General features: G+C 41.0%; 1 protein-coding gene across 2 annotated transcripts; it reads left to right on the forward strand.

Moving 5' to 3' along the window:
* Nucleotides 1-95,600: 95,600 nt before the first annotated feature.
* Nucleotides 95,601-243,584, forward strand: lrrc4ca (leucine rich repeat containing 4C, genome duplicate a). 2 transcript variants are annotated; one of them, XM_047597012.1, is made up of 4 exons: nt 95,601-96,350; nt 184,155-184,293; nt 223,757-223,830; nt 238,121-243,584. In XM_047597012.1, exon 4 carries the CDS (start codon nt 238,172-238,174, stop codon nt 240,116-240,118), a length of 1,947 nt encoding a protein of 648 aa, XP_047452968.1. In that variant the 5' UTR covers nt 95,601-96,350; nt 184,155-184,293; nt 223,757-223,830; nt 238,121-238,171; the 3' UTR covers nt 240,119-243,584. The 2 variants fall into 2 exon arrangements, with proteins under 2 accessions (XP_047452968.1, XP_047452967.1); XM_047597011.1 differs by lacking the exons at nt 95,601-96,350; nt 184,155-184,293 and adding an exon at nt 192,993-194,866.
* Nucleotides 243,585-265,117: the final 21,533 nt, after the last annotated feature.

The following is a 265,117-nucleotide window of genomic DNA, read 5'->3' on the forward strand; positions in this document are numbered from 1 at the left end:
CTGTGATCAGCCCCAGAGTCTGTTTCCTCTCAGTGCTTCGACAAAATGTGAGGCAAGGTGCCATTACTGGCTGTGGCACATGGCCTGTAGAGGAGAACTTATCACCTGCCAGTGAAGAGCTAGGTAATGAGCACCAGTGGTAGCACAGTGGCCCAGTATTTCCAGGTTGCATTACTGCCAGCAGGAAATTTCATTGGAATTTACTAATATAAAAATATTCAAGGGGTAATTGTCATGATGCATGTTGTCATAAATCACCACGACAGCACACTTGAGGTGTCATTCACATTAGCTGGAGCTAATGCAGCCAAATTTTCAGATTATAATCGGCTTAGAAACCCAAATCGAATTCATTTGGTTTCACAGGGGTAGAATATTTCTTTTCTCAAACCAATCAAAGGTCATGTAAACGGCAAATCAGAATGAAGTCAGACTCCATTCTGTCTGAGCATGCTCCGTTGTGATGTAAATGCGCCGCGACGTTCGAGTGACAGTTATTCAACTCGTCTGTACCGCCGCTTGTTTTTAATATCGTCTCTGAAAGAACTAGACATTATCGCACGGTTAGAGGGCAGAAACAAATAGAAATATTGAATTGTTTAAAAAGGTCCATCAAAAATTCATTTAAGTTGGGACAGACTGAAGCGTAGAACAAATTTGGAACTGCTGGAAAACCTTGAAGACCAGCTACTGTAAGGCTAACACAATAGAAAAAGTGAATATGACCCCTCAAACTTTCTGAATTAAGCCATTTCTTTAATAATACAGCTGTAAAATCAATAGCAACTACTGCTGATTAGACGAAAGACAACCATCTTTGATTAGTCGCATGATGTTTTCAGCGATGTGCAGTCACACGTCTGTAAAACGACTGTTCCGATTTAAACTAGAGGTACATGTCACATCACCTAACTTGTCAACAGTTGACCTGAAACCTTCAAGTGAAATGAGAAAAAAGCTTCCATGTAAACCTGGCTAGTGTCCTGTTATGTTTCAGTCTTCTAAAATATTATACATTGAATTGTGTTCTTTGCAGTTTGACCGTACATCTACATAGCTTCTGTTTCATTTAATAGTGGTTCACACTTTGCTCCTGCGACTTGCCAGGGAGAAGATACTGTTCTTCCTCCTCAGTTGTGTCTATGTCCTCATGTACTTACAGCTGCTGAGAACAATAGTCCTGGATTTAACCATGGTAATCTCTCCCCTAAGAGACATTTGAACAAGAATATTTTACCATTTCTCTCCGTCCTTCCAGCTTGGTCATTAATGTTTGTGTGAGCCCCCCCCCCACTGTAAAGGCAACACAAAGCGATTCCGCTGCCAAAAGCGTAGACCACCTTCCTTTCTTTACTTAACAGCAGTGTAAATGGCTCCAGCTGTCGCAACATATTCAAACTGAGACCACATATTCTCTCAGTGTAGTTTTTTTTTTTTTTTTTTTTAATCACTGGAGCCGAATATAACTACCGCTCACTGTTGGGTTTCATAACGGCATTATATATAAAGGGAGTTTCTTTGTCAAAGGACAGTCAGTGCCAAAAGGAGCTTCTTCACGCTTTGGTTCTCAATTAGCTAATCATAATTGTCTCCTTCTCATTGCGCTGTTTGACAGTTCACTGTGACAAAAACAAAGAAACAGCCAAAAAATAAACAACAATATGAAAACTCGCTTCCCCTGCCAGTTCCCATACATGTATCAGAATCTGAATCAGAATAATCTTTACGATCTTTACTTATGTTCTCACATACCGGAAATTTGTTATAGTTGGTACGATAAGCATAAAGATGAATACAAAAAAATATGCATCTATATAAATAGAGGAGAAACTGTACAGATGCATGGAAAAGGTGTACATTAATAGTGTTAAAATATCAACATGCGTGAATAAGGTGCATTGCTGAAGAATACTGGACTAATGGACACCTCGCCATGTCCATTATTATACAGTGTATGCTTTTGGGAAGTTAATGTGTTTCTAATGTGGCTCATTCATTCAGTACTGACATATCATATGTTATCTGGGAACCCACTGGTTGTCCTCTGATGACGTATACTATCTATGTTCATACTGAGAGAGTCAACCATAAAAAAAAAGAACAGCCAAGCATGGCCGGTTACATTGTTATATCATAATCTGACGTATCACCATGCCATTGAAATGATGATGAAAAAAGTTTGGGCCAGCTCTAGTGATTTATACCACCTACCGTCTACAACTTCTGTGAATGCTCTGCTCCCAGTGAAAATTATTTGTAGCCTGTTGCTTTTTAGCCACTAGTGTGAACACACCCTTACTCTCTGGGGGCAACGTCAATGTTTTGGGGCTTCTGGTTTAGCCAGACAAACAATATATAATGCTTATCTGGGCTAAGTTCTCCTGTTCTATGCCAGGCCGCATATAACAGTCTAGCAACCTTAGATGAGACAATGGTGTTGGAGTGGAAAGACTCCAGGACAGTTTACATTACACCCAGTTTATAGTTACAACGTGCTTGTTGGCAAGAAAGCCTGTTCCACCTGTTTTGCCACTCAGTAGTGTTTACCTGTGTGCAACCAAAGGACAAAGGGAAAAAGGACAAAATAGAAATAATACAAAGGGGAACGCTTCTGGCACATTCCAAAGCTTTCAGCACCATCAGAAAGTTTCTGGCAAATCATGTCACTGGCCTTGAAGTTCAAAAATGGTTTAGGAACTACTCAAAAAACACGAAAAAACAGCACAAGGTGTTGACAAGGTGTCTGTTTCCAGACACCATGTCCATTCTCTGACGAGTCACAACTGTTTTGGAGGCACAAGGGAGACATACACAACCTTCGGAAGGTGTTCATAATGGTTTGCCTAATCGGTGTACCCGCTGTACAGGAATAATCAACATAGCCACTTTATTGAGAAGTCTTTTCTTGGTACACTGAGGAGATAAAACACTTTTATGAAGTACCACCAGTAGTCCATTCTGAAGCCTACAGAGTAATTGAATGATCAGTTTGAGTTAACATATAGAACGTAATTACAACAGTATTTTCTTTGTTAGACAAGCCAGTATCAGCTGTCAGTACAAGCAGTGAGAATTTCCACAGGAAATATCTGTATTATGTTAGTGGGTAGAGGTAATTATCAATGGTTCCTCTCCCTGTAGACTTAGAAGGTGGCCAAGCTGACAGATGGATTGCTGCGCTCTGCATATCTGCGGCCGGAAGCATTGATCTCTGGGATTAATGCTCGTCCCAGAGGGGTTGATGGCAGTCAAACAGTGTTTCCGTAATTATACATTTGCATGGGGCTTCATTCTCAATAGGTGCTGACACGCATTTTACTGTTGCACAGCTTCACAGGCGGCAAAACAATTGTTTTTTCTTCCCCCCTCACGGTGCTGCTGTGCAAAATTAAAATGACTGCTGTACTCTAGTTTAAATGCAATGATTTAAACTATTACGTGTCTAGTTTCTAATGGAATCTTGTCAAATGGAGCCACATAAAATTTATGATCACAGGTGAAAACTCAGCATTATGCTGGCAGCCAAGAGGCAACACCCAATCACTATTTTATAGTCAAAATGGATGTTGATATATTGATAAGCTCACTTTGAAATTCCCCAGACTGTTATTTAGCCTGACCTACCTGAATCACTACATAAATTTGTCATGCTCTCCATCATTCTCCAACAAGAGCCTGAAGGATTTAAGGTACACGACTCCCTGCCCATTGCAACAGCAAAGGCCCAGATCAAAGACACGGCTCTCACAAGCCAAATATTATAATGCTGGATTTGTCAGAAGTGAATATAGAGATCAGTCTGGAAGAGTTTGTAATCAGTGCAGAGCGGGGGGCACTCTGTGCCTTCAGATCCTCTCATGAGGGTTGGAGAGTGTTGCTTCATCTGAATACTGAGTAAGCTCGACATTTTTCAAACTGGACTGAGTGACTTGCTGCCTTAAGGTAAAAACACAAAAATTGTTGGAGCCTGCAGAGGGTTGGTTTTCAGTTTCATTTTTTTTCATAAGTGTCTAGTTAATAGTAATCCCAATATATTACAGTCAAGCTGCAGAAACTTTTGGGATCTTCAGCATTTGCACCGATCAGTCGGAACATCCACAGAGGCCCCTCCCCTCCACCCATAGGACCTCAAGGCCCCACTAACAATATCCTGGACACCCCAGGACACCTTTAGAAGGCCCACGTCCACTCTCTGATGAGTCACAGCTGTTTTGAAGGGGGGAACTACACAATACCAGTAAGGTGGTCATAATGTTATGCCTGATTGGTGTACGAGGATGAATAAGAATTCAGCAGAAGTGTTCCACACAATGTACCTGTTGAATAATTGATGCCGGTGTTTGCTTCTATTAATTGGCAGAGGGGCAGCTAATACTGATTCCTGTGAAGGACAATGATGCAGTGACTAAAGATAAGCCGTCTGCATAATTACTATTGACATTGCTTTAAAGGCAAACCATACGGGAGTTCCTGTGGTCCTGTGTTGGTCTTTTGTTGCTCTTTTTTTTGAAGATCCCAGCCAAACAACAAGATTGAAAGAAGCATCTCAAGATACTTTGAGAGAATACGCTGTGGAGAACGGCTGGAAATTCAACCATATTTATTTATTTAGTAATTTATTGCCCCAATTGTGCCTGCACTTGTTTAAATTTAAGATTCTCCAGCCTGAAACGTGTGTTTGATGAAGACATAGTAGTTTAATTTTTAATATTAGCCAGTAAAGGCTATCCTATAACCAGTATATACAATGTTTGCTCTGTAATTTTGAACATATTTGTCACCATTAATTCTCTCTGCATTTGGTCTGCTTGCTTTATTGTCATTAATTATTAATGATGTTAGCTTTGAAATCCACAACAGACAGCGGGTAGCTGAGCAGCAGGTATTAGCCCCACGTGCAGTTTCCGTCAGGAGCGATGTTTTCCACTGTCAGACCACAGTTACACATGTTTTGTGCACCTGGATGTCGCATACTGACCGCTAAACTGTTGATGGTGATATGCAGATGCCATCCTCGCAAACGAGTACTTTATGTAATCTTTCTCATCCCAACACAGACCCTAATACCTCAGGTACAACCAGACCAGTTGTGCCAGCCTATGAAAAAAAAAATTGCACTTGGCACACAGCTGGTGCCCAGAGCAGGGCGCACTTGACTCCAATCTGTGCTGTGCCTCTGTGCTGACAAAAATAGAGCCCCGAGGACCCTGTTTCCATCACGACTATGTGGCCGTCGTGTTTTCGCAAGCCAAACAATCTCTATTAGCTAATTTTAGTGACTGAGTATGCTCTGAGGTATGGCTTGTAGTTGTTGTTCCCAGTTACCAAGTCTTTTGGATGAAGACACTGGGGGAGAAAGCACAGAGGAGGGCAAAGTTCTAATTAATTTTAATGGTGTGAACTGTTTTTAATTGCTCAGGGTCCAACAAAACTGTAGATGCCCGATAGAATCTGCCCCCCTTCCGTCCCCCGAAGTACAGTATATGCTAGATCCAGACCAGATATTTTTGCACTCATTCAGATTATTGACTCACTTGCTCACATACAAGGCAACTGCTTTTATCATGCCTGATGTCTGATTCAGGACATATGGGTACTTTCTGGAGACAACTAATTTAGCACTGACAGATTTCTCTTCATGTGACAAAGCTACTGGATTAGTTTTAGAGAAGAAAGCAGGATTTGGGCTGACTTTCATAAGTTATCTGTCGCTTTTTTGTGTTTTGGTACGTCCTTTGTGGTTCTTGTCCTGTTTTCTCCCTGTTATTGCTTGACTTGTTTTCTCCTTGTGCGCTCCGCCCTCATTAGTCTCACCTGTGTCTCGTCACCCCTCTGCCCCTTTCTGTCTATATAGTCCTGCCTACGATGTTGTCAAGTCATCTGCGAAGTCGCATCTGTTGAGTGTTCTCTGATTGTTACCTGCTTGCTGTCGTAGCCTCATATGTCCGTACCACCCTTGCGATTCCTGTTTTTCTTTTTTTTGTGCCATCTTTGGTTTTTAGATTACCCTGCGTCTGCTTTTGTTTCCAACTTTGTAAAGTTTTCTTTAAGCTCCTTTCTTTCCTGGCCCTGCCTCTCTTCCGTTTGTGTTGTACCTCAACCACCAAAACAGTTAACTGTGTGTTTCAAATCAAGAAAAAAAAAATAAAAAATCTGCCAGAAAACCCTGAAGACAAAGTACAAAATTTGGATCAAAGTTTGTCATTTCATCCCGTCTGATCAAAAGAATCCCTTAGCTTTGCGCTGTTCATAATTATCCTGTGATCACAAGAAGGCAAAAGTTCTTTTCTTCTTTCACCACAAGAAAAAAAAAACAACAGCAAAAGAAAAAAACCCAAAACAATCCCAAATAAGTAATGGACTTGTCAGAAAAACAACATTTCACAGCTTTTGAACCAAAGCACTCATCAATCATCACTCAATATTTTTCTAGACAAAAATGAAACGATAGACACAAGACGTTTCAGTCCTAATTATCAACTAAAGACGTTCTCATGTGAATTACATTTTTTTTTTTTTTATTCATAAAGTTAATTATTTCTCATGACTTGTTTCACTGTTGCACAGCTGTGGCAAAAAAAAAAAAGATTCAGATTTGAACATGTACGTACATGCAGCATCAGAAGCTAATTCTGATTGCTATGAGTTTTAATGCTCATTAATTTCTATGCCCATACGGACACATATATACACATTCAAGTGGGGACACTTTGAACTGGCTATCCTTGTTTTTCAGTCTTTGTTGAATTCAGTGTCTCATCTGAAATTCTCACCGGTAAAAAAATATCTCATTTATGCTACCGAAGCCACCGAATCGTGTTGCGTGTCATGCAACAAGATGAAGTCATCTTTGCTTGGCTTCAGTTCAGTCTCTTAGTGATACGATAGCCCGTTTGATGATTCTCCTTCTGCAGTATTTGATTTGTACCGAAATAATCCGGTAAACAATAATGTAAATGTGTTACACTCCGCTATATGAAATTCATCTGGAGTGCTTGGTCATTATGTTGTTAAATTTCTGCTTGCATGAGCAGAGCATCCTCGCAGCTGGGCTTTAGGTAGGCTACAGCCCACCAAATGATGGGTAACTTGGAGCCAGTGAAGTGAAGTGACTCACATCACATTCAGCTGAAGGGGTTCTTCCTGTCAAGCTTGATTTCCCATCATCTGTCATATTGTTGCAGAAATAAGTGGTGCCACTTATTCAACCAAATATGTATGCATCAGAGCAGGTGACAGAACATGGTAATGAAGGCCTGCTGAGGGACATCACTGTAGCATGTGCTTGCCCTAAAGTATCGCTCACATGAGATGCAATATGACAGGAATAGGCAGTTTGAAAGGCATTTCATGCTGTTGACGACTGAGCGAGTGGGCTACACTAAATTGATATCGTCCCAATATTTTTCTTGATTGTGTTTTGTTTATGTTTGCCTTTGGACCTGCTCCATTAACTCATTGTCCCTGTTATTATCTGCAATACAACTGCCGTGTGAGAGGCATATGCTTCCATCAAACTCTCATTAACCTTGTGTCTGATTATGTCCTGCATGGTGAGATTACTCTCCGAGATTCCCCTCACAACAGAATGGTCATTTACAGCTCGATGATGATTAACAGTCCAAACAAACACTTGCCCTCCGGGCGACTGTGGACATGCAACACGGACTATGTCCCTACCTATATTTATGTCCTCAAAGTGGTATTAATAAGCATTCTTGTCACACATGGGGGACAGATCTAAAAGATTTTAAATATATATATATATATTTCGTGAAATGCTTCTCTTTCTGACAAGATTGATACCACTGCTATGGAACTACTGGACAGACACTGTTCAAAAGTTACAAGATCCTTGCACCAACATCTCAAGTCTGGTTTATGCCATAGACGGCATAACTTGTGTATGTAGCCTACGACAGCGCGAGCCCATTGACTGAATAAATATGGACGGCGGAACTGCTCCACTAAAGTAAAGCCAAAGCAAGCAGAGCTCCCCCTGGTGTCTGGCTGTAGTAAAGGTCATGAGCTCCACCTCCTCCGTGTTAGTGGATGAGACTTAGGTTTCAGTCGCAATGGTTTCAGTAAAAAAAAAGTAAATATAATGTTTATCCACGTTCAATAGTTCAGTGTCATTTTTTTTTGGATATGTTTTGTTTAGTTATTTGATGCTATAGAGACAGGATGAGACATGATAGTGACCACATGCTAACTGCTCTGTAAAGCAGTCCCACGAGCCTGTGAGAGTTTTAAAAAAGAATTTTTAAAAATAAGTACACTGTGTCATCCAACAATTCCTTGTAAGTGGTGGAGGAAGACCAGAGCATAGCATTAATTAACCAAAACATGAGTCTGGTGGGAGGATTAACATCGCGGCTCAGCGTGGCTCCACTCTTGGACCATACTGTAAAAGTGGGGACTTGCCGTCCATATTCATACAGCCTATGGAAATATAATTTTTAGAATCACATTTTTTAATTAGACAGAACTGTTACCAAAAAATGGTGATACTTTCAAAATAGGGATTTACACAAGAGGTACTAAAACATCAGCAGAAGCATTGGCATCATAATGGGTGGATTTTAGAAGCCCTTTCCCCATTAGGCATTCACCAAAGTGCCTGCTTTGGTGAATGAAATTTTAAAGTCCCACTCTAAGCCCACTACAATTAAATTACAATTTAAAAAAAAAAAAAAAAAAAAAACTTAAAAACACAAATCTGTCTGAAGTTTAGGTAAGCTTTAAAAATAACCATTACTAAAAAATATGAGAAATATAAGTATGAAAATTGTACGGATTTGAGATGTATTTCAGTGTCCTAATTAACCTATTTGTCTAACCAACCACATGAAGGAAAGGAGACGATTTGAAAACAGATCTCAACATAAAACCCGAACGCCGATCAGTCCTGACCCTGTGTGAGAGTGTGTCAGAATAGACGGGTTATATTTTGCACCAGGGACAAAGGTGAAGAGAAGGTGAGCAGAAAGGGGAGGGAAACACACTCACGGATTGTCACAGTCTAGTTGTCACTAATCATAGCATTGGCTAGGAGTGCAGCATTTGTCAGCAAACCTGTGCAGTCCCCCTTTTGCTTTAATATGTGTGATTAGGAGCACCAACCGTGTCTTACAGTCGTAAATTAGTCCGGTCGGTTTGAAAATACAGTACGGAAAAAACTTATTGACATTCCACCAGAATATACATTTATATTTTCACACATTTTATTCTGTAGTGTAAAGTTGCTGTTGTTTGACATTTACCTGCTTTTCTGGTGATCTTTGCAGCCCTGCTTGTTAGTTTGATCCTTACAAAAGTCGAAGAGCAAAAAGTTATTCTTCAAAAATGAGATTTGATATGGCCTCCTGTGAAATTGTTACTTTCAGAATCTAATTTCACAGTTAACTAAAAGGGTGCAGGCAGGTAGGTAGATTCTGTTGTGTTTGGGCAGAGCTAGACTCACAGTTCTCTCCTGTTTCTACTCTTTCTCTCGTAGCTTGTTCACTTTCCTATAACATGAGACTTGTGCCGACATCTGACTGCATTTCCCAAAATGTCAACAGGGTGTTATTGCCTCTGACTCGGATGGCCATTTAAGATGGAGAGTGCTAATGGTTTTTGCCCTTTTTCTGTATAAGCAGTGTAAGTGACACTGTAATAACTGAGAAAAGACTGGCTTTGCAGTGTCCCGAGGAAGGCGGCCATAAAATGAGCCTACACATTGGCTTATTATCAAAAGAAAAGAAAAACAAAATGAGTCAAACTGAATGAGCCCGCAACGCCTTTAGAAAAAAACGGCTGAAGGACATTGTGAACGCTGTGCCCACTGATTTTACCTTTCACACAGTTTCCATAAAATGCGCTGCTGTTTCACAGTCGATGACATTTGCTCACATTTTGATTTTCCCTTCTCTCGCGATTCACAGATGGCCTTTGAAGGGGTCCATTAACACTTGCTAGAGAGTGAAGCTGAGGGGAGTTTTAAACGCTGTATGACGGAGAGTCATCTATTTTTCATTGAAGGGCAAAGTACAGAAGGTCAGCAATTATACAGCTACCAGTGAGTCGGGATTTCTTTTCGGACGGCAAATAGGAAAATGCAAAAAAGAAAAAAAAAAAACTGAGCTGATGAAATTAAGCCATTTACAGCGCACCATTTAAAATTTAAATTGACGTGGATAAATGAGCCAAGGGCCTTCCAAAAAGGTGGGCTTTCTGTTTGCATTCATTATAGGTCTAATAAAGTTTCCCGACGTGCCAGCATTTGATTAATATTTGTTTTAATTTCATTCAAGCTTTGAGTTAACACACGGAAATCAATATTTAATGTTTTCAGTGAATATTTATAATTGCCCTGAGAGAGTAATTGGTTAGCAACACAATGGTCTGCATTCTCTGTGCGAGAAAGAAATGAAATATTTCCGAAGTCTATTTCTGTGAAGACCGGGGTAGCATTGAGATTGCATCGCAATAACTACTGGATGCACTCTCAACAGGAAGTAATGCACAACAAAATACTAAGCTTCTGAAAAAAGCTATTTAGTCCCCTCATTAATAACAGAAGGATAAAACACAAGATAATATGTAATAAATAAATAAGAATAAAAAAACGAGCAAGTAACTATGAAAAATGTGCAGACATACCATCAGGAGGTAAAGTTAGTTTCCTGCTGCAGTAGAACAGTAATTTAATGCCTTCATGTCCATCAATAATTGTGCTTTTGAATGACCAACATAAGTTTTTTTTTTTATCATACTTCTTTTAGTGTTGGCGACAGTCCAGCCAAGACTTATAATGAAATGGATTTGATGGAAGGAGAACTTTTGAGCATGAGCTGACTTTACAGTTTCACAATCATGGAAGTTGTCCGGAGTCCAAGGTTATTCGAGGCAAAGAGAAATGTGGAAAATATCGGTGTATTGTTTGTCTCTTAAGATTCAGAGAGTGTGGCGCGGGGTGACATTGACAGTCTGTGAGCTGTGGTTAAAAAAAAAAAAGAACATTAGCACACAATCTGGCAACAATAGTAATATCTGCGTCAGATGTAAGGACAACTAATGGACCTTGTTCCCTGTTCATGTCCTAATGTGTATATGTGCATATCACAGAAATATCCCTCTCTCCACCGTCATGGTTATTACACTGTTACTGCATTAATGTTTGTCATATTTTATGTCATATTTAATGTATTACTTTACTGTTATCCCCAGATCATCACAATTTTAATTGATTTATTTTTCTTTCTTGGCATATCTTCTTTTACATACTTCATTCAAGACTTAATGTTCACCCACACAACTCAGCACATAACCTTTTATGTTGTTCAGTGCCCTCGATCAGTTAGTTTTTGTCCCTGTCCTTCCCATCTTAAAAAATCAAATTTTTATTCATTTATGGTGCAGGTACTGTAGATGTTATGTGCTCAGCTTGAGTCCATACGTCGTCTTCTCTGTACCACGTACGGTTCAAGCCAGGTAACCCAGAATGCATTTTCCAGTGCATGCAGGTGTCATCGCTGCTGATGACTACCTGATGACTGTCATCCATCCTCCCCTCCTTCAGAGTTTGTACCTCAGAGTTGAACTTGTCAAGTCTGATCTATCAAGCAGGCAAGTCTGAAGTACGTGTACGTGCTATTGATAAATTCAGCTCCCTAATGTTCTGTGTCCATCTTTGAACTGGTTATGGTTTAGCCATTGAAGATGAGGGAGCTGAACTACCACAAGTAACCAGGTCAACAAAGCAAAATGTGTCTCACATTGTAGATTCCTCATAGAAGCTGCTGTTTTTTTGAGTTTGGCTCATATTTTTTTTTTTTTTCAAATTCCAAAAGGTATATGCAGAATGGCTTTTTACCGGCAGAATATATTGGTTTCTCAGTGTTTCCAAAGCCATTAGCTGTGTTGTTAAGCCATAATTAGTATCAATCAACTCTTCAAACAACTGTTTAAACCCATGTTATTGCAAGAAGTGCTTTAAGAAAACGCACTTTTGGAGGTTCAATCAAAATTCAGGGCACACTTGAGTGATATGGATAAGACAATATTCTGCAACAGTACAATATATAATCTTAATGCTTAATGAGAACATCGGATGTTTTTTTTTTTTTTTTTTTTAGCGGGCCAATGACTTAAAATATTTGCTTCGTATGGGCTATCAGACCAAAAGAAGAGTGCTACATCAAACTGCCTTGGTCCCCATAATCAGTTAAACCACAACGCGATGGTTTGGGAAGAGTTTGGATGTAGAATGAAGGAAAGAGATAAGGAAAAAACATTAAAGGACAAGTTTGTGTCCAACCTTGTACCGAGTGTGTAGCAAGGCAAACACAAAGGAGTTCAGGCTGGACTCCTCTCTCCGAAGAAGGTGTGTTCATCCTGTTACACACTGGCAATTGACATTAACCTTTTTATTATCCGTGACCTTTCACTATGAGTGTTTCAGTTGCCTAATCCAAACCAAACGTTACTCACACGTCATTTGCAGTAATTTATATCGTGGGAAAGAAACCCAGACTACATTGTTCACTCACCATTATAATTCCATATATTATTGCCTGAGCTTGTTTGAGATGTTTGTTCCTTGACACGCTAAGTGAAACTAATTTCCAACCTGCTTCATTATTTCCCACTTTCCCCACAGCCCTCTGAACCATAAAATGCGCAGATGGTTCTGCTTCTTTTTTTTTAATTTCTTCTTTGTTTCGTCTGTGATAAATGGATCTTGTGTCTGATGATTACTTCAGGGTCACAGAGCTTGAGTTTTAAAAAATATATGAGAGCCGAGAAAAAGCAAGCCTGTCGGTGTGGAGTGAGGTCAAATGGGGTTTGTAATGTCAAACTGAGATCTGCCGACACATCTAAAACAGGGTCTTAGAAAAGTGGAACAGCAAGGCAACAGTGATTGATCCCGTAGATTATCAGTCCTCTGATGAATTGACTCGATTCCTATCTCGGCCGTCATTTTCTAAGTATTGCTCGGAGGCATGGGCCCGCTGCAGCAACATCTCACGAAGCACTTCTTTAGAAATCCAAGGCAAGTTTCGATACGCTCACAACCACAGCCACCTATGTGCTCGGTCATGCCCACTCCTGAGTTCGCATAAGCCCTTCCACTAGTGTCTCCCCAGGACCACGGGTCTGTAGCACTCCACCAATCAACTTTATTAAGCAGCACAACCTATAAAGCCTTTCAGAGCTGGCTCAGGAGAACTTTTCTTGGCTAAAACTTTCTTCTTCTTATAGTTTGGCCTTAAAAAGAGACCTTATGTGTCTGGGGAAAAAATAGGAAAGATTCTGTTGACAATGGATCATTCTTTAACCGTTTTCTTGAATTTTATGTTAAACTATATTTTATACATGTACGTGTAGCTAGATTAAGCATTTAGATTTTTAATGTCTCAACTCCCAGATATAATTGTAGGTTGAAATGTGGTTTAATAACAACATACAATGAATAAGTATCTTGACCTCTTATGGTGTCACAATAAATTTGGATTCAGGTTAATTACACGTTGTTAGCATAAGAACATAATTGTGTCATGTTTGAAAGTTTTCAGAAAAGCAGACAAAACACAATTTTTAGAAAGCTCCATTATATTCTTTTTTATGATATTGTAACAGTAACTCAAAAATTAATTATGCTATTACGATATACATTACAATAAGCCTTTTCTGTCTCATTACAAGGACATTTGTACATACAAAGCATGCACATTTCCGCAGCGCTTCAGAGCCAAGAACGGTGTGTTGCTGATCGATGTTATTGATCTCATTTGTCTCAGAGTACCACCTGTCTAAGGCCACAGTGTGAGCATAAGACGAGTATTCAATGACCGCAACTGCAGCCGGTCAAGAAGAGACAGCATCAGGCAGAATATTTCCTGATGAATAAAATGGCACATTGGTCGGTTATTTTTGTTCCGACCGCAAACTAAAGGGCAGCAGTTGGAAACCGAGTAACTTGAATTATACAAGATGCTTTTCCCTCATGAAGGCCTTCCTGGGCAGTGGCTTGGGCAGTGTTTTGACAGCAAAGTTAAATGAGGACTGGTGTGATCTGTTGACCTGTTAAGGGATGCACTGGGGGAGGATCTTATTTCCAAAGACTTGTCATCTTATTTTACCCCCAAGACACCAATGAGCTGCAGGTAAACTGCCCACTTTAAGGGCACGCATTGCACTGGGCTAACAGGTTTTATTGATGAGTGAAGAAAATTCCCGTTGGGGATGCATCCTGAGGGCTTTTCTCGCTTCCTTACAAAGAGACATATGGCAGGTTAACCACACCTCTAAGAGCCTATTGAGAGTCTTGGGTGTCCCCCAGTGTCTTTGAGATCAGTGAATGAAGATAAAGAGTCGGCTACATACAATGCAAACTGCCCTTAAATGGCTAGTTGTACTGGCAGTAGATATTAAATATACAGTATATATATATATATATATATATTATACATTAATTCAAGTTAATTCAACTCTCTGTCTATAAAGTTATGAATGTGTATAAAAGTGTACATAGTGTGCAGTTGTAAACTTTAAAGATAACAATTCAAATTATATCGAAAATCAAGATTTTATGTGATAATATAAGAAATATTTCAAAGGTCGTAAGATCAAAGCTATAAATTGCACAGTCTCCCCCCACCAGTCTCATCCCGCCTCTCTGAGCTTCTCCATTCTTATACTTCACTTGCTCAGTGTCTATGATCAGCTGATCAGTTGCTGCTCCCAAATTATGGAACGATCTATCACGGCACATCAGACAAGCACCACCTCAGTCCGTGTTTAAAACTTGTCTTAAAATCCATTTTTATTCTTTGACTTTCATCCCAGCATGAGACTGGGATTTTGTTTGGTGCTGTTTATTGCTTCTATTGTTCTTAACTCTTTTATATGTTATATTCTTATTCTCACCTATGTACGGCACTTTGTTTCGGCTATGTTTATTTATTTATTTATTTTTAATTTTAAAGTGCTCTATAATTAAAGTTGAGTTGAGATTGAACTGTACTGTCTTCGCATACAGTATAGTGCAGGTCCATACATAATGAAACCATGCAGAGTCTGACATATAAACAGAAGTGCAAACAGGATCAAGTGCAAAGTTAATCCGTAAAAATAACGTACATCTTGGTATTTTAATTGGCATATAATACCTTCAAATGATAACCTTTCTTCTCAAGTTAATACATAAAAGTAGCCTAATTAACTTAAGAATAGCTGGAAGCAAGTAAAAGTAAATGCAACACAATCACTGACACTGGCAAACAGAATCACACTTTGATAGTTTAATCGATGTCACTGTAGCTAACAAGTTTCTGAAAACATGCACATATTCCATTCCATTGTGGTAAGAGTGAGGTGCTGATGCAGAAATATAACCTTTACATCCAGTCTTTCATACAAAAAAGGAAATCCATCACCACCCGTCCTCATTAGTATGATTTTTTTTAATTTTTTTTTTTTTTTACTTCTTCTTCTTATTCATTCCTTGATTTTAGACCAGAAACAAGAAAAAAAAAATCCATCAGGTGGCATGTTATTAGCTATAAAATCAAGTATTGATCTCCACACATGTGACATAGTCCGTCTCTTTCTGCTAAGATCCATTTTAGCAGCTGCCCCGTTTTGCCACGCTGCTCTCCTGGTTTTATATAGCTGCTCCCCCAGGGCTGTAAGAGCCTCATTAGTGTTATTAATGAATCGTTGTTGGCTACAATAGATATGGTGTTATCCAAAGAAATACGGACCCTGGCTTTGATCTCATTTCTCGCTTTAAATTCTCCTGAAGTACCCCGGGGTAGTCCTACATTATCTGTGAATGCGTGCGGATCGGAGGCATACCTTCATCCTACTCATTTTATAATCTGGACTCTTCGTTACTTCCAATTATGTCTTTCACAACACTTACACTTACAACGCTCCTTAATGCTCACACAGAAAGAATGCTTCCCTCCTACCCCGCCTTTGTCTTAAGAAGCACATGTTGCAGTATGACTGTATTGGAAGGTGTCTATTATAGGAACTAATAACGGAACATACGTACAGTTCATAAATGTATGCAAATGCAAAACTTATAACGCCAAACGATTAGTCACATAAACAGATAGTTGTAATGCCTAAGTTTTATGCAGTTTTATAAATAATAAGAGAGAAGACAACGGGGAAGACAAGAGACGTATCCAAGCATTTTTTCACCACCAGCTGGTACAGTATATTAGACAACGTGGTGAAGCGGGCTTGGCGACCCGTGTCCCCCCTTACCTTTCAATTCCCATCTCCCTCAATGAAATCATGTGTCAAAGTTGCAGAGGATGTAGTGAAAACAAGCCAAACTCGATAACGGCGGGAGCTGTCATGGCTTCTGAGGAGGCCAATAAAATAACCTAATAAACAAGAGAGTGTTGTCTTCAGTTCGCCGCTGCCTCTCTGGGCAGCAGGGGCGGCGTTTTACAGCGGAGCTCCAGATAGTGAGTAAATGAAAGTATCTGTGTGGCGCGTTGAGCCGTTTGGAAAGCAGCATGGGAAGGGCTACCTTAATATAGAAAGAAAATTGTTGTTTTGCTTCCAGTGTTCCGACCTGATGACATCGGAAAATACTGGAGCATTCGGATTAGACGGGCTTCGTTTTAAATTAAAGGAGTGCAAGTGCTCTCCGATAGATGTTTTTTTCTTTCTATAATTATGCCAAACCACACTAAGTAATTTTAGCAATTAATTTTTTGGGGGAGGGGGGTTTGTTTGCAAAAAAAAACTAAATTGCCTTTGCTCAGAGAAACATCTGCAGGAGCTACTGCTATTTTCTTTGACTGGAATTAACTTGTTTATCACCACATATGAACTGCAGGAGCTTTCGATGCTCATGTCCATCATGTCGGTTGGACTGCAAAGAGCTGCAGGGTCACAACCGATGCTAAGGGCCCTCCACAGAATCAGAAGTGTGATCCTCCAATCTCACATACGTTGTGAGTGTCTTTTCACTGCGACACTGTCACTGTCTAATCCTCCAACGTATTTGCTTCTGTTGGTCTATTCTGAAGTCATAATTAAAAAAAAAAAAAAAAGTAATTATCGGAAATAGTAGACTTAATTATTGTGATCTCCTGGTTAGTCTGCACCACTTGCCATTTTTATCCATCACAGATTTGCTGGAAGAAGTGCTTATTGTCATATTTGGTTTTTATTTTTTATCCATAATCGCAACTTTCCCAACTTAAACTCACATAGTAAAACAGGCATCAGGGTGCAAGATATAGTCAGGGATTTGATGTGCACAAAGGAAAGCTTTGTGAAAATGTATATATTGGACTAACTAAAGGTAATCCCCTGTTGGCATAAGGTCAGTGCATCACAGGTGAATTCAGATCCATTCAGGGAAGGTTAAGTTTTAACACCCAAATGATGGACGATTTACTGTCTTGTCCGCGATTGTTTTCTGGAAGATGAACCCTCTCCGGGTCCGACCTCTCACGGATGCGCCAGGAATGATGGATAGCGCCACGATCTGTCATCCGCTGCCACTTCCTTTTAGAGCATGTCCTCCTCTGCCCCTCTTTCTTGACACAGTAAAGCAGTCACAGGTGATACGGCTAATATCATATGCCAGCTACCGCTTGAAAGGACAGGGACTGATATTTAGATAATTATTGTCTCCTCTGCAACGCCTACACGAGTCATTTGATGTAATTTAATGGCCAATTGCCTGTGAATTTTGTTCGTTTTAAGAAATTTATTTCAAATAACATCAGTTATCGTACTCATAATTATCTGGTCTGGGGAAAACGCGATCTCATTCACGTAACACACAGTGGACAAAACTGTTTGCAGAAATGTGAGCCTTTAAACCTCGGTGGTTTTTCAGCTCCAGCCAACTTTAACCTCCGAAACTGATACGTGTTCACAAATTACACGTGAGAGGTACTATTAATTAGGGGCTGGGCTCAATCGCCAAACTGTTATTTTAGCCACGAGTCCGACTTTAGCAGTAGGAGAGTTTTGGGGGAGAGCGAGGGGGAGGGCAGAGGATGACACCGCAAGGCCATAACGAGTTGTGTCTTTCCCATTAATCAATGCCTTCCACACAATTTGCTGCCTGCGAATTGGGACTGACCTGTCTCAAGGGTCACTTGCCAATTTTCGGCTGCAGTCAGCCCGCATTGCGCTGAGCTGTGCGCTTATGGCCAGTGTTCCTTTTGACTGATTCCATCTTTAAGATCGCGGCTGCCGCATTCCTCTCTCCGCGAGGCTGATATCACTCTCACAGAAGACAGTTCTGCACAGGGAGGAGGGCCGAGGTTCTAAAGAGGTTATTTACCTCTGCTAATGGTGGTATTGGATGATTGTGTGTGTGTGTCCCTTATGGTTTTGTCCATTCATGTGTGACACCTATACCTATGCAAAATGCACTTATCGACTATACACTGCAGAGAAATCCAAGACCATGGGAATACAGATGTCAGAATCTCACGGGTTTAATTTCCACTCCTTTAGCACTGTTAGGGTTAGGGTTTGCCGATCTTTTTTCCTTGTACTCCAGTGTATAACTTATGAGTATGATAAGGAACATTAACTTGTTTTAAGAGTACACATTTTTTTGTTCCGTGATACATGCATATTATTATATCATGTTATGATCTCACAAGATGAAAGACTAATCGTGCTATTAGGTTGATGTTTCCGATAGTGTTGTATCGAGTTTTTAGAAGCCAGTATTGTTCCTGTTACAGTCACATAAACGCCATAGCTGTTGTCTGCCACAGCTGCTTTCAAAGATTTAACTCCTGCCTGTCTAGAAGTCAGCTACTCTCACCCGGGGTCAAAAGGTTCAGTGTCTCAGTCACAAAAAGCCACAGAAGTATTTTGTCAGTAGAGGATAGAGTTATATTCCTGTGTTACAGACTACTACCTCTAGACTCCAATATAAAACACATATATGAAGGTAGATATTTTGTATTTAGACTCCCTGGCTAACACATGGATTATACAAGATTCTGCAGTCCCAACTCAAAGGGATATTTTATGTCGCCACTGCACGGTCAACCAATCTGGTGGTGGTAGTGTGACCTACCAGCTTGAAAAGAAACATAATTATCTTCAGATTTTTTACTTTTTCTCTCTTTGCACACCCTTAAAATTAAAATTATTATTATAGTTGGCTTGAATGATGTTATATGATATATTAATTATCTTCGTTGCTCCAGAGGGGTATTTAATTAAAGATTGCTCCCCGAAACAATTTGGAATGAATGTTTGATAATTGTTGGAATTATACAGCTCGCTGCACATTTCTTGGATTAAAGTGTAAATTAAAAATGTAAACAAAATTTTCATGGGGAAAACAAAAAAAACACTCATTGTCCCAGAGCTGCTGACCTGTACAGCAAACTCCTAGAGTTCCAGTACAACGCAGTAGATGTAGACGTGTCGCATTCAGGTGAAGGAAGTCATAACTACTGCAGCTTCCACAGAGAATAGCCAATAAGTGTGTCTTTTAACGCTTAAATTGATACCACCTGTAAGCTATAACGGTGCTTGCACAAATGAAATTTCGACTAATGTGGGCTTGCAGTACCTAATTAGACAATGAGACACTGGATAATACAGATTTAATTATGTGATCCACTTTCTGGATTGTTGTGCAAGCAAGAAGCTTGAAAAAAAAAAGCTGAACATACACCAATCAGCCACAACATTAAAACCACTGAAAGAATAAGTAAATAACACTGACCGTCTTGTGACAATGCAATGTTCTGTTGGGAAACCTTTGGACCTGGCATTCACGTCAATGCTGGTTAGACATGTACCACCCACCTAGACCAGACCAGGCACCCCCACTCCATAGCAATGACGCTCCTTGATGGCAGCACCCATCCCCTGGAGGATGCAACCTGACACAGACACACACACAAAAACAGTTTATAAACTAAAAAAAAAACATGAGGTGTTGATCTGGCCTCTAAATTCAAAAGAAACTGATCAAGTATCTGTAGAATGATCAACAGAGACCTCTCACCATAACCCATAGGATCCAAAGGCCCCAACTAACAACGTTCTGTTGCCAGACATCACAGGGCCTCCTCAGAAGGCCCATGTTCATTCTCTGATGAGTCACAACTATTTTGGAGGCACACATACACGCACACAAAAAAAAAAAAAAAAACAAAGAAACACAAACAGAAACAAAATAAAGAAACACACAGGCATACACCCTAAGAGTTGTTTACGAGACATGGCAGGGAGGCTTGAGGCAAGGAGGACACTACCTTTGGGGGGTCCCTGTCCACGCCGAGGGTGGTTCCTGCCTCCTGACCACGGGGCACCTCCACAAAGATCACCCGGGCAGACAGGCGATATGCCTGATTGGTGTATTTTTATTAGCTTTTGTAAGAGCAACCATGAGATCTGTTCTTTGTTACTGGACACAGTAGTTACACTGACTCATTGGGCAACAGTCCTTGTGTTCCACTTGGAGCTATAGTTGTTTCTCTTTGTGTACCTTTTAAAGACAGTTTCAAGGCACACACTTCTCTCTGGTGGAAGCAACAGAATCCAACAAATAGAATGAAGTGAAGCTTGTTAGATCATGCTGTGCCCTTTGGGAACCTATTTACCCAGTTGGTTGAGTTACCACACAGTAAAAATCTTGGCACCTAGAGCATATGTTTATGGTATTTTCTCAAAAGGTAGACTGTAACGTAGAAATGAGCTCTAGCAGCATTATAAAATGTCTGCATTCTCTGTAAATATATACAGTCTGCAAAGTTAAAAGTTCAACTCTACCTTTTATTTGATGTTGCAGATTGGATAGTCATGGAGTAAATGGAGTATTTTGTCTTCTTCACAGGAGTGCACAAAATTTACACATTATTATTTAGTCATATTCATTCTACACCAAAGAAATCGTCGTACCTATGCACACACTAGACATAAGCACAGCATTCACAGCCAACAGCCACATTCCTGCCATAATACACATTTTCCAGTGTCAAAACACCTCATTCAATCTTGTTGCTAAACCTCAACACAAATCAATGAACAAATCAATGAGGTTCATTAAGTTGAAATCCCATGGGATCAACTGTAGTTACATGGTCACCAGGAAAACAAAAATACGGACTCAAGCTACTTTATCACTGTAACTGGCCACAAAAAAACAAACAAGTGGTGCAGGAGCAGTCTGGCTTTTCACTAATAGGTTCTTCTCTGTCTTAGAAGATAACAGCAGGGCCAATGGACTCAGTTCTATCCCTTTGAATTGGCTGAATGCGATGTGTTGACTGCTGACAATTGTTGCGTGCTTCAACTCTTCCAAAGGATAAAGGTGTAGTAAATGTGTGGATGTGCAGTAAACGTAGCAAAAATTGCACAGCAATCACTTCCAAAATTAATGATGGCACATGCAGGTTTTTCTCCAGCAGCTTGGTCTTTTTTCTCCAGGCAAAAATGGATTTCTCACAGTCTTTCCACAACATATGGATTGTCTGTCCCTGTGGAACACATGTAAACCTGATGTGTTGCTGTCTTTGCCGTATATGGCTGGTGATCTACATGTACCTACATGTAACTTCCTACACTGATCCATAATCCCATTGCGCAGTACAACAAGCTGCACAGACAAGTCAATGCAGCTTCTTAGTGGTAGAATAGTAGAAATGGGAATTAAAATGATTAAATAGATAAATGATACATTATTGTACAGTCAACTGCACTGTTTGGTAGGGTGACAATTGCAGCACAACCATGGCAAGAGACACCAGCTCACCACGTCATCTGTATAAGCCAGATTCAGCCACATTCAGACATGCTGTTATATCCCTAGGAAGTTCTAGGAAAATCTAGAAACCAATGAATTCGAGTCTGTATGTAACTAACTTAGCATGGTTTATTTTATGGTTTAAGAAAAAGGCAACTGAAACTCATGCTTCAAGCATAAATATTGGGGAAGGACCAAAACACGTGGTTATGCCAAATAAATGAAAGTAATGTAACTAGGCCTGGCTAATAAACTTCCGTATTGAAAACAAAATACACTCTTAGAAATGAAATGTTGTTTTTACTCAAGTTATGTCAGCCAGTTCCACAAAACTGTGTTGTTTAAAATGGAAAAGCAAAACACTATTAACGTGAACAACAAATAGATCTAACTTAATTATCTTACTAAGCTCCGTGATACGGCTGCATTGCATAACCACAACAACATTATGTTGGATTTACTGACACTACATTAAGACAACTTTATATAATTCAGTTCAATTAACTTAACACAAATGAACACGAATAATGTAGTAAATTTGTGTTCCCAAACTGCAAATACCTTCCCAAAATGCAACACCTTAGTTGTACTGATTAGCTCACCAGATCAAGTTATTTCACTTTAGCCTTTATTATACTCTGAAAACATGGGGCTATTACAAACACCACATGTGTGTAATTGCCTATATCACAGAAACACATCAGAACACACTAAACACATCCACAGAAACTGAAAATGTAGCACTTTAAAAAGTACAGTTGTATAATGTTAACCCCACATTTGATTAAATCACTTGTTGAACCATCTAAAGCTATGAACAACTACAAATGCCTCTAATGTAAGTGCTTCTCTTTCCTTCTCCAGGCTTTCATTGGTTTTTGCCTGCTGGGTAATCAGGGCAGAAATTGACCTCCGCTTTCTTGAGCTTTTTCACCTGGTTTGGTCTTCGACCCATGGCACCTCGCATTTCTTTGACCGTATTGATGCTCTAGTCTGGGCAGTCAATGTTCCGTAGTCTTGTGTGGTAGTTTGCCATTTTATACTTCAAACTAATTTTCCATCTACAGAAGCCAGTAATAGATCCCAATGATACTTTCTTATCAGGACCTGTGGGGAGTCATCAGACTCTGAACTTGAAGGATAAACTTTGTATTTGGTAATTCCTGATGCTAAACCATCAAGTATATCAGATTTGGACTTGGACTCAAAGGAGTACCACTGTTCAGGAAGGCTTGGTTGGCCCTTTCCAACTGAATCCATACCTCATACTTGAAATGCGGTATCTGGAAATTTTGGGACCATGGCTGTGACCTAAGGACCTAAGAACCTGAAGATGTAGATTTGGATGAGGAAAGTATATCTATGTCTGATGCTGTGGACAAACTCTCATCTAACCACTGTGAAACAAGTCAATAGATACTTTAACTGTGCTCTTTTACCACGTCTTTGATTATAAATCTGGCATCCCATTGGACAGAGTTAGTTTTGATACGTTGTCTACTCCAAGTACAAGTCTCGGTGGTGCAACCATCCTGTGTTCATTTTGAAAAACAAAATCAAAATACATAATAACTTTTGTTGCAGCTGACTGGCGTCCACAAAACACTGTAAGCTGTGGCAGGCTAAACACTGGGGAAAACTGATGACGCGTACACTACAAAACTCCACTTCACTTCCAAGGCTCTGATTAACTCTCCTTTATTCTTCACAACCAACTTTGCTCACATGCAAAGAAAGAAAGGCAAAAGAACTTGTGGAAAAAAAAAGAACATTTACACTTGCATTGATGCCTCCTTCAACAAAATGAATTTCAGCATTGCAACACTTGATCTTAGTTTTATTTATAATAGATGACAACCAATTTACCATCGTTGAATGGTCGTCTGCCGCTTATCTGGGTCTCGGGGCAGCAGCTTCAGCAGGGAAGTCCAGACGGCCCTCTCCTCAGACACGTCCACTAGCTCCTCCAGATCAATCCCCAGGCGAGATTTAATCCCTCCATCATGTGCTGGGGCGATGCGTCGGCTCCTTCCGGTGGGACATGCCCGGATCACCTCTAACAGGAGGCGTCCGGGAGGCATCCTTACCAGATGCCCAAGCGACCTCAACTGACTCCTCTCGACGCGGAGGAGCACTGGTTCTACTCTGAGCTCTTCCCGAGTGACTGAGCTCCTAACCCTATCGCGAAGGCTGAGCCCAGCCACCCCGCGGCCAGCCAGAGTTCATGACCATAGGTGAGGGTTGGAACGTTAGATCGACCGGTAAATTAAGAGCTTTGCCTTTCGGCTAGCTCTCTCTTCACCACGACAGACCAGTTAAGTGCCTGCATCACTGCAGACTTCTGTTGATCTCCCACTCCATCCTACCCTCACTCGTGAGCAAGATCCCGAGATACTTGAACTCCTCCACTTGAGGCAGGACCTCCTCCCCGACCTGGAGTGGGCACTCCACCCTTTTCTGACTGAGAACCATGGCCTCAGAATTGGAGGTACTGAATATTTAATAAATTTACCATATTTCATTAAAAGAAATTACCTGTCGCATGTACAAATCTTTTTAAAGTCGCCAGAGGATACTGGTCAGAAAGTTCTTCAGTTCAAAATGTCTTCTTGATGAAACTCAAATAACAAACCTAAATTATTTCTGAAAATTCTGGCAGACCACCACATGATCCATGCACAACTATTATACCTTTTTTTGTATTTTATTATTAACAGTGAAACTCTGAGCAAGGTTTATAGTAGTGATTTCAAGGTATTTCTGGGTAATCGTGTTGACAGCATCGTCATTGAGGACGCCAATGGGGACAACTTGGAAGGACAGGTTTTCATTGTAAGGACAAAGGATATGGATATGATGGGCAATCATTGACTGGTGTTTTGTTGCCAATGAAAATTCCTGAAGTTATTTCTGTGCCTGCTTAAAAAACCCTTTGTTCCGCTTCGATTCCCATGTTCCATAATGACACAAGGAGACCAAAACATTTTATAATTTCTGGATAGTGTTCCAGAAAATGATGTTTGGGCAACAACCTTTGATCAGGAAACAATTCCTGATAAAGTCATTGATGCTCTGATATTTTGCAATCAAACGTATGCAGTTGATTCTCGACTGTGAACAGGTGAACGTATGTCCTTTAAATCTAAAATCACATGACAAACAGGTTTCTCACTGGGAACGAAGTTTTCCTACAATTAAAGGGAAGAAACCGAAGAAGTCACCAATTTTCGTGGGCGTTGCCACCTACTGTGTGATTCTCTTGTAAAGTTTTTGGTGAAACAAATGAGGCCGGTTATTTTTATCTCGCTCTTTGTCAGGAAAAGAATGCATAAGATTATTGAGGTGATTAAGCGTGAACAACTTTTTGGATATAAGCATGTCAATGCAGTGTGCCAGCTCGACAGGAATTATGTCCTCAAATAGGTCGAAGACAATGTCTGGGGGATAATCTGTTTTCACATTAAAATGAGACGATTGATGGTCTGTACAATTTTCTTTTTTTTTTTTTTTTTTAGCTCGCCACTATATTGTGTCAAAATGTCAGTTTGACCAGTCAGATGAAATCGTGTCTTGGTGTACTGTCACGGAGCAGAGAAAGACTACTTGCATCTGTTGATTCCCTGTCCCTACACTTACTACCCGTCACCGTCCTGGTATGACCGCTAATCATAATCTAAAGCAAATCCAATCTGTTTTTACCTTGACAGTGTCATTTCATATCCTGCTATGCATGTATTGAGTCGTGCATGTATAGATGGTTTATTTATATTTAAATGAACCATATTTAAATAAGGCCAAGCTGTAGAAAATATACACTGTCTACACAATAACACTTTACATGTCCATCTTCTACTTAACAACATCACAGTCACTGGTCTAGCAGTTTTTGACGCAGTTTCTGATGAGCCTATTCATGCAGAACATCTAAATATTAAAAAAAAAAAAAAAAAAAAAAATACCTCTCCATTATGATGGATATGGAATAATTGCAAGGCTTGTTGATCACAGACATCACACTGTAAGTGGAGGGAAATAATTACTTTTATGTTGCAGCCTGTTCAAGGTTTTCACTTGAGTTATAGGTATTTAAGTGTCATTGCTGCATACACACCGAAAAGTGAACACATGCCACTGCCAGCCTATGTTATTGACAAGTGGGTCTATTGGAGCTTGTTTTTTAGGGACTACTGCCTCAGCATGCAGAGAGATAATCTCCCCTTGTTAGATCAATACAGTATCACAAAAAAGACGCATATGGGTCAACAGAGATTTTTAAATCATAATAAAACACAACAGTTGAAACGCCGTGCTGGAGCCGGGCCTAGAATTAAAAGAAAAAAAACAAAAAGGAGGAGATGAGCATCGGGGGAGCACAGTGGGCCACATCCATCAGCCGTGTATTTGTTTCAGGTGAATAGCTTTTTTAGATTAAAGTTGCATCTCTTCATTGCTTTGTCAGCACAGCCACAGTTAGTTGATAGAAAAGTGTTACACCGCTATAGATCAGCATGTCACTCAGGCGCACGCACGCACAAAGTTGCAACCGTTGCTCATTCCTAAGTGACACCGGTTCAATTTTGCATAACCTACAAACGTTGCAAACGCGCCCATAAAGTGCTTATAAGCAGTTTTTTCTTGTCTGATAACAACTGTGTTTCCTATAAGCTAAACTCTAAAGCAAAAAAAAAAAAAAAAACTTAAAATCCTGTATGCATTCATTTATTTATTTTTTATTTTAAGGTTACTACTATAACATTCAACTCACACCGAATGTCAACAGTTACCTCACATCATATTAAGAGTAAAACTTAGCCCTCATATAATCGCAGTTTCCACTGTATTTACATTCTGTACTGGTCAATCATGGACAAAATCTGTGCGTAAAGAATATTACGTTGCTTTTAATGATGGGAACAGTGCCTCTGCATGCCTATACCAGTTGTATCAGTTTGCTATCCAGAAACTAGTCTCTCAATAGCTCAATTCTTGCATGTAGAACTAATATCAGTATCAAAAAGACCATGAATGTCACTGTCTGCTTCTTAAACTTTGAGATATATTGGCTCTTTGATAGTTTCTTCAAAGTGGGTACGACCCATGAAAGAGCTGTCCTCGCCAACCTTCTTTTGAAATCGCCGCACCATGTGAACGTGGTGCGCCATGGGTTTTGAAGTATATGTTGTAATGATTCATGTATTTCACTCTTTCACCCCTTTTTTTTGGAGGCAGGGGGAATGTGGAAATGCTTTCTTTGCTTTGGACACTGGAACAAAAAGCTGTTTATTCTCTGCAGCCAGCAAATTCTCCTGCAGAGGGGTTCAGAGGAAAGGCGCAATGAAACAACAAGAGCCAGACGTACAGTAGATGTTAAATAAAAACTGCAACTTGAGGAAGGCGCCTTTGTAGCTCTTACTCTTTTTTTTTTTTGTCCCAGGCGGCGCGTCAGGGAGCAGGGTAACATCAATACGCCTCAGTCGCAGATGCTTTCGTCTGTTACAGGAGTTGGTAAAAATAGCACGGAACAGAGTGTGTGAGTATTTCTCCGCAGCGCTTTAAATAGTCTAGTTCCTGTTGCTGTACCAGCTGATCCCAGTCGGAGCTTGGCGAGAGGAGATTCCCAGTGCACTGGGCTAAAAGGCTAAAGGCTAAAATACATCAAACATCAAGTTCTTTGAAGTTAATTTATTATCATTTAAAGTGATGAAGTGTGCAGTTTGATTAGTTGTGAAGGAGACACAGGCGCAAAAAAAAAGCCCAGATGAATCCCAATTGATTGCATGTGCTTACATCTACAGCGATCAGGCGTAATATTATATATGTATGATGTGTAGGTCTCCCTTGTGCCATCATCAGGGAATGGACATGGGGCCTCTGAGGGTGTCCTGGGTGTCTTGCAACACAATGTTGGTAGTCTGTGGATCAGGCTTTTTTCCAGTGCATTGTTTGTAATCTAGGGCAGATGTGTCAACCTCCTGTTAGTTCAGAGGCCACATGCAGCCCAATCTGATATCAAGCGGGCAGGACCAGTAACACAATAACATAATAACCTATAAATAATGGCAACTCCAGATTTACAAGTAAGTTACAGCAAGGACTGCACTTTGAACCAGAGGGACGGATTAACAAGTTATTGATGAATGAATATGGATGGGTATGAATATGACGATGGAACGATTTGAGTGCCATGTGGGGACGCTTCGTGAGAGAATCCTCCGTGGCTCACGGGCTCCTTCTTTAGGACCCTACAGAAAGAGGGGAGAAAGAACAACACAATGGTGACACAAGGCTGGGGGGGGGGGGGTGGTCCTGCTCCTGAAACTCGCTATTTAGCATTACTACAACTAAATTAGGAGAACGATTATCTCAGTTGAGCTGTGGATTTGACCACCATGATCTAGGGAGTTTGGAGGCCAGGTCACCTTGTGCTGTTTTTCATGTTTGTTTGTTTTTTTTGTTCATTTGTTTTTTATTTTTTTGTTTTTGTGTGTGTGTCTTTGTCTGTGTCAGGCTACATCTTGCTGGCGATAGCTGCTGCCATCAAGGAGTGTCATTGCTATGGGGTAGGGGGTATCTGATGTGGTGTAGGTGGGTGGAACATGTCTAAGTAATGTCCACATGAATGGTGCAAGGTCTAAAGGTTTCCCAGCAGTTTCTCATTATATCATCACAAGATAGTCATATGTTATTCACTTCTCCCGTCATTGGTTTTGATGTTGTGGCTGATGCGTGTATTACTAATACTACCCGTGACAAACAATAATTTATGTAACTAGAACTAAGAAAAATACACATTTCAGGTTTTTTTTGCTTGCAGCTGTTCAAAACCCTGATCCACTCCAGTCCAGTAGGTGGCAGTTCTGCTGAACAATGATAATGGCATATACAGTGATGGGCATTAATAGGGGGAGATACAAGTCATGATGCTACTGACTGTGAGTTAATGCTAAGTGTGATTTACTGCCTGAAATGCTAGACAAATGGATTAGACATAAAACATTACACCAATGATAACTGTCAAGCCCCAAACGCAGCACCACCTCCAAAGTTCTTGTTCTTGGAGGTAAAATAATGTTCCCAGATCTTAAATTGGACCTGCCATTTCCACTGCAGGGGCAAAGCTACAAATGTTATTGTCCGCGGGGAATTGTCTTGTGGTGGAAACATGTCCATAACCACAAAAAATAGGAAGAAACAGGTGAGTGGATACTTGAGTAGCTGGATTGGTTCCAAGGGAGAAGAACTCCTCTCAGTCTGGTGCAGTGATGGATGATTCGCTTTACTCTGGACTTCTGTGTTTTAAATTCTGGCAGCGAAGTTGAAAGAGTTTTAGACCGACTGCAGCGGAGATGAATCACAGTCAGTCACAGGGGTTGTAGAATTCGGGACTGAGGTTGGCTTTACTTCCTGAGGATGCTATTAAAAGAAATAGTTGTTTTTATACATGATGATTGTGCTACAAGCGTAATGGACTTGTATTACCGGTAATTAAAAAATATATAAATAAATAAAAAACACATGAAGTAAGACGCTCATTAAAGTGCAGTAGTAAAAGCTTGGGGTGCAAACAGGACATTCAAGGCTGCAGCTCAAAGGGTCATTGGTGTCAGTGTTAAGTGGCCATTCTGGAGACAAGGCATTCCTTATCTTGAGTGTTGCTGCTTGCAGGGCGCTCACCGGTCAAAACGAAGGTTTTGACAAATTCCTCTAAGACCTGTCTCGGAAATTGATGTGAAATGTTACACTTGGCCTATGGTTGGGTATAACTTTGATGAATGTTTCATGTAAATTGAATGCTGTACCGCACATGCACATTGCACCTGCATTTGACTGTTGGTGTATCATTACTTTAATTATGCCACATCGCAAGTGTGATTAGAAGTGAAGCTTAAGGAAACGCCTTCGCATCCTTGACTAAGCGGACTTTATTATCTTATCTTTATCCTATAATTTACTTTTACTTCTTTGCTCTAAATCAAATGGAAAAAAAAATCAGGAGTTGTCATTATTTATAGGTTATTATGCTGTTATGTTATTGGTCCATCGTGCTTGTGATCAAATTGGGATGTTTGTGGCCCCTGAACTAAAATGAGTTTGACAGACCTGAGCTAAATTAAATGTCATAATCTAGTTGTACAGATTCTGACTCAGTGCCCTTGTCTGCAGCCAATTCCTGCAGTTGCTGGTGCACACTATGAGCCGCACCCTGTGAAAAATAAGCGCTGGATGAAGTGCACAGTGCACTGTCTTTAAATTACACACAGGGATGGCACTATATCTTCGAAAGCAACCGCAACAACAACAACAGCAACAAAAAGAGTCAAAACTAAAAATCACAGTCTGTTCCAGCTGTATGCTGCCCTAAAGTTCAGTGAACATACATCACATTGGAAAGCCATTTATAAACCTGTCAGTATACAGACCAACCTCAGCCTGACTTTCATTACCGCTCTTATTTGGAGTTCTTGCTGTACTATGCCATCTTCGCAAAATAAGCTCAGGATTGGCCCTTCTGTTAAAAGCGTGAACTTAGAGGCTGGAAACATTTCCAGCCTATATTTGCGGTGTCCTCTATAAACTTCCTGCCGCAGCCAAGAGCAAGGGAAGTGTGATGTGAAGTGGAGCAGAGCTGCACTGCAGAGATGAGCTTTGAAGGTTTAGATGAGGCTAACCCCCGTGTGTAGCCGGTACAGTATAGGACGGGCGCATGTTTAGATTCTTAAACACACGGTGAGCAACCCTGCAAAGTCATCACATCACTGCGCAGTATGTCATTTGAATAACAGGCCTAATATAAAGTTTCATTGAGTCCTTTCCCCGATGAGGTGTCCAGTGACATGAAATTAGAGTCAGTGAAGGGAATATCCTTATTTTGAAAACAATTAAATTCCACCGGTAGATACATAAATTGCCACCTTTTTTTTTTTTTTGTTTTTACAGCCCTCTGTAACTGCTCAGTTTATTTTAGAAGGTGGATCAGGACCCCATTACCCCACTCCGTTTGTGTGTCCCACCCCTTTTTTTTATTGGCAGTATAATGGCACAGATATATTATCGGAGTTAATCAGAGCCAAATGAAGAAAAGTGGTGGAGTGCGACTCCATGAATTGCTTTTTTTTCCCCCCTCTCTTGCACCGCTCACGGGCATGCTAAAATCTTCCAGCCTTCCCTTCACTTTCTTTCACTCGTCTTATTTCTTCCTCCTCCCCATATGTTGTCTTGCTATTCGTTTTTAATCCCGATGTTAGGCCTTTCTTAGACTTTCTCCTTCCTCTCACATCTCTTTTCTCCGTGTTTCCTCTCCCCCTCGCTCTCCTTCACATCCTTTCCTCTTCCCTTCCTCGTGGGATTGCCTGTTTGATATTCTACTTGTGTGGCAGGGCGGCAGGATGGATTAGAGCATGGACAGGCCCCACAAACCACCCTGATCTACAGGACAGCTTTTCAATCACTTCTCCAATGCTGTTCCACCTATATAAATACACCTACGGGGAGAGGGCCGCAGCACGAGAGTAGTGGGGGGGGGGGGGGTGAAAATAATAGAGAGGGATAAAAACAAACAGGAAAGGACAAATGTAGAATTTTATGAAGTACTACTGTTGCTGTGCAAACAGGGTGAAATATGCCGGAAGCGAAAAGGAACATTTCCCACTTGGACTGTATTTGAGCATATCAAGTGTCTGCAGGTACTATTTGGTACACATGCCAGCTCAAATAGAGAACAATGGCTCATTTGCACCTATAATGGCTCGCAGCAGTTTGCGCTTCACAATGGATGCCTCGCACAGATGTCCCCTTGGCTTCGGTTGACAGTACAAGTTTGTTTTTTTCCCCTGCTGTCCCCCCGTGTGTTTATACTCAGCAGCCCCTTGATACTCAGGACCTTTCCAATTTAGACGAAAATTGCAGATCCCTTTTTTATTGGATCAATAGGGTGATCTTCCCGGGCTGACATTAGGGGGCATTTAAAAAAAGGGTTACAAATGAGAGTGTTTAGTCCATTGCACTCTCCTCAGGTACTCGGAGGGTATCGATCCATTGTGGGTCATCAAACTGTTTTGTTGCAAAAGTGACACTCGAACAGTAATCACCCGCAAAGGTTGAGATAATGCGATGGTGTGTAATTGTATACAAGACCACTAATGACTAATGCTGTCAATTGGCAGGTTGGTATTGTGTTGCGAACGTGCATGTAATCAGTGGAAACTCCAAAAGACCCACTTCAGTTAAATACTTTTTGAAACAACAGTTTTCTTAAATCCATACTAGTCTTGTTAAAATGTTTTGATTAAACATAGGATGTGAGCTAAAACTGTTTAGTATTTCAGAATGTGTTTTTTCATAGTTGACATACAGAGTTGAGAAAAGCAGTTGAGCCTTCGGATATTTGTCTAAACAGTGGTGTATTTTTGCAGTCATCAGTATCGTATTTGGTCAAAAATCTAGATTGCTTTCCAGGTAATTAAGGGCTTGGCCTTTTGTGGGTGTTCGATGGACACCTCATGAGGCACTAGGACAGAATTTTGGGCTCTTTCCAAAGGATGAGGTCATAAAGACCAGCGTGACGTACCAGGTTTGCTTTTTATTTTCATACACGTTGCATTACTCACCTTATATCTTGAAAAGCTCGGCCAACGTGACAAAATCTAAATAGTCTGAACTCACTGTCATTACACAACAAACTTAACAGGGCTAGTCACCTACATCGGGAATATACATTTTCCCAGGTTCTCAAGTCTTGAGCGTAGCTACGAAGTGTGTTTGAAGATAATGTATTGATAGATTATATTATATATAGTCTAATAAAGGACAAATTACTTTAAATCAAATCTCAGATGACCGGACCAACTGCACTGAGCTTCAAAAAAATGTTCTTCTCTCACTACGGAGCGGCCAGCATTTTGCACAGCATAAAGTCAGATACGATGGTTTGCATCAGGTGTTACAATGAAATGTATTTCACTGTAAGGTTAGTTCACTGACCAGCAAAGTGGACAACTGACCCACCGCCCCAGTGTGTTAATTGATTCATCGTGATGTGTTTTATTGCACATTAGCTTGGTCATGTGTATCAATAAATTATATCATAACCTGAAATGACAAGAGCCTTTGGCTTCTGTCTCTGGGTTATGTACCCTGGCCCAACCTTTGCTGGACAAAAACAACCCAGATGCCTCATTCAGATCTGACTAGTGTCATTAACCCCACTAAGACTTGCCTGTAAATGCACGTCCGTGTTTCTGTAAGAACGCCTGCCGATTACGCTGTCATACTTATTTAACAGCTTCTTAGACTCTAAAATATGTTTGCGCAGCACTAGTTCAAAACATGTAATTACGCTTGTCAAACGCATACGATAAACGAGGGCCCTCCGTCACCAAAGCCAAACACTGTGCGTCAACATTGTGAACGGCACAAAAACGTCTCTTTTCCTCCCGCCATTTACCCTCCCCATCTCCAGTCATTACTGTCATCAGACTGGAGCTTCCTGACTTTGATAGTGCATGAACATGTCCTGTGCTGAAGTGTTAAGGGCAGAAGGGAGTCGGTGACTGATGTGGAGAGCTGCGACGCCCCCCCCCCCCCCCCCCCCCCCCCCCAGTGTCAGGCGGTGATTGATGTTCAAAGAATGGTCCAAAAACCCATGACCAACTCGCCTCACAGCCAGAGGCACCTTCCCCCCTCATCCCCCCACTGCCATATGAAACTGATATTTGCGGAGATATTAAATAATTGTTATAAGCAGGCACGTTCAAATGTCTTTGATGTGAAATGAAGCTCCCTTCATATTTGAATATGACAGATATTAGACTTCACCTAGTTATTCTAATGTTGACATTTAAAAAAGTATCGTTCATTTCTTTTGTGTATTGCATAACAGTGGATAAAGATGATGTCTGACATGTCGTCTAACGAGTTCAAGTCCACAAAGCAATCAGCTAAAGAGGTCTATATAGGGTAGTTACAAAATTCTACTCTTCATTTTACAGTAATCGAAATGGGCCATGTGTTCTCGAAGTTTCATATTTGACCTTCATGTGAAAACAAAGAAGTATTTGTCTTCCCCGCTACAATGAGCGGTTGAGGTGACAGAGAGTGCGTTACGGCCAAATGACATGCTTCCGTCAACGATGCTATTTTTACGTGGGCGGCTGCTTCGATTAAAATGTCATTGCCTGTGTTCATTTTCTTTGATGTTTCTGTTGAACTTTGCACACTTGACTTGTTCTGTCCGTGGAATATGAATTATCCTCACTGGCTTCACAAGACCTTGTGCATCAACGCACACATGTGACTGCTCTCTCACACTAGCGGAGCCCCCCGCCCCCCGGTTCCACCGCCACACCCAATACAGTACACATTGTCACTGTGAGCATCGTGATGCTTGCTGCACCCTGCAAGAGGAAGTTTTATAATGCCACTCAGTAAAACAAAAACACGTTAGTACTTGTCCACGGGAGAGTTTGTGCGATAGGTAATATATCGCACTAATGAAGCACAATGGCACTGACGTCTGCAGGTCAGTAGAAAGTTGCCGAACGCCGGGATGGGCTTTTTTTGTACCTTAATCATTTAAGAACAGCTCTACTTTCTCTGCTTATAAAGCATTCAAAAGTTGCGTGCAATTCACAAGCTCCAAATGATTTTTTTTTTTTTTGTAATAGCTGTGCCCATTGTTGAACACAATGCCCCAAGAGCATTACACACCCCCTGGGCACACAACTGCATAGAAAAATAGAAATTAAACATAGGGCTGCCTCTATTGATGGAATAAATGGAAAGGCACTTAAAAGGGGATGATGAGAATGCTGGCGCATCCCCCGAGAGGGTGGCTGGAACAAATGGCTAAGGCAGATATGGGCAAAGAAGTCTCCTTAAGATTGACACAGGTAAGTGGTACTCCGCGAGCAGGGGTGCCGTGTCAATTAAGGTGCATAGGGGACCGCTGTCTGTCGGCGAGAAGCTCATTAACACCAAGGTCAGTTTCATCAGGCCCCCAAGCTGTCGTTATTCTCATATTACTAGCAGGGCCGGAAATAAAAATGCAGACTGAGCGCGCATTCGCAAAACCTCGGGAATGAATGGAGATTCCGAGATACATACTGTGCACATAATTGCACAAAACACACTGCCATGCAAACCGACGCGAACCTGTACACAAACTGCGTACGCTGTTTATGGCCGTCTCCCGGTTGGGGATTTTAAATATGCAGAGCAGGTAGCAGGTGCGTGTTAAAATGGATATTGCAATTGTGTTTATGGAAAAGCGTTTTATCAACGGCTGCACATGGTTCCATGAGACTCAAATGGTTGGTTGTACCTCTGCTCCTGTTTACCCATGCAGACCCACCTCACACAACTAGCAAGCTGCAGAAAGACTAATAGATTTGTCGTCATTACATTACAGTCTGCAAACAGTTTCTTCTCCGGTGTGTTTACCACATCTCTCCATACGTTGGGCCCTTTCCCTTATCTTATTTATTTTAAAGGAAATATTAATGCACATAGAGAGCAATGTGTGTTGAGTTAAAAAAAAATGCAATAACAGAAACTTAAATCCATTGAGACATACACTGTTAAGGAACTGGCAAGCACAATCGCTCCTGCCGGTTAACCGCCACACCAAGCATGTGGGAATAAACAGTGAACCTGAGGGAACCTGCATGGTAGGTGCACAAGCAGAGTACCTTTATCGCTGATTGTTGGTTCCAGCAGCCAGAGTTTCCCCAACATTCTTCTGACACCGCCGCTCTTTCTTGTCTTTCCCGTGCTATTGGAAAGCACTGATGGGAAACACATAAACAACCAGACAAGGTAACTGCCACCCCTGTGCCCTAAGCCTAGCTCTCAACTCGACTGTCAAGACCTAAAAGACAAAAAGCTTCTTGTTACTGTGCCTGGGCGCATGGCTACAGCTCAATATGTTTTGCGAGAGACACACTTTCAAAGGCTGAGAGTCACCTGCCCGCATCTCTTTGCTCTCTTTGCTCTTTCTCTGGATTGTCACTCAAGCCCTCGCTCTCGCCTCCCGTTAGTATTGCCTTTGTCGTTCTGTGGATATTCCCGAACAGTTTGTGCCTACAGGCAGCCGTTCCACTTGTTTATCCCTTTCTCTTTCAATAAGAGATCGTGGGGGACAAATTCAAACTGCAGCTGACAATACAGCCAAATCCACTCTATCGTAGATTCCATGAGGCACACGAGTCTGCGCTACTCTCTCTGTTTAAATCTAAAGTTTACAGACTCTGAGCAGCAGGATTAACGCACAATGACGTGCGCCAATATACAATGTCAAATGTACCTCCAGAAAGGAACGGGCTACATTTTACTTTAGCCAACGCCAAACTCAATGCACAAGCAAACATAAATGTAAAAGGATAAATGAAAATAAATGATCAAAAATGCAAGACGAACGAAGATTCAGGAATAGTGACAGTTTTTGTAAAAGCACCAATTAATAATTTATGGAAGTTGATCTATATACGTGCAGCATAGTAGCTGAGAGCTGCTCTGTCATGTTTGGATTTCACTTTGGTAACATCAATGTGCTCAGCACACCATCATTTTCAGAAAAGGAAAAACAAAGATGTCCTGGCCATAGAGTGACAATACTTTAAAATCACTTATCTGACCGATTGGATAACCCTTCCAGAGATTTGAGGAGGTAGCAAAAAAAAAAGAGTAGCAATAGTTTAGCCTATTCTTGCCACCAAAAGAAAGGTCATGGCATCACAGACAAAATCAATAGGTTTTCTGCCTCTTGGGGAGAAAAAATGGACACAGAAAAAAATGTGTCAGTTCAAAAACTTGCAGGATGAAAGAAGTCAAGAGGGGAAATATACAGTATAGTTGCTTGACCTAAATTAAAACAACAAAATTAAGTTTGTTGGTCAATTTGCCAAGATTTTATGTACACATATCAAAGATTTGTGCTGGATTATCCACCTTTTGAACAGTAGTCTTTGGAAAAAGTCCCAACTGATAAATTAATACTTAAATAAACGACAATTAATACATTTAAATTGGGCTCTAATTTCATACAGTACTATACAAATTAATCAATCTCTTCCTTTTTAATGCACCGTTTGCATCCAGCACGCATCGCAGTAGTGAAATTGAGCCGTGCCGCAAAACTTAAATGTGTGACACACACTTTTGCGCGAATAAATCCACCTTATCATAAACACTCGGTGTCATTTGTACTCACGAGCCATGCGTATTGAATAAGCAGTTTTCTCCTGTAAACTGTATAAGCCAACTCAAATCTTAAATCCAATTCCACTCAATATTTCATCAGCCCCGTCTCTACGCAACATTTCCACCCCTGGAGCTCAGAGGAGAGGGCTGATCCGTATACTACTGACACCTGCGCTCAGCTGTGGAGTGCAGCATCGCTATTGAAAAGCTCGGATGACGCCAGGATGTGGCAGGCGGCAGGATTCGGGAAAGTCCGGCTTGCCTTGCCATGATAAATGTACAAGAGTCCTTTTCCAGCATAATCCCATTAGCTGCTTCATCATAACTTGTAGAAATAGAGGAGCGACTGAAGGACTCGGATTGCATTTTGAGTACAGTCTCCTCATACCGTTCAATATTACATATTTTATCACCAAGTACACCTGGCACCTCCACATGGATCGCTTAAAACACCGGAAGTCAAGCCCGGAACAACTCTTGCACAAATCGCTCCTCTTCGGATCTTCTTTATGAGCAACAGCAATGCTGCATTTATTTATTTTATTTTATTTTTTTTTTTTTCATCCGTGGCCCCACTGCTAGGGTCACCAAATAAAATGAGCTTTCTAACCTCCAGCACACACCTGATGTCCCTGCAATCCCCTCAAATTCTGAGTCAGAGAAATTCCCTTTCTTGGTCTTCCTCTCAGTTGTTGCCCTGTAAGAGCCATTGATCGGGAGGCTTATTTTCAATGCATAGGGATTCACGTGGCGCTTTGGATTGACTATTTATAGCTGTGGGTGTCAGGAGGGCGGGACAAGAGGTCAATCGGTTGGAACCGATGCTAATGTTTCCTTGAGAAAGGAAACATTAGCTTTATCCAAGTGTATGTTGCACAGTTTTATACATCTGATTATCATTTGGTGCACAACATTTTGGCTTTTGCGTCCACGTTCGTGACGTGTGGGTCAACACTGAAATATCGATGCTTCCGATACTAGGTAACGAAACTATTGAGATGTGACAACACAGCTTAATTTGTAGGTAATTTTTTTTAATAGTCTTATTATTTTTCTTATTTCTTTTTCACACATGAGGATTGTGTCCTCTGGTTTTTCTGTTGTTGAATTAGCTCGACTATATTGTAAATAAGGGCGCTACCTCAACATATTAACAAATTTAAAATAAATAAATAGCTTACTCTGATGTCTTGTATTCTTTATGAAGCTATGATTTGAAATATACAGTATTTTTAGATGTACCAGACACATCAGGGCATATTTACACAAAGTATCAGTATTGTATCAGTGTCGCCGATACCAGCCTGAATTTTACCCAATATCGGGATTAGAAAGGAAATCGGTAGTATCTAACATCACTAGTCCTTGTACACTTTAACCATTGCTCCTACACATTCTTTTAGAAGAAAGTTTCACTAATGGTGAATCATGGTAAGTTCATCTGTTTGCTTTTTGAAATTCTGAAATATTCATATAGCGTACAGTGAGTATGTGCAAGGTGAACATGCACAGGAAGCGATGTGGTGAAACTGAACCGAATGAAAGGAGCAGGTCACAGCTGAAGCACTGAAATCTCAGCAGCTGGTTACAGTGAAGACATTGTTGTGCTAATCATAATTATAACCTTTTGAATCCCTCCAGAACAACAACACATAATGGCATACAATAGAAATAGTTTAAAGGTGACATAACAAAGCTAAATATGCACCTTAATTGTCATCGTTCGTACACATCATAGGGGCTTGAAGTCTTTTAAGACAGCATCATCCATTCTAACTTCAGTTTATTTCCTAATGACTGCATTTTTCTTCTGTTGCCCCACCCTCCCTCTTCTCCAATATTACCCCACAAGATTCGGGGATTGAACACCATTCTGCCTTAAAATGGAACGCTGATTGTTTTCCATGTTTATTCACAACCCACAGGTCAGCAGTCTCCTATAATCTCCTGTTCCTTTCAAGGACAATTTAGGGGATATCATGAATAAAAATGATGTTAATAATATTGCAGTGAAAGGACCCACGGCAACTATGAATACCATTAGAGTCTGATCAGAGGCCGTTAGTGTCACATTTATATGGCCGGAGCGACGGTATAGGGCCTGCATGAGTGACTTCAGAGGCCGGCTGTTTACACCCTTTTGTCGTTGCTTCTTTCATATCTTTTCCTCATCCCAACAGTGCTGCATGCCGTGTATTCTATCGTATAATAACCTTTGGATCACCTTCTTATGAGTAGTTATATTAGTAGATAAAGCATTAGCTGTCCTTTGTTTTATCTCGGGTTCATTATTCGCAAACAGAAATGTAAGGGAATGTCACCGTGTCTTTGGTAGATTCTTTACTGTGACTCAGGCTGCATGGGGAAGTCACAGCAATTTGCCACCTTCTCATATCCTTGACCTAGATGGTGAAACTTCCAGGGGAGTAGAGAATTAAAAGTGAGAGAAAAATACAATTATATGTAGAAAAAATGTTCGGTGATCAAATATAGTATTTTCCTTGAACTGTGGGGTAAGGGGATGACTGTTCTCATAATATTAGCATAAAGAACTTTAAGGACTTTATTCCTAGGGATATGTTGTACCTGCACAATCTCCCAGGGAGGAACGGGCTACCACAAAGGTTGTTAGGACCCTACAAATTACACGTACCATGTCGCAGTGTCTTGATTCTGACATTCTGTCTGGGTGGAGTTGAGCTGGGAGCTATTATTATTATGCATGGGTTGGATTTTTAACAGTGACCATGGTCAGTTTCTCTTAATATGGTATGAAATTAATCCCGAGGTCAAGGCCAAGCTATCCCGGCATCCTTGTCATGTTCAAACATTATTTTTTTTTCCCGTCTTTCAAGTGCTCTCGCTTGCACTCATCCAAGTTTCCTATGATTCGCATTCTCTTGACTTTGAGCTTTCTGTTTTAATGAATCGCGGCGCACAGTTGGCCGCCCCAGTGCCGCAGCCAACTGTGCTGCGGCACTGGGGCGGGATGAGAAAGAATTAATTATCATACATGATGTGCGGGTGTGTTAGGGGTGGTAACAGTCATGACCAATCAGAGGGGCGTCTTTGATCCCTTTAAAAGCGCGTTTCTTCCCGTCATCATGTAGTGAAAGTACTGATAATGATGCAGCGCGTCCTGGAACATCTCCTAAGAGAAAAATTCATATCCTCACCACGAAGCAAATTTCTGATTTAAAAAAGTACACATGGAAATGCTATGGTAGCACAGATATTCCAGAAAATGAGGAGGAGAAGTACAACAAAACAATATATTTTCATCCAAGCGCCCAGCGACCTGCCTTAAATTGTCTTCTTGCTACTTAGGCACAACAGAGGTAAAATAAATTTTCCTTTCCATTATTTTGCTTATATTGTACAGCATGGATCCTGAACAATGAGCCAACATAACCCAGTGTCTAAAATCAAAGGCAGCATGTCTTTCCTCAGTAGTTCCTGTTTGCTAACAACAGTGTCAATGGATTCTCCTAAGTAGCCATGACAACCCGCATGAATTAAAGAATCATTGGTCAAATGTCACAGATTTATGAATGCCAGGTACAAAACAACTGGTTATTTCATTACGATTCAATCGGTAGGGCTACTTCATTGTGTCCCGCTAAAAGCTAAAGTATCCGCCAAAGCCAGCTGATGAAAAGGTCTTTCGAGTGTATATTTTGACAGCTATTAGGGAAAAACTGTGTAATTAAGGGTTATCTCCAGTGTCGTGAGGCCCCCGAGGCGTCTGGCTTAACCCCACCGAGAGACAAACATGAAAACCCAGTTAAAGTTTGCAGATTGGTCCGTCTGGTTAAACTGTCTGCTTTAATTATTTAGTAATTAGCTACATGTAATTGCTTCCCGACACCTAGGATTACACTGTCTTTGTAATGCATTAGCCGTCTCAATTATAGCAGTGTTGGATAAGCCAGTGCTTGATCTGGCTTATCTTTTTATTTTCTTTCTCTTTACCCCCCTGCCCCCAAATTGCCCTACTTCAACATGTTCCCCATCCCTCTCTCCCGTTTGGTTCTTCACATGCCAGGTGGGTGGAGGCTCTTTTATTACGTCCAAAGCCACTCGTTACATTTGGAGTACACAAATGAGTTGGATGTGTTTTCACAGAAAACATTTCACACATGCAGCTGGGATTCTTTTGTAGATCCGCTCATCTTTTCACTTTAGCTGCACTGTATTTGCACACTGAGACCTTGAAGCCAGGGCTTGGATCTCATATCTCTAGACCTAGGGATATTCACCCAGACTTCAGGCCAAACAGAGATGGCTGATTATCAGAGGAGCTTTGGGATGGATTTGGAAACTGCAGAACCAGGAGGCCCATAGAGGAGATAAGCTGGGGTTTTATGGGTTAGCTGAGCAGTCCAACATACCCTAGAGGGATCTGTGCATATACAGAATGCATGTTTGTGTGTGCACATGAAGGCATATGTCAATGTGAAGGTTTTTATATTTCTTTGTGATGTTTTGAGTGTAAACACTGTGTGCATTTTATGGTCTTGGCACATGTATCTTTGGTATGTCCCGAAGCATATAAATGCACCTTTGTAAGCTGAGAGCTGCGCTGGAAGGGGAAATACAAACAGGGGGAGATGTGACTTGCCTCATAAAGCTTTATTTTTCTGTGCACATGGGTGACTTGTACATACTGTACGGCTGTATGTCAATCTCGGTGGGACTGGATGCACTGTTTCTGAATGCTAGTGCATCACCTTCTCAGCCCCCACTCACTACAAACATTCATGACCGCACATACATAACTTTATGACCACCTGCCTAATAATGTGTAGGTCTAGCTTGTGCATCCAAAACAGTGCGGACACATCAGAGAATGGGCATGGGCCTTTTGAGGTTGTCCTGTGTAAAAAAAAAACATAAAGCAGTTATTTTCTCACAGGGAGGTGTTGTAGCATGGCCTGAATGAGAAATTAACTCATCGTGTCCGTGGAGCAGGACAGAGACAGCACACTGTCACCGAATGTGCTTCTCTGCCTGACTATGGTGTTGTATAGAGGGTGGTGGACATTGTTCGTGATAGACAGGAGTTTGTTCAAGGTCCTTGCCTCTGCCACCGTTGTAGTCGAAGAAGCCTCCTCTTCATGTGGACTGCTTGTTTGGTCCATGGTGGTTGTTGTCCCCGTTGCCATCACTCAAACTTGGATTCTGTTTCTTTTATTTTACCGGCACAACTGTCTGGAAATGTACATCATATAAGTACAAGTCGGGCCAGATTTGATCGTGTGAAACTGTCCGAGGGCCAACAATCCCTGAAAATAATAAAAAACAAAATGATATTTAATATTAATATTTTCATTTATATGCAACAGATAATGAAGTTACCAAATGTAAGCATTCAGATGACACATCAGGGCACGCACGTTATCTGAAATTGCCGCAGAAACATACAGAAACTCTGTAAAATACAAATGTCACATAGGCGGGACTTAGTCTTGATTTCAAATGGCTCTTGTTCAAGTCTATGACACGCAAATATGTGGAGCTAAAGAAGCTTAGCATTTTCTGTGCAAATGTGCGCATCTCTAGAAACTTGCCCTTATCCACCTACAGATAAAAAGGTACGAGAGAGATACTGGTGTCGGCTGCAGCTTTCAGTGTCACACTGAAGGTCATTCAGCTCCAGCAGCAGGTGAGGTGGAGTCTCATCAGGGTGAGCCTCATCACCCTGATGAAGGGAAGGGAGAGGAGAATATCAACGTGTCCTGAGAGCGGCCATTGAACCAGCAAGGGACATGATGACTGTTACATACCACATCGTTGCAAAACAGTGAAAATGCGTGGTGCAGGCCTCCGTTAGTGACAACTGTCTCTGGAAAAGTTATATCTTCATCTCAAAGGATTTGTGTATGTGCAAGTAGTTGGCTCACCACTGCATCTTTTCCTTGAATGCTGACATTCAGCACATTCAGATGCTTTGTTATGTCAACCACAAAAGAGAAGTCCGCCATCTAGTCTGTGCTTGACAGTTCTTGCATCGGTTGTCCCTTTTCACTCAAAAACTGTCCAATTTCCCCCTCAAAAGAAACAAAATTCGCTGCAGTGTGTTTTCCCTGCCGAGCCGCCTCACATCGTTGTGATGTTTTACGAGTCTACATTCAGCCTGTATGTCAAGGAGGAACTGCTGGAACTGGTGGTGCTATAGGGCTTTGGAGTGGATGGAAGCTAATTGCTTTTTACCACTGCCATCAGTAGTAATCCCACTAACCTTACTCCATGGTAGTTTCTTGTCATCAGCGTCTGAGCAAACGTTAAGGAATAAATCGACTCTTCTAGTCCCCTGGTTAGTCCTTTGAGGCTTATAAAGCTCAGCATCTCTTCTGTTATGTTCATGTCACAATCAACACCTCTCAAAAAATAAGTACCAGTATCTGAAGCACCTGAGCTCTCATCGCTCTCAGGCTAATGAAAAAAAAAAAAAGTAAATAAATAAAAAAATCTAAATTTCTTTGACCTGTCTCCCAGTTGTGGCTTAACGTCTTCAATTCCATGTGCAACATCGTTACGAGCCAGGCAAACGTTAGCAAACTCTTCTCAGGGAAGACGTGTTCTGCTATTTTTGTGACACAGTCTTTAATAAACTCGCCTTCTATAAAGGGTTTTCCATGCTTAGCGATTAACATCACAGCTTGCTTTGATGGTTTTCATTGGAGTCGTTGGAAAGAGCTGCTGCTGCACAACATGTGCAAATAAAGACTGGCAGAAGCGAGAGACGGAGAAGCACCAGTTGCCACCCATCTCACCTTTATTTTGCTGTTTTACAAAAATAATCTGGCTCCATCCTGGGCCTGTAACATCAGTCCTCCCAAGATATGATGTACTAATCACAGCAGCTAATTTAATGTCACTGTATACTTTTGGACAACAGAACCTCTGAGCCTGCTTTAAATATTTTAAATTTTCTGAAGTGATGATTTAATGAAAACACTAGAGTCTTGAATGCTCTTCAGGCAACAGGATGTTATTAGTGAAGGCCTTTGGGTCCTGTAGAAGAATGGTTATGTAAGAATACATATTGTACTGCTTTTCGCAGATTATGAAGCTGTTAATTGTCTTGTTTTACTTTGTGTTAGGCGTGACTGAACTTCAAAAGAGTCCCATTTGGAACAATTAACAGAGGGAAAGGCTTGAAGTAAAAGGGCAATGGCAGAAAAGTGGCAGTCTTCCACCTTACCTGCTGAAATGCAACTCTGCTGCCCTGCCAGTCTCCCGTGGCATTAAACTCTTCCTGGAAATGCCGTCTCAATTCATTTGCGGTTTGCTACTTTGCTTCAAGGGCTTAATGACGTGAGGAATATGAGCAGAGGCCCGAAGTGGGCGTCTCAGTCTGTGCTCTACCGATACCACAGTGAAATCAATGTTCTAAGATCATACTGACATTCAGCCTGATTACAGAAATAATTGGGTTTGACTGATCTGACTCGGTGTGTGACGACATCAAAGATACGGGCTTACCCCCATATTTGCGGGAGCTGAGTTGGCATCAGGATTTGGAACGTTTTTCACCATCAAACTGCTGCTCTTGAGTAAGAAATGGAATACAGCAGGGGGCAAGTAGGCTGGATGTAAGCCAGACAAACTGAAGACGTGAGACAAATTGATGGGAGATTATTTAAAAAGAGACTGAACCGGTATATATCCCGTATGTAACCATATCACAATAGATGAATAAATATGATAAACACATTGGTCCACAAAAGGTAAAAAGTTCATATATAAACATGTAGGCTTGACCGCCAATGGTTCCGCAGTCACGATGAGATGAGGCTACACATACTGTAAATCTGTACATGAGGTTTCCAAGGAGAGCAGGACCGGTGGATACACCAAAACTTGCACTACCCCATCGTGGCACCTTCAGTAACAGCCTCATATCGTTCGTTCAGTTTTCGTATACTGCTTTTTATGGATCGCCACCACAGATGGGCAGTGAACATGGGAGCACAAAAAGCTTTAAAAAGTTTTCACAGACAGGTCCTCAGTAATACAAGTATTTGACCTCTTATTTTTAAGGGCCGTACCAGAGAGACTGAAGTCAGGAGATGAAAGATTGACAGTTCCTAACTATCATACTGTTACGATTTTTTTGAATTACATTTAATGTCAAACTCTGAGCCATAGTGAGAGCATATCCTTAATAGATGTTAAAGCCCAGCACTATATGGGGAGAGGATCACCACATCATCAAATCAGTGTAAATCACTATAAAGGCTACCACCCACAGCAAGAGAAAGCAAGACTACTGGGCTACTTTTCTTAGCGGCTCCTAACAACAGAAGAAACGAACTTAGCTTGCAGGCACACTCAAGCATGCACTTGCTTGTTCTTTTAAATGGAAACTTGCTACATGAGGACCTGACCCTGATCGTGATTATTTTTTCTGTAAGCATAAATGTGCAGGTGCATTCAGCCATCAATTTGCCGCATCTGTTTTAAACTTATTATATTTAACCACTTCATATCTATATACAGAGATACATAGGAGTAAGCTACGGAAGGTAAGAGGGAATTTATAACAGTATACCATAGTGTACCATTGTTGCACTACTATAAGTACAATGAATGATACAGATCTTTTGCTAGACCTATCACCAAGGGGATGTTCTGTATCCTTTTAGGCATCAAATTTACTGTGCATTCGTAGTATTTTTAATAGTTGTGTTTTAAAATGCATACTGACCATTTGAGTACTTAGTTTTTAAACTTTTCCTGTGTTAGACAGCCTGCTTAAAATATGCTGATACACAGAATACAGCAATTCAGACACAGTCATCGTCTCTCTCTGCTGAGACCACAAAGCTGAACAGAGTGCAGGTCAGCGAGTGGAAGGACATTGTGATGATAATGCAAAAATGACTTTGTTAACGACGTATTGCTATTTCATTTGGCTTCTTTCAATATTCTTAACCTTAAATAACCCATAGTAAAGTCAATCAGATGTCGCGTTCTCTGCCCACAGAGCCCAAGGTTTCCCATCCGGAGAGGTAAGTTAAACACAAAAACATATTTAGGTGCTCCTGAAAAGTAATGGTCCGTGTCTTTGGTATAAGAGAGATAGATCATGAAGTGCAAATTTTAGAAGGCTGGCAATGAATCTTGTCAAAGAAAATTCCAAGCTCATTGCAGCAATGGGAAAGGCGGAGCCAGATCAGAGAATCCCATTAGATTTCCAGCACTGACGAAGGCTAACACATTTTTTCAAAAGTATTAAAATACAGCAATCAAAGAATCATCCATCTTATCGGGATGCAACTCCACACACTACATGGCCACAAGATGTGTGAAGCCAGTGTATGTGTTTGTTAGAATTCTAAAATAGAAAGTATTATAATAAGGATGTCAGATTATTGAGTTTAGGTGCAGTTCAACCATCCATCCAATTAATGCACACACTGAGAGATGTAGGCCCTTTGACAGCATTATTTTGCACTGACTTCATTTCATTGGCTCATGGTGTGTCTTAACCCTAATCAACCCCCTATCTGCAGAGAGTTGGACATGCCGCTTTATTCCGCCTAAACTCCAACACCAATTAATTTACTGTAAACCCAGACACTAACTCTAATATCTGACATTGTCGAGCACTCAAATAATTTGTGTCCTTGGCTACCGATGTAAAGTATACTGTATATAGACTGACAGCAGCTTCACACATCTGAAAAGACTCATTTCAACCCAAACCACGATCTTCCTGTGTACCGAGCTAAGAAGCCGCTGACAGTGACAAAAAAAAAAAAAAAAAGAGTGACACATAACGAATGAAAAATCAAGTCAGAGTTACATCACAAAGACCTCATAGAATCATATTATCCCAATGGAACACTTCACTTGTGGTTCCTACTGTTACCAGAAGCAGAGCCTGTAGCGCCTCCCCTGCGGAACCAGCTCCAGTTTGGGTTAAGGAGGCAGAAACCCTCTCTACTTTTAAGCTTAGGCTTAAAACTTTCCTTTGTGATAAAGCTTTTAGTTAGGGCTGGCTCAGGTGACCCTGACACATCCCTTAATTACACAGCAACGGGCCCTGACTGCTCCCATGGTGCACTCTCCTCTGCTCCTGTCTTTTTCAATCCCAGTGCTTTATATGTCACCCTTGCATGTTGTTAACTTTGTGTCCTCTCTCCTTTGTAGTTTGCACTTTTCCTACTCCTCGTCTTGTTACATTTTGCAGGTTTACCTGGCTCCACTGCTCCATGTTTCTGATCTGCAGTCACTGGCCCCACCAACCTTCCCAGTGTTTATTGTCTGCTGTTACTCATCTTTTCTCTCTTGGCTTTCCTCTAACCTCAATCGCTTCAGGCACCGAGCTTCCCTGACACCCTGGCGCTTCCTCAAGGGGCGGTTACTGTGTTTCTTTGTATAAAACTGTAAGAAATAGACCTTACTATGTAAAATGCCTTGAGGTAACTTACGTTATAATGTGACATGATATAAATAAATATGAACTCCGCTGAGGTAATCTGTGTTGAATTGAAACATGTTAATGCATTTACGAGTAGACATTAAAGGTATTTATTGTTGGAATAATGCTACCCAGTTTTATGTTATTAAATCTCACATAACATGATTTCTTATTAATACATTTACCTGTAAGTGAAAACCTCCGCCAGGCAATAAACCAAGGGTTGACAACCTAGTGGTTTTTCTAATGTGTGTAGACTTCCCATGTGCACCCCAAACAGTTTCAGAGAATGGACATACTTTTTTGCGCAGTTTTTCTTCAGTTGTTCCCAATCCATGTGTTTGTGTTTGTGCCTGTGTCGGGCTGCATCCTGCTGGGGATGGCTGCTGCCATTAAGGAGCGTCATTGTTTTGTTGTCATGGGTGCCTGGTCTGGTCTGGGTGGGTGGTTAACATCTAAGTAACAGGCACACGAATGCCAGGTCCAAAAGTTTCCCAGCAGAACATTGAATTGTCACAATATGGTCGATGCTTTTTACCTCTCCCGAATTGGTCGTAATTTTGTGTCTATAGTGATCCCCGACCAATCTGCCAGGATAAATAAATGCAATTTGTTAAATGAGGACATATTTAGTACAATCCCAAAGGATTAATGCTACTGAGGTCATAATAGACCTTCAGAAATATCGGTTGAATTGTGTTACACCATTTTTTTTTCAACCCAGATATCTACAGCCAGTGTAAAGTAGGACTAACTTATGACCTCAGACTTCTAAGATCCATGCTGCTTTGCTTTCACACCCCTGACACTTGGATGTCAAAAGAGCCAGCATGCAGAGAAACAATGTGTTTGCGAGAGGCACTGACAAGGACAAGCTGACTCCGTTATCTTGCAGTATGAAAAATATTATTTCATGGATTATCTTGTCATGGGGGTTAGCGCTGGTGCCTCACAGCAAGAAGGCTCTGGGTTCGAATGCGACTGGGGCCTTTCTGTGTGTAGTCTGCATGTTCTCCCTGTGTCTGCGTGCGTTCTCTCCTCCCACCCAGATGTTCGTTAGGTTGACTGGTGATTCTAAATTGGCCGTAGCCGTGCATGTAATTGCGGATGGTTGCTGGTCTCTGTGTTGACCCTGTGATTGACTGGTGACCTGTCTGGGCTGTACCCCGCCTCTCACCCAGTGACATATATAGAAGATGAGAATGAGAAAATTTCTTATTAGTACATTATATATGCTGTAAGTGAAAATGTGTTCACAAAGGCATAACTATAATTAATTCTTCCCTCCTAAAACTTTCCCTGTGGCATTTTCCATTAATATCAATCACCTCGTTGGTTCCCAGAATGATAACAAACAGGTAATCTAATGTTGCAAGTAAGATATTGCAAATTGCAAATAAGATCCCCATTTCCATTTTAAACGTAATTTCCCTAACTGGCACAACATTTACACAGACCACTTCATGGCCACTCCATTACTCTTTTCTCTTCCCAATCCAGTCTGTATACTATTTATCTATATATTGTTTCTTTGCTTGTTTTTTTTTTTTCCATTTCTGGACCAGATGCTCTATGTTTTTCATTACTGCGGTGACCCTGCAGAGAAGTAGAGCTCTGGAAGTCAACAGCCTCTGAAAAGCAGACGCTGAATTGCTCTGGGCATTGGGTGACTCCTATACAACGTGTGCGACTGATAGAGTCACTTCCAAGATATAGGTCACTATAGCTTTATCCATTTAAGGCGTATTAATTACCAAGCAAGGGAAAATTCTTCATTACAGGCTCTCTGTTGGCTCTGTAACACGGTTGCGAATCAGTCATAGGCAGCGGGAGAGAAAGACTTTGGGATGGAAACGCCAAGTGCCATCAAAGAGTTACGCATTATGCATGTCACGTTGATGTGCACATGCAATAAAAACACGTATGTTTTTTTATTTGATATCTACGGTGCTCGAACCCCCTCTCTCGGGAACCACGATCTTGGCTTTAAAGGACGCTTAGATCACGCTTGAAAGTTGTTCTCTGTCATGCGTTCAAAAGCAAAACACGTATGGAAATAGCGCTGCCGTCGCATGTACCCGGTGGTGTGAAGACATATGTACAAAACGGATTTGAGATGCACATTTACCTCGCAGATGCCAGGCCTTACATTTTCTTTCCAGCCTCTGAATGCATATCAGAGTGAAATGAGCATCCATGACCTCCATCTAAGAGGTTTATTTAAGCTTAGCGAGGGAAATGTGGGTGTGATGCTGCATCTGAATGTTGTTGTTTTTTTTTCTTTTTTAACTAAATTACCACCTCCCACATAATTACCATTTGATGGATGGGGTTGATTCATATTTAATACATAAACATTATAGAGACTTGCACACTTGCACACCGTACAACACACTATCTGTTACCTTTGTGCTGGTTGTAGTATCAGAGACACACACGCAAAAATAAAAACACCACTAGACCAAATATTATCCTATAGATATTGGATCATAACATGCCCGTCAGTTCCTCGCTAAGGAGGGACACTAATCATTTATTTCTCTTCTTCTGTGTGTATTTTAGGTACAGCTATGACTTTCTGATGTCCTCTTTGACATGGATATATTTAAATCTTCAATGACCCTCATGTAGAGCTCTGCCCGTAGAAGAAAAGGGGCCATATTTCAAATGCCCCCCCTCCATCCTTTTTTAGTACTTCCTCCATCCATCCATCCCATCTGGCGGGCTATTCTCTCAGACGCACGGTTGCATTTGTATGAGCCCGGTGGTAAAATATTCAGTGACTTCATCCAACCAGACTTTTTGCCATCGCGCGAAAATGTATTTCATTCACCCAAGTGAAAACGATACATGCCCCTGCGTCCTGACAATTTTAAGCAAGTGGGTTACTTTTCTAACAGTCAAGAGAAGGGGGGTGGGAGCTGAACTAGATAAACAGGATGAAATCAGAACACAATGGCCTTGATGTCCAACTCGGGGATTTAGTGAAGAGAACCAAGGGACAGGATAAGGGAGGACACTGACAGCTTGTACCCTTGATGGCCAAATCCCGACCCCTGTTGTCCTTCCAAGTTAGGGAGCAGTTCCAGCTGATATACACTGTGTAATGTGTGCCGTCTGGCACACAGATCGTTGTATCCTTGTAATCCTCCTCACTCCTGCTATTTATACTGCTATGCTATTTTTTTTTTACAACCCGACTTTTAAATGTAATTTTTTTTTTTTTTTTTATCATTCCGTCTTTCTTGTCCTTTTTGCAGCTGTCCTTGAGCCCTTTTTTTCAGATCCTGTGAGGGACATGCACTCTATCCATCTGGGCTGGGGATACCAGAGATATCGGAAATCACACCGTTTATTGTGCGTCTGGGGTTTTTGTGCGCACATTTGGCCTTGGCTGTTGCATGCTTCATCTCATTGATAATGGGCTGTTTGATGTATTCGTGTGAACTAGGGTATCTCAAGATATTAGAAATGTAATGCTTGCTGGTCGTTCCAAATCGATAACAATAACACAGTCTCATGAATGCGAAGATCCACATTAACCGCAGTGACTAGACTAATGTACTATAAAGCCCTAAGCGCCTTAAGTAAACTCTAATGCTGTACGTAGAACAATGTATCCCCAGGAGGCCCCGCTTTTCTTCACGTCATATCTTTTTTTAATGTGACCAGAGCGGGATTACTTTACACATTTGCCTAGACAGAACAGTCGTGGCACATTTTTGCCTCGAGTGCCTCTTAATTAAATACCACAGAGGACATAAGGAAATGCAAAACAAATACAACTCGTATATGCCTAATATTTGGCAGTGTATAGATTATGTGCTAGTTACTTAAGGGGCCAAAGGACCTGCATTCAGCCATAAACAACTAAAGGTTTAGCAAACGTGAAAAAATTTTGCTGTGCAGATCTCAAAAGAGGCATTTGCAAGATTTGGCAGATTCTTTTTGTGTACCATGTCTACATACTGTCCAAGAGACATGGGAGACATCCCAGCCCTGGACTGGGAAACATTTATTTACCTTTTTGCAAGATCCTGTTTGTTTGAGAATCTCTTATTCGGTACAAGTCTTGCATTCTTTCCCTTTTCCTAACATATAGGCTAATTGCAAATGAATAGCAAAGGAGTTTCATTGGATAGTCTCTCATTACATTTCTTTTTAAAGTGTCAATCTGGTAAATTGAAGCAACAGGGATATTTATTAACATAACCCCAATTTAATGAGATTCTGAATTAAGTCGTAATTCACAAAATGTGTCGCAGAGGAGGGTCACAATTACAGAATGTTAAGATGACGTTTTATTTTGTGTAAATGCTAAAATGTGTAGCCATGCGTGTGTGCATAACAGTGACCTCGGTATGCCATGCTATGGTAACACAAGCTTTACCTGCACTGTCAAAAGTGATTTTTGTTAAAAGACTTGGCTGGGAATAAGGGCAAGGATGCTAATGCTAATAGAAGTCAGCTACTCATGCCAATTCTAATTCTGATTTTGACCACAGCCATATCCTTTGGTCCTACTCATTTATCAGCCCAGGATGAGGTTGAATTTTTATTTTTTCAATTTTATTTATTTATTTATTTATTTTGCAGCAACTTAACCACCCCTAATGTAACTTAACACTTTGGAGATGTCGTTGTTCACCAGGAAATAAGTGATGTTTGGGAGGCCTGATTCAAAGACAGCACAGCAGATTAGCACCTTCACCAGAGAAGGGATTTTCTTCATTGTTTCAGAACGGGACCAGGCTCGGGTGGAATGTAACAAAGCCTAGTACATCGGTGAAAGGTTTCTGAAACTCTCTTTTGCCTTTTCAGGTTGCATTTATGTTTGTGCTCTTGTTAAAGGAAAACATCTATAGGGTAAAATAATGGCTTCTATAGCTTTTAATGAGCCATGGCACCATGCTGATATGGCAACCCACAGCTGAACATTACATTTAGCATTCACAGTAACTGCACCATATACTGTAGGTCATGACAAACCAGCTTACAATGTCTTTTATTTGTAATTTTTAACTAAAGTTTGGATTTTTTGGAGGAATTCTCTTGATTTAAGAGGATGCTGACATCACATATATATACACAGCCCTACTAATTAAAGAAATTAAATAATCACTATTTATGCATCAGAATGGTGAATGCTAATTAGCCTGTGTGATTCAGGCTATGTTGGTACACTGACTGAACAAAGGTCTGGTCAGAACGATCAGGCGGCTTCTCCCACCCACCGATGATGATTTAAATTTCATATATTGCAAATATATGCAATTGGGAAACAGCCCTAATATCTAGCTTATAGCTGTCCCTGAATGCCTCATCCTCCCTTCACAATTTTACCATATTACCACGGACCTGACACTGTCATTCTGTATTCATATTCTCATACGTTACCTATAAAACAATGAAGTGAAGTGCGTAAACGATGTTCATGTTATTAGATCCACCGATTTTCCCCCCTCTTTTCACGCATCGCTCTTTGGGCACGATTGGCCCTTTCCACCCCTTTTCCGCAGCCACTTCTTCACTCCAGGTCTCTATATCTCACACAGCTAATGTGACATTTATCTGTAATTAGACTCTTACATATTTTAATAGAAAATGATATCCCTTAAGGTCTCCCTGTCATTTGCATGGGCAGCTCTGATGATAATCGGGTCCTGGAAAAAAACATACTCGATGACATGGGCTGTCATCCCAAATTAGCAGGCGCAAAATCCTTATCAGGGCAGTGACCTTCCAGAGCACTGCTCAAACTTAGGCAGCATGTGTGAAGAGAATGGTTTGCATGGATAAATTTATAAATTTGCATGAACTCATACTCCTAACAGCTTACATCCATCCATCAGGCATAACATTATGACCACCTGCCTAATATCACGTAGGGATTGCCAGAACAGTTCTGGGTCATCGTGGGCCTTCTGAGGGTGTCCTGTGGTTTTCCAAGCTTGCTCCAGTGCATCCCACAGATACTTGATCATTTTCGGAGCTAGGGAATTTAGAGGCCAGGTCAACACCTTGTTTTTTGAGTTGTTCCTAAACCGTTTTTGTGTGTGTGTGTCTGTGTCAGTCTGCACCCTGCTGGGGATGACTGCTGCACATCAAGGAGTGTCATCTCTATGGGTAGGGGGTGCCTGGTCTGGTCTGGGTAGGTGGTACACGTTGCAGTAACATCCAGGAGGAGAGTTAAATCAAAAGCAAGTTGTTATTTTGTATCCTATAAAGAATAAATTCATAGAAAAACATAAGGATTTAAAGAAAGAAAATAAGACTAAATAAATGCCATGCTCTGTGCAAAAGTGATTGATTTCACCATTAAAATTGGGATTTGTTTAAGCACCAATAAAGGAAATAAAAATATTAGTTTCTGCATTATTTTACAGAATCCTTACTGTATACATGGCTTTATTTACTTTATTACATTTACATTCTCAGATGCCCCTCCCCGTCTCTCTCTTTCTCCATATCAAGGGAACTCTTTGCTCTAGAATGTGAATAGATGGGTAGGTGGTTAAGTCTGGCAGATTGGGAGTAAAATGTGAGACAAAGCAATTGCATTTCATATTGAATTGGGAATAAGGGACTACACGGACTCCCCCTGCACACCTCTCATCGTTTGGGCCCTTTGCGGAAAGCCCGTAGGAAATTGAAAAGCCTTATCTGCTGGTCTGATAACCTCACAAGTTATGCAACCTGTCAGTCTTTCAGCTCTGACATTAGATGTATTTTCCGTGGGGCTTTCGGGTTATTAAGAATTATGGGTGCAAAAGCAAAGAAACACATGATGATACATCACCGTGACATAAGGTACGATTCTTTGACCTGACCCACCAATCAAACGTAGCTTGAGTGATCTGCAAGGGCAACATCAGTCCTGTCGCTGCACCTCAAAGCTGACAACATGCAAGCGGCTGTCACTCAGCATGCGGGTGGAACTACCTTAGAGGGCTCACACTCTTTGCCCTGACATAGCCAAACTACTTCAATCTGTTTCTCAAACAATTGAGGCTTTCTTTGTGACAGGAGAGCGACAAATGCCATGGCATTTTATAGTTCTGATTGAAGCCGTGCGGACTCCTTAACGCAAGGACAAATAAAAACGACACATGAAAAACATAGAGTTTGCAAACATAGTAGAAAGTCAGCATAAACTACAGTGAAGATCATTGCATTTAGATGATATCTAACATGTGGATGCTTTGTATTTTGTTTGTGTTTCTATCAGAATGTCACAATTTAATTACAATTATTACATCGTAATTCAGCTTAATATTTAGTGGGGGAAAAATACCCAAAGAAAAGCATTTGAAGAATATTGCTCCACTAATTATTTTGCACATGTCCAATCTGTCACTGTGCTGTGCGCTACAACTTTAAGCACTTCAGTGCCGTTAGCAATTATTACCAGCTGAGAACCCTAATCGGTTTAGGTGCAAAGTGAAGTGACTCTTGAACACTGTATACTTCACCCCAATTTAGCCTATTAACACAGCAGGGGCCCAGAATTGTGAATGGGTGACAGCGTCATTGGCTTCCAAGGCCCACGAATGCTCGAGCCCTAGAAGAGCAACCGTTGCATTAACAGCTCACACCTTAAAGACGGCTATAACACAAATGTTGTCAGCACACTCGATGCTTCACAGTGTGCCGCAAATGGGGTCGTGTAGTTGCAGACCTGTCTGAGAACTCGTGCTTTACACCATGTTGATTGCTGGTTTCTGTGTCCCAGGGAGGGAGAGATGGCAGCAGGATGAATCGTGAGAAGAAAGTCCATCGGTTATGCTGTCTATCCTGTTTATCTGCCCAGGTATGCACTGCGCACCTCAACATTGTTTCAGACCAAATACACCAATTCATGGCAACGGTGCTCCTGCTACCAAAGGTCTGCTTGTATCTGCAGAGTAATTACCATCGCCAAGCTTTAAAAGTAGTTCTGAAAAGCTTTGAAGGACATTGTGAACTGTTCAAGGTGGTGACTTTTTTCCCCCAGATCTCAGTCGGATTGAGCATCTGTGGAATATGCTGAAAAACATGTCCAGACACACCACCTTGTAACATCAAGTACTTGAACAGGACTTGCTGTCAGAAGCCACAGGACCCCATCAGAGGTTCATATCTTCTTGGGGCAGAGCTGTCATACATAGCTCGAAAGCCCTCACAATTTAAACTGTGTAAACAGTTATGTACTACAGCAAAGAGGCAGTGAATGGCTGCCCTCGGTTACTCTGTCGCCTCCTGTCGTATCCTTTGATCTAGTTGGACTTCCCGCAGCTCAGTGGCTGTGTGGCTCCTCTTTCTGGGCCACATATGTCACGGGTGGCGAGGGAGAGACCGACGCAATAAGAAAAAGAAGTTGCTAAGTGCGACATCTGTTGTTGAACTGGGAAATCGTTCACACTACGGTTTGGCGCGCACGGTGAGGAATTTGGGCCCTGCGATACAGGCTTTTGATCTCTTTAGCGGTCGACCACTCACTCAGAGATAGAAGTTGTAGCCTACAGGTCTTTCTGTATCGTCCCACAGCACCGCGGGGAGCAGGAAACACTGACCACTGTCCCCCTGGAACGAGAATAAAAGCGCGTGGTAGTGTGTGAAATCTGTGTCATGGTGAAATGTTCACACCTCCGTGTCAGATGACTGACATCCTATCATGTCACCTTGTTGGAGGGCCTCTGGCGAGCTGTGTGACAAACAGTACAAACTTAGTTCCCTCAACCTCTTTTGGAAACTTTGGTAAAATGTCAAAGGAATACATGGATGAGTTGCTATAAGACACAGTGGAGTTTGTAAAAAAGTGTTTAATTCAGCAACCTTAGAGAAGAATGTCTCACTTTTACTGGGAGAATGCTTCTACCAGGTGAAATAAATCATACTTTTGTATTTCAGCTCCGTCTGTTGTTCACACACCGTATCGTTTTCTTGGTAGAAAAGGGAAATTAAAAGTGTGTGTAATGGACATTTGGTTATTTCATTAAACCTCAGTGTTACTGAGACAAGAAATGAATGGAAGGCCTGGATCCATACTGGGCTCCACTTCAGGATTACCAATGTAAACCCTAATCCATTTCACGTCTAGACCACTCCTGTCATGGCCACCAGCACACCAAGAATCAAAAATTGGTGGTTTGGATTTACAAGTCTTGGGCTTGTTGCCTGTAGGCCTTATCAAGTGTATTCCTTCTGGCAAATATTTATTTCACTCATCATCAGACACACCTTTGGCATTTCTTTCTCAACATATTGTTCATTAAAGTCTGTATTGTTTCTCATGACATCTGTATTTCTGCATGTGTGTTGCTATAAATAGACAAATAAATGACTTCTCGGTAAAGCGATACTGAAAATGTGGTACCTGTGTGCATGGTGTAAGTAAAGCGGGAATCTTTGGAAGAACGGGGTGAAAACTAAGTTGCATTTCTCACCATTTTTCAGTGACTTTGGATGTGACCTTCATTCTATCGCATCCCTCCTACCACTGTTCCTCTGCTTCCTCCATTACTTGCCTCTCAGAGGCCTTGTTGACCTTATTACAAATATTTTGACCTTTTCACCGGCTGCCTTTTCCAGTTGTGGACAAGGGCATATAACAGGCTGGTGATCAGTTGAACAGAATGGCTGACAAGGGTTCAGACGGACGGTGCGGTGGGTGGTAGAGTGCTGGGGGTGAGACTTGGGTTGGAAAGGCTCCTGAATGTCAGAGATGAGGGCAGCGGTAGAGGAAAAAAAAAATGTGAGAAACTCAGAGGAGTCAAGGCACCCCGGCATGCTGCTCGCCGCCCAGATGACCCCTCTCACTTTCTCGCAGCGGAAGGATGGGCCAGCCAGCAGCTCAGTCCATCATATTGACTCCCACAGCTGAGCAACATCTGTTCATTAGACTTGACAGATGAAAGAGAGGCCAGTGATGATAGGAGAATGAGAGCAGATCCAACATAATATATCTCCCATATAATTATGAGGACCTCCTGTTATATAGCAAGCCTCTTATGCGGTTGTGTTTCCCTTACTCTTGTACATGTGATTCGCACACCGCGCCGCGCAGATAGCTAGTGAGAGAGGGAATTGTGAGCGGTAATCGAGGCGTTTGCTTCATCCGTCACGCTTCTTTCAGCTCTATTGTGCTGTGCTGAAGGTCTTTCTCTCCATTACATTGTTTTGTTGCTTTTTTTTTTCCCCTCAACCCCCAAAATGTCACAGGGATATGGGCACAAAGCATTGACATGGGTGAGAACCGATAAATAATGCAGCATACATTAACCCATACGGCCCCCCACCCCCCTGCCTCACCCGCCACCCGCCCACCCACTACACCTCCTTCTGACCGCACTTGTGTGTTTATGAGAGACAAGAAGGCAGAGGGCAACCACTCAAGGGACGGTACCAGACACACTTCACTGCACATTCCATACACATGTATACTCATTTTGTTTTTTAATAAAACGCTTCACAAGGACCGAAACATGACCTATCAAGAAAAAATAGGCTTGAAAAAAAAAAAAAAAAGATATACGCCACAGCTGATGCTTCCTTTCTACCATAATTAGGATGCTTTTGGGGCCATGTACCAGGATATAAGCAGTGAGAGTGACTATGAATGGAAAGATTTTGATTTTATCACCCTCGGGAGGTGGGTCACATCACCCAGGTCTTTGACAAATACCGCGGCTGAGAAGACGGATTAGTCAACGAATGCAGGACTGGGACAGAAAAGGAGAATTAAGTCGTCACTAGAGCTATCTGAAGTTCAAACACAACAACCGAGTCCACTCCTGTCCTCTCCTTATCTCCCCCACAACAGCAACACCGGTGGCTGCGCGCGCGTTAGCCAAACAAGCTTCTTTTTTTTTTCTTTTTTTTTTCTTGCAGGAGACAGGTGTTAGCGGTGCATTTTTAAAGTGTTCCCGATGTGTTCTTGGCATTTGGAAACGGCTGATAAGAAAACTGCATGGGGGAGGAATAAAACAAAGTAATGACTAGGTACAATCAGACCCAATAATATGGTTCCTTTGTGTTTAATAGGATTCAGATTGACAAAAAAAAAATGTACTACCTATTTTTATCTGCAATCTAGCGTCTCCGCTCCAAGAAAGAAAACAACTCCAAATGGACCTGTTGATTTATTTTAGGGGAAGATCAGCTTCACATCCCTCGCCTCTTGACTAAACCTAGACTAACACCTATTTTTATACCTCATTACTGCAGCAATGTTCTTCCTGGCCAGTGTTCTACATAATATTTCTTCATTATCCTCTACAGATAATCAGAAATAGAGGTTGATGTACGCGGCGTGCAAGTGGGGATTCCCTCTGATCAAAGCGAAAATATATTAATAAATATCGAAAAAGCTTCTGTGGATTTGTTTATCTTTTATCTCCCTCTCTATCCACACAGCTCTTGTTACAATTTGGGCTTCGTTCCCGATTCGAGACAGCAGTAGTTGTCGTGAGCTTGTGATTTCGGAAGAGGGAAAGCTGTTTCTACATAAAAAGCACTTCGTACGCGTTCTTCTGTGTTGATGGGAACAATTTCTCCTCTTCTTGTGTAATCAGCGTAGCTGGTGGTGTAATCCATCAGCCCATGACAGCGCACCTGCGATAAATTCCATGTTTACATTCCACATCTGTTTTAAGGGTTTTTACTTACCTACTTTCATTATTGTGTAATTGTGCATTCGGCTTTAATCGCTGCCAAAATCTGCCAAAGCGATGTTCTAATCACGGACGGCACCACCACAAGTGCTGCTGTGCTGACGCGATCCCGCTATGCCTTCCGTGTTCATAGCACTGGCGGCTGATTGCTTCTAGCCATCGGCATCCTGACTACTTCACTCGTCTCATTTTTGCCGCATGAAACAATGGGATTCATCAAGGAACTCGCAGCTCCTCCTTTTGCTAACATGCCCGCGCTTCAAATGACAGAATCACAATCTCCTTCTGCTTTGCAAAAAAAAAAAAAAAAAAAATCTATTTTCTCCTCGAGTACTTTGCTTCTCATCTTTCCACATAACTTAGAGCGCGGCTCTTCTTACAAAGCTGTTATGAGCAGTGAACATTGTGTGAACACTTGGCCGAGAGTCTGTCTTTAATTTGTGATTTGAAAGCTCTGCGTTTGTTGTGCGTGATGGAACATGGGTATGGCGCTGCCTTATAGTTTAGAACTTTGTTTTAGAAACCAAAAACTTAATAATAATATGATTAATTATTTAAATAAATACAAAGAGTGTTTATGGAGTACACTATAATTCTGGGGATGCGGTTAAATAACTGGCCAAAAGAGTAGAAGGAGTTATAGGTGAGATGAGGCCACGGTCATAAAGCAGGCAGAGGACAGGCATACGGACACTGCAAACTGATTGCTCATCTGGCCAGTTGGGAGGGGTTAACCTACTGTGGTTAACCTACTGTGAAGTATGTGCTGCGGCATGTAATTGGGAATATTGCTCCAGGTGAACCGACGGCGGTGGATTTGCAGAAGGCGCGGCAGATGTATGCAGACAGATGTCTGGGAGCAGAATTAAAGACAGAGGGCCGCTAAGTGAGAGGAGCGAAAGGGGGAGAAACTGGACGCAGACCAGAACTTAAAGGGAAAACGGTGTTTAGACTGCTTTCAGTGGGTTTAGGTAAAATATAAAGCCGAGTGGGGAGTGGGGAGAAAATGAAAAGCGTTTCTGGTGAACCGTTAAGCCCGCACTTAGCTCTGCCTTAGGTTCTGTGCCAAAATAAGAGAAACAAAGCTGGAGAGACAGAGGAGAAGGAGGGAGGAGGAAGACGTAGATTATGTGCTGCTGTTTGTTGCCTGAGGAGGTGCTGTTGTTCCGCAGTTACAAAGCTGTTTTGCCAAGTCGCTTGAGTGTGGAGAGACAAGAAGAAAAGCGACACCATGTATACAAATAACGAGCAACTGCATCACACCACTGGACTATAAATCACAACTCGATATATGTTGCTTTAATCAGTACATGACAAATGTACTTTGTTTGTCCACATGATGTACAAAGAGAGAGGTCTTATTTTCAGTATGGCCGTTAATCTTTATTAAGTTATTATGTACAAGGCTGAAAACAGGAGCTTACACTTATAGCAAAAAATAGATTTTCTGAATATCTCCTTGGAAGATCAAGTCGGAAAATAGTGTTGAATTTCAGATCTTTACACACAGATAGAAAAGTAAACCTGGGCACAGACAAAAACCTGCCAGTATCAATGTGCCCTCTATACCCGGGAGCTCTCGTGCCTTAGTTCTTTCTGATCTGTGAGCACGAGCGACTGACACTGGTCCTGCAGTGCCAGCAATGCCCGTATTTTTTTTCTTCTCTGACAGAAAAAAAAACACTGAATGGGGTTAAATGTTTAGCTACGTGCAGTGGGGGTGGGATGGGCAGATCTGGTTAATGCAGGGGCGGGAGATGTGCCACGTTTCAGCCAGTGCAAGGTGCCAGCTGGAACATGGCTCACAATTATGGACTTCTATTCATTTCACATTAGCTGGCCATGGTGTTTTGCTTTGAACCAGGAAAGCGCCTTGAACGGACACAGCTAGCACCTTCATTCATGTTAGAAATGTGGTTTCTGTTGTAGGTAATGTAGAGAGTGGCAGGTATTCACATAGAATTAAAAATAATTTAAAAACTTTACTGATCTCTACATGGAAACTTCATTACAGCTCAACACACGGTAAAGAAAAAAATCATACATTAAAAAAAACAGACCCCAGAATGTAAAATCATATTATTACATGTTAACTAAGTAGAAACATGTATTCCTGCAAATGTTCAACGTGGTAAAATATTGTCCAGTGTTTAGGAACGAGTCCAGTAACTTCTGATTGAGATCATGAAGAATGCGTTGGGATGCCCAGTCTGGAATCTCATGATAACAGAGTGGAGGGCATCCAGCATTGGACTGGCAACCTGGCAAATGCCTGATGGGCAATGAGCAATGTGAGAAACAAAAATTGTGAGGAATATAAAATGCGTGGCAAGCAGACATAATGAAGATTGCAACCTCTTATCTGTCTGGTCCCACACGTCATCCCGTCAGCCAAATCAGATGGAGTGCCTCAACCAGGAGCTGGAAACGACCCGTATCCCAGAACCACACTTATCGGTCCATAAAACTATAAAAAGCTATTTCGCCTGCACCCAAGGGTACTGACTTCCCCTCTCTCCCAGCGCACATTCTGATTCGCCATGTGGTTGGTGCTTCACCGGCCAAGAGTTTTGTGTTCCCTCTGTGTAGACGTCCGTTCTACACTGCTCCTGGACCCCTGCCCACCACCTGAATAAAGCCAACTGCTGCTGTACCCAAAGTGCAGCTGCCAACCCGGGACTTGTAGCTGGGGGTGGAGGCCCTCCATCGTCCTTTACATGTTCAAAGTCATCAGCCTCGCAGCTGTGGCTGTGTCGACTTCTGTGCCTCATGAGGATTCATCACATCTTTAATGCTGTCTGTGTCCGAGACGGTACACTTCGATAAAAGACTGTTAGTACTATATCTGAGCCATGCAGTTGGAGTTCTGTGCTTTGCCTGGACTGAGAATTTCCTGGTAACCTTTTTGTTTGCCCACGAGTTCTGCTCAAGAGACCCCTTGGTCGGTTGCCTGCAGTCATCTTATTTAAACACCTAGCTGTCCACTCCCTCATAATCCTATTGGCACACAGATTCACTAAATCTGCTCGGGCTTTCCGATGGGCAAGGCAACAATATTTCCTTAAGGGATTCAGTAAAATCTCAAGAGAGATACTGTGACCTTTAATATCGGCTGGGAAACGCAAAGACATGGCCAATAACTCCAGCTCAGGTACAGACCAGTTTTTGCACCTAACTAGTATTTTATAATTCACCGGCGTCGTCTGATTACATTTTTTCATCACGAGATGACAAGAGCGCAAAGGCAATGCAAAACACATAGAGACGTGTAATGTTTTGCAACTTGACACGACCGCCTCTTACCCCAGTGATGTGTTCCCCCGGCTTGTTTGAAACCCATTCACCTGACAGTATGTCAGTGGAACTCCTCATCTTGCCTGCTCAATCCCATCGCTTTTAATACGCACAGTGAATAACTTGGAGCAGAAGAGACAAGTGATGAGAAGTTCTCGTCTAGAAACAGGAGTTGCCAGAATTGTCAGGCAGGCAGGTAGAGAGGTGGGACTTTACGCAATCAACTGAGCAGTCGTGAAATGAGACAGATTCATGTGGCACATACACAATACAAACAGACAAAACTTGGTTAAGTTGAATGTCCAGATACTCACATGCAATTAGAGGAATTTGTTTTTATGCTCTAGGTGTGAATCGAGGTGAAACTTCATTCGGAGGGATGTTAATACTCAGATGTATGGGACTAACAAATTATGTCTAAGTGCACGCCCCCCGCCCCCCGCAGTGTCCTGTTTTACATAGAATTATTCTTCTCTGGCTAAAACATATACTTTCTAGACCTTAAAAGACTTTCCCATGTCCTTCAGGTGCAGGTGTACTGCTGAGTCCTGACCTGAAAAACTGTGTCTTGAATCATGCATTTGCAAAGGGGTTGTTTGGTTAACAGGCCTTCCAACTTAGTTTCAAGTGTGCATCACCCACAGGTGTACCTAATGAAAGCCTAAACTCTCCACCATGGCCTGCATGACTGACAATCTTCACAGATCTGCTCACCGTGGGCTACTCTATGTCCAACTCACAGCTCCTGAATTTTTCAGCTGTGGCAGTCGAGCACTGGTGGCTGAGGTGAAATACTACGGACTCCAGATTTAAAACGTTATAATACTGTGATCAGCTTAACAAGCATTTTGGGTAACTAATTTGGCAAGGGCTTGAATTTAATTTAAAAACACAGTAGCTTTTAATAAGGCGCTCTCATTGCACAACAACACAGGAGACCCTGTTTTTCCCCTGTGTTGAGTAAAATTAAATAAAAGCTGTTTGTTTGGGTGTTAGATACTGTATATCACCAGTTGAAAATCTTTGCAAACAAGACAAAGGTCCGGTATTCTAAGGGCCTTAACTCTGTCACATCTCTAACAGCTTAATTCTACTGGTGTGTCATATGCATGTTTTCTTAAAATATGTGAAAAATTGAGCCATAAATTTAGACTAGAATCAATGCTGTGAATTAATATTGTGGGAAATGCAACCACAATGTGTCCATACCTGACAAAAAGGGTCTTTAGTGGAGTGGTCTTGTGAAAAGGGGTTAAAAAAAATAGTCCGAATATCTCAAACAACATTTCTTTGAATGCTGAGGTTCTAGGAAATCAAATGAGACGTTGGCACAGCTTGAAAATATGAGATTCTGAACAAGGATTCAAAACAGCCGACACTTCATGGTTGGTCTTCCCGGTGTCAAAGTATAATTCATATGAATGTTTCATGAGTCGACCAATACATAACTGCTGGGTACAGACAGCACCAGTCAACCTCAGTGACTGTCAACACGCGGCTTGGGTCACTACCTGAAAATACACAAGACTGGACTAAGAATGGATGTCACATCCTGTTTGTTCTCCCGTGGAAACATGGAAAAACCACTGTAACCAAGGTATGAATATGACACCTCCCATGACAACTGAATATAGCAAGTCTGAGAGGATGTTACATTTCCTTAAATCAGGTTGAGCTATTCGAGGCTGTAACCACTCTATCAGAGTCCCCCATATTATTTTAAAAGTCAGCAATAGATCATTTAATAACCAATTAATTTGCTGTCTTTTCCCTCTTTCGCTGTGTTTTCCCTTGATACCAGTCATGTTTTAATCATTATTACCACAATTCTAATTACAGTACATTTCACATCATCACAATCCTAAATATATTAAACAAGCCGCTAATAGCTCGTGACAAAAAACACAGACGCATTCATCGGCTCCACTGTGTTGCAAACCCCAAATGTCCCTGTCCCAGATGAGGCCAGCACCGAGAGCTGGCATACCTTTTACCCCGACTGTTACAGTTCACATGCGAGAAAATGTTCATCAGTCATCAATCTGACATACTTTAATTTGAAGAAAAAAATGCACAGGTCAACGTCTTACAAGTTTTGTGCCAAGTAAGCAGAAATGTTACTGTGTCTGATACATTAACGACTAATGAATTTGCAAAGCAGGCCGTTTTTCTGCATTTTGATGCCCACCAGCTTCTTGTCAGAATGAAAGCTCATATCAAGAGCTTTGTGAAATAGTGGCTGGGGAATTTGCTGAAGGGCTATTGAAACACAGCAGTGAAGCTTGACTTGCACCTTACACTTAACACCTTGACTTTAGCAGCAGTCAACGTTTTGATGACTTAACCTAAAGTTTTGGTTCATCCTTGGAGTAAAAGAAAAGCATTTAGGATCATTGAAGCACTCTAATTAAAGCAAAAAGGCGTCTAGTGAGAGATAATATGTAGACTGGTGTTCAGCTCTTGCAGGCTTACAGTAATATTACCTGCAATATCTACCGTCCCTGAAAAGGCCTTAACTATAAACCAAGTCATATTCATTATTAACACTACATGGACTTTTTGCCTTTAAAAAATAAGCCAAGCGATAAAGGTGTTTTGTTGGGAAGATGTCAGTGCTCATGCCTTCAACAATCTTTTCATCATACCCAGAAATAATAAATACATTTTAATGACTGATCAACCCCTACAGACAATCGTCTGTCTCCTGCACCATGTGGCTACTTGCAAACTTTCCACAACTGTGAGAAAAACAAATCTTCAGTTTGGTTAATGAATGGAAAGCATGGTGTTGGATTGCTTTCCTTTCATTTTAAGAATTCCACCTCATTTGCTACTTTTTTACTGGGCACAAGTCTGTTGAAATGAGTTATTTACAAGTATAGCTTATATTAGTATAATCTAATATCCAGAATATCCAAAAGGCATTTTAATACAGTCCTCCACCAACGACAGGTAAGTATTTAGCCTCTTTATGGAAATTAGTTTCACCAATTTCTGGTCATTTCCAGAAACAAGTCAAGCAAGTTTCTGATGTGTTATACTCACAGACTGTCGTACTTAAACCTAAAACTTCCCACCAGTCCCTCACAACTGAAGAAGCTACTCGGATGAGTGGTAAAATGTCTTCTCAAAATATTGTAGAAGTCCAGTTGCCTTTTTTAAAACGCCTTTTGGATATATCATAAACTGGATGACTGAGATCCTTCAGACGATGATCAGTAGCATTTACTTCTCCTGTCAGTGGTTTTAATCTTGTGGCTGATCGGTGTATATAATTTTTGCAGTATAATACAAATCACAGAAAGTATTTAGATATTAGTTTTAAGTTATAGTGGTAATATACTTTAGTTTCTGTGTCCACTGACAGTAGGACATCAGTGATGCAATATGTCACCTAAAAAAGAGAGAACAACATGACAGAGAGAAATGAATGAAAGAGTGTTTTCTCTGAGCAATGCAGCTGTGAAACATGCAATCACATCCACTGTCAGGGAGCAGGAGAAGTACTATGAGGTCTGCTTTCACAGCCGCTGGGAAGCTGAGGAGACATCACTCCAAACTAAATATGGCGGCTCGGATAGATGTTGATTTATGGTGCCCCTCTTGCCCTCTGCACCTCTATCTGTCTTCACCATCAGGCTGCATTTGCAAGGTTTGTGCTCAATATGAAGTGCCATCCACCCATGCAGTCTTTTTTACTGAGTCAAGTGCAAAGGGCTGTGGACTGCTGCAGCACCAGATAATGCAGAGGTAGACATAATGATTTGGTTCCTGCGGCTTATTTATGACCATTTCTGGTTGTGTTCTAATTTTATTGTTTTAACCAACTAGGCCACTGCTAATGACAGCAGTTTAACTTTACGAGAAAGAATTAAATACATGGAAACTTGGCAACAGACAACTGGAACGTCTTCTGAAAGGGAACGTGAAATCACGAATTGCAGCATGCTCAGGGTACCGTGGATCATTCACAGTGCTTTGAACAAGACACAGAGTCTTCCTCTTTATACATCATACACTGTTTTGGGTACATTTACGCATTTCTAACCACATCCTAGGTGTCCTTTGTAGTTCACAATCCATTCTGGCTAGCAACATGGTTTCCGCTCTGCTATTCATGTTCCACAAATGAATTTCTTTCTTTCTGGGAGTAGACACGATGGGCATCAGATGAGGTGAATGTAAAGTAAATTTCCGAGAGGGAGGTTGTACCTGAGCTTTTGCTTTTGTAATGTACATTTTTAGTTCTGTGCAGGTTCTTTGGATGTCAAGCTAGTGCAATGAGGAAACCGTACTTTGTGACTTGGTTTGAGAAAGGGATGACATGTTGTGTTTACAAGAACACGTGTACTAAATGCATGTGCTTTCTAAATTGCTTGTCAAGTCGCTAATGGACTGTCAAGACCACTCTGGACACATTGAACAATGGATCTCACACATAATTTACATTTGCAATGCTTTCTACAGAGCTAACAGGGAGGGGTATTTTATTGAACGAATAATTAATGGTGTGAATCTGGATGTTTTGCACAGCATTCATCTTGATGGGAGGGGTGCTAGACACTCTGGCAGCACTTTTCTTGCATGTGCTTGTATAAATGTCCTCCACTGCAGAAAAGCTAGGGCCTGTGATCTTCTGTGTGGACTGCAGAGTCTTTCTGCCTGAAATTGAGTAGTCTCCATACCTCACAGCCAAACATAATAGAAGGACACTCTTCACCACACACCTGTGGGAGAGTATGAAGACTGCAGTAGCCAAGGCAGTACAAGAAATACTGCCTGTGATTGACCTTCTTTATTTAGATGGTTGATGGAATTGTTAGAATTGTTAGGCATTCTGTGGTTGTTGCTTATGTGCAGTGCCAACGATAGCTAGGGACAACCTAAACAGCACCTTGTCCAATGCAAAGGACAGAGTGGGGAGTTTTACATTCCCTTGATTTTCTTTACATTGATGCAGAGGTTGTTGACTCTGCACCAAGCCTCTAGTTTTGATACTTGAAGTGCGTACTCCTCCTCAGTCTTACTGAAGATTAAGCCCGACACTGCTGTGTCATCCACATCAGCTTGACAATGTGGGAATCCGGGGATGTGCCTGAGCAGTTGTAAGTCAGCAGAGTGTACAGCAGGGGGGCAAGGACACATTCCTGAAGGGGGTTGACAGCGTGTTTCCTGTTGGTTAAATAGTTCAGTACCCTGTTGCGTAACGATGGACTCTGTGTCCAGAATGCCTGTTTGTGTATTAGCATGTGAATTGTGACTCTTGCTGTAAGCAGACGGAGAGCAGACTGACATAAAAATCCACACTCTCCAGGTAGCTGAGGGCCAAATGATGACATATCGAATGGCATCTGCAGTGGATTTGTTCACCCTGTGTGCATACTGATGAGGGTCAGTGCTGATGTCAATTGTCCTCTTTATGTGATCCATGACCGGCCCGCTCAAAGCACTTCATGACCATTGGAGTTAGTGCTTCTGGACGATAGCCATTAATGCATGACACTGCTAAGGACTTTAGAACAGAGATGATGGTAGCAGTTTTAAAGGGTGATGGTACTTGGCTCATTAAGGTTGTCAGTTGATACCTCTGACAACTGGTCTGCATAGTCCTTCATGACCCGGTCTGGGATCTGGGATGCCATCTGGTCCTGCAGCCTTAGCTTTAAGGAAGGACCTCCTGACATCCTCCATGGCAACACTCAGAGGCCTCTCAACCATGGCGAGTCTGGTACTGGTAGAAACTGAGCAAAAAAGTTGCTTAGAGCATCAGGAAGAGACGTATCCCTAGGGACTTCAGTGTGTTTCCTGTTGTAATTTGTTATTCTCGTAATGCCTCTCCAAATGCTCCTGGGGTCACTGGTGGAGGACTGTCCCTGTATTTTTCGAGCACAGACAGCTTTAGCTCTTTTGATGCCTGCAGTCAGTTTCCTCCTCCTGCCCTGAGTGCCACTGTGTTGCCAGACCGTCACGCAGAGTCTCAGGCTCTCAGAAGACACCTCACCTAGTCTTTTTAAACAACTGCTCTTCCTAGACAGATAAAAGGGACACGCAGTATACAATAAATACACTTGCTGATGTTTTACTGTAGAATGCTTTCTCGTTCTACTTAAATGTACTTTGACTAAACCAGAGGTATTATTACTTCTAATTTTTCCTGCCTTAATACTTTTATCTCTCTGGTCAAGTTTCACTAGTCCATCCCTATGTACCTTTCTTATAAATAAGAAGTCAAAACTGCAACAACACAACCTGTTGAATTGTTATATGTGGACACATATAAATAACCCTGCAGAAGATGTTGCCTTCCAGCGTGTGAATGTTCTGACAAGAAGTAGACGTTCCGAGACATCTTCAAATTGGCAGGTTGGCAGAACTCGTATTGTAAATGTATTCATGGTATGTGCAGTGTATTTCCTACATAGTTTTGTTATTGTTGTCGTGCTTTATTTATTTATTTGCTGCAGATGGTATCCATAGCCAGTAATGCTGTTTGCACCTGGACTGCGATAGCCAATGTGGCTGTCTACAACCGGGTGCATAGCGGACGGTATTTGCACCCAGGAGTCTGTTGCCAACAGTGCTATTTGCACTTGCCAGCAATGACGTTTTTTGCCTGACACAACTGATATAATTAGTTAGCTAAATTTAAAAATAATGTTAATATTGACTTTCAGCTGCAAAGGGGAGCGAAACCCCAGTATTCCATGTGAACACATGTTTTGTTTTTGACCCCTTCTTGTCAGGGGTTGATGAATAGCTTTCTATTTTCACCTGAATACAAATCATTTTAATCGTTTTTAATCATTTCATCTTGACTTTAACATCGTTACACATTTAATATAACCATAATGCAACGTAAGAGATATTGCAGGTTCCCCCTGTAGAAACAGACACAGTCACATCTTCAATTTCCAACATATTCCTTGACTCTTGACTATATGCAGATGAAGCAGATAGGTAACTGTCTGACATAGTATTTTGCTGTTTTCTGTAATGTCATTTTGTCTTTATTTACTTTGGTTGTGTTATGCATGGTATTTTACGTGTTAATTTCCGAATGAAAACATTTTTAAAGTCACTTTTTTTTCACTAGGGGATGTAACTCCGAGAAGTATTAACAGATTGTGAATTTATTTCATTTTGGTGGAACAAACCTAAAGTTATAATTGGATTTCTGATACTTTTTTGCCTATCTTTGAGTTATTTAAATTTTCTTCATTTCTTTTCTAGTTTTCATTACTTGTCTAAAGGAAACAGGCTTTCAATCTGCAGTTGTCAGCAGGTGCTCTGGCTTCAGTCAAAGAAATGTCAGAGAGCTGTTCTCCCAGTAGGTATAGGGCTAGATCAAGGTAACATTGATTTAATCCCACAAACTATAATTTTAGCTATCTCCAGTGATCAGCAATTAGTGGTGTTGACTCTAAGTAAGTAGAAAATAAGAAAAATGTTAAGAAACAATCAAATAGAGCAATTAAAGATTTCCCTGAAGTGGTATTTTAACCTGTAAAATACCATCTGTAGGTAAAACCAGGGGTGTTACAGTATGTTGTGGTAATTAACCTCCATGCTGTGATTTTGTTCGGTGTTCCCCTGAATCTCTTCAGTCTTCTGTGAAGCACCATGGCCTGTGTGTGCCCTCCCAGCAGGTGGGCATGTGTCCTGCCTCTGTTATCTGTGTAGTTATTCATGGCAGCAGGTGCTCTCTCAGACATTTGTGGGGCGGGTCTTCAGCCTTTGTCTTCTAAACCCTGGGGGAGTGCAGCAACCATGACCTTGCTGCACCTGATCCTCTGTATGGCATATGCATTAGTCCATTACTCTCCCAGCTTCCCCTTGGTGTCACTGCACCAGTGCAGGACATTATGTAAACTGGAGGCTGGGACCATTAGCATGCAGAGAAGCATAGGAACTGTATTTTCATATGAAAGAAAGTTTCTGGCACAAAGTTCAACATCAGAGTGCTAGATTAATGTAATTTTGGCTTTGATGTTTATGCTCAACATTCCTTGGAGACAAACTGGGCGGTGGAGGAAGAAGGGACTCTGGAGACAAATGTTATTTGATTTATCCAAGCACTTAGCACAAGCTGCACTTCATTAATGCACCATGACTGACTTTCAGAGATGGATAGTCAGGAGTTACATTTACTCCATTACAGTTATTTAAATAACTTTTTGGGAGGAAATCATACCTGCGTACATGCGTGTATACGTTTTCAGAACTGCAAAGACCTTCAGCTACATTTTTATACATCCACTCCACTGTTTTATTTATGCATCTGTTTTATATGTTGCTGTTAAGAGGCTTGTCTGCTGATCATGGGCCTGATATTACCTGACCTCAGTCATGCCCTCTATGTTTTTACTGCCATAGGCCTGGGACTGGTCTGTCAATATGTCCAGTTCACAAGTTGGTCTGAATCCAAATGGGAAATGCTGTTATAGTTCCCCTATTCCCATGGCCTGCATATTTTTTAATATGAATTTGGTTTTGAAACATATAAACAACTAAGAGCATTTTTATTATTATTACGTTAACACTGATCGATTAGACGAAGCGATAGCGGCCCATACTTGTCTCTCTGTTACAGTGTATATCTGTGGTCCAAATGAATGCTTGTTGTTGAATTTGGGCGACCCTGTCCACCTCTCCTGACTATATTTCCACATGGTTATGCATTATATGTTCAGGTTCACTCATTTGCCTGGTGTTTTTGACTGCCTGTCACTGACTTTACTCATGGAAAACTGTCTGCAGTTGAGTCATTGAGTCCTGTGATATTCTGAGCTGTGCCGCACTCCCGAGACACTCCTGTACACGGAAACCAGATGATTTGTGGATGCTCAAATCAAATGATGGGAAACGATGTCTTACTCTTCGGTCTGCGTACTCTTTAGAAGCATTACGAGTCATAGCACATTTGACACCTAGATATTGTGCTTGAAAAATAGTTTGACTCTTGTCATTTTCAATATGGCACCGTTAGGAGCCCATCATTATAAAACAGAGAAACTTCCATTGTTTTAAAAGTACTACACAAACTCCAAAACACAGCTTAGAGATACAGAACTCAATGAATAAATAAAAATATGATTAATTAAATATTTGATTTAGTTGTTGCAAATTTAGAAATGTCAAACTATCCTGCTTGTGAACCCAACCTGCAATAGTTGCTATATGACGCCTGTAAAGATAATGTAGTCACTATAAAGAATCTTAACATGTTTTTTTTAATTGAATTTAACTTCTATTCAAGCCAACTTACAGTCCTTATCTGCTCTGTGCCACTTTCAATCCCTCTTACTCTTTCCCGTATCCCTCTCCCCTCTTCCGCTGATCCAGCATCTCAGCATTCGCCCCTCCCTGTCTGTTCACCTCCAGCCCTCCATGTCCCGTCCCTCCATCCATGCCAGCTCCTCTGACACCCTACATTACTCTAGCAGCAATGGGCACTGCTGCTGGACTGCTTCCCAGCGCCGGACGTCCTCCAAGGGGAGAGTCAGTGTGTCACAGCAGATTAATGCCTTGCTCGCTGACTGATCAGCTCCCGCTGGTCTGGAACCTGAGTGTACTGTGGCGTGGCCCAGATAGGAAGGTGATGCTATCCCGACTCATTGCCACTCAGGTGGTCTGGGCCTGAGAAAGGGTGATCCATACATTTAATCTTCCAGACAGTGTCACAGTGAAGCTGGGGGATGTTGTTGTCCAGAAGGCTTTGACGGGTCTGTGGGATACTGGGGTAGTGAGTGGGAGGTAATCAAGCTAAGTGGCTGTTTATGAAGAAAGAAAATGGTGAGGTCACTACTTGTGTGATTTAACTGCAAATGCAACATAAACATTGCATCTTTAGCGCATATATATGAACAACTTCTTTGAAGAAATATATTCTGCCTTTAGATGCTGTCCTATTTTTATGTGCGTGCCTGTCTCTCAATGCGAGACATAGGGCCCTCACAGTTAAAGACTTATTCTTTATAGGGCCAAAGGGGGTTGAGGGAGACAAGACAGGGAGAGACCCTCACTGAGACGTAGATGTTTCACCAATCATTAACTCATTAACTATAGGGCAGTATCCACCTGTCTGTGCCATTCAGTCTTTGGATATTACAGTTTTTGAAATAAAGAAAATGGGAAGCAGTGCATATTTAAATCAGTTACGAAATTACCACCTACGCAGTGCCAGTCTCTCCGATCCCCTTATTAACCGTAAAGTGAACTGATACGGAAAACATGAAAATTCCCATATTAAAAAGCTCCGGCAATAATAAAATAATAGGGGGTCATCTATAATCGTCCCTCACCTCGCGCTGATGATGTCTTTTCAAACTCAATTATGCATTAGCAGGACAATTTCTTCCTTTATCTATCACACTTCATCAGCTAAGGGCTCGACTGCGTACTCTGTCCTCCTCATTAGCTATCACTCCATCACTCACTAATAATGGCCTATCAACACTGTCTCCACGACCAAAGTTACAGCAGGGGAGAATGAAATATTAACTTATGATGTTAACCCAGGGTCGTGTTTTAACATTGGGGAATTAGATCAGATTTAGGCGGCTGTGGGCATAAATCACGTAGAAGTAGCGTTTGAAAGACTCAAAGTGGGAAAGGAAAATTAGAAAGACAACATGGCCTTTTAAAGGCGTAGTCGTGGAGAAGCCGAGACTTGGTGAATTCTAGGCTTTCAAATAAGACTAAAGAGAATCATTTAAAAGTGGTTTAACACCGAGAGAGGGAGTGCAGTGAGGGGTAAAAAAAAAAAAAAAAGGAAATAAGCAGGACCCGATGCAAGCACTTCGGTTTATGTGGCACGACATTACCATAAATAGATGCTGACTGCCTGGAGTCAGGACCAATACACTATCTATAAGGGTTCATTTCTCTCAAATTTACTTTGCTGCTGGTGTGACGGACGGTCGCTAGACTTAGCAGCCTAAATCAGTTCACTTTCACATAGCTCTTCAGGCATGCCTGCCAAAGCCAGAGGTGCCTGCAATGAGTGTCACATCCCCCACCCCGCTCTTGTCCACTCTCATTACCTACACAGATGCCATGGCAAATGGCTGGCTTGAGGTTACAGACGAGGGTCCGCTGTTTTATATTCATGTCAGGAGAGCAGCGCACTGGGAGCATTCATTCAATAGATCTGCCACGTGAGAAACATTTCTGGTGTAATGACAATTGTAAAATGAGGTGAGAACTATTCTCCGTCTCCCTTGCACTCTGAAAAAGCTCGCAGACACTCATATGCGCGTTGTAAACGTCCACATCTGCCAAGAAAGCACTTTAGCAAGACTGGCATGGTGAATTTTGATGCCTCTTGATGCGTATTTTGAATAAGCCTCCCGTTTTGTTCTTAAGCACCGCAGCCAATGTCAAATAGACACTTGAGAATCAACAGCCATTAACATGCCTCCTCACGTAAAGCCGGCTTTCATCGCACCGCGGATCTGTCCTCACAGGACCGTCCCGCTTTACGGCAACTTAATCTATGCCCTGAATTAGTGTTTTATGTCGTACTGTAAAATGTGACACCATCTTGTTGTGCGGCTTCTTTCGACTGAGTCATTATCTCTCCGAGGGACGACATATATTTTCAGGCGGTGTGGTCCGATGCTCAATAATGCAAATGAGTTATTTAATCTGCGCCTCCCTTTAACTGGTAATTACATGAATGATTGATAGCAATGTGAGAGGCAACGGCACTTTGTATGCAAAAGAAAAACCCGAAACCTGATCGGTTGGATGTTATTTGTTCCTTCAATATTTCATATTAAACTGTCAATATTTCTAAGCTACAGCCTGTAATATACATTCTACAGATCAGGGTAGTGGTGTTTGTTGCTGTCAAGGTTTAACAGCATAATTGAATATTTTGTTTCTCCTACCCCGGGCAATGCATCTCAGACATCTGAAATAGGGAGTTATCTGCTATTTGAGCTCACCTTGTACTCCATTATGAGGTCGAGGCCCTGCACCTGCTTCTCCAGGTGTGAAGAAAGACCCTGATGATGCACTCCTAATGACTTGCCAGACGGAGAGAGCACTCCATGCTGCTGCATACTTTACAACCACGTAAAGATCTGGTCATTACCATCCGTCTTTGTATATGTCAGGATTTATGGAGCACGCTCGCTGTTGGTATTTTTCTTTGCTAGGAAAATGTGTCATCAGCGAAAAGTGTGTTGATCCCTACATGTGTCTTGTAAATCCGCGCGGCCCTGAGCCCCAGTGAAGCATTACATGATTAGTGGAATCATAATTCAGTTATTGTTTTTTCGGGAAATGCGCTTCATGTATAGCTCATCAAAGCGTTGATAACCACACGCGGTATGCAAAGGTCATCGCTGCAGCTGAGCAGCTGATTGATGCTTCCTACCTGAGTATGGAAAACGCCATTATCGCCAGCCGGTTTTGTGCAGGCGAGTCCATAAAAATGTTGCACGCCCCACCCTGATTGATCACCGCCAGCTACAGGTGCCCCTGTTTTAAATGGCGTTCTGTAGTAGTCAAATGAGAGATAAATCAGCCTCTTCCAAATTATGTGAATTCAGAAGAAACTGTCTTATAGAGATTGTGGCTCGATTTGTCGGGTGTAGAAGAAAATCGTTGCACTTTTTTCTGTAGGAGCAGTTGCGGATGCACGTGCCACATCCGCCCTTCATCCCAGGCTCTTCATCCCAGCGAAGTGTGTTGAACACTCGCTGACCTCAACGTCCTTTGTGTCCGACTTATCAGTGAACAAAATTTGCTCCAGGCCTGAATCACTGCTGCTCTTCTTACCCTGAGCAGACCGTCAATTCCAGAAATAATTGTCAAGTTAAATTACCACAGCAAGGGAAGAGGAGAGGCATGTATTTTTTTTTCATTAGCCAGCAGTAAATTTGGAATGGTTTTAACTTGGTTTTAACTTGTCACTTGTGACATGATATGCAGTATAAAATGTGCTTTCTTAATGAAGGCTGTTTGCCTGACAATAAAAGAATGAAATGTATAACCAGCAACAGATTTTTTTCTTTCATCAGACTTTATTTCCGTTGCAGCTGCTACATTAAAGTTAAAACACACACACACGCAATTCCTTTTTTTCTTGAAAACCCTTTAACTTGGAACAGAGCTGTCAAACATAAGGCCCGAGGGCCGCAGGATAAATTTACAAAGTGTTAAAACTTGTTAAGACATTAACTGCAAGCTGCTACTCATAATTTGTCCACCGGCTTCAGATTGTTTTAGTCAAACTTATTTTCTTTTCAAAAATATCCGACTTCTTTGTAAGCCTTAGCATAATTCATTCATTTCAAACATTGTCACAGTGTATTTTGTGCACTTAAACAAAGGGAACATTTGTTGTCATTCATAGGTTATTATGCGTTCATGTTACTGGTCCGTCCCTATGGAGATCAAACTGGACTTTTATGTGGCCTCTGAACTTTCCATAGCATTGTCTTTGTGCATCAAACAATCATCGCACAACCTTTAACAAATGACATATATATACGACAGAGAAAATGCTGAAATCGAAACAGAAAAACATTTGTCTTGCAGATCACTGCTGAGACGTGTGTTCTCTACCTTATCCTGGAATTTTACAGATCTGGACACCTAAATAGCTTAATTTTATTGTGTTGACATGAATGGTATTCCAGCAGTGAGTGTCCTTGTAATGCTGTTTCATGCTGCTTTTATTTGCAAACTCAACTGATGAGGCTGTGGCTTTCTTCTGGGAAATATGATCTTCTGTCCATATACCTCCCATCGCTGATCATTGCATATTTCTAATTATACACACGTGTGCCTCAGGAATTGAGTTAGTTTTGCCCAGTTTTGTCTAAAATCTTTGCCCTGCTAATCCTTTAATGTATATCTTTGTAATATGCTTTGGGAAAGCTGTCTGTGTTTTTTTGTTGTTTTTGTTTTAATGCAAGAACCGAGCGGCTGTGATGTAGAGATACTTATCTATATTTCTCCCCCAGGATTTGGCTGGAGAAGCTGACAAACCTTTTTAGGGAAAAAAGCCATTAACTCTGTCTGCCTTACTTTATAGTAATATAAAAGTAGACCACTGGCATTTCAGAAGCTTCTATTGTTTTTCCCCTAATCTGCTTTCTCTGTCAGGTTACAAAGCAACAACTTTTGTTCATCAAAATGCAGGTCACAAGTTCAGCCAGCGTTTAGCCCTGTTCGCGGTCACCACGGGGAAGCAGCATGAATTTTATAGTGAAAACAAACATCTCACTCAGCCACAGACTCCCACTCCTCATCGTTCATTCAAACAGAATGAATGATGAGGAGTGGGAAGAGCACTACCCTTCTCCTGCTCTGACCCGCAACCCTCCTCTCTCTTTTCGTTGTTCATCTGTCCGCTTTGTTGCCCCTCGGTATCTGCCCACACTGCTTACCTCTCCATTCGCACCCTGACCCCGTACACTTCAACCCAAGCTTCTCCATGGCAACTCCACCTGACTGACATTAATGACACTACAGTATGGAGAGGTTAATTAAAAACCAACTGTTCTCTGTCCACCATCTGCTGTGCGCCTACATTCGAATGGACACAGCATAAAAAGAAAATACGTATGTTGTGTTGCATAACTGCAGGCGTGAACTGCACTGCATTTCTTTCAATAGCATTCATGTGAATTAAAACGTGCAAACTGGTGTCCAAGACACAGATACATATAATAAATAAGAAACTTCTTCCAAAACTGCAAAACTATTTACCTGGCAGTTCCATTTTTGGATGCCGTGATCGAGAAACCGACAGCATGTGTAATTCATTTACTCAATACATTTGTGGGCAAAACAGTGGGGTGGTGTATATATGGGTTTTCTCCACGTATTCAGTTGCAGAAAATGAATGAATGGCCCAGGGTCATATACAGGCATCTGTACATAGCGTCAACCTTGAGGAAATAAATGGGGGTAGCCATTAACTGTACTAAAAATCTCATAAGAATCTTAAGTTTGCGACTCAAATGATGTGATTCAACCTATTTTTCTCCCCGTGTTGAATATTTTTCCCCACTCACAGTAGTGATGGAGGTTTTTCAGTGTGTTTGATACTTAATTTAAAAAAAGGGAAATAAATTGCAGTGGGATGTGGGTAAATATTTGCTGATGCTCTGTCGGGTAGCTGTCGAGTTACTTAAGCAGTCCAAACAAGGCAAGTGAGTGCAAAACCTCCAGCAAGCCGGGAAGAAACTAAGGTTGCATTTAAATACATAAACAAAGTGATGACAAATATCTAAATATGGAGACTGGAGGGGATTTCAAACTCTCTTTATCTCCGCTTTCATTTCCTCTCTGTCTTTATCTCTACTGGGATTCTCCGCTTTGATCCTTGAACCTGTAAAATTCACACGCAGAGGCACTTCTTGACAGTGAGAGAAGAGGCAAGTGTGGTGGGAAGGCAAAGTGAGGGGGTGAGCGGAGGATTAGATATGCAGAACATGGACGTCAAGGGCAGAGGAGGCAGATACAGCTGGAGGCAGCCTATCTGAGTGCGAGCGGCTTTGGAACTGCTCCTACACTAAACAACCATGTTCCAAATGATGAAATGATAGAGCGAACACTTGTAAATGCATCGGGAACAATTCTCGTCCGGATACATCAGAGCTGTGGACACACAGTAAGAATCTTTTCTGGTCTGGACGGGATTCAGACATAAAAAGCCTGAGGCGCTTCTTGAAGTTAAGAAACTAAATAACAAATAACGCTTTGGAGGTGCACTATATTTGCTTGCGTGCTGGTAACCTCATCTGTTTATGTTTCCCATCAGATTTTTTTATTTATTTTTTTTTTTTTTTGCAGCAGAATTTTAAGTTATTTTTTATTTTGTTATTTTGTGCAATGGTCATATTGACCGAACAAATTACACACAGGTACGATGTAACACAGTAATGTAAACATGATACAGATCTGCCTTTATAACTGGGTTTACATTATATAACAGCTGTCACTAATGGCTATGTTAATTTAATTTCATATTTATTTAAATCACTTACAAGCGATAAATATTCAACAACAGTTGTTTTGTAATGAATAATGGCTAATTAACCACTGTTCATTGCATCCACAATGTAATGGTGCATCTAATCTGTTCCAGAGCCATCATTAATAAGTATATGCAACAAAAAAAATGAGTTTTTTTATTTTTATTTTCAACTTTATTTAACCAGATAAAAAGACCCATTGAGATCACGACCTCTTTCACAAGGGTGACCTGGCCAAGAACGGCAACAGCACACGTCCACAGATAACACAAAATAAACATTAACAGAAATTCAAGCTGTTTGGCAGATAAAATGCAGGAGTGGTGACTTTGGTAACTATTTAAAACCACAGGCACCGCTGAAAGGCTCCCCGTCGTCTGTCTTCTAGAATAAAGCCAAAGGCCTCAAATTAGAGAAGTTCAGACATTTTCTGCTTTATTCCTAATTCAGTCCGAACACGGTTTAATCTTCTTTGTCAATTTTGCGTATAACATAGCTGACATGCACCTCCCCAGAAATCTAACTATGCACTGTGGTGACACAGGCTGCAAGAGCTGTGGTTGGTCAGCTTGGTAGTAGCGTGTTTCCGCTTTAGTATTTCCGGCTGCTTCTCCATCTCCGTAATTTCCAAATTGATTGTTTTGGATCAATAAAGATGGAACACACTGAGTGAAGGTTGGCGGGGCAGGTTTGGAAAGTGAAGCACAAAGTAGAAACTAGAATTAACGTTTTGTCGAGTTTGCACCGGCGTTGTCTACGTGCGTAGGTTATAGCATCTATGTAACGCTGTACCCTAAATGAGCCTAGTACTGAGCGTGTGACTCAAATATTTCTTCATACCTAGGAAATATTGAATCATTCTGTTGCTTTTTACCAAAGTTTTTAAGTTTGCTTTTTTTTTTTTTTTGTCGAGGACACACTTTCCCCATATCAACATCTGCTCAGTCTGCCCTTCATTCTGGGGGAACGAAATGAAGGACTTTTTTGCCCCAGAAGCCATCAGATGTTTGCCTAAGTGAATTAAACAGCTATCAAAAAATGTAATCAGTCTTTGGAGGAGAATAACAGCAGCCCAATAGGGATTTTTACATGCTTACAACCCCAAAATATGTCATTATAACATTAATTGCACAGAATGTACCTATACATCCTTGTCAAATTGTTTAGTTAGTATTAACAAAGCCACTAGTTTCAGCAGATACATCCATTTCAAAGATGCCTTATAAGAAAAATGGTAGAGAAAATATGCGAATACCATTCAAAAAATGCACAAAACATACAGAGATTCTGCTCCAGTGCTTGAGTTGAGAACCACAGACACACATGACCATCTCCAGTTGAGCGATCACTCTAAAGCCCATGCAGCTTTCTCACTCACACGGATGGCGAAATAGTCAGCTGCATTTTATTTCTGCTGGTGATTACCCGCTCAGAGAAAATGACTGGGCTTTTGTTAGATTGCTTGCTGTGCTTACATGGATGGTTAAAGTCCACCAAAGCAAATGCTCCCTATTGAAATCTGGTGGCGATGACAAGTCTTAACTCCCTTTTGCCTCGATGCACCCACTTTCATAAAAACAAACAAGCAAAGTGCGTATCCTCCCAGAGTAGCATACATATTTCAAGAAAGGTCACATTTAAATGATACATTTCGTCAGTTCAGTTGGTTGGGTTTTGGCAGCAACTCAGGCGTTCAGCATAACCAGAAAAATCCATTGGCCATGCTGCGTCAGAGAATGCAGGAATTATCACCATTGAGAAGCATCATTGCTTGCCTATTCTGCCATGCCTTCACATTGTTTCTTATCCTTTCTTCCTCATTGCCAGTGGATTAAGTGATGCCTTATACCCCATGCCAAGGCCTTTCTCCAAACAAACCATTCACAAACAGAAAACGCAATCAGGCAAATGCAGTTAGCATACAAAGAGGAATGAATGCACATCTATGCACTGTGAAAAGACATTTCGAGACTCACTGTGCTTGTTAGAGCTATCCGGCGCATGAATATTCATTCACCCAATTTACCCACTGTGTGTGTTTTATTCATTTTTCATATTGCATTTTTTGTTTTGCAGACACAATGCAGGAATCTCTCATAACTGCATACACACTCGTCTTTTTTTTTTTTTTTTTTTTTAAGTGGCATAACACTACGCACATAAGCCTGACCTCCATTGCTACTGACGTCCCAGAAGTCCCCAGCTTTTAAAACAGCCGTGTGGTTTAGTTAGATGTCTCTCATCCTGTTGTTATTGTTGCTGTTGTTATCAGAATCTGAACCTCAAAACCCGTGCCAATGTGATGCGCCTCCCCAGCTGGGAGATGACGCACCACCTCTAGTATCGCTGAATGCCAGTTGCTGGCATAATGAATGGGGATGTTGCGCAGACACCATTGTTGAACTCTTTCATGCTTCCTTGAGAACCGTCCTCTGATGACTACCACAGAATTTCTTCAGGGAACAAGTGGATCAAAATAAAAATGCAGCTGTATTTAGTGTTTTCTTCGCTATTGGTGCCTCCTTTTTTTTCTTAAAAACAATTGTGTTTAACTCACTGCATTTTGGGAACTGTGGTTTAAGTAGCACAATCGCCATAGTAACATGGTATTATTCCGATGAAAAACGTATTTTTTTTTCCTGACATGCCTATGCCTAATTTTCCGAAGCTTTCTTCGCGCGTGGCATATGTGGATATCCTCTGCTGTTTGTCCTTAGGTGAAGTTGACATATGTGATGAAAGAGCCTTTACAAATACATGAGGTTAGAGACACTGGGAGCGAGGTGCCATGTTGAAAATTCATGAGATGCCCTTCCCGTTATCGCAAATGCTCTTGCTGCCCATCCATCCTGCATGTATGTTGTTAGATTATAGAAGCGTCCACTCACGTGTGTAAATGCGTACACATACACACACACACAACCCACCACCCCTGGGGTTTGGGTATTGACTTGATCGTTGCTAAGAACAGTGGTCATTAGCCGGTCAAACCTCCCACCATCAAGGCAGACAAAAAGCTCAGCCATGACCGTCACATCCGTTTACATTCAATCCCTGGTGAGCTCCCTGAGCGTCGTGTTGGGTTTAACTCATTGTCTTACCTCAATAAACTCGAATGGATTTTAGTGAACCATTTGTGTGGCTGAATTGGCAAAAGACAAATCTTAAATGTTAAAAGCTACAACCCTTTAACTGTTGTGTCACCTGAAAGGGAGGTACTTGAGATCCTGCGACAACAGGGGATGAATACGGACATAAATAACAATTTATCCGACGATCAGAAACATATATCTACATTTTGATGTATGGCCGCTGGAGTGTTGTGACAAGATCAAGACCTTGATCAAAAAAAAAAAATACGGCATTTTGCTGCCATAGCTTGGCAAAAAAGTGTGTCCAATTTTCCAGTCTGTTACCCGCTTTATTGCATTATTTTAGGGAACGTGACAAAATCCACAGACATTTACCAAATAGGCTTCATCACAGCAAGGCTTTATATTATATGCAGGTGCAAACCCAGTAGGAGGTTGCTGTAATGCCATTTTTACTCATACAAGTATTTTGTTTTCGTTTTGTTTTTATCTTCTGCAGCTGCACAGTAATTGTGTAGCTCCAAATGAACATTGCCCCTCCGCTCATGGATGTTAAGGAGGAAGAAGCGCAACAGCATTTTTCACCTGATCAGGACTGTTCTACAACTGAACAACTGTTATGTAGGAGTGAGGACGACTGTTACCATGAGTTTACTTTGGAAGCACACACGCACACACACGCGCGCGCTACCCTCTCTAAAATCCAACAAATGCTTTCAATCAGTTTTCACAGACAATACAATCAACAGCATTTTGCTGGATTAATGTTGTGTCTCAGTCGATTGAATTATTGCAGTCATCCTACACCAGAGGGTTTGAGTGTCATTCCATCTGCAGTCTTTGATTTGGGGCATGTGCAAGTATGCGTGTGTCATACAACATGGTGCACAACCCCTCTCTGATTTTCATCCAGTTTAAGAGATTCATCCACCGTCAGGATAAGTAAATAACATCCACTGTCTTGTGATAATTCAATGTTGTGCTAGGAAACTTTTGGACCTGGCATTAATGTGGAAGTTACTTAGATATGTACCACCTGCCTAGACCAGACCACACACCCCCACCCCATAGCAATTCCTGACACAAAAACAATTTAGGAACAAGCCAAAAAACAGCACAAGGTGTTGACCTGGCCTCCAAATTCACTAGATCCCAAACTGATCAAATATCTGTGGGATGCACTGAAAGAAGCCTGATCCATAGCGTCCCCTCCGCTCAACCCATAGGACCTAAAGGCCCCCACTAACAACATTCTGTGCCAGACACCACAGGACACCCTCAGAAGGTCCATGTCCATTCTCTGATCAGTCAAAACTGTTTTGGAGGCACAAGGGAGTCCTACACAATATTAGGAAAGTGGTCATAAGCCATACATTCTCATCTTCTTCTCTCATCTCCTCTTCTACAACCGCTTGTCCTCTAGAGGGTCGTGAGGGGCTGGAGTCTATCCCAGCTGTCATCGGGCGACGCCCTGGACAGGTCAGCGGTCTATTGCAGGACAAACACAGAGACAAATAGCCATTCACACTCGCACCTATGGAGCCATTTAGAATTACCAATGAACCCACTCCACTGTGCTGCCCAATTTCCCGTTCTATAAGCAGGATTAATATGGGGTTCTGTCAGTTTAATCAATTGATTATATGATCAGTTTAAACAGATGTCAGGATGATTCCAGACATGTCAGTGTTCTCAAATATGACAGATGGCAGTCTTTAACCTATGTGGAAGCCCATGATAGTGGAAACAGATAAAGCATGTATTGCATTATATAGATTGTCACTCGGCCTTTAATAACCAAACTCGTATTGACTAAACATCTAATTGTTTCAGCTCAAATTTCAGAGATATAGATCTCCTTGACAACTAACATCGCACTCGGCTACAGCTGCCAATTAAAATAGCCATTCAGAACCTATTAAATTCATGTCACATTAAAAAAGCAGTTAGGAACACTACAGCAAATCACACATACAACTGAACAACAATTCAACAATTCAGTGAGAAGGAAAATAAAAATCACAATGAGTAATGGGCTGCTATGCAAATGCTTGCCAGGAGGTTAAGCGCACATAAACAGGCAAAGAGGCTCATTAGTGCAAATGTAAATAAATAGAGACAGATGAGGCAGACGGAGAGTTGAAGCAGACCACAGAGACTGTGTCATGTGTGTTAGGATCAGCGTCATCTGATTATTGAAGCAGCAGTGATGGGAAATGGCTCACATACCGCCGTTCATTCTGTATCATTTTTATGTGAACATTTAAGGCACCGACACACCTAACCAGCATCAAAGCACTAATGGCTACAAAGGCCGACTGCGACATTGCCTCACGCCGCCTTTGGTGTCTGGACCAGAGAGTTGCTACTGAACACACTGCAAAGACTAGAGTCAACACCAAGATAGCAGATTCTGCATGTTCTGAAAGAAAATAACTCTTCATACCAGCAGGTGTCATTCAAAAGCCGTGTTTGTTCCTCCTAATCACTAGTACTTGTTAGTGACTGGCAAGTGTCTCACTCAATGCGTTTATGTGCACAGCTTCATCGAGCTATGCTCGAAACTAGACTTTCTGCGTTCATCGTCCCAGTTTACATGCAGTGGAGAAAATCAAATAACTGATGGGAACATGTCCTCCTCCTCCACACTAGGTGGCAGTATGTGTTTTTTCCGTGGGTTAATACAGCCCCCATTCCAGTTGATCTATTATGTCATAGAACAAACAACCTATGCAGCAGACTGGCATTACAAACAACAACAAGATGGATAATAGTACAGTTTTTTTTAATCTCATAGATAATGCGTGCCCTATAAGATGGCGCTATCCCTCAGATGGTTCTTCTACCGGCTCTGTTTACCTTCTTCTTCTGTGACCGGCTTTCTTGGATGGTTTTGTTCCGGCGTCTGGCATTATCTGGGTGTTGTGATTGGATAGGGAGGACTCCAATTTTAGTCAGAAGTTGCCTAAGGCAATTTATTTATTTATTTATTTATTTTTCACGAGCATGTAAACGTAAATGGACTGCTGCCTCAGTTAGGCAGTTCAAGTTAGCAAACCCAGTGTGACTCCATTCATTAATAATAGGTTTTACCGGCAAAACAATTAAGAGTTCTTCTTGGAGGCTGTCAGCCGAGGGTGGCACTCATAGTTGAAGCGGAGTGGGTCAGTTTAGCTAGCTAGATTGGGCTGCCTTTCCTTACAATCCAACAGCATCCAGCTTGACTTAAACGGAACGGCAAATCCTAGTGTGTCCCAAAGGTTCTGGCTTGCATTGAATTGTTTACAGCAACTGAGACATAAACTGTAAATGTGCAAAAAGTAAAAGTGTCCATGGCATTAAACTAATCCACGTTGCATTAATTTAATTCTAATTAAACTCTCTGTACTTTTGTTTCATTTAATTTCGAGTGAAACTGTTTCTTCACGTAGTTGTGGGAGTAAGACCTTTCCTCTATATTCAGTGTGTATTTAAATTTCGACATAAAATACGAGAGAAAATAGCATAGCCATCTGCCTCTAGATACGTAAATAGAAGCCTGGGTCACATCTCAGTGAATTAAAGCCATCAGAGACTGTTTTAATTGTATAAAAAAGGAAAATATCAGATGATTCGTTTTCAAGTACCGAGCTGTCTATCACTCTTTGCGGGAGCCTCCCCTTAGGAACGTTCGCTCTGTGTTGGAGAAAAGTGACATATGGAAACGTTCACGTGGCAGAATCCTCATGTATGAAGTTGCCCTTGTCTCTGTGGAGGGTGTTTTTTTCCTGTCACTGATGGTATTATACATCAGAAGTCAGCTTATGTACTGCAGGTGTGCCGTAATGCTCAACAGATTTTCAGCATCTTACACGTGGATTAGAAGTTGTTTTGATTAAGTAAGCTTTAGGTAACACTATGGATAGTCTACTGCAGATGCCCCTTACTTACATCCCAAGTTTAGAAGTTGAGCGACTTGTGGAAACGTTGCCATGGAACTTTTAGGACTTTAGAGCTGCACTGTGCTAAATCTAATTTACATGGCTTGATATAGCCTACAGAAGCCTGTTTGTCTCTGCTCCATATAAGCTTCTCATTACATTCCTGTTTATTGCAAGAGAGCTATCTCGGGTAGAGTGCAATTTAAATATATCCACATTGAGCAGACCCAACCTTATCTTTGTCATTGCGTTTTGTACAGATTGTGTCAGTAGGTCCTGTTAACTCCACCCTGCCATTCTCCATCTGTCCACCAGATGCCCTCGGATTTTCTTTCCTGTCCAATCACCTTCTTGTCACACCCAGCTACTCTGCAGTAACCCCTGATCTCCGGCTTTACCACGCCTACTCACACACCTGCTTCCAATTCTCTCATTATCTCCACAGTATATATACACTGGGCTTCTTCTTTCCCCCCAGTCATTTGCCAGACTGTCAGGCTGTCCATGTTCTCCATGGAGCGGTCTTGCTGTCCTGTTATCGGTGCAGTTCTTGCTGCCTGTATCTGCCTGCCAGAAAGCATTTGAATAAAGTCACTCAACTGTTCCTGCCTCCCTGGTTGTCCTGCGTTTGGATCCTATCTCCTGTTTCCCAAGTCTTAATTGTGACAGTACAATCTGGCCAGCAGAATTTTTTTGCCTTCAGCATGCCACTCTCATGGGTGGATATTGCTGTCACAAAAAGCATTTTCATAAAAGATAAGAAAGGACTTTCGGTAAAAGCAAGCTGGACTGAGAAGGGATGTTTCACAAGTGGAAGTGTCATGCCAGACCTGCTCCGGATCCTGTTCCCTGTGAGATAGTAATTCTAGCCTGTCTTTGCCATGTCCCATGTGTCCCTGAGGCCTGCCAGTCATAGACAGTTGGACAGTCTATGGCCTGCTAGCCACTAGGATTATTCCCAGTGAGCCAGCCAGCTTCAAACCAAGCAGCTCAGGTAGCTAACCTCCAGCCTGCTGTTCCTCCACTGGTTAGCCTGCGGCCTACTCCTTATCAACCTATCCTGAAGATGTTCATGGTGGATTTTTGAGGTACACGTTTAATGTTGCATAAGCCTGTATATTCTTGTTTTTTTTTACTTGCTCGGTCAAAGTTAAGAAATGTAGTGCCAGTAGTGGTTTAGATGCTGTCTTGCTTGTGACATTATCACCCAACAACAATCTTTGTTACGTGCTTGTCTCCATAAAATTAGTGCAGGTTCAGAAAAGCCAGTTGGGCCTATTCAGAGCTTTTGCATACCAAGTGCCTAACTGAGATTGGATTTGGAGATGCATCTGGGATTGGACTGGTTGGCCCAAAGTCACATTGGACAATAAGCCACTGTTCAAACCTTTATTTTTATTTAATCTGTACAGATGCTGTCTGTATTATAACGATTTAAAGAACAAACTGTCAAGGTAGTCTTGTTGGTTCGTTTTCAGTGCTGTACTTCGAAGCTTTTCCCTAGTTCTGAGGCTTTTTGGTAGAAACTGTTCCCACAACAAATATTTTATATTGCGCTTTCTTGGATAGTTGCATTAAATTTTGACTTTTCAGAAGATTTAGGGTTTTTTTGGGGGGGAAAAAATGTAGCGATCTATAAAACTTTCAGTTGTAACAGTTGAGCACAAATAATCACTTGAGGCATTCAGATATAAAGAAACAACCCTTGAACTCTAAATCTCCGGCTTATCAGTCTATCATCTGTGTCTCTTGAAATAAAGCTAATAAAGTGGTGAACAGACTGAGACGAGGGTTACATTAGTCTGGATCTTGGTACTTTCAGTTGGTCTTAAAGGTGGATTTTGGAGGGGTTTGTGGATTTTGGGCAACCTATAAAAGTCTGCATGGATATGTTTTATACAAAGGCATTCTCTTTGTAACAATGTTGGATACATACATATGACTCCTCTATTTCCACCCGTAAATTATGCAGTCCTTATAATTCAGCTTTTGTCGATGCATGCTTTTTGTTGCTTGGCTACAGTACAATTCCTATTAGGGCTGCAAATGTATCCCTGTGATTGAAAAAAGTTATTGAGGAACAGCACATAGAGTTCTCAAAGGTTTTTCAGGCCAGTAACTCCTCAGACGGGAGAAATTGCTCATTTAACTACCCCATCAAACACATCATGAATATAATGCAGTATGACAGAAGACAAAACCTTTTTGTCACAACATCTAAATAACTCTTGCACAGCACAATTTTAGCCCTTTCGCATCATTTCCTATCACTTGATGCTTCCTGAACTCATTGAGACGTGTCAACCAGGTAATGGGTTTTATTATATATGCAATTTTTCCATATGCGCCCTGTGCTTAGTCTTTACTATACTGGAGTAGGACCTAAATCTGTGTGAGACACCAGCTAGAATTTCACCTGAAAGGCTGCAGTGAGCTGCTCTTCTATCAGGAGGAAGTATGTATTTGTAAGATCCATTTGTATAAAGGAAATGTATTTGCTGGGAATTCATCTTTGTAATAACTCTGCCTTTTCCATCATGGGCAGCATCCTGGATACGTAGCCAATAGATCGCGATTTTGACTGACAGCAGTTGTAACAGCACTGAAGTACTATGGGCTATATGATGTGTATCAGCATATCAGCATTTCCATTGGCTTAAAGCTAGTGTGAAGGAGTATCACAATGATTTATTCACATAATGACGCCTTGGCGCAAATACGCTCTATGAATACTGGAACCCCATTTTCAGAGTTACTAGTCTAGAGTTGTGTGAGCTGACTTTTATCTACTGACCGTCTGTTTGGTCTCTTAGTAAACCTGTAGATGCTCTATGGTGCTGTGTTAGAAGCTTTTTGGGCATCTCATTGGAAGCATTGAAACGTTTGAGGAGAGTTATTTTGTAGTTGTAGTTTTTGCACATATTTGCACTATTGTTGTACACAGGAAAAGCACTCATATTCCAAATATAGAAACATTGCACATATCTACATTCGAATTGAACTGCTAATTGTAATCCCTCCCCCACAGACTCCAGACCCTGCTACTTACAGACTTTCTGTATTTGGCTGCATTTTATTCAGCATTTTATTCTTCCTGAACAAAATGTGTGTAAATCCCTAATTTCCTTCCAGTCACTCGCTGCTTTGTGCATTGAAAGCCCTGATCGGTGTGCGTTTCACACTTTGGATTTGTTTTTTAAATTTCAGTGTGAAAGTGTAAAATGTGATCTGCATGCCGTATCTGTTTGGGAGCACGTGTGAATTATTTTGCACTCAAGGCCACAACTTTCCTTCATTCTGTGTTAATGAAGTATGTACACGATTGTTTTGACTCACTCCCTCCCCTCCCTCCCATTGTAATGATTGCCTTGTCTGATGTGACTGTGTATACTCCAGATGTTGCAAATATGCAGCTCAGGGGAGCATTTCATTTAAAAACCCGCATTTTAGATCTTCCAGCTAATAGTATAGCTCGGCTGCTTTACAAAACAACAGCTGCCACAACACATACTGTGCGAGGTGACAGGTGCCACCTAACGTTTCCATTTTTATTTTGATAGTCGGGCCATGCTTATAATCTATTTATTAAAATGGTAAACGATCTTTATACGCTTTGTTGGTTGACGAGAAGGCCAAATTGCTGCCGGTTCAATGTCAGCTGTTATTGGAAGCTGTGCAATGTCAGGGAAGGCTGCGTTCTGCATTTTTTTTTTGTTTTTATACTAGTTATGGCTTTATCCTCCATAATTGGCATTGTGAGTGTTTACCAGAACAGTCTCACTACAGCCCCCTTGTTCACATGTATTATAGTGATTACAGTGATTTTCTTTTTCTAGTTTATGTTCATTCATTTGTATCCTGTGGATTCAATCTGATTAAACCAGATTCCACTATAGTTCCCTGCGACTGTTCTCCATTACAGCTAAAGAGAGTGCTCATACGCAGAGTTTGATTTGTGTATTCAATCCATTTTAGTGTACTCCCGAAGAGGCCTAACAAACCATCTGCTGTTTAGATAGGCTCTGACCTCTATCCCCATCCAAGTCCGAGCACACCACCGGAGCATATCCATCCATGCAGCTCGCCTGCTTGTTAATCTCTGCGCGAGACAAGGAAGTTATCTTTGCACGCTCTTTCAAGGGACTGGGCCCACTGGCTTCACTCGATGGACTCTCTCCTTGTCACTTTCCGGACACTGTGTGATTAATATATTTCCATGTTGGAACATTATGGGAAAAGGAACTACCAGCATCAGTACACATGTGTGAAAAAGAGTATCACGGCATGCGAACTTCAAAGACAATCTGAAGCTAAACCTGTCGTCCAAACCAAGGGCAACAAATTTTCAGCCATAGCATTATGTCTGGTAGTTTGAAAAGTAAGTTCCCATGCGTTTCTTTCAGGCAAACTGATCTGAACTTGCACTTTTTCCCCAAGTCAAACTGCAACCAAAACATTAATGTAGACCGCTGCAGCTGTAAAACACCAAACCAGCTGTGCCCATGAAACAGAGTTTGACTGTAATGCAGTTCGAGAGCAAACGCCACACACAGCTGTGCCCCTCTCTTCTGCGTCAAAAAGCAGTGGTTTTTACCTATTTCCTTAAAAATGATTAACTTGTGTTATGTTTCTGGTTTTGCTATCTAGAGGAAAATGTTCCCTTTGAGTCTTTAGCTGCTGCTGCTGCTGCTTCTGCAAAACGCACCTGGTTAACATGCCTGGGGATGTGACTCAGCCTCGAGAAGCCCGTTTGGGTTAATTATGATGCAAAGTCACACACCATATCTTGGGTAACACTTTCCCATCTAGTTCAATTGGTATCTGGAGTGGGACAGACATTTTAGTGTTTTAGCCCCCGGCTCAGACTGATGTAGAGGAAAGCCGCGAGTGTTTTGGAGGCCCAGACTGCATAGATATTTAAAAATGTTTGACTTCAGTTCGGTGGATGAGTCTGTCATTATGTAGCTGAAACTGTGGTCCACACCTGAAGATGGCAAAATAACTTTTATACAGCACTCAATACAAATACTTTTTTTTTATAGCATTATGCCCATAGGTCAACCCTAACTCCCCTCACAGATTGAGTCTGGACTCAGTTTGGTTGGAAATAAGTATTCACTAACAATATCTACTGCGTGGCCTTTATGCCGATGATGCACAAAAGACTAACATAGACATTTTCGTACATGAAACATGATTCACCCTAAAAAGAAATCATCAGGAAGTGTTACCAGAGTGTTCTTTTTATATATAACTTTTGAGCCTGGTTCTGTCTAGCTACAATGATGCAGTTACTGTTTTATTCTAGTGTTTTTCATTGTTGTGCGTTTTTCTGTTGGTTGATTTTGAAAGCTTAAACAAATGAACTGAGACCAATGAGAGGAAAAGAAAACCTCATTTAAAAAATGGTGCCGCTTGTGCTGGGGAAATGGCTGTTAAAGTTGTAAACATACAGGACTTAGTGGACTGCAAAACCTCTGGATTGTTTCTTTAATTTGTATTAGTACTATTTATTTTATTTGTTTTTTTGTTATTTTTTTTCTGACACAATAAAGCATGTAGGTTTTACTGTACCGACGCCTCACAAAGCACTAAAATCCTACTTTGAACATAATCCCCAGCACTGACCATTTAAAAATGCGAACTAATGAGGGTAATTTGTCTAGACTGCAAGATCTTGTCAAAGGCAGCGATGTCTTAGTGTTAACGATCTTAAAACATCTGGCTCTGCAAAAAGTGCGTATCTCGAGCTGCACTCCTCCCCTGCTTGCGGAAAGCCTCTGGATCCTGTGCGATGCCTAAAAGAACTGCTCTCCTCTGACCTGAATTCTTCTGCTCCTGCAGCAGTGGCAGTGTTAGTGTGCCACATTTGCATCTCCACCATTCCTTTGAACTTCTGATGTAATTAATTTAGAAAATGAAGGGGGGGGGGGGGGGGTGATGTATAAACCACTTAAGGGAAAACTTATGTGTCCCACTAATAAGTAATTAGCAAAAGGAGAAAATAAATAATAATAATAAAAAAAACATTTATTTTGCCAACAAACTCGTTTTAACACTGGCTCGCAGAATGCCTCTCATTCCTTAGAAAATTTAAACAATACAGTCGACTCTTCAAGACAAAGTAGTGAGTGATGGGTGACTGTGTCTCTGTGTGTAAGAATTGATTTAGACTTGTCAAAATGTAAAAAATAAAAAAATAAAAATTTGTTGCTTATGCTGTGGGCAAGAAGCCTAAAAATAATGTGAGTTTGACAACCTAGGGGATTAGATTTTCTTGAAAGGAGGCTGTCTTTCATTTATTTCCATCTTATTCCGTGGTTTATTTTAGTTCTGCTTTCCTTTGTGATATTTGTCATATAAAAAAACACGATCAAATGGTTCAATTATAACATGATTTTTTGTGTGTCCTGGGTCCGACGAGTGTGTTTTATATGCAAGAGGGTCTTTTTTTTGTCTCTTCATCAGGGTTTTAAATGACTTTAAACTGTCTGACCAACCCAACTAATGTATGTTTTGAAAAATACAACAATTTCATGTTATGGCTCAACCTTTTCAAAGCAAGTATTCAGCATCGCAACAGTAAAAAAGCGTTTTGCGTCAAATGATGTTTTACATTCGGCGTCACACGTCTGTGTCCACTGATCTGTGTCGGTTTAGTAGAAGTTACTTATCATATATTCACATGCGTTTCTTTCGGTCCTCAAACTGATCCGAAGTTGCATTTTATCCCCAGAAAACTGTGACCGAAACATTAATGTAGACCGCTGCAGCTGTAAAACAACGAACCAGCTGTGTGCCCATGAAACAGAGTTTGACTGTAATGCAGCTTGAGAGCAAACGCCACGCGCAGCTGTGTCCCTCTCTCCTGCGTCGAAAGCAGCGATTTTAACGATTTCCTTAAAATGATTAACTTGTGTTTTGTTTGGCTTTTGCCATCTAGAGGAAAATGTTCCCTTTGAGTCTTTAGCTGCTGCTGCAAAACACACCTGGTTAACATGCCTGAGGATGTGTCTCAGCCTCAAGAAGTCTGTTTGGGTTAATTATGATGCAAAGTCACACACCACATATATATATATCAACAACACCATCGCATCTAGTTTACTGAGATCAAAATGTTCCGTATCTGATGTTATGGCGTCTCTAACACAAATCCCTTATAAATGTTTCTAAAATTCTGCAGCTAAGAGAAAAAAGTCGCACTAATGATGTGCACAGATACTACTTATTATTTAGAAGTGCATGGATACTAAAATATTAGATGTATTACTAATATTACTCAGACGTAATAGCAAGAATTAACGGCATCATTAGCTGATCTTATATTTGAGCTTAGCAGACCTCCCGCGCTTGTCATGTCGTCAGCACTGTTCCCTACTCATTCTATATCCATAACACATTCGTGAGGGAAAACAGTCCAGGGTCATGTTCGGCTATCAGGCTCATTAAACAAAACGGAAACATTTAGCTGATATTTGCTCCTGTCAATTACACACGATTACTGCCACTTTCTAAGAAGAGGTTTTCATTAGAGAGGCTGAACTGCAGGGAATAACTCACGGTGATGGTCGTGTTTCTCTCTAAGAATTTGCACAGGACACTGACAAAGGAAGGAAAAGGAAGGCGGTTCACCTTGCCACTCGCAGGATTTGGGGACGTACAGTATGATAGTCAGGTGCAATTTTAGACGCTGCAGACTGATTCAGTACAGCAAGTTAATTTAAATAAGTCATTGAAATTTCATTAAAGACAAACAAATTCTAATGAAAAAGTGAACAATACAAATATTATTCAGATTATATATATATATAACTTTTGCAGTCATAAAGACAATAAATATGAAAAATATATTTTTCATCCGTTTTTATTCAGTGTATTAAATGCACCCCCTCATAGTCAACACACAGTTGCTCAATACTGCGTTCACATATCTTGAATTAATACGTCTTTGATATACATATATTGCCCTTGATGTGTAATACATGTATATTAAGTGCCTTAATGATACGCTATCGGAGCACGTTGCCATGTACTTTTCCAGCACACTAAGTTGCTATCAAGCAGCGCACTGAACTAAAGCTGTTAGTCAACTGTCGACTGTGCGACTGGCCAGTACACGTTGTCAACCATCCAGACAATAAGACGATAAATGGCAGCAGTGGAACGGAAATGAGCCTCACATCCATCATTCATCAAAACGCAGAGGCAAGGGGGTTGTTTGAGCTCGGTTACATAAGCTTTGTTGTTTTTTTTCTAGATGATTAGCTTACAACAAGGAGGGCTGCCACTTGGCTCTCTGGTGTTATGACACGCGTCATGATTGAGAACGCAGAAAGAATGCATAATACATGCAAGATACTTAAAAGTGCACTACGCTCATACAGTGTATCATCAATGGTAAAGTGGACAGAATGTGTCCATGCAATGCATCCACAGTGAAATGTCAAAGCGTACACAGTTAAATGTCATTTGAACAAAAGCTCATTTAAGGCGGTTTAAAGTGGTCAAAGCTGATAATCGTATGTGCTCTGGAGGAAAAAAAAATATAATGGTCAAAATGGTACACGGAATTCATAATCTTAACCTGTTCTTAACTTCTGGACTCTGGGTTTTTGACCTCTGTCATCTGTAATTTCTGCAGTGCCTCTAAAACACTTTCGACCTCTCTTCCTTCGATCTAAACCAGTCCTTTAAGCTTGTTACAGCTATTACACAGGGGCCGCCTTCCAAGATCCACTAATGAATGTTAATGTTTGAGTCCGGGGACGATACGTCCTCCGCCGGTATCAATTCGCGTTTGCAGCCTCGGCTAGCCAAAGAACCGAGCTGCTGCAATTGTTACGCATCATTATTCACATGGGGCAACAAGTCTGCAATCAGCTAACAATACAAGCACTAATAGTGTCTATTAAAGTGGTGTTTAGTAGAATACTGTAAGCAGTGAAATACCCAGGGAGTCTATTTCCTTTCCTTTCTCGCAGGCATTTTCCCATGTCTCAGGTGTCTAATAACCTTAATGCACCCTTTTCCTTTAGGTCTGCCAGTACAGAAGTCCAGACGTCGTGCACGCTGGCTTTAACCTTAAAACATGTGCTGTCAATTTAAAATTATCGTATTTTGACTCAAACTATCATACATACTATATATATAGCATAATATTCAAAGCTATTCTTTGTGCTTGTAACTGCAATAACCCAAGGAATAAACACAGAAGCTCTGCCTTTTGAATGAAATAACTGCTTTATTAATTGCCAGTCAAATGGCAAACTATCGTATATTTGCCCTTCTATATCATATAAGCCCTGAAACTATCCTACAGATATGATAATTATCATGTATCTGGCAACACTGCCAGTAATACTAGACTTTTCTTTTATATTCCTAAAAGCTGTATTATATAAATTCAGAATTGTCTCATGAGTGAAACTGAAGATAGTTGCCATTAGATCCGCATTCTATATCACATTCGGGACATGAGGTTAGATGATCTTTATTTCTGAACACATGATCAAAAAATATACAACCGTGTTTGAGTGGTTTGCTGATGAAATGTGATGATATTTCCACTTAGCCAGCAGATAGTGTATCATCATCATCAAGTCACGGTAGGGTAATTACAGCCGCATCTACCAAAAATGAGTAATGGGTCGGTTTAATTATTTTATTTATTTATTTATTTTTGCAACTGCAGTGATTTCCAGCCCGCTACCACGCAGTTTCTAATGTTTCATTTTTGATTATTGGTGCATTTATTAAACACGTACAAAGAGATAAAAACTACCCGAGTCTTTAGTACTCAGCAGGGATGGAAATGTCAAAACTGGCAACACACTGCAAAGAGTGAGCTTTGAAACAAACTTTATTTCACTTCCTTTTTTTCTTTTTTTTTTATTATTTCTTCTTTTTTTTTAGCTTGCATTCAAGAGTTTCAGCATCACTCAGTCCACTGGAGGTAAGACTCATCAAAGACATCAGGTCCAGAGACTGTCATCTATTCCATCCAGCCTTTCATTCACACTTTTTCCTTTTTTTAAAAAAACAAACAAACATCAATTTCAACAAGCACAGACGTGTCTTTAAGGAAGACAGCTTATTGGTATTCTAGACTCCCGTCGTGTCTCCTCACGTGTGACTGTGTGCAAGTGAACGAACAAGAGTGAGCAGGGAAGGAGGAGGATGAGGAGGAGGAGGAGGAGGAGGAGGAAGAGGAGGAGGGGGGCAGAAAGAGGGAGGGAGAGCATGAGAGTGGGGAACGATGAATCTAATGCATTGCAGCAGAGAACTGTGACAGACCGGGCATTTATTTGAGCAGAGACTGCTGCTGTAGCAGGGAGGACGGTGGCGGCGGAGGCAGCGGCGGCACTGGGCACTGCTTTATCACTGAGTGCCTCCACCACAACTGGAGACGAGGTGGACACGCAGAGGCGGAGGCAAAAGTGGATGCGCGCTGGGAGCACCTCTCCAATGCCGCCACCAATGTTATTTCTGGAATACCATGTTGGCTTTTGCAGTTTTGCCTTGCACCACATCCTCCTGATACTCTTCAGCCCGTCTATTATCCTTTCATCTGGCTTGATTTGAAGGAATATTCATGCCAACGGAAAGCATGGCTTGAATGAGAATCAGTGCCCATCTACTTACAGGTTAGACATTAGCACCGGCAGAGGACCCAAGATGCATTCTGCACATTATGTGAATCTCCTGAGTGCTCTTCTGTGATCTCCCCGAGGTTTTTTTTTCTTTCTTTCTTTTTTTTCCCCCCACAGGAGCTCTGTCTCTCATCTGGTGGAGAGAAGTCGGGGGGGAATTATCAAGTATGTGCACGTGAGAAGTTGTGCTCCGAATAGGCCTATCTTTTCCCCCTGTGTGGCATCAACAAAGACAGGAAACAGAAGGAAATTTGTTTTATAAAAGAAGAAAAAGAAAAAAAAAAAAATACAGCTTCGCTCCGGTTCCATTGCTGGTGAATCTTGTGCTGGTGCACTGAGGGACGCCCAAGTCTAAGACGTGAAACGCACTGGTGAGTAATGAAAGTTTCTAACTTTCATGCAAACATTTTCTTTCTGGATTTTGACTGACATCTGTTGAATGTCACCGGCTGTTTCAGACGCCAGCATAAAACTGAATCGGTTCACAGCCAGGTATTTATTGGAGAAGGTCAAGTCACAGACTAAAAATGGATAACAAAAACTTGTCTGATTCTGTCATTCTGTGGAATTTTTATTCCATTGTATTTCAAAAGTTTTTTTTTGCCATCCTTGTAGCTCAGTCTGCAGGCGCTGATGCATCACACTAACATAAAACTGACGGACTATCCGGCGCATGGCCCGGGTCCTCTACCTAAATCAACTTCTCGTAATTTTGTTGATACTGTGGCCTGCATGCGGAGTAATCGTGTAACCTGTCAACAGTGACACGGTTAACAATGTTTGGACATCGGCATAATTCATGACTTTCTAGTTTGGCAGCTTGTGCTCAACAGTTACGTCCTGGAGTGACCCGGTTTGGTTGTCCTTCGAAGTTCTGGTTGGTTTATGACTGCACATAGCTCGTGTCACTGTACTGTGTTGTTAAGGCAGACGTCACTGTTCATCATCGAAGCATACCTAAGGTTACTCACCAATAAATGCAACAGTGTGTCAGTGGCAACGTGATGTAAATTGTCACTGGCTGTGTGACTCCAAGGGCTGCTCTGTGAGAGATTTAATGTTCAGGTTGCAAAATAATTTACTGCTTTGCCCTTAGAGAGATGAGCAATGTCTCTGCAGGAAAAACATGCCTCCACTTCTGTCTATTAGCTTCATGAAGAAGCCATGTGATTCACATCCAGGCGGCTCGATGTCAATCACAGGTCCCTGCCACTTGTTCAGGCTCGACTAACCTCTAACATTATCAACCATAATTACACATTACGGTAATTGTGCAACACTAAACAGACCGAGAATCAAGTACACCATACGCTGGTGGCCTGTGTCCTAGTGGACTCGAGTGCTGCCGGTGGTGGGAGGTTTCTATTTACCGCAATCACGCGCCACTGTTACCCACAGGCCTGTTGAGATAAGAGGGAGCACTGCACATACGTTTAGATTACGCCATCAACTGTTTGTGTGCAATCACGGCCTCTGAGATGCTGGACAAGTGCCGTTCCCCCTGAGAGCGCGTGCGGTGATGAGCCAGTGTGCACAACCCTCGATGCCACTTGTGCTTCTCGAAGCAGTGAGGTGATGATGAAAGGCTGGTAATTGCTGCTGATTAAGATATTAGAAAAAGCATTCACCCGTGCATAATGAAATTATATGCGTCATCAAAATCAGAGCAAACATACTTCATTCAGTTCAACTGATAAAGTCCTTCCATCAAGACGGGGATCACTTGAAAAAAAAAAGTGGACGGAATTTGATTCGTTCATTCACCATTCATTAGAAAAGGGATGTGTGCGGCTTCTCATTGTGGAAAACAACACTATGTCTGCCTGAAATGAGTTTAATGAATATCCATGGCAGTGGAGCACAATATTCCAGTCGTCACACGTGGCTTGCTATCCCCGGTTTGTATTGTTCGGTCGTCAGCCGCCGCGCTTCCAACGGTATACACTCTACCCACGATTTAGAAATAACACAAGATTGCATAATGTTGGTTCCATTTTCGTCTTTACGAAACCCAAACTCCTCTAAACCAGCAGCCCTATGGGGAACCGAGCGTGCCAGCGCCGAACAATAGACTGTCAGCCATTCTTTTGAAGCTTAATCCAGCACAAATCCCCACACCAAAAACATTAGTCTCAGTAGCAAGCATATGTGCCATATATTATTGAACGGGAAAAACAATAGGAGCGGCATCAAAAACAAGTGAGGAACAGAAGGCACACTGGTGGACCACTAGAGTCATCTACAGCTGGCTTTTACCTAAATCTACTGATGTGTACTCGTGTTGGAACACTGATGACTACAAACAAAGTGTCTTGAATACTTTAGTTGAAGCTACACATCTGACGTCGTTCAGCTTTGCTTTTGTTCCGCTGCTAACCTGATCGGAGGGAATTTTTAATCCACCACATTCCACATATCTTTATATTCCCTTTAATGCTTTGGGGCAAGAATACCCACATATCTTATATTTATGATGTGTTGATTTTATGTTGCATATATGTAAATAGCAGAGTCTATGACATTTAACGTATTTCTGTTATAGTATGACGCATTGCCTCATAGTTTGAGCTTAAGGCGTGGTTAGGAAGTGTGATAAAGTCACGGCGAGCTTTTAACCTTATCCTTCATAAGTTGTGGAATTCAATAAGTTAAGTCTTTTTTTCCCCCCAACCCTCTCAAACTAGCCCTGCAGTGTGTCTATCTTGGGTGCTTATCTATGACTTACACTCTCTTGCTGAACAGTAAAGTAGCAGGTATCGCCGGCTGTCAGGGAGCTGGAGCCAGGAAGAGTGGAAGGGAAAGTGACCTCTTCGCTCATTTATGTCTTGCTGATGATGTCGCCCTCAACAGCTTGGCAGTTGTGTTGTGGATCAGAGAAGCTTAAGGCGTTTAAAGTGAGAGCTAGGGTTCTTTAAAATGTAACTCTCAGTGTGCCGTTATCTTTTTTGTGTAAATAGCCCAACCAGATCTAAAAGGCGTATTCCAATCGGTAGGCAAGATAATGTAATGCAGTCTCATTAAGCTCAACTGTGGTATGTAGCTGTAGACAATACAAGTCTGGCTAATTACTATCCTGTACTTATTCACCAACATCTTACCACTTGAGCTAGGGACTTTGGCCGTATTAACTTCCTGTTAACTTCTTTTTTCTTCCATTTGAGCACACGTTCAGTTCAAACGATTCAATCTACTCATCGTAGTCTTGTTCAATTAAACCTTCTTGAACTCATCCTTCCAGCTGTTAGAGATGCAACAGTGTCTCAAGTTTCCAGTAGAACATTTGCTTGCAAAGGCAGCGCTGTGATTAGCGTGAAACCTCAGGAAACCTCAGAACTAAGTGAAAGTGTCAGAAGTCAGATTGTTATTATAAGCTCTCTTAAAGTATGAAACGTGCCCAGGCTTAAAGTTTAAGCAGTCTGTAACACTTTCCAGAATCAGTTTAATCCAAAGTTCAATCACTCGGGCGACCAAGCGACCAAGCTATCGGAAGATCAATATATCAAGCTCTGTTCCCTGAGAGATAGAAATGCAGCTTCATGGCAGACACAGAATCACAGGAAAAAAGAACGTTCTATAATCGGCTAAAGGTCTCGTCTGAAATGGTTGTCTAGTAGTGCCTCATGGATGGGTGGCGTCTTTATACCATCTGTTCCCAAGGGGTGGGGGGACAAGGTCAGTCACACAGGCGGTCATGTGTGCAAAGTGGGAATTGAGTCTGTAAAGGTCTTCTGAGGTTTTGAATCTGAATCATCCAGTGTATATGTTCTCATACAGTATATGGCGATAAGATCTACCTGGTATTTCAGTATTGCAGTTGTCATTCTTTTTGTGTTTTAACTGAAGTAAAACAAAAGTTGAATATTCAAACAGTGATTCAACTCTCAAGGTTGAACAGCCTCTGAAATTTCATCCCATGATGACGGTACTGACTGCCACCAACTGTCCTTCTCTGGTATCTATATCCAGCATCCGCCACATATTTTTGCGGGTCCCGAAGGCCCCGCGAGGGTCACGCATTTTTCGGGCCACATTTCAAAATGTAAATCAAACGAGGCATGCTTTGAATCTCAAAAATCTGACTGGACAGGTCGTCCCCATGCTAATGCGTAGGTCTCTTCCCCAAGCATCCGTCGTACCTGCTGCCATCTGGAGTAGACGTTGGAGAGTGTGGACATGTCTGCACAGGTCAGGTCTGCCCTAATTAGTATTTCATCATAATTACAGTTCAGACTGCAGACTGACAGCTCTATTTAAATGGTGTCACGCTGCAGGCAGATAGCCACTGAGCGAATGGAAGTATCGCCCTATCATAGTGGGAGACATCACTTAATGCTTAATGAAAGAAATGCAGATGCACTGTGAGAGGTGCTGCAATAACACAATGTAGAAAATTTAATAAATTCTAGGAAAAGCGTGTGGTATTGGTATTGGTATTGTAGGGCCATAAAGGTGCTGCATCACATTTATTTATTGTTTAACCTCCGATTTGCAGTGTGTTGATATACTATCCCATTTTCTTAATCTACTTGTTGACAGAAGCTTTGAGGACGATTACAAGTGCACACAAATATACAGCTCACTATGGCAACGCGGTACAACAAGCTTACTTGACAAGTGCATTAAGACAGCCAGAGTAAGCAAAGGAATTGTGCTTAGTAGGAGCTAGACCATCAGAATCACACATGGCGATAATTCCCTTGTTGGCAAAGCAGAAAAAGCAAACACAACTAATTCCTACTAAGGATAGAGACTACTGACTCTCGATAATAAATACAGAACAGTCTTGCTCAGTATCTCATAAATCCGGGCAAATTCAAGGAATGTTTAAAGGTTGTGCGCATGAAGCCATCTGACTGTGATAACCCAGGTACAATTCTGCAGTCTGGAAAAGGGGAGTGAGGAAGGATGACTGCTAGTGACTGTTAGTGGGAGGAATATGTTCACGGCAGATGAAGTTGGGGCAGGCTTTCATACTGTCCAATCACATTAACTCTCCTCATCCCCCTTAAAAGCAGCTGACAGGTTTTTAATGGGCGAGGCACGGGGTCCAGGCAGGCATCAAGAAGAAAGATGTTCTATATTCCAAGAGGTGCAAAGACGCAGGCGTTCGTGTTCATATACCTGTAAAGGCGCTCGAAATCCGAGCCTTAAGCTGGCGGTATTTGCCACATGGAGCGATGTTCATAGTGTTGCGAAAGGTAAAAGGTAGGAGGCTTAAACATATATATATATATATATTTTTTTTTTCAGATAAAAAAAGACAATGTATGTCAATTTGGTTCAGATTAAGCATGTGAAGAATGATTTAAGTTTTTAAATGTATTTTTGCATCATTCATTTAGGTAATTTTCATTGAGTGAGTTTGTAGCGCAAAATAAAATAAAATAAAAATTAACTAGTTAACCATGGATCTCTCTCTCCCCAACTTCAACAAACAGTGATTATATTCTGAATCTGCTTGATGAGATTTCCTAACTCGATGAAGCAGTGTCATGCCACTGCAGTATTTATAAAACCTCTGGCAGCCTGTCATCTCCTGGTTTTTTGGCACAGCTACAGTGCAGCCAGCTTCTCTCGTCCGCAATGTTATAGATGACCACGCATGTGTAGCTGCAATCGAAATGTCTTACACTGTAGTGTTTGTCCTTAGATTGCAAAAAAACAAACAAAAAAAACCCATAAAAAATATGCATCCCTTCCAGCTCTGTAATAGTGCAGCGGTGAGATCTGCATAAAAGTGAACACAGGCAATTTTCTAGAGGTAAGCAAGGGGTTGCGCGGGCATGACAACAATGTTAACATTTCGATCAAAATATTGTTGACACGGTAATAACTTTTAATGACAACTGTGATATGTGTTATTTGGCCGGCGTGTCGAAAACGCCGCCAGTCAGTGTTATATTAGGGTCAAACCGCCAGCGAACGGCCACATGTAACTACTGTAAGATATTGTAATGAGCCTTAGAAAGTCATTCATTTCTCAGCAGAGGACTGCTAACAGCTTGAAACATATGGAGGGAAAATCGCAAACCAGTGTTGCTGGCAATTCAGCAGTGATTATTAAGGAACACCTGTTTGGCTGGCAGGCAAGGCGACTCGGGGTCCCGCTGAATAGCAGCAGGCTAATGAAGGTCTTCTCAGCTTAATTGTTTGGGCTATAAATAGTGACGGATAGAGGGATAGAGTGCGGCACCGCTCTCATCCATTATTTTCTTTTGCCATACATTCGGTGAATGAGCTATTAGGGGTTTGTTGTTGTGGGTTGTGAATAGAGCAGAGGAGGCACTCGTGTAATTGCCAACATTAGCGATTACAAAAGAGTCATTAACGGTAAACTGTAAAATTAAACTTTGGTGAGAGGACACGTGCAAAGTGTGAGGGAGACTAATAATCTCTGATAAACATCTTTGTTGTTAGATATGTTAAACTACCATTATAAGACCAAAAAAAAAAAATAAATAAATAAAAAAAAATACAATGCATCTCATTATAAAGGTGAGCAGCAGCTTTTACGGACAAGGCCTAGTAAAGGTCTCGCTAATCTGCAATTCAAATCGTGGCCAAAGTGATTTCTTCATGCGCTTTCTCGCACAGCCCCCAGCTCTCTCTTTTTTTTTTTTGCGCTGACAGAAGCTCATTCTGGGTAAAATTAAATGCAGGACACATCGCTAATTGCGACATTACCCACGACTATATCTCTGAATGACTGCTTGTCAGAAGAACTCGATGAGGACAAAGCGGGTTCGTCTGATTTTCTGTTAAACAGTGTTTGAAGCGTTGCCGCCGCAGTGCGTGCCCTGCTGTTCAGGGGTCACCTTCATTGATGAGGTTCAAATGAGTTTGGCTGCCAGTGTATTCCAGGTCACCCCCTTTTTGACAGGGGAGGAGGGAGTGGGGGGGAGTGGTGGGTGGGCGGTAACTTTCACAAGTCTTAAAGTTCCATGGCATGTGTGACAGAAGGACGTTGAAATATGGTTTTGTGGTGAATACCTTTTTTGAATTGAATCAAATGTTTTTTCCTTCTTCTTCTCATATTGTGTTTGGATACATCTTTTAATTGTTGATCCTTTAATATATAATCACTAAATGAAATAAATAAATGCATAGAGCATACAAACTAAGCCAGGGCACATTAGGCGATGTTAAAAAAAAAATGTTCAGTTGAGGCCACCATCATGGCCGACAGCATAAAGGAAAAAGCAAAGGCATGAATATTATAATGTATGCACAATCTGCGCCTTGGGCGAAGGCCAATTGCCCATTGATTCATCAAGAAACCTCCACTGCTAGCAAGCATTTCTGCTTTACAGGTGAATACGCAACCACTCCATGTCTCTACCACAGCATATGAGCTACTGTTGTGAAGCTAAGTTTCCCCTGCAGAAGTCTCTCGAGTCCAAATATGGTCCTATTCTTTCTATTGGCAACCAATCGTGAAAGTACAAAGGCCGACCTGAAGCTAAACTCGCACTCTCATTGGTTGGTGTTGATTTCTGACAACATGATTCGTTCAAAAGCGTCATGTGACTGGATATTCTCCCAGTCTGTATATGACTGATATGTTTATAAGACATGTTTTTAAGGATTTGAGCAGATTTGGTTTTGGCACATAGTGGTTTCCAGTAAAAATATACATGAGTTTGCAATGTAAATCTTTAAAGGCTGTTTTCTCACAATTAGTTTACATTTCAGTAGCACTTACACAAACTTACCAAACTTTCCAGATTTATTCTTAACTACATTCTGCAGGTATTTACAGAGAGGATTTTTCATATATCATTCAGAGCCTGGTTTATATATCATTTTACTTCTGGAAATGTCTGCAAATTAGCACATACTTAAGTAGATAACTCCTCATTTGTAATCAAACAAATATTGTATTCATGTAAGTAATCAACTGGAGAAGTTTCATGGTGATAAAAATTTTGCCCTATTAGCTTGTAGCGTCTCGCCTTAAATCAGCTAGTAAGCTGTGTTATTATACTGACAGGAACATAACATTATGAAAACTGCACTGAAAGTAAACTTAATGACAAAGCGAACAAAAGAAAATGATCTGTGAACTGCATAGTGTGAAATATGAAATAAGCTGTGTAGGGTACGCTAAAAAAAATGGATTGACTGAGTCGTGCTCCACACATTACGGACACCAGCTGATTCAAATGGCTGCATTTATATTGCACATTTAGCACTTGGCAACTCGTTTAACACTTACACGTTCGCACTCCATCGCTGGCCTGTCCCCTCAGGAGAAATGTCCCAGGGTTCAGGAGAGGGCGTACTGCCCGAGCATGGATTGAACAACCCACCTAACGTTTAGTAAACATCCAGCTCTACCTCCTGACTCACAGTTGCAAAAACTAATTCCGTAATTGATTGTTGCAGAACACAAAACAGACCATGAATTATACAGAGGATATCAATTTAGAGCAGGCTTGCTCTTTCTTCAGTTATCTCAATTTAATTTTTCTTTGAATGCCGTTCATATTTCTACCCAAAGTCTGAATTTCAGTTATGGAATAGATGTTATTATGTCATGATGAATAATTAAGACTACAGTAGGTAATTGCTTGTTTTGTTTTTTTGTTATTGTTAGATTAGCCTTCTAATGTTGATATAAAATAAGAACATAATGGTAAATTACCTTTAATTTATCTGGTCGTACACACATTTGTCTTTGTAAAATCCTTTACAATTCAACTTTCAGCGTTCAACTATATACATAACTTCATGTTTCATTTTTAATATTCCAGTCCAGTGCACTTAAAACATGCAGGGCTGCGTGACAGCATTCCCTTTGATGTCCGTTCCTCTTTTCCGTCTTCCGATGCAAATGTATCACTGTCGTGGAGATAAGAGGCGTACACACACATGTACGCACTTCACTGCGTAAACGCACCGGTTTAAATGAACGAGCCTCGGCGTCGGCGGGAACGTCAATAATTATTAACATTACTAATGAAACACAGAATTGAGGGGGGACCTTTTCACTCTTTGGTAATCCAACAGGGCTGATTCATTTGCAGATTCTAATATTTGTTTCCTAAGGCTAGCAAACAATGATTTTAAATTGATTTTTTTGCACCCAAGCGATAAACTCATCACGTTGCTAAGACCTACTATTTGAAAATTTGCAAATAAGAAACCTTTGATTAGGCAAACATAAGCGTTTCTCTCCTGTGAGTCAAAAATTATATTCCAAATACTTGTCTTGGATACTGTATGACCAATAAAGAGCAAATTTAATGACAGAAGAATGGAGGAAGCTCTCTGTCCGCCTTTGTTTTCTGACTCATACTTTGTGTTTATATCTGTGTGTGTGTGCGCGTACTTGTTTTCGATGTTAAGGAGTTGCTGTCAGGCCGTGGGAGTCAGTCTCAGATTTAAAAATGGCCTCTGCCTCCTCCTCCAGCCCTCCCCTGTCAACTGCGAGAGTTTGCAAAAGTATCCCGAAGAACAGGAAGCTAAATATCTCCAGCTTCTGTGTGGGTGAGAATAAATACATGGCAAATTGCAAAGGGCGCTGCAGGGTATTTTGTGTCCCCGGCGGAGCAGTGTATGATGTTAAGCACAAATGCCCTCAGGAAACTCAAATCGAATGCTCCAAACATATGGGCCTGGTGGACTTTGGAGCGCGTGTAAGATAATTTGTGGAATATTTGTCGTTTCTCTCTACCTGCCTGATGCCACTCAGCCACTGTATAGGTAACAGGCCAACAGAGGTTAATGCTGCTCGTGAAGTCATCACTCCTCCTGCTCACTTCTGTCACCGTCGATTTTAACCACGCTGAAAATAAATGGCACGAGTTTTATTTTATAAAACATCAGGCGGCAACGGGGTCAATACTACTAGGTAGTTAAAATGCGCATTTAAGCGTTTCTTCTGAAACTTGCACCCTCATAGAATTTCAATTCGCCAAATGCTGAAATGATTATAAGTTTCACGTCAGATGAACAGTGTGTGATATTTAAATCAATCGTGGCAGCCAGGATGAGACGAAGGCTTGTTCAAGATATAGATGGCTGTCTCTTAACAGACCAGCGTGGAACAGTAGGCCCGCGTTAATGCCTTATTTATTCATTTTTTGTTGAATATACACATATCATTGAGGGGAGAAGCAAACAAAGAGGCAGTTGAGGGGAGGAGAATGTACAGTGCGTTGCTTCTAAAGCCTTGACTAATTAAGCTTTAAGCTTCGCCCATTTTCACACTGGATTTGGAGCCAAGTATACTCCAGGGAATCTGAGTGCCTTCACTATGCTCAGCCTACGATGGCCCCTCTTGCTTCACGACAAATGAACAAGTGGAGCATAGAAATGGAAACCACTACTCATTTGTGTGGTTTTAGTTTTTGATTCTTTTATTTATTAATTTTTTTTACAAGCTGCTCAGATTTCTTCAATTGCAACGTCACCTGTATATACATAGTATAATAAAAATATCTATATAAATATACACTGATGAGCCACAACATTAAAACCACTGACAGGAGAAGTAGGAACACTGACCATCTTGAGACAATTTAATGTTCTGCAGGGAAACTTTTGAACATTTGGCGTTTGTGTGGATGTCACTTAGACATGTGGCACCCACCTAGACCAGACCAGACCCCCCACCCTACAGCAATGGCAGCAGCCATCGCCAGCAGGATGCAGGCTGACGCAGGCACACACACAATAACGCTTTAAAAAGAACATGATTAACAGCACAATGTATTGAAATTCCCTAGATCCCAAACTGGCCAAGTATCTGGGGGATGCACTGAAACGAGTCTGATCCACAGAGGCCCCTTCCCTCAACCAAAGACCCCCACTAACAGCATCCTGTTGCCAGACACCACAGGACACCCTCAGAAGGTCCACCTCCGTTCTCCGATGAGTCAGAAATGCTGTAGGAACAAGGAAGGCCTACACAATATTCAGTGTACATAGTATGAAATGTATTCATCTAAATGTGAATACGCTTGCGTGATGTTATTTGCGTCGATATATGCAATTCTCATAATATTAAGCCTTAAAACGTCTGCCTATTTGCCTTTTCACTGCACCATCTAATTTTCATTAGTAACTGGCAAGACCGGTAAATTACAAGCACAATCACAATTTTGATTTCAATCTCAGACTCATTCTTATGCATTTGCAAACATTCCTAAAACAGAAATAAGTGGGAGAAAACGCCTTTGATTCTATTTTTATAAACAAATCAGCGATTCTCATTCAAGCTATTAGAACGTGGTTGTGATGAACTCGTGGCACCCCTGCTGACGCGAAAAGGCCGGAGGGATCCGCCTTATCTATGAAAGTGGAATAATGCAGTAAACTTTCTTACATAACCCGCATCCTTCCCCCCGCCTCGATCCTCGCAGTAAATCACAAGTGAACTGTGATTTGACATTTGGAAGTTCTGAGAGTAAATCAGCTTGGGTGTAACAGAGATCATCTACAGCTTGTGGTCCTTGCACTGTTGTCTTTACTACTCCAGACAGAGTGAGAATGAGTCTGACATCCTGCTGTATATGCCACCGCCTGCAGAAAAGGACCTCGAGGCCGAGTGATGAAGGGTTGCGTAAAGTTTGGCTGACAAGCTTTCTCCCCATCCGTGATGCCAAGTCCATTTCTTTCAGTTGTGATGGAACTGTGTGACACGCTGACCCGTACCTATTTTTCATCTAATCCTCTGACATTCCCAAATAGAGTAATGTGTGGATGAAACACTCTGCCGTGCCTCCCTGCTCCTCGTCTGTCCCTTCCTGTGAACACAGCAGTCGCCGCAGTGCTAAAGACAAAGGCTGACAGTAGGCGTTGTCATAGTGACCCAGGTGCAGAGCGGTGGCAGAAGTGCAGCGATGACCCCACGAATAAGCCATCGCATGGTAAACATGAAAAATGCAAAGCGGCAGAAGGTGTTTGGTTAAACTGCTTTACATTAAGGAAGTCTCAGAATGCATTATGTATGCATACAACTGGCCTATATGTCACAAAGTGCTCGGAGTGAGTCTTCTACTTATCGGAAACGAGGCTGAACACCGGTCCAGTAATCACACATGCTCCGCCACAGGCCTGGCTTTGAACTGTCTGACTGAATTGTGACAAGCATCACTTTCAGGACACTGGCGTGCTTACCTTCCTTTAAATTCCTCTGAAATGTGGCGCGATATCAGCGGGATTGTTCGTTTAATTAGATAGTCATTAGAATTAGTCACTTAATCAGCTGCTTTTGTTTTGCAATACCACTGTGCATATCGGGACGACAAAGGTAAATATTATGGTATTGAGGGAGTACAGGTTACTGATGCACTAGCACCTCAATTAATTCACTTTGTGTTTGACGAGTTTATTACTGAAACTTTAAAAATGTAGTGTTGAGGAGGCCAGTTATGTTTTCAAACATCCACTAAAGCCCTGTTCGCCCTAGATTTGTATTTTTTATCATCAGTTTGCAAATCAAATAAAGTTAATAATAAATAAAGTTGTCAAAAAAGTGTAATATGTCGTCCGACGTGCAGCGGAGTGAAGTGGAAAAGTGGAAAGCAGCAGACAAAAGCCCTGAAAAAGTAAAAACGATGCTGATTCACACTGGATCAGTTTCACTACAGGACTTCTGTGTTACAAAAAGTAGGGAAGGTAATTTGAGGTGTAAGTTTTACTTTACAGATATGGCCGTTTCACACAGGATTGAGATCATAGAAGACATCCACAATTGTTAGAAATTACTAACAAGTTAGACAGTTCAATTAAAGGTTCCCAGGTGAAACTAGTCCCATGTGAATAGGACTCAACTCTCATGGACGTCTTATATCCCTATGTGACACAAAGACTTGAGGAAACCACACTGATCGCTCGGCTCCGTGCCAGTTCCGGTTCCCAAACAAAATTTTGAACTGGCTGGCACATTCAGACCGAAAAGATAACAGGGTCTGAACCTGAACCGTTGGTTTGATGTAGAATGCAAATGGCATGTAAACCAAGGCTTATAAGCTGGACAACGTGACCGAGGCATGTATGCAAAACAGTGAAGTCATTCTTCCAGATTGTTTTTTTTTTTCTGCATTTTAACGTAGCTCCCCTCCCTCCCCCATATAACAATTATTACGTTTATTGTGCAAGCATTTATCTTTGAATTTTATACTTTGAAATGTCAAGGTAATTTCTGTTTTCTTCGTGACACAGAAGAATGTGACTGTAAAAGTGAGTCTACTTGTATGTGGGTCACCATATCCTCTCTTGACTCTTGCGCCCCTAATTTTGCACAATAAGACATTAAGGCCTGGCAGGGAAATTTGCTTTCCAGATGAGTGGGGAGAGGTTGCTTTTTTTTCCCCATAACCTGTGCGCTATAAAGTATTTCAGCAACTTTCCATTTGCCGAAGTGGTGCAGAATTTATGATATATGTGTCAGCCCCCGCACTCGAGCCGCAGTCAAGGTCAAAAGAAAATGCAGACTGATTTTGCCCCCCCCCGTATTTACATCTAGCATGTTTACTGTATACCTCTTTTTTTAAGAAAAGAAAATGTTAAATAATTGAAAACCTAGTGCGTATTAAGACATTTGAGATGCATATTTAGCGTTCAAGAAAGCAGCACTAAAGCAGACAGTGAAAACTTTCAGACTGGTATATATAAATGAGGGTGTTGAATATTGATACAGATATTCATTTTTAATGGTGTTGTATAAAGTTATGCAGCTGCTGACCTGCTCATATATTTTAACCTGCTTCACAGTTCCTCTGACTGGGTTTAAGTTACAGACTGGAGAAGGGAATGACTCTTCTTCTTATTCGGCCCTTTTGCCGGGACAGTAAAACGGCCTTATGGGAAATAAACCGTTGATAATTCCAAATCCATTCATCAAAATCAAGACGATACTGCTGAGGAAGTACAAGCTGGCTCTGTCTGTCCGGTAGCTAGATGTAATGAGATGTACAGTGTATCGCTCAGAATCACACCACTCTCCATGTGCTCTGTGTGTAGATCATTTCTGTGCATTCCATGGATAAACATTAATATATGCCTCCAATTAGCGCCATCGCTGCAAGTTACTCAGTCTTTAATCTTATAATTTAATATTTACAACCCACATTGAGTAACATTGCATCAGCAAGTGGCACATGCCTTTTTATGCATGAAAAACATTTCAAGCATTAAGTCTTTCTGCTTATAACCCTATCAAAACAGTCTGCCTGCTCCCGCAGACGAGCTAACGCATTCAGAAGGTGAAACAAGGTTGACGGCTTATGAAGGTGTTGCATCAGCCTGACTTCGCTCAGTCCTTATCCCCTGACAAACAGTTCACACGACTGGTAATTCGACGCGTTTCTCTTTGCCTTTAATTCAAATGTTGTCTTAGCAACTGCAGCGCGCGCGGTTTGGTCGTGGCAAATTAGTTAAAGCATAGATCGGTGGGAGATCTTTAATGGAGGCTTTCTCTTTGTTAATATTTGACAGCTGACACAAACGGAAGAAAGTGGGATAATGTGCAACAAAGGGCCGCTGCCAACCGCTGTGCCTATTGAGAGGTGACACAGATCTTGAGCGCTGAGTGCCAGAATAATTTGAGCTTCGCTCCTTTACATGCGGCGAATGTTATCTGTAACCACATGTCTACGAGATGTAGGTTTACTATAGTTACTGTGCGTGGAAATTACACATTGTAATAAAATACATCTCACACACAACTTACATGTATTGAAATTTCTCCTGTTCATCAATTTTTTTTTTTTTTTTTTTTTTACAGATAGGAACTATCTCCTGTTTTCATTCAATTCCTGGTTTCTTGCAACAGCGGTGAAGTGAGAGGTGTGTGGGCTGGGGGTTGGGGCGGTGGGGCAGACTGACATGAGCAGTGGACCAGTGGGTAATGCTTGGGGAATGCAGCAGCAATATCCAGCCAGTCGAAATGTCAGCAACAGGCAGCATCACAATAGCTCCACACATCGGTGCTGATCCCAGCGGACAATGTAATAGGGCTGCGACATTTAAAAAAGAAAAAAAGAAGAAGAAAAAAACAATGCCAGAGAATATCGAACAACCCGAGATTTACTGGCGAGATCTGACGTGTAACTCCGGTCACACCGTGGTTCCTTTGCCATAACGGCGCTTTTATTCTTTTGTGCTGTGCACAAGTTCTTAATTAAACAAAAAAAAAAGAAAAAGAGAAAGACATTTCTGCCTAGTTTAATTGTTTTCCACAGGGACAGGTAGTTTTTGTTCCTCTATCCGCCCGTAATAAAAAACACAAAGAGCGAAGAATATTCGTATGACAGTGATGAATGACTTGTTTAAAAGCACGCATAGCATAAAGGGCTTGTGCAGTTGCGTTCAAAGAGACAGACATAATTGCGGCTAATTATTTTCAGAATCTTGATGAAAACAAGTGTTTCCTAAACAGGATGGAGGAAATAATTTTTAAACCACTGTAGTGCTCTTGTGGTCTGGATTTTTTAAAATTTATTTATTTTTTGGTCTCCCTGAATTGTCGTACCACCGTGAGTTTATATTTCCCATTGAGCAAATGCTTAAATTTGCTTGGAATATTAGAGAAGCAAGACGGCGACCATGCAAGAATAGAACCCGCAGTCGCTCTGAATCGCTTGGCTTTTCCCTGCCAACGTTTATTTATGGCAGACAGAATGTCTCCAAGGCTTCACGCTCCCATGTGTGACAGAATGAAGAGAGACGGCGTTGTCTGTGAGAAAGTATTTCTGTTTATCACTCAGCACAGCTAGCCACAATAAAAGGCATTCTGTTGCATACTGTACACAAATGGCATGCCGCAGTGCCTCCCTCGTCCTGATTGCTTCCCGCCGCACTGTCCCCTGTTGTCCCTTTTGACAGAGGTGTTTGACAGATAGATCACAAAGATGCACAATCATTGCATGGTAGGGACTGGGATGGAGTGCACCCATTATTCTAAAGCAAAGCTGTCTGGCGGGGGCAAGGCCTGCGCGCCACATGGTGCCATGATAGATGGGGACCATTAATCAAGGCAGGACGGAGCCGTGAGATTGATGTGCGGAAATTCAAATGCTCGAGCAGCATTTGGAAGATTAAGGCTGTGTGGGCAAGGTTATGAGGCTACCTTCCGGATGTGGAGGAACGGGTTTGGTCGCGGAGCGACTGCCCATTGGTGACATGGGCTGGACATACTGAGGGAGACTCTACCCCTTAACCGTGCTGCTATCAATGTTTTTTTCTCTCGCATGTTTCATATTGAATCAGATGCCCTAGATTTGTCATTGTCATAGTGATGATGTCCTGTCCTAGTTTCTGAAGTCTTTTCCGGAGCAAGTAGGAGTCCTTTATGATATCAAGCACTCGCATGTAGACAAGTGAATCCGATTTATTTTTCACCCTTGTGGGGTAAAACCTATCAGTCATCTCAACACAGAACAGATGGATTTAACTGCACAGTGCATCATTCATATTTGATTATCTTTAAACAGGTTTGCTATGTTACTTTCTAAAATAGACAGCAGAATGCCCAGTCTTTTAAAATGCACCAAAAATGTCAAATACACAGACTAATCATTTTGCTTTACGCTTAGAGTTTCATTAGCTTACTTGCAATTCACTTGGGCAGCACAATATGCTCTAAATAGGCTAGAGCAGTGCATAATGACTACACTGAACTCACTAGAAATAGTCATTTGGCACCCAGTTTTGCTTATATCTTCATTTGTTGTCTTAGTAGCAGTTGACGTTAGTGATATTGGCCTTATGTCACTGGAATTAACACTTTATTTCAAACAGAAGCAGCAGTTAAGAAGTTGCATGCATCAAAAATGTGCTCTATGGTATTAAAAGTGTCTGTCTTCCGACCATGAGTAGTGATATCACTTAAGATAAAGTAAACCTGTACGTTAATAAATGGTTACCTTAATGTGATAACTTCAGGTGGTGTGAATTAGCACGGCAAGTGAAACATCTACTTGGACGGAATGCAGATGGGACCCGAATGAACCCCACGGCCAAGGAAATCTGACGTAGGCAAAATGTACAAGGGTGCAGACATCATTATTGAAGAGGTCGAACTGTATTAAGAATCAGCTGGCAGCACAGAAATGAATAACAAACAAAGGGGGGCAAATTACGAGACAGTTCAGGGTCAACCAGAGCTACACTGATCAGGTATAACATTCCAGTGCATCCCGCGGATATTTGATCAGTTCGGGATTTAGGGAATTTATAGGCCAGGTCAACACCTTGTGTTGTTTTTCACGTTTTTTTGTATAACCATTTTTGTGTGTACCTGTGTCAGGCTGCATCCTGCTGGGGATGGCTGCTGCAGTGTCATTGTTATGGGGTGGGTATGTCTGGTCTGGTCTAGGTGGGTGGGTGGTACATTCCAGGTCCAAACGCTTTCCAGCAGAACATTGAATTGTCACAAGTTATTTACTTCACTTGCCATCATGGTCGTAATGTTACGCCAGATCAGTGTACTTGTGGTATTAAATGTGAAGCACAATCCAGCGTTTAAGTTTTAATCATGTTTAGGCGGAGTAAAGTTCTTTCAAACCATGAAGCATTTGGAGGTCAAAACCAAAGCGGCCCTTTCAACTATTTGAAACGTTATAAACACGCCAAGGCCTTGAGTGTAAAAATGAACTGCTGAATAATGAGCGACTAGGGCACTACGTACAGTGAGGACCTTGACACCTCCCTCACATCACCCGGTGAATCTAGTGTGTATGTGTCTATATAGTAAGTGAATAGCACCCTATTAAAGCTTCAAGCTGCCCCTTCCCATTCCCATTCACTCAGGTAAAATGACATAGGAGAAAGTCAAGTGTATTGAACGTGGTTATGATATACTGATAGAAGAGTTCAAGACGAAGCAAGCGTATTTTTTCAGCAATGTTCTTATGTTTAAATGAAAAGAGAAAAACATCATTTACCTTTCTCTTCATTTAATTTCGGTGTTGTTATTTTTCTTTGCTTTTCCTGCTTCGATTAGATTAACATTAGAAGTGGCTCGTGTAGTTAAATCTGATCCTTGTTTATGTCATATCATGGTTATTTGAACAATCACAGTCAATCCCACGGCTGTTTGGTAGCCTTTGTGAATAGTTTCAATTTTCTTTTGTATTAGTTGACAGGTTTACGACAAGATGATAACATAAATAGTGCATGCACATTATGTTAAATGACTTATGTCTTGAATGCAAATATACGGAATGGCCTGTGATGCACGTATTTAAAATGAAGCGACACGATGCTCTGTAAACATAACGACTAATATTACACAGGACTCTGACTCTGAGTGTACCACTTGTCATCTGCTGTGGAACTGGTTAGACAGCTTTCTGTGTTTTTCTTCCCTCAGGCAAAATCAGTCGTGCTGGAAAGTACCTACAGCGTGTAGCAATACTGCAAATGTACTATTCTAAAGTTTATTTGCATTTCCATCCGCTGCACTATTTTTAGTCCTTGATTACATAAGACATGAGGTGATGCTTAGCAGTAATGTCCTTTTGTCACGTGCACGTTGTAATCCAGCCGTGCAGCAGTTTGACAGTTGTTGATTTTGAATCTTACAGAGGAAATAAGTGGAAAATATGTAGTTTTGTTGTAAAGCATACAGTTTTATCTAATGATTTAAAACGGATATGTGACTAAAACTATTAATTCAGCCTCATCAGCGTGGCATCAAGGCTAACGGTGTTCCTATGAGTAAACAGTGAGTGTGTAAATCTCAATAGAAAGAACATGAGTGAATGACACAGCTTGTTAGTGCTTTGACCAACAATAAATAAATGAAAAAAAAAAAAAAATCCTGTATGTCAAGGAGATTCAGTCATCCATAAAACGCCCAGTGCCCAGGAGAAAGACAGTCTCTAAACATTTATGGACTCCCAGTGTTTTTTCACAGTGACCCTTGTTCATTAATGCGTCCTGTGAGTGCCAGCCTAAGTCACGTTTAAAGTGTGACATCTCATTTTCTCTGCTACTACTGACCATCGCGCAACAGCTGACAAATCAGCAGAGATGGCCACGACCAAGCTGCTGCCGTGTTGCTAACACGGCAGCAGCTTGGTCGTCGGTACGAGTGTCAGAAGATATAAAAGGTTAACCTTCATTAACTTGAACTCCTTAGCTATCTGAAATTCAAAAAACAATCCATATCCACCTTCATTCTATAAAGCTGCTCAATTATTTTTCACTGAGAGTATGTTATACAGTAATTAATTGCAGAGAGGATCTCATCTATAGGCACAAGCTGTTAAGTGAGAATTCTTATGTCAGACTATCTATAGGTAACAGTAAGTCAGTGGAGCGAGACAATAAATATATCTGCTATTTCTTAGAAATTTAGCAAGTTTGAATGTGACACAAAGTGGATCTCTTACAGAGTAAAGAAGGATTAATATTGCCAGGATGCAGCGAGTGCAATAAGGATAATCTGTAATTTTCAAGATTTATCGTTCATGACTATGAAAAATATCTGCAACTTTGGGAGAGATTTTATAAATAGGCTTTTGGAGACTTTAGTTGTAATTCTCATCTGTGCATAACGATAAGGAATGAGGTAATTTCAGTGGTGGCAATAAAGAACAAGATAACTAGGAAAGACAGCTTGTGAATATGATTCAATACTAAACCAGGGCCACATCCTAGTGGAACACAGTCAACTGGATTTGACAAAATGAAATACATCAAGAAAGCCCTGGGAAAAAAAAAAGCTTTATCATTTTTATATTGTTCCCATGACAAGAAAGACCTTCAGCAACTCTAAACCCATCCACAGAAGCATCATCCCCGGCTATTGTTCCCCCCGGGGGAGACTTGAGCCATTAGACGAGCGGGAGGGAGAGAGAAAGATGCAGAAAGCGAGATACGTAGGGGAAGAGGTTATAGAGTGAAAGCAGCCTCACTTCTGATGAATATTTCCAGAGGGAAAGTGCAAGTAGAGGTACAAACATCCATCTCTCACAAAAACAAGCCTGAGGGATGTGGGTGGGATACTGCTATATTCACAATACTTAATATTTCACTGTTTTTATTCACTGATGCTACAACTACACTATCGTATATGTAAGACGAAAACAATGTGGGAACTGTGTGCTCAACAAGCAGCTAAATGACCATCCTCCCTCTGCATTCACCTTTCTGGCACACAATTATATCTGTTGTAGTGAATAAACAACAGGTCAATGTTGGATTATACACTATATATTTTTCAGTTGGCATGGCAACTGGCAGTAGTCATTATGCCACTTACTGTTTCTATAGCATCAAATAACTTAAACACTTGTATGACAATTGGACATGGATCAACATTATATTAACTACCTGAACTGACAGAAACCATCCTTGAAACCAAATTATTTGATGTGTATGTCAGTGTTTTAGTTTGCCCCAAGTCCCATCCACTAACACTGAGGAGCTGCAGCTTATGACCTACAGTAAACTGTAGGCCACGAGAGAGTGTGCAGAGGACACCAACTTTCTGCAGTGTCAGTCGCTACAGACCTGCAAACTTCATGTGGCCTTCAGATTAGCTCAACAACAGTGTGTGGAGCACTTCATTCACTGGGTTTCCATGACTGAGCAGCTGCATCCAAGCCAAGTATCACAGAGTGCGATGCAAAGCGTCGGACGCAGTGGTGTAAAGCATGCAGCCACTGGACTGGACTAGAGTGGTGGAGATGCATTCTCTGGAGGGACCAATCACACTTCTCTTCACCTGGCAATTTGATGAACCAGTTTGGGTTTGGAGCTTGGAAGGAAGAGACCATGTAAGTTTAATAAAATTCAGGGAGTTGATTGAGGAAAAAATCCCTTTCTGCCAAATTTGCTTAAAGAATATAAAAGTTAAATCAGCCACCAAAATTGCCCATGTCGAGACGCGGTAGCACCGCTGATATACAGAGCGACTAAGTCAACAAGTGTAGTACATTTCAATTTCATAAGCTTTGAATAATTGATGTGGGGGGAAAAATATGCATTGAATGTTTTTGTTTGGCCTTAGGGATGCAAGTAGTATTGCTGGTGAGACACAATAAATGCAAACCATTTCTCTTCAAGACGCAACACCCATAAATTACAAACTAAAGTGGTTACAACCATTTAACCTGTTGACCTAATGTGCATCTGGATTTTACAAATTCCTCTAGGTACTGAAAAATTTAATCAAGTTTATCAACAGGCAGGGTTAAGCTGGCCTCTCTGCAGAGGACGGCAGGACCTTGCTGTCTTCCCTCAAGATGGGGCTATCAGAGTACACACTTTTCCCTGAAGTTGTAGATGCAGTGCTTTACCGTAATCATTCACTTATGATCTATCTGTACCATTACCAGCTGCACTGGAACTCTTCAGAAGGAGGCAGCCTTAGCTCCGCTTAAAAGTGGGCCACCGCTCATCAGCCTTACTCTGACCCCGTTGTGCTCTCTCAGCAATATCTAGTTAGTCCAAATTGCTTCTCTTTGTTTCATCATTTTCAGCCCACATCTGTAGAAAGTAAACAATGCAGTATTGTAATGAGAAATGGCATGCAGTGGGAAAGGGAAGGGATGAGACCTCAGAGACTGTAACCCCCTTGCTCCCTCTCTCTCTGTCTATTTCTGTGTGCAAGTGAGAACAAGTGGACTGCCAAAGGGAGAGAGGTACCAAAAATTGCTTCTGTTGAATGCACTTCTACGCCTTTATTGCTTCCTGTAATTGCTTCTCTGAGAGGTAACTGGTCTTCTCTTGTCCTTTTTTTTTTTTCTTCTTACTGTTGACGGACTGTACCCTGTGAAACATGAAGCAAACTACACCTGAGTCATGGATCCTATTTAAAAGTCCGTGTTCAACATACACAACACGATTTGACGGCGTCTGAATACGACGCATACTCCCATAAAACTAAATGATGCAATCAAAGTGTTACATTCTTCCTTGACAGCTGTCTTTTCCAAATCCTTCATACTAGAGTTTGTTATAAGTAGTTTTCAAATGCGTAATGTTTAAGGTGAGACAGGGCAGGCAAAAACACTGTCTATTTTGTCTATTTTGCTTTATCAACACATCTTCTATCAAACTAGTTTAAAGTAATCGCTCAAAATGTACATTTAGGTGTTCATTTCACCACACTTTGTCTGTGTTTCGCCTCTAATTTACTCCAAAATTCGCTAAAAGTCAGCTCGTAGCACTGCGAGCCTTGTCTCTACCCCGGTGATCTATCTGTGAGGAGCATTTAAAAATGCAGTGAAGTCTTCTCTAAAAAGAAAATTGCAGCTTAATATTTAGCTCCAAAAGTCAAAGAAAATACGCAAGAAGGAGAGGAGAGGGACTCATCTGAGCTCATCTGGCCATAAATTGTCTTTGGTAAAAGGTGATGAAGGTGTAGAAGATTGTGCCGATCAGCAGTGGCTCATCATTCATGTTTCATGCTTGATTCAGGTCATCAGGTATGATATTTTGATATTATATATCTCAATATGATTATATGATATGTTTTAAAGGATTTGAATTTTTTTATTTATTTATTTATTTTGGACCGTTGACAGTATTTTGTGATTTATGGAGTGATACAAAGAGATATTCAAAATTCCCTCTGTAAATACTGTTAAATGGAAATTTAACATATTAACAAAATGAAACAAGAATTTTGACCCTCACTTTAGCCATTATTCAGATTTCTGTTCTGGAAATGTATGCAAATTAGCGCATATTTAAATAGATAACTCATCATTTGCATATTAAAGTATAAATTCACAGAAGAGTTGTTATACAAAAAAAAAAAATGTAAGTTATCAACTGGAGAAGTTTTACGGTGATCTCTATTAGTTAGAAATTTTACACTTTTCACCTGTATTGTCTTGCCATACAGGAGCATATTAATCAAGTGAAAGATGCATAGGTCATGTATGTACACGCCGTTATTATTATGCACTGCTTATGTGGGTGCATACAAGGTGTGTGGGGTGAGAAGTTTAACACCTGGTGGGAGCTACATTGGTGATGATCAGTACGCTCCCATCGTGATAGATGCAATAAAACTTTCAAAATAGCTCATTTTAAAGGAAATAGAGGTAAGCCTGCAAGAATCCGTGTCTCCAGGTGTTCAGAAAAAAATGGTTTAGTAGAACACACTGATATCCAGGGATTAGAGATTACTGTCACTACAGTGGGTTTCCTTTGGTTGGATGCCAGAGAGGCTGGAGACTACAGTGAGGTTAGAGTAGATATGTAGAGAACTAGTGTGGGGGTGGAGAAGTAAAGTTCACACTGTGTGCTTCAAAAGGTCAGGGTCCTATAGATGCGTAGATTGATACTGATACAATACTTGTTTATTTTTTGTATAAAAATAACAACGCTCTCTGTGGAGATACACACAGTGTACAATATACTGCACACAGAACACAATCAGAAGTAATAGTCACTGGATAAGAATGTCTTTGTGATCATTCCCAGTGGATGTCAGGGGGCGTACATTACAGTCATGTGAGGTCCAGGATCAGGCCAATCAACATTATGTGAGGAACTGGTTATAGGGACTACGTGTGCATTTTACTCAACTTTTGGCATTTACAAATGGCCTGTTCAGATCTTGAATTAAGATCTGATCAGGCGATGCAGTCGCATAAAAGACGGATGTGAACACCTCCGAGATGCAATTGACGTCGCTGGGGAGAGCCGAACTCTGACCACATTTGGATGAGGTCTGGCTCACATTCCTTTGGGAGTTAGTGTGAACACAATGTGTCTTGAGTTGCGCCAGAGACCGCCACATCTCAACAGGGCTGCACCTGTGTTAATGGAGTTTTGTGATGTCTGTTCACTTAATGAGAGCCTTTTAAAATATTCTGTCATTGTAGCTGTAAAAAATAAATTATTGATGCAGTTGTGTTAATATATGAGGAGCCATGTGCAGTTAAGTTACGTACGTCCTCAATCACCAGTGTCTTTATGTGTCTTTATATTACCAGAGATTACACTGCATAAAAAACTCCCAGGGTTGGAGTTATAATCTGAGTTTTGTGCAGGTCTAACTAACGTCACGGTGGAGATCAATAAATAATAAACGTGTGTGCCAAAGTCATGACGCAGACACAAAACAGTATTATTTTCAGTTCTAGAGGAGTGGCACAGATCCATTAGTGACTGCAGCTGTTCTAATATTCTACTGCGCCCCAGAAGATGTCGGGGTTTATTTGCACGTAGTGCGTGAAATTGAGATTGGATCTGGAGAAACGCGTTAATGCCATGTGCGAACACATATACCCAAAGGTACATTGGTCATCTGTGATCGGACAGCACAAATCGACCGTCAATGCAAGCTCTGCACAGGCCTTAAGATACTACCCACATTGATGGCTACCCAGCTTGCTTGCTAGCTTTCAACGGTCCCCAGAACGTGGTTTTGTTTTGTGCACGCTATTTACCTGTTGTGGTTTGTTCAGTCACTTGTCACTTGCCTTTCTATTCCACACAGTTTCAAATGGCACCTTCCATCAGTTGCATCAGGTTTTCAGTACACATTGTAAATGTGATGTCAAAATGATATCATGAATGAAAAACGTATTTACAGCAAATACAGTTTGCACAAAGAGCAGACCTTCCATTCATATTTTTATGTTATTTAGAAAATGATAGACCTCATGAACATATATGCTCCTCTTACCACTAGGCCACAACACCAGGCCATCGTGTATGACTTAATAACTAAAAAATAAATAAAAGTAACCAGCAATCAAGATTTTGGCCTTCCCTGTAAAGCCATGGGTCTTCAACATGGGATCCGCGACCCCCTAGGGGATCCACAGAGGTACTGCAGAGGGGTCACAAAATCTTTGGTTGTTTAGATATTTTTTGTATATTTTTTTAATTTCCCCCGCACATTAAAATTTCGTTAAATACACATTAACATGAATCCAACATATTTTAGTAAAGGGATAAGGGATAGCTTAATATTGAATGTAAAATAATAATAATGATGTATATTTCTAAATAGCAATAGGCCGAGTTTATTATAGAAAGCATACAGTAGGTAGGGGGTCCCATCTTAATCTCTCCATCAGTTTGGAGGTCCTTGGCCTGAAAAATATTGATTAAAAAGTTAAAAGATTCTTTTATTTTTGCTATCGTTTAGCTTTGCAGCTAAATAATAACACAGCAGTTTGGTGTTTTCAAGGATATTTATTCATTTATAGGCTTCAACAACATTTATGGATTCAAAATCCATAAAACAGGCAGCGTGATACAAACTTCCACTAATGTATCTACATGTATTAAAGATAAAAGACGATGAAATAAATATTTTAACGTCAACAAAGTCTACCAAAGTGCTCATGTATATTTATTCATGTTAACTCATGCTAGCTGGCAGTCATGCAGGAGCCGTTGCCAAGTACTTGGAAGATGCATGCGGAGAAGTCGTTGCTTTCTGAAAGGGGGGCAGTGAGAGAAGTGGCGCTAATATTTCAGAGAAGAACAGTGCTGACACCGTATTTGTCAAAAAGCTATAAGTGGTTCTTAACTATTCCAGTGTTCAGCACTTTTATATATTTTTTTTGTGTGTCACCCCCTATTTGTAATCCGCACCATGTGTCTGTGTCTCATAGAATCTATAGAACTATCCGAAATTAAATGTAACAAACTACAGTGACGTTGCGAGAACGGATACATGCTCACTTATGAGGTTTATATACACTGCCTGGCCAAGAAAATGTCACCACCAAAAAAAAAAAGAAAAAAGAAAAAAAAAGGTCACACACTCTAATATTTTGTTGGACCGCCTTTAGCTTTTATTACAGCATTCACCGTGGCATTGTTTCGATAAGAAGCTTCTGCAACATTACAAGATTTATTTCTGTCCAGTGTTGCATTAATTTTTCACCAGGATCTTGTTGATGATGGGAGAGTCTGAACACTGTGCAAAGCCTCCTCCAGGACACCCCAAAGATTCTCAATGGGGTCTGGACTCTGTGGTGGCCAATCCATGTGTGAAAATGATGTCTCATGCTCCCTGAACCACTCTTTCACAATTTGAGCCGGATGAATCCTGACATTGTCATCTTGAAATATGCCCGTGTCATCAACCCCAGATCATAGCACTGCCCCTGCAGGCTTGTACAGTAGGCACTATGCATGATGGGTGTGTCACTACATCTGCCTCTCTTCTTGCCCTGATGCCCCATCACTCTGGTACAGGGTAAATCTGGACTCATCAGACCACATGACCTTCTTCCACTGCTCCAGAGTCCAATCTTATTTACTTATTTATTTTTAAAACTGGGATGAAACATATTAATGGAAATTTACACTGTATGGAATTGTAGCCAGGTGGCTAATGCTCCCTACCAAAGTGAAGCCTTTTTTATCGGTTAGCCTCACTGATAAGTGGTTTTCTTATGGCTACACAGCTGTTCAGTCCCAATCCCTTGGTCCGTGTTTGCCTGCAATAAGCAGAGAATAATTAATTTTCTGTTGTTTACAGACATTTGGTCCATAGTTTGTTCAGGTGTCAGTCAAGACATGTACAAGTTGGATGAAAACCAAGCGAATATATGTGGAATTGCCAAATTACCTTGAAAGTTAATTGTTGCCTGTTGCCATGTTTGCAGTTCATACAACCTAGTTTTGACACTGAAGTGGGAAAATAAAGTTATATACATAGGCAGGTGTCTGAATAGGTGTATTTTACTTACAGTGGCTTTCCTGCACACATTTCACGTTTCACTTCTCTCTGAAGTCCAGCTCACATGCACGTTAACAATGGTACATACTAAAACGTGAAGCTGTAATCACTTTATTTGGAGACAAAAGAACAATCGTACCTTAGCTTAGTTAGCATAATGTGGATCACGTGTGATGCATCACTCCTGTAATATTGGCAGTCATGAAGTACTCTGCCTACTGTGTGGATGTGGAAATTTAAGATTAAGGACAAATGTAAAATGTTTGAAGTTTTTTTGTTGTTGTTGGGATCGCAAAGAACCAAAGTGGAAGCTTCTCCAAATAGTTTCCTGCAGGTGGTATTTTGACAATGAATGCGCTTCGTCTCTGAGTCTCCACTCCCCATTTGAATGCCCACAAGCAACAATCTGCCCAAGTCCCCTTCCTACATCACGGTGGATGTCACTCCTGCAGATGCCTGTCTCTTGCATTTTGTGTATTAAAGCTGTTAATTTATTCTATCTCTTTTTTGTGTGTGTGTTTGTTTGCCAGACACGCTGCATTTAATTTACGATGAAGGAACTGGAACAGGAGACAGAATGTTCCCATATTATTGTTATATAAAGCTTTTTTTTTTTTATGCGTGAATATGAGATGCCTCCTGACTTTGCAGACATTTAACAGATTAGTTGGTCAAAAAAAAAATGTAGTTGATAAGTAAGATTAGTTGTCCACTGTACTTTGCGATACCTTAGATTACACTGGAAGTCCACTGCAGTGACCACACACCCTCCTGCTTTGTTGTTGTTGGCCTCCTTTTTTTTTTTTTTTTTGCTTTTTTTATACAGTATTTTGTTTTGCTTTTTTTCAAATCCTATTATTAGGGCAGCATAGGGCAGGTAGGATAGGGCGTGTTTTCACTCATCTGTTTATTAATAGATTAATATGGTCTTAATAAGATTTATTTCCAGCAAAAGTGACTAATATATTCTGTCTGACTGATGACCTAAACCGTCGGGTGCAGTCAGATTATTGATTTTAACATTGCAACAGATTTGCTGTGTTCTTTCTTTTTTTGTGTGTACAAGTGTGTGTGCGTGGGTTTCAAACAGCACATGCCATGTATCGTAGCATTTGAGCGAGAAGTTGGGGTTTAATTTAGAGGCATCTTATTCTGCACTCTGTAAATAATCGGTGTGGAATTCGAGGATAACATTACAGGCTGAACTTTGGAGGCAGTAGTTTAGGCAGAGATTCATGGTTTCAGTGTCACACTAATTGAATTTTCCATAAAATGTCACCTGCCTTATTCATATAACATTCACTCCTGCATCGTGCTGTTTTTTTTTACCTGAAAATTCCTAAGCACCTTGGAATCTTTTTTTTTTCTATTTGGATTATGCTTCTTGGTACGTTGGTGTCTCGCATATTTATTGCTCACTACCACTACAAGCTGCATCAGGAAGGCTTAAGATATTCCCACACAATCCCCAAGACACCCTGTGGGGCTGATGCAGCACCTGTCGCCAGGATGAAGTGTGCGTGCGCACGTTGCTTTGATGGGGGAAGATGTCGGCAGTGCAGTGTAGCTTTGCATATAACCAGTGAAAAGCTACCTGATAAATCCATAAATACTGATGCTGTTTATTAGTCAGCATATACTGAAGGCTGTATAGAGGCTGTGTCTTGGCATTCTCTGTCAACATGGGCAGCGCATTAATAATCTCTTTAGTATCACTATCGTAAATAAGTACGTCCGGATTAGGTTGGCTTTCTCTTAATAGAGAGCCTAAATACTACAGTGACACACTTTTCAAAATTCAGTGCAGGAGCAAACCTTTGAAAAACACATTTTCCCACACACATCTTAACAGTGTCTGTCACATCACTGCACATTTCAGGCCCATTTTCCACTTGATGCAGTATGTCTGCAGCTGGTATAAGGGCAGCAGGTTAGGCCTCTCAGCTCTGTGTACTGATGTGCCCTAAAAAAAAAAAAAGTTGACAAATGGCTTTTGATGGAGGCAGCGAATGGCAGACTGTATTACCCCCCCTCCTCCCTGGAGTGGCCAAGAGAGCATAGCATTAAGAGAGAGCTGTGCGTCGCTGCCTACAGACTGCAGACAGGCTTGCAAAGACTGGTAACTAAAAGTTTGATTAAGGACAAGCACCGCACTCCATAATATAAATCTCCTTCATTCACCGTAATCATACACAGAGATGGAACAATATTTAGTATATTGCAGTGTACTGAGTATTTTTCTGTTTCATTTTGAACCTTGAGCCATTGCAATTAATGACTTGTTCTACTCCTTGCTAGTGCTCTTAGATTTATCATGCTGTGATGCGCTAGGACTTCCTCCGCAGGCCAACGAGGGCAATTCTACAACAGTGTACGGGACAGTGAAAGGAAAAATGTCTGGACCTGTAGGTTGCAATCCTTTCCACCGACGCAGTTCTGCTCCACCCCAGAGGTCTCAAAAACCAATTTGTTGCTTCCACTTGGATAAGGATCGGGAGCCTCTACGAGTGTCTCAGGGTTTTGAGGAAAGATGTTTCCATGCAGCTAAATAGTTTTTTAGTATGCATTGTGGTGCTGCATAATCCCAGGTCAGCGTGCATTTTTAATTACAAATTAAGTGTGACGTTTGTGAAACACATCAGATGGTGATGGACAAACTCATAATTTTGGTTGGTGTCCCAACTCATAACTCTCATTGTGTTGTCTTTTTTCTTGTTTTTTTGCAATGATTACCTACACATACCTACACAGAAAAAGTGACCACCCTCCTAACTTTGAGTAGGTTTCCCTTGTGCCTCCAAAGCAGTTGTGACTCATCAGAGAATGGACTTGGGCCTTCTGAGGGGGTATCTGGCAACAGAATTTTGTTAGTGGGGGGTCTTTGGGTCCTATGGGTTGAGGGGAGGTGCCTCTGTAGATCCAGTGGCTTGATCCAGTGCATTCCACAGATACTTGAGGAATTTGGAGCACAGGGCAACACCTTGTGCTGTTTTTCCTATTTTTCGAGTTAAACTGTTTTGTGTGTGTCAGGCTGCATCCTGTTGGGGATGGCTGCTGCCATTAAGGACTGCCATCGCTATGGGGTGGAGGTGCCTGGTCTCATCGAAGTGGCTGGTACATGTCTAAGTAACATCCAAATGAATGCTGAAGGTCCAAGAGTTGTTCAGCAGCATGTGCTTTCATTCAGGAAATAGAGCCATGTAACACATCCGCACTTCTACATCATGTAGTTCCAAAACTCCACGCAGACAAAGACAGGCAGCAAAAGGACTCCTTTCACTTTTGGCCACGGGTAGCTGTGAAAGACTCAGCAGAGAGAGGTTCAGAAACCACACATGGTCAAGAAATAAAAGCGCCACGCAACACAGGAGTTCTGTATTTTCCAATCTTGGCAAACCTTACTGATAACATGAATGGCCAGTGGATAAGGGAATTATAGTGCACTGACACTTTAACCTGTTTCGTTTGACATTTTAAGGCTTTTAAAGGCATTAAAACATACAGTTCTCACTGGAGCACATTGCAGCTGACGGCAATTAAACCGCATGTATGAAACTTAATGATGTAGAGTCCTGCGAGATGTTAACGCCGTTCAGCACTATTACTTAGATTCTTGTATCTTTAAAATAATGTATTTTAAAAAAAGCATTTGAATTTTGACGGTATCATTTTGAGAACAGACAAGGTGTATGGGATTGCAGTTACTAGTCATTTGTTCTTCAAGTCTGGAATCTTTTTTCTTTGCTGTGGGGGGAGATGTGAGTGCAGCAACGCTTTGTCACTTTGTAAATAATATATAATAGTACACATTCCTCAGTGTCAGAGATTTCACAAATCCTCTGCTCTATTGTTACAGCACCGTCCTTCTCTCCGTGGCCAGAGCTGTGCAGTACCATCTTATCATCCACCGGCACTAATGTTAGTTCCTGCCACTCAAGTTCCTCCGCGGCAAAGAGCACGTTCTCTGAGGCTGCTGCCTGACTCATGGGGCCTTCTGTCATTTCTACCCAGCAGTGTGTGTTTAGGCGTACACCGCACTGGTGGAAGTGCGCATCCCTCACTTGTGTGAAAATGGAAGAGAGGGTAACATGAGGACACAGATGAAATTATAATGAAGATATCAGCAAAAAAAAAAACAAAAACAAAAAAACACTAAGAATGTGTTGGTATTTTCTAGTGGAAGCAGAGATTATCTCACTTAGATATGCACAAAGCGTGCATGAGGCGCATGTTAGATTTATTGCTCTCTTATTAGTTTTGAAGGTATTGCCACAATATGATCCACATAATATGGCTTATGTGATGAAGTCATTTCTTATCCGTTTTTATTTGGCTGTGTCGTGACGGTGCAACCAATCAGAGCAAACAAAATCAACTCCACAGCGCTCAGATGACTTGGTCCTCGGCCCATAACAGACTTAATTAACATTTGCAGCCCCTTTTGGACGTTGTAATGGAATAAACACTGTGCCAAATGATTCCCTTGGCCCGGAGGATCTGCCGGGGCTTAATCAGTTCCCGACAGAGTGACGCCAGATCAACCTTCCCCCACAAAACCTTATAGGAGGGGAAACTTTGGGCTGGCTTCCCTTCTTGTATGCTCTTAGATTTAACCACGTTCCAGACAGGCAGCTTTCATGTAGCTATAAATGTAAAACTAAGCGCTGCCGCTCACATCACTTTCTACAAAAGGGTTGTACCCTTCCTGCCATGGACACCGTGGCGAAAAATGAGGTAGGAAAGCCCAGGGTCTGACCCAGTACAAGCGAGTCTCTTGCAACAAAAAAGACTCTGAGAATTTCACTGGAGGTTTGGAATAACATTTTTTACAGTAATTTCATAAGCGATGAATCTGTGGCTTGGTGGCTGATGCTAACTTTAGTCTCTTCTTTTTCCGGCACATCTGTCCTCTCCAGACAGATGCGGTGCTTATTTCACTGTGACATCCAATGGGGCCACAGACCTTAATGGCTTGTTCAGACACACTTTTGGTTGATGGGGAAAGGAAAGAAAAAAAACAAAGGAATGGTATTGTCTAGTATTTTGTGGCTCTTGAGGACACAAAATACACACTGAGGACAGATAGGTTTGAAAGTAATGAAAAAGATTAGGGTTTCTGTGCATGCTGTTTCTCAAACCAGCTCATGCTACACGCCAGATTAAAAGGAGACATTTCTTATTTAGCACAAAAAAATATGAATTAAGTTAGTAAATTATTTATTATGCCTTTCATAAAAATGTCTATGAACCTCTATGAATCTCTATGAACTGTTACACCATTGATGAATTGTATGATTTCACTGTAGTTCCACAGTTCCGTTTCTGTTGCATGCTGTGCTACAGTTCTTTCAAATAGACTGGTCAGAAGGCATTACAGTGATGGTTCAACTAGTGCTTCACTCAAGCGAGTGATCTATTCACATCTGCTCTAAGAATATGCTAAACATCCACTCTCTTTAACTCAACGTATTTCTCACTTTTACTGACTCAGACAGACAAGCTGATGTTCTCATTATTACTGTCAGGTTTGTTTATTTATTTATTTTTGTTGCTGTTAGTTTTTTTTTTTTCCCCGCTTCCTTCTTTGCCCTCCTCATTGCGGTCTGTCAGCTTAGATCTTGTGCACTCATAGCAACGGAGACTGACACAGATATAAAGTATCAGCAGTTTTAGATGAGGTGTCGCTCACTTTTTTTTTGTGGCTGGCAGTCGCCACGTGCTTACTCATCGTGTTCTTCCCTCCTTCTCCCAGTAGCTGTAATTAACACATCTAGTTATGTGATTTCTATATGTGTCATGCGTTTGTGTGTTTCCCAACAATCTATGTCTGCTAAAAAGAAAGAAATGAATTATTCTTGCTAATTATAGCTCTCTTAGATGGCATACTTGTATCATCTCTCTTGTGTGTTTGACCTTTCCTCCTGTTTTTTTTCCTTAATATTGCATAAAGCCAGAATACATTTTAAATACTGCATAAATCAAGGCAATTTGTTGGAGGATCTGTTTATTCTTTCTAATTTTTTTTTTTTTTTTTTTTTTTTTGGTACACAAAATGATTGAACATTCAGTGTGAATTAATGATTTGTGGGATGTTTTAATTTCCATATGATTTCAAATTGGGAAGTCATTCAATATTTTAATTAAAATGCCGATATTTAATTACAAGTGTCAAAGGAATTGGCAAAGTGAGCTTGCTTCTACTAAACTACTTCACAAACAACTTCGTAGCAGTTCCTTTAGAGGGAATGGTTCATGCCAAAAAGTCAGGGTTTAATAGCATTTTTTTTTAATTTTTGGAAGTGAAATGCGTAAATGTCTTGTTTACATAAATGTAATATCTTTGGAAAGACCTGGAAATTAAGTGAGCTGTCACCTCAGCCGAGTCTTACATCCCCGCCGTCTCATTCTGAGCACGTCCTCCACAGACCACACTGCATTCGCGAACGTCCAGCTTGTACGTTTCACCTACACCGGGTCTCGGGAGATTCACCCGAGGCAGACTGCACACAATACCTCCGTGAGGCACAGCAGTGGGAGCCATGCGATGCAATGACTTTCATTTGCATTGACATACGACTGCGGCTTTGTTTGCCAACCCTGCTCTGCGGAATGCGATAAGCACACATAGCTAAAAACAGCAGGATTAGATGTGCCTCCCTTCCACATGGATACCGGGCTTCTCACCTGTTTCTGTGCTTGCCTGTTAAGGCGTTTTTGTGTTTGAAACATTGCGAAACAAAAAACAAAAAAGAAGAAAGCAGATGGCCATTTCCTGTGCGAAATATTTCCCAAACCACACAAAACTTGGCACACTATACCATTTGTCCTTGAGAAGGTCTCTATTGCTTGCATTTCAAGAATTGGTAAGCTTTCAACGTCTCACCATTGCCTCTGAATGAGAAAAGAGTTATTACACAATGACGACATCAGAGTTCACTGTGATATATGTCTCTCTAACACCTGAGGAGTGACCCCAAGTGCAGGCTGTGTCGCTGGAACCGTCAGACACATAACAGCAGGGTGTTAGCAGGGAGCGCATACGTGGAACGCCACAACCAAGATGCTGGCATAATTTACAGAAACATCAGTGCAGAGTACGGACTCGAAATTCAAGGTCAAAATCGGAGACACCTTGGAAAGTAGTGGAATGTGGTCGAGCCAAGATCCTGTGGGACTTCCAGACACAGACTAACAAACTGGTGTTAACCAGTTAACCAACTGGTGACTGCAACATCGGTAAGGCAGAACATGAAAAAAGCTCCAAAAATTCCAAGGACCGAGAAATAGAAAAGTTGTGGAAGGTGAAGAAAACAGTGGTCCCTAAATTTGGATACTAGATCCAGCAGAAAATCCAGAAACCTTTCCAGAGGACTGCAGTTCTAGAAACAGATAAGAGAACTTTGCAAGCTCCCAGGTCCCTGGTAGAGGACCAAAACTTGAAAAAGACGTAAGGGGTGAGGCGGGGTGACTATGTTCAGTCTCAAAATAAAGCACAAATAAGCAAGAAGATAAAGTTATTTCCAGAGTGTTTGGGTATGTTATAACCAGCCTTGCATTGGTACGGTGCATTACACCTCATTTGCTACACTGCAAAGAAATTGTGTGAGCACTGGATTGGATTGGAAATTAACAATTACCGTTGTATGCATTTTAGGTTGAACAGCTAAGTGAGGCCTTTTATATAGAAGTGATATAGTGGAATTTACAAACACAGCTGACAGAATCTTTATGGCGGTAAGCCTTTGAATTTAAGTGAATGCACTTTATCCCCCTTTATGGAGCACTGAGGGGGTTTTGATTTATATTTTGCTGGGCGGATAAGAAATTCACCCATAAACGTCTACGAGTGTTGTGCGGCATTATAAAGATTTATCCATTTATCACCACAGCTGATTCCCATTGTGGAATGCAGCTTAACCTTTGAGATAATTAATGTATTTCAGAGACTTTATGACACAATGAGAAACACATTTCCAGTGTTTCCTGAAGCTGTAATTCACAGCTTTTCCATATTAAGCTATGAAGACAAATATTAATTGACCAAGTTAAAGGGACTCTTGAATTATTCCTTTATCTTGATTTTTGTGACCTTCCATAAATCACTTCTCAATTTTTTCATTGCAGTCTGATTGTTACATGTTTTTTCAAATTCAAAAATGGGTGGAGAAGACTAAGTGCATTTATTAAAAAAAAAAAGAAAAAAAAAAGAAGATCTGTCTTTTGATGTTGTACTTTCTTCTTTCCCCCTTGTAAGGCCTCAATTCTAGCTTTGGTCAGAAAGATCACAATGGTGGCAGCTAAACAGCACTGCTTGAAATGGCCACTTCACTGTACACCTACCAGCTCTATAAGGGCCTCAGTAATTGAATTCTTAAGAGGAATTTGGGGTTGAGTCAGTACAAATGTGTATGGAGCCCTTTCTTTGTGGTTCTTTCAAAATGCACTGTGTGCATGAAAGGTCAAGCTTTGGAAATTGAATTTAACAAATACAGGTAACTACCTGTGTATATCTTTTGACAGAAAGGGATATGTTTTTGCTGAATTGAACTACTTTTCACACAGAGAGTGAAAACATGAACAGAACACAACAAATCTTTTTGTTGATGACATTCATTTGTTGTTTCTGCGGGACATAGACGCGTAACTTATGCACATAACCCACGTAGATGCAAGTCATTTATACTTGTAGTCTGGTTGGCTCTGTAAAATTACCATCCAAACGCAAATCTGAGCTGTCTTGTTTTGCCAGTCTGGTTAATTTTTATTTTTTTTTTCGACCTGATGCTTCATTTTCTAATTCTGGCTTCACTTTCAACAATGGCGTGTCTCCATGCCTCCTCAGTTAACCTTTCCTTCACGTGTTCCATCTTTATTGATCCAAAAAAATCAGCCTAAAATACTAAAGCTGAAATCTGCTTCTACCAAGCAGACACAGCTTTCCAAGTCTTTGTTGCCATGATGCGTAGTTTTTGGGGAGGTGCACGTCAGCCTACAGCGTTAGGGTCTAAATTGTGGCACAAGCATAAACCACACATAAGACTTCAACTATCCATCAATACCCTGTCAGATATTTGTTTTTATTTTAACTGTATACTATTTTGTCTTACACTTAATAAAACTGTCCCAGACAAGACAAAATATCTGCCATGAAAACTGCATCCAAATGCTTTATTCATGAATACGATGGCAATGATTAACGAATATTCAAATAAAGCTACATTTTCCTATTCCTTCCTTCCACCATCATTGTGCTATCCCAAACAGCATTTCTTAATCTGAGGGTAAACGACTTCATCTGATTGTTTCCATGGTGTGAATCCATGGCCCACGTATCCAGGGCTCCTATTCATTTCCCCAAAGAAGTGGCTGCATTTTGTTGTCTAACAAATGCAGTGCCTGGTACATTCTCCAAGTTATGCCCAGAAATAAATAAACAAATCTCAACCTTTTCCTTCAGTACAGTGTTGAGGCCAATTCAATTACAGGCAGGCTTAGCCAGTGGAGCTGAATGTAGCTCTTAACTCCGTGTCTGGAGGTAGAGTCTATGGAGAGTTGATCTCATTTTGGTACGTGCCCTCCGGAGAACAGGTATTGAAAAGTGTAGCCCACACTGTTTTAAAAAGAAGTTGTTTCTTCCTTACAGCGCTGTAGTCTATTGAAGCTTTGATTTCTTTCTTTGATTTCTTCTAGGAAATAGAAGTAGGAACACTGTGCCGCTCATCCTCTTGTGCGGTGCAAACTACGTTCATGCGGTCCTTAGAGAACTTAAGCTGGGGAGAAGATGAGAGAATAATCGTGGAGTCGTCCACAGATCCCCAGAAGAAGCCATTTTGAAAGCGTAACGTCACAAATCTTACAACACGACCACTCAGTTTTCAATAACGGTGGATCATCTTGTTATTCTTGACCATGGAAGATTCTGTATGTTGACAACTAGCGTGAGAGTTTACACAAATCAGCAAATCCAGGCCTGCCTTTTTAACTTAGATAAATAAAACCGCACTATGTTTGGCGTCAGATTCAAGGTGCCATTTAAATCTTGGATATTAATATAATAATACTAATATATGACATTAATAATTTATTTAAATCTAAAAACTGTCAAAGAATATTTTGCTGGGAAATTTCGCAAATACTAAATTATGCTAGAGACAGAAATAAGTGATACAGACCGCGCTTTTGCATTCTTTTTAAATTAGGTGCCAGAAGGCCACGGGAAAGGTGCAAAAAAATGCTTCTTATGCATGTTTAGTAAATTGTGGTGAAAAAAATTATTGAATTGAAACTCTTAAGACATATAATAACCAGTATAACTAAAGAGAAAATAAGCAGGAATCACACAGCAACACTCTTAGCCAGTTTAATATAAAGGTCTGTGCCCTATTTAACTTTTTTATTGAACTAGAGATTTTCACTGCATAAAATCCTTTTCTGAATATTAAAACTTATCTCTCATGGTGTCACAAAACCATTCAAAACACATAAATATAAAATAAACCTCATAATTACAAGGTCTCCAACAACATCTTTAATTATATAGAAGGAGTGCTCCAGAGTGCTGAATTGCCCGGTGTTACATAAAACGCTTATGTTTTCAGGCATTAATGCACACTGCGTCTGTGGATGTTTGCCTTGGTGGAAAACCTATTACATCAGGTATTGCAGCAAATAAAATTGTGTGTTTCATCTTGTTGATAAACAGAGATTTAGCTATACTGCAATTTAAGATGCGCAAGAGTGGCACATGATGCACTCTTGATGTGAAATGATGGAATAGTTGTTGGCGTTGCAGTGCACATACACTATATTGTCTAAAGTATTCGCTGACCTGCCTTTACACATATATGAACTTAAGTGACATTGCATTCTTAATCATATGACGATGGCCCACCTTTTGGAGCTATAGCAGCTTCAACTCTTCTGGGAAGGCTTTCCACAAAGTTTGGCGTGTTTATCAGAATTTTTGACCATTCTTCCAGAAGCGCATTTCTGAAGTCAGACACTGATGTTGGACGATAAGGCCTGGCTCACAGTCTTCGCTCTAATTCATCTGAGAGGTGTTCTATCAGGTTGAGGTCAGGCCAGTCCACATCAAACTCGCTCATCCATGTCTTTATGGACCTTGCTTGCCCAAAATCTCTTGGTATGCTTAAGTATTACGAATTCCTTTCAGTGGAACTAAGAGGCCAAGCCCAGCTCCTGACAAACAACCCCACATCATAATCCTGCCTCCACCAAACTTCACACGTGGCACAGTGCAGTCAGACAAGTACCGTACCGTTCTCCTGGCAACCTTCAAACCCAGACTGGTTCATCAGATTGCCAGACGGAGAAGAGATATTCGTCACTTCAGAGAATGCGTCCCCACTGCTCTAGAGGCCAGTGCTCTTGGTGACGGCCGTGCACGGCCGTGGTAACACACTGTTGTTGAGCTAATCTGAAGGCCACATGAAGTTTGGACGTCTGTAGCGTTTGACTCTGCGGAAAGTTGACGACCTCTGCACACTATGCGCCTCAGCGTCCGCTGACCCCACTCTGTCATTTTACGTGGCCTGCCGCTTCGTGGCTGAGTTGCTGTCGTTCCCAATCGCTTCCACTTCGTTATGATACTGCTGACAGTTTACTGTGGAATATTTAGTAGAGAGGAAATTTCATGGCTGGACTTGTTGCACAGGTGGCATCCCATCACAGCACAATGCTGGAATTCACTGAGCTCCTGAGAGTGACCCATTCTTTTGCAAATGTTAGTAAAAGCAATCTGCATGCCTGGGTGCGTGATTTTATACACCTGGGGCCATGGAAGTGATTGGAACATCTGAAATCACTTATTTGGATGGGTGAGTGAATACTTTTGGCAATGCAGTATATGTTTTACCACTGTTAGACTGATGTTCACATTTAAATTTCTACATTTAAGTTGTCAAGAGTAAAAACTGAGCAAACACAGTCCCACATACATTCACACGTATGTATAGCTTTGGACAAATAAGGTTCTTAATGCCTAGAAGGGACACCATTCTAATGTAACACTATACGTTATGTTCTATTCATGCTGTACACCTCAGACTTCAATTACAACATAGTCATGTCATATGCGGAGGTTCTCTGATGACGCTGCAGGGATGGACAAGAATAAGAGAACAAGAATCTGGTGAACAACTTCGTCTCATGTTGCTAAGTCATGAACCAACATCGGATCAATACAGGTGAAACCAAACAGATAGTGGTGGATTTCTGGAGGTCCAGGCCCCACCTGAAACCTGTAACCATCAACACGGAGTGTGTAGAGGTGGTTCAGGCCTATTAGAACCTGGATCACAAACTGAACTGGTCAGCTAACATGGACTCAGTCTCTATTTCATCAGGAGGCTTTGGTCGTTCAATATCTGCCGGAAGCTGCTGGACATGTTTTAGAAGACTTTTGTTGCCACTGCCCTCTCGTTGTGCTGGGGAGGCAGCGCTGTCCATCATGTCATCTGTCTATGAATGATCCTGGGGATGTTTCATCACCAAGGAGGTGTTTTGTTTCCTTTATGCATCAACTTTGGTTTGCATTAGTAGCACTTTTTTAATAGTGGTGTTTTAAAATGCATACTGACCATTTGAGCACTTACTTTTTAAACATTTCCTGTTACATTGCCTATCTATCTCCCCTGAAATCCAACAAATCGCTATATCTGCTGACATGGCGAGGACAGTGTTGGTTACATTGAAAGCTATAACCAGACTGTACCTTTTGAGAATTAAAAGAACAATCTTATAGTCTTACTACTCTCTTTACAGACGTTTGTTCATTCTCATCAAACAACTTATATAGCCTCCTGCCATCTCCTAAAATAAATAGCTGTTGGCTTAATATATGAATATGCATACTGGACACTAGTACAACTTGCGTCATTTTAGCTGCAGCTCATGTAAAAAAAAATGGAAGAGACCTAAGGGTATTCCAAACTTTTAAACTATCGTAATCCTTTTGTGTTGCATCCTGTGCAGCGCTCTAGTGTTTACAAATCAATAACACTCAGCTTTTAATTACTTTTCAGTCTACTGGCAAATCACTCATAGTGGATTGCAGCAATTGAATATTGGCATTTAACTGTGTAACCAATACGGCGGCTGTATTTCGCAAAAGCATCAATAAACATCTCAAAACACGGCTTTTATTGGAGAGCTTTGACCTCTTAGCTTGATTAATGACGATTTTGATGCGAAGCTCCGTTATGACAATGCTGATTACATTACCGTGTCATCTACATAATCATTTCCATCATTTGTTTTAATTAAAGTGAGTGTGCTTGTCTCACGTCTTATTTCCGGGGCATTTTTATTTATTTATTTATTTACAACAGGGATGCTTAATTTAAATTTGATGTACACCACTGGCATTCTACTGTTTATGTTTTCCTGTGGTTCTAATTACGATTTAGTGATTTACCACGCCCATGTGTTTTTTTTTTTTTTAAGATGCAACTACAGTAACTGTCTCCTAAAGTTTAGTTAAGCTTTTCTTGAAAATGTGTTGTTTCCTTTCATTTCAGGCTAATAATACTTTATTGACAAATGTATGTAAGTTCACAACTTGCTGGCAGCAATTGTTGTCATTCTGTGCAATGTTACTGTATCTGTTTAGCCTACAGTAGAAATTGTCACGCTTGAACCTCACACAGGTGCACAGGGGTGACTTTGGTGACAGAGATATCTCAGAGGTTGTGGAGGAATTGAGGCTGCGGAGAATGAGATGCCAGCTGCAGATTTACACGCCTCCACTGGCTCACTGCACATCATTAAAGCCAGAAGCTGCTCGCAGTGGCTTCATCTCTCTCCCAGCCCACACAGGCTACATCAGGGCCCCACACGCTGATTTATCTCAGCTGTCTTTCTGAACGGCTTTTCCCGCCAAGAGAGAGATGGGGGTTGACGAGATTTACGCATGTATATGAGATGAAATTCATTTTGGGAAGAGCGCACGCTTCCTGTGACATAAGCTTTTTTTTTTTTTTTTTTGTTCCTGTTTCCATTGTCTCCTCCACTATGTCTCCTGCCACACAGCTCCACCGCCGGTCCCAGAGTGAGAAACCATGATGGATGTTCATGTGCACAATGTCTCTAAAAATACCAGCCCTAACTCCCACTCTTCCTACGTTTTTACATGATTTTGTGCTTTAGTTTTTAGCTTTGATATAATTTCTTTTATGCTCCTTTTTATGTCCAGTAGTTTTAATTTGCTATTGTGTTTAAATGCTTGCGCGCTATGCATACAAACTGTAATTTTAAGAGGAAAATGTTAAGCGCTCATGCATTCCCTACAGTGAGTCTCGTATGTAATCACTGGGCCAGCGCTATATATTGTTCTATAGCAACAAATATACACCAATCGGCCATAGCATTATGACCACCGACAGGAGAAGTGAATAACATTGACCATCTTATGACAATGCAATGTTCATTCATGTCAATGAACCCACCTACTAAACCAGGCCAGGCAACCCACCTCACAGCAATGACACTCCTTGATGGAATCAGCGAAGCAGGATGCTGCCTGACACAGACACATACTCACAAATTCAAATAAACATGAAAAACAGCACGAGGTGTTGACTTGGCCTCCAAACTCCATAGCTCCCAAACTGATCTGTATCTGTGGGATGTAAGGAACAAGTGAGACCTGCACAATATTATGAGGGCAGTCATAATGTTATGCCTGATCGGTTTATAATGCCAGTCAGACTCTACATTAGCATCTAATAGTAGAGGTGGAATCCAGCGGGACATGCTCTTCCAGGCAGATCAGCAAGTACTCACCCACCAAGCCGATTTTGAGGTGATGGTATAAATGGCCCTCTAGTGCATCTCAAACTGGAGAAATATCAAGGCCTCGAGGATGATACTACGCATAAGTGAGCCCTTTGGTGGCAGGAGCACTCTGGACTGGAAAAAAATTACTACAGCCTTGTGAGTAATCATCACGCATTAAGAATACAAATTCACAAGGGCCTCATTTCAAAGTGGGAACTGTCTCGGCTATTTCCAAGGTGTACTGCTTTAACTTTAAATACAGCGCAAGGCCTCTTTCAAGTGCCATTGTCCAGCATGTGGTTTTGCAAATCATTCATTAAAGGATTTTGCAAATTAATTACTCCTTTCCCCAAGTATATGCTTCCCCTAGGTTATGTAAGTGTCTCTGTTGAACAAAATGCTATAAAAGGATAAGGCTCCCTTACCATCCGTTAACACTTAACTGAGACAGATACTCCTTTACTGCGACACATGAAAGTCTCGTTGTAAATCCCAAAAAAAAAATTAAAATTAAAATCCAGTGAGAGAAATATAAATACGGCCATCGAGAGGGAGGCAAATGAACCCAGGCTTTTGTTTTGCAAAGATTGGTCGTCTGCAACATATTTTCTTCTAAAAGCTATAGATAATTTAAAAATCTGTTTTCACACCAGTATTACATTAGCCTGGCGTAGCAAGAGCATGTCATATTATTATTTTTGTTATTAGAGCCCACCCAAAGAGTTTGTTTGAGAAAATGCACAAAGATTTAAGTTTGGCTTCTTATGGTTAAATTTGGTGAATCTACCTGCAATTTCCTTCTTAGTGATGGAAACAAGTTGTATGCATGCATGTAGCAGTTTGTATGTATGACACAGTGTGAAATGACCATAAGATAATGTGTATAGTGAAACTGGTGCAGATTTATTTTTATATTACCCACTTGTGAACACTCAGCTCAGAACACTGACCTTGTAGTAGAGCCTCTTAAGTTGAAGTGGATGAGAACTTAAACTGCATTCATTCAATACCCAAGCACTCCGATGGAGGACGTTCTTTTGTTCTGTCGTGTGTACAATTTGTCTGCAGTAGAGCATCATATCATTATCCACTTACATCGAGTGATGCCAAATATTTCATCCTCTAATTGGACTAATTGTTCCTCGGTAATTGCTGTAACTGAAATTCACCTCATTGTGCTCGTCTAGGATGAAATGACAGTAAAATGAACAGTCAGGTAGCAGGCCCCGGCCAGCTGGCACTGCTTTTATGGCGAAGCTTGCAGGCTGTAATGAAACACAAGTCAAATGAGTCAAAACTTTATTTATTTATTTACCTGACAGTGACTTCCAAATATGAGTTTGACAAAATGATACGTCCTTGAGGCACATGGTTGGTAACTCTATGCGGAGTCTAACTTAACGAGACAAACTTTTAAGAGTAGTGCTGCTTTGTTCCATTTTCTGTCATATCTTTGCGTTGCAAGGTGGAATATCCACGCCTACACCTCATTCCTCTCCAGGAGTCAAGAATATGGGTAGGTTGGCTTTTTTCGACTTAAACAGTTAAACAGAAGCCTTTTTGGAAACAATCGGATTCAACAAAGTTCCACCTGGGGGCTTGTGCTTACAGACTTAACTTGCCTTCTAGCCTTTTAATTGGTGCTCGGTCAATATGCAGTAATATATTCATTAGTCACTTAGGCCGCTTGATTTGATTAGCACAGAGGAGTAAATAATCCTAGCGTCAAACCATCAGACTCGCCATTCCTTGTTGGTGCTTAGTTTCAAGTTATTGCATGGTTACCTATTCATTCGCCTCTTTGTTCCTTTGTTAAGAACCCATTAACTGACTGTGACATCAGCTCACACAGTCTTTTAGGAGCCCTCCAATGTATTCTGTTTCCAGTCCAGGCTGAGGGACACTAAGAAAGAAGATGACCTTTGTCACCAAGGGGGTCCAGCTCTTAAATGCACAATTGAACATAGATCCACTTGTGGGCAGAGATCCAAACTTATACATTCTAACAATCTTAAAGTTTATGTATATATATGTATTTGTGTGTATATATACATATATGCACAAATACACACTATATCGATGCACTTTAATTGGGCCTTGGACCAACAAAATGATTTGAATTGAAATGAATTGAATAATTTCTAATACTGTACGTTTATATTTTATAACCAATGGAACCAATTACTGAATATATGATGTATAACCCATTATTACTACAGCGGTAGAATCAAAGGATCTGTTCGAATAAAGGATGTAGGCGATGTAACAAGAGGCGGCCAGCATTATGGTAAGATGATTTAGGCAAAAAAAGGCGATTATTTTAAGAAAGTGATGCATTCGTTGCATTTTGCTTCACCTTAGAGGGATGCTGTTGAATCAACAGATGTTATACAGTATGGTACACATTCTGGACCACGAATTCAACAGATCTTGTTTCGTCCCAATCCTTGCTTCGGTTCCCCCGTGGAAATGTCCCCTGTGGGGCTGTATCTCAATAAGTGAGTCCACATTGTGTTCGCAAGACAAACAAAATCTGCATGAGTGCACACAAAAGGATCCACGTGCAGTCAAATAGGGTAGGCCGGCACTTAATATATGCATAAATTTCTTTGTTTACAAGAAAAATCCAGAGGGCCTCTTTAACTGGTCTCACATACTCTTTTCTGAATATACTTGTAAAGCTTAACTTGATTCAGTCAATGCTGCAATAAACCTAATGTCCTTAGCGTACCGCGTTAAAGCAGTTATTTGTGCTTAGTGAAGAGCAAGGTCTCGCAAGACTATTTGCTATGTTGTCTGCTCCCTCTCGAAATTTGAGACCAACTGTGGACTTCATTTACAAACTATTATGTGTAAGTTTCAAAAGCATATTTAATTATGATGAGCCATCAGATGGCCGGGTCCAACAGATTCACACTTTGTTTCCCACACTCAGGCTTGGACACTTCTTATCATGTACTTGTTCGGCAAGGATAACCACAATACTACTGTTTCTACATTAATTACTCTCAGAGTCTTGATACAGCTGACAAATGACTTTTCCCCTTACCACTAGTGACATTCTGTATTCATGGTGGATAATACTCCTCTCAGGGAAGTGTCCCGTGCAGTCTCTTCTCTCTACCCAGCCACTTTTTCCTCATCCCTCAATTTCACTTTATCAGCTCAAAGTACAAATTGGGGCTTAGTGGCTTGATGGTAAATTGAAATTCACTGAAGCATTTACATGACATTTAGCAGTGGTTGCATAATGCAAGAATAATAAAACATGTGTCAAACGGAGCGGACTCCCTTTTGCCTAGTGCTATCTCATCATTAACGCATGAACCGGGAAAGAAGTATTTCTGCACGTGGAGTGTTTACTTAAGCGTGCGTCTACGTTCGCGTGTGCACGAGCGCGGGCGGAGACGAGAAAACGTTAGTTACACTGTCATGCAATGTGTGCACAGGCGTGAGGATCCGAGTATTGGAGCTGTTGACATTTGAGAAAGTTCAAGTAGCTCAAGAGTTGAACAGAGCCAGGTTCTCCATGATGCCTATGACTGCCAATTCATCTGTATTCTATTGTGCCTGTAAAGACTAGACACCCTTAATAATGATGGCAAATTGGCAACTGGAGCTGGTAATCGAGTGGAAAAAAATAAATAAATAAATTGGCTGGTCTCAAAGGCTCAGCACATCAATAGTCTCAACTGCATGTCTTTAAACATCCGCATTACTGCCAATTTCAAGCCAGACAAACAACAAAACTATCAGTGCCTTGATTGTATGAAGGCCTTATGTGTCTCTAATCCATCCGATTTCAATTGCATGAAGTCGGTTTTAGTAAGAAGATTCTGTTGTGTTGCGTGACATTTCACGAACATGATGGATGGATGGATGGATAGATGCCTAATTTACACAGTATGTTTTAATATGTGTAGATTTACGCCTCAGCCAACCACATTCCCATAAGTATCCCATAAATGTCAACTAAAATCAAAATGTTCACTTCTTTTTCTTTCAATTTTCATTTTATCGTGACACGGGGCTGAGTTTTAAATTACTATAAATGCTGGGAGAAGTATCAGATGCCAAATCATTGGTCAGTAATGGAAACCTAAATCTACTAGTGTCCAGAAGTAATAAAAAATGAAGAATTCTTTCATTAATTTTTATTCCACATATCATAGAGTTCTGCAGAGACGTTTGTTTGATCATTTTTGAACTGCCACACATCGTTTGTGTCCACATTTTTGGGGGAAAAAAAAGAAAAAAAGAAAAAAACATTTGCACAAGTTATTCAATACTCTGTAACCACAACAAAATTAACCAGTGCATTCCTCAGGGTGTGAAATGATAAAAGTCTGCAAAAGCATCGCGTGTGTTACAAATTCCATCAGTTCCACTGACATCTAAGGCATTGATTGCCACCTATTTTGGAAACAGCTTTGCATGCATCATTCATGAGAGTAATTTCTCCTCCCCCTTCAAATGGCCTTCGGAGAATACTCAGAATTGAGTATTTTCTCCTCGTGAATTGTCAATTTTCTCCATTGTGGTGGTTAAACTGAACTAAAGAGCTCAACACAGCAGCTTTTTGTACCATTTTCGGGGGCAAGTTTCGCACCAGCGCGGTTTCACCCACGCACATGAACATCCATTACAGGCTCGAAAAAAGTGCAGAAGAAACCAAACATTTGTCCAGAATAAAAAAAGAAAGGACAAAGGGGCGTATGAAAAATAGAAAACAACAAAAAAAGAAAAGTTTGCTTTATAATCCGTTACGATACAATTTAAGCGAAACATACTCTGCGTCAGTATGAGATGAAAACCCATGGAGAGGACGGAGCAGAGACAGATTAAACATTATATTCGACTGGAGCAATTCAAAGCCAATATAAAGGGCTCTCCACGCGGCACACAGCTGCAGAGCAAGCAGGTGTTTGTGCTCTTATCAGACCGGAGTCATGCTGTATCAACTGCAGCCTTTGAAATACGAGATAACATGGCATGATAGAGAACATTTGATGTTGAAATAGACTGATAGATGCGCGCCGAGTGAAGCGAAAAGGAAGAGCCGTCAAATTTGCATGTCGCATCCCGGAGATTAGATTTAAAGCCTTTAACCATCTGTGATAATTCTTCGCTGAAGATGCTGAAGATTGTTATCTCTGGAATCGCATGCTGCCAGTAGATTGCTTTATGAATTATTTGTATTGGTAGACTTCAATTATACATTACAATATGTCTGCTTGACAAGCCTCCAGTTGCAGATTTTCCGTTTTCCCGAATTGTGCACTTGTGACTGTGAAAGGCAACAAAGCTGGCGACACATTGTGATTAAGTGTATGCATTAATGATACCAGCTCCAGTTACATTATTGCATATGATTGCAACATATCATTATTATTATTATTTTTAACATTTCATTTTCCAGTCTGGATATGATGCAAAACATATGAAAAACACCTGCATTCAATATTAGCTTAACTTCTAGATATTTGATCGTATGAAGATTTTAAGCATCTTATGAAACCGGAAGTCATCTGGCACGCTGCTGCTTTGAACAGAGGAGTGTTCTGCTACCTGTCATTCCACATCTGTGCAAATCTTTTACCCACTGTGCCACCTCTACCCTGCTCCATCCTCTTCGGCTGTGCATGTTAAATGACTGCGTGCCAAAACGACTAGGTTAAATGAAAGGAGCCCTGTAAAAATAACTTCCCCAATGTCAAGCAATTTTCGCTTTACTTTGTGGATCAAAGTTTTATTCTTTTTTTTTTTCATATTTATTAACCTGCACATATGAGACTGTAGTTTCTGCACATAATACTTTCATTTCTTGCCCATATCCAAACCTGTCAGAGGCGCAAAACTCCCTAAATAAAGCCCTTATTGTGTGCAGCATATGCGTGCGTGAGAGGATCCAGGTGTTCGGTGCATGTGCTTGTGCATGTTTGTGTGAGTGTGTGCTCCGCTACGCTCTCTGCAGCTGGCTCACTGCTGTATGCTCCTCTGCGCTGAGGCACTTGGACAGACCCCTTCAGCATTAATTACTGCGGCCATTAATCAGACCAGCACAGATAGCTGTGTAATCCCTCTATAATGCAGTTTTCTGGAGGGGGCCACCAGTGTTAATTGGATTTGATTGGACACTGGTATGATGCTGCACACAGAACATCTTAAGGTAATAATTAGGAGAAAGATCAATTGGTCCTTTGTGACATTGATCCTATAGTGTAGGCTGCACTGCAGTTTCAAAGGCTGTTTAAACGAAGAGTATAATTTTGCCCGTAAGTCTTCCCTTAACATAATTGACTGAGATGCTATTATGACGTGCAGCTATATTGGTGCTACCTTTTAGAAATAAACATGAGCCATATAGCCTGTGGTGAATTTGGAGACAATACTAACGACTTCTCTAATATTTGTGGCCTACACGGGTCTTTAGGTTTACAGTAGCGTAGCGGAAAAACAACAGCACGTCCTCAACACTGGAGCACATTTGTTGCCGAATAATTATCGAGTTTCTTTCCCGTTGTTCCTCAGTGTCCTATCCTATCTTTTTTACAGACCTGAATTTAGGGCAGACGTGAGGAGCATTCTGCAGATAGTACGTTACCGGTGTCTGTGTTATTTGAGTCAACCCGACCCAAAAATATTCAGCTTCCTGCACTGATGTTGCTCTAAGCGCACTCTGCAGAATTATGCACATAATTTGGGGTAAATCTTGGTAAACATCATGGATGCAATTTTGTGAAAATTTGAGTTTATACAGCAATTAATGCTCCAGTTTAACACGCCAGTGATGGCATCTGCTTTCCCCTTTCCCACTGTCTTCTGTGCCAGGTTTCAAATTAAGCCTCAATCAAACGTCATATTGTCAAAGCTTCAGGAATAATTTTGTAAAGCAGGTTACATAAATAAACCCAGTGGAAATATAAATTAATCTGACTTTGTTGCACTCCATGTGAGGCAGTGTCCTTCCACTTTGAGAAAAATCATCCAAAAAAAGGCAAGCCTACAAAAAAAAAAATATATATATATACATTTATATATTTGTAGGAAGCCCCATATTAGAGAGCAGCTCTTTGAGCCACATTTCTGTAAGTCACGTTTGGCATTTCTCAGGGCCGCCTCAATTAAGTTTGGTTGCTTCACTGGTTCTCTTGGCTGTCACCTGATAACTCATATTCTCTCTACACATCTCTCTCAGCCTTCTGGCTGAAAAAAAAGCAAATGTAACAAATTTCTTCAAAAGTCCCCCCCCCCCCCCACAAAACTACTTGTTTTTTGCATAGCATTTTGTATATATTTAAATTTGCATTAACATCACTTCAGTCAGTTGCACGCAGTGGATGAGACAAACTGGAGATTTTGGTTAATTGCTGCATCACATCTGCTGAAGCCACGGCATGAGTCTCACACAGAACACAAAAGATGAGGAGAGGGTTAGTTGTATGTATGTATGTATGTATATATAGCCCACGAAGAGCCTTAAATCATGTACAGTTCATCTCACAGGTATTTTTATAGTTTCCACAGACATAGTTCTCTGTAGGTTTCATACATTTTGCACACATGATGCTTTTTCTCGTTCTCCCTTCTGTTGCTGCAATAAATCTCAAAATTCACTACACTTTCCCAGTCATACGCTATAGTTTGTCATAGCCCAAGTGTTTATTCTTGTTTTCCGTCTTGTCAAGTGGTTTAGAGATGCTACTCATCAGCCTGAGCCTTGTCTTGACAGTAGTGTTGCTGATTTGAGTCTCATATTCTTTAACAAATTCTGCTTCTGTGATAAAGCTTTTCTATCTCTCAATGAGCAAAACGCGATCTTCTTATGGTGTGGTCACTTGAACTTGAGCCGGTAACCACAGAACACTTGAGATTGCTTTGTAATAGCCCCTCTGAGACTTTCAGAATGGCTTCTCATGCTGTGCTTCCCAACATTACAATACGGCTTAGCAAGCAATGTCATGTTAGACCTTCATGCGCGTGCTTCTTAAGAGGGGTTAAGATGATTGAGATGGTCAAGAAATATACTGGTAATATATCATGAACGTTACCTTTCATGGTTTTGGGGAAGACTCTTGTAGTCGTGTGGCATTTTATGTGTAATGGTTTTCCAAACACCATACATCCCACAGATGATCTTTGTGGCAAATATGCCATTTTTGTGCCTCTATTGACAAAGACATACAATGGTCATATTTAAACTGACTTCCGTTACCGTGGCCACATTATTGAGGTTGTACTTTAGAATGGATGCTATCAGTGTAATCTATCCAATCAACTTAAGGCTGTACACCCTACTCACAACATGATATTGTTTTGTGCTGTTTTTCATATTGTTCGAGTTCCCCATCCTGCTCCTTTGTCCAGTCTAAGCAACATCCACACAAATCCATGTCCAAAAGTTTCATTGCATTATCACAATACGGTCAACATTATCTACTTCTCCTGTCAGCGGTTTTAAGGTTGTGGCTGATCGGTGTGTGTCTGTCGTTACAGATGGCACTAAGCTAGATTTCATTTGCCTGCTGATGTCTGTGTGTTTGTAAGGCAGAAGATTTTATTTCATAAGGTGGTTTAAAAGTCAAAAATTTATCAATATCAACAACTTCCCACTGACCAGATGGTGACTAATTAAAAAATAAAATAAAAAAATATATAAAATAATGTATTATCACCAGGCAGCAACCAACTAATAGTCAAGTACACTGGTGTTGCATTAGGACAGAACAGCTGCCAGTGGATTGTTGGTTCTCTCATCATTTACAGATTGGGGTTATGGTGTTTTGCTGCCCAGCTGCGGGATGCTGTTATCGAAGTTTCTCATATAACATTAAAAATATGTTTAATAAATGAACTCTTAGTCAAATTATAAAGTTCCCCTTAATCTGTTGTAATCTTTTATCAGTTTTTGAATGCATTTCCTTAACCTCTAGTAAGTCTCCTAAAATTTCCATACAGTGCATTCACAGTATAGTCGGGATCACGGCGTGCTAAATGTGCTAAACTTTCACAAATTCGTATTTATTTTGTATCCACCTGAAGATTTTCTTCATATACATTTCTGAAAATGAGAGCAGGAGTTGGTATTTCTAGTGAAAAATATTCTATCTGTGTTTTCTTTTCTTTCTAGTGCCAGTAAGTCCCCAGCAGCATCAATCAATGTGGAGCATTTTCTCCAACAAACACGGCCTCATTAATGCGTACAACCTCGAGTGAGCACACTGAGCAGGGAAACAGCGCCAGACACAGAGAGCATTAACCTGTTATTTGTCTCGATCCTCCTCTGTTGCCTGTATCGATTAGTTTTGCCAGCTTTTTTTTTTTTTTTTCAGTCTAGTGTAAGAATGTCTGAAATGCGCAAGACATGAGATCAACACCGTGCTTCTTTTTGGGAATTTAGACGTGTTAGATTTATTTCTGGTTCGTTTTTCTCTTAAGGAAAGTAGATTTATCAAAATGACTGTACTGCATTCTACTGCTACAGGAATTGGATTCATGTTCTGATCCATGATCGTCTGCACCATCATGTGATAAGTGGAATTGAGCCACATTGACCTGCAATTTTGTATCCTGTTTTTCAGTTTGAGATGGGCGTATTTATGACATTGTATACATAAATAGAAAAACTAAAGTACAAAAGCAAACATGTATTACATCAAGCTGTAGGATAAGGTTCCGGATAAAATGACTGTGTCACTGTGCTTTTAAAAAGGCAACAAAATCTCAAAATCCATGGCCCTGTCGCTCCTTTTCTGTCAGTTTCATTGCACATGAGATGCAGACTGATCTTCCCGATCCCTCCTACAAGTATACTTCCTCGCTGCTTTGTTTGCCACAGTAGGTGAGGACTCTTCTGAGAACGTCTGAAGTTGCCAGGATCCAGCCTTCAGCAGTCAGACATACAAAACAAAAAGTGACATGGCCATTACCAGGGGTGCAATGGTCCCACTCCGCCGCATGTTTGACAGAGTGCTCTACGGGGGGGCAAGGTGCAGCTTTTTTCTTATTGTTTAAATAAGGTTTGCCTCACTGGTTTGATAGACCAACGTCTAGCAGGTCCTTTTTTCCTCAGTTGCAGACTTCATTGTAAAATGAACTGACTCGGAAAAATAAAATTGCTCAAAATCGTAAGTGGGAAAATTCAAATCAAGTCAAATAAGCTTTAATCATTTTCTTTATTGTAAGTTAATAATAAATGAATCATTGGGGGCATTTTAAACCAACCTCAGTAGCATGTCTATTCAACAACAGAAAGTTGCGAGTTGTTCCCTTTTCCTAAAGAAAGTGGAAACATGATGAAACATATGAAAATGTGTAAAAATGTAAATATACTTTATCCGTCAACAACTCTACTTGTTTTTGCTTCTTCTCTATCACTGGTGTGATCAGCGTTAGCTCATAAAAGATGACTGTTATACTGGTAATGTGTCCATACTAGTACACACTGCTGTGTGACACGTAAAAGGCAGCATCTTGTCCTCTCATGTAATATTATATTGTCATATTATCATGATTACAATTTTATTTCACTTTGCTACCATTGCTCAAAAAAATAACCCAAAGCCGACTGATATCTGTTGATTTTTGCACGCCGTGGCATGGGGGCACTGGGTTTCTCATCTCACTCGATGATTTATTAGGATTTTTGAGGAACCGGAGCGTACGCACACACGTACACACACGCACACGCACACGCACACACACACACACACACACACACACACAGACTCACACACACTCACACACTGTGTTAGTGAAGTTGGTGAAGTCAGGGGAGAAATTGCTTTTCTAGGTCCCCTGCTGTCATAGGGCTTACGTGACGTTTCTTTTTATAAGGTGGTCTCTTCTTTGCCTGGAATTTTCAGAAATGTCTCTGTTTTGTAAATTAAACATATAAATTGCCCGGTACCCTTGGAACATTACACAATAAACAAACCAAAAGCCTTTGAATGGGGTTATTATAGCTGACTTTTCAGACTGAGATCTGAATGTAAAGATCACTGTATCCCTCCACTTAAGTGTGGTTCACGCCTCTGACCAGACGGCGTAAGCCATTTATACTGGCTCAGTCTGTCTCGCTCTACATAAACATTAGTCGGCGCTGCATCTTTTTTGCCAATTGGGTTAATTTTTGTTTGTACTCCCTGCTTCATTTTTCACTTCCTGCTTCATAATCTACAATAACGACTGAAACTTTCGCTGAAATTTCACTTAAGATGAATCGTACAAATGCTTGTGGCTTCGGACGTCTTCAGTGTGTTGCATTTTAATTGATCCAAAACAATCCATTTAAAAATTGCGGAGAGGGAGAAGCAGATGGAAATACTAATGCAGAAATACGCCACTGCCAAGTGGACCAATAACAGCTCTTGCAGCCCCGTGACGCATAGTACGTTTCTGGGGATGCGCACCAGTTTTGATCCACAAGCCATTGAACTACTGAACAGCTAAACTGAATATGCACAATTCCACTTTACTCTGTGTCTGTATATTTATCTAATTTTGCCACATATCTTTTTTGTTCCATTTTATTTTATTTATTGCATTTTGCGTATTTGACTCTCTCCCCTCTCCCTCCTGTTGCATAACATACTTAGCGATCTGAATGTCTTCCCCTGCTCATTTTGATGCCAATCCATAATTCTGCTGAAAGAGAAAAGCCCTCTGGAGCCAAGATCAAAGGCTTTGCTGTGCTCAGCAGGACCCAGGTGTTTGGAAAGCAGGAAGAACACTCATCTCTCTCTCTCTTTTTTTCCGCCTTTAAAGAGAAATTATGAAATCCCCCTTTCTACCGCATCATAGGATGAAACGCCGACCCTTGTTGTGTGGTTAAACAAATGAATGATTAAGCGCTGATGTTGAACAAGGAGCACCGTTTATCAAGATTCTTCTAGGTGGCTCAGAGCCTCAGGTTGTCAGCCGAGCTAATGCTGCAGCTTTCAGTTTTGTGGCTCTTTGCATAAGCGTTTGCATTTCAGAAAGCTGTCAGAAGAGCTATTTCTGCGCAGGAATCACCATTCAAGTAATGCACTTTAATACCCTTAACCTACGCCTACTACATGCAAGAGCAAATTGCCTCATTGTTCATGAACACCTATTTGAATTGCATGAATGCTGCAGACACACACACACGCACAGACCACCCACTATTTAAGATAACACAGAAACTCTTCTTCTGAGTATGTGCTCTCAATCTGAGCAGAGTTACATGCCTGGATGTGCAGCAGGGACATTTAAGCTGCATTTTTGCGTTTCATACAAAGGTTAATTGTGTTTCTGAATCAGTTGATGCGGTATTGCTCTGATATTAGGTTTAGTGGATAGCATACCCTCAGCATAAGCAGTTTCCAGTGTCAGATTAGGGGCCAGGATCCCAGCTCCGTCAGTGTGGGAAGTGTAGTCATCTCTAATGTCATCAGTCTGAAATGTACTCTTCTCAGAGGGTATGGATTAAAAGTCGCATGTTGCTTATCCAGCTTTAATTTGCACAGTAATGCCAGCGCCTTCAAAATTGTTTTATGTGTGTTTCATTCCTCGGCTAGCAGAAGAAACTACGTACACACATTCGTATATATATACACCGATTAGGCATAATATCATGCCCACTGACTTTTACTGTCTTTCTTTCTTGTCTACTGCTTTGTTAAGTGGGATTGCCGCAATGTGTTAGTGCTATGTTGTGCACTGTGTGTAAAGATACATATTTAGTAAATATATGGTACAATATATATATATCATACCCCTGCTAACAACATCCTGTTGCCAGGCACCACAGGACACCCTCAAAAGGTTCGTGCCCATTCTCTGATCACAACAGTTTTGGACGCACCACGGAGACCTAGACAATATCACAAAGCTGGTCGTAATGTTACACCTAATCGTGTGTACATATACATGTACAGGGTTGGATGAAACAATGAAACAGCGTTCACCCTGTTAAGTTACCAAAACCTTTTGCTCAAATTGCTTGTTTGCTCAAATCACTATGGGGGCCGTGGTCTCACGGGGGTACTTATCTCTACTGGAACTGCATATCAGCTCGTGATTACAGGTTTCAATCGCAGTTTACAGATTCACCTGAAAGGAAAAGAAAAAAAGGGAAAACATGAAAAAGCCAAATGGGAAGCACACTGTCTTTGATGCGAGCTTTTGAATAATTCGTCTTTTGTTGTTGATTAGACGCCGTTTCTCTATTTAAAGCCGACTGTTATGTTATGAATGGCAACGGCAAGATATTTTTAAATGTCCCAATAACTGTGTTTCGTTTTTTTTGTTGTTTTTTTAAAAATACACAATATTAGGGTTTTGGTTTTTGGTGGCATGTATCAGATTAACAAGGTTTCGGTGTTGGAGTGAGCAACAGAAAGTAGACGTATGAACTGAATAATCATATTAAGGTCTGATGGAGTAGGTGTGCATTAGGGGCCTTTTAACCTTTTAATGCAATAACATCCTTTGCAGATGTCTTGGGTACAGTCAGTTTTGGCCTCTGCTTTGCAATCATGTGACATCCGCTGCGCTGCATGATGTCAGTGTATTTTTAGTTGCTGTGCCGATGTTACAGAAACATTTATTTTACAACGGTATTGTATAATTTTAAAATCAAACTCTGAAATAACGATGTGTGTCTGTATGTTGCAATTTGCTGGAAACTCTTGTCCTGAGGTCACACTGTGTCAATTCCCATTTTAAATTTTAGCTTGCACAGCCCTGTAATTACAGTGGTCCGGTCTGTTTGCTGATTAGTGAGATCTCATTTTATAAAAGCAGTGGGCAGTGTGTGTACATCCTCATCCTGTGTGATTGATCCTTCTTAATACAGATCAGATCAATAGCGCACCATTGAGGGCATCTCTTTGAATTAGATATCACTCTTTTTTTGTATGACTACCTTACGTGAAGAGTATATTTGGTCTGAGTATGTAACGGTGGCGTTTCATTTTACCGGTTATTTGTGTTCGTGTAGATGGGAGAGCGGCTTCGAGATTCGCTTGACCCAAACATTTGGTCCACATCCATTTTACCTATATGGATTACGTGCTGCACTTTCTATTACTCTTTTGCAACAATTGTACCTGCAAGGACACAGCTTGTCTAAGAGTTGCTGTGCATGTTTCTTCACATTTATCAAAAAGCCCCTGAATTAAATCCACCGCAACAGACAGGTGAGAAAAGTTGTTCCTTTTATTGTGTTCATTTAATGTATATCACAAAGTTCGTAGTTCAAGTTTATATTACAAGACAGATTGCTTGACATCAAAATATTTCTTTTACAAGCAAGGCCTGGCCAAGAAGGAAGCATTAAAGGACAAATCATAAAAAGACACACACAAAGAAGGCACGGACTCACAGAGAGAGAGAGAGAGGGAGAGAAAACGTCCAGAGCCCTGTGGGTGAGTTATCTCCTGCATATACATGAGTCTCCCTCATCTTTTAATACAAAGACCCGGGTTCCAATCTGAGTATAATTGTATTGTTGACAGATCTGGAAACTAGTATGTTAACTGGAAAATGTGGCTGTGGTGAGTGTGTTAAAACATGCTATGCACCAGGGGTTGCACGACTTTTCCATTTTATTTGACTAAATCAAGTCGATGGCATCACACACAAGTAGGGCATGGCAACAATAACATCTATATTCTTGACCTGAATACATATTGTTACATCTCACACAAAGGAAGCTACGGAGGCTTTTCTGAAAGATTGCTCAGGCGTAGCCCATAACAAAATGTTAAACACCGTCGGTCTGACACACGCTCTAGAATCATAGCAGCAATGTAAACTAATAGAACACAATAGAACTGAACATAAATATATGGACTTATCAGTACCGTGTGCTGCAGGTATACACTGCCTGGATTTAACTAAGCAAATTGTTACAAGCCTCCTACTGGATAATTCTTACATGGGCTACTATCTTTTCCAGCTGGCAACAAGTTATTTAACCCCAACTGATGCAACAAGTTATTTAACCCCAACTGATGCCATGAGCAGCTTCTTATTCTTTAAACAACCATGTGGAAAGACGCATCCTGTGGTCGTGGAAAAGATTTTAGAGAAGGGTCGAATCATTGGCATGCGTCAGGCAGAGGAAATATCTAAGGAGATGTCAGAAACAAATTGGACTAAGAACTGTCCAATGCATTATTAAAAACTGGAAGGGTAGTGGAGAACCATCATCTTCGAGGAAAAAATGTGGTCCGCAAAAAATCCTGATCAGCGATCACTTAAGCAAAATCAACTGAACGAAAATCAACAGTAGAACACAGGGCTATGTTTAATGGGGAAAGTTAGATTGGGATCTTACTTTGGACAATGGATTGGGACTGAAGAGCTTTGAAGCCTTATGAAAACCACTAACTAGTGAGGCTAACTGGAAAAAAAGGCTTCAGTTTGCTATTGAGCATCCAGAGTGATGGGTGCTTCAAGGGAAGAAGAGAGGCAGATGAAGTGATGCACCCATCATGCCTACTGTCTACTGTACAAGCCTGTGGGTGCAGTGCTGTGATCTGGGGTTGCTGCAGTTGCTCAGATCTAGGTTCAGCAACATTTTGCCCAAAGAATGAAGTCAGCTGACTACCTGAATATACTGAATGACCAGGTTATTCCATCAATGGATTCTTTCTTCCCTGATGGCATGGGCATATTCCAAGATGATAATATCAGGATTCATCCAGCTCAAATTGTGAAAGAGTGGTTCAGGTAGCATGAGACATAATTTTCACACACAGATTGACCACCACAGAATCCAGACCCGAACTCCATTGAGAATCTTTGAGCAGTGGTCAGACTTTCCCATCATCGATGCAAGATCTTGGTGAAAAATGAATGCAACACTGGATGGAAATTAATCTTGAGACATTGCAGAATGTGCGCTGTAATCAAAGCTAAAGGTGGTCCAGTGAAAAATTACTGCGTGTGACCTTTTGTCCGGTGGCGACTTTTTTTTGGCCAGGCAGTTTATTTAGCCAATATACTTTGTATGTTGTGAGACTGGAAAAAAATGTGTTATATCTCTGAAATGTTTTCAATGTATAGCAGCTAAAGGTCTAATAACTTTGTCAATGAAATTCACCAGTAAATTGTTGATATGCAGCCTCCGTCTCTGCTACTGCAGGATGTTTTGGTCAAGTTGTTAACTGACTGGCGTTGAGAGGATTTGGACTGTTGATCTGGGTGGATGCCTCATACTCATACATGCATACAGATGAGTATGCATTGCAGTATTGTTGTATTTCAGGACTGACTTACATCTTCTGCATGACATAGTAGTGCAGTAATGCACATAGTAGTATGGGATTCATATTAAATTAAGTATTTCCATACACTTGATGAACAGCTGCTAGTTTTCTGCAGTTCCCCAGTTCTCATATGATCTACCATGACATATCCATGGCAAGTGTAAGAAACCACTATACCACTAAGCTATAGCAGGTGCTCAGTTGTTTATATGGAGGTGGAAGTCAGAAGTTCAAAGCGCATTAACATATGTAATGACTTTGGTGCAAACGTGGAGGCTGCCCACAAAAGATTAATTCTGTGTAAAATTACCGCCTTATGGCGCTCTTTTCTAAGGGGCTTCCTTCATTTAACAGTTTCAGAGGCCATAAAATCCGATTTACAGAATGAATGAATCGTCAGCATTAAGTCTAATTTAATATATCCAAATCTCCGTCATCTTTCCCAAATTATCCCTCACTCCATTCAGATTGTATTAATAGATCTGAGCAGCCTATTCAGGGGCTAAAATGACTTTTGGTCTCTCCGAGAAGAGGTGATGAAACGTAACAACATTCGCTTTCACTTTTCCCATCACATACCAGCCTCTTATGCCCTCACCCTTGAAATCATTATTAATCATTCTCCTCTTGTGTGACTAAGCTCTCGAATGCAAATGATCGCACTGTGCACCGGCGCCATCTTTCCGCTTATCGCTTCACATTTATTGTGATGACAAACCCTAATGCGATGAGAAAAGTCATTGCTTAATTCGCACAAGATTAAATTTGCTATGTCAGACTTTGTGTTCAGTTTTGGGAGATTTTGTTGGTATTTTTTGCCCCCTTTTTGCTCTCACACAGACACAGTGACTTTATGTTTTGCATCAACACATAATGGCTTAACATAATGAACCAAGAGAAATGCCTCAGGGGAGCTGCAGTTGATGATTTTTCAAATGATTCATTTGACAATAATTAGCGCAAATCTTTGTACGATTAGCTTAGATATTGGTCACTTAGGCAACTGATTACAGCTCAGTGGGAAAAAAAATACAAGCAAGTCAAGTAGACACAGAAAGAAAGACTTAATACTTGATTTATGGTGTTTTTCTGCTACATAAATCTGTTCTGCATTTGTAAGTTCTTAAAAATTGCTAATATCTGCAGTTGGGTAATGTGAACTCAAATGTATTAAGTGGATGGGAAACGAGAACATTGTGGGAAAGTTAGAATCAGTAAACCACTACAAAAAGGGCAAAAGCAGCAATTCTCAGCCTTTATTACTTTAATTAGCTGGTTTAAATCCGTGTTGTGGATTTCCCATATCTAATTCTCTAAGAGTCATTTACCACTTTACGCATCCAGTTTTGTTATTTTCAGTGTTTACATCAGCATTAGGTCAGTTTAGGACAACATTTTTGTTTTGTATTTTTTCAATGTCAAGTACTTCAAGGCTGCTTTGTATGGGCGCCCGCTCACTTGAAAGCCAAATCCAGGCAGACAGAAGAGAAAACTAACACTCAGTCTGCCAATCACACACAATTAATCCAAAATGTCTCCTGTTTCCCCAAGGTGATGTTCCACATCCAATTGGTGAAAGATCAACAAGGCAAAGAGCAAAAAGGAAAAAAAAGGGGGGAAAAAAGAAAGAAAGAACAAGGAATTGTTTGGAATTCAAATGCAGGGCTTGGATGGTGTTGTATAACAAGTTGGCTGTCAATTTGTTTAGCTCTGATGTCTTTTCTCTATTCTGCTCCCTCGTGAACTTTGTCCTGTCCATAACCGTGTTTCTAAGACCTGTTAAATATTCATGACCCGAGGTATCAAATGTGATAAAAATCAGGGGCTGTCAGTAATCTTAGGCCTGAAAGCTAAATTTTGTATGCCACATCAATAAATCTAAATGGATAAAACATGGACAAAGTCCTAACTAACAGGAGAAGTAAATGACAATTCAATGTTCTGCTGGGAAACTTTTGGTCCTGACATTCGTGTGGATGTTACTTAGACATGCACCATCCACCACCCCATAGCAATGACACTCAAAAAACCACAGTGCAGTACAAGGTGTTAACTTGGCCTCCAAATTCACTGGATCCCAAAATTATCAAGCATCTGCATGTTGCACTGGAACAAGCCTGATCCACAACTTCCTCAACCCACAGGATCCAAAACCCCCAATGGAGGCGTAAGGACGGACACACAATGTGCAAGACAGAGTTGTGGTCAGAAGGTCATCAGTGGTTGTCTTGTGGGAGCCTATACCTTTGCTGTTTACTGATCTCAGATCTGTGAGGAAAATGCATGTTTTGTGTTTTGTATTTTCATTTTGTTCTCAGTTCTGCTTTTCCTACAAACGTGCAGGACACACAACGATATACACAAATAACACAATAGCCCATTGAACCTCTCAAAATATTAACCATCAACCTGTGGACTCAGGATATGTTCTCTTAACTTACTGAGAACAATTGTGTTGGTGCTGCTATTTTTTAAACCAAGGAAGCATCAGTTCCAGCAGAAATTGGAAAAAATCTGAAAAGAAAAAGGACATCTAAAATGTAAAAGGGTTATTAAACTAATAGACCCTAATATAAAACCAGAGAAGAAGGTGGACCCTTTTCTCTCTCAGCCAAATAAACACAGATCAGAATAAGAATCAGATTCTCTCGTCTGTGGTCATAATGTTATCTCCAAATGTGTATAAGTGCAGCTAGTTTGATAAAATACTTAAACAGGAAACAGAAATTAAAAGTACAGACATTTCCCCCATTTTTAGCAAAGGGAAATGGGTGATCGACAAATATTTCTTTCTACATAAACTTGTTTCCTGAAAGGTTCAGATCTTGAACAAGCACAAGGAACCTTGAGGTTTAAGACCAGAAGTAAGAAATGAAAACACTTTTTTATAGGAAACTGCGCTCATAAACGGATTGTAGCCTGTCGAGATGAGGAAGAACACGGCACACGGGCTACGACTCTGCTGCCTCACGCTGGGAGTAATTATCCATAAAACTCTTCTGGTTACGATATCTTCGGAGCAGATTCACAGCTCAACCTGCATTCAGGCATCCACAACAAATTGATATACTCTTCAGCCAGATAAGCAGATTTGTTTTTGTAAAATCTGTACACAAGACAAATTGCTAGTTTGCGCCCGTAGCCGTGGCTCTGAGATATGTTTAGTTGTTAAGATGCTAAAATGTGTTTTAATGACTTCCGTGTCCATTTTTCAACAGTTTTAAATTACTGATACGACACCATAATTGTGACTCTCGGGCAGAAAATTACTGACGGCCCCTCATCTTCATCACACTTGAAACCTCAGGTCACGATGTGTAAATTATCCTGCCATCCTGCACGCCTTCACATGGATAAACAAGCTATGTTTCATGTAATTTCCATACTGTGATAAGTTTCATATGTCTGTCTGCCTTATTCAGGGATCTTACTGGAAAGCCAGAAGGTTCCGACGTGAGCGGAGGAAGTGCTCACAGGTCAGTACAGCTTTTGGCCATACTGGGATTTAAAAACCTCCTGACTGTGATGTATAGATCCAGGCTGTGAAACAGCTATAAATGTCATTACAACTTGCAAATGCAGAGTATCAGTGGAGTAATGGAAGCTGACTGAGGCAGGGCACCTATTCTTGCCATGGCAAGCACCTTTTTTTTTTTTCCCTTCTTCTTTTAAACATTTTGTTAAATCTCAGCTGCCTCGCACATTCTTACACAATTGCATGCCGTATATCACTGCTTGACAGGAGGGGAAAAAAAGCGCAGCACTAACACATTTGTATATGAAGCTGACACCAACCGATTACATCTGTGGAAACGGTGAAATTGGGCCACTTTTTTTTTTTTTCCCAAGTCCTGTGCCATATCTATTTAAATTTAACTTGTCGTGCTCCAAATAAGGATGCTGTCAAAAATATCAAAGTGAACCACCAATGACCTGACAAGGAAATAAATAAATAATAACTTGGGCGGTGTGGTCAGCAAAAGTGCCTGTAACCTCTTCTGCTGCATCAATCCTCTACGCCCCGAAATATATACATGGTATATTTATATTGCTTGTATACGCTCAGCAGTGACAGAAAAAAAGATTATACTGATTGTGTTGTCAAAAACTTTTTTTACAGGGATAGCTACACGTCAAGTGTAATCCATAGGGCTAGAATGGAGATTTACAGGTGTGAATTGAGTATGGTGATGAGTTCAGGGATGAGATGAGCCCCTAAAGGACTATCTCTGGAGGGGAAATGAGCACCCCTACAACTTAGCAGCTGTCCAAGACCAGAGTTAAGATCTGTAAAAAGACTTGATAGCGATTCAACACAAGGGAAGCAGGAGAAAAGAAAACAACAGAGTGTCTTTGCTTAAATTTGTTTTCTGTCAGTGAAGCACTAAAATATTTTCTTTGCTTTTCCTATTCATAAAGTAATTTGCCTGGAATTAAGTACAACCATCTAATTTATATCTCCAACAGGGTAGTTTTTACTGAATCAATTTTCACCGCCGCATTTCAAAGTATGAATTAAACATAATTTTGGTTTATTACCAGAGAGATTTAATGTTAACACCGGGTTCTTCTCCCATTATCCAGCACGGGTTCATTGATTGACTTAAGAGAAGGCAAGAGGGATTTCATAACAACAACTCAAGGATAATGCTTTCCTATAAGAACTAATCTTCCCCAGAACATGTTATCCATACGGACTAGAGCTCTGAAAAACCATGAACACAAAGTGCACAAGCCGCAGAAGTAGCTCTGAGTCTGCATAATTACAGAATTAGGGTGGAAAGGACATCTCTACCTCCCTTGACGAATTGAGTTTTTATCATAGACCAGCTAAAAGGCAGATTTTCAGACATTTGGAAAAAGGTATGCTACGGGGCCGCTTTTCTTTTATTTATGATTTCAGACAGGAACATTTTCGAGACATCAACTTCCCGTGCCTTACATTTTTAGCGCTCTTTCTTTTTTCTTTCATATCCAGATTAAATAGCCTTTTGTAACCTGCAGTCACATAATATATAGGCTGAAGAATACGTGAAATCATTTTACGATAAGTGCAGCGGGGGTTGTGTTATCGCATTTTCAAATTCTGGTAAAAAGTATTGTTGTCCTTAATAAATCCCTCTTTTTTTTAGCCGGAGCTGAGTGTGCGACTTTCTCCTCTTCTATTTTCAAGTTTTGTATTTCATCGCTAGCACCTCAACAAGACAATCTGAGGTGTGCATTACTCTTCTCCTACCTAAAAAGTAGTGTTGAAATTAAGACATTGTGGGGTCAAAGGAAGCATTAGACTGAATACATCCGGTCTGCTATATTTAGATAGCAAAGCTTAAAATAGTATGATGTCATGACTGTCTTGGTGTGGATCACTAATTTCATGAATTTAAGGCATATTTTGGGACATATTTAATATCCTTCATTATCCGTCCTGTTTTCAGAATCGATACACAGAGTACCAATAACAGATAGAGTATTATGTTTTACAATAATCTGATTTAATGGAACGGTCAGTGCAGCACAGAGGTTCCTGCCAGTGAACTGGGACGTAAACAATTTAAGTTCTCCCTTGGTCCTGTCCTCCGGCATTTTGAGGCAAAACAGCAGTTTACTGTATTGAGTGACAGAGAGATTTAAAATTATTAAATGAATGTCTAGAAGTTCAGGATCTAGGACTGCCTGCAGGACCGTTTGAGAAACGATTTTCTCTAAAATATTATAGCAGGTCATAAAAGGTATAAGCTTTTTTTTTTTCTTCCTTTAAATCCATGATAGGACAGGGGATTAGGAGACAGGCCTGTAGCAAATCAACACAGTTCAAGGGACAATGCGAAATGCGATAATGTGAAAAACTGGGCTGGTTTAAAACACTTATACACTGTACACTTTAAAAAATACACACCTTTTTAACTTGGGTTAAATGGGTTAGACAAATGTTTTCATTTGTCTTTGTACTGGACATGTACTTTGGTAGTTGGTTACTTGATTACTTTCACCATAGTCAGAGCAACTAGAAATTAAAATAAAATGGACCCCTTCGCCTTTCACCTTTACAGTTGGGAACAGAGAGGGCTATGAGGTCTGCTCTCTCTCCTGCAGTCAGCACCGGTGTTTAGACTCTGACCTGCCTGCATGAGAGCATCTATTGGCCTGAGGTGAGAGCCTGAGGTTTGTGCTTGTTGTGGCTGTTGTGCAAGCCGCAGAGTGAGTCCGGCTCAGCTGAGAGGGCTTCGCAAGGCCACTTTCCCACCGGCAGGCCCTGGGGCATCGAGTGGCATCACTACCCCGTAGAGGTTTTGGGGTCGGGGGAAGAAACAAACACAGGGTCATGTGTGACTAGTGAATGTGGTTAATGCTATGAGCATCAAAAGGCTGCTAAACCTCCTCTTAAAACCTGCTTTCTATATTATTGCTCTCTTATACATTGTCATTTACATGAGTCTGATTTAAGTGCATGAAATTCCTAGAGAGAAAGCCTCACAATTAATTGGATGCAATCTCTGTTTGTCACATTCAGCTGCATCGAACTCCATTATTACTGACACTCCTTTACTTTCTTCACCTGATTCAAGAAGTTTATGTTTTCTTTAATGTTTTCCATGTTAAGGACGTACTTGAGACATGGTGACCACTTGTATAGTGTTAATTTGTGGTTAATTTTTGTCTCTACTTCCTGCTTCCACATCTAACATTAGCGACTGAAACTGTCGCCAAATAAGGAGTCGTACAAATACCTTTGAGCCTCCTCAGTCAATATTTCTATGTGTGTTCTATATTTATTGATCCAAAGCAATCGATTCAAAATTTGCAGAGATGATGATGCAGCTGTAAATAATTAAATAATGACCACCACATCAGGCTACTTGGCAGTTTAGGCTTTTGATGCTGTAGCTACGACGACAGCCCAGATCGTATGCAGGCCCTAGCGCTTTAGCCTGACATACACCTTACCAGAAATATAAATATGCATTATGGTGACGTCACCACAAGAGCTGTGAGTGGTCCGCTGGGTAGTAGCTGATTCCACTTCAGTATTTGCGGGTGCTTCTCCATCACCTCATTCTTCGAATTGATTGTTTTGGATCAATAAAGGACAGCTGGGGTAGGCTCCAGCATCCCCCCTAGTAGAGGATAAGCAGTAGTACTAGATGAGATAAGATCAATAAAGATGTAACACGCCGAGGAAAGGTTAACTGAGGAAGTTTGGAGATACAGACTGTTGTAGCATTTCAGCGAAAGTCGTCACTGTTGAAGGTGAAGCAGTGAGTAGAAACAAATATTAACCTGACTAGCAAAAACCTGTTTGAATGGTGTTTTCACAAAGCGAGCCAGACTACTAGCCTTGTGGCGTTAGGGTCTTCGTAGGGTGTGGGCTGTTGCCGTGGCTACAGTGTCAAATTGATGCAGAAGCACAAAGGAGGGTAACTACTGTATAGTGCTACAGATTGTAGTTAGTCACAGAGCAGTTCAAACGCGTTTATTCATCCATTTTGAACACATGGGGTTTGTATTGAAGTGACAGGGAACAGAGAAGCAGGAATCCTTTACCCCAATGCCACATCCCGCACCTACTCATGTGCAATCCAGAGGTATTTACGGGCCAGTCTGGCTCTGCTGGAATGCCTCTATTGGGAAATGCCTGGAAGGCATCCTAATCAATGCCTCATTCACCCCAACTGGCCCTTTTCAATGCAAATGAGAAGAATCGTTTCTCTGAGCTATTTAAAGATGCTTGAGCTGTTCGCACTTTTTCTAAGCTTAAAATTACACTCTGTATGAACCCAAGTTCAAGTGCTTGCGTCCATGCCCATCGCTTTAAGTCTCGACTGGAGCGAGCTCGTGTGCTGTGATAAGGGTTAAGGACATACAAAGGAGTATGCAATGAGCCTTGATGCACAGTTCTTTCTCCTGCACAGTGGCTGAAGGACATACTTCTGCTACTTCTAGATGCATTTTAAAAATTACAGGGTATGAATTCTAATCTGATGATGATAATTGTCTTAAATTTTCCCAGCCTGAAAACTTTAAAGCCTTGCTTTTTAACCAACCTGGAATGCTCTTCTTCATGAAATACACTACTGCCCTTACACACTGCTACACTTCCAGCTAGTCCAGCACACACAGCAACAAACAACTACTTCATCTGCAAAAAAAGGCACTGATGCAAACGTGTGACTGCAAAATTGGACAAAAGTTCTTAACGGATACTATAAGCACAGCCCTGACCAAGTCCAGCTTCTGCAGATAAGTCGCATGGCTTTTTCCAGTGATGCAGTCACAGCCAAATTCCATAATTGCACCTCCTTATCTCTGGAAGAAACCAACTTAACCTGCTCTGAAGGACGCAGTGAATTTGATGCCGAGATAGTGATTGAAGCCGACAGCTGTCTTCCCATTTTGAACCATCAGTCAAGGTGCATGCCATGCCATTTAGCTAGCCAGGTAGAAATGCATAGAGAAAAGGTCACTACACTGCCCCTAGGAAAGTACAGTAAGTGCAGAGGCCAAATGCATAATTTGATATGCAAGCCATGCTGAATCAATGAAACATTAATCAGAAGCGATTTTTTTTATTTTATTTATTCAAGTAGTTGTGAATAAGCATAGGTTTGCCCTTCAGGAAGGCACCTAATCCCGAAACTGCTTCCCCAGTACTGTGCCCACGGCTCTGAGTGTGTTCTTGTGTGTGTTTAAAAATTCACAAGTTAAATGCAGTGGTCTGATTTTATATTAAAAAAAAAACAAAAAAAAAAACATACAGAGGTCTTCTCTATAGCACACACACTGACAGAAACACATTCCAGTGGTATCGTAATTATTCTGAATGTAGTGGGCCTTCAACGTTTACATTTGTATGAACAGTAATGCTGCTTATTGATTTTCCTTCCCTACAAAAGCCTTGTATAGGGTGAAAACAACATATCAGTGATTACTGATTAGGGCGACTCAGATCTAAAGCTCTCTGCTACCGAGAGGCTGTCAGTTTTCCTTCCCCACTTCATCCTTTTATTCCTGCCTGTCGGCCAGCAGACCGGACAGAAGGTCAGAGAGCTGATCTGTGCCAAAACTCTGAGGATTTCACCCCCCCGCCCCGCCCTCACCCTCCTCTCTTTCTCTCCGTTTCCCTTTCATATATGCAGATTCTGGACCTCCTAATGAGAATATGTTACTCCAAGGTACCATCTGTTCCCCTTGCACTCTGTATGAGAAAATAGAGAACATGTGCCATCAGTCCAATGAGACTGATTAATCAAAGTCGCAGGGCAGTACTAGCTGCCCTTCGGAGAAATGTGTCACAGTCTGTCTTCAATATGTTTCCTATGTTCAACCAATAACATGTTTGAATAGGGGTCAGAGATGTGGAAAATGGAGCATCTTAGGTCTATTTTTGCTCAAAAACAAACACTGTCAGACTTGAGCAGGCTGCACAGTCAATTTTCAAAAACACTGTAAAAAAAACCCACAAGTTTTATATTCCGTACTTATTTTTACAACTCTCACAGCCCCACGGGATCACTTTACGGAGCGGTTGGCATGGCAACTGGTTGCTATTATGTCACATCCTGTTTAGCGTCAAATAACTAACTAAAATTGTCCTAAAAATTGACACTTGAACATACATTAAAATTGTATTAACTATATGAAATGACAGAAACAATCCTTGGGGGAAAAAATATATATTTGATGTGAATTTTAGTGTTTTAGTTCAGCCCAAGTCCTCAACATGGAGGTGGAACTTATGACCTATACTGCAATCAGTCACCAGGGGGAGCTCTACTTGCCTTGGCTTCACGTTTGAGGAGCTTTTCGCTGCCCATATTTATACAGTGTTTTGAACCTGGTCTTGATATAAATATGCAAACCTCTTTCCTTTCCTTAGCCAGTGACAAACAGATAACACACAACCTCCACAAACACACACACACACAGAAATAGTCCTGGTGAAAAAAAAAACAACAACCTATAAGTTAATATTTAAAGTTACAGCATGTACGTATCTGTGTGTGGAGGCAGTCGAGTGGCCGTAAGGTTTCAGGAAGCGGAAAAGATTATAACAAAAAGGAATGATAAGTTTATCTTCAAAAGCTAACCAATAATATGTCAGTTTCAGATATAAGTTTTCACATTTTTTAAGTAAAAACCAGAAGAAACTGATGTCTCTGTGCAACTGGTTTAAATTCCAGCTGCATCGCTGCAAACATCCCGCACTGTCACTATCAAGAAGGACATTTCTACGAGCCCGCCGCACTCTTTAGTATTATTCCAATCAAATCTAGCCCTGTCTGTGGGCATGAACATGCTCTTTTTCTCAAATAAGAAATGGCAGCCTGGAGTGCTGCTCAGGTAAGCCAATCAAAGAGCGGCTCCAGGATGTTTTACAGTGATTACCAGGACAACCTATGCTGCACCAGAGAGAGGCCAGGAGCATCAGAAAGAGAAAGGTAACTTAATAACACATTGAGAGCCAGCAGCAGTCGTGCAGCGCATGTATGCAGCAGGCACAAGTCGGATAAGAATGACAGAGTTACAGTTTTAAGTGGCTGCCCCATGTTGCATAGAAATACATGAGTTTGGTTTCATGCCAAGAGGTACAGCAGTGGTTTAGAACATATTTCTTTGGTATTTGACATTTTTTACTATTTCTGCCCTGTAAATGGGATTAACTTAGTGTGGAAGCAAGGGAGAAAACTCCTTCCAGTAGCTGACTCACACATTCACATCACGTCCTGTGATTGTCTAGAGAATGTGGAGGCAAGGTCAACACCTTGTGCTGCGTTATGTGAGAACATGCAAACACCACAAGGAAACGCCCTAAGAATCGAACCCTCTCCCTGTCCCAGGGATTCAAAAGAAGGACCTTCTTGCTGTGAGGCACGAGCACTAACCACTGTGCAACCGTGCAATAAGTGCATGCCAGCATAGAATGTGCACTGCTTATACTACTAATAGTGATCTGCAACCTATATGTAACACTGATTATGTAAATTTAAACGTTTCAAAATAAAATGCCTTGATGCTTTTAGAGACGAGCTGTCACTGTGCTTAGCCAATCCAGATACGTTTAAGAACATTGAAGTGAATTTAATATGGTGTAAAACGACAAGAGCAAGTGCTTTTAAAGTGCTGCAGCCACTGTAACTCTCGCCATTCATTTGGATTGTCCCATTTGAACTCCTATTTGGATTCGCCGCAGAGTAGCCGCAGAAGGAGGGAATAAAAACAGCAGATATACTGTAAAGACATTCAGGGCAGAAGGTCTTTCCAAACAGCGTTTGTTGTGTCAGCAACTTGTCGCATTTTTTTTTCTTGTGAACACATTTAATATTCCTTCTTTTTGAAGAGACCTCTGCAGAAAGGACATGATTTTGTACTATAGCAGAAGTTCTGGCATACTCATTCAGTTACTCTTTATTTTTATCTAGTCTTTCACTGTTCTTCTTTTTTTTATTCTGCTGCTAACACACTCATCTTATAGACAGAGAGGCTTTCATTGATTTCGTTTATGCATTCAAATGTCTTGGTGTGTTGAAATACCAAACCCTCATTTAGCCTCATTCGGTGTAGACTTACTCATCACAAATTTTTCATTATCCACTGTGGGTGCGTTATTAGGAGTTGAATTTCTGGCCTAAGTAAAGATAAACCTCACTTTTAATGTAAAATATATCTGAGCTCTCTGCAGGGTTATTCCCTTCCGCCTTTCCTGCATCACTCACATTATGAGAAGGAAAAAGCCTGCAGAACTTGCACAAACGTCTGCAGGTTCACCTGACGGATCGTGATGAGGCCGCTTTCACTCTTCATATCTTTCGGGCGACGTCCTTCACAAGACAAGCTTAAAAATATATTTTCAGACATTGTTTTCTGTGCGATTCAGTCTTCAGAGGAACAGCTGAATTGTTCCTAAAGTTCAGTTGCGGCTTAGGCCCCTGAGTTGCCGCTATGCGACATGCTTATTCAGCTGATGAATGGTTTCATCTGTTTGTCCCTGTAGTTTGATCTAGTTTCCAAACAAGAAAATATACATGGAATTTTCTGGAAGCAGCATCTTTTCTAAAGGTGGAATTTTTGCAGATGTTTTGATAGTAAAAAAAGAACTTGTTTAATGTTTTTTGGAGAATTTTCACATACTTTATAGTATCTTGTCATGTGAGAATATGTTTGGATGAGAACTATACAATGAGAGTAAAATGCTGTCATTTCATAAACAGTACAGTTTCCTGCTGCAAATGTCGCTGGAGTCTATATCCTGTATGAATTTCTCTACCATTTTACCAAAAAGTTAATTTTATCCTTACAAATCTTCATGCCCTACTCAGGTGCGTCATGTTCGCTGTACACTTAAGGTTTGGCGTCTCTCTTGTCGAGTGAGCCTGCAGCAGCAAGCCTTGACTAAAACCATACAATTTGCCTTTTATAATGTGTTTTCCGCTTTTACCGCTGAGTCTTCTTGGGAGAGCTATAGCTGGGAAAAAATAGACACAGAGATAGGAGGGAAAACAAAGTGGGGAGGAGGTGTTGTTTTTACATCAGGCTGTAGTGTACGGTACATGTTCTTGTATGAACATAAAGAACAGATTATTACAAACTTTGTTGAGGAATGTATCCTAAATCAAAAAGTTCGTCATTAATTTAGTGGAAAGGAAAATCCTTTAAGAATCCAGTCCTACTCCAGACTTTAAATCTTAAAGGCATTTCTTAAGATTAAGATTTGTAATGATCAGTGATTTGATTTGTAATGATCAGTCGTATTGTGTATCTCCCTGGTGCCTTCTTGGCCTTCTGAGGGTGTCCAAAATGTTGGTAGTGGGGGGCCTTTTGGTCTTATGGGTTGAAGGGAGGGGCCTCTGTGGATCAGGCTTGTTTCAGTGCATCCCATATGAGTCATTTCCGTATGGGATCTAGGGAATTTGGAGGCCGAGTTAACATCTTGTGCTGTTTTTTGTGTTTTTTTTTTTAATAATTGTTCCTAAATCATTTTTGTGTGTGTGCCTGTGTTAGGCTCTGTCCTGCTGAGGAGCGTGTGCTTGTTCTGGTCTGGTCTAGGTGGGTAGTACATGTCTAAGTAACATGAATTCACATGAATTACAGGTACAAAAGTTTCCCAGCAGAATATTTTCACAAGGGGGTCAGTATTATTTACTTCTCCTGTCAGTGGTTTTGATGTTGTGGCTGATCAGTGTTTAGTGAAGGAATGGGACGTTTGTGTTCTGTATTATTCAGGGAGACAAAATTACCCACTGATTGAAATGTATTCTCTCTATTTTACTTATTAAATGAGTGTATTAAATGTGACGTTGTGAACAGTAGACTGCTTCTGAACCACACGGACTGTATCCTGTCCTTTCCAATCCAAGCCCATCCACAGGTTTATCATACGCCCAACTTGAATTTTAAAGGAATCTCTGAAACAGCTGCGCGACTTGGAGGTGAGGAGAATGCCAAGAAATGGTTTGCACGCGCTGGGTTCAGAAGCCACCTATTGCTAGCTGAGATTTCACAGGATCTGATCGCTGTTGCTGTGCCGTTCTTTATTTATTTATCTATTTATTTTCAGGGACCCGTCCCCTCCTACTTCACATAACAGCGATTCAGAAATGACATTTTTTCATCGAGAGGACGTGTGCTGTTTGAGTCGAGTCACGTTGACCGTATCTCAGAGCGCTTCTTCCCTGATGTGACTCATTGCTGCTTTCATGGAACAGGTTCACTCACTTCCTTCAATGTCTATAATTTTAGCAATGCAATGCAGGCCGATGCCCCCCCGGTGTCCTGGATCGTTGACTACCTCGCTGGAAGACCACAATATGTGGCACAATATGGGGCTCCACAGGGGACAGTCCTCTCCCCCTTCCTCTTCTCTATCTGCACCACAGACTTCAAAAGTCCTGCCACGTTCAGAGGTTTACTGATGACTCCGTGGTAGTATGATACATCAGTGACGGTGAGGAGAAAACTTTGTCACATAGTGCGAGGACAACTTCCTGCAGCTGAATGTGACACAGACAAAGGCAGTTGTTGTGGACATGAGGAAGGAAAAGGCTGACCGCTGTCACCATCCGGGGGGCCCAATGTGGACACTGTCGAGGATTATTTAGTACCTTTGGATGCACATCTACAATAAATTGGTCTGGTCTAAGAACACGGAGGCACTACAGAAAGGGCCAGAGTTGACGTTCTGAGGAGACTGAGGTCCTTCAACATCTGTCGGATGGCGTTGAGGATGTTTTACGAGTCCGTGGTGGCCAGTGTGCTCCCGTAGGCCGTCGCGTGCTGATGCACCAGGCTGAGAGTGGCAGATGCAAACACACTCAACAAACTGATCCGCGAGGCCAGCGTGATGTTGTAGGGGCGAGGCTGGACTCTTTGAACACAGCGTCAGAGAGGAGGATGTTGGCAAAAGTGAACCCACCCACTCCACAACACACCGGCCAGTCTAAGGTCCGCTTTCAGTGACAGACTCATTCTACCCAAGTGCACCACAGAACGCCACAGGAGGTCATCAAACGTGTGGCCATCAAACTTTCTACCTCCTCCCGCTGAGAGTTGGCCACTTTTAACTCTTCAGATTTTTTATTTATCATATATACGGTGATTATTTGAGCAATGTTTTTTAGGACTTCCCAGGTTTTTAGGACTCTTGCGTCTTATTTTTATTTGTTATATTTCTACATATTTTTCTCATTTTACTTTATTCTAGTTGTATTTGAAATATGTCACCTTGAAACTGCCACGTTATGGGAGCACAACAACACAACAAAACAATTTCCTTAAAGGATTAATAAAGTATTCCGATTCTGATTGTCATTTACCAAACCAATGTCATATCTTGATGCCAGCGCGGTGTCTGAGGATACGGGAACACTTCTGAAACGCGGGGGAGCACGCTGTTCTTCCTTTGTGTGCTTTTACGGCTGTCGTCAAAAATCAAAGACTGCCCACTGTGAAAGTGGGTGGAGGTTTTGATGAAAGCGAGAATAATCTGTGCATTAGCTGGAAACCCTTCTTGTCACATTTGAAACATGAAGGTCATTTATGCAAAAGGGCAATATTGTAAAGAGAGATGAAAGTGCTATATGAATGCTTGCCCAGCTTGCCTCTCTTGCATGCAAGTAAAGAGAGATTTATGCCCTCCCTGTGAAGCTTCCCGGAGAGTCATATTTGTCTATTCACACTGTCATATTCATACAATATTGACCTGCGTTTTTTTCCCCTTGTCATATTGTGTCTGCGGATGCACAGATGGTGGGGGTATTCATCAATCCTCATGCCACATCTCCAGTGTCAGAATGAGACACTGATTTTTCTTTTCTAGCCTTTTCACAGCACGCCATCTAATAGTTAAATGGCATTATGCAGAGGTAGCACAGGGTGAGTGCACTTACCGTACGTATCCATGGCGACCAAGACAAACTGCTAAACAACATATTACAAGTTAATCAATAGATTGACTCAAGGAAACAGTTTTTCCTGATCATGGACATAATCTGCAGCGGCCTCTGGAGATCAGTGTCGAGGCACTGTTTAAAATCAGACACTCTTAAGAAAGCAAAGCAAAACAAACAAAAAAATTAGTTTGGTGTTTTGATTCTGCTAAAATGTTTTTCCTTTTCTCGACTATAAAATATAAAACAGCTTGTTACAAATCCAAATGGATCTGAAAAATTTAAACCAGAAACAGACTGCCTGACTGGCAACAGTTCAGCTGTTTGTGGCCAAACTGGAAAACGATTATACAGTGTGAACCTAGACATAAAAACTCGAATCTGGAGCCCAAACGCTTATGTTTTGTCGTGGCGTGGGTTTCAGTCACCTATGTGGACTGAAGGACAAGAACAATTCTCAAAAAAAAAAAAGTATCCACAGACGTAGCAAATAGATGCAGCACACTGCAAAAACGGTGCAGTGAAGAGCCTTGGCTCCACGTAAATGTGCTCCGTTTCACACATATCAGTCTGCACGGGAGTAAAGGCTGCTTTTCGCCATCCCCCTCTTCCTTCTGATCACCGTTGTCGAAACTGGTCAGCCGCGTGTTTTTCATGTTATGCAGAGACGTGTGAAGCTTGCGCATACTTGGGTTGCGGTCCATAGGCGGCAGGAGAACGTGCTTATGTTTAATGTTTTCCCATGATATCTGCCATTGGAGGAAGTGACATAAAATCAACAGATGGCATCATGTATGGATTTAAATTTACACATCAGAGATTTTTTTTTTTTGCTCTCAGTTGGGGGATAGCGGCTACACAGTATGTGGAAAGCGCTGTGATCATCAGAAGGCCTAGATTAGAAATGAAATAGAACAAATATGCGCTTGTTGTACGGATTTGTCTCCCTCCAACTGCACAGTAATCGAAACATTAGCGGCTTCGTCTCTGGTTTAAAAAACAAAAAACAAACTCTGACTTGTTGATTTGTCAGCCTGGAGTAATAAAGATGCCAGGGTCTGAGCAGTTACTAAATCTACTGAAAGATTTGTTAATTTCACTGGAGACTAGGTTTCATCCAGAAGAAGTCATCAGTCTGAATTAAAGGAGAGGGTGTTATGGCGTTTCATTACTGATGATTGTTTTTTTAATAATGACTGATCAAATAAACAAGGCAACACAGATATCAATATGGAGTTTAAACCTTTGAGTTGGCGTTGTTGACGACATATTGTTCTGTGCCAGGTGAGCACGCGCAATTTATTTATTTTTCCAATTGTGTAATTAACCAGTTATTTTGGCACGTAATGACTTGAGTCACAACATAATTAGGGAAGGAGATGATTACGTATTTGGTAAATTTCTACTGGTACAGGCCACGGGGCTGAGTTTCATGGCACGGGTGCTCAAATGATTTTAGTGAATGTTCAAGTTTGCACCATACAAACCTGAACTTTCAAAAAAGAACTACAAAAGGAACATGCAGAGGACACATTTTGTAAAACACACACAGATACAGTCAAATCACCAGGCATCTTGTCATTTTTGCTAGTCTGGTCACATGGTGCGAAGACATCCTCACCCTCAACATGGACAAGACCAAGGAAGCGATCATCAGCCACTGTTTCTCCAGGAGATCGAAGTGGAAGGGACCACCGTACAAACCATCAAAACAACCACTAAGGCGACAGTGGCAAAAATAACCTTTTAACAAGAAGAAACCTTAAGCAGAACCCATATGAAGGAGCAATGTTGAGGAAACTCTGGTAGATAAACAGAAGCAAACAGGTACTTGGCAGAGAAGGTGAAGGAGGAAAGGAGAGAATCAGACGCAAGCAAATTAAGCCACGCATACATCTGGGTGAAGCATACATGATGCAAACAAGAATATGTGTAAGTGATGCACAATGCGTGAAAGATTGATAGTGGATAAAAACAATAGATAGAGCCAGCACTCAGATTATTAATTATAGAAGAGCTTACTTGGTGCACTGTGTGCTCATGAAGTTACTGTTGTAAACAAGAGCACCGAGGCAGAAAACTACAGTATGTCAGTATGATGATAGTCATTTATATTAGAGATGAGCAGGCTTGCATAACGATTACATGAAGGAGTATATGAACAAATAAGAAAATGATACGTGTAAGTGTAAACAATGGGACGCCGGGCGGGTTTGGAAAGCGGCTGAGAACTACTTCTGTACTTTGCAGACACAGGGTCTCTATGTCTGTCCCTCCCTCCGTCTCCCACTGTTTCGTCAGACTATCGTCGGACTACTAAACTACCCCAAATACATAAAAAATACATAAAAAGATCCAGCAGCTTGCAGAGATCAATTCATCCCATCCCAATGCACTTCACCTTGCTTCAAAGATTTTCTACGCCGCCAGACTTCTTACTTATAATTATGTACACAAGATGTCTCAGAATAAAAATTCCAGCGGGAAGGTGAGATAAGATAAGACAAGATAAGATAATCCTTTAATTTATCCCGCAGTGGGGAAATGTGTTGCAGCAGCACACAGTTTAAGAACAGTGCACACAAGGAGAAGGGAAAGTTCACATGAAATATATACAAAAATAGCAAATTAAATATGACAGTAGTTCTACATATGTGGTCTAGTGGGAGCAGGCTTAGTTGCACAGCCTCACGGAAGCAGGAAGAAAGGACCTGTGGTAACGCTCCATCGTCGAGCGTGGGTGAATCAGGCGGCCGGCAAAGACGCTAACCTGTTACCGCCACGGCGCCGTGGGTCGGCTTTCCATCGGGTTGACAGCTTCGCTTCCATCCACACCACCATCAGCCGTCGCCTCCGAAATGCCAGGTTCTGTTTTCTAAACCGAGCAATGTGGTCAGTGTGGCTCTTTATAGATGATCCCGTGCTTTGTCAGCTGATTGCCACATTCTCACCTCCGGATCACTGAAATTAGATGTGTTAGATGCGACAAAGCTGCAGAAAGTGGGAGGAAGAAAAGGTTAAGTGGCATACGAAGAATAGCTAGAGAGATAGAAATGAGTCGTTGCTATGGTACCCCCACATAACAGAGGGGTCATCAAGAAGGGCAGCGGGAACATGGAACGCTAAACATCTGACAGGAAATCTAACAGAAAACACTTTGTGCATTTCTTTTAAGTACCCAAAGATCGGTAACAGGAAATGCTGAAAACACGCAGGTATCAGGATGCATTTGTCTGAAACACCAGTATCCCTGCACCTCCTAGCACTGTCAGCCGACCCACACTTGTGGAGCAAGTGTAGCTTTGCCAGACAACAGGAAGACATGGATGAAACATGGTAAGAGGCACGCGGAAAATGCTTGTTTAATGTTCATCTGTCTGGCCCAGTGGAGCTCTCTACCCGTGTCTGTCTAATTACGTGAGATCTGCAAGCTGCCATTTGGCGGTATCGATCTTTTTTTTTTTTGCTACCAGTTAGGCTCACACAAGGCCCTGGCCCCTCAGGATGATGTCTGTGGAGTGTTTGCCCACACCGTGTAGTAATTATCTGCTCACCAACTCTGTTGTTCCGGATATGAATGAGTGTCTACACTACAGGTAAGCCATTAACATCCACGATGCGCCTCTCCTGAGGTTTTGTGCGCAGGAGCGGCAGAGAGGAGAAAGTAGGGAGCGTGGGATGCTCATCGGTTCAGCACCAGATTAGTTTCAAAGGGTTTATGTATTAGAGAGAGATAGAAGCACGCAAAGAGGCAGGGAGGGAGAAATTAAGAAGTAATGTAGCATGTAATCCAGCCATATGTTGATGTTCACCTTGTGGGATGATGCGATGCCAGAAAAAACATATTGTACGAATTTACTCTAAACCTGTAGATGACTGTCAGACGGTGTCTACCTTACATTTTAATAAAATCAAAATCATGAACTTGCTCTGATGAACCCGCTGTACACTTGAAACTCAGCATCGAGGCAGATGGATAAATTTAGCAGGTAGCTCAATAATGAAGCAGAGGATTTAGAGAATTAGTCAAATCCACTTTGAAACTTTGAGGTTTATTGACAGTTTATGAAGATAGGATAAGTTAATTCTTTAATTATCTCAGTTTAGCTCAATTACACTAGTAGCAGTGTTGCAACAGCAGTTTTAAGACAGTCCACACAGCACATTAATCACAAACACAGAATTCTGTAAAATACATCCATTTGTGATATTGCATATCAAGGAGTAATATATAATATTTAAACATTCCCACAAAACAGTTAAAAGAGAAAAGTAGTCAGCTGCAAACAAAAAACCCATAGTTGGATAAATGGAAACATCACCAAGAGAGTGCTTATGGCGAAAAGTCTGATTCCAAAAAACATATTATTACCAAATACACATAGTTTTGACCAGGAAGCACACTGTAAATGTTGTCATGTACGGTGCACCCTCCACTGTATCTGACTACCAACTCTACACTACACAGGCATACTTGCAAATTTGGAGGCGAAATCAAAAAAGAGAAAATGAATGTCCAATAGGCCATCTTTGCTAACAGCTTGCTAGTCCTTGGGATAATTGAAGCCTTCTGTTAAGATTAATACTGTACTTTCATTGTTTTTTGGATTAAAAAAAAAAGAAGAAGCTTTATTTACAACTGTCATGCACCACCACCGCTAGCTATATAATACGATGTGGACATAATATAAAATTCTTGTTTGTTGAAAGTTTTTTTTTTTTTTTTTTGTGCTACAGTTGAAGACTGAGAACCCCTGATGGAATGTATATATTTTTTTTTTATCTCAAATGCTATCAACCACAATGTGAATATGCTTCCATCCATAACACACACAGTAAAATAAAAGCAGAATGTATTCTGGACATTACCGAGGCTGTCTTCTGCATGCCGTTGGATTGAGAAGGGCCACAGTGTTTCTGTTGCAAAGTGATTCAGCTTGTGGCTTGGCAAAGCCGAGTCCATTGCTCAGCTTTGTCTAAAAGCTCTCCATGGTTGCAGCAGCGGGTGTGGGAAGACAACTAGTCTTAAATAAAGCTGCTTTCTTGAGCGTGCAACACTTACTGAAACTTGAGAAACAGAGAGGGAAAGAGAGGAGAACATTAGTTTTAATCACTTACCAGTGCTGCTGCAGTACATTTTTACCTGCATCCAGGTTGGGAACCCCGTGAACTGAGGCCACACTCCTCATTGCAAAGGTGCTACCACTTTGCAGCGTTTCATCGCCCCTCTCTACCTGATTTCCAGTGTCCCAAAAAAAGGAACAAATACCCACAACACATAACTTAGAACAGTATTTATATTGCACAGTGTAATTCCAAATCAAAAATGTACAGTATGTGCTATTAGTGAGCAAAGCCAAAGGTGAAACACAATAGAACAGTGAGTGTGTAGCTACTGTTTCCTCACTCAACTGAACAATGTGAGTAAGAAAATCCATGATGAAGAAAATACAAAACTTACTGCACTGAATATTTGCCACATTTTGATGCATAACACAGGGGACGTGTGCTTTTTCACCTTGATTTTCAACTCCGCAGAAGACAATGATGTACGACTTTGTACCGAACATGAATTGATTTTACATTTGTGACACACACAGATCAGTGTACACTCAATGGGGTGCTCTGTGGAGCAGCAAACTAAAGCACACATAGCTGTGTTCTTCAGGAAACAGTTAGCCCATATGTGAATCTGTGGGAAACACTGGACAACTTTGCAAAGTGTTTTGTAGTAAAATTTGCATGATATCTTTTTATAGCCCTGCTTTGTGGACATTAAATAAGCTCATGCTTGTTAAATGAATGAAGACACTTTGTCAAGTTCTCTTAGTGTCACAATATCTCAATCCCAATGAAAAATCATAACCTGCTTAATGCCAAATCCTACCGAGTCAGTTGAAGCTTCATTATTTAATACAATTTCAAGACTTTACCAGTGGAGGAGTATGAAACCTTCGCATGTGGGCCACAATATTTTTTTAATTAAGTTCATAAAAAGGTAACTCTGCATCACTGTCTGGTTTCTAGCAGCAGGTTGGAAGTGGTTGGCGTTAATATCAGTCATCACACACACTGAAGTGTGAAACGTCTTCTTTCATTTCAATCAAAATCAATTTGATGGCGCAAACCTAATCTCTCAGACTCGCTGCTAGCCTGTTTAGCATCCTGGGAAAACTTTGCTAAGTCACTATTTGATAGATCCCTGATAGATCCCTACTACCAGGGGGGCGCCCTAAAACCACCTACCCCTGTGTGCTACTGCTTCTATGTCTGCAGCTTGAGATTTTTTGTCCAGCAAGCAAAAGACTGTCTAGTCACGAGGAAGTTGGAGTGCGCATGTTCGGATGTTTTTCTCGATAATAAGTCGCTCTGCGCCATCGCTCACGTCGCCCATACTTAAAGCCGCCTCTGTAATCTGTAGGAGATGTGGTTGGTTTGCTGCATTGATTGTGTTTACTTATTTTCACCATATTGCAGAAATAGTCACCCTCCTGCTTGCCAGTTTATTTGAACAGAGCTTCCAAGATGTTTAATCATCCTCAGTCTTTATTGTATTTCTAGTGCAGATTTGTGTGTGTGTGTGCATGTGCGTGTGTGTGCATGAGTGTATGTGTATGTCGAATGTGATTACAAATGCATAAAGCCTTGCATTTAACTTGGTGGAAGTTTTATGTATCACTGAGTGTGTGAATGTATAGGAGTATGTTGCATATGATTAATGGTAATGATTAATGTTCAAGATGTCTCTGATCTTTAATGTCTCCCTCTGATACTCAGTAGTGGGCAACACAGGCCTATCAAGACGTTAGTCGTGGATGTACAATAATATTTATGATTTTACTTTCTTCTCTCAGCGCTCCAAGCTAACTGGCTACCACTTTGTAAGCATTCAGGGCACAGATACTGGTAGGCATTAGGTAGTAAGTCCAAGCGTTTTATACCACAGTCACAGTCCAGCCGACGTGAGCGGTTATAAGTGCACATGGACATATGGTTCACTAGAAATCAGCTCTGGCCTCTGCTCTACAGCATGCTATGAGGTTCGTAAAGTTGCTGAAAGCTGCACTCTGAACATTGTAGCTTTTTTATAATTTATTTTTTCACTTTACTCAGTGGAGTCACTCAGCTATCAATCTGAGGAAGACAAAAAAAAAAAAAAAACGGTGCCCTGTGACAAACTATCCAAAGAGCTTTTAAAATAATTAAACTAAAAGAACTAAAGGTTGAGATATATATATTTTAGGATGGTAGACCTCCGTACATTATGAACAACTCCTGTAAGAAATGCACTTTATTTTTGTTTCGAATCCCTCAGGCTTGCAAATTCTGGAGCCTTTTGTCCAGAGCATAGCTGACATTTCTCCTAAACTATGAGAAACACGGAATTGCTGCCAACAGTGATTAATGAGAAACATGTTTGGGCGCGTGATACGTGGATGTGTGTGCAAAATAATTTGTGCAACTGGTGACTGGCAACTCATTCGTTGAGTTAACATGTATTCTAAGAAATATCATTACTATTGGATGAAAGCAATACAGCAGCTGTTGCAATGAAACTCTTGAAGGCATAGCTCTGATCTTTTATTTAAGATGGTACGAGCTCGTATAAATAAATGTGAATGAGAAACGACAATAAAGTAAATGTGGGAAACAAAAAGCAGCTCCTGCACGCTCAGCTACTTCCTCTCACACGCGCCTCAGTGATGTTTGAACAGAGAGGGATCAAGCACAAGAGAAATGAGAAACTGTCCTCTACTGTCACCTATTGTAAATGGAATCTATGTTGTATTGTGGTTCGCTCGCACCGACTATGACAGACCGGGAGAACACCCACTGCTACTTACTCACAGGAGTAAACATGCCTAAATGTCACTCAGAGATGATGAAAAAGCCGTAAGTCTGAAATCAGATGAACAATAACCACTGAGCAGCAGATCAAGGTTCTGTCAAAGTACACTGTGGGATGCAGTATTTTTGATCTTAACAATTGATTTTTTTTCTTTTCTGTGTTTTTATTCCATGCATGCGGCACTTGTGTGCCCCCCTCCCTCCCTCCCTCTTCACTCAAAGAAAACGGCAGTAAATGGTAAAACACGTCTTCGCTGAGAGTGGCACGACTTTTATATTACAAATGTCACAGAAAGACAAATGAGGTGTTGTGGCTCTTGATTATTAGATGTTAATCTTGACGTTGACCCACTTACATAACCCAGATGGCGTGACACATTGCTTATAGAACCATGTGCTTTTTATCATTGATTACTTTCATGTGGTTGGCGTAATACTTTGAGTGTAAATAGAAGGTTATGTATTGTTACTGATGCAGGCAATATAGAAATGGTACAAGTTAAGTGTTTTCATAAGTGTTAAAGTCTGAGGTTTGAGCGCAGGCCAAGAAAAGTATGTCCCATACAATGAATAGCTTAAAATGCTTATGATATACAGTGGGAAATTGGTACTGAAAGCATTATTAAAGTAATCAGTACAGAACCCCACATTTAGCATGTCAAAACAACACATTATAAGGCTATTCGCATTATATTTGATGACCGGGGAAAAGGACGAGGGTAGGCGGTCCTTCGTTGAGATTACACCATAAGATGCACACTGATGGTGTGCAACATGACCCGATGCTGCTCGATCATACCGGGCGGCTCATATATGTCTAAACTTTTTTTTCTGATGGAAACCATGTCCTGCTCACAGGCCTTGCACTTGAAGGATTTTTTTTTCATGTCTGTCTTATAAACAACACTCATGCTTGGGACAAGTCATCTCTTAATAAAGATTATGCACCAATCAGGTATATGACCACCTTCCTGATAGTGTGTAAGTGTCCCTTGTGCCTCCAAAACAGTTGTGACTCATCAGAGAATGTGTCCTTTGGTTTGAGGGGAGGGGGTGGCTGGTCTGGTCTGGTCCAGGTGGGTGGTACACAATTAGATTAGATTAGATTAGATTAGATTAGATTAGATTAGATTAGATTAGATTCGACTTTATTGTCATTCCACAAACGAAATGCAGTTTAGCATCTAACCAGAAGTGCAATAAGCAGTAAGTGCATGTAGCATAAATACTGTGGTATATAAGTGGTATAATACAGGTTGGTTGTATAGCATATGGACAGTATTTACAGATGAACACCTATGTGAGACCATATGTACAGATGTGTGAGTAAAATATACACAATGATTGATCGAGGTACTAAGAACATATTATACAGATGGATTTGTGTGTTGAAACTAAGTAGACTATAAAAAGGAACTATAAGATAGTTTATACTAAAGGAAATAGTAGATGATGAATTAGTCGATACAAAATAGTGAGCATTAAACAGTGCATAAATAATAAGCAATCGCTTCCCAATGTTACTAAACTAGTGCAATATTTGGTACATAGTACTGTGCAAACAGATTATTTAACCTCCCGAGACCCTGCGTAGTCATATGGGGACATTAAGTTTCAGGTTTGTGGCAGTTTATTCTGCTTCATTTAAACCTTTATCCTCTTCACTATTTACTGGTTGGTGTAAAAATTAACACCTCAACAAATTTTGGAACTGAAACTTACGTTTAATATGACATGCAATTTCTATCAGTAGTAAGAAGCTATAACCTCGTTAATTAGCACATACTCAATTGAGGATGTTGGGACTTCGTTATTTGCAATTCTGCTTTTACACAGCAATGTTCGGACATGAAAATTAACATTTTTATATTTTGTTACTTATTGGTGGCTTTATTATAATATTGAGTGACATAATCCCCATGTCCACGCATGAGGACGTAATTTTCTTTCCAAAAACCACTTCCGGTTCAAAGACGATGCTTTGTTTTTATAGTTTTTAATGAAATGGAGAAATTGAAAATGCATACCAAACAAAAGCTCAGGTCTCAGGACATTAAAGTATCCGTGTGCAGAAGAGTCCAGTAGTACTGTGGTGATGGTGTAACAGTCAGAGAGGGGATGAGGAGTGCAGGGGTGTGAGTGGATTGGTGTGTAGGGGTCACCGGGGGGGCAGAGTTCAGTAAAGTCACAGCTCTGGGGAAAAAGCTGTTCCTCAGTCTGCTGGTCCTTGTCCTGAGGGTTCTGAAGCGCCTGCCTGAGGGCAGGAGGGAAAAGAGTCCATGTGCAGAGTCTTCAGAATGCTGCAAGCTGCAAGCTTCAATGGCAGGGAGTGGAGTTCTGGGGAGTTTTCACCACCCGCCGCAGTATAAGTCACATCCACATGAATGCCAGGCCTCAAAGCTTCCCAGCCGAACACTGGACAATGTAATTTCCTGTCAGTGGTTTTAATATTATGGCTGAACGATGTACCTCTCTAAAACTAATAAATAGTTTGTTCACATTTTTGTCAATTTTTTTTTTTTTTTTGCTCTAACTATAAAATAAATCTGTCAGGAGATGAGATTTCGTCTTGTTCTGACTTTCAATTTTCTTAAATTTGTGGCAGCTGTTTTAACATGATGTGTGACATGCCCGGACACAAGGCAGCATGCTGTATCCTTTCCCTGGCAGATAAGTCAACATGAAATGGGATAAATCCTCAATGTGCCAGCTGCTCAGTATGTTTACCTGCAAGTGTTACGGTACCACGGCCTTTAAACTCGGGGAGTGATCACAACAATGGTCTGTTAAATAAGAACCTGGGACATTGGGTTCATTTTTGAGAGGCAGCCGCATCTTGACTGTAATATCTTTGCTTAGTTTGAAAAAAAAAAAAAGCTGCTATCAAATACACTGTGTTGTTGTAAATATAAATAGCACACTTTTCTTTGGTTCTGACGATGTTGACTCTTGACATGATACCCCCTTGGTCCTTCATGAGGTACCAGCAATGCTTTCAGAGCTCATCCAGACATTTCATTCTTATTCTGAGATAACTGTTATTGAGCTTTGACGACAGCGTTCCTCTAATCGATCGGTTATTCCACCAGTGACAATGTTGGGAATTTATATGCATCAAAACTTAATTTGCTGCTTGCTCGGATGGTCTCCCTGAAGATTATCAGCAGAGCACAGTTTGAGAACTTGAGAAGGGCAGACACTCTTTTTTTTTTTTATGTCAGCCAAGGCTGAGTCTGGGAAGGATTATGGCAAAAGGGCAAAGCTTAAATCACCGGCAGACAGTTTTGGGAAAAGAGTGCCGCTGGTGTCATTGGGTTTTCTCACAATGCTGTCGACACAGGGTCAGTTCCTCTATTTAGAATAAATATAGAGCCGTAACTAGCATACTGTAAGCTAAGGAGATCAAGACTTGTCACCTCTACCCAATGTTGTGTTGTTAATTGTATTTTTTTTTTTGATATATATATATTATAGATCCTTATTCAAAGAGGTTTTATACTACAATGCATTAAGTTGCAATATGATGTGCATCCAACTTCATCCAGGCCTGTACTAGACACCACTGTAGTGAAACTTTTGTCAAACACATACCAGAGAGGTGTTGATACAAATGTACAAATGTTTCTTTTTAATGCAGCTCCTTCCCATAGAACTATTATGTAGTCATGGAGTAATAATTGATGTAAATCGTGATTTATGACCCGCTAGCACTGTGTGGCATTGTATTTATCTTTTGCAATCTTGTGCTCTACTTATATGGTCCGGTTTTCTTCTGCTGTTTTCGGGATGTTTTTTTTTTTTTTTTTTTTTTTTTTTTTTTTTAAGTTTGGCCAAAAGCTGTAAAACAAAGTGGCTATCAATTTCTCTGCGTCTCCCCCCTGCTCTAGATGTTTGAAAACCTGCAGGTCGGTAGTTCTGTCTGATTTGAGGACGAGGCTGGACTACATACACATACACACAGAGCAGAGCAGAAAACAAAAAGGAAAAAAAAAAAGCAAGAGGCTGGATGACGCTTGCCCTTTGGCTGGATTCACACAAAATCCGACAATGCGGCACCTTCCTGCAGGGTTGTGCAAAGGTGTATTCGTGTTTACTCGTGGTTAGAATGTAACCACTGCGAAACAATCAGACAACAGTGTTTTATTTATGTGATTCACTGCTTTTTTTCTTTTTTTATAATACTTCTCAATCTCTTCATTCTGTTTCCAGCTGACTTGCCCACCACGGCTTTCTCTCTTGTCAAGTCGGGCCAAAAGGGCCAAGTTTGAATGTTGTGTTTACAGACAACAACAGGCCTATGCCAGCCAGTGTGTGTTCTCATACTCATAACAGAAGTTTGTATAGGACGGGAGAACAGTCGACATATATGCATTCATACTGCAAGTGGCAGAGATCAAGTGTGAGTTTTCGCCAGCAGCTCTTTCTGGTGCAGCAGAGCAGTTTCAGAGATGGAGCTGGCAGAATAATACCTAAAAACCAATCTTTACATTTCAGAACGAACAATATACAAAATGCCTTTCATATTTCTGGCTGCAGCTGTTGAGTGAGCCCGGACTCCAGTTCATCATATTGATCGTCCATTTGCAGAAGTAATGTCTGCTTCGAATGAAAGGCACACTCTTCTGAAATACCGTATTGCATGTGTGTGTGTACATACGGAATAAGTGTGGACATGTATAGCAGGAGGCTTTCAATATGCTGACCTATGGAAAAGCCGTCACTGATTTTCTCATATCGTAACAAGCTTGATATGAAAAACTGTTTTTGACGGCAGAACAATAACAGAAAAGTGCAATTGAATTTTACCGTAATGTAAAGAATAGATTGATGGTACAGCTGTTTTGTGTCCAGGTCTGTGTATGCACTGGAGTACTGAGATGACAAAGATCACCAAGTATATTTAGACCATAGCATAAAAGGATAGACAACACTCAAAACTGTACTTCCTCAGTGTTGTGTCATTTTTTTATAATTACAAATTTGAATTGAATAATTCTTTTTCTCACTCCACAACATGCCACAAGTTGTAGCGTGACAAAAGATTAAGCCCATCATCAGAGAGGGCACAATGTTTTTATGTAGCCACCATCTGCTGTGCTAATTCAAAACCAAATATGATCCTGAAGCAGGCCGGCTGGAATTATTCGGCACCATACAATTTGCCAGATTAATTTGAACGGATAAAAAGGTTACAGAAAATAATCATGAAGTTACCATTCAGTAACTAGAGCGAGAGCAGAGGTGGATTGTGGTGGCGAATTACTTTCCAATCATTCACTGTTTAATGGCCTTTTCTTTTTTTTTTTTCTTTTTTCCATTCCATGTCACATCTGGCTCCATATTCTATTCCTCATTTTGCTCTCTTTAAAATAGTGTTAGCATACTCATTAGCCATTACCACAAGCAGCTCTTACGAATGCCATCATTTACCATTCATTGATTCTTATTGTCTGTAGTTAACCAGACTGTAAAATGACCTTTCTAGGAGAAAGATTATTAAGGCAATCAAGACAGAACCTCGTGGTGTTCTATTATTTCCAACCTTTCAAGGTGATACCATGTGAGCGGCTGAGTAAAGGTCTGACTGAACTATTTATTACCCTTTATCTTCCATTTTTCCTCATAGATGTTGGTGTTTTATTTAAGAGCAGATAATATTTAAGAGTATATGCCAATTGTGTAGTTTGAGTAGCTTAAGGAATAAAAGGGTTTGTTTAACATTTGAAGTGTTTGACGGACGTTTTGTGTATGGATAGACATTTTGTTTCACTCCTTTTATTAGACTTGACTACACCAGGACTCATGTCATATTTTGTGCATCAGACTTTCCCCCCCCTGTATTTTAACTGATGCTACACATAAATCTGAGACACAATTACTAATCAAAACATTATCTATGACAGACTTTTTGGCATTGAACTTTACAAGCACATCAACCAGATGACGTGTAACTGTTTTCATGCCACCTTGGTCTGAACAGTCGTCTGAACCATTTGTTGCTCTCTTCTTTAGGGCCTTTTTTTATCAGACACATAATTCTTAGGTTCCACAACTAAAATGGATCTTCCAACATGAGCCAAAGAATGAGGCCAGTGGACGTGCACTCATTTTTAAAGCCATTCAAAAAATTTTGTTTCTTTTTTTTTTTTCCTGCAACTCATTAACTCATCGGCCGGTCATTTCACAGTAACACCAGAGGCCACACGAGGCCCTGCAGCTAACCCGTGTCTCTGTGCTGCTCAAGCTGCGTCTGCCGGGACTTTACTGACAGAAGGTGGTGGGGCATTCACAAGCAAACTAATCTGTGGCTTATATACCTTACGTATCATAAATTACATGTTATAATGAGCCATATAAACATAAATCAGCATCCATTATACTCATGAAAAGTGGGAGGCACCAGGAAGCTATTAGTTGCCTTCTAATCAGAGGTGTGCACTCTGTTCTATGTGCAGTTTGAGTGAAAGAGCCAGACCTTCTGTCTCAACATCACAGCATACATCTTTAATTTATGCGTATGGAAATTTTGTCAAGATAGCACCCCTGCTCACATTCATGCATTTCATTCCCTTGCCATTGTCTGACAAGAAAAAAACATACTTATGTGAAGGGAAACAATTTAATTGAGAATGTGACTGTATTAAAATACACTATATGTAAGCACAGTCAGACTTCTGTCTGCCACATCCATGCTCCACTTTTTATTGCTCAAAATTATGCATATTTTGGAGTTAGACTCTGAGCTGGGAGTGAATTGGCACTTTAACACAATATAAGTTGACTAATGTTAGCCGTATACAATGAAGACACTTTAATACTAACTGCTGCTAAATTGCCATTCATTCATCACCATTTAAATGCTAATGCAAGTGCAGCCGGCTAACAATACATAGCTTTTCACGCGGCATATTTTTATTTGCAGAAGACACAAACCGGCAGCTCTGCACAGACCTTACTGGTAACACTATGGGTTGGAGTGACGCAAATAAATTTATTATAAGCAACTCTTTGGCACTGCAAAAGGACATGTCTGTGCGCAATCGGTGCTAGCGCACAGAGTGCATCAGCCAAAGAGAAACAACAGAAAAATCACATATAAATCAGAATGGACTTTCATTCTCCCACACATTTTAGCCCTTACTCGAGTTGAAGAGACTTTAAGAGCTAATCATCTCCATCCAACTAAATGTGACCAGTGCAACAAAATGCTAACACTGCAGTTCTTCCTCATGATTCTTGTTTTGTGCTCATTTATTGATTTTATCCCTTTGTTTGTCTGCCCTATTTCAGGAGGCATGTGAATGCATGGCCCACTACATCCCCTATGTGCCTGAGCAGAGAGACAGCCACGTGAAGGATTAGAGTGAGAGAGGATCCGTCCGTCACGTCCAGATGCTGCAAATCTGCTCCCTGCCTCACATGTGAATAGGTACACCATTGTCTGGAGCACTTCTTGTTTTGCATGTGCAGAGACACCGCAGAGGAGATAAACAAGCTGAATCTGAGGTTTCACTAAGTCTAAATCTGCTATGATACAGGATTACAAGGTTTATGTCATGCTCAGGGCTTTATCCTCTGATTGTCAGTCAAGATTTTTCTCAGTGGCAAACTTAGTGAGCCTTTAATGGTTGTGCAAAGAAGGGCCAATTCTAGGAGGAAGGTGTGAGCTGTAAAAAGGTGTACTTACTGATGATCTATTAGTAGCCACACTGAAGTGGGAGTGTGTTTGCACAACTGCAGCACAGATTGGGCTTCTTGTGGAAAATGTCACGTAGCATTGTATATGGTATTGTATTCAAAATGACACACCATTGCACTAAACTATTGGTATACTACCATAATTACAGCTCAACAACATCAAACCTGGTCTGTACCAAACTCGGTGAGATCTTCTGCACATGCAACAGTAATGTATACATTTAAACGCAGGGCTATTGTAGCAAAGCGTTTCCTTGGAGAATACACTACAGATTTGAAACACAATTTGAAATATCTATTACAAAGGTATTCAACTTTCTTGTCAGTTACTCACTTCCAACATTGTAATAATAATCAATGTAATGTAATAATCAACACTGTAATAGATGAGCACTGGATTAAAAAGAATAATATGAGAATGTGCAGGAAGGGCTCCATATTTTGAAATGAGAACGTCAAAAATATTCATTAGAGGATATAAAAAGTGTAATGAATGACCGAGGAAATTGCTAATGACTAATGAATTCAAGCTTAATTCTGGAAATAAAAGCTTTGGGGATAACTCAGGCTTCAGCATGATAATCATTCAAATGCTCAATATTTTCCTAATTTACAGTAAACAGCAGGGTTTCTGTGCAATATTGGATTTCATTCGAGTGAACAAGGTGAAGCTTCTGGGCTAGCACATGTCCAAAGAAGTAAACTTTTTTTTGTGTGTGTGTGTGTGTGTGTGTGAGGACTGATCTTAATGACCCCTGCCTTAGAGCCAAAGCCCAGCAGCAATAAGATGTGGTACATAGTCCTCACATATCTCTTAGAAGTTACTGTATAGTGAGACAAAAGAAAATCCTTGGAGTATGAAAAACCTAATCTTTTGATCTTGGCGCACAAGTGAAGTATGATAAAAAAAAAATTCACCAAGGGACCATGTACAAAAAATTATAGAGCCCTTCACAGTTTGTAAACAGTGTGATGTTTTTTGAGGGGTGGGGCTTAGCTGGAGGCAAATGAGCTCAAACAATGTAGCTCAAAAATGGCGGTCAGCATATTTCAATGAACTGTTTTGGCAAGGATGCCGCCAGCGTTCAGAATCTGCACCCTCTCGCTGCGCTTGCTCTCACTGATTATCTATTGGTGCACTTCCACTCCTGACCAGAGAATAACATTGTGATACATTGATGATAGGGTGGCGCTGTTGAGCTCCTGCCAGTTCAAATCCTATGAGGTGAAGAAGACCAGCAGCAAGTGAGAGGATACAGATGGAGCAAGTTAGGTAGTGGCACACAAACGAAAACTCAAAACTTGGGAAAACAATTATCCTTTAACCAAGGTCAATTCTGCCGCAGTGTATTTTGTATGACTTAAGTCTGTATGAATAATGGGGGCAAGTTTTGTTCCATGTTACTTTGTTTATTGCACCAGTAAGTACGGTACTGATTTAATTCCGGGCATGTTTTGTCCTGTTTATTGCACTAGTAATTACAGTAGCCTATTGATTTAATTTTGGGCATGTTTTGTCCCATGTTACTTTGCCTATTGCACTGAATGTCTTTGTACTTGGCCCAAGGCCTAGTAATGTTCCATGTCTGTCTTCAAACATTTAGTGTTATTAGACATTAGAGTGCTTTTCAGAATTATTTTTCTCATTTAAAGAAGCCCGGTCGATGTTCTGTCATTATTCAAACATAAATGTGAAGCACAATAACCAGTGTCATTCATTTACACTCTCTTGGACAATTTGACCAATGGAGGACACAGAGGGGATGAAGTCTGGGTTGTCTTTATTAAGTAAAGACTCTCCTACAAAGATATTACAAGAAGTAAGTGGTAGCACTGTGGAGGGTAACGTAGCAAATGCAACTTCTGCTTGGAACGTTGTGTTAGCTCGCTAACCCATAACGTTATCCAGGCTGGAAATGATTATGTATTAGACATCAAATGTGCTCCGCAAACAGAGAGTTGTGGATGACTGTCTCCGTCCAATCCTTTCTTTTATTCACGTTCAAACAAAGTTGTCTACGACTGGGAGTGGTATGCGATAAAACTTCCAAGTTCTTACTTTAGATACAGCAAGATGACATTTTCATGGTTGACAGTGACAGTGTTTGCCTCAAGCTTCCCTCTGTTTTGCCTCCAGCAAACGTTGTGATGTCACAGTGACGTAGGCCATGAGGTGAGGTATATCATCAAATGAATGTAGGTAAATTATGCTTGATACATAATAAGGCTTTAAAAAACTTTACTTAAAGAAGAGTTGGCAGCTCATTCTCAAAACAGTAGCTTCAAATTGTGTCTAAGTCAGGATGTTAGGAGGGGGATGGGTGGGAAGGTGTAAGCTTGTTATGAAAATAACACATCGTTACTTGTTACGGGTTACTGAGCAGCAACAGTTACATTATGCTTTAGACTGAAAGTCAGTTGGCAGGGCAGGAGTAAGTTTTAAGTTTGGTGGAAATCCATTGGTCATTATGATTCTCAGTCTGCTTTTTTGAAATGCAAAGTAAGCTATCGTTAACTTCTCAATAAAAATGAACAGCTGTACAGGTCTGTGGAATCCGTGCCCTCCTCATATGCAATCAAGAAGTCTTTGATTTGCCGCACAGCGGTGTTTCTAGACAGGCTAACATTGTTGAATGCTGGCCTTAATTAGTCCTACAACTTTAATGAGGCGCTCTTTTATGGAAAAAGTTTGGAAAGACACACACATCCAAAAAGAGTTAAGTGCAGGGTGCTGGATAATGGAAGGTATAACAATGAAAAACTGCTGAAAAATTCAGCAACCAGCAGGTCCTTCTTCAGATGAACTCTTTTATGAAGTCACTAGCTGAGAAAGTTTTCCCATTTCAGGCAACAAGTTGAATACTTCGGGGCACATTCTTGTGTTTGGTTAGCATGGAAAAATAAAAATACATACTTTGGTTCTTATAACTTTGGTCTCATGTTGTAAACCTTTTCTTTGATTGATCTTATTTTGTGGACATGCTGCAGCATTCATGCCGAAAGCGCCACATACCGCCAAGACTAAATAATACAATACAGTCAAGCGCAAGTTCCATGTGTATGCCATATTCCATTATATGTTTAGAATTTGCTGCTAAAAATTGATCATGGACCGCAGTTGGTACACAGGCTGTAGTTTGGACACCCCTGTGCTACAGCAACCTGCTTTCAGAGACATATTTTGGATGGACCTCAAATTGTACTAAACCATTTCGTCAGACTCTGAAGCACAAATGTCTTTTCTCTCCCCCTATTGCGGCCTTTTCCATCAAATTTTACACACCCTGTTTCAACTGCCTACATCATCTTTGCATCACTAAATTCTGATACCTAGTCATGACCCTCAAAAGAAGTTGCACTCAGGCTAAAAGGAATACATATTTTCTTAATGCCCACACATTCTAACAACCAAACCTCACATAACTGAAAAGCCTGAAAGTTTGTTAGATGATGTTTGGCTTCACTTTACCAGATGGCCTAATAGTGGAATTGTTTCTGTTGGCGACATGTCTGGAAACCTTTCATGTGCAGTCACACAGCTTCCTCTGAAATGTTTTCTCATGAAATAGGGGCTCTCCCAAAATCATCAATCAAACCTTTATATTGCCAGTTCATTTCAGACTGTTCTTGAGGCCAAATTCTTTCTGTGTTTTTTTTTTTGTCCCCTCTCTCTGGGAAAATGAACACAGCTGGGTCGGAATGTCACATTGGATCTATTTAACTATCACTCTCTGGTACTTAACAAAACAAACATTATAAATAATGTTAGTGACAATTAACTCATTATAATTGTAAATTCCCTCAAATGAATACAGAAAATATCTCAATTATCTTTTTGCCTTTACATTGAGCGTTCTCTGTGGGACGTAGACGCCATAACCTACGTATGTAGCCTGCGCCGGTGTGTGCTATTCATACTTCGCTCTGTAAAAACACCACCCAAGCACTAGTTGGCGCTGTGTCTGTTTTGCCGGTCAGTTTAATCTTTGTTTCTGCTTCCTGCTTCACTTTCAACAATGTCGAGTGGAACTTTTGCCAAAATTTAACCAAAGTGGAGATGTACAAATGTTTGCATCTCCGAACCTCCTTGTTCACTTTCCTTGATGCATTCCAACTTTACAACAAGTTTTTACATTCAGTTTGGAGTCATATATCATGACATACAGTATGTTTTTTTTTTTTTTTTTTTTAAATTACCCTTTGTCTGACTGTATTTGTATGTGTTTTAGATGATTTTATTATTATTTATTTGTTTTTTCAAATAATCCCTGTTCCAGCTCTCTAATTTAATAACACTGGGATATTTTACAAGTTCACATTTGATAATACTGAGAAAAGGCTATTCTACCTTTCCATGCTATCCTTTGTGAGCCTCATTGCAAATTTAAATATACCTCTCGACATCATTCACGTAGCTGGAGAGAGTTCTATGTGCAAATGTGAAGTACGCTTGAATGGACGTGCACTGTGCCACTGGGAAGGAAGAGTTCAGCGGCTTTCAAAATGCAGAAGCTATCCACGGTACTTATCACACGCTGTTAAAAATATCGGGAATAGGACAAGCAGGGTGGAGGAGATTGGCATCCAGTTGAAAATGATATCCTTTCTGTGCTAACATTCTGAGTGTTCATGTGTTACTAATGCTAATATGAGTCTACGCATTGAAAGCCACCGCCGACAGATGCCGCTGCTCGATAATATGATAAGTAATATATTGGCTACATTACAGATTATCAACTGATTCATCCTTCAGTGAGCGTGTGCGGGGGGCCTTCTCGTCTCCTGATACTCCTTTGAGATGGAGCTGGTTTCCAATAAGCCAGACGTCCTTCTCCTTCACCAATATACTTTGCAGATGAAGCGGCTCAGAGATTGATATTTTTGGCGAAGTATGATTTGAAATATTTAAATTCATCCCAGATAGAGGGACGAATCGGAAACCCGAGCCAAAATTGGCTGAGAATGAAAACTACAAATTCATTCTTCAGTCACCAGGCCTGTGGGCCAAAGGAAGCCGTGGATAAGAAGTACAGTTAGAGATTAATGCGGATCAAAGTGGAGATTAAATAAGATGGCAAACACGCTGATGCACCTAATTATCAAGTCTGTGAAATTTGATGAATTGCTTGGCGTCTCAGAGACGTCGTCACTGAGGTCCTGCTGGCTCTTAACACTAAACTGATTCTGCGGTTGAGATATTTGTTTGCAAGGAGTACAGTGGAAACTGGGAAAAGTAAAGATTAGACAGCATACGACAGCGGGCAACGAGTGACGCGTTGGCAGTCTCGCCCTCCTTTCTTCCTTGCCTCTCACACACCTTATTACATTATTTTACTGCCGTTGAACCCCGGAGGATATGAGTAGTGATGTCTCACACCCTCCAAAAACATCATGAATAATGAATGGCAGATCTCAAAATAAATAACACACATTATTAATGCGCTTAGAGCCTCTTTTAAAGGGGGCAGCTGTAGGTGCCTCAGCACCACTCCTCACTCACTACAGGTAGAGTTGGGGAGAATTTTGACAGAGGGAGGAGTACTTATGATTTCCGTTTTATCGAAAGAACAATGAAACCATAAAAGTGTGTTGGGGCGCAAATTTGAGAGTGAATTATGTTTCAACAGTCTAATTTAGCATTTGGAGATCAGAGCCGCTGTTAAACATTGATTACAATAAGTTCTGGCCAACCAGCGAAGAGCAAGGCAACATTCCTGGGTCAAACGTGGTCTGTAAGGTCCACCTCTGCATGAACGCTGAGCGTAACTGTTTTGTCAGACAACATTAGGCCACTTCTTCGTGGCACCTAACGTGACAAATACCTTGACCATTAGAAAAATGGTCTAAATATATATATTTACCATTTAAGTGTTAGGAACGACAAAAGGTTAACTTCTGTGTCCTTTATTTTACATCTCAAAAAAGTAATGCCCTACAATAACACTCCATGGTTAAAATTCATCAACAATCCCTTCCTCTTTCTCTTCACTCCTTTCTGGACATCTATTTTTACCCCATTGAGTCTACAGATAAGCAAATTACCAGCGAAATCCTTTACGTTTCAGTCCTCCTCTACCAATAGTATGCTAGACAGGAAAAGGTCTAAGGCTAAGGTTAAAAGGTGAAGAAACACAAGTGGTTCATTTCACATGCTGGCAAATGAGCACCACTGCTTTCCACACACCATAGTGGCAAGAAGACCTTTCATTAGTTTGCTTTACGTGATGTTTATGCTACCCGAAGAAAAAGTAAGCGACTACAAGTTGTTGTCAAAGAAAGCAGGAGTTATGAAGCAAAGGAGCTCCTGGACAAAACGTCTGTTTACAGGATTTGTTAAGATCTTCGCTACCTATGTAATACACAGAACTAAATGTGGATCAGGCTTGTTCCAGTGCATCTCACAGATACTTATCAGTTTGGGATCTAGTGATCCAGGCCTGGTCTGGTCTAGGTGGGTTGTACATAGATAGAAGGATTACTTTATTCATCCCTGAAGGGAAATTAGGTATGTCTAAGTAACATCTACCCGAATGCCAGATCCAAAGTTTCCCGGTAAATTTTATCATCATTTCAAGGCCTGTACTAACTCTTCATCTGTGATTGACATCAGTACTGTAGTACTGCTTTCTTTTTTTAAAAAAAATCAATTTCTAGGAGAGCATTCCTTTAAGTAAGATATTTTACCTGTCCTTGTCCTTGTCCCTCCAAATTTCTACACTTTCGTCATTCTATCAATTTAACAGAAGCAGATTTTTATCAAAATAACTTTGTCCCCCAGATTCAAACATGCTCTTTTGGCATGATTTTTTTTGTAAAATGTTATCCACCCTGGCTTATTTTGCATCTAGTAGTGAAACCTTGATTGCTGACTTCGTAACGATTGCGCCTGCTTCCTGGCTTCCTGGCTTCCTGGCTTCCTGGCTTCCTGGAGAGTGTTCTTTACTTATTGTGCAGCCATAACGGTGTATTTTCCACTCATCCACCTGTGATGCTACCATAGTTTCCCATGCACATGCACAACAGACTCATTTAGCCTGTTCATACTGACAGACAACCCATTCACCTCTTGAAAATCAACCTCAGCTATATCTCCTCTACAGCTCTGTAGTTAGTGATTTATAGAGAGTATCATGGATCTATGGAATCAAATTGAATGTGCTGAAGGTTAGAGGCTGTAAAACCAGGAATTGTAAAAAAACAACAAAAAAACAACAACACTGTGTATCCCGAAGCTTCACTTTGAAGTAGCATACTTCCACCAGCTGAGACTCTGCAGTCTCACAAGCCCCATAAATAAAGAAAAAGGGCATGGCCTCCAGTGATGGGTCCCATACAGCAAGTAAGTAACAAGTGATCTCTACAGATCCACAGACACACAGCTGGTGGAGAATTTAAAGCTTCAAATCCAAACCATTAGGCGGGACGGTCATACGGCAATATGACACAAATAATGGAAGAGAGCACTCGCAAAATTACCTCTGCAATTACATGCGAATGACGGAGAAATGCTGCCGGCTAAAAAGATACACTAGCGGTCGAAAGTTTGGACACACTTTCTCCTTGAATTGAATGAGAAGGTGTGTCCAAACGTTTGACTTATATTGCATATGCAAAAATATACTACTGAACTATCCTGAAAAGCAAAATGTATCGGCACATTAATAGGTCTCAATCACTCACTTGATCAGAGCCACGGAGAACGCAGCAAAAAGGGAATTATTTAATGATGTCTCCTTCAACTGGAAGAGAAGAAGGCGGTGCTCTTTACTGCCGTAGCCAGACATACAGACTGGCAGGTCGACAGTTATGAAGACAGATGAATGATGCAACGCCTTCAGCACTGGGGGGGAAATGAGATCAGATGTTGACAGTTAGATGGGCAGATCCTTGGTCTGGCATTCAAATGTTTTCTCACATCACATGGTTTGCAGATTCTGCCTCTTCTTTGCTGGCTCCGTTCTAAATGTTGTTGAATGTGAGTTTAGCATAATATGTGCAGTACAGCAGGTTGTCTGAGATAAATGCCTCACAAGCAATAATCTTTCTGAAGACCTGAAGTCTCCGGTGTCTGCCGCCATGCTAAAAATCTGCATCGCGTAGGCCTATTTCATAATTCATAACACTCAGCCAGCATTTATAAATAGGGTCTGAAGTGCTGAAGCCTGAGAGAGATTATAACAGACATGAGTCTGTTTTCACGATTCTTAAACTTGTCATATATGCACTCAATTTATGTGCTGTACATTCATTCCATTCTGTGGCTGTGCAGAAACTCTTCAACATAGAAATCATGTAGGTCTATGTCTCCTGCTATGCCCTACAGCATTTTAAAATACAAATAGATATAGTATAAATAACCCTATATAAACAAAACCTCGTCTGTCATGGGAGACATGGCAGTCCTCTGCGACAATCAGCCTGAGGCCACCATCACAATATCATACAACGAGGAGTGGAGGGGAGCCGGTAGGTGGCAGCCGAGTCCCATTTCCCAGATACACATGGGGGCATCTCTCTCTTTTTGTATCCTCACTCTAGCTAAACATCTCTCTCTTTCTCTCCGATTTCCCTTTTTTTTTTTTTTATCTCACGCACGGACACACACAAACAATACTTTGCTTTCCCTTATTAAAAGCGACCACTGAAACAGAAGGACGAAAGTAAAGGGGCAATTATGGAAAGTCAGCCTTCAGAGTTAAATGGGTGCACATGGTCCTGCGGAGGAGGCATTTTCTTATAAGCTCCAGAAGTTCAAACTGATCAGTTAGAGCAGCCAACATGAAGACTGAACGAGAGGGAAAACAATATTTCCTCTCCCTCGCTGCTCCAGTCCTGCGGCTGACGGCGGAGTCGAACCACCAGCAGTGACTGGCGGAACAGTCTCAGTTGGAGAAAACAGATTGTCAGTGGGAGGTAACCTACACGATGCCCCCCTCCTGAACTTATCAATGCATTGTCCGTCCGGGTTGCGGCGTGCGTTTTTATTTCAGATAGGAAAATGCTGAGCGCACCGAGGCACTGTCGAGCGCACAGAGGGGATACGGCCGTGCGCGCACTGGAACCGGTTAAATTGTGAGCACATTTGAAGCTTGCCTAAAACACACCGCAGTCCAGAGAAGAGAAAAGGAGGACGATCAGCACTTTGTGGATAATACTCCTCGAAAAGAGACCCCCCTTGTGTTTTCTCATCGATGGCGAGGCGAGGCTCGAATTGCCTCAATGCATGCATAGATGGAGCCAGGGCGCAGAAGTGACGGCTGCTTTTCGTGAACTATAACTCCCATCCAGACAGCTTGAGATCAAGGCTCGGCGCTGAAGACACGTAGAGATTGAGCTCTTGCTGTACGACGAATGGTCTTCACACTTGAAGGCGCCGCTTGAATTTCTGATGGGGCTTCATGGGCTTTTGGAGGATACTCGCTGGGGGTTTTTTCCTCTTCCCAGATGAACGCCTTTCCCTAATGGAGAACGGATCCAACTGAAGAGAAGCATTTTAATCGCTACAACTTTATCGCCTCTCCTATTCAAAGGATACCTATTCAAACGCTACACTGCGGGACTTCTGTCGTCGATGTATCCAGAAGGGAAAACAGAAATAAGCTCTTGAAGTCCGCACTGGGTTGTGCGGTGAAATTTAATCAGGGTTGATGACTAATAAGTAATAGGGACTTGGTGTAAAAGTTGTTTTTGAGACATAAGCGAGCGGAACGTTAAAATAACCCCACCTCTGCCGTCTTATGTGCGGACGGGGTCTGTCATGCAGTCTAAATGACGGGCTTTTCGGGATGTATCCACCTGGACACTGACCTCACGAGGTCCTCCATACTCTGTCTTTTGAAGAGATCACACTTTAAACTCGTAATTTAGACCTGGGAGAAAATAAAAACAGCGCTGATTGCTATTCGCCAGATTCACCATTTAAAGAAAATCTGGAACCTCCGAAGGTGTATGTCGCTTTGCATCGGGAGAGTAGTTTCAGCAATGGCACTTGTAGGTGCCTCCGTGCTATGTGTGTCCTGAAAATAAAGGGGGAAATATCCGGTGCGGTATCACTGTGAGACTTCATTGCATGTCATCGGGACTAATGTGTGGATTACATACCACGTCGTTTTGAGAGAAGGAACGTAATGAGTCTGACAAGAAAGTGCCACCACGGATTCTGCAAAATCGCCTGAGAATTGCGGATTTTTTTCTTTCTTTCTTTCTTTCTTTTTTCTCGATGCAGTTTTTGGGGAGGGAGCTGAAGAGGGGCTATTCTCCGTCTAAAGCAGAGACCCTCCAGATCTCGGTGTCATCGCGAATAAGTAAGTCATTGTTTTCGGTGTAAAGAACATATATCTCATTGTATTACTCATCTTTAAAACATAACCGCCCCCTCTTCCTGTTGGATGTCCAAATGTAGTAGTTTGTTTCATTCTTCTTCTTCTATCGATGGCTGCAGTGAGCTCAACTAAATCAGGGCACCACACTGACAAGGTTTCACGCTCGCTGATATTACGGCCTCCAACTAAAAAGATCTCTAATCGTGCGGGGCGATGAGGGAAGGCTGCGCGTGTTCGCATTGGTCTGTCTGCTTTCAGTGCGCGCCCTTGAGTTGAGCGTGCCAGCATCGAGCCACGATGCCACGAACAGCAAGAGTCGAATCGAGAGTTTAGCTTTTTATTTCTTTTTTCTTTTTCTTTTTTTTTCTTTTTTTTTTTTTACGTTGAAAAGTGCGGAATGCGTTTTTGTAAAGAAAGCCAAATGCGCACGGTTCGGGGTTTTTCCGCGCTGTATGCGGACCAGGCAACCTGCAATCCCTGCATCCGTCTGGCAGCCCCCTCCAGTCTACCTGTGTGCGCTCAACCTACATTCAGGATGTGACAACCTGCCATGTTTAGCACGTGTGCTTGAATGCTACAATATCCTATGAGAAATACTTTACTGCATCCAAAGAACGGTTCAAAATGGACTAGGGCTGGCTGGCATATCTGTTGGCATACCACGTCTGGGCTTTTAGACTTTTGACGAAATGACTATCAGAAATTTATTTATTTCCCCTTTCTTTGTTAGTTTATTTGTATTCATTCTGTTTTATTTATTTATTTACTTACCACCCTCCTTTTTTTTCTGCGCCTGATTCACACAAATGGCGCTTGTTCACTGCCTTGGTGGAAAGGCTGGGAGGGAGCTGTCCTTTCTGCGTGGTGCTGAAATTAAAATCCGTCGCCTTCACTCATGCTCGACTCAGCTGGAGACGATACAAAAATGGGTATAGTGCATGGATCGAGATCCAGAACCATTAGCCTGCTCAATATAATATTTAAGCAACAGTGAAACTAAGCAACAGATGATCAGGAGACATTTTAAAGGGGGCATGGCTGCCCTACACAAGAAGTTAGGAGGCCAGTTGTGTTGCACATGCATCCATCTATCTCTCAACCTGTCGATCCGTCTGTCTACCTGTCTCTCTGTCCTCCACTACACACGTGTTCCTCGCATCACCGCTCTTGAACACTGTATCCAGTGGACTTAAAAATAGATGTTTGTCATGTTGGTGACAAACCAGTGTTGGTGGTAAAAGCATAAATAGAGGTGCCTGTCACTCCCCAGACAAAGAATAAATTGCATCTCTCACCTGTGAAAGTGAGAAACATGGCGAACATTACTCACCCACTGAAAGAAAAGCCCTCCATATGATGGAGTGACATCACCTTGGGGAGACAAATTAGACTGCTGATTTTATGTTTTTCCCCTGTCAGAGGCTTTAGCATGATAAATCCCTGCCACATATTCCCAAGATTGCAGTTGTTTGTTGGCGACTGGTGCGGAGTGATTCATGGTAATAAGGAGAGCGACTATTCCTCCTCCCTATTTAACACCCCTTAAACCTTTTCTTCTCTGTGGAGATTTACTTTGAGATGGATGTGGGCTGTAGGTTTGGGATGTCATGGTCCATATAAAGATCTAACCAACATGGGTAGCAAATTGACTGATTTGTGGGGCAACTCTGGATTAGTGTTTGTTTATTTCATGCGACTGCTAGACTGACAACAGCTGTATCCCCTGTGTGTCTCTATTAGTCCTCCTAAGCAGTGGGAAATAGCCTTGGAGCAGGTGCAGCAGAGGGACCAACGGGGACTTCCTGCTGCTCACACAAAGCCAGTCTCCAGCAGATAATGCTGCTACCGTAGACATGTGTTTTATGTCTTTTATTTCTCCATCCATTGTTGTCGGACTTATCTATTGAAAATCATTCCAAGCAGCCGTGTCAGAAAATTAATGAACTTGTCATCTGGAAAAGGGCACCACTGCAATGAGGTGCCATGATCTTGCAAAGTGACAGGCTGTGTAGCCATGTTCCCTTCCCACACTGCCTTTGTCATTTTTTTCCCCCTACTCAGCCGGTGACTCAGTTCAGATCAAGGCCGGCAGTTTGTGCCATATAATAAAAATGTTCATTTCTCAAATCGGATTAATCTCCGAAAAGCCCAGCTTAGGCCGCCATTAGCATTCATTTCTTTCACTGTCAGGGACTTGTATCAATAATGGAGCTACCCCTACATTTTTCATCTTCTCTGGGTATGAAGTCTCTCAGGGGGTTTCTTTCACTGGGAAGGGGAACAGTTACACTGATCTGCTATCTTCTCCTTTCCCTTTTGTATTGAAAAACTGGCAGACCCCCAGCGTGGCAATGCTGGGGGTCTGAAGTGGGAAGCCAGATAGCCGTTGAAAGCATTGATGCTGGAGACGAAAGAAGTCTTTCTATGAATATGACATTGACACGTCAAAGCAGCTGTATAGGGAATTCTCTTAATATTGTGTTCAGAGCTAAAACAATATTGGCATTTAACGTTTGTTCGAGAACTCACATTAATTAACTTTTCATGTTTAATTTCCTGTGGTTGCAGAGGGTAATTCTGTTGGAATTACCAACGGTTAATATGCATACAGTGTGAGTGTATTCCCATCGTTGGCATATTTCTCATAAATATCTGCTGTGACACAACGTTTTAGCACCAAGGCAAATGTTCCAAGTCAGCTCTAGTTATCTGACAAAGTTGAATCCACATCACAAGCAAGTGCTCGTCAGCTTCCAGCAAGGAAACTTTGAATGTGCACGGACAGAGGCGGCGAGGTAATTTGGAGATTTTGCAAAGGCTTTCATGGCCGATGATTTCACTTCTTAAGGGACCCGCGTGTTGATTTATCTTTCATTGCTTCGGGGGTAAGCAAGAAAAGAGTCACCTCAGAGGAGCTGGCATCCAAAAGATGCTTTGGTAAGCCTGCGGTGAGTTACCAGTGATACAGTGACCAGTGCGCGACGGTGTTGCGGGTGAATCACAGACTCCTGTTTTGAGTTTGTAAATAAACTCGAATTTAAAAATAAATAACTCAGAATAACTAACCTGCTTATACTGTGCTGGCGGATGATGATGCGTGTAATCGTTGGAAGAGATTGCTGTGGCTAAATGTGGCAAATCTGTCACAGTTCCTGAATTGTAAGTACATCCCTATATAGTCTTTACTGAGTAAGGGCTGATCGGGTACTGAATTGTATCCGATATCTGCCGCACCACAGTGAACAATTATCTGAACCTGAGTCGATTACATGCTTTTATAATCTGATCTATTCTATCAACCAGACATAAGCATTTTGGGGCACTGCACACATACACAGGCAGACATGGATGGTATCTGCAGTAGTCCCACTCATTAGTCATCCTTTCCAACATGTATGTCTGAATGTTCTGTCCGGGGAAAGAACAGCTGAGCAGGGGACAGCCGCACCGCATTCCACAAGTCGATAGATTAATCAATTGGTGTACCGGCTCAGCCCATCCATCTCAGGGAATAATCTGGGAGACATCATAAAAGTGTCATTCTGTCATTCTAGAGGCCAGGGAGCAATGCTCCCTTCTTTTCTGTCACTGCTCCTGCTCCTATTACGGGAACAAAAGTGGATTAAGTAAAATATAGATGCATCCGTTCGGTGTGGCAGAATAGTGAGAAGGTTTCGAGTGTTTTTGCTGTTTTGAAAGCAAATATTTGCGCTGCTGTGACTTGCGGCTGGAGAGGAAGTCTTCCAACTCCACCGCCGTCCCCGCCTTTCCTCGCTTCCTTCGTGAAATTCAGCTAGGAGCACTGACCCGAATTCGGGATGCATCATTACTCACCACTTGCCTTACATCACCCACCTTGCCAGTTGTGATGATGGTGTCTTTTCGACTTAGTAGTCCTCACCTTCTCCTCCGCTGCCAGCCTCGCTTTTCTTGACCTCACTGGAACGTCACATGCTTCTAAAACGAGAGTGACAGCACCCGAGGTAGGGCCCATGCGACGGCCCCGTTAATAACAGCTTGCTTAAGTACAGACCATATACTCACCAACACGTTCTCTGTATTTTCCTCTCTCTTTTTTTTCCACGCACACAGAGATGAACAAAAATATATACATATACGCCACAGAGGAGTAATTCTTCCTGCCTCCGGGGAAAGTGGGCAGCGTCTGTTTAAAGTGATACTGGCCCTGGCCACCACATTAATTCTTGCTGCTAAATTAAAAGGTTAAATGATGTGGGGAAAGGGTGGCGGGCCATCTCTTACAGCCTTTTTTCAGGAAGTGCCTTATGGTGGTAGAGATATTTAGGTAATTACTCCTAGGGGGAAAAAAAGCTAAATACAATAAGAAAGAAAATTGAAGGCAGTGTAGGAAAGGAGACCTAACAACCTCTCAAGCGCTGTGTATTCAATCCTTTGTTGTTGGCAGTGGAAATTAGAGTGGGCTGCGCATGCTCTGTGCCCTTAACACTTGAAGTTAAAAAACATTTGAACTGGAGAGATGCCCTTCAAACAGGTTTTTAGCAGTCGCATAGCAACAGAGCCATGACTAGCGCATCCCTTAGGCAGCTCATGGGCTCCAGCTAAAATAAAGGTTGTCAATGGACACCATCTGAATTTAACACTGTAGGTTATTTTATAATAAAAGGCCACAAGTCAATTATAATTATTGTTTCTTGTCTGGGTTCTGCAAAACGTGCCTTCATAGGCAGCCTGAATGCTCTGAGTCAAATCAGGGGTTAGCGAATTCAGAGATGTGTGTGTACAAGGATGCACTGCTTACCTTTTCACTTGCAGTGTTGTTTTTGAGATGAAAAGAAAATGCCCTGTAGCGTTAACGTATACTTGACCCGTTCGAGCTGATGGGTTTTTTCCCGGTGGAGAAGGAACTGCTCTTACATACAATGTTTTGTCCATAACAAATTGCAAGCTTTATCTCCAGGGGTAGCTGCAAAGATTCCACACCTTGCTTCCTAACGCAGCATAGACGGCCTTAGAGTAGGATGCACTTAATTTCCGGTCGAGTTTCCTCAGGTGAAAGCATCTAAATACAAGAAACCTGGAATTGGGCAGCACTGTCAGGAGAAAATAAATAAATACATTAAAAAAAAAAACAACAACCTTGGAGCTGTTGGAATGTGCATGAATCAAATTGGTCAAAAAAAATAAAAATAAAAAATACAATGAAAAATTCAGCTTCCCCTTTACAACATTTCTTAGTGTTGTAATATTAAAAACCAATGCATTTCAGTAGCTCTCATCAGTGTCTGACCCTAAGCTACAGCTGCACTTACAACATCAAATGTGGCGAAGCCGAATCGTACTATAACCACTGAAGACGAAAGTGTTTATTTGTAGGTTGAAAAAATAAAACAGTAGCAGTGTTTTACACTTAGATAGATACAAATTTGAATCTGGTTTTCAAATACACTCTCTGTATTTCTGCAGCTTTTCCCGGCAGTAGCGTGTGTATGTGTGCGTCTTAGAGTCCATGCGTGTGCCCCCTTAAACCGGTGCCTTCTGCAGACCCAGGGGTGCAGAATGAACGCCTGGGAACTGGACATCTGGGCCAAGCTCCGCCGTCTGTCTGCCGGATCTGCTTTTTTACTCATAAGCCCGATAGTGGTGGCAATCAAATGGTAGCTCAACTCAGGCGCGCAGCAGGAGCCCGCTCATCAAGTCAAACATCCCCAATACGACGCAGCGTGGTCACACCCCAGCTAGAAGTCACATTGTCAGGCTGTTGAGCTTTACAGATATCGGATCTTTGATCACTCTCAACAAAATCCTCCTTCGATGCACAAAAGGACGCGCTAATTCTAGGACAGACTGCACACTCCATGCACCGTGCTTCTGATTATTTATCTGTTTTCACTCATGAGCGCACGGGCATGCATGCGAACGCGATGCATGTGTTTATATCTCCGTCTGTTTTTATCTGCGGGTATAAAGTATCTTTCCGCGCTTTCTCCTCACTACCCACTCACCCCGTTAGTCTCTGACCTTAATGTGTCACTCATCCTGGCACCTGCATGTAGGCAAGGCTGCCCTACTATGATAGTTGTGATCTGACAAGGATTGACTTACACTTGATTTAATCCAAGTTGTCTCCGTAGAGTCTGCTGAGGCACCAGCCTGTTTCACTGCTCAGGTCAAGGCCTTGTGACAGGGGCTGTCAGTCCGCTCCCTCCGCTGCGAGTGCGAGGAAGAAAAGAAATGCAGCTGAAAAACTTGGATGAGTCCACGCTCGTGCGTATCTGGTTAATGTCCAATCCCCTTTGCAGACGACAAGAATTAATCCTAAACAGATGCCACCTCGTAGACTGAAACCCTTGCACTTTGCAAACAGCTTGTCGGGAAAGAAGAAGGGGATGTGGGGCTTTATTTTAAAATGATAGATTGTATAGCTACTTTGGTTTTTAAACCTTACTCAGCTCTTAAAATACTGCAACAGTGGTCGCTACAAATGAGAAGACAAACTAGCACAGTTTCCCCATAATAGCAAAAGCCCTGATCTGTGGTGATCTGCATGCCAGTGTGTAATATTTCTCATGAACGGCAGCTCAAATTGGTGGATTTAAGTAGCTAGGAAACGCAACAGGGAGAGCATGCTTGACCTGTGTGTGTGTGTGTGTGTGTGTGTGTGTGTGTGTGTGTGTGTGTGTGTGTGTGTGCGTGTGTTTGTGTGTGCATACACACCGGTGACCAGCCTAAGTCAGTGCCAGACTCCTGCCCGTCTGTCACTAAGGAGAGAAAAAAAGTCTCACAGCATTCAAGGCCTTGTCGCATTTCCTTTTATTGTACTGAATAAATTAACATAATTTCAAACACTGGCAGATATTGTATGTCTTAATGGAAGTGGAGCAGGTTCATTATGTAAAATGCCTGCGATACAAAAGCTAAATAAGATGCGTAATAGTTGAGTTTATTAAGATTTAAAATACAGCCGGGCGCGCGTTGAGTGTAAAAGACTTATACAATGTTGACTGAGGCAAACTGTTTGGCTGAAGTCAAATGAATGCACCTGCTTTACCTTGAATGCAGTCATTCTTTGAGCTGTTTTGAAGAAGGGTTTAGTTTGTTAAGGATCCACAGACTAAAAGATGCCGGTTCAAGAATCGTCCAAGGAAATTCAGGAAATAGGAAGCAGTATTTACACTAATGTCAATATCACATGTGACTGACTGAAAGGGTTTATTTTTGGTTCACCAATCAATTTGGGGCAACGTGTTAGTCCATATGACAGAGACTGAGTTTTTTTTCCAGTGTTTGCATGTGGAAGCCAATGGGAATCATATTTTTGTGGCTCCTTTAATGAGGCTGACAGCACAGAGGGGGCAACGTGAATCTCTGCGACATAGCTGCAGGAATTCATCTCTCCCTGGCAAACTTTCGGTTTCTTCTTTTCACTTTTAACTTCCTAACTGAATCGAATTGCAAAGTAATCTAATGCCAAGCGTCACCGAAAGCGTTATTGCTCATCCAACACCTTTTACAATATCAAATAACTGCCAGTTTATTGTTTATTCATAGTATGGAGGACATTTCCGCACTGTGGAATTCAGTTATAATATTTCTAAATTTTGTTAGAATATCATCAAACGGCAGCGACCTTCTTATCTTGTCACGGTATCCGTAGGTGAATCCTTGATATCCCGCGTATGTGAGTATGTGGTTTGATCCTTCCCTGCTCGGGAGTCTGTCGCAGTGATATAGTGATTATGTATAGTAACAGGGGAACGTTCCAGGCTTTATGTTGACTGCTAATTGGGCTCCAGTGTAACGACTGTGTCATATTAATGACCCAGATCCAGCTCATTGTAATATTCATGAGGTGTGAGGATTGCCTTTTCTCTCTGGGGCTGCACGGTGTAGAGGTTTACGAATGGGTGTGTGCGCGTGTGTGTGTACGTGAATGATGCGGTTTGTATATTGATGTGGACGGAGGCGTGGGTGTAGGAAACAAAGGTTGATCACTGTTTACGGCTCGTCTTTAATTTATCCTTTTGTGTTCCTGAAAAGCACTTCCAGCTCTGGCAGCCTTGTATCAGTGATGTTGGTTTCCCACTGCCCCCCGAATGTTATTTACATGAAAAGTTGAGGGTTAATTTGAATCTACATCTGGTCTTCAGGCAAGTGTTTTAGGGCAGTCGTCTTTCTATGTGAAACATTACGTTTAAAACAAAAAGAAGAGGCGGAATTAGAGACTGGAAACCAGGGAGTCTGTGTATCCATTTAAAAAGAAAACCCAGAATCAACTGTTCGTTGCAGACGATGACAAAGCCCCTTTGGGAGACTTGTTGTTTTTCAGGGCAGCGCTGACAGGTGAAAAAGGTCTTTGCCTCATGAAACAGGTGGGACTCCTACGGTCACTGGCATGCAATCCTTCCTCCTCTCCCCCCCATCGGTGTGGTCCACATTTGCATAGCACTAATCGGAGCACAAAAGAGAGTCACATTCTTTCTGTTTTCATTAGCTTCATGTCTAGGTCGTCCTTTATTCTATAAAGGCCCTATCATGTCCTAGCCATCATATTGCTCTTTTTTTTTTTTTTTTTTTTTGCTGTAAGGCACAATCTTGCGCTGCCGTTTCTTTGTTCGGCGCTCGAATCGGAACGTGGAGTTTCGTAGTTAAAAGAGGTCACATGAATGTGAGGCGTCCCTCGCGGCTGAAAAGGTTAAACCACTTCAGCGAGGATGCAGAACGGAAACAAGCTCCTCCTTCCGCAGTCTTCCCACGATCGCGCTGGACATGTCTGGTTGACTGATGCAACACGACAAGGTCCTCTGAAGGACGAATAAGTATCACGTCTTAGTTGCGGGATGTATAAATCATGAACTGCTGCCTCAACATTTACCTACACTTACATTGTGTCCTGAGGACAATTGTGCTTCTCAATGCCCTGCCCATTCCACCAGACTCCCTCCTTATCGGACTTCTTTTAGTTTCGTTTCGGTTTTTTACTTCTGAACGATGAACCTTAATGGCGAATTGTAATTTCCTTGTGCAGACTAAAATGATGCATAAAAACAGGGGGAGCTACACCGGCTCCTGTCTTCCTGAGACAAATTAGATTTTAAAGACGAATGAAAAGGGTTCCGTGGAGACTGTGGCATAACTTCAGTTCCAGCATTGTAACTTTTGTGCTCGCGATGAGGCATTCATTACAGCCAGTTAAGAATGGCAGCTATCAATCTGTAAATGAGCTGTGTAAGTCATATAAATTACTCTGCGAGTGTTGGAAGCGCACCCATAAATGTCAAAAATGCAAATGGTCTTCAGCGGATGGCGGGGGAAACAGGGAAAAGCGTGGAGGAGATAGTTTTCTTTTTTTATTATTTCTGTTTGCCCCCAAAAGCAAAGATCCTCTATCCTCTCATTTAACGTGACAATGGAGGATTTCATCATTGTGAGGGAAACGAGATTCACTGACTTAGGGGAGATATAGCGCTCTCAGTAGTGAAACAGAAGAACAAATCTTCATAAGACCGTTCTGCCATTTCCGTACTCGCTTGTTCCGACATCAAAGGATCGGCTGCATTGTGATTACAGCGTCTGTGAAGTGGACCTTAATCCAAATTAATTGATGGGGCAACGCTAACAAGAACTGCATTGTTTTGCATGCTTCAGTTTAAAAAATGAGTGTGGATTTTTGGAATGAGAACTGTGAGAAAATGATTTTTGCTGACTTCTCATCTGACTGTTGAGGGCATTTGTGTTTTAGATTTTAAATATCAAACCGCGCAAAGAACTTCTGTAGCTTTCTGGTATTTGGCTCACGGACACGTTCGTCTCAGTACTGTAAAAATAGACATACAGGGAGTATTGACACTGGGTTTAAACCGAGGAGCTGACACATCAATAACACCATGGTTACTATGGCTCTGCAATCTACTTGAAAACCACGGAACATGTGTGCTTTACCGGCTTAGAGTATTAATTTAAAGCTGGGATACAGGCTCTGTAAATACTAAAAGAAGTATAGCTAACAGAATGTATTGGTGTAGGGGATTTCTACATTGATGCTCAGTTAGTATGTAAAATAGGTAGGTCTAGATATGTTTTTGGTGTAGTACCTCGATTGACGCCATAGAGAAGGTGATTAGGGCCAATATGAAACCTGAATTCTGACATTAAAGTTGGGGTTTTTAAAATAAGGAAAGAAAGAAATAATAATAATAAATAAAATTATAACAAACAAGCAAAAAGTCCAAATATCAAAATGTGCCAAAACTGTAGAAATTTAAATTTTATTAATTAAAAAAAATAAAAATAACCAAAGACAGTAATGTTATAATTAAGTAATTAATTAATAAGTAATTTTTCTATGTTAGTTGTAATTCGCTAACTGCAGCAATCTATACAAATCACATGTTCTGTACTGAGTAACGGTGGGTTTTATTGCCAGTGATTAAAATGTACACAGGTCGAAAGGAATGAGAAATTTAGCTCAGCCACAGAACATAAAACTATGCCAAGTGCAACTGAACCTTAAAGCAAAACATAAACATTTTTGCACTGGTAATTAACCATTGTTAGCACTGTGGAATTAATCAAGATGAATTAAATCACAGACTGTGCTCAGGCGAAGAAAAGACACTGCAGGTACGATGATAATATCTGGGGATTCAACACATTCCTTATAACCTTTGTGGAATCAGGTCACCGTATTGTATTTTGGCACGGGTATGAACTTGCTACAGGCAAAGCATTATCTGTTTTATTTGATTGTGAAATGTATCACCCACTTAGTTTAATGCTTCCCTCACCTTGAAAATGGGTATCAGGCCAAGAAGACTGCTGCTCGCTCCACACTCCACCTGTGTGCCGAGCGTGGCTGCTGTAGCTTTCGGTGTGTCGGGCCTGCTTGTGAAATCAGACAGCAAGTTAATGTTCACTTGCCAGATGCCTACCAACCTGGTGTCGTGTGTGACATTGCAGTCCCACTTCCTCTAGCTGTGTCTTTGGCTGTCATTCAGCTCAGCGGGACAGGGCACACCTTCTCTCCGTCTCTCAACTTAATCAAGGAGGAGTCTGACATAATGATGCCCCCACTCTGGACTTCGCGGTGAACTAGCGTTTTTGAATGACAAGTCTGCCTACCGGTGTTAGAGGGCTAGAATGGAATTTGCAGTAGCCGTGGCGTTTTGCACGTGTCTTTCAATAATCTCAAGGTGCGGGAGAAAGAAAGAACAGATAAAGAAAGCTTGAGAGAGTGTTAAAATTGAGGATTATACTTGGACACACTGTGGGGGGAGCCCTCGACTTTTCTGCGCAGCTGAGGTTCAGTTTAATTTGCCACGTTTTAATCTCAGAGCCCAAGGGTCAACACTGGGATTTAAACACCTTGAAATGAAATGTGGTAGATGACATATGCTCATAAATATGAGTTTGCGTGTATGAGTGTAGAATGGAGAGACGATTAGATATCTTGTGTTGGATACAGTAGTACATGTACACACACACAAGGTAAACAAGGAAGTGTACATGACAGCCTTTAAACTACAGACAAGTGGAAAAGCAATCACTTCTACCCTCAACAATGAGTAAAATAACCAACAAGTGATTTAATAGTGTATGGATAATAAGAGGCTGTAGTTTATGCATCATGCAGATCACACTATATTCTAAGTGTTTGAAACACAAATACAAAGCCAAATCCTACCAACACAACAGAATGCATAAGAATTGGGACTTAATGTACCCTTTAGGCAGTATTCTCCTGATGTGATGTCACTCTAGTGGAGCTGCTCGATGGTGAATAGTTGAATACTGTTTGCACCGATATGAGTAAGTGAACTTGTACTATAAATATAAAGTAGAGCTTTTACGAGAAGACATGCAAGTCTCTCAGTGGACGTAAATCTTTAAAAGGAATCCGTGTTTTCCCTGGCACATGCCACACAAACAGCACAGAGTAATGGCGCTTGGGTTGTATAATTCAAATTGGTGTTATTCAGTCAAAAATATTAACACCAGTAACTCTTTTGACTAGCTCCCCTTTGTCCTCTTTCTCTCTCTTCCCATACTCTCTCATTCCCCTCTGTCCTACACTGAGGGCTGTAACTTCCCTTCCCATCTCCACTCATCCCACCTCACATTTTCTCTTCCACTATCCTAAATGTCCTTTATGCAAAGTATTTGGTTTCCGAGACCTGTTTATCCACATCCTCCACATTTTCCAGCTCATGTGATTCTGAATCCGGTGACATGTGTGCCTTCAATCACACAGCTATTCCAGGGCAGCAACAATACCCCGGCTGATTTCAGCTCTACTCTTCCTTTGGTAACAGGAAAGCTAAAGGCGGCTGGCTGCTAGGGCATCGCGCAAACAAGGCAGGCTTGTGGGGAGCAAAGCTCCTCCAGAAAGCAAGCACATCAGCGCTATTGTTAGCACATAGCAGGAGATTAGCGCTGATGGCTGCATGCGAGCTAGCAGGCTTGGCTGGTGTTCTGTGTCGGATGCTAACCCGGCCCACCCCTGCTGCCACTGCCACCATGTCACAATTACGTGGAATAGCAGCAGATATGATTGCTTGCCCTGGCAGCAATGCAGTCAGTCCACCTCCAATCACTGTGATATCACCATTGTCGGGATCATTATCAGCATAAGTAACACTGCACCCGTTTTCACCGAGTAGATGATCTTCTCGGCCAGATTTAGGAGATTCAATATCCACTTCTCATAGCTCTTATGAGATTAACGCAACACAATTCATAGGTGCTGAGGCTGATTAAAATGAGAAGAGCATGAAGTGAAATGCGTTCTGTATTGTCCACTGCATGGCCAAACCAGCAAATTAAGCTAGTTTGTGCATTGCAGCCACCGACAACAACACTGAAGCCTAAAGCAGCGTGACATGCAGGCTGTCTTTCATTCTCAGCGTGCGCCTGTTTCCCAACACACGCGGTGTGCCTGCTTCCTCACAAACGCACACAATATCCCAGTGCCTCTGACTGATTACAGCGCATGATTAATTAGCAGACAGATTGCTAAACGGTGGCGAACACGGTTTGATGTGCAGAGGTAAAGAGTAGACTCTCGGCGGAATTCAATAATGTCCTCTATGCCCTGCTCCCTCTCTCACTCATCCTTCTCTCCCATCTATTTCTTCCTCCCTTTGCTATATTAAGCTCTTCTGGGTTAATCATTCCTAGAGGACGACAGCACCACGGAGCTGCAAAAAGTGACACACAGCTGCGTGGAGTTGGGTTTCTTTTGCAACCACTTCCAGTGATTACAGACCCTTTCAAGGGATAACCACCGATCATGCAGGCGTCCTCTGCTCCATGCACTTCAAGAGAAGCGATGAGTTTTAGAGCTCTGCCTTGGCTTTCTCTCATTTGCACAGAACCAATTCACTTGACCTTATTCCTCATTTATCTGTGTATTTGCCTGTCCTTTCCCTCTGGCGCAGCGAGAGGGTTTTCTAATCTTCATCTTATTATATGGCATTCCTTCACCTCTCCTAACGTCCCCGCACCCTATTTTGCTCATACACCCGGTGGGTGGAGAGCACTCTAATTCATTTGTTTGCATATGGGGGATATGTCCAGCACTGATGGATGGTTCTGGCTCTCGCAGTCCCTCAGTAGCACACGGTTTACAATAGAGTTTGCTTTGAGTCTCTCAAAGGGCCACATCCTCAAATAGAGCGAAATAAATAAAACACCCACACGCACATACAACATGCTAACATGCTGTCCCCCTGCAGACCTTTGCAGACGAACTTACACACATGACTGATTCCGCATATATTACAACACATGTGCATACTGAATTCTTTATACACCAGGGCCTGCTGCACATACCTAAAATAATAAGATGGAAAGAAAAAAAATGAGTGTTTGATGATATAAATGTGAAGTGACCCTTTAAGTCTCCCAATGTCCTCGCACAAAATCAGCAGTTGCCAATCGTTTAGTCTGCTCTGTGTCCAAATTAGTCTGCATGGTAACTCTCTTAATCAATGTGGTTGCAAACTGTGATGTGATGTGACTGCTAACATGGAGTCTCTCTCCGTGCCTTGCACTCCCTTCTTTACAGACACACACACACACAACCACACACACACACACACACACAGACACACACACTCCGGGGGTTTCCAGCTAAAGTTAAATGTCTGCCAGCTGAGCGTGTCCCTCAGTTGAGCTTTTGTTCGCCTCCAGCTGAATCTCTGTAATTTGGCCGCCAGTAATTTGTCAAGAGTGAAGGTTCGGGGATGCCAAATTTGTCCAGAGTTTTACATAAAAACACACACGTGTGACATGCTCCATTATATTTTACATTACGTTTTACTTTGTGTATTTAAAAGAAGAAATGCAAATAATTTGAGCTGTTAGTATGGGAGCAATCTGAATAGCAAACCAGAAGCTGTAATCGTCCCGTGTCTAAACCACTCATAGGCTGTGGTGCCTTCCCAGTTACATTTCTATAGCTATTGGCTTAAACATCTTCACTGGGAAATTTGTAAATTTTACGAATTTGCACTTAAGCAATCAGGAAGGAGATCACTTTGATGGATATTAACCATTTCACCGGAGACTATGGTCCTGCCATCTTTGATTAAGTTTTGGCAAACCCCCCCCCACCACCTCATTAGAGTTCAAGAGAGATCGCAGTAACATGCTGTGTCTCCAGTCACTGCAAACTGTATTAAGCCAGTGTATAATCATTCCCTTAATCTTAAACATATGAGCATATGCAGTGCCTAGGCATTAGCTGAAAGGGATTTAATAACCCTGTAGTCGCTACAAGTTGATGTTTAATTAGTTTCTTTAGTCGAGTCCAGTTTATTGGCACCGCAGACTGCAGCCTCCAGAATGTTAATAAAGTTGAATTACCACCTTTATTGCACTTTTGCAACATAAGGACGTAACAACGCAAGCCATTATAACTTAATTTAGTGCAGGACTGTCATGATAGATTGTATGTTGTCACGAGTGTCTAATGTTGTGGCAAGTGAGTGTGAACATGTTATTAATATGTTCATTTTCAACATATCTGCAGCTTGCCAAACAGGAGGAATAAACAACATTTTCTCGATGTATTTATAATGAACAGCAATTCTGTTTCCTTCAAAGACTATTTGGGGTCGCAGCTTAGCGGTTTGTTTCTGTAATTTTAAAGTTGGTGTGTCTCTATCTGTCAGCTCTCTTCACACATGCAGTACGTTAACAATTCATTGCTGGCTGAAGTCACACTCTCTGACAATGCGTTGCTAGCGCTGTATGCATCTTGTAGCGCTGAGTGCTCCAGCGTTGGCTGTAATGGGATTTGTGTTTGAGTTCACCCTGTCTTGTGAGTAAATCTGAAACAAAGCCGTGTACTTCCCTTGTTTTGATCCGGGCTTTTTTGACGGCAAATTAAATGCATGAACCCAGAGATGTTTCCGCATCTGTAAAACCTCGGCGACCAAGACGCCCGTGACTTTGCAGGGTGAGCGTCAGCCGGGTGGCAGGGGAGATGTACTTCTTCGGTTCATTTCATCTCTCCACCTTCTCCCTTTCTTTCGCTCTGTATTTCTATGGCTCTCTGCCTGAGTCATTCCCAGAATAGATCTACAAACCAAGGTACCCTTTTTTCTTGGACAGGAAGCACCAGTAGTATTGTGGGAGAGCACTTGTGAGCTTGTTTTATTATTAAATCCTGGTTATGTAAGCCATCAGGAAACGACACTAACGCATGATGATTCACCATAATTCAATTGTATAACCGGCCTATTTCAACAACTAAATCAGAGGTGGTGCATGTGTGTAAGTATGCGTAAGGGGAGGGCTGCATCATTTGATTAATTTCCTGTTCATTGAATTTTTTATTTCTTTTTTGGTGACTGTGACTTAATAATAGTAACTTGATTCACAAGGTGTCTGCAAGTGCTCGATTGAACAACTGTAAGGGCCTGCATATCATAAGTTCAAAAGTGAGTCATCTAAGCGTTCTTTGAATTAAATGGATTTGATCTTTGTACTGTATACCGCTGCCCAAACGCAATAAGTCTTGGAGGAACTAATAAAAACCTTTTTCAAAGTTGTGAAATACCAATAACGTACCGCTCAAACCCGAGTGCGTAAGCTTAGACTGAAAAATAAACACAGTTTGCCTTACAAAATGAAAAATACTAAAGGAATTCATAAAAAAAAAGTAACCTTATTGATCTGACTAGCATTGTGTAATGACTAACAATAGCAAACAATAACTGGTAATACTGAGTTCGTTTGATGTCTTTGACTATAATGCTCCACTTCAGCCTTGAACTGCACTTGAGCTGCTGTTAAGAAAAAGTTACACAAATTCCGTACATTATTTTTGCACTGGTAATTGCTCAAGCTGAAGCATTACTTTATTAGCACTACAGTCTTATTTATTCTTTGTAATTGATGTATAATGTGTGGAGGTGGCGTGTTGAGAGTTAGCATTTACAAAGAAAAGTATAACAGAGGAACACTTCCTCAAACTAAGGGAAAAACTGAACTTGTGCATTGCTTCCCAAGGTCCGAGGAGTGGCAAACTTTGGCCAGCTAAAACTGAACAGATGATGATGATTAACGATGCGTACAGCCTTTATTGTTAAAATCAGCTAGTGAACTATTAGCATGCACATGCAAAACATGTGCAAAAAAAAAAAAAAAAAAACAATACTACTTTCTGTGCTCAACACTTACACTTAACCCCCAGTATGCACTATGCATTAACATCGTTTTGGTGCTATAAGCAAGTGATAGCATAAAACTTCCAAACAAGGTAGGCTTCAAAATTAAATATTAAAATTATCTCATGCATAAATTCGGTATTAGGCTGGAAGTGAGGCTAAGAGAGGCCAATAAATGCAAAATGGATGATCAAAAAGTGTAACTAGCCTTTGCCAGTGAGGAACCACATATGGTAACTTCCTCACGCATTTTATATGTTCGTAAATTGCCCCCGAAGTTTAGAAGCCAATCAGAGAACATCAAGGCAACATTCACAGATCAAATGTGTTCTCCATGGTCCACCGCCACATCAACGCTGAGTATAATTGTTTTATTAGTTACCACAAAGTCAACATGTGCCCGAATCAGCATTTATCATCGAATGGTCTAAATACATGTCTACATTTGTTTACCACTTAAGGGCAAGGAACAATATGTGGTAGCTTCATTGACCTTGATTTTCGAATACTCCCATACAAGCAAACCATTCATTCGTTTTCTGTAACCGCTTGTCCTCTGGGGGGTTGTGGGGAGAACCTGTCTAGAGTGTACTCTCACCAGTCTATTGCAGGGCTAACGCAGGGAGACAGACAACCACTCACAATTACGGCTAATTTAGCATCACTGGTTAACCTAACGAGCATGTCTTTGGTCCGTGGGAGGAAGCCAGAGTACCCGGAGAGAACTCGCACAGACACAGGATTCACTGGGTTTGAACCTGGAACGTTCTTGCTGTGAGACATCAGTGCTGACCACCACAACACTGTGCCACCTCCAGCCAAACATATTAAATCATATTGTTTGGTACATGTCTTAGAGAAGGGACTGCAGGCGTCATACAGTCTGTGGTACCATCTCTAAGAGTGACATCTACCCCAGTATAACTAATCGTATAAAAACATATATTTGTATGTATCTTGACCAATACTGTGTTCTGCAAAGGTTACAAGGAGCGTGATTTCATTGTGTGGCTCCATATGGAAGAGGTGGGGCCACGGACAATTGATAGCGTTTGAAAAATGACCCACGCGGTTGAGTGTGAAGAAAATGACCATTGGTGTCGTTCAACTATCAAGGGAGGTGAGGAGTGGTATCCAATTTTACCCTCATACAATGGCAATGTGGTTGTCTGAATTTGGGACGGTAACATTTATCACGTATAATGACAGGGTGGCCGGTATGTTAAATTGCTATGGAAAAGCACTGGAGTTATGATAAAGATTTCCTTCATTGTGTTTCCCGTTTAGTGAGGAGATACATGTTTGCATAATGACTTCCGCAACCTTGTCTTTATAACCTTGTCTTGACGTCCTTCAGATCCGAATGGATAGTTCCATTTCCTCCGCTGATGTTCCTTCATTTAAATGAGAATCCTACAGAACTGACCCCTGCACTGGTGAATAAAACAGAAACTGTTGAGCTTGGTGTACCTGTAATAAAACAACATGTATTTTTGTTGAGCCTATGCCAAAAGGTCAAGAATCAATCTTGATGGTTTTATTTAGTGGTGCGTTCATATTAACGGGTGCTATTGTCCGCCCTGGTGTCAACAAGGACACTTCTGCAAGCTTATCTGATTTCCCGTAACACCGATGGCCTATTTTATCTCCTCCCTCTCACTCCTTAAATTCTCTTATTTTACTTGATGTCCTTGATATCCTCAAGTGCTCCATACTAATGAAGCCAAATGACTTTAATCACAGAGTATCTAGATTAATCATCTAGAATCCCACACCTTTATGTGCACCTTGAAAATCTCTGTGATATTTGGCAGAGATTATAAGGTGGAAGTGTGTTCTAATAACAAAACATGCCTTATGAAAGAAAGCCTGACAATCTGATTTTATTATGACATTGTTAAGTACGAATAAGACTTTTTTCGCCATACAACTGCTTTTTCACATTGACTCTGGTTTATTCAGATCTCTGCTGACACTTCATTATAGCAGGGAAGGTTATTCGAGTCAAATCGAAGGTATAAATTGGCATTCCTTTCAGACTTACACATTTTTTCCCGTGCAGGTTGGAATTTACAATCCAAACTAAAGGGAAGAAGTGAAACTCAAAAAAAAAAGAAGAAGCAAAAAAAACAAAAAACGAGCAAGTGCTGGCAAACGTGACCAACAATTTACCAAGGTCGCGCCATGCCATCTGACCTGGCAGCCCTGCCAAAAAAAAAGAGGGGAATCGCAGCTGCTGTCTCGCACTTTCTCCCCCTCTTCCATGTCTCGCTAGCTCTCCGACATGCGCACTACCCCATCCATCCAATCCGCACGGGGGGAAGAACAGTATTAGTTATCGTGTTCCATTTGTTTCCCACTGTGTCTCTAGTGTTCTCTGCTGAATTATCCAAGTAGTTTAATCTCTTTTGTAACACACAGCGTGTATGCAAACCCAGTCTGAACTAGACCGTGGGAATAGAAAAGCAACTACAAAAGGACTTTGAACAAGTGCGACTTGATTTTTATTTTATCGTATTTTGTTAAATAATGCCGTTCCCATTTAATGTAAAAAAAGGGTATATCTCATCCGTGCATAATGTGAATAATGAGAGACATGGATAAATATGCCTGCAGACCTCCGGTTTATGTGAATGCAAGTGTTGGACCTAGCGGAGGAGAGCAGCAAGATATATTAAAAGTGATATCTAATTGAGTAGGTTTGATCATTAAAACTGGGAATCATTTGGTTAAACTTACTTCTCTGAGAAGATCAAAACAGTGGCCTCAAGCTAGCACATGTGTAGCGTTTGAGAGCGCACACTGAACCGGAGTGTAGTGAGCAATGACCCATGCTCGAGGTCCTGCTTCGATAATTAAAGTTCATTGCTTTTCCATTGCGTTTTTTTTTTTTATAGCGTAATTTAATTTGGCATACGGGGACAAAAAATAAAGTGCACTTTAGACTCTAATTGATGCCGGTTCCTCCTTAGTCCTGCATCCTCAGCATTCTTCCTCTCCGACCAATGAAGTTAACTAGGCGGGGGATGGAGCGTGGAGGGAGACAGAAGGGGGAGAAAGCCAAACGAAGGGATAGACAGGGGAAGAGGAAGAAAATAAGGAGGTTATCTCGCGTGGGGGGAGAGGGGGGTGCAAATTTGATTTCTTCCGCAGCCATTGTTAGCTTGTGGCTTCGAGAGGCAGTGAAAGCAAGAGTCCATTTTCTCGTTACTGTTGCGAGGGAGATTAGCAGAGACTGGGCTTGTTTCTATTCGAGGTGTGTCTCTATACAAGCCCCTCTGTACTCTTGCAGCAGGTGTCCTATTAGCCCCCCGCCAACACTGCCCCATTCTCTCACATCCTTTCCGTGGAAATTCAAAAGCATATGATCCTTTCTCATCCGGTCCTTATCCAGCTTACAAAATTAGATTTTTAGAGAGGCTTCTTATTGTTAAAAAAAAAAAAAAAAAAAAAAACGCCACAAGGAAACAGCAAACTCATGGGGTCCTGTGCTTTGGCCAGGTGAGATTTCTTTACAGGGGAGCTCTGGTGCTGAGGAGCACTTTAGTGAAGCAACAATGTCACTTTAATTATGTACTTGCTGGAAACCCGCACCGACACACAGTCTGGAACCCTCCCTGGGTGCAAGAAAGGGGAAGCGACTGTTTCTGATCGGTCTGAAAGTATGAGCCCCCTCGCATACTTTCTGCAGCACTCTTATTTTTAGCATCTTGACTTTTTGCAGCTACGGGGGAACCTCCCAAATGACCTGAATGCAAGAACGCACTTGACACCTTTGTTCATTAAGAGAAATAGGGAACAGAGAGGCAGCCTTTCATTGGCTCCCACGACGACACCAGAATGCCTGGAACGGGCCATTGAGAGGCGGCTTTGCAAAGCTTATGTAGCCCCACTTCTCTGCCTCACAATAATTCACTCCGGTCCTGGTGGAGTACAGGTGTCAACCAAGACATCCATACTGCGAGTTCATCCAAAAAGAGAAATAGACTGATGAAAGAAAAAAAACACCAAAGGGGGATGAAGGAGGACAAGCGGCTCTTTTAATGACTCTGGAGTGTGATGGGAATGCTGCTAATGAGGTGGGCTGGGATAAGAAGATATGCTTCCCACGTAGAGACAGACAAGCCTGGGAGGAGCTTGAAGAACAACTCGGCTCAGCTTGCTCGGCGCATGTACAGCTGAGCGAAGCCGAGCAGAGCTCTGCAGACCACAGGAGTGTGGGATGGATAGAGTTTGACTGTGAGGCAGGCAGAGATGGCATCGAGACTGAGCAGCTCCTCTTTTTTTTTCTTTTTCTCTTTCCCTCTTCCCCCTTCTCCCAGAGAGACAGTGGCAGCTCTCTGGTGAAGATCAGAAAGGTGGGAGATGGAAAGTGAGGGGGAGTGGGAGAAAGAGGGAGAAGGGAGAGACAGTAGCCCCGGGAGGGTACATCTCCAGTCAGTAATTCCACCGGGGCTCTCCCCACTGCTCTTCAGTTTCCATCTCCAGATGAAAAATAAATACCCTCTTCAGACGGCCTCCCTCTCCTCTGAGAGAGAGCGAGAGCTTTCCCAAGAGCAGTGTTCACTTTCCCTGTAGTTATCACCCTGTCTCCCCTCTTTAACTCTCATCCTTTTTCCACACACAGCCGAACGAACGGCGTGTCCGAGCGCAGGTGACCGCGGCATGTTCATTTTGCATATGTTAGGAAGGATGAATATTTAAAACATTACTTCATTACACATACATGGGCATGTTCCTATAGTAGGTAAAGTACCACGGGAATGTCCTAGCTACTAGTACTTTTTTTATGTTAGAATACATTTTTTATGAATCCCACATGACAGCCTCAGATTTGCTCTCACTATACTAACACCCCCCCATCATGACTGGAACTGTGTGTTTTTTTTTCTTTCATTTTTTTCTATTTTTCATGCACGTACATGACAGTCCTGATCTTTTTGCACAATGAGAGAAATGAATTCCCACTGTACTCCAGAGTATTTTAAATGGTCTCACGTGTAAGTCTTTCTAATTGACGTAAAATTCTGTCGCGCATCATCTTTTTGTCTTTTTACCGTCCGCTAAAAACATTTACCTCTGTGATTACTGACAAGCTGAAGCATCCGATGCATTGGTGACATCTGAGTGCTGCCTGCCCCAAGTCTGTTATTAGTGCGTGTCAGCGTTCACAGAACACTGCCGCTTTTATACGTGGAATACGTAACATTTACAGTACTTAGTATCTGTTCAGTAGAGCATTTGCCGTCCTGTGCAAGAATGACTGGCTGACCGTAGACTGGTGCCGCTGGGCAATGAAGCAGTAGCCTGTTTCCGGAAAGCATAGGCCGATGGATTTGTCAAGATAAAAAAGACCCATGGCTGATTGTACAGGGACAAGTGGTCCTTGCCATTTAAAGCTGTAAAACGTATCTTGTGTGCACACACGGTTTTGTTTGACCACTTCCTGAGTGTCGGCTTTTCTTGATTACACAGTTTTACTCGTTTTTCTTCTTCATCCTTTTACTACGGTTCCAGGCATACAGTTAGTTAATGTCAGCCTCCGTGCACTCACATGTTAACGTTCTATGAGTCACCACAGCAATTTTGCCATTTAGCTCTGGGAAGCCACTAACGCAGTCGAAGGCACGGACGCTCCCTTTCATCCGTGCTCCTCCTCTCCGCCTTCCCCTGCCTCTGTTTAGCATTATAATGTTCGGTATCATAATCCGCCCTCCGTGTTACATCCTTTCTCTGATAGCATGTCAGCGTTTCCTTCCTTAACTCCATTATCAACTTAAATTCCTGATACCTGTAATGAACGCTCTACTTAGTGCTGATAGCGTACTGTAAATCCGCTTACATTGCTTGCATTGAGCCCAGCGGGGAACGCGGCAGCTACTCTTCCTGTATCACGCTTCATAGACCCGATGACAGGTCTGTTGTGTGGTTTTGCTCATCGCGGGGAAACGTGTATACACGGATTTTCTCACTCGCGGGTTGTTGTCCTGACTTGTGTACTTTGTCGCGCGGCCGAGAGGCAAGGTGAAACGTTTGATTTTTGACACGTGGTTCACATTCACACACGTATGCAGCGCGCAGACAGTGTTGTCGTCACAAAGGACAACACATTAAGTGAACTCTTAAGGTCTTAAGTCGTGCAACTGCCTCTGGAAGATGCAGCATTGTAGATAGCTTGTCCTAAGAGTGGATCGAAAAGGTCATTGTGAAAGGTTTTTTTTTTTTTTTAAACCAATTTACCACAAGTATGCTACATTTATTTAATTTGGAAAGCTCTGTGAGAAAACACAAGAGACCAAAGAGCAGGACTCCATACCCAATTAAATTAACAAGGAAATGTGTAACTTAAAGAGTTTACTGTAAGAGGAACAATAGGACTAAAATAGGTTCATCATCTGAAAATTCTCAAAATTTGGTGAGAAGAGTTTTGCATGATGTAAGCGCTAAAATCAGGCCATAATAGAGATTGAACAACTGTGCACCAAGGATTTCAGCATCTACTCAACCAGTGATGAGCTGAACAAGATTTGTAAAACTCAACCTCAGTATTTCTGAGAAATATGAAATAGTTGCAAGTCCTGGCTACCTTAATGTAGATCCTGTCATTAGAGATGAGAGAACTACACAAAGACGTCCATACGTAAAGACGAAAAGACATTAGAGATGGCAAAAAAAAGTGGGAGCTGTTCAGAGGGAGGCAAATAGGGAGACAATACCGACACTGAAAAGGTGGAGGGAAAAGTCAGGTTGAAAGTGGTTTGAGGAGGTGCAGGGAAGATGAAAGACACAGACAGCGTGGTTAGCCCTGAGAGAGAGACGGGAGTAAATTACCAATATAGAATTTCTCCCTCGAAATGTCTGAAAGGCTGGCAAAAGCCACAGCACAGTAAGACAATAAGCAGTTCAAATGTCTAGTAAAAAAGTTTTGCTAATTAACTACGAAAAAAAAAAGCCGACATAACCATTATTTAAAAAGAGTTAAAGGATGGTGGTGAAAGGAATGGACATATGATAAAGAAAAAAAAAAATGCAAGGTAAGGCAAAGAACTGAAACCTTGGAATGGAAGAAAAGGTGAATACAAATTAAGGAGAAAGGGCAAAGTGGTTCTGAGAGGTTCTTGGGCAAACGGGTGTGACGCTTGGAGGGGGAAAAGGAGAGAAGTGAGGACGGAAGTCGAGTTTTTATTACTAGCATTCATCTGTTCTTACGGACATCGTCGTGAGTCACTGAGTGTGCCAGTCTCCAGGAAGAGATGAGAGCAGTGGTTGCTCCATGGCAATCAAAAGAAAAAAAAAAAAGTCAAATTAGGAGTCGTCCCCCCCTTCCGTTCTTTCTTCAGATGTTAGTCATTGGTGCTAAAGCTGACTTCTGTCGTCAGATTATGCTGTTTTATGACGAAGTTAAGATCTTAGTTAAGAACAGAACACAGTCCCTTTGAAAACATTTTCTACATTTCCATTACCCCTAGAAATGCGCAAAACCCAAATATCACAATAAAAACTGGTAATGGAAATGACAACATTTCGAACAAACCTCTCAAATACACTTGTAGGCAATTCCCCATCACCGGCGTCACTACCGATGACGTAGGGGGTCATGTGACCAGTTCATTTGAAGTCCATCTTCCTCACAGTGAAGTCTCGTGTGAGTAGAATATTAGAGAATTATGGGCTATCATGAGACGACACTTTACCAGAGCCACAGGTCATTCACCTTTCAGTGGAAACACGTACAAAGCACAGTTATACTTTCAGAAATTTCAGATATATCGCTTTTATTTTTCGAAAAAGTGAAATGGAAATGCAGCTAGTCTTCTGCTCTTAACTAAGATCCAGATATTCTAGGGCTTAACGGGGGAAGAGTATGAATTCAATCCGTAGGCACCCTTATCTGCTTACAGAATGGATTCAGAAAGAACATTTCTTTGTTAAAATTATTCAATCAAAGAGGCCTCTTGTTTCCTTTGTTGCTCTATTTCTCTCTAGAGCACCATCTTGCAGGCTTCCTTCCTCTCAGATCATATTCCATCCCTCCCGTCCTGCTTGAAATCTCTTTGGACTCCGGATGCTAATTCAGTCAGGCACTTAATCAGACATATTAATTCCATATCTCTCCTGATTGCACTAATTCCACTCTGCAATGAGTTTCTCTGCGGCATCCCTTTGGTGCAGCAGGGTTTTAAGCCGTGGTACCAGCCACGGTCTGCAAAAGCCGATCCTTTAAAGAACAAATTAAAATGTGTTGACAGCGCATCAGCACATGTGTGACGGGGTGTGTGTTGAGTTACATGCTGCAGTGTGTACTGTATCATGTTTTGCTGTTATCTCTCAGCCCCACAGCCATTTAAATTGGATTGTTTTGTGTGTTTTGTGTGTTTTTGCCAGACAGTACATAAAGCTATCATGGAGAAAACAATAACAACAACAAAAAACTCACCTCAGACTTTAACCTCATCCTTCACTGGGTTCCACATACAAATAAGACAATCTAGCATCCATTAGCACACATTACAGCACCATACACTATTTATCCGTATTAAAACCAAGTCTGGTTGTCACTGGCAGTGACTACTGACACATACACACACAGAGAGAAATAAACAGAATGTGCCATGGAAGCCTGTAAGCTCTCATATTGTCTACTGACAAATGGTGAGATGTGTATTAATTAATATCATATTAAGGCACAGATTTAGCTGCATTCTAATTTAATTAAGTCCCAGATCATGTAATTGAGAGAATTACAAAATTGCTTTCTTTGTTCCAGATAATTGTATTCCATTTTAATGCCTACTTTAAAGTCCGTTAATTTGTTTTATCTCATCACCATCGTCTTTTTTGTAATTTTTTTTTTGTTCTAGTATCGCGTGGAATCCACGGAATACATGTGTGCATTTGCATCACGTCGAAGCAAAGCAAAGAGATTCTGTGGGTAATTTAAAACGTGATATGATCTCAATGGAAATCAGAAAGAATAAAGTCATGGTGGAGATATTTGATAACAAGACAGTGTATTTCTTGTTATCTATCTATCTATCTATCTATCTATCTATCTATCTATCTATCTATCTATCTATCTATCTATCTATCTATCTATCTATCTATCTATCTATCTATCTATCTATCTATCCTTTTTCCTTGTTCCGTACGGTCACTTGTGTAAGGAACAGTGATTTGGTGAGAGCCCTCTACCAGACCCAGATGGATTTACCATTAGATAATGACAAATGGCAGGCGCAGCTGAGCTGATTTCAGCACTTACTGCTCCTCTGGGAGCCTGCACTCACCACACAGCAAACCACACGGCCCAACCTCAACAAAGATCTTAATTGAACGAGCGGCCGGCTGTGCAGCCAATTGATTTCAGCCTGACATGCATTTCTGGTCATTTCCAGTGGGTGATGTAGTGTGACCCGCGGGTCAAAATATGCTGAGATCTGGAGCAGAATACAGTGGCATTAGTCTTGATTTGTTGGAGTACTATTCTTTCAGAGAGGGACCTTATCTCTGTGAGTTCAGGGGAAATAAAAGGAGAAGAAAAACGTCTGAGTGGGCCTTTGATAGAACCTTAAAGACAACTAGAAGTTTATTGGACTGACTGATTTGGAATGTGAGATAATAAATTTTTGCGCAGCAGTTCATGAAAAATATTAAGTGGCAGTAAAATTGAAATGTGATTTATGCAAGAAATAGGCGGTAAAGCTTTCGTTTTAACCACAGCAATGTGAATGTTTGGGATTCAGTCAATCATATTCTCCACCACCCAAAGGATAGAATGCTAGAGCTAATCTTACCAGCTAATCTTACCAGTCTCCATTGTTTGTTGTTTTTTTTGTACACAGCCGAAATGGCAGGGAGGCATGTGGGCAAATTGCTTTTATCTGTATTAAATCACATAATAGATGTTTCCTCAAATTAAATCACCCTTTTATGCTGGTTTTTAGAAGGGAGAGCAATACTGAATTTGGGTAATTCTCGGGATGAATTGCAATGCTTGTACTTTTACCGTACCTCATCAGAGCTGTGGAAGCTGTACTCTTAATTTATTAAATTACAATATATTACAAACAGCATATGAAAAAAAACACACCATGTTTTGTTTGATGTACTTCCTTATCACAAAGAAAGCCATTCTCCAGTGAAATAGTAGCTGCCTCTGATAGAGCAGACAGGATGTTTGGAGTTTGAGTATGGTGCTGTCTTCTTAATTAGAAAGAACACGCGTCGTCTAGACACGTTCCAAAACACCAAGTCGCGTGCTTTGAAAAATGCAGTGATGTAGAGTTTTGTCAGTGGAGGAGGAAGGCCAGAGGGTGTTTTGTGTGCGTGAAGGGTGGGGTTTTGCAATATTGATGATGTTGATAATAATAACAATGATAATGATTGCAGCAACAAAGTCCATATCCATCATCGCTATCATGTACTTTGTGAGTGCAATTTGTCATCTTTAGCAAAGTTTAATCCAGACAGCAGTGGATAGTGTAAATTATGTTATTTCACAATATTGTTCAGTTCCATCCCTAACATCACAAGCACTGGAGGCAAGGCTTTTTGTCCACACATCCTCAGCTTTTAAGGTGTTGCAATGCTAACCAGCTGATGTCCTTTAAATTCAGTCATAATAAGGTGAGCTGACATCCATGAATTGTATTTGGACATATGTTATCATGTTTGACTAACTGCACAGTACAAATGCTGTAGTTACGTGCATACTGTGCAGGATAGAGGCAATGGAGTAGGCTAGCTTACTGGCAAAAGAGTCTTACTGAAAGACTGAAACATATTTGTGCAAAGCAAACGCTGTTTTGATGTTATTGCCACTCGAGCTGCCAGATGTGGGAATGCACCAGCGCAGACACTGTCAGTTTTTTTGGTGTTTGATGATATATTATTTATTATTTGGTCTGTCATATTGACCACTCGCAATCTGTCTAATTTAGTTTTGAAAGAACAGCAGGTAAACTCCACTAATAATTACATGGTGCTGTCCGTGGTGCTGAATTTTCAAACGCCTTTGTAACATAGACTGTGTAAGTGTAGCCAAATCAAGTAGGGCTCCTCCTGGTGTCTGGCTGCAGTATGGTTGATGTCTGTTATCTCAATCACAACCTTCTGACAGCTTCATATTGGATCTATAATCTCCCGTAAACTATGAAACATAACACTTATATACCATATTATCATACTACTACTATACTATTGTCGTAATGATCAAACTGACAAGCAACAGTCACATGTGCAGTCACAGAAAGGAGGATGATGCAGACATGAGACACGGTTGCTGCTCGTATCATACCTTGATGATGATTTCCAACGTTTGTGTTGTTTATAGCAGTAGACTTCACAGTGCACTTGGACTAAAGGTACCCTCTTGCCTACCATTACAATTCCATTGGCAGTCCTGAACACAGACACAACTAATTGTAAGTCTATTCCAGTCTGCTTCATTATGTTCTGTTTTGTCATCAGGTGGACAGGCATAGATGTGTTTGCAGCATTTAATGGCCATTAGCTTGGGTTTATTTGGGATATAATGTAAGTGTAATGTGGAAATGAATGCCATATAAATGACAAAGACCTTAAAACAAAGGCTGGGGTCATGACAGGCCCACACACAAAAATATTCCAGTGATTCAAACACACACTTATTTCCACTCACAGTTCCTGCACTACACTAATGGATGGCATGCAAGATGGAGAGTTTTATCCTGGTTTGCTTTTGTCCTCAATAATTTATTCAACAGGGACTCACAGCGTGTACGTGTCTGTGTGTTCACAGTACGTGTTTGTGTGTGTGCGTGTATATGTGTGTGTCTTTATGGCTTTCACTGTCCCCTTGTCCCTGGGGAATGACCTCTTCCGACACACAGTAGCATGCAAAGTCCCTCTTGTTAGATGGAGATTCTCAAAAGGAGTAAAATATCGGTATCAGCAGGGCGTGCTTAGGAAGTGGTTGAAAGGAAAACTAACAAGATGACTCAATGATTATTTAGGAACAGTAAAGAGAATTTTGAATTAGGTGTACTCTGTCCTGGGGCTTTAAAAAAATCGCATTGTTGCTAGTCGAGTAGATACATCATGATCCCTCCAAAACAGTGCATTATTTATGGTCCATATTCCAGAGAGTCCACAAAATGGATCGGCCACAAATTGTACAGTATCAGTCTAAATGTGATGTGTACTCTAAAGTGTTTTTACCATTTACTTTTTGTATTTGCAGGGTCAACATTATGGTGGATTGGAAATTAACATGAGGGCGACCTGAACCCTTTGGAACTGTGACTGAACCGCCAGGTAAGGAGTGAATTAGACGGGGCTACACATGGGCCAAGTGGTAACTGTTTCAGAGTGATCAGTAGAACCTTATTTATGAGGGACGGCATAACTCTGTCATTTTCTACTAAAGTAACTATTTCACCGTGGAACCAGCTGACTTTTTACACTCAGCGTACTTGAGAATGGACCATTTCAGCCAAAATAAATCATACTTATTATCTCAGCAAACTGCTGCCGGTGCACACCGTCAAATGTGGTAACACAGCACAGCACAAAGGTGTCTAATTCTGGTGGATTGAAAACTATAAATCACCGGCGTATTTCTGTGCCTCGTGCCCCACATAGGCTGGGATTAGCCTCCAGCCCCCTGTGATCATGAAAAGAATATAGTGGAGAAAGTAAATGAATGAATGAACTGTTGGATGTGAATGTATGGATGGGTTAAATGCAGAGACAAAACAATATCCAAGTTGTTAATGAGTGGTTGGATTGTATTTCCAAACAATTAAGCCTTTTGCTCCTTCGGGGATACCTTGTAACACTGAATTGTTGATTTTTTTCTTTTCTTTATTTTTAATCCATAAAGGCTGAATCATTTGTATATCTACTGAGACCACACTTGAATTTGTTTTGCAAACCTGTCCAGAGAAATAATCATCCTGGCAAATGGGGGCATTGTGCGGGAAATATTTGCACCATAGGGTGCAGTGAGTCTTTTAAAATATGACTTCATTTACAAGCATGTAGAGCAATTATTGGACATAATGACTCCCAAAAGATGGCAAGTCATACCATGTGGATGTAGATTACACATTATCAAAAGGTTGAAATGGCGTTGTGGGTACACTCTACCTCAGTTTAAACCCATCTAGCTGAAGGAACAACAAATTGTGGTGCTATTAGACTATGTTAGATTTTTTTTTTATTATTATTGATCTTTACGTGTCTTATGTCTAACTGCCTACAGAACGACTCTACAGCTGCACTGAAATTGTGCATCATGTATTTATGAAGACTGAAAAACGTACTGTTTTTTTTGTGTTGTTGTTGTTGTTGTTCAATCTGCTTTATAATCTGTTTGCTAAACATTTTGGTTGATTGGTGTGGTTACAGCTTTGCATTTTTAGTTAGAATTTGAATTTATTTTACTGTAGTGTAGCAGATGTGGTCCAGAAAGCATATGGGCCATAAACCTGAAATGCCAAGTCTCGCCATAAACCAAGCTGCAACCTGAAAATGCAGTGTAAGTAATGCACATTCGGTACTTTATTTCACGAACATGCGGCATGAATTTTAAAAGAAACACAATTGATTGATTACCAATGACTATCAGCTGTTTGTAGAGGACCAAGTGTTCAGAAATAACGCATCTGAGGGGCTTGGATAGAGAGAAAGAGAGAATTTTTATAGGTTTTATAGGCTTTATACAATTGCCGTGAACTTACATGTGGCTCCTTTGATGCACGAGTTAGTCAGTGAATTCAAGTGAAGGAAAGTGTGGTAGAAAGTCACCAAAGTCGAAGCCTCATGACTCTCGGCAGTGCTACTATGCTGGTACGCAGTTCACAAGACGTCCATTCGCACACGACATTTCACCTCTCTGACAGACTATTTTATTTATATATATATATATATATATCATTTATCAGAGAGTTTCATTGGACAGCACACGGAAATATGCCTCTGGTGTAAACAGCCCTGCTGCAACTCATGCATGTAACTTCCACTACACGTCTGATCTACTTTTGGTGTGAACTTCTGTCACTGTGTCGGGCAGCTTTTGCTGGCAACCATTGTTCTTCTAGGCTCAGGGTGCTGTTTGTCTGCCTTGGCCATATGTTGTCATAATTTCTGCGACTATTATCCCCGCCACAGTAAATCAGTCTAGTGTTTTTATACAGCCAATGCAGCAGCAAATCAGGCACAGACTACCCAGGCTCTCCGAAACTCTGCTAGTTCCCCTGTGATGCTTTGAAAGCTCGCATATAAAAGTGCCGTCTGTCAGACCTTTTTTTTTTTTTTCAAAAAAGGGAAAGCTAAATGGCATTCGACTTATTTGATATGACTTGCATGAATAGTTAGCTTTTGTGATTCCCTTACTTCAAAGCTTCTTTTCATGTGGTATTTCTCTTATTTTACCCACCCTGTATATCCATTCCAGTAGGGCAGGAGATTGGATGTCTTCATGGAAATTATATTAAATTTGTGCAATGGAATCAATTGACGTGGTTTTATTTCCACCTTCCTTTGGCAACAAGTTTCACCACAACAACGTTCTCCAGTGTCTGGAGACACAAGCATTGGTCTGTTACTGAATGAAAAACATTGTATTAGAGTGACAAAAATGTACCATACCAATATTTACTATAGTGTCATATTAGGACATTGCAGATAGGGTTAAATAAAATGAAAAGTTTAATAGCCTTTTGCTTATTATATTAATGAAAAAAGTGTCAGTGTTAGAAAAAGTCTCCTTTTACACCAGTTGTTTTCATAAAATGCCTCTGAGTATTTACAAATTGGAAACATATATTAATAAGTGAACAAATGATTTTAAAATAACGAGTTGAAACCATTTAAAATACAGATACACTAAGGCTTTATCCAACCAACCGACCAATGCACACGAACAAAGACCTGCAAGCGTGAAATGACGAATTTGAAAATCAAGTCAAATCATCAAAATGTTTTACTTATCTCACTTCAATTACTAAAAAACAATTAAATAGTAAATTTACCCCCTTGAGCATACATTTACATTCATAGAAATCAAGATAAACGGATCTCTTTTCTTTGCTGGAAAAAAAAGAAAAATCCTTGTTATAATTTATTGTTTCCAAACCACCAGAGGTCCCCCCACTCTCATTGTTACCATAATAAAATGCATCAAACACCTTTTATTTGACATTTGGAGCTCCTTAATGCGTTCCTCTCTGTTAATAGATTCACTATAGAACTGACCTTCAGTCCAGCTGATGTTAAAAAGGTACACTGACGCATCAATCAACGGGACATTACAAGATTGTGCCCTTGAACATGTCAACGCCGAATGGATCTTCAAATTAGTCGTGCGTTCAGAGAGGGAGAGCAGACATGTGGTGTTTGTTCTTTTCACAGGCAGCAAGTTCTGCTCTTTAAATCCACCGATTCGGCCTAGCGATATAATTCTCAGCCATGCCTGACCACAAATTAATAGTACATTTTATCTTGTCAGTCAGTGATTAAGATGTTATTCGGAAGTGATTCTGAAGATACAAGAAGAAATCAGTTGAGTTCACTTATTGTACAGTCCGCACTATATGTTCTGACACCTCGGCCTCCGGTTTTTGTCTGTGGTTTGTAGATACTGTCACCCTGTGTCCCTCTTATCTCGCATGCTCTCTGAAGCCCAAACTCAATCACAGGGAGAGCGAACTGCCTGGATGTCCGGGTTCACAGCTTCAGAACGACCTCTGCACGGCTTGGACGGGCTCAAAGTGATGCATGCTAACCCTGACCTCGGCCAGGCGCGGGAGTGACAGCGGTATTAGGGTCGGACTCCTTCATCTGACATCCTTGAAGAGTAGTTAGTGGCCATTTTCTGCCCACAGCCTCTCTGAAATGTCCACGGGGTGAAGAATGATTTTATCAATATCTCTTGTCACCCGCGAGCCCCCACCGCCAACACGCTACTCAGTGTGAAACAAGAAGGCTGTCACCTACACAGCTTGTGAAACTTTGCACATGCTGGAAGCACGCGGCGGCACGGACGCACAAATACACAAATATTGTTCACAATCTATGCGGTGGTTAAAATGTCTAAAATGTTTTTTTTTTCTTCAGAGGGATTAAAGGGATTAGAGAAGATAGATACGTGTATGCGTGACTCTTTGTCAGTTAATTTAGATGCGCATGTGTATGTAAGTGTCCGTGAATGTGTTTTCAAGGCCAGCAGTCATAAACAAGTTCCCGGTTTGGGCACTTTGTCCAAAGAGGCCAGTAGAAATGACCGTGGCTCATTCGTCAGGAACAGCTGTCACTTCGGAGGCCATCGTCTGATTGAGGGGGAGGCCATTTCCTCTGTCTATGTTTAGAACCTGCCTAAACCAGAATGGCAAGTGCGATGCCCTGGAGTAGTTGATACGCTTGCTCATCACGCTCTGGTGACACACCACTGTTTTGCTCATACCAGAATGTTGACTCAGTGGAATATCATCACCCACGGTGGCCTCATTCGAAAATAGAGGGAGATGTGTCATTGTGTACTGTGAAATGTTGTACGTTTGCATAAAGGAGAGCTGAAGGAACTTGGCGAGATACTTGGTGGAGTCACCACACAGACTCGTTATAAAACACTGCCCACTGACAAACAGAACGCCGGGCAGACACGACCAAAAGCAGCGATGATATGCTTTACATGCAGCATTTAATGCTCATTACTCATTTTAAAAGATTGATCTTGGACGTAATATAGCCAGTGGTTGTGAGCACAGTTGCAATTGCTCTGCCTGGCTCTGGCTCTGGCTGGAAATGGCCATTGTTTGGACCTGCCGACTGCTGGGGCTCAATATGTTGTGCTTTGGATATGTCCAGCTGTTACTACCTGCGGTGCCTCTGTGATACATGTGTTACAAACACACCGCAGGGGGCTCAGGAATACAACTTTCAATACCAACCAGCACAACAATCACTGCATGCAATACAACTGCTGCATGTAGTCAGCGTAACTAACACCCATTACGAACAAATGTGTCACAGTTATAATCGTAACAACCGAAGCACAGCTGTGGCTACAGCTGCAGTCACAGTAACAGCTATGTCACCCCAAGGCTGCAGCTATAATCAGGGCTACAGTCTGTCTCTGCGGTGGTCAGTGAGAGACCTGGCGGACCAGCTCTTCGTGTTTTCTTTCTAAATGCAACCGTGCAGACTGGGACAACTGAGGCAGAGCAGCCAGAGCTGCGTGTCACAATCAGTCGATGTCTACTACTTGATACCATATCATGATGCAGACCATTCGAGGAGTCTGCAAGACAGAAAGATAAACCCTTAACTGTGAGGCGGAAAATTGTTTTGTTCTGAGTCTTACATTAATAAACACTGGAAAATTGTAAATAACAGTATGCTTTTAAATTTGTTTTCATCTTCACAGTATTAGTTCATGATGCACAATACTCATTTTACTTATGTTAAACGAAAACTTTTCACTGTTCTTGGCCCATCTTCAATGAAAAACCTGCATCCACTGCAGAAGTTTAGACCATCTTCGAGAGTAAACTATGCAACTTGGAAACTATGTGAAACTATTTTAATTGCTGCACTGTGGATAAATATGTTCTGTAAATACTATTTGCATTCATACATTTGGGATCATTTAATGACACATATCATGAAAGTGTCCCATTCCTTACACTTTCTTAAATAACAAGGGCATTTGAGTTTCTCTCTTGGTCGTGTCCTTCAAATGTTGCCTTCCTACCGCTGCTGTCAAATCTTACAATAGATGTTTCTTCTGTTACCATGGTGAATGTGACTAACACAAAGAAAGTTGATGTCCTAATTTAAAGCAGGCAGTTCTGGCCTTTTTTATGTGGCTATATTATTGGGTGCACAGTAAATGTCAAATGTTTTAAGGTTGAGAACAACAACCTATAGAAACACCTGCTGCGGAGTGGCTGCACTGATCCTCGCACCCCATTTGATCCAAATGATTCATGGACTTGTTCAGCCCTAATTAAACCAACACATAGGCAGTATAAAAATGGATGGTGGAACAGCTCCTCAATAAGTGAAGCTAAGGCAAGTAGAGCTCCCCCTGGTGACTGGCTGCATTGTAGGTTAGCCTTTTTTTTTTAAAGGATGGTCTGTCATTTTAGATATTTAAAGTAATGTTGCTGCGTGTCCAAGTGTCATCTCTTTTTAGTTTAGTTATTTGATGTTATGGAAAAAGGATGTGGCATTATGGCCACTCTAAGTTTCCATGGTAATTGCTTTGTAAAGCAAACCCGTTGTAAATTGTAAAGAAAAAAAGTATAATGTATAATCCAACATTTCCTTGTCAGTAGTGGAGGAAGAGCTGAAACGAAAACACGAGTGAGTCTGTCGGAAGTGCAGTCGGGTCATCGATATTGTGGCTCTGCTGTTTCTAGATACCAATAGATGTGTATGTACAATAAGAAGGGAGACTATGTTCTGATACTGCTAAATTCACATACTGTATTAGACCTGCAGACGCAGAGTGTTTACTTGTACTTGTTACAACAGCTCATGAGAACAGTTTGTATCTTTGTAATGCCTATTTTTTTGTCTTTTCCCTTTCCCTGTAGACTAATCGTTTCTAATTAGGATTGTTTGTGTTAAGAATCTGGCAAAAAATAAAAAAAATAAAAATAAAATGCTGTTCTCACACAGAATCTAAACTCTGCATTGAGAGTTTGCTGCAACAAATAACATGAACTGGAAATACTGCCCTTGGAGCAGAGTCTCCGAGACATATTTACTTGTGTGGATTGGATTTATACCAGCCCCAAAAGTGTGGTTGGTTATGTTGTCACCTTGTTAGTCTGTCTCCCTGTGTCTGTTTGTGTCATCATGATATTTGTTCTCCTAGAGACACCTGCAGTAGGTTGAGACAGAAGGCGGAAAAGCCAAGCAGCACTCCTGGCTTCCTTTTTGGCAACGATGTTAGCCAGCTGGGATGTTATGAGTGGACGTTAGCTGGTGGGTAGCTGCGGTGCCAGCTCACAAGTCGTACATATTTTTTTGGTGTCTTGAACTTTTTTTCTGATGTCAATACTCAAAGGTGGCATGAAATCTACACGGTCAGGCATAACATTGATCATGTTGTGACAATTCAGTGACTTGCTGGGAAACTTTTAGAGCTGGTATTCATGTTATTTAGGAATGTACCACCCACCTGGACTACACCAGGCACCCTCACTCCCTATAGCAGTGACACTCCTTGATGGCAACAGCCATCGCCAACAGGATGCAGCCGGTTACAGACACACACACACAAAGACAGTTTAGAAGCAACTAAAAGCAACATGAAAAACAGCGTTGACCCTTTTTATTCCCCTGCTTCTCTCCGTGCTGTTCTCTCAATTTCCTCCCCGACATTATTAACATAGACCATCAAGAAATGCAGGGCAGTGGAGCGGAATTGCTTGTTGGCTGGGGCAGGGAAACGTGTGTGCGTTGCTTGCACCAGAATTGAGAAACCCCATGTGTCCATGCTCTCGTCTGAACCCCCTGATACTGCAGCAGGAAAAACACTGATCATCCACAACATTAAAACCACTGGGAGGAGAAGTGAATGACATTGACCATCTTGTGACAATACAATGTTCTGCTGGGAACCTTTCGGACCTCGCATTTGTGTGGATGTTGCTTAGACATGTGCCAACCACCAAGACCAGACCAGGCACCAAAAACTTTACAGGTGTGTGATTGAGGTCATAACAAAGACCAAATTTAAAGACGGGTGTCGTCTGAGAATTCACCGAGCACACAAGGGCTGGAACATCTGCGTGTTAACCAGCATTATAGTGCAATTCCATCATAACAGCGAGAGCAGTGAGCTCACCATAAATCACAACACACCTATGCATATTCGGATGGGATTAAAATAATAAATTAGTGCAGATATGATGTGTTTCTTTTTTTTAAAAGCAACAACAACAATCCAGTTACCAAACTGTGCTCAAGTGATATTCGTTGTATATTTATTTTTATTCATATCCTTTAAGCCCTCCCCCCTCCCACTCTCCACCTCCAGATCAAAGTGTACTTTTTATGTACCACATTTTCCCTTTATTCTCAGCCTGAGCAGGGACTCATCTCGGTATGCAAGTGCATTAATGTATTCTCTTGCCGAAAGTGTTTGATCAACTGAGTAGGAAGGGTATGCTGGTTAAATCAATATTTGTTAGATGCATCAAATTCATTTCACCATCTTGTTACGGATGAGACAGACAAGCTGTGAGAGGAAGGATGTCAGGCTGTGGGCAGGGGAGCAGCTGTCAGTTTGTCTCACTTGGCTAGTTAGCACCAATTCAAAGTACTCGGCTTGCACTGTCTCACTTGGCTGGTTAAAACAAAAGACACTGAAAAAGAGTTGTAGTATGACGATTTTTGCCAAGTTTTTTTTTTCTCCCCCTTCTCAAAATCCCTGAGCGCTTTATTTTATTTCAGCTTAAAATAAGCGCATTCATCTGTATCCTAAACGGTGGAAAGGCAGAGCAAAGTAGTCCGCAGTTTATGTGGCACTGGGTACTATACTTCCAAGGTTATACAGTGCATGCGTATGTGCAATGTACGAATAGATATCCTTATAGCTGGAATAACTTTTTGGGCTGTCCACTCATTCTTGAATGGAAATGGTGCAGTAGCTGCTTTGTGTAAACATGTCCATGGTATTTTAAGAGATTTCACAGTGAAACTCCCTTGAGATTCGGTTAATGGCAAGCCACAAACTTTACGGGGCAAAAATAGACAACAAAGGGAAGAGCTAATTATAAACGATAATGCATGAACAGCTCAGTCACTGCGTGCAGCTGCTCTAACAGCTCACATGCAGGAAACAGCACTCTCAAACATACCTGAAGGATTCCAATATGGCTTCTATGGAGTTTGAATAGCACTTCAGATGTTGTATGTATGTATGTATCGTATCGTGTTTGAGTAGTGGAGTTGAACTTTGACCAAGCTCAGAAATATTAAAAAAAAAAAATATGGAAGGAATGATACACTGATCCGGCATAACATTATGACCACTGACAAGAGAGGTAGATAACAGTAATCATCTTCTGACATAATGCTCTGCTGGGAAACGTTTGGACGTGGTTTCCATGTGGATGTTACTTACGTACGACCCAGCCAATCCCAGATGTCATTGGGCGAGACGCCGGGTACACCCTGAGTCTATCGCAGGGTGTACGGCATTTTTCCTTGCAACATTTTGTTGTCAAGGGCTGTCTTCATCTTGAGGGCAAAGCACGAATTAAATAAAAAAAAGAAAAAAGAAGCAAACATTTAATTACAAATATAGAAGCAAAGCAGTGGAGTTACACTGAGTGACACGCTGTTCTCATCTTCAAAATATTAACACGACTGTCTCAACAGATACGCAGCGGCTCGTGATGGTGGCTGAGGGGGAGGATGCTGTGTCCTTTCTTTACCCCAGTAAAGTTCTGATATACTAATTAACCGAGATAAAAAAAACAAACAAAAAAAAACAAACTCTCTCAACTCAAGTCAGTATGAATACATTTGATAGAATACAGGGGATTGCCTTCAATCTATCTAATCTGGCCACGATGTGCTCATGCTGCGAGGCTGGAGAGAAGGAAAAATGAAGGCTCTCGATGCATGCGGTGGGTATCCCTCCCACTCTGGAACCCTTAAAGGATTCTGGTTTATATTTGGAACCGTTGTGAGATTGCTGGCATTATCAAGAAGTGACCTGATTTGATTTATATCTCATTAATCCCCCCTCCTTCTCTCTCTCTGTCTCCATCTTTCTCTCGACCTTCCTCTGTCAAAATCGTCTCTCCGCAATCTCTAATCACCCTTTCCCGTCCACGCCACACGGTGTGAATGCCAAAAGCGTCTGTCAGTCTCTCTTCACCCAAAAGTTCATAATCAGCAGGCACTCAAGCAGTGAGTGAGTGAGTGAGTGAGTGAGCGAAGGGAGCCTTGGGCGAGCACCCTCCCACTTTCTGCACCTCTCGGATGAAGCTGTGGATGTGTTTGTGAAGAGCGAAGGCAGGGAATTCTTGTTGACCACGGAGAGGACGCGGAAATGAAGTTGATCAGCTCGCTTTGCGCCGAGCGGTGACGCCACCAGGCCTATTTTAGGGGGCTTTGGCCCCGCATGAATTTCCTGTAGCCTTGCTAAATAATTCAGTCCTTTCTGGCTGATTTATAATGACAATGTATGATACAGACTCAGGAATTACAGTCATTAAAGTGCCTGAAATCCGCCCAATGAAATCTACACCACAGCAAAACGTGCAAACTGAGAAGTTAAATGTCTTGCCTTTTAAAGTGTACATGTCTTCCACGTGACAGATTTTAGTATTACAGCAGATATTTAACACACAGGTTCCTCATGCTACAGATAGTTTGTCTTCAGGTGCACCGAGCAATCTTCTAATAAGTCAGTGTGATTGTTGCATGATTAGTAAGCCAGCATCGATTCCTGTTGATAGGTCCATTTATCTGAGGTGTTGCAGAGAAAATTATATTTTCCACGGACACATTTTTTTTGTGTGTTTTTATCAGTAATACAAACAGCATAAAGGATACCATTAAAAAGCTAAGATAGATAAAGCTGCGTCTTATATGAGCTGAAACTTGTGCGAAGACTAAGAATGCTGGTCATTGTTTTGAGTGGGTATGCATTTAGAATGGCTGGGAGAGCTGGGCCATACTCACCAGACAGCTGTATACATATTGATTAGTTGTGTCATTCAAAAAGATGAGTCACTCGTCTCTAAGGCTTTCTCATTGGAAGTGGTCTTGCGGCAGATGCCAAGGAAAAGCTCGTGAGAAAAAGATTGAAGAGGCGGTCGGTCGGTCGATGTGACTCCACCCCCATGTGTAAGGGCCAATGTGTATGTGGTGTTATTTTTTTTCCAGGGGTTACATTTGTATGTGCTTGTTTTTTTTTTTTTTTTTTTTGCAGTACTTGGTGTAACTTTGCTTTAGGCTGAATCACACAGTGTAGTGATGATTATTCTCAATTATAAGTTTCTAGAGAGGTAATTAAACACTTTTTGAACTTAAATCCAAAATGCATTCATATCCTCAGCAGTTGGTGCTTCTTTTGTTTCAATTGTATGCAGTAATTTCCCATTATTAGTCGATTCTTCCATTTCACGGCTACTGGTAATATCCCGCAAGCACACAAAGCTCTCATGTTTTTAGCATAGGCATTCATCATTTAATTTCTCATTTTAAATATGCTTCTTTGTCATATAAGATAATGCCGTGTATCACTGAACAGCTCTATATGACCAAGCGTGGCCTTTCTTTAAATAATTAGCTGCAGTGTGTGAACCGTTCCCCTTTAATAAAACCAAATGAATTCACAAATGTTGCAGAGCTTGCCAGTCAATTGTCTGCACTCCGTGTTAATCTGGGTCAGGCTTCAGTATTTTACATCAGACAAATAAACAACCATCGGCTCATAATCTGCTAGGACAAAAGTTTAAAAATGCATTCTATTTTGTCTTTTTTTATTGTTTTAATCTCATTTTCCTTATCCCCTTTCATCTAATTCCATCACCGCGCTACGTGAATCCAATTTTGCTGCTTTCACTGGGCGTGTGTGGACGGATTGTTTTGCTTTTGTAAATCAGCTTCATCTTTTCTGCTGCCACAATTTGGATTCCGTTCTGCTGATTCATTGTTCATCTCCTTTCAAGGTTTGATCTGTTGAAAGGGAGGATGAGTAAATAGTTGGATGGGATGCATGGACTGAGGGAGAGTTACTCAGAATTCCTAACTGCAGCATATTTTCTCTCGTAGGTCGTATCATTGATGCAATTTCACCTTGAAAGACCATTGTTCTTATCTGCATAGCGCACATAAATATTTCTGGAAATATTCAGTTATAATGGGAACATTTCCAATAGAACAATGCAAGCAGATTGTACTTTAGTCTGTTGTTTTGTGCCAGCGTGGAATGCGATGTTCAGCCTGGTGTGTGATCCCTGTCACAAATGCCTGGTTTTCTGCGAGAAACCCTATGTTTTTTTCCTTGAGCCTGAAGGCTTTGGATACTTGGAATTTGAATTTTGCAATTAAAGACTTAATAGAGTCAGTAATCTAACAATTCATCAGTAGTTAAAGTAACAGCGTTCTCCCTCTTAACTGAAAAGCTTTCTATTGCAAACTGTCTGAAAGCGCAAAATACTGCAAAATACAACAGCTCCATTCATGTAAAATTTGTGGCCATGCTACTAGTGTAAGAAGTAAAGAAAATCTGGTATGTATGCACATGCATGTCAGCTGACTGAAAGGTATTATTTGCCAAGAGTTTCTAATGCACCTTTGGGGTAGCAATTTCCCAGCTTAAAACTGAAATAGTAGGGAAATAGTCTGGTCTATTTACAGCTACGCTTATCCTTTTAAAAATGTCATACACCTTTGTATATTCTGGTAATGTGCTTTCTACACTCACACATGTCAGTGACAGTTGACTCAGTGACAATAAATAGAAATTTATTTGTGAATTGCTTCTTTAAATGTGACAGGTTGTTTTTTTTTTTATTTAAGTCATCAAACGCATCCCAAGAGAACCCTTGTCTCTTAGAGCTCGTACGAGCTCTGTTTATAGATTAAAACTTGTGGCTGTCAAGAGTCGTCTTCATGTCAAATTTTCAGATTTACTGTTGCTGTTTGTAGCTTGACAACACATATTCCGCAGAAGACCAGTGTTTATTACTGACATTTCACCAGAGGTTGTAACCCCAACACTTCCTGTTGGGAGTTTACGTCGCCTTCTCCATGCTCACATTGATTTTCTGAATGTGCTCCACTTTCCTCTCACATTCAAAAAACATTCAGGTCAGGTAGATTAGAGACTCTATAAATGTTTCTCTTTATCTGTGTTAGCTCTGTGACTTGCTTCCGACCTGCCCAGAGTATTTCCCTGTCACTCAGGGAGTAGAAAGAAAGAAAGCTATCCAGCTTTCTGTGGAGAAAAGATAATGTACCAGTGAACTCGGACAACTCTACGATAAGCAATTGTCAAACTGTCGCCGGACTATACAAAGTATTTGCCTAAGCATACAGAAATCGCGAGGTAGTGAACACTGGAGCTTTGTGCTTGTCCTTTTGCCAGCCATTACCTTTTTAACTTTAACTTGTAAAGTACTTGTTAAGTACCAAAACAGCTAGTTTGTTAATCCCTTCGAAAAGTGGAGTCAGGGAATGTTTTTCGGTTTGACAAATCACTAAAGAGCAGACATGGGAAATGGCCCCAAGTGTTTTTAAAAAAGATAGAATCATAGAGGTTGAAAAGGAGGTGATGGTGCACTGTAAGTGTCCAGACCCGAAAAATCAAGTAGTGAATTGTGACAGAAATGTTTTACCTACACTGAAACACAGTTAATGTGATTCAAACTACTTCTTTTTTTCTTGAAATTATAAGTCTGTTTATATATATATATATATATTTCCTGTACCCTTGCACCCGTCCATACCTTTATTATACTGTCTTATGCTTCACAAAGATGCATTTTAAACGGTCGTGTTCCAAATTTGAGGCACAAAATCATCAGGGCCTGGCAACATGCAGGACTTAGTGCTTAGACACCCTGAGCGACTGCAGCTTTCTATGAAGATGCATCTGCCACGCTGAGGCTTCACTACGAAGAGCCTGATAAATTTTACATTGTATTCTAAATTCCAGTGGCAACCACTGAAGAGAGGATGAAGTAATATGCTCCCTGCACATTCTGGCTGTAAAAAAAAAAAAAAAAAAAAAAAAAACATAACATAAACTTAACATACAGCTACATTTTATATTGTGTTGTTTGATATTTGTCATCAAAGGTCATTTGCATTTTTTTTACTGTGTCTTTTTGTTAAACTTGTAAACTGTATAAATAGCAGCTTTTCAGCCATCATTCACAGTGCAATAATTAAAACATGAACCATTTTGAGGAATGCTGATAATGTTGAGTAGAAAATAAGATTAACATACACACACCATCAGCTGCACTCATAGCTGCCGCAGCATCGTCTCTCTTCCACACAGTAGATCTTAATCAAAGAATACATTGTTTGTGTTACCACAGTTTCTTCTAGCATGATTCATAGAGTTACACAAACAAATTCCCCGGTTCCATTTTGGCTTGCTTGTTTGACATTCCAGTCGCACTCATGCCTTTGAGGAACTGTGAGTTGTAATCAGACGTTTCCAGATATCTCGGCTCGATTGAAGGACTGGTGGGTGGTGAGCTTCCTTATTATTTATGTCCCCTCAGTCTCAAATATAAATCACACAACACAGCAGTCATAGCTGCTTTTCTTCCCTCCTTTCCTCCTCCTGCAGAGATAGAGAACAGAAGTCGGCAGCTTCATTGTGATTTAGTTTTATGTGACTGAATTTGAGAGTGTGAGGACGGTGCACCCTGAAACAAAAATGGATGTCGAGGCACTCCATCATAGTTGGAAGTTTGTGTGCGGGCATGCTGTGTGTGTGTGTGATTAAGAGTCGCTATTCTGGTTTCGGAGTAATTCAAACGTTAAGAATTAGACTTTTGCATTCATTTATCTAATTAAACTCTTCTCTTTTTTTTCTTTCATTTCCTTCCAGTTGGCCCAAATCCTCTTTCCAAAGAGTGGAAGACCAGTCAATGAATTATGAATGTTAAACAAGATGACCTCCTCTCAGCAGCAGCAGATGATGCGAGGTCCTAGGTGGAACCGGGCCTTGTCCGACCCTTTGTTTGTGCTGCTCCTTGCCCTCCAGCTGCTGGTGGTGGCAGGACTGGTACGTGCTCAGACGTGTCCGTCTGTCTGCTCCTGTAGCAACCAGTTCAGCAAAGTCATCTGCACCCGCAGAGGCCTACGAGATGTTCCTGATGGCATCTCTACCAACACACGCTACCTGAATCTGCAAGAAAATCTCATTCAGGTCATAAAGGTGGACAGCTTCAAGCACCTTAGACATCTGGAGATTCTGCAGCTGAGCAAAAATCACATACGCAAAATTGAGCTTGGGGCCTTCAATGGACTAGCCAGCCTCAATACCTTGGAGCTTTTTGATAACCGCCTCACCACCATCCCAAACGGGGCATTTGAGTACTTGTCCAAACTTAAGGAGCTTTGGCTGAGGAATAATCCCATTGAGAGCATTCCCTCCTATGCTTTCAACAGAGTGCCCTCATTACGGAGGTTGGACCTTGGGGAGCTCAAAAGGCTCTCCTACATATCTGAGGGGGCCTTTGAAGGACTGAGCAATCTGCGCTACTTAAATCTGGGAATGTGCAATCTGAAGGAAATCCCCAATCTTATTCCCCTGGTGAAATTGGATGAGCTGGAGATGTCAGGAAACCAGCTATCTGTCATCCGGCCTGGCTCGTTTAAAGGGCTCATTCACTTGCAAAAGCTATGGATGATGCATGCCCAGATCCAGATCATAGAAAGGAACTCCTTTGATGACCTGCAGTCACTTGTGGAACTCAATCTAGCCCACAATAACCTTACCCTCTTGCCCCACGATCTCTTCACTCCATTGCATCACCTGGAGAGGGTGCACTTGCACCACAACCCATGGAATTGTAACTGTGACATCCTCTGGCTAAGCTGGTGGCTTAAGGAGATGGTACCTGCAAACACCAGCTGCTGTGCCCGCTGCAGCTCGCCGACCCACCATAAGGGACGATACATCGGCGAGCTGGACCAGAATTACTTTCACTGTTATGCTCCTGTTATTGTGGAGCCTCCCGCAGACCTAAATGTGACAGAGGGAAGTGCTGCGGAGTTGAAATGCAGAGCCAGCTCCTTGACCTCAGTAAGCTGGATTACACCCAATGGTTCCATCATGACTCACGGCGCATACAAGGTCAGAATCTCCGTGCTGAATGATGGCACGCTGAACTTTACCAACGTTACCATGCAGGACACAGGCACATATACGTGTATGGTCAGTAATTCTGCAGGTAATACAACGGCATCTGCCACACTGAATGTGTCTTCAACAGAGAACAGCAGTTTCAGCTACTTCACCACGGTGACAGTGGAGACAATAGAGACACCGCATAATGAAGGCTTCACCACAACTGTGCAACACAAGGTGGGCCCCACACCTTCTGCTGGTACATGGGAGTCTATCACCCACACTTCTACAACAACCACCACAGTCCGAACCCCGCTCTCAACCAGCACCACTGAGAAGACTTACACAATCCCCGTCACTGAGCTGGGCGGGGAGGGCTCCCTGAACGGCTTGGATGAGGTTATGAAGACGACTAAGATCATTATTGGCTGCTTTGTTGCAATCACGCTCATGGCAGCCGTCATGCTGATAATCTTCTACAAGATGCGCAAGCAGCACCACCAGCAGAACCACCACGCACCCACGCGCACCATTGAGATCATCAATGTGGACGAGGACTGCGTGACAGGAGGCCCGGGCATGGAGGGCCACTTGACGCTGCCTCCCCTCGAGCACGAGCACCTCAACCACTATAACACATATAAGACTGCATACAACCATGCCTCCACTATCAATTCGATACACAGCTCAGCCCACGAACCTTTGTTAATCCGGGCCAGCTCAAAAGACAATGTACAAGAGACCCAGATCTAATGCTTTTGTGAAACATTATAAAACTGATGAAACTTCACACAGAAATTACTGATAGGACATTATTGACAATTGGTTGTAAGGACTGTGGCTCAAACACAGAGGAACAGACTCGTGTGTTTGGCAAACCAGCGGCTGGTGACGTTAATTCAATGACTTTGGGAATTAGAGTATGTCTACTGTTTCAAAAAGTGTCTTTACAAAACAGAAGTTATTTATTTAAGAAAAAAAAATATTGTGGTTAAATCAAGAAAAAACTGTATTCTGCAATTATTTTTTCAGCACTTAATTCATTTTTTTTCTTTCCTTCCTCTCATATCACAAGATCGTTTTACTAATATGCTTTCAAACTGTCACAAGGCATCTGCTGAAAAAGAAAAAAAAAATCCTGCGACAAATTGCTGTTCCTTTTATAAGATTTTTTTCTTTTTCTTTTCTTTCTGGTATAACTGCAGACTTTGGATCAGATGAGATAGTAACATAATTTCCCCCATGTATCAAAGAAATCTAGAGCACATTAGTGATTTTCTCCAGCTGTGGATCAAGTGATGAGATGTTTTGTGGCCATCTGTAACTGAGATGAATTAAACACGTGTTCATCATTTTGCAGTGAGTGACAGAACTGTCAGTGATCAAAATTGATAAGAATTCACTGTTTAATTATGCCTGTCACATACATTAGGCGCTCTCTGGTATGTCATAAATAGGCTGAATATCTTGGCTGAGGGGAGAAAAAAACAGCAACAAAGTCCTGTGTTCTGCTATTGTAAAAGTTGAGGCTCTCTATTAGAAGTATGCTTTTGATAAAGTAAATTTCATTGATCTCTACGTCTTTGTGTTCCAATGTATATGCAAAATATAATTTTATACCTAATCTCAACGTTCTTTTGACTGGAGTCCCAGCATCTCAGAGACATCTTATTAGAGAAAACATACCATTAGTTGCATTAAGAGGGATTGAGTTTCTGAAAGTCATGATGCTGAGGCAGCAAGGAAAAAATATAAATGTGGATGAAGGAGGGTTGGGAATATAGATGCAGATTATTTTAAATTGTGCCAAAAGTCCACTGTCTCCAAATGTTTCCAGTGAATCAAAGCCTCACCTTTACCTTACTGTGCTTTCTACTGTTGCATATTAGGATGACTGCTTTGAAGCCACCTATTTAACGCCGGGACCCCTTACCTCATCTGCGGCACTATAGGGGTGCTGTAAGAAGCTGTCTGATGAGCTGAAGAAAGAGCTTAAACCCTTTATACAGCTGTCTGAGCACATTGCTTGTCATCTGTGTGCCACATTTCCACATAGGCCATGCCTGGCAGCCTCAGATTCACACCCTGCCCCTTGCCAACCACAGTTGGCCCTGAGTGGCGAGGCTTATGCTGCGAGAGACTTCAGGGGTGAATGTGTGGGATCGGTCATCAACCAGATGTTTGGATTGCACCTGCCTCTCGCCCTCTCGCTCGGCGACAACACAATTTACATTTTAATCGATGTGCCCATGGGGCTTTGGATGGACACAGCTCTGCAGGGGCTCACAGGCTGGAAACCATTTCAAAGTCCCCACTTTGAAAAAATGGTGGCAGGCGCCATAAATGCAGGGTTAGGCAGACATTTGGCAGATGGCCCTAGGTTTATTTTTAGTAAGGAAGTGGAGTTTTTGTGCAACCGTCAAATACATCAAAGAGGTCAGGGCGCTGTCATGCTTAACTCGCTTTTGTGTTTTTATTAAATAAACGTGCCATCGGGATTTATGTGTAAGATAATGCCTCGTAGAATGTATGGTCAGAGATAGCGTCGTGTGCTCTCTGAGGACTCACTGACCTGAAAGCTCAAAGCATCGTCAATAGGCCAAGGCCGTGATTAGCCTCAGATTACAGAAGATTCCAGGAAGAAAAACAATTCAACTTGTCAATCAGTCAATCAGTCAACTCTTCTTTTGAGGTCTGTCTGTCAATCATCATTTGTTTGACTAAAATACGGATGAAACATATTATTACATATTATTATTACTATATTATTTTCATTCCTGTCCCTGAGTAAAACAAGCTTAACAGTGGTAATATTCATTGGTGCAGCATGTTACAGCGTCTGCCTCCCCCTCTTATTATGAGCCTAATTTCAAAATTCCCAACAGTAAAGAAGGGTATATGTCTAACTCTCGACCATTGTTCAATACTGAAGACATATTAAGAAAATCCCATCCAGCTGACAAACACTTACAGCCCACAGAGAACGGTTTCAGCAAGTTTTTAACCTCAATAGAAGATGGTTATACTCCGCAACGCTTCAGTGAGTAGAGAGATTAAATGAGATACACTTTGCCTCAGAGGGATACAAAAACTGAATGGCGTTAAACATGAGTAATCAAAAGCCCAATTTGCACAGGGCGAGTATTACCTGGGGTACCTGTGACATGTAATAAACAAGTGCATGGATTATATATAATTAAATGTTTCTAAACACATACCCCTAACACAGAGGACATTTATTAATAATATTAGTTTTGCAGGAAAGCGAATAATAGTTTTATTTTCCATATTTTTTTTCTTTTTCTTTTTTCTTCCTCAGCCAGATAAAGCCTTACAGAGGCTTAAGCAGAAATTATTAATGAGAGCTTTGATACTGTTTAGGATGCAAGCAACTGCATCCTAGCCGCTGTCATACAAACTCCGCAGAACCACACGATTTAAGATTTATTCTGTAAATCTGAGGGGAAACACAATAGTTTAATTATCCAGTGTGAATGTGCTGCACACAACACAGAATTGGGGAATAGATTTTCTAAACAAACCCGAGGTCCCCAGGTAATATTAGTCATGACTGAATGAGATAAGTGATTAGCCAATATCATTGTTGTTGTTGTTGTTTTTGCCACCAGGACACTATTCATCCAATGATTGCACTTATATGGAGTCTGGCACATCTGTAAACCATAGAACAAGCCAGGTTTGTTTGTGTCATTATTCTATGTTTAAGTTTGTAGTGGCGGGGCTGTGGATCGCAAATCCACTCGGTCGATTTCGGAGGCTGTAACCATCTTCCCTTTTTGCCTTTAGTTGGAAGTAAATCGTCTGAAAATTTCAATGGTAAATTTGTTGCATTTTAGTCAAGCTGTCTCATGTATGTAAGATATCTAAATATTTTTGGTCAGTATTTCTTTTCTTTCCACACGGTTTACTTTTTTTTTCTGAGAGGGAATGCTGTTCTAGTGGTAGATTTATATAAAATACATTTTGAGAATAAAATAAAACAAAAACAAAAATTTTTAAATTTTGATTTTACATGTGCCAACAACCTGTTCTAAAAGTGGGAAAAAAAGAAAAGAGAAACATGCTGTAAAAGAATAAGAGATTGATTTTCATGTAATCATACTTTCATGACCTTTAAAAGATATGGAGATCGATTATAGAGACCAGAGTTTGTAGTTCATACACAAAATATGGTTCAAATAAACTATTGTTGTTTTTCTGTATTGTCTGATTCTTGTTTTCCACGTGCGCCGCAAGAGGACTGATGCATACCAGCATACACATTAATACTTTAAATATATTAAGTTGTATATTTCAGATACGTGCACATCTCTATCAAACCGTTGTAATTATCTGTAAAGCAAACATCTATCCTTCTACCTACCTTCTACATACATATAAATAACTTTATATGTTTGATATTTTCATCTTGAAGACATTGAGACAAAACGAGGGAGATACATCCTAAATGACCCCAATTAGAATCAATGTGTTTTGTCCTGTATTTTCTTTCACATTGGTTAAAGAATGTTTTTATTATTATTATTATTATTATTATATTTTAGTCAACAACAACAAAAAAGTTAATATAACACTTTTTATTCACATTTTATCACAAAACTGATTTTAAAAAGGTAAAAAAGCTAAACATACAATAATGATCCCAACACGAGAATGATTTAATATTTTACACAATAATAATAATAATTGGTTTTATATAGCACTTTTCTAGATACCCAAAGACTACTGAGGTACCACCACCAGACACAGATGCCCTTCATCTGCTCAGTAGTACCTCAGTGAAACCGCTGACATTAGATGTGCAGATAGACAGTAAATGTATACCTGGTAGTCACAGTAGATAAAAAGTAATTTCCCCTAATTCTGATTTTGATTAACCTTTGATATTCCATAGAAAATGCTTGGGGTCATTATTAACATACAACATTAACATATAAGAATTAGACACAAATCCAAGAAAGATGTCAAAGACAACTTATTACTTAGTACGTGGAAGACATGGAAGACTAAATGATAAAATCCCCACTTATGCATCTATGGGCAAAAGGTGTTTTCTAATTTTTAATGATCATTTGGCAACCACATTGACACATGTTTGGAAGTCACTGTCAAACTGCTTATCTTTCCGTAAAGCTTATACACTCTTACACTTTTTGTTTTTGCTAATGAAGAACTAGCTGCATTATACATCTACATCTTATTGAAAAAAGCAAATTTTAGTACTAGACAAACAAGATGCTCATACTTTTCAAATTAATACCTGTGTGATTGTTCAACCCTGTAAATCAACCAGATAAAATAAGATTCTCCAGAGGGGACATCAGTAACGCGCACATAAAATGTCACCACACGCTGATATTAGGAAATGAGGGAAGTCAGCGTGGGATTGTTTTACCATTTCCACATATGACAAACCAGCAATCACCATGTCCTTCTTCATACAAGAAGAGCAGGACACCAGGTTGTCTGTACAACCGACTGACCAGAGTCAGGCTGTCCCATACTGGCCATTCTTCCCATACTGATGTCTGCTTTTGTAGATTACTTGTTCGTAGTAGTAGGCCTCGTATCATGAGGCATGTGGTGTGGTTCTTATGTGATACCCCTCTCAAATGTTTGCCCTTCAAAGGTGCTTTACATGTATGAAAATCTGGTCTTGTTTAAGGCTATGTTAAAAATGTCTAAAGTAGGACTTTAGTTTCTGCATTCAGTCAAATTAAATCAAATGTGAAAATCTAGTTTTAGTAATTGGAGTTCATTGTTTCAGGTCTGCAGATTTGGTAGCTGATTCATAAATGAAAGAAATGCATTTACTGGAATGTAAATACGCCTATCAGGCATAACATTATGACCACTGACAGAAGAACTATATAAAATTGACTGTCTTGTGACAATACAATGTTCTGCTTGGAAACGTTTGGACCTAGCATTCATGTGGATGTTAGTTAGACATGTACCACCCACCTAGATCAGACCCCCACCCCATAGCAATGACACTTCTTGGTGGCGCACCAAAAAAAAACATGAAAAACAGCACAAGGTGTTGACCTGGCCTCCAAATTCCCTACATCTCAAACTGATCAAGTATCTGTGGGATGCACTGGAATAAGCCTGATCCACAGAGGCCCCTCCCCTTAACCCATCAGGCCCAAATGCCCATACTACCAACATCCTGACACCACTGGGCACCTTCAGACTGGGCCCATGTCAATTATCTGATAAATCACAAATGTTTTGGAGGCACAAGGGAGACCTACGCAACATTAGGTCATAATGTTATGCCAGATCGGTGCAGAGTATAATATATGTGCTAGTAGCAATCAAGTATCACACCCCTCAACTAGTTAATCAACTATAAATATGCTGACACTGACCAGTCTACAGTCTTTACTCATCATTATTCATGCCTCATTTAACATATTTGTGCAGGAGTTAGTGTTTGACGCATGTGAAAGATTGAGGCAAATAGAGTTTTGTACTTCTTTTCACAGTGGGACTTTTGATTAGATGTATCTAATGCCACAGCACTGGAAGTCTCAGTCAAACCAAGTGTGAAAATAAAAAAGCTCCATGTTCTGTAGGATTACAAAGCTGTTAACATTCATTTGACAACAGAAATTGGGAGAAAATACCACACGAACAACGGCTCGGCCGAACCTGATTAGAAATAGGTCTCTAATCAGATACATTAACTGGCAGCCACTAATTGAAAACTACGCAACACATGCTGCATGCTCACTTTGAATATAAATGGGATCATTGCATGATTCCGAGACAGGAAATCCTTTGTTGCAACTACTTTTTTAAAGGCAGACTTAAACAACTATTCCCAAGTGAACTCGTGCAACCTCTTCACCTTTGTTGTGCACTTGAGTCGGCTGATAAGCAAGCTAAAATGCGCTCCTTACGGAAATATTACAGTGCAAGTTGCCAAGTGCTCTCGTCTTTGAAGTGTGTGACAAGTTGGTTTTCGTAATAGTTGTCTATTCAAAACGCAGCCCAGGGTGTGTTCCACTGGCTCCTTACTAATGCACCATTAAACTCCTCATCTTCTTATTTATTCTGCTCCTGAGGCTTGGGTAAATTAATAGGTGCTTAATGTCAGTGCATTGCTTCGCATGCAAGTGTTTTTTTTTTGTTGTTGTTGTTTGTTTTTTTACGCAATATTTCAATTTTAATAGAAAACGCTACACAAAAATGTGTCATTAAATGAAGAGAAGTTAGGTGGCAATTTTCATTATATACTATAATATTAAGATATACTTAAGTATTGATGAGTAAAGATGACTATTCAGGTATTTATAACAGGGCTCTGTAAAGTCTAGACAGTGAAATAAGGTGACAGCAGTGGACAAATAAAATTATTGGATCTGGATCAGGCTTCTCTTTTGTACTTATTTACTGTAGGTCTGCCATAAACCAAAATCACTTCCCTGCAGTGTCAAAATGTCTTCTTCCTTTTCTGTTTTAATGTTGGCTGGCAAGCGTCAAAGCTACCAAAAACAAAAAAAAAAAAAGAAAAAAGAAAGGAACCAAAATGAATAAACATATCTGCTGTCTGGAAGTAAAATACATTGGAAAATGAAGTCAGCTTGACAGCAATTCAATTATCCAATGTGCATGTTTGGTGAGGAGGTTGTAGGAGACGGTCATTCAAAAGTTGATTAACACACCTACAAAAAAATCACAAGAAGGAATAGACTCCTTGCACTCAGGCAAAGGCTGCACCGAAACCACAACCAGCACTGATCGCTGCATTTAGAAGATTAGAAAACCTTCTTCAAGACAGTGTCAATCGTACCTACAAGCTAAGGTAAGCTTGTGTCTTAGCTTGTAGCCATGGTACGAGCTACACTCCTGACACAACATCAATTTTGACAGCCCTATTTATTGTACAGTCACATGATGCACACATGATCTAGCAGAATACACGTAAGATAAAGAAAAGCCTTTATGAATCTCCTGAGGGGGGAATATTGTTAAGATTGGATCGAGACTCAGACTGGCTGATACTCAAATGATTAAATGATTCATATTGGATGTGAGGGCTATACCGACATTTCTTCCTCTCATCTAAGCTCCTCACACCTAGGAAATGAGAGGGATCCTGCCCCAAAACCTTGCTGCTTGGCAAATAAAAATGTAAGCCTGCAACGTTAACGGTTTAGCAAACAAACAACCAAGTTACAACTGAGACGTGATCTAAAATGTCCAATTTGAGCTTGGGAGTACCACAGGACTAGGGCCTTTCCGGTGAACACAATCCCATCTGAAGGCAGCGAGAGATGCAACAGCAGAAGAGTCATTCCTTCCGAATGAGAAATCCTTGGTTCAATAGCGTCAATCCTGACTGACTCCAGTTCCTGATGACATGCTGCACACAACATGAGGAGGTGACATTTCTATGTCACACTGCTTAATAAGAGCTCCTTCAGGAGCCCCCACTTTCCTCACTTCCTAGCCCCCTTGGAGTCCATTTAAGGAACTGGAACATCCTCCACGATGGAGGGGAGGGAACATGTTTGAAAAATTAAAAGCAGGGATCTGTGTCAGCAGCAGGACTGTTGACCTGGGTTTGTCTAATTCCATTGTGATTATGTTTTTTTTTTTTTTTTTGTTGTTGTTGAATGAATTCAATGAACAAAGTTGTGGGAAAAAAACAACTTTTCTTCTACTGTTACATTAATACTAAATATAAGGCTCCACAGTGGGCACTTGCACACGTACTTATTCTCAGCATCTTCTGCCTTGGGATCAGTAGTTGCCAGGGTCCCAAGTTGACAAACGCCCCTTTTGAGTCCTCCAGCTACCAGACGAACTCAAGACGATATCGAAAAAGAATAAGTTCTACATTGTAAGGACCCTGGCGTACCATTGTGCTGTTACCACATGGCAATTAAAGGTTACACAGCCCATCCTCAGTCAGTTGCTGTATGGGTAAGTATATGGGTTTCTGAAGAAACAGGAGCCATTAAGAATTTCTGCACACTCTATCGTAAGTCAGTGACATCTACACAATTAACCTTTTCCATTTACATTTTAATAAAAAACTTGGAAGGATTAAGTTTTTTTTTGTTGAAAACAGGCCATGACACATACTAACTTGGCAAATACAATGCACTAAAGAACTGTTATTGTTGTGGTACTGGTATCTGGGATGATTAAAACTCTTTGAATTGTCGAATTTGTCAATTTTCATTCAGAATGGGCCGTGCCTTTCAAAATACAGCTTCCGTATCTTAACTTGATCAGTATTTGTACCAGTGACTGTCTAGAGGTGGGCAGAAGTGATGACTGAGTCCTCAAATGATAGAAATGGGCATCACTCAAAGTGAGTGAAAGCACCTTACCCTCTATTCCGTTATCAGATAAGGCCCGAGAGGGCTGCAAGCTGTAGCAGAGGCTGTGCTAGATGCTGAGAGTAAGCTCTGCTTTACTAGCGGTGAGACTAGGACAGGAGGGGTGCCATAACATCAAAGCAGAGACATCACTGCGAGTAGCTAATCACTTCCTTTTAATGTCATGTTGCTCTTTAACTGGAAAAGTGAACACTGTTGGGATGGCCTTTCATATAGCCTATACTGCACACTGTAGGGTTGCTGGGTTCATGTTGACTAAACTGGAACATGCAAATTTCTGTGCACAATGCTCCACGGGGGAGAATAAACACAAGATTTCCATCTAAGCTGGATCAAGCAGGACTCGCTGTTCTTGACACTTAAGTCTTACGACTGTGTACTTTTGTTTTTCAAAACCACAGCAATCCATAAAAGCATATTCCTTTGATTAAAGCACAAAGCACTCCCATGGATGTATTGTCCTTAGTTCAATAAATCTTTGAGTAATACAGTGGACTTCAAGTTGCAGGTTAATACACCTCTATGTAACTGCAAATCCAAATAGTTTTGTTTTCACAGCTAATGAGGCATTCTTACTTAGTGAGAGATCCATTAAGGACAACTCAAGATGTTGTTTCAGGGCACAAGAAGTGTACTTGGTACCATTTTGAACACATTTTGTCAACGAAGTAATCCCTTCCTCCTACTTCAGAAACCAATGCAAGATAGTTTTACAGTGAAAAAGGAAAAATTCAGTCTCCTTGACTGTGTGCATCGGACCCACTCCAAAGCAATGTGAAGGAATAGACAGTGAAATAAATAAATTATTTGAGCTGCACCATTATTGCCATGATTGCCTGGTATCTCGGAACAAATTCCTTGAATATTTACGTCAGTTGCCAATAGCACGGTGCACGTATGTTTTTACATGATGTTGAGAGTTTTAAATTAGATTAAAGAACATGAATTGTGTGGACCTTGGGATGACTTTTCAAGCTTCTGCTACAGACTGCCTGATATGTATAACAGGAAAAATGGGGGCAGGAAATACCACTTGTTCTTTCCACACAAAAACAGAAATTACTATTCCAGGGGTGGGTCAACAGGTGTAACTATAGTCACAGTAAGTGTCAATATCAAAAGATTATCTAGGTTCACTAGTGAATGATGTACTTGTATTAGATGTAACAGCAAGTAAAGCAACAGCTTTTTTTAGTAGCTTAAGACACTGAAGCAAGCACACAGGCAATTGATATATCTGACAGCAGATTCTGTCCTATAATCAGGACACGTCTGTTAAAGGATAATGGAGTAGAGCAGAGTCACAGTGCAGCTACTGTCATCTCCAGAAGCACTCAAACTCTGAGCATGCAGCATCTTAAAAAAAAAAAAAAAAAGAAAAAACTCTCCATCACAGAGCTCCCCTTCACTGTGAGGAGAATTACTTCTTGAGGGTGTCTTCACTAATGTTTCAACTTACCAGCAATGCATCAAAGCAGCCACCCAGCTGCATGTACAGTTGACGCGCCCGGCAAGCCATGTAAATTCTGTCTTTGTCTCTCCCGCTCTGCTTCTCTCAAATGCAGGAATATGCAGACGCACACACCAAACAAATGTAATAATGATCAAGCTTTTCTTTTCTGTGTGGGCGATCACTGGAGGCAGTGTCGACTGCCGCGCCACTCTACGTCTGTGTTCCCGTGGAAACTGTGGTGGTGGGATGCATTGACTGACCAACCCTTGTTAGCATGCACAGATTCCCTCTCTTTCAAATTTGGTCTCACTCCCACAATCTTTTGCTGCAGACTTCAAATCTATCTTATTGAGTTTGTGTACATATTATATAAAAAAAAATATACAAAAAAATTACTGATATGCAACTAAAATTAAGTGGAACAAACTTTTATTTTTGTTTGTTTTCCTCAGGGAATGATTGCGTCAAGCATAACTGTCTCAAGTGTCATGTCACAAGTTATTCTATCTTTATGTGTACTAAAAATCAAAATCCAGAATTCACAATCTATGGCAAGGCTTCAAGTTTGGATTCGGCTTTCTTTTGGACCCTGAGGCTATTGAAAAAAAAAAAAACTGTCTATGCAGCTGACATTCGCAAGTTGGTCTCATCAATACACAGAACCACTTAGTGCATACAGCTTTGGGTGGTATGGGAATACACAGCGGCATGTTATGTGCATAGTGGCGAAAATCAATTCCGTGGTCCCAGTGAGGGAGCAATAAGACATACCTGTCACTAATTAGGTGATTAGAAGTTTGCAGGAGGTACCTTCAGTGTTATGTGCAGCATATAATGCATCGTTTTAAAAAAGAAATCTGGGTTTAACTAGCGTGAGGTTTTTATTTTGTAGGGTGGATTTTTATCAATAATTCTGCACATTTTTGAGGTTGAAAGTGGAAAAGAATAAAAGAATTCAATCATGGGAGTTAAAGTTATGTGTTATGCACTGTATGTCTTTTAAAGCATGTTGTTTTACACAGTTTTGGTCAAAAACGTTTCACGTAAACATTTCATGAGTTTTAAAAACATCTGTGAGCCGTTTTCTGTTAAAGCAATTAAAGGCTGCCTGTGCAGTTGATAGGAGTTATTTGACATTCACAAGTTTATATAATTAGTATAATGAACGACTCCGTGCAGAACTGTTTGGTTATTATCATTATCAGTGAGGAAGCTAGAAGACACCCAAGATTGCAGATGGTACCTTTACTATTATCTATTCAAAAATACCTGTTTAACAACTTCAAATACGTGTTAATAATTATTCATTTGCATGCACTTCTACACTCCTAGATTTCCAACCATGGAACTTGTCCGTATATGGTATATGTGTTAAATCACTCTACCTTTATAACAGGTGGTGATAGTGTGGTCATAAAAGTCCACAGTTTTGTAAATACTTACTGAGATTGCGTTTGGGATTTAGATAACATGGAAATTAAAATTTCTGAGCAGAGGGTAAAGTCAAAAAACTTTGTTTTTGTTGTTTTGGTTGGAAGACTATCTGTCAAGTTCTGTCAGAGTGGAGCAGAAAACCCAATAGCCATGTAGTGTAAATGGGACTCTGCTAAAAGGAAGGATCAATAAACTGAAATATAAACCATCAGTTTCTGTTTGGTATATATTAAACATGTTGAAGCTAAATCTTTGAGGATGTCATTATGGCAAATTAGATTAAGGAATGAAATATGTACAAAACAACTGGTTTAAATGTAAAATAATGTGCTACAATGAAAGTAAAGAATGATTCTACAAGTAAACGAAGGTTGGAGGCAGGGTTGGAGTGGTTCTAGTGTTTAAGCCAGAAGTTCAATAGAACTCATCACCATTTACTCTCCATGTAAATACACATTTAAATGTGCCTTCTTTTAGTTGTTGTTTAAACATTTGCTTTAGACCAATAAATAAATAAAAATGCCTGATTTGTCCCTTTATTACCCAAGAATTACCCTCCTATTTATTGTTGTTAGGTGCAAATGCCAATAGGTTCTACAGCAATCCACATGTGGCACCTGCTGCAACACAAAATCTCAAATAATTGCATAACTGTCACAGATGCACTAAAATCAGTGTTCTTTGCAGTTTTTGTGCTGCGACTTTAAAGTAGCATAAAACCTAATAAACCAAAAGGATGTTTAGTCATCGGCATAACCACTTCTGATTGTTTCACTCGACAGTCGTAAACCTGAGCATTAATGTGGCTGAAAAATACTCATTAGTAATCGAAGTTCTTTGAGTAATGTACGCCACCAACAGCAATGACCATTTGACAGGGATGAATTATTCAAGAGTAATAAATTTCCCCTAAATGGTTCTCAGTATGTGTGCATAATACTCTAGCATAATGATACAATGATGCACATTGAGTGATTTGATACTGTTGAAGCCTCTTGCCAATACAAGCCTTAGGTAAGAAACCAGAAGAGAGGCCGCAAATTTTATGGCCTGTGATGATGACTGGCAAATGAGATGCTTCAAATTTCCAGCAGCTATTACCCTGGATCTCTGTGAATTGGGTTCAATGATTAAATCGAGTGCAAAGGATTTAAAGATTTAAAGTATATTACAAATGTGTTTTCTGGCAGATAGGGAGGTTTGAATGACTCATATTAACCTACTGTACTTTATATTGTGCCAGAAAGCAAAATGTACAACACTGTTGCTTATTAGATGGCAGATCAAGAAACATTATAGATAGTGACAGAAGAGGACAAAGACATGTTTGCTGCTGTTTTTAAATTAAAGACACTGCTCCTCTACAGTCAGTAAGTATGACAAAAGCAAATGTAACTGACACAATCGGTGTATGTATGTATGTATGTATTTGTTAGCAACAAGCGGAAACCCAGGGAGCCAACACAAAGTGCCAAAAATACACCAATCAATGGTTAGCAGTGGTTTGATTTCTTTATGGTATTATGGTATACTGATATACAGTATACAATAGTAATAACTGGTGATTATTAATATTTAGTAGTTTCTTCCAATGTACTCTTGGCCATGTTTGCATGCAGATACAAGCTGTATCCAACATATATATATACATATATATGCATGCGATACAGGAGCTGTCTCAACAGCGCACTGTTTCACACAAAGCGCCACACAGAGACCTGTCAATCTGAGCATCCTGTACACAGTAGGCCTCGCCCCTATCATTGCTGAGCCAATCATGAGGCCGCATATAACACACTTACTGTGTCAGGTTCCCCGCAATTGGCCAACAGAGCCTATTAAGTCCCCAGGTAAAATTAAAACTTGAATCTGTCAATTATTTTCTTTTTCTGTCAATTGTGTATCAGGTATGTTTATGTTTATGTTTAAGGCCACCCTACCGTTGCACATGTTGAAATAAAATAAAATGTAAATTTGATGTCATAGCTCCAGCGACAGCACAGACACTACGCAGATCCCAGCGCTGTAGTTCACATGCACCACCCCAGAAATGTAACTACATGCTGTGGCAATGCAGACTGCAAGACCTGAGATATTGGTCCACTTAGTATTTCCGTCTGCTTCTCCATCTCCGCAGTTTTCTAAATGATCGTTTGGATCAATAAAGATGGAGAACATCAAGGAAAGGCTAACTGTCAATTGGTTAACTGAGGAAGTTCGGAGATACAAACATTTGTATGACGCGAAATTTCGAAAGTTTCAGTTGCCATTGTTGAAAGTGATGTAGGAAGTTGAAAGTGAAGCAAATGGCAAAAAAGATTCAGAGCCAATTAGCAGGTGGAGTTTTTATAGAGCGTGCCAGACTAACGTGTGCATAAGTATAAATTGCTCGCACCGACGTAGGCCACGTGCCTAGCTTATAGTGTGTATATCCAGCAGTACCCTAAATGAGCTGTAACATTAATGTGACCACCTCATGGACAAGTCTAATTCTGATTCTAATAGCTCATTTGTGGTTGCTGCACAATGTTCATCTGTAATATAGAATAAATTACAGTATAAAAAGAACCTCCACAGAATCCTTACCACCACAGTCTCTGAACTTTTTTACAAAACACAGTAGTTGTATACTAAGACAGATATTTACATCTATGCAGACATTACTCCAAAGCTCAGTATGTCAGGAATTTCAACTGTGCACCGGTTCAGATGATCACAAACCGCGCTCAACACACAGTGTGTACATAAAAAACAGGGCTCTCTTATAGTCTCCATATTGTTGTACAAAAGCAATCCTGCTGCAACTGGCGAGCATACATTTGAAGGTCAGGTCTTAAGAGGGAAAAAAATCCTCCTAACTGTGCCAATTCATTAATCTAAGGCTCAATGCAGGAACAAAATGTGTTTGGATGATGAATGTCCAGATCAAAGGCTTTTGCACCCCCCCAAAGGCATGAAATTAAACTGAAGTGAAGTCCAAGCTCGTTTACACATTTAATGTATTCTATTGAAACAGGTGATTATTAAATGCTAATCTATGTCAGATCACTTAAAAAAAAAAAAAAAAAAAGGCTTTGGTTGTACAGTTTTCCAGAGGACACGACATAAGTGAAATGGCGATACTGCAACATTACAAGGGGTATAAAAGGACATCAATGACCACCGAACTCTTTTATAGGCATAAGCTGGTACATAAAGGGAAAACAGCCAGAGAGTGTATGAAAGAAACCTGCTTGTAATTCAAATCAGATTCAATCAAATACTAGGATGATGATTCCACAATGTACAGACTTGTTTCGGTGATTGTAGTGTCAACTATTTTCCTGTCTTCTTTTGTTGGATTGGAAGACCCTGGTTCTAGGATAACTCACAACGCATTGCAGGCCTTTCCTACAGTCCTGACTCCAGTTCACATGAACAACCAAAATCATATTTGGGGCAATCTGCAAACCCTGCAAAATAAATTTCACACCCTGAAATCCCAGATCAGACACATTACACATTGCTCCACAAGTTCAGAGACTACGACAGGCGCTACACATTAACCAGATGAAATGAAGAATGAAAATATAATACGGGAAGAAAATGAAAGAAAAAAGAAAAGTGTGATTCATTTATCATTCATCAAATTTTAAGCTCAGTGTCCTATAGTCAAGGTCACCATGGCAACACAGTGAAATGAAGCAGCGCGAAACATGCTGTTCCCCCAGCAACTTTCTCCCATTTCCTCTGTGAGGCTGTGCTCTCAAAGCAGCATAGAAATGTTCTTTCCCCAGCGTTAAGCACGGACATACTGTAGTGTGCCGTGAGTCAGACCTACAGATGGTTTACTATTAAAATGATGTGAATCGTACGTCTTGACCTTCAGAGACAGATCATGAAGACACTTTGGGAGCCCAACAAGTAATAGTAATGATGAAGAATAACAACAGTCATCCCTCTTGGAGAGATTCTGGGTTTGTGAGTCAGTATGTGACTACTTATCAACCTGATTTTTACTGGACCATCTGTGAGTCTAACCCAGACTTACACGATCGATCTATAAATAGGAAAGACGTGATTCCTACACCACCATTTTCCACTAAGGGGCTTACTGACTGGTGTGGTAACCTTAGCCATGGCAATGGAGTTCAAAGTTTCACAACATTCTCTTCAAAGTGCATTTCTTTCAGGTTCTGCCAATCCAATCAAACATGTTCTTTTAATGTTTAACAAATTCAGTAAGACCCTGTTTTAGTCATACAGATTGCTGGTGGCTTATGGTGGCTCCTCAGGACAAATTACATAGAAAATGAAAGGCAAAAAACATTAAGGAGAATACATGAAATGCTGCAACACACATACAAATAGAAAAATGTTGCCAATTTAATTTTCACACCTGATGAGTTGCATTCTAGGGTTGTAATATGTGTGTGACGTGCAGATTGGTGAGAACATCTCATGACTCATCTCTCGTCTAATCAGCATAGTAGTTTCTATTGATTTTACACTTTTATTAATAAAGCAAGACCTTGATTCAGAAAGTTTGTGGGGTCATATACAGTGGCCATGCAGAAAATCTTATAATGCAATCCAGAAATACCACAATCAATACCCTCACAACAAAAACACAGAAGAGTACCCAGAGAAAACCCATGTGACATGCAAAAGCCACCCAAAAAGCCCCAAGTCAGACTCAAACTCAGACCCAAGTTCAAGATCTCACTAGATCAAATACTCAAGATTGAAATATGACAACAATAAAAAACCTAATGCATGACTAATGCCGAAAATGGCGCACACCCAACACATGCCCATACAACATATCACAGACAGCAATTTCAGCTCCACAGACAGGTGAACAGCTCCATGAGGTTGTGTCCCTCACACACACCCGCACACAAATTCCACTATAATTCAAACAATAAGTGAACTACATTATCCATTCCACTTATATTAAAAATAACTTAAACTCACCAAGACCCTTTTTGGAAGCTCCTGGCTATCCAAGTAGTCTGCTTAAACCACTCCTGGTTGAATGACCAGGAAACCACTCCTGGTTGAAGGACCTAGGTTTGTCTTTTCCCTCTTGAAAAATTATTAAATTCTCCGGTGGATGTGCTCCTGTTATCTCCAGCTTCTGGTCAAGTGGTAAAGTCTTAAATTGCACAGGTACCAGCCAGGTACTCAATTCATCAAGCAATGAATGAATGAAATTTGAATTAACTACCGATATGTTACATTACTACTATTAGCCGAACTAGTGACCTGTGCAGTGCCTACCCCTTGCATCAAATCAGCCAATGAGAAGTGCTCCGAAGTGCACGTATGCACACACAGCAGTTCACCAGTCTGTAACACTGCAGGCCGGGGCCATCTTGGCTGTGCCCCACCGAGCAGAAACAGAGATGGAGCATCAGGAGCAACAAACTAGTTCGTTCATCAAATGAAAAGTGTGGACAATTAACTGGGGCAAAGTTGAATTTTTTTTATTAACTTACACCAGAACACTTATAAAACCGTATAACCCTCATCCGCACAGCAGCAGCATCTGCGCTTCGGTCTATTCCAGCATAAATGAATTTTCGATGGACCTTTTTAAATAGTATATTTCTATTTTTTCTGTCATCTAAGGATGCGATAATGTCTAGTTTTTTTTCAGAATTGTTATTAAAATAAACTCTCCACAGCGGCGCAGACCACTTGAAAAAACGTCACTGGAACATAACTCTCCATTTATGTCAAGACAGCGCATACGCAGACAGACAGAGCATGACTTCATTCTGATTCACTGTTTACATGACCTTTGATTTGGGAAAAGGAATATTCTACCCCTGTGCAACCGAATAAAATTTTATTCGGTTTGGGCTTGTTTATTTCGACTGAGGTGTTCATATGGAGCATTTTTATTCGGTTTGGGCTTCTATACTGATTGTAATTGAAATATTTGGCTCCATGGAAACCCAGCTATTGAATCTTATTCTGTTCCAGTCCACCATGTATAGCATTTAAAGGTCTTGATTTTTTTTTTTTTTTTTTCATTCACGCATTTGGCTGTTCCATTTCTGGATCTGGAGCATGTGTCATGTGCTTTGTCTCGGGGGACATGTTGTAGGTTAAGTATATCTGGTTTAGTATAACTAGCCCCAAAGTGCACAGTGCACTTGCTTTAATACCGCAGTAATAATTCTCTAGTCTCTATTGCGACTGTTCCATTAGCATAGATCTTCATTTGTGTCTGAGATAGTAATGAAAACAACATTTCAGCACGTGTGTTCGTTAGCAATGCATTCAGGTTTTAAATTGAAATACTTCCTGAAAAATCTGAAATGCAAAACTTAATTAGCCAAATGGATTCTACATTACTGCTGCCCTTTCCAGTCAAACACAAATCATTACATATTATTACATAAAATTACGCTTTCTTGGCTGTCATCATAAACTACCAACAAGGGAAATCTGCTTAATTTTGATCAGCAGTATAGATAAGATAAGGAAGACCAGTAATGTAATGTGTTATTTTTTTCATTCCACAGTGAAAAGAGCGCTAATGCTTTTCTTCCTGAACCTATTAACACAAAGTCTACTACCCACAGAAACTGGAAATAACCTTACATTACTCTAATGGTATTTCCAGCCCTTGTTCCATTTATAATAATTTGAGATGAGTAAAGAAGGCTTTGCTATATCTGCGTACACAAACTGAATATATGATAAAATAAATTACATGAAATGATGATGAAAACAAAACAGGATAATATCTTTGGACACTATAACTTCTTATATCATTATTATTATTATGCTTGGAGTCTTGGAGTTCTGTAATGAAATCCTATTCCAACTTTTTCTCATTATGCTGGTTTTAATTGGCGGTGAAGCTGTCAGGTAAGGATTGATTAAAAAGCTTGTTTTAGCCGCTTCACTCAGGGCAAGCTAGACAATGTGGGTAATCATACATTTCAAAGACAGAACGAGATCTGTTCCACTATATACCTGTTTTGTGCTGTTTTAATGGTACTTGCTGGCTTGAAAGTATAGTCATGGACACTGTGGTGCAGTATTTTCACAATAGCTTAAATTACTCTCTGAGAATACAGCAGGTCAAGCTATTACTTGAGAGATTTTAACACAAAACTGTATATCTGTAAGAAAAACAGGTTCCAAATAGTGCAGACTTCATGAAAAAAGCTTTAAAGTCTGGCAAACTCTACAGAGAAAATGCTACAAACTGTAATTTATGTATGTAGAAATTTTTTCTTTTTTTGGAATCATTATCATAAACAGTATGTATTTTAAAAACATTGCATAGGCCCAGGCAGAAATTTAAAGGCATTACTCAAATCAGCTGATCATCAACTCTAATGAGCTCTCTTGCATTTTGGCCAAGCAGAAACTGCTGCAGTGCAAAACAGTTAAATTAGGTTTTCTCCTGTCAGTATTTTTTTATGATATTCACCATATTTAGTGAATATTTAATTATCAGTCTCATATAAGGATATTTAAACACATTATTCAGACTAAAATGCATAATTCACTCTAAAAGATCAATTTGCAAAAAGTGAATTAATGTGTAGGCTGGAGAAACAAGATATATCTGAATAGACACTACAATAACATTTTGAGCTGTTTCTGTCAGGGAGTTAAGCTGCATGCCCACTTAAGGAACACAATGTAACAAACGGGAGAGCTGTCATAAGTCATGTTTAACAATAGAAAACATGGACCACATAAGATGTTGAATATGTACACCGATCAGCCACAACATTATAACCACCGACACTGAGAATTAAATAACATTGACTATCCTAGACCAACGTTTGGACCTGGCATACATGTGGATTTTACATAGACATGTCCCACCCACCTAGACCAGACTAGGCACCCCCACTCAAAAACAATGACACTCCTTCATGACTCCTTCCATCACCAGCAGGATGCAGAATGACACACACACACACACACACACACACACACACACACACACACACACACACACACACACACACACACACACAAAAACAATTTTGCCTTTAGGAACAACTCAAAAAACATGAAAAACAGCACAAGGTGTTGGTCTGGCCTTCAAATTCCCTCTGTGGGATGCACTGGAACAATTCTGATCCACAGGGGGCCCTGCCCTCAACCCAGAGGACCCAAAGGCCCCCACCAACAACATTCTGTTGCCAGACACCCTTGGAAGGTCCAAGTCAATTTTCAGAAGAGTCAGAAGTGCTTAGGAGGCACAAGGGAGAACTATGCAATATTAGGAAGGTGGCCGTAATGTTATGCCTGATCAATGTATATTGGTTTTCATATGCTGCACTGTACTCCTATAGTAAAAAGCCTGTCATGTGTACAAGAGGTCAGGAACAGAAAAAGAATCAGAACAAATACAGACATCTGAGACAAAGTGAGTTGCAGTGAGATAAAATTCAATAGAGAACTGTTTCAGTCATATCCAATCTAAATTTTATGGTGATCTTTTACTTTAGTGGGGGTGCAGACAGAGATGCTAGTTTGTGGTTCCTGGTGGAGTATTGCAACCTCAGACTTGACATATCCACCTGACTCTGTACAAAGGCTTTGAAGCATGCTGTTTGCCTTTTAGCTTCAGGTAGTTCACATGAAGCACTAAATGTGTGGGTCCTCTCCAAACCAACACATGAATGTTGAGGGCAAAATATTCCAGTATTATAAGTTTACCCATTATATTTACGATAAAATTAGACTACAAAGATAAGTGGACCAAGGGAATAAAGTAGGTACAAAGACTACTGATGTTGCATCTTAAGTTGTCTAATCGGAACCTAGAGGTTTTTAATTCACATACTTGATCCTTTGTATGCAAAGCTAATTAGCAATTTGACCTTGTAAAAAGTATGGCTGTGAATTGGAAACAATTTTTAAATCAGTAATTTGCGGTTAGACTATCAGGTTTATGCACAAATACATTATTATTACTATCGTCTACACACACTTTTTGATTATGTAAATAAGAGACAACCAGGTTGAACTATAGACATATAGTCCTTATCCCTAGGCAATAATGCAATATAGTCCATGGGTAGTTGTTTTCTGCAGGGCTCGAAAGGGTGATATAGTGGAGGACACAAAACGCAATGCATTGTGGGCTTAGGGGGCAATTGGAAAGTATGTTTATGTTGCGCAACGCTGCACTTGTGCTTTGTTGATGTCCTTTTAGCTTGTTAACATTAATGTTAGTGATATTAAATGTCGCAATGAGTCTGAATGAGCCACTCTTCTCTTTTGCCCAGACAATAAACAGCTGAAATGACACAGAAAAACTCTCTGCTGTTGGTCTTACCATGAGCCGTGAACGTACCGGGAGATTCAGTCCTCTGCCGACACGAGTCGACTAATGGTCTGAGTGGTTCAGTCTGTTGCTCTGTTAAATTTAACTCCTTAACATGGCAGATTTGTGAATGGAGTGAATATGTAAGCAAACAATCTTTGACCCTAAAAATGGTGCTTGTGACCTACAATGCACTGCACGATCATGTGGCCTTTCGAAGCCTTCATTCTCCTATGTTCTAAGTGTGCCTCATTTGCGTGAAAAGCAATACAATCCATCACAAAATGTGACTTGCTGTAGAGAGCATTTTAGGTCATTCAGATCACAAACGAATACTCAAATAGTGTCTGGGGATGCATGCAACAGCAACGGCTTGTAACCATGCGCCTGGAACTTAAAATATGTATGCAGCTGCACAGAATATTTAGGGTCAAATGGGAGGAAAAAAACAACAACAAAACAGTTGACTCATATTAAAGATGGAAAGCACCCATGAGTGCATGCTTTCGAATGCAGGCAAAGCTCAATTAGGCCTAGCGGTTTTATTAATAGAACATTATAACAGCCGGCTCTGCGTCAAAACATGCACACTGCGAGAGGGATATGCCACATGTTGTTTTTTCCCCACTAAAAATAGGTTAAAAAATAGAAAGTGAATAAAAAATTTAGATTTCTTTCTTTTTTTTTAACAAAAGATGTGTTTTCAGAGTTTTCTGGTTGACAATACCTCTGGGATTTATTAATTAAATTATAATATATAAAATGTATTACTGACTTCATCATTTTTATTTAGTAACAATTGAATGCATTATATTTTGTAGTGGGCATGTTCTCTGTGCAGGAAAGCAGCCACAAATTAGTCCTATTACATAAACAAAATGTCATTTGACTGTTTTAATAAAATTATTACATCCCAATAATGATATACACTGTCTTTTACCTGTCACAAAAACAAAATGTGGAATATGCCATACCTTCCTCCTTACACCAAATACTTTTTTCTCAAGTCCTTCTTTGTTGCTTGTGTACAGTATTTACAGGCCAAGTCAGCTTGGTGACAGTGTCGTACTGTATATTTAATAATATTTACAGTACAGATTCGTGCAGCCGATTGTACGCCGTTAATCAAACGAAAAATGACTTGGGATTCTGCCAGCAACACTGACTTGGCAATCATGACTCGAGGCTAAATGCTCAGGTGCTAGCCGAAGGAGGACGCATTAAATACAATATGATACAGCATATTTTAAGATGTTGACTCGTGGAAAGACGCTTGGTAATGCATTTATCAAACAGCACGGCATATACAAGCGTAGGGAATGCATGCTCTTTGATTCTGTCCCTAACATGTAAAAGATGCAATCTTGCATTCATAGTTTACAGTCCACGGCATTGTCCAAGGGAAAACTAATTAACTGATGCATTCCATTTCATCAGGGTCTGGGGATCCATCAATCTTCCTCATGGGGGACAAACAAAATATAGTACTCATGTAAATTAAAGCCCCGGATCGCCGCCGGCGCCGAATAGATTCTTATCATTCACATATTAATTTATGTCTGCACAACTCTTTCGTTGAGCAGACACATAGAAAAACTGTGAACTAAAGAGGAAACACTGAGACAATGTCTATGACTGAAAATAAAGAGAAGGTTGTACAAGGATTTTTATTAAATACCTTTATGAAGGACACTTTGTTTCGATCTGTTCTGTACAAAGCCATCTAATGACAGTAAAGTCTGTAGTCTGCTGTATTTATCTATTACATGTAGAAAAAAAAATGTTTACTCAATTCTCACTCTACCAAGATGTTTCGCCAGCCAAAAACAGGATTTACATGTTTTAGGAAGCAGAGATGCAAAATCGGAATCACACTGCGTTAAGCCTATTAATGTTGAAAGCTGTAGATTTGTAATAAGATGGATCGTCTGAGCTTTACCTTCACCTTCACCTTAGTCAGTGAAGGTAATCTGAACAAGACACTTCAAGTGATTAGGAGCATGTATTTGTGAAAAACAAACAAACACAAAACATGGCACCATAGTGACTTCAGCGGTGCCTCCAGTTTGCAAAAATAAAAACCTGACTAGTCCTGACTGTGTGATTTGGATTCACAAGCCACTTTGGTTCCTGGCTTTGAATAATTACATAAAAGCTGGATCATATGAATATTTGAATATCATTTTGGAGTATTGGGAGACTTATTTTGGACTCACTGTTTACGCAAATAGTGTACAAATATATTTTGGGGACAACTCTTTTTGCAGAGTATAAACTGATGAGGAAAATAAGTCATTATTCATTGTTATTAAGACACAATGAAAAAAGTGAAACTTGACAAATGTTGGAATGGAACCACGTCCGGGTTTTGCTAGTCAGCTTCCATGCAGCTTCCGTGCGTTGGGTACCCGGCTATCTCACTTTTTACTGGATTTTTCGACCACTGATATTGGATTATTGACACCGTACCTTCGTCTGAGACACTCGGCTTGACCCCTGTCTCCTTAAAGACCCTGATTTTGGATTACGTTCGAAAGGACAAGATGATAAGGGAGTGGAGCTAGCAAACAGTGGTGGAGACAGGCTCACACAGGCACACGCCAGTGCCAGCTGCACTGAGGGGTCAGTGTCTTGCTCAAGAATGCTTCAGCATATGACACACTCCAGGGATTGAACCGCTAACCCTTCGGTTCATGGACAACCGGCTCAATCTACTGAGCCACAGATTCCACAGTAACCTATGAGCTACATTCACCTATACTGTAACTTTACCATATACGTGCAGGTATTTGAATTCAGGACACAGAAAACTATATGCATTTAGCACAGTGTTGTGGTGGTTAGCACTGACCCCTCACAGTAAGAAGGCTCCAGGAGTTTGCATGTTCTCCCTGTGTCTGAGTCTCCAAATATGTACAAGTTAGGTTCATTAGTGATTCTAAACTGGCTGTAGGTGTGAGTGTGAAGGGTTTTCTGTCTCCCAGGGTTAGCCCTGCGATAGACTGTTCACCTGTCCAGGTCGTACCCCGCCTCTCGCCCAGTGACAGATGGGATAGGTGGTTCTGTAACCTTTACAAACAGAATTAAATTGTCTGAGACAATGGTACACTGTTGAGGACTTGTAATATACAGTATGTCCGAATCACATAAAGACTGGGAAGAAAGCAGAATGCATAGCATCAAAATGTGGATGTTAAATTAATATTTTCACCAGAACCACACTACAAGAGGAGGACTAATGCAAGAAGGGTCAATCTAATCCTTTACCAGATGTCATGAAAGAACTGAGACGCTTTCTGGCAGGGGCCTCTCCTCTTCAGATATGCTGACCTCCAAGGGAAAATTACACCAGATGGTATATATAAGCCTTAAAAGAAACCAGATTGTCTATTATAGCCATCAGGCTCGATATTCTCTATAACTCTTGAAGTAAAGCCAGAGCTGTTATTTATTTGATAGATTTTCTGCTCAAATGTTTTTTTTTTGTTTGTTTGTTTGTATTAGTTTCATTTGAAATGCAGTTCAGAAGTTTTGCTTCACATCTGGAACCGGATCCCTCACTCAACGGAAAGCAAACACGCCACCTCGAACACAATATGAAGCGTCCGTTTATAGACCAAAACCCATTCACACAAGTCACAAGATGTACACACAAAGGAGTTTTCAGTTGTGTTATGAGCCGTTTCACAAGAAGAAAACACGGAACATGTAAAGAGTGTTTGTTGCAAGGCCACCACAACCACACGGAATCCATTGCTGTTTCACCCTGTACAACACACCACACAAACCAAACAACAAGATAAAGTGCGCACACATAAACATCCATAATGCCAGGAAATGGAGGACTTTCTTTTTTGGAGGCTGCACAAGTGAAATATCTTAGACAGAGGTATGCTATCTTGATCAGTCTTATTCAACCGTGGTTCATTACACGTACTGTGTGCTTTGATAATGGATTGACTTGCCATGTCACTGGAGCAAATGAACATTATGAACACTAGATCTGTCACTTCACAGTGCTGCCTTGGACTGAGAAGTACATCCACGTAGAGGTATTAATCTTGCAGCCGGTTTCTTAAGCTGTCTGCCTGTCTGATATGACTAAATATCTCTGTGGGGAGTGTGCGAAAGCATAAATGCATGGACACACAGGTTGCAACCTGGACAAAGAGGGACGCAGATGATGCAGTGAT

This window comes from Mugil cephalus, chromosome 10 (genome assembly GCF_022458985.1).
Source record: "Mugil cephalus isolate CIBA_MC_2020 chromosome 10, CIBA_Mcephalus_1.1, whole genome shotgun sequence".
Lineage (NCBI taxonomy): Eukaryota > Metazoa > Chordata > Actinopteri > Mugiliformes > Mugilidae > Mugil > Mugil cephalus.

Bases quoted from the DNA above. Each gene is read 5' to 3' on its own strand.
- lrrc4ca (XM_047597012.1), top strand. From the start codon at position 238,172: ATGTTAAACAAGATGACCTCCTCTCAGCAGCAGCAGATGATGCGAGGT.